Consider the following 287,168-nt stretch of genomic DNA (forward strand, 5'->3'; position numbering starts at 1 on the left):
CTCACACGTTACACTGTACAACTATATGGCTGTGTCTCACACGTTACACAGTGTATAGCTATATAATATGGCTGCATCTCACACGTTACACTGTGTATAGCTACATGGCTGTGTCTCACACGTTACACAGTGTATAGCTATATAATATGGCCGTGTCTCACACGTTACACTGTGTATAGCTACATGGCCGTGTTTCACACGTTACACTGTGTATAGCTATATAATATGGCCGTGTCTCACACGTTACACTGTGTATAGCTATATAATATGGCCGTGTCTCACACGTTACACTGTGTATAGCTACATGGCTGTGTCTCACACGTTACACTGTGTATAGCTATATACCATGGTTGTGTCTCACACGTTACACTGTGTATATCTACATGGTCGTGTCTCACACGTTACACTGTGTATAGCTATATGGCCGTGTCTCACACGTTACACTGTGTATAGCTACATGCCTGTGTCTCACACGTTACAGTGTATAGCTACATGGTTGTGTCTCACGATACACTGTGTATAGCTATATAATATGGCCGTGTCTCACACCTTACACTGTGTATAGCTACATGGCCATGGCTCACACGTTACACTGTGTATAGCTACATGGCCGTGTCTCACACGTTACACTGTGTATAGCTACATGGATGTGTCTCACACGTTACACTGTGTATAGCTACATGGCTGTCTCGCACGTTACACTGTTTATAGCTATATAATATGGTTGTGTCTCACACGTTACACTGTGTATAGCTATATAATATGGCCGTGTCTCACACGTTACACTGTGTATAGCTACATGGCCATGTCTCACACGTTACAGTGTGTATAGCTATATAATATAGCCGTACCTCACACGTTACACTGTGTATAGCTACATGGCCATGTCTCACGCGTTACAGTGTGTATAGCTATATAATATAGCCGTACCTCACACGTTACACTGTGTATAGCTACATGGCCATGTCTCACACGTTACAGTGTGTATAGCTACATGGCCATGTCTCACACGTTACACTGTGTATAGCTACATGACCGTGTCTCACACGTACTGTGTATAGCTATATAATATGGCCGTGGTCACGTTTCATTTTGTTTAACTACCTGGAAATGTCTTACCGCTCAGTCACGTGGTAAAGGTGTCGTTCCCGGCGGAACACGACAGCCACGCTGATAAGTCGTCAACCGGACAATCTGCCCGATCAAAACAACCGCTCATCTGTGGACACACCAAACCGCTCTAGCCTAGCAACTCGACGTCTTCGGGGTTAGCTTAAAAAGGGTGGCAGAGAACTAGCTGAACTGGCGAAACGAGTAGGACGCGCGTAATGAGAAAAAAATCTTACTTATTTAACGATGCTGATACACATTGTTTTAAAGGCAGGGTTGCATGGCACAAACCCGTGGGAATTGAAGTACGTAGGGCCCTATGAGTGAGTGAGTGAATGAATGAATGAATGAATGAATGTATTAAATAATGAATGAATGAATGAATGAATGAATGAACGAATGAACAGGCACGACGGAAGCAAGTTGACATTGGTAGGTTAATTGAGATCGAGGGCGCAAAGCAAAGTTTTTAGGGGGTTGGGGTATACTCCACAGTAAAATTTTGAAAATTAGATGTCCTAAAATGCAATTTCCTGCAACCCCCCCCCCCCCCCTCCCCGAAGCCCTTGCTCCGTCGTGCCTGATGAATGAATGAATTAATTAATTAATTAATGTATGGACGAACGAACGAACGAACGAACGAATGAATGAATGAATGAATGAATGAATGAACGAATGAATGAATGAACGAACGAACGAACGAACGAACGAACGAACGATTGATTGAATGAATGAATGAATAACGATATATAGATATATATATAATTCCATAATTAAATTCCTTAAAACACAGTGTACGGTGATTCATGTGCATATTCACCACAAAAGAATCCAGTATATTGAATAGAAACCAGTTTACTGCAGAAACTTTCAACCCTATTATTAGTATTAGTACTATTGGCGGAATAAGTAGCGATTTGACCCAGACCGCCTCAACACGCAACACCTAACAATGTGTTGACCAGTATTTGATTATTCATGGTCGCGTGTCAAAGGAACATAATCTTTGTTTCACGATACCTCAGAAACTGCTTAATCAGCTACAGGTGCTATTACTGGTATCAGGTGTCTTACATGACTGTGACGCTTGGTCTCTGCTAGAAAAGAAAGGAATGTTTAACGACACACCATGCTATGTCGGCCTACGTGGTGTTGTGGTTAAGCCAACTGAGCTAAGGCTGGAAGGTACTGGGTTCGCTCCCCGGTGCCTGCTCCAATTCCAATTTACAGTGAGCTTTTATGGCTCAGTGGGTAGGTGTAAGACCGCTACACTGACTTCTCTCATACTCACAAAAGTCCAGATAGCTGAGGTGTGTGTACCAGACAGCGTGTTTGGACCGTATATTATAAATAAAAAAATCCAAAGAAATGAAATGCCGGGCTATCAATTTTCGGGACATGATCATAAAATGTATTTCCTCCGACAGCAGGACTGTGGATATCTTATATAGACAGGAAAGCATACGTCTACTGTTGTGTAGCATTGGTTGGAACGGGAAATGAGGAGATGTCCATACGACCCAACACGCTACATAGGCGTACGCGCTCTTAGGTTTGTAGGAGGACACGCTGAGTTTTTCTCTAATTAAACGATTTGCCCGAAAGATGCAAGTACATACCAAAATATTACTATAGAAGACCAAATGCTCTTAAATATCATGATCTATTCTGTAGCACGAATATTACTTCGTTAAATAATACTTATACATTTTTAGATAACATTATGAGAACATTTATGTCCCCACGTTAATCTTGTATCATTATATTATATATGTAGAACTGCTGTATCATTATATTGCACATACTGTAACTATTTGCTCATGTATCACTTGTTATGTGATCCGAGTGTAAATAAAGATGTGTTCTGTTCTGTTCGTAATAGGACGTATCATCCCTCCTGCACAATCTGTAGGAGGACTGCCACTCCCAAGACTAGCTTACAAAACCCAAACTGTGCACAGAATAGAGCTGCATGGAATGTATTGATTGAAACATATGGATTAGGCAAAAGTTATACAACTTACTATGCCTTCTCCATAATACATACATGTTACGACAGCAAAATATGTTTGCAATTTAAATATGAACAGAAATAAATATTATTAAAGAAGAAAGGAAACAGAAAAAAAGACGTAATGAAGTTTTCTATGTGTTCTATAATTAGACAGCAAGTTTGCTAAAGGAAAACACAAAACACAAATAAGGCATCGCAATGATTACGTAATGGCTACAAAAATAATAATAGCAATAAAATAAATAAATAGTAATAATTTTGAAGACCCATACTTTATTTACTAATTAAGGAAAACGTTTTGTTTCATTTATATACTTTTGTACATGAAAAAAAATATTTCTTTATTGTCTTCTTCGCTTTTTTTACCATTTCAGACGGGGGGGGGGGGGGGGGGGGAGTAAATTTACTGTAAATCTGAACGACAAAACCGTATTCCATTATCAAAATGGTATCTAAGTCGAAAGAAGTTAGACTAAGTCGTGATTGCTTCCATGATCCACTATCAGGTGCTCATCCTTAGGAGGACCGCCACTCCCCAAGAGATCCGTAACAGGACAGTTCATCCTTCCTGCACAGCCCGTAGAAGGACCGCCACTCCCCTAGGAGATCAGTAACAGGACATTTCATCCCTCCTGCACAGCCCGTAGAAGGGCCGCCACTCTCCTAGGAGATCCGTAACAGGACGTTTCATCCTTCCTGCACAGCCCGTAGAATGGCCGCCACTCTCCTAGGAGATCCGTAACAGGACGGTTTGTAGGAGGACCGCTACTCCCCTAGGAGGACCGCCACTCCCCAAGAGATCCGTAACAGGACAGTTCATCCTTCCTGCACAGCCCGTAGAAGGACCGCCACTCCCCTAGGAGATCAGTAACAGGACATTTCATCCTTCCTGCACAGCCCGTAGAAGGACCGCCACTCCCCTAGGAGATCAGTAACAGGACATTTCATCCTTCCTGCACAGCCCGTAGAAGGACCGCCACTCCCCTAGGAGATCAGTAACAGGACATTTCATCCTTCCTGCACAGCCCGTAGAAGGGTCGCCACTCTCCTAGGAGATCAGTAACAGGACGTTTCATCCTTCCGGCACAGCCTGTAAGACAGGAGATCAGTAACAGGACGTTTCATCCTTCCTGCACAGCCTGTAAGACCTCCACTCCCCTAGGAGATCAGTAACAAGACGTTTCATCCTTCCTGCACAGCCTGTAAGACAGGAGATCAGTAACAGGACGTTTCATCTTCCTGCACAGCCTGTAAGACCGCCACTCCCCTAGGAGATCAGTAACAGGTCGTTTCATCCTTCCTGCACAGCCCGTAGAAGGGCCGCCACTCTCCTAGGAGATCAGTAACAGGACGTTTGATCCTTCCGGCACAGCCTGTAAGACAGGAGATCAGTAACAGGACGTTTTCCTACATTTTACAAGCAAAACGATCATTTTGTAAATGTTTTCTTCTTATTTTTCCATATTATCTTCTAACAATGAACACACGATGTATGTCTTATTTCTGAAGGAAAAAATCCACCTGTTTCAAATATCAGATGGAGGGGAGAGATTTCAAGACAGTGTTTTAGGTTTCAGAAAAAAACAAAATCAGTTGATCCTGCGATGCAAGCACCTCGAGCGAGCACTCAACCGACTGAGCAAAATGCCAATGAATTTGGACACTAAGTTAGGTTAATCTACAGACCTGTAATACATCTGGATAAGTTGCAATAGAGTGAAACAAAGAGTCTGTGATGTTGAAACGGGGAAATACCCTCTTAAAATAGACTATAGAGCTCGTATTCACTTCTCAGAAAAACGTGCGTTTTTTTATTTTCAGAATTGTGGAAAATTCATTTCGTGATACTACAAAAATAAGGAAATATATATATATATGTAGAAATGTTTTATTTAACGATGCACTCAACACATTTTATTTACGGTTATATGGCGTCGGACCACAGATATTGAGGGAGGAAACCCGCTGTCGTCACTTCATGGAATACTCTTTTTCGATTAGCAGCAAGGGATCTTTTATATGCACCATCCCACAGACAGGGTAGTACATACCCCGGCCTTTGATGTACCAGTCGTGGTGCACTGACTGGAACAAGAAATAGCTCAATGGGCCCACCGACGGGGATCGATCCCAGACCGACCGCGCATCAAGCGAATGCTTTACCAGAGGGCTACGTCCCGCCGTCACAAAAATAAGGATGACCAGAAACACTAATCTAAACACTTGGGATGTTTACAAAGGGATAATCTAAACACTTGGGATGTTTACAAAGGGATAATCTAAGCAATACAATGTAATAAATGACGGATTTCAGTTAACCAAAAAAAAAAAAAAGGTTCTAATAGTCAAAAATACGCGATAGTGTTTACAAAGTAGGGTATGTCAGTTTAAGACTGGTATGTACTGGGTTCGTATCCCGGTACCGGCTCTCATCCAGAGCGAGTTTAACGAGTTTACAGTGTGTAGGTGTAAAGCCATTACCCTAACTTCTCTCTCACTAACCACTGATATCTAACTGATAGAGAGCGCAAATAGCTGACGTGTGTACCCAGGCCAGCGTGTTTTAATAAATCAATTATACCTCAGATATAACTAGTGGATATAGTGTAGTTTTAGTGGATGTAGTGTACTTTTAGTGGATGTGGTGTAGTTTTAGTGGATGTAGTGTAGTTTTAGTGGATGTGGTGTAGTTTTAGTGGATGTAGTGTAGATGTAATGTAGGTTTAGTGGATGTAGTGTAGATGTAGTGTAGTTTTTTAGTGGATGTAGTGTAGTGTTAGTGGATGTAGTGTAGATGTAGTGTAGTTTTAGTGGATGTAGTGTAGATGTACTGTAGGTTTAGTGGATGTAGTGTAGATGTAATGTAGTTTTAATGGATGTAGTGTAGATGTAATGTAGTTTTAGTGGATGTAGTGTAGATGTAATGTAGGTTTAGTGGATGTAGTGTAGATGTAGTGTAGTTTTATTGGATGTAGTGTAGTGTTAGTGGATGTAGTGTAGCTTTAGTGGATGTAGTGTAGATGTACTGTAGTTTTAGTGGATGTAGTGTAGATGTAATGTAGTTTTAGTGGATGTGTAGATGTACTGTAGTTTTAGTGAATGTAGTGTAGATGTAATGTAGTTTTAGTGGATGTAGTGTAGATGTACTGTAGTTTTAGTGGATGTAGTGTAGATGTAGTGTAGTTTTAGTGGATGATGTGTAGATGTAATGTAGTTTTAGTGGATGTAGTGTAGATGTAATGTAGTTTTAGTGGATGTAGTGTAGATGTAGTGTAGTTTTAGTGGATGTAGTGTAGATGTAATGTAGTTTTAGTGGATGTAGTGTAGATGTAATGTAGGTTTAGTGGATGTAGTGTAGATGTAGTGTAGTTTTAATGGATGTAGTGTAGTGTTAGTGGATGTAGTGTAGATGTAGTGTAGTTTTAGTGGATGTAGTGTAGATGTACCGTAGGTTTAGTGGATGTAGTGTAGATCTAACGTAGGTTTAGTGGATGTAGTGTAGATGTAATGTAGTTTTAGTGGATGTAGTGTAGATGTAATGTAGTTTTAGTGGATGTAGTGTAGATGTAATGTAGTTTTAGTGGATGTAGTGTAGATGTAGTGTAGTTTTAGTGGATGTAGTGTAGATGTACTGTAGTTTTAGTGGATGTAGTGTAGATGTAATGTACTTTTAGTGGATGTAGTGTAGTGTTAGTGGATGTAGTGTAGATGTAGTGTAGTTTTAGTGGATGTAGTGTAGATGTAATGTAGTTTTAGTGGATGTAGTGTAGATGTACTGTAGTTTTAGTGGATGTAGTGTAGATGTAGTGTAGTTTTTTAGTGGATGTAGTGTAGTGTTAGTGGATGTAGTGTAGATGTAGTGTAGTTTTAGTGGATGTAGTGTAGATGTAATGTAGTTTTAGTGGATGTAGTGTAGATGTAATGTAGTTTTAGTGGATGTAGTGTAGATGTACTGTAGTTTTAGTGGATGTAGTGTAGATGTACTGTAGTTTTAGTGGATGTAGTGTAGATGTAATGTAGTTTTAGTGGATGTAGTGTAGATGTAGTGTAGTTTTAGTGGATGTAGTGTAGATGTAATGTAGTTTTAGTGGATGTAGTGTAGATGTAGTGTAGTTTTATTGGATGTAGTGTAGTGTTAGTGAATATAGTGTAGATGTAGTGTAGTTTTAGTGGATGTAGTGTAGATGTAATGTAGGTTTAGTGGATGTAGTGTAGATGTAGTGTACTTTTAATGGATGTAGTGTAGTGTTAGTGGATGTAGTGTAGATGTAGTGTAGTTTTAGTGGATGTAGTGTAGATGCACTGTAGGTTTAGTGGATGTAGTGTAGATCTAACGTAGGTTTAGTGGATGTAGTGTAGAAGTAATGTAGTTTTAGTGGATCTAGTGTAGATCTAATGTAGGTTTAGTGGATGTAGTGTAGATGTAGTGTAGTTTTAGTGGATGTAGTGTAGTGTTAGTGGATGTAGTGTAGTTTTAGTGGATGTAGTGTAGATGTACTGTAGTTTTAGTGGATGTAGTGTAGATGTAATGTAGTTTTAGTGGATGTAGATGTAATGTAGTTTTAGTGGATGTAGTGTAGATGTAATGTAGTTTTAGTGGATGTAGTGTAGATGTAGTGTAGTTTTAGTGGATGTAGTGTACATGTAATGTAGTTTTAGTGGATGTAGTGTAGATGTAATGTAGGTTTAGTGGATGTAGTGTAGATGTAGTGTAGTTTTAATGGATGTAGTGTAGTGTTAGTGGATGTAGTGTAGATGTAGTGTAGTTTTAGTGGATGTAGTGTAGATGTACCGTAGGTTTAGTGGATGTAGTGTAGATCTAACGTAGGTTTAGTGGATGTAGTGTAGATGTAATGTAGTTTTAGTGGATGTAGTGTAGATGTAATGTAGTTTTAGTGGATGTAGTGTAGATGTAATGTAGTTTTAGTGGATGTAGTGTAGATGTAGTGTAGTTTTAGTGGATGTAGTGTAGATGTACTGTAGTTTTAGTGGATGTAGTGTAGATGTAATGTACTTTTAGTGGATGTAGTGTAGTGTTAGTGGATGTAGTGTAGATGTAGTGTAGTTTTAGTGGATGTAGTGTAGATGTAATGTAGTTTTAGTGGATGTAGTGTAGATGTACTGTAGTTTTAGTGGATGTAGTGTAGATGTAGTGTAGTTTTTTAGTGGATGTAGTGTAGTGTTAGTGGATGTAGTGTAGATGTAGTGTAGTTTTAGTGGATGTAGTGTAGATGTAATGTAGTTTTAGTGGATGTAGTGTAGATGTAATGTAGTTTTAGTGGATGTAGTGTAGATGTACTGTAGTTTTAGTGGATGTAGTGTAGATGTACTGTAGTTTTAGTGGATGTAGTGTAGATGTAATGTAGTTTTAGTGGATGTAGTGTAGATGTAGTGTAGTTTTAGTGGATGTAGTGTAGATGTAATGTAGTTTTAGTGGATGTAGTGTAGATGTAGTGTAGTTTTATTGGATGTAGTGTAGTGTTAGTGAATATAGTGTAGATGTAGTGTAGTTTTAGTGGATGTAGTGTAGATGTAATGTAGGTTTAGTGGATGTAGTGTAGATGTAGTGTACTTTTAATGGATGTAGTGTAGTGTTAGTGGATGTAGTGTAGATGTAGTGTAGTTTTAGTGGATGTAGTGTAGATGTACTGTAGGTTTAGTGGATGTAGTGTAGATGTAATGTAGTTTTAATGGATGTAGTGTAGATGTAATGTAGTTTTAGTGGATGTAGTGTAGATGTAATGTAGGTTTAGTGGATGTAGTGTAGATGTAGTGTAGTTTTATTGGATGTAGTGTAGTGTTAGTGGATGTAGTGTAGCTTTAGTGGATGTAGTGTAGATGTACTGTAGTTTTAGTGGATGTAGTGTAGATGTAATGTAGTTTTAGTGGATGTGTAGATGTACTGTAGTTTTAGTGAATGTAGTGTAGATGTAATGTAGTTTTAGTGGATGTAGTGTAGATGTACTGTAGTTTTAGTGGATGTAGTGTAGATGTAGTGTAGTTTTAGTGGATGATGTGTAGATGTAATGTAGTTTTAGTGGATGTAGTGTAGATGTAATGTAGTTTTAGTGGATGTAGTGTAGATGTAATGTAGGTTTAGTGGATGTAGTGTAGATGTAGTGTAGTTTTAATGGATGTAGTGTAGTGTTAGTGGATGTAGTGTAGATGTAGTGTAGTTTTAGTGGATGTAGTGTAGATGTACCGTAGGTTTAGTGGATGTAGTGTAGATCTAACGTAGGTTTAGTGGATGTAGTGTAGATGTAATGTAGTTTTAGTGGATGTAGTGTAGATGTAATGTAGTTTTAGTGGATGTAGTGTAGATGTAATGTAGTTTTAGTGGATGTAGTGTAGATGTAGTGTAGTTTTAGTGGATGTAGTGTAGATGTACTGTAGTTTTAGTGGATGTAGTGTAGATGTAATGTACTTTTAGTGGATGTAGTGTAGTGTTAGTGGATGTAGTGTAGATGTAGTGTAGTTTTAGTGGATGTAGTGTAGATGTAATGTAGTTTTAGTGGATGTAGTGTAGATGTACTGTAGTTTTAGTGGATGTAGTGTAGATGTAGTGTAGTTTTTTAGTGGATGTAGTGTAGTGTTAGTGGATGTAGTGTAGATGTAGTGTAGTTTTAGTGGATGTAGTGTAGATGTAATGTAGTTTTAGTGGATGTAGTGTAGATGTAATGTAGTTTTAGTGGATGTAGTGTAGATGTACTGTAGTTTTAGTGGATGTAGTGTAGATGTACTGTAGTTTTAGTGGATGTAGTGTAGATGTAATGTAGTTTTAGTGGATGTAGTGTAGATGTAGTGTAGTTTTAGTGGATGTAGTGTAGATGTAATGTAGTTTTAGTGGATGTAGTGTAGATGTAGTGTAGTTTTATTGGATGTAGTGTAGTGTTAGTGAATATAGTGTAGATGTAGTGTAGTTTTAGTGGATGTAGTGTAGATGTAATGTAGGTTTAGTGGATGTAGTGTAGATGTAGTGTACTTTTAATGGATGTAGTGTAGTGTTAGTGGATGTAGTGTAGATGTAGTGTAGTTTTAGTGGATGTAGTGTAGATGCACTGTAGGTTTAGTGGATGTAGTGTAGATCTAACGTAGGTTTAGTGGATGTAGTGTAGAAGTAATGTAGTTTTAGTGGATCTAGTGTAGATCTAATGTAGGTTTAGTGGATGTAGTGTAGATGTAGTGTAGTTTTAGTGGATGTAGTGTAGTGTTAGTGGATGTAGTGTAGATGTAGTGTAGTTTTAGTGGATGTAGTGTAGATGTACTGTAGTTTTAGTGGATGTAGTGTAGATGTAATGTAGTTTTAGTGGATGTAGATGTAATGTAGTTTTAGTGGATGTAGTGTAGATGTAATGTAGGTTTAGTGGATGTAGTGTAGATGTAATGTAGGTTTAGCGGATGTAGTGTAGATGTAGTGTAGGTTTAGTGGATGTAGTGTAGTGTTAGTGGATGTAGTGTAGATGTAGTGTAGTTTTAGTGGATGTAGTGTAGATGTAGTGTAGTTATAGTGGATGTAGTGTAGATGTAATGTAGGTTTAGTGGATGTAGTGCAGATGTAGTGTAGTTTTAGTGGATGTAGTGTAGTTTTAGTGGATGTAGTGTAGTGTTAGTGGATGTAGTGTAGTGTTAGTGGATGTAGTGTAGATGTAGTGTAGTTTTAGTGGATGTAGTGTAGATGTAATGTAATTTTAGTGGATGTAGTGTAGATGTACTGTAGGTTTAGTGGATGTAGTGTAGATGTAATGTAGGTTTAGTGGATGTAGTGTAGATGTAGTGTAGGTTTAGTGGATGTAGTGTAGATGTAATGTAGTTTTAGTGGATGTAGTGTAGATGTAGTGTAGTTTTAGTGGATGTAGTGTAGTTTTAGTGGATGTAGTGTAGATGTAGTGTAGTTTTAGTGGATGTAGTGTAGATGTAGTGTAGTTTTAGTGGATGTAGTGTAGATGTAGTGTAGTTTCAGTAGATGTAGTGTAGTTTTAGTGGATGTAGTTTAGATGTAGTGTAGTTTTAGTGGATGTAGTGTAGTTTTAGTGGATGTAGTGTAGATGTAGTGTAGTTTTAGTGGATGTAATGTAGATGTAGTGTAGTTTTAGTGGATGTAGTGTAGATGTAGTGTAGTGTTAGTGGATGTAGTGTAGTTTTAGTGGATGTAGTGTAGATGTAGTGTAGTTTTAGTGGATGTAGTGTAGATGTAGTGTAGTTTTAGTGGATGCAGTGTAGATGTAATGTAGGTTTAGTGGATGTAGTGTAGATGTAATGTAAGTTTAATAGATGTAGTGTAGATGTCATGTAGTTTTAGTGGATGTCGGTTGGATGTAGTGTAGTTTTAGTGGATGTAGTGTAGATGTAATGTAGTTTTAGTGGATGTAGTGTAATTTTAGTGGATGTAGTGTAGATGTAATGTAGTTTTAATGAATGTAGTGTAGATGTAGTGTAATTTTAGTGGATGTAGTCTAGATGTAATGTAGTTTTTAGTTAATGCAGTGTAGATGTAATGTAGTTTTAGTGGATGTAGTGTAGATGTAATGTAGTTTTAGTGGATGTAGTGTAGATGTAGTGTAGTTTTAGTGGATGTGGTGTAGTTTTACTGGATGTAGTGTAGTTTTAGTGGATGTATTGTAGTTTTAGTGGACGTAGTATAGGTATAGTGGATGTATGGACGAACATAACTTTAAAATGAAACGAAACAGGAATTGTGTGACGTTCGTATCATTTTAGGCTGAGGTCAACAATTTATTTTTTGTTATTATTATTATATTTATTTTTTTATTCAACACGTCCAAATTAAGGTAGTAAAAGATGATGGATATAATTCTAAAGACATGCTACACATTTATAAATAAACACGTTTAAAAAAAGAGAGAGACTTGACTATATGGTGTAATATATATTATACAAACTAGGTCTAATAACACCCTTTTCCCTTTTCACAACTGCATGGTAATAGCGGCTTTTGAAACTCGGCTTATGAAAGAGGCCTTTTTGGTGTTGTCCTTTATATTTTACGACTGGCCCTCCCTCGGCCATTGTATAATTACTGTATTCTTGATGTAAATCTTGTCTCAAACCCCACCAAACAGGTTTTTCACCCTGTTATCAGCGTCTCTCGTGCAATAAACTTACCCACTCAATAGCGTGAACGAAAATAACCTCATTGAACTCGCTCCGATGGCACGTGAATGGAAAGAAAGGGAACATTTTTAACGACACCTCAGCATGTTTTAAACTACGGTTTTTATATGTTTCAACATTTAACCACACCCCCACACAAAACAAATATTGTAATGGTACGTAATACTGCTCAACGGGAATCACACACACACACACACACACACACACACACACACACACACACACACACACACACATATATACATAAATACATATATACACACACGCATACACACACACACACACACACACACATACACACATATTTACATAAATACATATATACACACACGCATACACACACACATACATACATACATACATAAACACATATATACATAAATACATATATACACACACGCATACATACACACACACATACACACATATATACATAAATACATATATACACACACGCATACACACACACATACATACATACATACATACATAAACACACATACATAAACACACACACAAACACTCAGAGATTCTAGAATTGTTTTAAATTCCACTAGCCAAAGGATGGGTGATTTTTAAAAATGCACCAGCCATGATTAAAAATTCACTAGCCCCACTTTAAATAAATACAATTTTACTACTAGTAATAATCGGATATGTCACCTAAAGAAGGACATAGAGCTTTAAAACACTTACAGTTGATGCAGAATATTCATAAGACATAAATGCAGCATTTGACAACTTTTGTTTTCATTAGCCATCGGGCAAGGTGATAGAAGTTATTTACTAGCCCAACATTAAATATCACTAGCCATATAAGTAGGGCTACTATAATCTAGAATCCCTGCAAACACAGACACATACACACATATAAACACATATCTACAGACACAAAGACATACACACAAACATGTATATGCGCGCACATACACACATGCACATGCACACACGCATGCGTACATACTAGCACGCGTACCACATGCTACATGCAGTCCGTACTACACAACATAATTTTTGTATCGTGTGTAGATCATAGGCCAAGGGCATTACGGACAAATCACGACTACACACTGTCATAACAGCTGTCAGATAGAACAATTAATTCCTGACCACGGAATGGCGATATAACGGTATTATATGTCAAGCAGAGAGGAACAATGGACCTGTAACAATAATATACACCAACAGACACGTGTTGACATCAAACAGTGGAATTACCGACTACTGCTATCATGCATTATTTCTATCTGTACTATCTTTGCCGCTGAATCTACGACTATGATTACGACTACGACTACTACTTCTTCTTCTTCTACTACTATTACTACTACTACTACTACTACATATTATTATTATTATTATTATTACTAATACCACTACTACAACATATTGTTACTACTATTACTACTACTACTACTGTTCCTACTTCTACCACAACTACTACTACTACTTATTGAAGATTTGTACACTGGCGTAGCCAGGATTTATATTGGGGGAATATTGAGTAAGAGAGAAGATCGAGAAAGAAAGTTAATTTTTGTGGCCCTGTCAAATTTAACGTAAGTAAGGGAAGCCAGTGATGGATGAAAAGATTCTGAGGTCCATCCGTTCATCACATATGATGAGTTATCATTTTTATTCTGTAAATTTGCAAGAGCAGATCTAGAAGTTTTTTTCCCTCTTCAGTCTACCCCTGATTCATATACCCAACACCCTCGTCTAGATTCGCCACTAAGTTTTAAACCAACTTTTACAAAGTGCACTGGCTATACAAACATCAAAAATACTCCAAAATTATAATTATGTGAGTGTTTAATAAAGTATTATAGCCTACGTGCAATATAGACTGGGGGTGCATATCACTCAGAGGGAGTGCATATAATAAATATAATATAGACTGGGGGATTGTATATTACATGTATATAATATGCACTGGGGAGTGCTTATTCCACGTATAATCTTGATTAGGGAGTGCAAATCCAGGGCAGTGTAAATTATATGTGACACCTGTTCTTGTGTTTGCATTTTCGTTAAACGATTTCAGGTTCCTGAACATACTTACATAAATATTCTCTTCTTTTTTTTTCTCTTTTTTTTGTCGTTTTCACAAAAGGTTAAATCAAAAGTGGTTCCTTTGTATGACTCATCCGTGAGACGACCCGGAACGTGTTTCGGACATATGATTGTTATTATCTAGGACTCTCAATTTACCCCAACTATGCGGATAAATCCGACTTCACAGGAATTGTACGACACGTTACTAATTTATTTCCGGTATACGAACTCGGTCGTGGACCCAATTCATGCACAGCCATTGTCATAATTCTGTTTAAAGGTCCATTACCGTACCAGCATGTGTCATATTTTGATGTTTGTAATAAATATCTACATATTAATCGAATAAACATCTAATCTTTGCACAGTATATAATTATAGTTCTGCCTCTGGGCAGAACCAGTAAACACTGGTTTTACCCACAATGCTTGCCTAAAAAGGCAAAGTATACCTATAAAACTCGACGTCAAATTTTGTAGCTGAATGTCAAGTTCTCAGTCTCCTCTCCTGGGTACTTTGACCTCTATTTTTCTCCCATCTGACCGCAAAGAATTCTTACCGTTAGATATTTTAAGCAAAACATGTGCAAATAAAATTACGACGTCACGCGTTTAACCTGTCGATGCTCCTCTACAGATTTTTAATTTTACCAGTAAAATTGTTTTTGTTTTACTAATAGTAGTAATTGAAATTATTGGGTCGCAATTGCGTATCTATCATTATCTATAGGCTTCTAGTTGAAGTTCTAATCCTTACATTATAAAACAAGAAGTCCTGCGTTTGTCGGGAAGCTGGCATTGTGCAAGTGTGATAGAGTCCCTTTAAAACACTCATTCAAGTTGACGCTAAAGTACAACTGTTCCAAATTCCCCATAGCCATTCTACCATGTATGGATTGTAATAACTTCAGGGCTGGAGGAACACTATTTAGAGTGGAGGGGGGTTCATATGCCCAGGTATACATATATTGTAGGACAAAAAAAGAAAGATAAATGTTTTGGACTTCAAGCGGGGACAACCATTCTCAACTAGGGTCTCCACGAGTACTCGAGTACTTGGGCACGGGCCGAATCTAGCAAGACTCGAGTCCGTTTTTAACACCCGAGTACCCGTTTAAGGATAAGCACTCTTATTTAATTATGTAATTTTTTATCTGATCCCTTGCTGCATAAGGAAAAATGTAGCGGGTTTTCTCTTGTCAGGACTACCAAATGTTTGACATACAATAGCCGATGATAAATTAATCAATGTGCTCCAGTGGTGTCGTTAAAAAAAAAAAACTTTATTATATGCTTCCATATGTTTGCCGCCGGTTACATTCTAGGGCTCTGAGACATGGCGGTAACACACAGACGTCGAACACGTGGAATGCAATACAATGGCGTGATTGGCGTCTATGTTCAGCGCTCGAATTAAGATGTATAATGTTATTTTACTTTATTCCTTAGTCTTATTATCATCTAGTGTACATAATAAGTGTTGGGTACTCGGGTTCGGGTCGAGTTTCACTCTCGAATACTCCAGTCCAATATTTCGGACTCGTGGAGGCCCTATTCTCAACCGCCCACCCCTATTTACAGCAGTGGCAGATCTAGAACACAAAATTGGGATGAACCGTGGCGAGGGTTCCAGGGCCAAAGCCCCCTGAAGTTTCGGCATTCTAGACATTTTAGGGCCTTATTTGTTTGATTTCTGAGGATATAATTCCTAATTAATAATTTCATAAAGTTGATAATAAAATTTCGCAGTTTTCATGATTCACACTAAACTAGAGATGGATTTACTTTTGTCCTTACCTGTTCAGTTGTACACCTGTTTGACGATTGATAACAGACATATTATTTTCGCTAATGGAATGGCTTTGTTTGCATTTTCATGAACAACAAAACTTTGATGTAACAGTGTATACCCGGCATATTAATTTTAACGTCAGATCATGGAAGTGACCAAATGTAATCTCGGCACAAAACAGAGTCCAAGTGAAATCAATACAAAGCCAAAAGTTTTAATGACATGCACTTACGATTTTTAAATGGTCTGTTGGATGTGAAACATTTGGTGATGTTGATATATAGTTTTAGAGAGAAAACCCGCTACATTGTTTTCATTAGTAGCAAGCTTAGCTTAATAACTGGTTTAACGTGTCCATATACCACTAGGGTTTCGAAAACGCCTATACTGAGTCCGGCCTCCGATAGGATCGGGAGTCTGACTCGGGACAGGGATAATCTATCAAATACGGTCAATTTTGAAATTTTGAATATTAACACCAAAAATATAAAAAGAGGGGAAAATTGGGGTTAATAAATTTTGACTGCGCCCTTAAAGAGAAATATTAACATTCCTAACCTATAGATATTAATTATTAATATAATTAATTTCGGCGCAAATTTAGATGGGCTAGTCTAAAATTAATAATAATTAATGAACAGTATTCATTAAGCCCACTGGAGGTTAGGAGGAAGGGCTATAGAATTGGCACAAGTATACAAAGAAAAAGATTAAATTAATTTTGGAAAAAGGGCTGCCAGTCATATTCTAAACATTGGTGTGACCAGGTGAGGGTCGGGAGGGAGGGGAGTCCGGCCCTACACAAAACCTAAGGCCAAGTAGCAAGAGATATTTTATATGCACCATCCCACAGACAGGACAGCACATACTACGGCCTTTGATATACCAGTCGTGGTGCACTGGCTGCAACGAGAAACGAGAAATAGGCCAATAGGCCTACCGACGGGGATCGATCCCAAACCTACCGCGCATCAAGCGAGCGCTTTACCACTGGGCTACGTCCCACTCCTGCATGAATCACTGTCAAATCAATTAATATATATTGTACCAGGTGTTAGCGAAAGACTACGAATAAAGCACAACATACACTAATAATGATTTTATTTTCAACCACAACACAATAAGGCCACGTTTACACAAGGCCAAAGTGAAATTAGTGTTTGTTTTTAAATCAAATAAAAAAAGAATAAAAATTGTCCAGGAAGGAAGGGGGTGGATAGCCACCCTATTCACACACACACACACACACACACCACCTTCTCACAATCACACACACACACACACACACACACACACCTTACACCTTCACACACACCTTCTAACACACACACACACACCTGGACCCGCCACTATCACAGGGTCCTGTATTGACGTGTAATGTAAATTGTAGGCACGTACACGTGATTCTTTTAGAAGGTCAGCGTGCTTCCTTAGTAGTCGACAGTCAATTTTCAAAGTGGGCCTAATATGGGAATTTCTAAGCAATTCTCCACCTTCTCCACCTTCTCCACCTTCTACACCTTCTCCATCTTCTACACCTTCTCCACCACCTTCTCCACCTTCTCCACCACCTTCTCCACCTTCTCCACCACCTACACCTTACCTCTCCACCTTATTATCCTTCTCCACCTTATCCACCACCTTCTCCACCTTCTACACCTTCTCCACCTTCTACACCTTATCCACCACCTTCTACACCTTCTCCACCTTCTACACCTTTTCCACCTTTTCCACCTTCTCCACCACCTTCTCCACCACCTTCTACACCTTCTCCACCTTCTCCACCTTCTACACCTTTTCCACCTTTTCTACACCTTCTCCACCACCTTCTCCACCTTCTCCACCTTCTACACCTTATCCACCTTATCCACCACCTTCTACACCTTCTCCACCTTCTACACCTTCTCCACCACCTTCTCCACCTTCTACACCTTCTCCACCTTCTCCACCTTCTCCACCACCTTCTCCACCTTCTCCACCTTCTCCACCTTCTCCACCTTCTCCACCACCTTCTCCACCTTCTCCACCTTCTCCACCACCTTCTCCACCACCTTCTCCACCTTCTACACCTTCTACACCTTCTCCACCTTCTCCACCTTCTACACCGTATCCACCTTCTCCACCACCTTCTACACCTTTTCCACCTTTTCCACCTTCTCCACCACCTTCTCCACCTTCTACACCTTATCCACCTTATCCACCACCTTCTACACCTGCTCTACCTTCTACACCTTATCCACCACCTTCTACACCTTCTCCACCTTCTACACCTTATCCACCTTCTACACCTTCTCCACCTTCTCCACCTTCTCCACCTTCTCCACCTTCTCCACCTTCTCCACCTTCTCCACCTTCTCCACCTTCTCCACCTTCTACACCTTCTACACCTTTTCCACCTTCTCCACCTTCTCCACCTTCTACACCACCTTCTCCACCACCTTCTCCACCTTCTCCACCATCTTCTCCACCTTCTCCACCTTCTACACCACCTTCTCCACCTTCTCCACCTTCTCCACCACCTTCTCCACCCTTCTCCACCACCTTCTCCACCTTCTCCACCATCTTCTCCACCTTCTCCACCACCTTCTCCACCCTTCTCCACCTTCTACACCTTCTACACCACCTTCTCCACCTTCTACACCTTCTCCACCTTCTCCACCTTCTTACACCACCTTCTCCACCTTCTACACCTTCTCCACCTTCTCCACCTTCTACACCACCTTCTCCACCTTCTCCACCACCTTCTCCACCACCTTCTCCACCTTCTCCACCTTCTCCACCTTCTACACCTTATCCACCTTCTACACCTTCTCCACCTTCTCCACCTTATCCACCTTCTCCACCTTCTACACCTTCTCCACCTTCTACACCTTCTCCACCTTCTCCACCTTCTCCACCTTCTCCACCACCTTCTACACCTTCTACACCTTCTCCACCACCTTCTCCACCTTCTCCACCTTCTCCACCACCTTCTACACCTTCTACACCTTCTCACCACCTTCTACACCTTCTACACCTTCTCCACCTTCTACACCTTCTCCACCACCTTCTACACCTTCTACACACCTTCTCTTCTCCACCTTCTCCACCTTCTCCACCACCTTCTACACCTTCTACACCTTCTCCACCTTCTACACCTTCTCCACCACCTTCTACACCTTCTACACCTTCTCCACCTACCTTCTCCACCTTCTCCACCACCTTCTACACCTTCTACACCTTTTACACCTTCTACACCACCTTCTCCACCTTCTACACCACCTTCTCCACCTTTTACCTTCTCCACCACCTTCTCCACCTTCTACACCTTCTACACCACCTTCTCCACCTTCTACACCACCTTCTCCACCACCTTCTCCACCTTCTACACCTTTTCCACCTTCTCCACCTTCTACACCTTATCCACCTTCTACACCTTCTACACCTTATCCACCTTCTCCACCTTCTCCACCTTCTACACCTTCTCCACCTTCTCCACCTTCTACACCACCTTCTACACCTTCTCCACCTTCTCCACCACCTTCTCCACCTTATCCACCTTCTCCACCTTCTACCTTCTACACCTTCTCCACCTTCTACACCTTCTCCACCTTCTCCACCTTCTACCTTCTACACCTTCTCCACCTTCTACACCTTCTCCACCTTCTCCACCTTCTCCACCACCTTCTACACCTTCTACACCTTCTCCACCTACCTTCTCCACCTTCTCCACCTTCTCCACCCTTCTACCTTCTACACCTTCTACACCTTCTCCACCACCTTCTACACCTTCTACACCTTCTCCACCTTCTACACCTTCTCCACCACCTTCTACACCTTCTACACCACCTTCTCCACCCTCTCCACCTTCTCCACCACCTTCTACACCTTCTACACCTTCTCCACCTTCTACACCTTCTCCACCACCTTCTACACCTTCTCCACCTTCTACACCTTCTCCACCTTCTCCACCTTCTCCACCTTCTCCACCACCTTCTCCACCACCTTCTCCACCTTCTCCACCTTCTCCACCTTCTACACCTTCTCCACCACCTTCTACACCTTCTACACCTTCTCCACCTTCTACACCTTCTCCACCACCTTCTACACCTTCTACACCTTCTCCACCTACCTTCTCCACCTTCTCCACCTTCTCCACCACCTTCTCCACCTTTTACACCACCTTCTCCACCTTCTACACCACCTTCTCCACCACCTTCTCCACCTTCTACACCTTTTCCACCTTCTCCACCTTCTACACCTTATCCACCTTCTACACCTTCTCCACCTTCTCCACCTTCTCCACCTTCTACACCACCTTCTACACCTTCTCCACCTTCTCCACCACCTTCTCCACCTTCTCCACCTTCTCCACCTTCTACCTTCTACACCTTATCCACCTTCTACACCTTCTCCACCTTCTCCACCTTCTCCACCACCTTCTACACCTTCTACACCTTCTCCACCTACCTTCTCCACCTTCTCCACCTTCTCCACCACCTTTTCCACCACCTTCTCCACCTTCTACACCTTCTCCACCTTCTCCACTTTCTCCACCACCTTCTCCACCTTATCCACCACCTTCTCCACCTTCTACACCTTCTACACCTTCGCAACCAAACCCCACACTTCAGAGTACGGACACGGACCTGTCTTACAGAAATCATAACAGCGACATGATGACGCATGGGAATGTGGAGAGGTTAAAGATATTAGTGCATGTTGTTAAACAACACCACTAGAGCACATTGATTTATTAATCATCGGGTATTGGGTGTCATATAAAAACAAGTGCAACTGTTTTACAGCACCTACACACATTGGATAATACCACACTAGACGCCAACGGCCTGAGCGTAGTAAAGTTCTGTTCTGTTCTGTTCACGCGTGTGTAGAAACTACTCAGAAACAGTGAGTGTCAATTTGTTTAATTAACGGTTTGGGGTGTGGGGAGGGAGCAGTTGTTGGTTTGGGTTTATATGGGATTTGGGGTGTGGTTTGTTTTGTTCATTTGTTTTTAGTTTGTTTTTCTTGGCGGAGGGCTTAATTGGATGGTCCCCCCCCCCCCCCCCCACCAAGTTCTTTAAAAATGTGGATCAACTAGAAGTTACCGTTTTCATTCCATGCGCCCTTATATATATTTTTTAAAAGTATGATAATACTCGCTTATTATGTATTCAATAGATATTCACTTACCAATGTTATATTACTGACAAATACAAGCTGCTGATTTAAACAATGCATTTTGTAAAATAAAACAAAAACGTTTAACATATTTTAACAAGAAATGTTATAAACAAACTATGCAGAAGGCATGCAACTTCCATTGTCAACACATGTTCTACTTGTCCCCTTCTCCGCCACCTCTTTCTCTTTCAGACACCCCCACCCCCACCCACACACCCTCCCTCTTTTTCTCTCTCTCTCTCTCTCTCATCTCTCTCTCTCTCTCTCTCTCTCTCTCTCTCTCTCTCTCTCTCTCTCTCTCTCTCTCTCTCTATCTATCTATCTATCTCTCTCTCTCTCTCTCTCTCTCTCTCTCACACACACACAAGGGATATTTTATATACAGACAGAATAGCACATCCCGCAGCCTTTGATGCACTGGCTGGAATGAAAAATAACCCAATGGGCCCACCGACGGGGATCGATGCTAAACCGACCACGCATCAGGCGATCGCTACATAACACTGGACTACGTCCCGACTCCGCCCACGACGATTAAACTATTGAGTAAGTTAAGTCAGCAATACTCGAGGACCTGATTACATTACAGCATCCTGGGCACGCATATCGGTGATATCTGTCTGAACATTGAAGACAGTCAGAGATTAATGGATGCTGATTAGTGCGAGAAAATTATGACTTGTCAACTTATATGTACACCTTGAACATCAGCTCTCCGGATAGAAAAGTTATTTTAAGCATTTTTTACCGTCAGATATCTAAAACAAGTGATTTTGGGATTAACCAACAGGCAAATGGTTTTTATATGACTAAGCTTGGTATGTCTTATACATCAGTGGCGGTTCCAAAAAATCCATTAGTGGGGGCCCCAATGACATGTGACCAAAGCCCACAAACGTTCCCGAAGGGATTCCTGAGATTATCCAACGCAAAAAGTGATAAAAATATAGCAAAATTCGGGGGGGGGGGGGGGGGGGGGCAGTGGTGTAGTGGTTGAGTCATCGGTCTTGGTATAAGGCTTGTAAATAAAAGTTTTTTTGTTTAACGACATCACTAGAGCACATTGATTTATTAATCACCGGCTATTGGATGTTAAACATTTGGTAATTTTTGACATAATAGTCTTAGAGAGAAAACCCGCCGACTTTTCTCTGATTCGTAGGGTCGAACCACCTCAGTGGATCCATTCAACTGATTGGGGGTTTTCTCGTTCCAACCAGTGCACCACAACTGGTCAAAGGCCGTTGTATATGCTTCTCTGTCTGTGGGAAAGTGCATGTAAAAGATCCCTTGCTGCTAATGGAAAATTGCAGCGGATTTTTTCTGATGATTACATAGCCGATGATTAATTAATAATTAATGTGCTCTAGTGTCGTTAAACAAAAACACAACTCTGTGATTAACCACTTACTACTGGTCATTAACCCCTGTCGTGGACACAGCCCAGATAGCTGAAATGTTTGCTCAGGAGAGCGTGCTTGAACTTTAAACAAAAAGAAAAAAATATTTTTAAAATAAAAAATTAAATATACTTTTTAAAAAATAATAATAAAATAAAATAATTGCATATAAGTACCATAATAAATTATAATGAAATTATATACATGCCACTGTTTACAAATTATTTCAAACAAGCCTGTTGCTAGTTCCTTCCCAAAGGTAATAAAACATGTTCTGCCTGCTTGGCTTCTGGACTAACGGCGACCACCATATGAATATTATTGCCTCCCATAGTTAACGGTTCACTGAATACATCAGTCGTATTTTGTCAGTAAACTTACGTAATGTTACGCGGGAGGAGCCACGGGAAGCCGATTAGCAACTTGCTTAGAGACGCTGATAGTGTTAATGTTACAGGTTCATTAGCTAACAGGAAATAAGACAGAGGTGCAGGAATGTATGTATAGCAGAAATAGAATCCATTTTATCGTTTTATTGTCCTCCCTCTCTCTCTCTCTCTCTCTCTCTCTCTCTCTCTCTCTCTCTCTCTCTCTCTCTCTCTCTCTCTCTCTCTCTCTCTCTCTCTCTCTCTCTGTACACCTCTCTATAATATATTAATATAATAGTCATTAAAATTTCTCAACTTGGCCTACTTTTGTTTTCAGAATTAGCTAAGTCTCTAGTTACAAGCCATACTTTTATCTTTATTTATATAGCCTAAGAGTAGATAAAAAAGGAGTTTATTTTCGTTCTTAAGAGTGCGACACAGCCCATCGGCCACACTCACTCCAAAAAACCAGTTCCTGCGAGTATAGGTTTTACTGTCCCCCCCCCCCCCCCCCCCCCCCCCACGAAATGATTCATACAGAACAGAGATAACACCAATATTCGGGATAGCTATACCCCGCAAAAACCACACCCATGTTTTAATAACTACCGGCAACTTCTAGAAGGTAAATCATATACTAGTATTTATATATTTACTAAAGTTTGGATTGGTGACAAATAACGATGATTAATCGCACAATACAGTCATCAAAATGAACTTATTTTGGCTTATATGATACATATTGTTGTAGTAAATGCAACCATAAATGGTAAGAGTGTACTTGTCATTTATAACCAATCGGAGATCGCGTCTTTTTTCATTTCAGCTTGCCAAGAAAAGTCACGTGATATGTCCCACCCTGTCTAGCGTGAAAATAATTTTGACAAGATGGCGGACCAGTCGGTAGAGTTGACAGATGAACAAAAAGAAGAATTAGCAAATATTTTTGGAACGGTGAGTTGTGCATGCTGCTTAGGTAGTACATAATGACAAATGACCACACACATTAGATACCTTCTGGATTACCTGAATTGATTTTAAAGGTTGACTCTAATGCCTTCGTGTGACATGATTTTTGGAGACGTCATAAACCGACAGGGGTGAAGGCCAAACAGCTTGCAAAAATTCTCGAATCCAATGGAAAAGCATTCCATTAAAATCCAATCAAGCTGGTATTGATTTAATAATTAAACTACATAATTAATGACCAAATCAGAGACATATTTCCACATTTATTTACTTTACAGAGTGCACATTATTGACATGATCATGATATTTTTCATTTTTGTCATTCATGAGCATATATTTTTCAAATGACATGTAGGTGCTATGTGATATATTGAAGGCAAGAGTTCCTCCCGTTCCCCTCCCAACAAAATGTTTATTAAAATATATTTTATGTTATGTATGTTCAGGTTACTAAGTAGGAGTCATTCTAGCGACTGTACCTAGTGTAAAAAAAAATGACCGCTAATATTAACTTTGTGACTGTTAAAGCATGCCAATACAAAGCCTCATCTAGCTCACGTGAAGGTATCTGTGCAGCTACGGTTAGATTGATTTAGTTTTAACCCCATTTTTCCTGTCATGTATTACTAACATGCACTGCGGTATGCGAAAATCGTTTGTGTAAACACTAAAACCACACGAACGACACATTGGTTGTCTGAAAAATTCAAATTTTATGCCCTGCATACCCCTCCTTCAGCACACACATTGTAAATATTCAATTCCATAACACCATATCCAAAATTGTCTTTCGGGCAGAAACCCTGACAGGGTAGAGGTCCGGTTATTGTATGAAAAGAAAAGCCTAACAAAATACTTCTAAAGACAAACAACATCATGCACAATCTATTTTGGTGCAATCTAGTGTATTTTATTATATCTACATCACAGCCACATGGAATCTGCCATAAAATTTAAATAATATACTCTCCCTATAGTTGTAGGGTCCAACTAGAGAAAACTAAATAAAATTGGCTAAGTTTTAGTGATAATTACCACAATTTTTCTGTTATATTTAGTTCTGCTTTACTGAGCAGATAGTATGTTACAGAAGCATTAAAACAAAATACATGTTATTAAATACCATTTTTTGGTAACATATTATCGAACATAAAACACCAGGAGACCGAGCTGGGCAGATACCAGTATCAGGTACTCAAACTTCAAGATATGCATGCAAGGCACAAGATTCCTGGGGACAGAGGAGGATCTAGCAGCACACATTGTTTATATACATGTGTACTGAGGCTATTTTCTAATGGTTCACATTATGCATGACAAATTAAATTATTGATTGTCCTGAATGCAACTAATTGGGACTCTGATAATGCATCACATCTCCCACACCCAAACCCAGCTCTGTATTTAAAGATTGATGGAAATGACTTAATTTACAATGTTTATTTTGCAAAAAAAATAAACAATTAATGGTATGCATTTATATGTATGAACATACGTTACATACATGTATATACATGTGTTTGTGCACATATGTGTGGCTATGTTTATGAAAATAGTACTACCACTACGTTGCTAACTTTGTGTGACATTTAGGAACTGACCATTGACAAGATAATTCTAAGCAATACAATTTATTTTTACAATCATTTTGACATTTGAGTTAATGTGATCAACATCAGGCATTGAAAGTATAGTGTGGAATATCTCATGTAAAACTAACCATAATAATATCCAGGCCATTTTCTGTGGTGAACAGATTAAATGCATGTTGTAGTCTAATGTTGACATTCTTTAGCTATTTTAAATATCAACTGTCTTTTCCTCATTTTTGCACTTTAGTTTTGGGAAGGTTTTTCTAATTCAACAAATGTATTTTCAAATTTTGATGTCAGGGTTCAATCGTATACAGATTTTGTAAAAACAAGTCAAACATAAATATACCGGTATACGTTTTTTCACGATACTTTGAAAGCAACAGGTTATGATACATAAAATTTATCTATTATTACTATAAAATCCCTTCTGTGGCATACTAACTAGTGTGTTTTTAATCATTCACATCACTGTTCTTGTACTCATTATTCTGTATGTATGTATTGGAACAACTCTCAAATGATACATATTTATGTGGTGTAGTTTTCATTTGTGTAGAAGGAAGTACACATACAGTTTTCGACTTCACTGACATGATGTGGAATAGCGGTGAGAGAGATTTTCAAGACAGCCGTCTATAATTCTTGTAACATATTTTGTTTTCATCAGTGTCATTAAACTGCATCGGTATATAATATAATATCCTAAGAAACTACCCATAAAGGTTCTGTGACGTGCTTCAAACACCGAATATCATGACGTCAGGGCTGACAATTTCTGCAAACTTTCGTAAATTGTAAATATGTCGATGGTGTGCTAACGCAGGTAGCATTTTATAATGAAAGTAGACGGTGGTCATGAAGGAAATAGCTGGACATGTTGAACGATGGAGAAAAGGCTGGTTAGAACATTACCATCAAACACATATGACATACATCTAGGCCAGGGATTTCTCACTGCACACAGTTTTCCAAAACATTGATGATATTAGCTAACACGTTTGTTTGGATTTTCTGATGAGTGATTACAGCTTTTGCAATAACGATCCATTTATGTTGATATTCAATTGGTTTTGCATAAGCTACAGACAAACGACAAAATAATTCATGCCAAATCTTATGCACTGCAATTTATTTTTCTTCCACCCGCTAAACGAAATTTGAAATAATTAAGTCATAGGAAATCCCAAATGTTTTTATGAGTGTAGTGTTTTACATTTAAAACATGTTTAAGATAAGATATTGTTTAAAAGAATAAAGAAAAAGTAAGATATATGTTTATTTTGTTGTGGGGAGGGGGCGGACTCTTGCTGTGTCTGAAACTCAGGACAGTCCCTTTAACTTCCGAACAGCATATGATTTTGTGCACATGGCGAAATGATCAAAGTGAACGTGCAGCTATGTTACTAAACTTTTTTGAGACTTCTAAACACAGCGCCGATTTTGTTTTATCAATTTTGTTTTACCGCGGTACCGACTTTGTATCGACTGTGATGCTGATTTAAAACGGATACATTGTATCTTTCTGACACCGGCAATGTAGGCTTATTTTCTTCCCAAAACTGATAATTGAAATAATTTTTTTTGACAAACGATCCATCGTTTATGTTGATATTGGTTTTGCATAACCGACAGACGAACGACAAAATCGTTCGTGCCAAATTTTATGCCCTAGGTATGGGGGGCCTCTTCAGAAAGAAAATGGGCTATTTTTATGGTTATGGTTAAGAAAATCATACAGTAATGATAAGAATCATTGATTTTGTCAAAAGGTTAACTTAATAAAATAAAATCTGCAAAAAAATTTGGGTATGGCGCCATACCCATTTTATCCTCTGGCAGAAACACTGCCTGTGGTACTTTGCTTCACAAATGCAAAGGAGAAAGCAGGAAGAAGTTTATTATTACTATAGTTATTAGTTATCAAGCGTGTGTTCAGGAATTTTAGCAGAGGTGTCTAGTCTCTGGTATGTGGAATTTTATGGGGGAGGTGAGACATACACCCCCGATAAATATAATGGAAAGTTTAGTTTTGCCCAACCTGCTAAACCCTCCCTCTGCACATGCACTTAGTGACTGGAAGAGGATACCCGGGATATTCTGCAATATTCTAGCCAATCTGCTGTTGAGAAGTTCGGACCAGTCCATTGAAATGGGGGTGGGGGGTGCCATACACAAATGTAGGTTAGAAGTCAGGTCAAGATGGGGTGGGGGGGCGCCATACACAAATGTAGGTTAGAAGTCAGGTCAATATGGGGTGGGGGGTGCCATACTCAAATGTAGGTTAGAAGTCAAGTCAAGATGGGGGGGGGGTGCCATACACAAATGTAGGTTAGAAGTCAGGTCAAGATGGGGTGGGGGGGGGGGCGCCATACACAAATGTAGGTTAGAAGTCAGGTCAAGATGGAGTTGTGGGGGCGCCATACACAAATGTAGGTTAGAAGCCAGGTCAAGATGGGGTGGGGGGGGGGGGGGGGGGCGCCATACACACAAATGTAGGTTAGAAGTCAGGTCAAGATGGGGGGGGGTGCCATACACAAATGTAGGTTAGAAGTCAGGTCACAATGGGGTGGGGGGTGCCATCCACAAATGTAGGTTAGAAGTCAGGTCAAGATGGAGTTGTGGGGGCGCCATACACAAATGTAGGTTAGAAGTCAGGTCAAGATGGGGTGGGGGGTGCCATACACAAATGTAGGTTAGAAGTCAGGTCAAGATGGGGTGGGGGGGGTACCATACACAAATGTAGGTTAGAAGTCAGGTCAAGATGGGGTGGGGGAGGGGGCGCCATACACAAATGTAGGTTAGAAGTCAGGTCAAAATGGGGTGGGGGGGCACCATACACAAATGTAGGTTAGAAGTCAGGTCAAAATGGGGTGGGGAGGCGCCATACACAAATGTAGGTTAGAAGTCAGGTCAAGATGGGGTGGGGGGGGGGTGCCATACACAAATGTAGGTTAGAAGTCAGGTCAAGATGGGGTGGGGGGGTACCATACACAAATGTAGGTTAGAAGTCAGGTCAAGATGATGCCATACACAAATGTAGGTTAGAAGTCCGGTCAAGATTTGGGGGGGGGGGGGGGGGGGGGGGGGGGGGGGATTTAGTTCAGTCAGTTGAGCACTCACCTAAGGTGCTTGTATTGCAGGATCGAACCACCTCGGATCCATTCAACTGATTGGTTTTTTTTCTCATTCCAACCAATGCACCACAACTGGTCAAAGGCCATGGTATGTGCTTTCCTATCTGTAGGAAAGTGCATATAAAAGATCCTAATGGAAAAATGTACTGTAGCAAGTTTCCTCTGATGACTGTGTCAGAATTACCAAATGGTTGACATCCAATAGCCAATGATTAGTTAATCAATGTGTTCTCCTGTTTGAGAAAGTTATATATATATGTACAAGATACGTGTAGGTGCAAGCCTTCTAATTCAAACAACTTGTTTGCCTGCCTAAACATAGTAAATTATAGGCCTAACCTGTTCTGGAAAAAAAAGTTTGACTGTTTTCCACTTTAGCTTGACATAAAAACAAAGAAGAAAAAAATGTTTTACGGTTTCTACAATATTTTGTATCGGCCGAGAAATTCTAGTGGAGATACTTTTTTCCTATTAGGTTTACTGTTGCATTAAAATGTCATTGTAAATCAATTTTACGGAAGCTTTTGCAACAGCATTGCCAATTGGCGCCTTCAATTTTCAGGGCTGTAGGTGGCCATTGGGGATGTAGGTGGTGATTGATTGTATAATCAATTAATTTGTGAATCTGGTTGAAAAAAATAAATTACTGACAGTCTTTGTTAAGAAAGCCGAATGATCATTCCTTGCCCCTTTTCACTCACCTGGGATGTTTTAGAAAAGTGGCAAATTGATCACCTTGTGATAAAATATATTATAATTAAATAAAGATTATTGGAAACTTGATGCGATTTGCACCATTTTAGGAGAGAGATCTTAGCTCACCTTGATTTCGCTTATGGCGAAGACGGATCAATCGATTGTGAAAATGTGCATTTATGTTAGTTAACTTGTGCTGTGAATTCACGAGCCTGATAAGTCTCTTTTTATTATTATGCTTTACACACAATATGCAAAACATTTCTATAAAGTATTAAGTGATTATCAGTGGTCAAACATCGGTGTTGACATCCAAAAATGATGGAAACAGAACACAAAAGTGAGGTTTGTTGGTGTGCATGTCCCAGCTTTCCTATGATGACTATGTGTCATAATTACCAAATGTTTGACATCCAATAGCCGATGATTAATTAATCAATGTGCTCTAGTAGTGTCGTTAAACAAAACAAACTTACAAGTTAAAATGCAACGTGCAGTAACAACATTCTTCATTTTCTCAGACACTAAACGGTTTTTTTTAACTACCGCTACTAATCTTCAAAACAGTGAAAGGATGCAGCATTTGTTTGAAATGTTACTTTATTGGAGAGTTTTAAATGTAATTGTTGGACCATGCCAGGAGCCAGAGGGGATGGTGGTTGTGGCATATAGTCTTCACCCCCTTCAAAACATTATTGGCACACCCTTTTTAAGCATATATGCACACATTTGAAACCATAGCAAATAACTCAAATGGCACAGTTATACATAGCCATGAAGCACCGTGGCAACAACATCAGACAGTATGGCATATATGCACACATTTGAAACCATAGCAAATAACTAAAATGGCACAGTTATACATAGCCATGAAGCACCGTGGCAACAACATCAGACAGTATGGCAAAATGACGTATAGCTGCCAGAAATATCAGTGCATGTGATCAATTTTGGAATATTATTGATCGTTGGATTAACTTTAAAATTTGTATATTGATGTTGATCATCACTACATTCATGTTTACCTTTGTTTGACACTGAGAAGCCTATGGACTTTTTGTATTGATGTTGATCATCACTACATTCATATGTTTACCTTTGTTTGACACTGAGAAGCCTATGGACTTTTTGTATTGATGTTGATCATCACTACATTCATATGTTTACCTTTGTTTGACACTGAGAAGCCTATGGACTTTTTGTATTGATGTTGATCATCACTACATTCATATGTTTACCGTTGTTTGACACTGAGAAGCCTATGGACTTTTTGTCGTTGAACATTCATCCATTCATTCATTACTAGGGGCAGGACGTAGCCCAGCAGTAAAGCGCACGGTCGGTCTGGGATCGATCCCCGTCGGTGGGCCCATTGGGCTATTTCTCGTTCCACGACTGATATATCAAATGCTATGGTATGTACTACCCTGTCTGTGGGATGGTGCATATAAAAGAACCCTTGATGCTAATCGAAAATAGTAGCCTATGAAGTGGCGACAGCGGGTTTCCTCTCTATCTCTGTGGTCCTCAACCATATGTCTGACGCCATATAACTGTAAATAAAATGTCTTGAGTGCATCGTTAAAAAAACCCTTCTTTTTTTCATTCGTTAACTGGAACATCAATAGTGTGCATATGATGGAAGTGTCAAAATAACTGTGTTAATTAAATACTAAATAACCATAGTTTAAAATGTGCTGAGATGTCAAACAAAATTAATAATATTCCTATCCCTTTCTATCTAGCCTTGAAGGAAAAACATTTACTGGCTAAGGCAACTCTAATAGAATGTTTTTAGTGAAAAACAAAAAACCTAACCCCTGCAGCCTTTATTGTATGTACAGCAGTGTTTATCTGGATGTCTAGACTGGAGCATTTAAGTAAACGGATGAAGAGAAAAAACCAGCTTCATGCATTCTCAAACAGTTGTGCCACCACCAAGGTGAGAAGGAAAACATTTTTTCACTCCTTCATTTATTTGCTGATCGCAGCGCCTGGCAGGGTACTGCTTGGTGGTAGGGTGTTCACAGGCTGGGGGAAAAACATTCTCTGGCAAATGCTAGGCTTGTCAGCATGCTATAAAAAAATAATAATGAAATTGCCTGATTGATGTTGTGGTTAATCCATTGGCTGTAAGGTTGATAGGTACTGGGTTCGAATCCTTGTACCAGCTTTCACCCAGAGTCCAAATGAGTTTTAAGACCAAATTAAAAAAATATATATGTGGGTCCAGTTATCCAACTGACCCTAATTTTTTCCACAATTTCTGCTGACACTAAAACTAAGCTTTTCGTCTACTGATCTTCAAAACGGTGTGAGAGCATGCAGAATTTGTTTGATACTTTCTTGTTCTTTGCTAAGACCAGTTTGACAGATTTTAGGAATTTTTAAATTTATTTATTTATTTATTTTTAATAAAGTTATAGCTTACCTACCTACTCTAATTTTCCCCTCACATGTAATGAGAAGCACACACATTTTTTATTTGGCCTAATGGCTCATTGGGAAGGTGTTAGGCCTGATTTTATCTCTTCCTAACACCTAGTGATCTAATCATTAACACTGAGCTGAATATTGAATAATTTAAGCACTTAATCAAGTACGCTGTAACAGGTATGTGAATTTGATCATGGTCAGTTATTTCCCTATCTAGTTTCTTGGTCCATGATGCACTTATGATACATGATAAAATAAAATTCTCTATTGAAAATATATACAGTGTATAAATATTTTAACGATTTTCTCCAACGACAGTTAATGGCTCGCTTGATGTGTGGTCGGTTTGGGATCAATACCCGTCGATGGGCCCATTTGCCTATTTCTCGTTCTAGCCAGTGTATCACGACTGGTATATCAAAAGCCGTGATATGTGATATCCTGTCTGGGAAAATGCATATAAAGGATCCCTTGCTGCATTATAAAAAATGTAGCAGGTTTCCTATGACTGAGTCAAAATGATCATGTGTTTGACATCCAGTAGCTGATGATTAATGAATGGATGTGCTCTAGTGGTGTCGTTAAACAAAACAAACTTTCACTCTCCAACGACAGTTATTTTAGAAGTTTTAATGCACTTAGAAAAAAGAAAACAAACCACACGTAACCCTTCAATCTGTTTTGCATGAAGTAGCAGATTTAGAACCCTAAAGCAGTTTACATTTTAATTGATTATTAGTTGCTGATTGAACAGTTTTTTTGTTTTTTTTTAACAACACCACTAGAGCACATTGATTTATTAATCATCAGCGTTTTAGTAGTTTTGACATATAGTCTTGGAGAGAAAACCTGCTACATGTTTCCATTAGCAGAAATCAATCTTTTATATACCCCAGCTGCATCCCACAGACAGGATAACACAAACCATGGCTTTTGATATACCAGTCATGATGCACTGGCTGGAACGATAAACAGCCAAATGGGCTCATCAACAGGGATTGATCCCAGACCGACTGCACATGAAGCACTTTACCACTGGGCTATATCCCACCCCCAGACACAATTGTAGCTTACAGAACCCATACAAAATAGTAACACAAAATAGAAGTGAGAGGGTTACACCAAAAAATATCAATTTATAGCTTAATTTAAAAAACATGTTTTTGTGAAGTTGAAGAAATTATCATATATTTTATCATTCTATGAGCCAACCAGCCTAGGGCATGTTAATTTGAAAAAGGAATGTACTAATGGCAAGAGGTAGGGTGTGGTCCATGATTTCCCTATCTCCATTCCAACCACAACTGATGTACCAAATGCCATAATGTCACTTGTGTATATGTTAATTGTTAATGTACTGCCTTGTCTATGGGACTATGGAAAGTACATATATTTAAATATAAAAAAGATATCTTGGCTTGCTTGGTGTTCCCCCCACCCCTCATTAGGAGTGGCCTACATGTATGTGGCATCAACGAATTTTCTCTCATCTATGTGCCATAATAAATGTTATTACCAATTACACTTGTAGCTGTACATGTGTTGTTAAGCAAATATTCCCTACCCTTTATTTTCCTACCAATATCAAAGAAGAAGCCTGTGTTAAAAGTAAAGTTAAATGCCAGACATATATTATTGAGATGTGCTGTGTATGGTTGGTGTATGGGTGAATACTGTTACCTGTAACTGTTGGCACTTAGTATATATGCAGTCTTCACCATGAGCAAAATCAGGTGAGGTGAATATCTTAAATGAAGGCAGGAATTTTCAAATGAAATTCATTAAACAAATTATTGCCAGGCGATCAGTTTGCAGCTGTCCTAAATCTTTTCAGACCGGCCTCGGTGGCGTTGTGGTTAGGCCATCGGTCTACAGGCTGGTAGGTACTGGGTTCAGATCCCAGTCGAAGCATGGGATTTTTAATCCAGATACCGTCTCCAAACCCTGAGTGAGTGCTCCGCAAGGCTCAATGGGTAGGTGTAAACCACTTGCACCGACCAGTGATCCATAACTGGTTCAACAAAGGCCATGGTTTGTGCTATCCTGCCTGTGGGAAGCGCAAATAAAAGATCCCTTGCTGCCTATGTGGCGACAGCGGGTTTCCTCTCAAAATCTGTGTGGTCCTTAACCATATGTCTGACACCATATAACCGTAAATAAAATGTGTTGAGTGCGTCGTTAAATAAAACACTTCTTTCTAGATCAAGATAAAAATGACAGTCGCATTAGCCAGATGTCTGAAAGAATGGAGTAGACTGGAGAGAGAGAAACACAGACAGACAGACAGACAGAGAGAGAGAGAGAGAGAGAGAGGGGGAGAGGGAGGGAGGGAGGGATGAAACCATTAGAGAAGTTGTGAGTGCTCCTGTGATCATTGGATATTTCAAAACTAAATAACATACATTTGACCTAAACACCAGTGTGCTTTATATATATATATTACGCATCAAATGAACCAGGCACATGACTATAGATACAAAAGTACATTTATGTTGTAAATATAGCATACTAGTATTACTATATGAGTGGCTGTTAAATACCATTTATCATGCTACAGCCGAGAGGGGCGGGACATAGCCCGATATTAAAGCGCTCACCTGATATGCGGTTTCAGTATCGTCAGTATCATATATTAGGAATAAAAATAATGTATTATGCTCGCCAGAGGCTTGCATAATACAATTTTTACTCCTAATATATGATATTGACAATACCAAAAAACACACTGGTAATAACCTCTATATATTGTACTGTACATAATGTTCTCACCCATGGGTGTATAAGAAATATACATGGTAAATTAATATATTGTACTGCACATGTATAATAATAATGATGTATTGATCCCAGCTGGTGGCCTACATAATGTAACTACACTTTGCCATATTGTATATACCACAGACGTGCACATTTATATGCATGTTGTGTATATTCAGCCACTGCAATTGCCCACAACAATAAGCAATACCATGGAGATTGTTACAGTTTTTTTATATTAATGTTTATTCTCCGCAGAAGTTTTTGTGCTGTGGACTAGTGTAAAAAAAATTGGTTGTGATTTCATAATCGATCATCCGACCGTTATAACTTTTGATTACACAATCGGTTAAAAGGTTATTAATATAAGAAGAATTTGAATTATAAGGACCATGTACCTGTTGTTGAGATGGCCATGATAGACCACACAGATTACTAAATTTACCTTTAATAACTATTTTATATCTTTTTGCTTTATGTACATTTTATAATCGATCGTTGGAGCATAACTATATTTGATTATTTATTTTCCAAGGCATGTTTTTTGACGTGGACATTTTCTTAATTGCTGTTGTGTATTGTATCTGTACTATACATAATCATACATTGGTCCCCACTTGGTGGCTTAATTCAGCCTTTCTGCCAGAAATGTCATAATGTGATTACACCGTGTCATACTCATAATATACTACAAATATGTACATGTATTTATTTTGTACACATATTGTACAAATGCATGGTGATCTGGTGGCCTGCATAATATAACTACAATTTACACCGTGCACGGGTTGAAATTTAATTTTTTTACCACTATCCCAAAGGAATAGTGAATTTAAAAAAACACTATTCCGTCTAATAATGTACTATTCCTTCAATTATTAATGTACCACTAGTTTTCCTGACTCTGCTACGTCGCCCTGTACAAGATTGCGTAACGCACAATTGTTTATATACCAGTCTATGCATTACTGCGTACTAGCTGGAATTACAAACGAACTCACTCCAAACATTAGTTTCGATCAAAAAGACGTTTATTTTGTACCGGTAAGTGCATGAGAAAGGTCTTAGTAGCGCGAGGATTTGTTCTGCAGAAAAATGTAGCTGAAGAAAAAGCGTAAGCGGAATAGTCGCAGGCGATTTTCAGTATTCCGTGCTTTATTTTCAGTTTCATGACAGAATATTGGAAGAATGGTTTTACTATTCTGTTTCGAAATTTACTATTTGCGGAATAGCGTAAAATTCTACCTCTGGTCATACTAATATACTACAAACAAGTGCCTGTATTTATTTTGTACACATATTGTGTAAGTACATGGTCATCTATTGCTAGTATTGGTCCCCAGTTGGTGGCCTTCATAATGTAACTACACTTCGTGATACTCATAATATACTAGAAATATGTACATGTATTTATTTTGTACACATATTGTATAAATACATGGTCATCTAATTGCAAATGCTGGTCCCCAGCTGGTGGCCTACATAATGTAATTACGCTGTGTTATACTCATAATATACTACAAACATGTACAAGTATTTATTTTGTACACATATTGTACAAATGCATGGTGATCTATTGAAAGTACTGGGTCCCAGCTGGTGGCCTGCATAATGTAATTACACTGTGTTATACTCATAATATACTACAAACATGTACAAGTATTTATTTTGTACACATATTGTATAAGTACATGGTCATCTATTGCATGTATTGGTTCCCAGCTGGTGGCCTTCATAATGTAACTACACCTTGCCATGGGCTAAGCTACAGCCATTAATTTGAAGTCAAGTGAATGGATTAATATGAATGAATGATTTCTCCACTCCCTGTTTGTAAGACGATTATGTGCTCTGTAGGCAGTAAGATTTCACAGGGGCCATCTCTCCACTGCCGCTGACAATGTGAATGTTCCCATATTTACCACTGGCTTGTTGACTTAGGCCTAGCTGGAACTCTGGCGTTTTCTTAGTGTGTGTACCTATGACTTGATGCTGACCTACTTGATAAGCAAACTCAATGTTGAAATGTAAACCTTACATTTTTGTCCTCTTTATTTTCTGGTATAAATAATTGGGCTGGGTTTTCTTTTAAACTTTTTTTTATTTAAAAGAAAGCATGTTATTTCAGAGCAGCCTGATTTCTGAGAAACCCAAGTATGTTGTGCAGCAGTAATAGTGTATTTATTAGTAGTAACTCAGTGAGGTTTGATTAAACATGGTGTTTGGATAATGTTAAGGAATGACATTTCTGAGACATAACGTTCTCCATATGGCCACTATCATTAAAAAAAAAAAAAAAAATTACCGTGCTTTAGATCTCACCAATTTGGGTGCAACATATTTTTGTCTGTTCTGAATACAGGGAGGTCTTTTTTGTGTGTAGTACTTAATGTTATTAATAGCTTTTTAAAAGAGTGCTGAATATTCAGAAATGCATTTCAGGTTATTTGGGGTGGTAGTGACGTAGCCCAGTGGTAGAGCGCTCATCTGATGCATGATCATTCTAGGATAGATCCCCATCGGTGGGCCAATTGGGATATTTTTCATTCAGCCAATGCTCCATAACTGGTTTAACAAAGGCTGTGGTATGTACTACTGTAGAATACTTTATTTATTTATTTTCAAGTGTGAATGAAATTCGCGAAAATAAAGGCCGACAAAAAAGGAAAAAAATATGTAGTCTCGTTCAACTATACCACATTAGTTTCCGATGTACGAAGCTAGTAGTAACAAAGCGGTGCTCCCTCCTGTCACGGAACAAACCACAAAACACAAAAGCTGTTTAAAACTAAATCAAGACCACGATGATAAGTACATGCATGATAATAAAACAATACTAACACTAAAAAGCTTTATGCTGTTTTCCTTCGCATGTCCTAGCGATCAGTTCATTGGACACAGTCTACACGTGTTCAATGACGGAAGTATAAACATGCATTATCACCGTATATTAAAAATGTGTAAGTGAAAAAATCCGGACTGGGCTATGTTCAGATGTTTCACAATTTTATTTTTATTTTTCGCAAAGGCCTGCAAGTCTGAAACCTGTTCGTATTCAATCTGTTTTTCCTTTGATAGCATAATGTGCGTGAATAAGCCACTGGGCATGAATGGGTTTAATCATGTAGGATTAGTTATACAGATTAGCGTAACAACCGGCAAAACTAACTTCCATTTTAAAAACAAAATTATTGAAAACAAAATCTGTACTTTGTTTTTTTATTGATGGGGGATTCGCGAAAATAAATTTGTGCGAATTGACCCATTTTCATTAAATCACGAAAATTTTATCCCGCGAAAATAAAGTATTCTACAGTATTCTGTCTGTGAGATGCTGCTTACAAAACATCCTTGCAGCAGGTTGTCTCTCTCATTACCTGTGTGGTCCTTAACCGTGTGACTGACACCATATATCTAATTAACATGTGTTGAGTGCATCACTAAATAAAATGTTCCTTCCTTCACATTATTTTAATCTAATTAAATTGAAACAGTTCATTATATTTGAGGTGTGTTTTACGGTCAGCATGTTTGTAGTTACATGTAATTTGGGCTTCATTATGTTGAGCATACATATTTTGGGCACAACATTTATTACCTTAACTTTGGTGCAGTTTAAAGCCCTGCTTTAGATCAACATTTATTACCGTAACTTTGGTGCAGTTTAAAGCCCTGCCCAAGAATTGGAACACATGTGGTGACGATTGAACATTACTTAATGTTCAATGAGAGCTTAATCTGGCCACACACAGGCTGTGGTATATGCTATCCTGTATGTGGGATGGTGCATGTAAAAGATCCCTTAATACTAATTAAAACATTAGTGGGTTTTTTCTAAGACTGTACATCAAACTTGCCAAATGTTTGACATCCAGTAGCCAATGATAAATAAATCAATGTGTTGTAGTGACCAAATGTTTGACATCCAGTAGCCAATGATAAATAAATCAATGTGTTGTAGTGACCAAATGTTTGACATCCAGTAGCCAATGATAAATAAATCAATGTGTTGTAGTGACCAAATGTTTGACATCCAGTAGCCAATGATAAATAAATCAATGTGTTGTAGTGACCAAATGTTTGACATCCAGTAGCCAATGATAAATAAATCAATGTGTTGTAGTGACCAAATGTTTGACATCCAATAGCCAATGATAAATAAATCAATGTGTTCTAGTGGTGTCGTTAAATAAAACAAACTTCTTCTGTTTTTAAATCTGGCCACAAAATGTTAGCAATCTGTACAATGTGATTAGCCAAATTCAGTTGGGTTTTTTCAGCAGAATAATTTAGAACACAACATAAGGACTGATGAAACACGGACCGCAATGTTCAGCTGATTCTCAAATGAACTTGCTTTGTGGTTATATTGTGAAATATTGGCAAATACCAGACCTGTCAACCTTTAGTCAAGAGAAAGCAGGAGGTGTGTGTTGAAAAAGCAGGAGATTTTGTCAAAAAGCAGGAGATTTTTTAAATTCACACAATTTAACCCAAAATCGCAAGATTTAAAAAAAACATTTATATGAAAATAATAAGTTATATGAATACTTTATAATGTCATATATACTTCTTAACCTTAGATCTTGGCATTTTTTTTTTTTAAGTTAAATTATTATTATGATTTAATACATATTTTAAAAAATAATAATATTTTATCCAAAAATGTTAAGAACATGAACAAGAAATAAAAAATTTAATTAGTACATTTACGGTATTACACTTACAGCCTTACAGGTTGCGTTACATTATCATTTGTGGTTAGTGTACTTAAGTACCAAAGACAAATTTATATAAATCTTATAAATTAATATTCAGTTTTTACTATAATGAGGAACGGTGGCGTGGTACTTATTTAAAATCATTATAATGATGCAATAAACATTGTATTTTCATTAATCATAAGTAAAACCTCATTACGGACATCGTGTGAAATATACCGGAATTATACCCATTTCCGTGAGTAACTTTATGTCAATGTCAAACACAACATTTTTTAATTGTACAAAAATAATTTCTTGAAGTATACCCTTATAACCAACATTTTACTGCACATACAAAATTAACTGACACAAGTATGTTTATACAGCTAATTGGTCTTTTCGTCGTCTTGCTGTGACATGTGATTTTAACATGCATCGTGTGTATCGCTGTCAACTCAGAGTCTGGCAGTTCAGATTCGTCATAATTGCATTATGTAATCCAGTGGGAAGACATTTTACAATTCAGAGGTGTTATTAGAACTAAATTGAATATTTTTTTTTTTTATATGGCAACATTGAATGTCAATATACAGCCTGTTGAATTAGCGGCAACACGCTTCGTAGCCATTACGATGACAACAAACATTATAATAACAGTGTTAACACGTCATTTTATAAACTCCATGTGCTCTTTTAACAATATAAATAGGCTATCCCACAATTCTCACTTCGGCAAAGGTTAAACAGTCGGGACAATTCGGCCTGTTACATTCTCAGAAACCGAAAATAGTCGACATTTTCCGAATGAGAAAAAAAGGCAGAGTTACTTCCCTTCTGTTATTTTGACAAAAGAGGATCGATTGTTTTTTATGCTTACAAAAATGTCATTTAACAGGAGAAACTGTCTCCCGCACAGTGGAAAGGAGATTTTTTTTTATGCTTACAAAAATGTCATTTAACAGGAGAAACTGTCTCCCGCACAGAGAAGAAAGGAGATTTGATCAAATACCGGGAGACTCCCGCGGAATCCGGGAGGGTTGACAGGTCTGGCAAATACCATCCTAACACTTTTTTCAATGCAGTTTAATTTATATGGAAATATTTTTACATACCATGGCACCTGTGTATACATATGGGATAGTAGTATCAATACACATGTGTACACAATACATTTGGTTAATAGTTAATAGTGCATGCACATACAACTTGCACAAAACACAAAACCCCCACTAATTCTTCATGAGTTGGTCTGTACAGTACAGTGGTGCATGTCTCGAGCTGAGACCTTGGTCAACTTCCTGGTACTTAGGCTGGCACAGTTTTCCTTGTATGAAACTTAAGCGTAGTGTAGTAAGCAATATTATTACCCATGTTGTTAAAAATATCTTTGTGCATATCAAAGTGTAGAGGGGATGATTTTCCGCGATCACGGAAAAACGGACGGAATCGCAGAATTTAGTAACTGAAACGGAATTTGAATTTTTTTTTAAATAACCTTCAAAAGTTGTATTTCTGGTTCAAGCATCCTAATAAATATTTTTAGTAGTTTTAAGATTCAATATTGATAATATATGCATAGTGTTTTGGTATGCAAACTCTCATGGAGTGTACTGTTTGCCTAAATATTTTCAGAACCGTTAATTCTCGGAAGTTACGCTTAATTGCTGTAAGCTTGCAACAAAAAGCATGTGACTGTTTACCCGTGTCACTTTACATAGTGAAATTTAACTTGAAATATAAAAATAAACATTTACTAATACAATTTTTGAATGTTGATTATATAATAAGATTTCTAGTACGTTCAATTTCGATATTTTTCAATAATACTTATTACGATTCAAAAGCATAGCCAATTTGCACAACGCTTTCGCCAGAAAACGTAATTTCGTAAAACTTCGGGCATATTCGTTAATTTGTACGGAAACATTTCACATTTATAGTCCGTCCCACGGGGAACGCCTTTTTTCATGCTACGGAATTTACTACATGTTATTTATTTCTGAACCGATTGTTTTCTAAATTGCACACAAAAATAGCATTTTACTTTTCTTCTCACCGGTTTATTATTGTAACACATGTAGCACGTGTTACAGACCCTGCGGTTCAGGGGGTCCCGCGGGGAGGCATTGTCATCATTGTGTACATTTTCCCCCATTCCCCGAGGGGTTTGCAAAATATATATCTTGGAAATTGGGCTGTTACCGGTATTTGTGCTACAGGCTCTGAATATATAATTATAGGCAAATATATATATATATTTAAAGTTATAAAATAATGTTGAAACTTTAAATGATCAACAGAACAGTGCTTAGTTTCGGTTCACTACCACTGGCCTATATCCAGATTGACCCGACCTCGTTTGAATATGTAATTTGTGCACACGGCACGCTAGTTAGGTTACAGAGAAACATACATGTGTAATCGAGTGAGTACTAAAATAGTAATCCCCCCCCCCCCCCCCCCCCCCCCCCCCCTTTTTTCTTCTTCTTTTTTTTTGGTTTACGCTTTGTAATCATACTGGAACTAATAAAATGTTCTCATGTATTTATTTATTTATACATATTTTTTGGTAACTAATATAAGATTACGAACAATATATTACCAAAGTTCTTGTTCATATTTTCGTGAAAATAGCGGGGTTTGTCAACGGTGTGTTTTGTTTATAAATGAAACTTACCCATAATCCATCAGATGAAATGAAACTGAAAGCCACACAATCATCAATTATTTATTGTTTGAATTTAAGGGAGAATGGATCTCTTTATTATTATTAAATACAAACAATAATTAACCGTAATTAAGTTCGTGGCTTTGTTTTAACCGTGGCTTATTTAAAGGTGCGGTTTATTTACGGATGAAGGTGGGAACCAAGTTTATACACTTTTTTTTTTTTTTTAAGTTTGTTTCAAAAATTATTTTTACAGGTATTTAAAAAATAGCAATAGCAAACCAGCTCAGAGCTGGAACAATATAACAAATGTATATAGTTTATAACAATAAAACATGACACTAATTGAACACAAAAACGGAAGAAAAAAAACAGAATTTGCAAAAATCTGAAACAGAATGTGGGAAAATCATCCCCTCTACATGTATTTACATGTACATATAACAGAAATAGGATTCAACCACTCACAAAATATGGTTCTATTATAAAATATTTTAATTGTCCTTAACAAAACAGTTTTTTTTTGTTTTTTTTAATAATAAAATTTATCGATATATCATCATTACAAATAATTAAAATTCGTTCAGGGTCTTCAGAGTCGCCCATTTTGACAATATGTAACATTTTGTTTATGCTTTTTTTTAAACCAGGAAATGGAAAATAACTTTTGCCATCTTCAGTGTCTCACATTTTTGACAATGACAGACCAAGCCCAGTGACTAATCTCAGCATGATCAGTGAAGTCATGCTGTAGATATGTGGGCATCTTCATAGAAAGTTTAAAGTTTGTTTTGTTTAACGACACCACTAGAGCACATTGATTATTCTATTGGATGTCAAACATTTGGTAATATTTACATATAGCCTTAGATAGGAAACCTGCTATATGTTTTCAGTAGTAGTAAGGGCTCTTTTATATGCACCATCCCACAGTCAGGATAGCACATACCATGGCCTTTGATATACCAATGCACTGGCTGGAACGAGAAATAGCCCAATGGGCCCTATTGACGGGGATCGATCCCAAACTGACTGTGCATCAAGAGAGCCCTTTACCACTGGCCTACGCCTTGTCCCTCTTCATAGAAAGACTTGTTGGCCAGTGCTTTCATGTAATTTGATTAGTATGAAGCATTGAAATAAGTCTAAAAAGTATGCTTGTTCAGGATACCAGGAGTTTGCCACATGTATGACAATAAAGTGCAAAACTATTTCTTTCTCAACAAAATCTGATTGAGCAAAAACAACACAAACATTGGATTTCAGTGATAGAAATAAGAGAAAAAATCTACTTGTCCGCCAATATTTCCACTTGTCCATGTATGTAGGGCAGGAGGTGGATACAGAAGGAAAAGTTAAAGCCATTGGTTTTTCTTTTTAAACCAATTCACTTGTTACTCTTCACTTCAGATTGCATAATTTTGTGACTCGGGTGACTGCAACAAATTCCAGAATTTTTTAGTCAAGATAGTTTCAGCATGAAACAAAAGTCATAGAAAATTTGTGTTTTTGTTTAGGATTCAATGAAAACCAGTTAAATTGTTCTTGAGCACATTCCATTCAGAACACATCACTGGTTTTCAACTTTCACTTTCAGCTGAAGACTTGGAAATAATTGTTTGGCGGTGCTTGTCGAAATAACCTATCATAAATGAAAATGTGATTGTCACCAAATGTTAAAATAATGTTACTGCTGTCCTTTATTAATCATGTACTGTTACATATACTAGTACGTACAAGTTTACATGATGCAGTGAATCTCCTCTAAACAGTAGCCTAACCCCATGTGGGAAATTGGGCCCAAGTAAGTTGGATGGGTATCCAGTTTACAGAGGGGATTGAGGTAAAAGTCTTTGTTGTATTCTGTTCACTATTAAATATGGAAAAAGTAATAAAACTACTAAATAACGACTCAAATGTGGATAAACTGATGCAGTTTATAAACACTTAGCTTGGGAGGTCGGGGTGCGTTTTCATCATCAAACAAGTTGACGTTTTGTCAAACTTTTGACATGTTACAATTTCATTTGAAAATAAAATAGTCGACATCTTTCCACGAATCCAAGCCGAAGTATTTACTTTGTTAAAGACGCATTAAAAACGTAACAACTAAAAAAAATGTCTAATCACTGCGGAAAGCCATACGAGATCTAAACTAATTCCAATCACGGTTGAAACTCAAATAACTTTATAATAACAAAGCTAGTGATAAACATACGGACTAATGTGTACTTTACTTACTTCAAAATAAACGCTTCCATTTAACTTTGGACGCTTAATTGACATTTGTCAAAAATGCAACACAAGCTGAAGTAACGGTACCGAAGAGTGGCAGCTAACCCGGAGTCTCGTCCAAGGTAATATTCTGCCATAAATGATGACTGCTACCTGTGAGTCCGTGCGGTGTCAAGACGTGCCATTTACATTAAATAAACACAATGGAACTATATGATTCGTCTACTGTTCAGTTCAGAAGGATAGGCCAAAACATTCATTTAAAGGATGCATTGGTCGTTGAGCCATTCGCAACACATAGGTCTACCTTGGGTCTGTTAACAGACATGGGAAACTTTTCCACGGAAAACGCGAAGGCGTTCTAGTAACAGTTCAAGTATAAGCACGTGCATGATATGGTAAAAAAAAACACCTTTAAATATGCATTTTAAAACGTACTACATCGCAATGCTTTAACACAGAAATACTTACTCTTAATATTAATTTAGTTTTTGTTTATCAAAGCTTGGCAAATGACATATTTGTACCGAGCAACATCCATGACTAGAAGCTTATTTAGGTCCGTAGGAACGATATCTGGAGTGGGAGATGGTCACAACCTCTACGGTGGGGAGTCAAGCCATATTTTAATTTTATTTATATAGAAAGGGCCTTTTATTTTCAGACTTGTTGTGATAACAAACCAACAAGAAACCACGTGATCGGGCTTATCCCACCTTTTCACGGGTTTGTTGATCGATCATAATTTTGTTTTGTCATACACAATTATTTTAAAGTAACTTATTTCATAAAATTCACTGAAGAGATATATGTAAATATAACTTAACCCTAAATAATAAAATGATAAATATTAACTGATATGTTTTTAATCATAGATTAACCCGTCTAACAGGATTTTGTTTTATCACATTACCGATGATGTAATCAGTAATTCACATAAATCATAGGGAAATTGACTGTCACATTTGTGGTAAACAGACAACTACTTCGTTTAAAAAAAAAAAGTTTTTAAATATAAATGGTATCGAATATTATTTGTTGATCCAATAAATTATTTATGTCAGCCAAAACATTCCGAGTGGGGAATTTAAAACTCAATCATAACTCCAAGGTATTCTGAATATTTACGAGCTAAGACTATTGTATTATCAGGGTCATGTTTATTTAACTCTCAAACCACGATATTTGTATGACATTTTGCGACAAGACACCGCTGATTTTTTTTTTTTCGATTTTAAGTACAACCATTGCTAAAAAAAAAATGATACTGTTCTTAAAAAAATAATAATAATTTACTTGTCCACCGGATAACCACTAAGGTAAATTATGCTTGTCCAAGTAAATTTTTACTTGTCGGGACAAACGGACAAGTGCTTATTTCGAACGCTGGATCTTACTGTGTAGAAAATGTATTTGAGAGGTTAATTGCTTTCCTAACTTAGATTACGTGGAGCCATTTATAATATTACCATATTTATACAATATAAATTCACAAAGTGACATGCAAAGGGAAGCTAAAAATGTACTATCCTGTCTGTGGGATGGTGCATATGAAAGATACCTTGCTGCTAATTGAAAAGAGTAGCCCATGAAGTGGTGACAGCGGATTTCCTCTCTCAATATCTGTGTGGTCCTTAACCATATGTCTGATGCCATATGACCGTTAATAAAATGTGTTAAGTGCGTCGTTAAATAAAACATTTCCTTCCATGATATATTATTAGTCCGCTACTGGTGTAACCGGAGGGGACTATAGGTTTCATCTCCGTCCTTCTGTCTGTCAGTCAGTCTGTCCCACATACCATTTTCGGGATGTTTTTTTTAAAGTTTCTCGACATATTAGCTGAAATGTTTTGTATACATGTAGCTTGACTTTCATGGCAATTTACCCATTTTTGACAAGAGTTATTGTCCTTGAAAGTTTTTTTTGCAATGCCTCAAGATATTATTGTACAGGATTTTAATAGTGACACTAATGAAAATTATAAAGTTCTTAAATATTTGTATTCTTTGAGATACTGAAAAATTCCAAATGTTTTGTAATCTTTGAGGTGCTGAATTTGCATTTTATGGTACCAAGGTAATTGTATATATGGGCTAGTACCAGACCCTACATTTATTAGTGTCTGTAGTATTGGTCAGTATATCAGGTACATTTATTAGTGTCTGTAGTATTGGTCAGTATATCAGGTACATTTATTAGTGTCTGTAGTAATAGTATCGGTCAGTATATCAGGTACATTTGTGCTTTAAACATGCAGCGTCACAAAATCAGTGTAGAAGTTTAGGTTTGGAAATAATTTAACCAAAATGTTTTTTGGGGTTTTTTTTGCTGGTTATGCAAATTTAGATCTAATTGTTGTTTTTTAGAGTAACTTCAGTCTTCTAAAAAAAGCAATTTAATTACCCTCAAATGGAAGGCTACATGTATCTATTGTTGCAAGTTGTCAACATAAATGTATATATATGTCAGTGATGTCACATATGTAAAGAAAAAAGCTCACTGTAAATTTACCACAATGTTTAATAGGAAACAAAATCTTGAAAGCTGGTTAGCATACCTTCAGTCTTCCTGTGTTGTCACTATTGGTATTACCAAGTGTGAATATTGTACCCTGGCCTTGCTATATCCGTATCAATATTTTCATTCAGTGTCTGGCAAATCTGGTTTATTACAGGTGTTGTAAACACTGGTATTAACCTTTGGCATTTATCTTAATTGATTATAGCAGTGTTTGCATAACATGTAGGTGTTCATTAAGCATGAAGTTATGTAAGATATGCTCTTCCCTGACCACAGGCATTGAAATAAGCAATGAGTCTGGTAACCCAAGTACAGGGTACTACAAAATACACACCTGGTAACCTATAAAGTTAACACTTTTTGTGATATTTCTAGTCAGAACATTGATTAGCAGCTACTCTATAAAGGTGCAGACCCTAGTTTCAGCCCATGAAAATAAACACTAAATTTAGTTGATCTACAAACCTGTAACTCACCAGGGAGAGTAGCTAAAGTCTGTGATGTTTATTTGGGGATATACCATCAGGGTTTCTGCCAGAGGGTAAAACGCGTATTGGTGTCATACCCAAATATTTTTGTAGATTTTATTTTGACAAAATTAATGACTCTTATCATTACTGTATGATTTTCTTAACCGTAACCCTAAACCTAACCTATTTTGTTTCTGGGGAAGGCCCCTCCCCCCTCCCCAATAGCCCCTGTTGACTGTGGTTGCATTCAATTCCATAGCATCCTACTCAAAAAGTTCTTTCCGGCAGAAACACTGACCATCTAAAAGTAACTAGAGCTTGTCTCGATAACCATTACTTCTCAGCAGACGAACATGCATTTTTAGAATTATGAAAAATGCATTTTAGGGTATTAGAAAAACCTGGATAGCCAGCGACACTTGAGGTGTATGCAAATGAATATTGTAAATAATAAAATGTAAGTACTTCTAATTTAAATTAAAAACTAGCATCTGTCACTTTAATGTTTTTTTACACTTGTGTAGCAATCTTTGAAACCTGCGTAGCAAATAGCGACACGATACTGAAACAAAATGTTTCCTGATGTCAGTTCCTCGATCTGTACCATGTGTCATTTAACAATGGTTCTAAACAAGTGCCTTATATTGCTGTGTATTAGAAGACTCTGTGGATAAGCTGACCCTTTAGGTTGCCCCTCAATATCTGGTACAAAAAGGTTAGTATGATGTATAAGCTGACTCAACTTTTATGTAGTTGAAATGGGCAAACAATTATAGATATATATCCGATCAAGGTAATGTCAATAATCTCAAAATAGTGAGAATACACGTACATGTATTTGTTGCTCTTGAAGTTGTTGGGTTTTTTTTTTTTTGAGGGGGTATAAATATTTGTTTTATCCCACTGCCCCCTTTCCTTTCTCTCCTTTGAATTCCATCTCATTTCTTCCACATCTGGTAAAGCCTATCGTTCAACTTCTTTTGCTGTCCACCTCCACATCCCAGTCCTCGTCTCTCCAACCTTAACAGGTGCTTGTCTCTTGTGGCTGTCTGTGCCACACACCTGCCATTTTTTTATCAGCTTTTAGCTGTGGGCTTAGTCTGACCACTTCGGGGAGTGTTTAGTAGTTAATTCTGGCATTGTTAAGAGGCACTTGTAACTATCTACTATACACCCCTACTACCGGCGGTCGTTAGTGCCATGGATCAGACCAGCTCTTGAAGTTGATATTATTAATACTGGGCTAAAATGCTGAATTGGTTGAAAGTTGCCAAGCAGTAGAGTGGTGAATAGCTGCACCCTGGTACCTCTGGGTGGGTGGGTGGGTGGGTGGGGGGGGGGGGGGGAGACATCGCTACTGAAGCTTACAACTTACTCATGTAGGAAGTTACATGTACATTGTAATTGGTTATAATTAGAATATCACTCATTTTAATGTCATTTTTTCCAGAGGTCTAGTTCGAGCAGTTCGGTGATTATTATGTTTAGTGTTCCAATTTTTACTGGTTTTTACTTTTCAGTTTTCTTTTTTGTTTTATTTGTTTATTGTTGGGGGGTGGGGGGGTCTCAAATGTTAAAAATATTTCTGGTTTTTGTTACTGTTCCTGTTACTGTTTATTTTTGACTTGCATGTACATCTGTCATGATGATAAAAAACTTTCTTGTAGTTACAGAAAGTATACCATAGATAATTCTTATTCAACTTTCTCCTTTGTACCATTAATTTAATAGTACCAGGATAGGAACAGGAGAGTTTGAGGGGTGGGTGTATGCATTCAACATGTTCAGCTGTTTGGGGTTGGGGTGGGTTTTTTAGGTGATTTTTTGTACGTGTGATTTGAGTCCAGTGTACATTTACTTGGACAGTATACAAAAACGAAATCCTTGATCTCGGAGCTTAAGCATCGCCAGCCGCCATGGCATGCACTTAGCACTTTGATAACAATTTACCACAAACACTACAGCTTCCAGAGTGCCAAAAAAACATTAGTTTGTTAACGGATGCAGGTTTTCCTTTGTGTTCGGTGCAGCAATACTGTTGTTACTGTCGTTTCTCTTTCTCTCTCTCTCTCTCCCCCCCCCCCCCCCCCCCCCCAACAGAACAAACTCTGTACACAGCAACACTTTCTCATCGGAGCAGGAACGGGAATGTGTGTGGAATGTTTCACGTGGCTTTATTGTAAAAGTGATTCATCCCAGTTTGTCTGAAGTGTGTGCCGTCATCGGAGATCTAATTTGTTACAAAGCTTTCCACTTAGAAGGATCAATTAAATGGATGATCAGTGACAAGGTCGACCTGCCAGCCATTGTTGACTTTATCGGCGGCAGCTCGATCACTAGCATTATAGATGCAGAACTTTCTCAATTAAAATCTTCTGGGGGTTTTTCTTTTTTTTCTCAGATTGTTTGGTTTAATACCTGATTTCAGTGTTTGATTTTTTCTTTGCCTTTGTCTTCGGTTGTGTGCAGGGTAAAATGCCATTAACCAAAATTGCTAGTTTTAAGTGAACAAATATGTTAGCAAGAGATCTTTAATTGGACAAAGTAAAGTAACATGTAGATGTTTTGTTATGAAAGCAGGGCTCGAACTTAATGACGACACCGACGATTGCCGGTGAGATATAAATTGCTGTATTTAGAGAGCATCACCGACGACACTGTTGTGCCATCGGTAAAGTTTTTCAACAATGGCAATGTGTACACCTAGTGTGCATTAACTGCCAATATTTAACATTTGCTCGTTTGAAATGTCTACATACAACAAAATAACCTTTCAGTCATGTTTATTTGCTGCAAATGTCACTTTAAAAAAAAATTGCCATACACAGGCTTATAATTCCCGCCCATGGGCCATTTCACCCAATTCTATTAAAAATTACCGTGGGAGACCAATTCTTAAGTTCAAGCCCTGTGAGTCCAAAGCCGATAAAATTTCCCGCAGTCAAAATGCAGAAAACCATTAGTCATAACAATCAGGCAGATAAAACTTTGCCGACAGCTGGTACATATAATAAACCCTGACAACTGATTATAAAAATAATAACGTATTCTACATATACATTATCAACCTCTTGGTTGATGTGCGGTCTGTCTAGGATCGATCCCCAACAGTGGGCACATTGGACTATTTCATGTTCCAGCCAGTGAACCACGACTGGTATATCAAAGGTCGTGGTATGTGTGCTATCCTGTATGTGGGATGATGTATGTAAAATATCCCTTGCTACTGATGGAAAAATATAGCAGGTTTCCTCTCCAAAACTATATGTCAAAATTGCCAAATGTTTCACATCCAATAGGCGATGATTGATAAATCAATAAGCTCTAGTAGTGTTGTTAAACAACAAAAACTTTAATTGAGTGTTGATGGAGTGAAATACTTTTTGTCTTTGGGTGTTTTTAAACAGATGAATTAAAAAGTACTTGTGCGTATTCAGGGCTCAGATTTAACAGTGGCCAATCAGCAAATTGTCACAGTGCATTGACAATTAAAGAGTGTGTGATGATCACAGCCAAACTGGCTGTGCCTTGTTTGCCATGTTACTTAAATTGGTGATCGTAGTCAAACATGATTTCTAAAAGTTGTTTTATTACAAAAACATGAAATTGTTTACACTTCTTTATTTTGAATGGGTTTTGTTGTGTTATATTAAAACACTTGTTGAAATTTTGCCATGTTGCCTTGCCTTTTGGCTGTAATTTTAATGCCATAAAAAAATCTCCATCATCTAAGTCAAATGTGGGGTGCAGGACATAGCTCAGTGGTAAAGTGCTCACTTGATGCACGGTCGGTCTAAGATCGATCCCCGTCTATAGGTCCATTGGGATATTTTTCATTCCACCATAGTGGTATATCAGAGGCTGTGGTATGTGCTGTCCTGGCTGTGGGATGGTGAAAATAAAAGATCCCTTTCTACTAATGAAAAAATTAAGTGGGTTTCCTCTCCAAGTCTATATTTGGACATTACCAAATGTTTGACATCCAGTAGCTGATGATTAATAAATCAATGTGCACTAGTGGTGTTGTTAAACGAAACAAACTTAAACTAAGCCAAATGGCTTTGCCCTCTAATTTGCCAAATTTCAGGCCTGGTGTATTGTTTGTTGTGGGGTGATGGGGATGGGACATATATTTTTTTATTCAAAGTTGTATTTACTGGAGGATGTTTAGCACTACAGTTATGTCTGCAGTCCTCTTCCAAGCAACATTCAGTTTCTTTTAGCACTACATGCACAATAAAAAAAACCCTCAAAATTTGTATTCTGTTTTACAAATTAATTAAAGTAGTATTTTTGTAAATGTAAATAATGTGACTACAACATTGATGCATTTATTGACATTTGTGTTTAATAGGTAAACTTGGCAATAAAAATATGAACTACATGTATGAGCTGAGCTGTACGGTTTAAATCTATTTTACTGAATACTTTGTATTCCCAGTAAAGAGTAAAAAGTGGCAGTTCCTATTTTTGCTTTCACGTACACGAATGCACTGCAAAGCGTGTTACAAAATACCTTGGCTAAACATACCAAACTTATCCTAAAACAGGATGCCTTATATCTTTCATCTGGTTTTAACTTTATTATGTAGTTAACCTTTAAATTGTTGTCGCCTTTCAGATTGACGTTGACGGAAATGGATTTATTGCACTCGATGAACTGGGGGCTGCACTGGAATGCTGTGGAATCAAACACCCCGGGTACTACGTCCGAGACCTCATCACAAAATACGACAAGTCTAACGACGGAAAGCTTGACATGTCGGAATTTGCAGAAGTAAGATTGTTCAACGACAGAAATTATTTTGTTGATTAATGTGTGTGTTTAATATTGAACATTGTTTGCAAATACATTTAGGCTTACTTATAATCAAAGCATGACAGGACGTAGTCTAGTAGTCTACCACGACTGGTATATCAAAGGCCGTGGTATGTGTTATTCTGTCTGTGGGATGATGTATATAAAAGATCCTTTTCTTCTAATTGAAAAGAGTAACCCATGAAGTGGCGATAGCAGGTTTTCTCTCTCAGTATTTGTGTGGTCATAAACCATATGTCCGACGCCATATAACCGTAAATAAAATGTGTTTAGTGCATCATTAAATAAAACATTTCCTTCCTTCCATCTGTTACCCTACTGGGCTATTTCTCGTTCCAGCCAGTGCACTACAATTGGTATATCGAAGGCCGTGGTATGTGCTATTCTGTCCGTTGGATGGTGCATATAAACGATCCCGTTCTACTAAGGTTGACAACAGTCAGTTTTCGGACCCTTGTTTTGTCTTCGTACACAATAAATAAAACATATCCAACGGTAATGTTTTGATTGATATATATTTGACAAAAGGTACTTTTTATTTCTTTTATCTTTTAAAACTTAAAATTAATATTGTGTCCAGAATTATGAAAAAGAAAATACCAACCTGTAAACAGCACCATCTGCTTGTTATAGAAATTTGACGTGTCAAACAGGGTGTGCACTTTACGGTCGCTCGATGCCCATGGTGAGTCAAAATAGCATCGGGCAAGTCAAAACCTTATCACATGTTGCCCACTTGACGACCAAAAATGTCTTCATATTGTATTATGTATCAAAATGCAAATAACTAATGTTTGTAAGAGATCGGAAAATCATTTTTTATTTATTGTTTTCAACTGGTTTCCTATTAATATCTGCGCAACCAAACCCATATAGGACAATAGCGACCACTTCCCCAGTATATCGAACAGTCTAAAACCATTCGGAATGCATCGGCTGGTTTTGATTATGTATTCGGAACACTTCGGCCATGTCCGTCTTTACTTTCCATTGACTTACAATCGGAACAACTCGTCACATTCCGTTACGCTATGTTTCGCAGAAAGGTTTTGTTTACGAGCCTGAGGTTTTCCGAAGTTATATTGTGTTGGAACGTTTTCGTTTCTTACGGAATATACCGAGTCAACTATACCAAACACCCAGTCGTCACTGCCAACGATGTCAACAACAGCTATTATTGCCTGTGCATGTGCGAGTGTTAAATAAGAATGCTGGTCAACTCGCCTCACACCCAACTCACCTGAGTGTTTGGACAACTGTCCGTAAATAATTGTGAAAAAATTAAAAATCGACGTCTACAACTTTGGTGTCATTTTATTTGTTAATATTACAGTGAAACTCCACTATTACCACCGCATATTAAATGGTTTTATATTGGAGAGATCTTAATATTGAATAAATAATCTATTACAATGAACTGTCAAGTCTAATTTAACGATGTTTGTGAGTTTGTCCCTCATTTCGTTAAAGGAATGATCAGGCAAGGCTTTTGTACTCCAACTGGTGTGTATATTCAACAATATTTAATGCACAGTAGCTTAAAATGTTGGTATATTAATTTTTAAAGGAAACATGTCACGTTACCCATATTTGGCACCAACCATGTACAATTAATTATAAATTGAATCACCTAAAAAAAAAAAAAAAAAAAAATTAATTACTTAAAATATCTCCATAAAAAAAAACCCAGATACGAGCTCTTAGCGGAAATTGCCAATCTTTAATGAGCAGGGCAATCACGAGGTCCGTGACGTCAGAGACGCGTCGCTTGATCTGAAGCCTTAAAAGCATTAGTCCGTACCACTCGTAAAGAATCTAAGACTTGCACAGCTTACCAAAACAATGAGTGTTCGTTCGCAAAACGTTTTGCCGTATCAATATGAGCTGTTAGTAAATGCAGAAAGACACACATTTACTTACAACAGTGATACTGAAGAAAAAGCGGATAGCGAGTCGGAGGGTGGAGAAACCGATGGTGCCAGACCAGACCGGTCGACCAATTTACAGACCGGAGCCCGAAAGTAACCCGGAGACAAAACCAAAACTCGGATGCTAATGCCGAGGTGTATACTGTTCATATTTAGCATAAAGATACACCTCGATATGATGTATTTAAATATGTAAAAAATATAAATGTAGGACAAACATTTTTTGGGTGGTTTTTTAGAAAATATTGCATTTTTTATGTTCGGGCTGTACATAATGAAATCTGTATGCACAGTGTAAACAAACACTCTAATTTACGACAAGGCGCTTCACTTTCATTAACCTGACTTGTAAAACAACATAAATGACTTGAGAGTATAATCAACTTTTAAACTAAATATATTTCTATTTGCATCAATAGAACGAAATGGGGTTATAGTATTTTCTCTCATAAAAAAGTAGCATATTATTAGGCCTATTGGTAGGGTGCGTTAGAGTAAAAACGACCACTCACGATACCCAAGTCATAATTTTCTTTTCTTTGGTACTACGTAATTGGTCAGTTTTGTAATTTTAGATGGGAAAGTCTACTTAATCAAGGGTTTTACAGCATTATTTACGGTAATGAAGCAGGGCGGCTGATAATGTCCATTAACATTGTACTATAGTCGCGACAGGTTACGCCACAATACCCTGTGATCTTAAAAAAACTGGCACGTATTTTGTACGTATGTCTAGACCGTGGTAATCACTTACCTGGTCGATACTCTGCAATATACACCTGCCAATCAGGAATCACATGTGCAGGCCACGGAAAGAAAGGACCAATTAACTAAAACAACACTCCGATTCTCAATTCAGCCCGTGGATGAAACATAATAGTTATTTCGACACCGACAGTAGTGGTTTATTTTGTATTGAACTTCGTGTTGCTTTGGGGCTTTGGGCGAGGAGGAACGTTTTTGTGACATATTCCGCCCGAAGATTAAAAACATTATTTAAAATTATTATTGTTTTCTACACGTTTTTTTAAAAACATATTTAAATACATCGTACTGAGATGTATCCTCGTGCCAAATCCCATGTTTGTATATGCCATATTTAATTACTTATTGACGTTTCCTTCTTCGGATGGTGAATACAGATTTTGTTATGTAGGCCTACAGCCCTAACATGAAAAATCTTTTTTTTTCCAAAAGAATAAAATAAATAAACATTTCTACATTTTTGTTTTAACATATATAAATACATCATGCTGAGGTGTATCTTTGTGCCAAATATGTACAATGTACACCTCGGCATTCGCAACCGAGTACTGTTTTTGTCTCCGGGTAACGTTCGGGCTCCGGGCTGTAAATAGGCTGACACCAAAGTACTATGCGGTGTTGGTGTCCAATCTTTTCTTTTGCGATAAAATACACACGTCTTTCTTTGGATACAATCCTTTGGAAAACAATAAAAAGACAATCCCGATCGTTTAAACTGTTTATTTTTACACCCAAAGGCCGCGCAGTACGGCACTGTTGAACTGAAAAGATCGTAAGCCCCTTACTCCATATATAAACAGTTAACAACAATGGAAGAGTACAGCGGCTCTGACGTCACTTCCCTTTTGTTCCGAACGCTCACGAATAAATATGCATAAATCGTACTTTGATACTGATTAGAGTAATTTCTTAATTTTAAGTTAACTACACGTATTTTATTGTTATAAAGTTATTTGTATATTATTTTTATATCATTTTGCTTTTAAAATGAGCTATAATATGGTCTCGTGTCATGTTTCCTTTAAAATGGTAAAGATATGAGTTGACTAAACAGTGTGGGGCTAGTTGACCAACCGCGTTGGGGGCAAGTTGAGTTGGTTTTTGGGCGAGTTGACCTGCTCCCGTTAAATAGTGATAATTATGCCTTTAACTTGTGTTGTGTGTTCATTTCTCTAGTGGATGAGATTATTGTTTGTATAGATTTCTGTCAGCTTAGTAATGTTTTTAATTCCCCGTCATACGGTCATAAAAGCACCTTATTCATACCAAGACCGAACCTTGGTAAAACATTCCAGATGTTTGATTGTGTGGGTCCTGTGACAACATAATAATTAGAATTTAATTACAACAGTTTGTAATAAAACTAAAACAAGTTATTATTGTTTGTATGATATGATAACATGTTTTTAAAGTGCATTAAGTAAGTTTTTTTTTTAAACGAAATTCAGTCGCGGGCCTTTCAAACATTGTACAGGCTAGTCAAAGTGTGAGTGCATACTCTGGTAAATTTAGTAGACCAGTTTTTATTTTAATGTCACAAAGCATTGTAATAATAGAGCTAATTTTGAATTTGAATGATGTCAATATTCCAGTGACGTCACTTTGCATCTCCTTACAGTAACCATAAACTGGGTACATGACGTTTCAGTTTTAAGAATGTTGGAAAAATTTCAGTGCAAAATTGCTATTGAAATTTTTTTGTTTGAACGTGTTTGAAAAAAATCTGTGATTAAAAAAATTGTACTTTTTACGAAATATGGATTTCAAGTGAAGTTACGGTAAGATATGCTATATTTATTGTGTACGAAGCCAAAAGAAGGGTGCGAAAAGTGACTGTCGTCGACCTGTCAGTGTTTGATTCATGATGTGAGTTCCAGTATAATAAACATTGATAACATTGATGTACGTTTATTTGTGACTGTTTTTGATCTGATAATGTGAATGTTTTAACGGCAGTTGCTACTATGATCAGGAATTTATCATCTATGTTTCTATATTCAGCACCATTTCCTACCATTCCCTAAAGGCTATGTTGTATTTTATTCCCAATTTTGGAGTGAAAAATTCCCAATCTGAATGTAAGTAATTCCCCTTTTTTAAATTATTTTAAATTATTTTAAAATGTCATATAACACTAGAGCTGGGTGGTATATCGTATATACCGTTTGATATCGGTATCATGTCAATACAATACCAAAATACCAAAATGTCGGTATTGAAAAATGTTTTACACCATTTAGTAAAGCACTAACAATCACTCAAGCATGTATTTACAGCTGAGTATATGAAAATACCACTCGATATCAATATCGCTTTTGTATCAATACAGAATATCGTACCAATACCGAGGTAAATCACCCCAAGATACCGATCCTGACATTTCAATACCCAGCTCTACATATGACTTCACGAACACCCCATCCCTTATTCCCTATGTAACATATAATAATGTAAGAAATATATCAATTTTAATATATTCAAGTAAATATATAGTATTACTCTTTGAAATTCTAACTTAGCTTTTTAACTTGTTTTTCAAATATAACTCAGTATTCCCAATTAAAAAAAGAAGAATAAAAGCTAAAATTCCCAAAGTCAAAACCATGGTTGTCATGTCAAATTTTCTCCCATTGGGCTATTTCTCGTTCCAGCTAGTGCACCACGACTGGTATATAAAACATCATTGTATGTGCTATCCTGTGTGGGATGGTGCATATAAAAGATCCCTTGCTATAATGTAAAAATGTATCAGGTTTCTTCTCTAAGACTATCTGTCAAAGTGATCAAATGCTTTACATCCAATAGCTGATGATTAATAAATCATTGTGCTCTAGTGGTGTTAAACAAACCAAAAATCCTCTTTAAGACTATATATAAAAATTATGAAATGTTTGACATCCAGTAGCCGATGATTAATAAATCAATCTGCTCAACTAGTGTCGTTATTCAAAACAAACATAATTTTATCTTTAAAATTCTAACTTGGCTTAATAAGATGTTTATAAAATTCCCAATTTTTTGTAAAATGACGTGTCAAGTAAAATTTGAGAAATAATTTTTGTTTTGTTTAATGACCTTACTAGAGCACATTGGTTTCGAAATCATCAACTATTGAATGTCAAGCATTTGGTAATTCTGACACATAGTCTTAAAAGAGGAAACCAGCTACATTTTTCCATTAGCAGCAAGGGATCTTTTATATGCACCATCCCACAGACAGGATAGCACATACCATGGTCTTTGTTATATATGTCATGGTACATTGGCTAGAACGAGAAATAGCCTAATGGGTCCACCGATGGGGATCAGTTCCACTTTGACTGTGCATCAAGCGATCACTTTATTACTGGGCTACGTCCCGTCCAAATATAATGTTGAGAAATAGCCTAATGGGTCCACCGATGGGGATCAGTCCCACTTTGACTGTGCATCAAGCGATCACTTTATTACTGGGCTATGTCCCGTCCAAATATAATGTTGAGAAATAGCCTAATGGGTCCACCGATGGGGATCAGTTCCACTTTGACTGTGCATCAAGCGATCACTTTATTACTGGGCTATGTCCCGTCCAAATATAATGTTGAGAAATAGCCTAATGGGTCCACCGATGGGGATCAGTTCCACTTTGACTGTGCATCAAGCGATCACTTTATTACTGGGCTACGTCCCGTCCAAATATAATGTTGAGAAATAGCCTAATGGGTCCACCGATGGGGATCAGTTCCACTTTGACTGTGCATCAAGCGATCACTTTATTACTGGGCTACGTCCCGTCCAAATATAATGTTGAGAAATAGCCTAATGGGTCCACCGATGGGGATCAGTTCCACTTTGACTGTGCATCAAGCGATCACTTTATTACTGGGCTATGTCCCGTCCAAATATAATGTTGAGAAATAGCCTAATGGGTCCACCGATGGGGATCAGTTCCACTTTGACTGTGCATCAAGCGATCACTTTATTACTGGGCTATGTCCCGTCCAAATATAATGTTGAGAAATAGCCTAATGGGTCCACCGATGGGGATCAGTTCCACTTTGACTGTGCATCAAGCAATCACTTTATTACTGGGCTACGTCCCGTCCAAATATAATGTTGAGAAATAGCCTAATGGGTCCACCGATGGGGATCAGTTCCACTTTGACTGTGCATCAAGCGATCACTTTATTACTGGGCTATGTCCCGTCCAAATATAATGTTGAGAAATAGCCTAATGGGTCCACCGATGGGGATCAGTTCCACTTTGACTGTGCATCAAGCGATCACTTTATTACTGGGCTATGTCCCGTCCAAATATAATGTTGAGAAATAGCCTAATGGGTCCACCGATGGGGATCAGTTCCACTTTGACTGTGCATCAAGCGATCACTTTATTACTGGGCTATGTCCCGTCCAAATATAATGTTGAGAAATAGCCTAATGGGTCCACCGATGGGGATCAGTTCCACTTTGACTGTGCATCAAGCAATCACTTTATTACTGGGCTACGTCCCGTCCAAATATAATGTTGAGAAATAGCCTAATGGGTCCACCGATGGGGATCAGTTCCACTTTGACTGTGCATCAAGCGATCACTTTATTACTGGGCTATGTCCCGTCCAAATATAATGTTGAGAAATAGCCTAATGGGTCCACCGATGGGGATCAGTTCCACTTTGACTGTGCATCAAGCAATCACTTTATTACTGTTACTTTATATAATGTTGAGAAATAAAAGCCTGCTGATGTCTGTATCTGGATGTCTGTATGTTGACGTCTTTATGCTAATGTCTGTATCTGGATGTCTGTATGCTGATGTCTGTATGCTGATGTCTGTATGCTGATGTCTGTATGCTGATATCTGTATCTGGATGTCTGTATCTGGATGTCTGTATGATGTCTGTATGCTGATGTCTGTATGATGCTATCCTGTGTCGTTTCAGCTGTACCGACAGGAGAAGCAGAAAGTGGACATGGGGCTGATGTTCAAGAAGCACGTCAGTAAAGCAACTAAAGTGAAGCACACCGGAGGAACATCAGAGGTTTCGTCGGCAGGGACAACCCACATGATCAAAGAGGGGGAGGAGGTCGCCTTCACAGACTGGATCAACAAGTAACACACTCGGATCATCATATAGCTTTAAACACACAAAATACAATTCATATGTGACAATATTGGTATTATTTTCATGTGTTTGTCCTGAGCTGTTATGTAACTTGAGGCTTATTTACGTCCATTTGTGGCCAGATGTCTGGTATTTACACCTAGTATTTTCACTCACTTGCATTTTACTGACTACTGTTTGTTTTTGTTTAATAAATAGACAAATAAACATATTTTTGATCAAACAGGATTTTATATCATTGAGTGTGAAATTAAACAAATTTCAGTCATTGTTCTGTGGTTTTAAAAATAATATTTTTAAATTATCATTCATTGATGTATTAATTAACAAAATTGTAGCCTATATGTAATTTTTTGTATTGTACATATAAGATGAAACTATAATTTTCAGAAATTTGGATGACGACCCAGACTGTAAAAAGTACCTTCCTTTGGACCTAGAGGGCCAAGCCCTTTATAGAAATGTTGGAGACGGTATTATTTTCTGGTAAGTATTATGAATGAAACAATATATCAATTGAAATATTTGAAACGGCCAAACGCTTCCATGTATATTCAGTACGGTTAAAGGTGGGACGTAGGCCAGTGGTAAAGCATCCGACTGATGGTGCGGTAGATTTGGGATAGAATCCTGTCGGTGGGCCCATTGGGCTACTTCTCATTCCAACCAGTGCACCACAACTGGTATATCAATGGCTGTGGTATGTGCTATCCTGTCTGTGAAATGGTGAATATAAAAGATCCCTTGCTACCAATGGAAAAATGTAGCAGGTTTCCTCTCTAAGACTATATGTTAAAATTACCAAATGTTTGATATCCAATAGCCAATGGTTAATAAATGAATGTGTTCGAGTGGTGTCGTTAAATAACAAACAAACTTACACTTCCACTTCTCCACTTTTCTATTTTATGGTGTGTCAATGCAGCCCTCGATTTGCACATCATCTTGCAATGGCAATTTAGCATAATTAATAAAGTAAGTATAAATAATGATAAAAATGCTGTTGCAGGTCAATTTTGCAACCGCTTTTTGCAGCAGCACTAGCATATCACTTGCTACTAATCACTGAAAGTAACCCATGTCCATGTAGGTAGGTAACTGGTTTAACGTGCTCATATACCACTAGGGTTTCGAACACGCCCATCCCATGTAGGTAGGTAGCTGGTTTAACGTGCTCATATACCACTAGGGTTTCGAACACGCCCATGTCCATGTAGGTAGGTAACTGGTTTAACGTGCTCATATACCACTAGGGTTTCGAACACGCCCATCCCACGTAGGTAGGTAACTGGTTTAACGTGCTCATATACCACTAGGGTTTCGAACACGCCCATCCCATGTAGGTAGGTAGCTGGTTTAACGTGCTCATATACCACTAGGGTTTCGAACACGCCCATCCCACGTAGGTAGGTAACTGGTTTAACGTGCTCATATACCACTAGGGTTTCGAACACGCCCATCCCATGTAGGTAGGTAGCTGGTTTAACGTGCTCATATACCACTAGGGTTTCGAACACGCCCATGTCCATGTAGGTAGGTAACTGGTTTAACGTGCTCATATACCACTAGGGTTTCGAACACGCCCATCCCACGTAGGTAGGTAACTGGTTTAACGTGCTCATATACCACTAGGATTTCGAACACGCCCATCCCATGTAGGTAGGTAGCTGGTTTAACGTGCTCATATACCACTAGGGTTTCGAACACGCCCATCCCATGTAGGTAGGTAGCTGGTTTAACGTGCTCATATACCACTAGGGTTTCGAACACGCCCATCCCACGTAGGTAGGTAGCTGGTTTAACGTGCTCATATACCACTAGGGTTTCGAACACGCCCATCCCACGTAGGTAGGTAACTGGTTTAACGTGCTCATATACCACTAGGGTTTCGAACACGCCCATCCCATGTAGGTAGGTAACTGGTTTAACGTGCTCATATACCACTAGGGTTTCGAACACGCCCATCCCATGTAGGTAGGTAACTGGTTTAACGTGCTCATATACCACTAGGGTTTCAAACACACCCATCCCATATAGGTAGGTAACTGGTTTAACCTTTAGACTACTGGATTAATTTTTAACAAAAACCACATTGAGTGGGTACAAGTTTATAATTTTTACTCACATATATTCACTTAAATGTTTCATAAATTATTATTTTCGTGTCTTTTTTTTTTAATTTTTATTATTTTAGATCGGCTAATGGTGATTAAAATTAGGCAAAAAACCGAAAAAGTTGCGTTTATTTACGGGCATGTGTGGCCAGCTGTCCAGTATTTATGTCCATTATTCCCGATAAGTGGTTTTCTGACCAGAATTTTTTTTTAAACCCGAACTACGATTCATATTGCAATATTTGGTAATTTTCGTTGTTGGTAAAACGATCAAATTTATTATCAAATTAGCTGTTACAATCAGCTATCGATCCCTGAAAATTACCACGACATGCCGCCATTGTTGTCAAGCGAAAATACTTGCTGAAAACCACTTTTTGAACTCAAAATTTCAAGGTATTTTCAATTGAAAAAATCAAAACAAAAACCACCATTTTGAAAAATAAATCTTTTTTCTTTAATTATATTTCCGTTTCCGGTGAGTGTCGTGTGCAAAACTGCGGGAAATATGAATTGGGGAATGCACTGTATACAGTGTACAGTATATCGACTGACGTGACATCGGGCGAGATATCTCGCCTGCAGTAGTCAGAAGGTTAACGTGCTCATATACCACTAGGGTTTCGAACACGCCCATCCCATGTAGGTAGGTAGCTGGTTTAACATGCTCATATACCACTAGGGTTTTGAACACGCCCATCCCATGTAGGTAGGTAGCTGGTTTAACGTGCTCATATACCACTAGGGTTTCGAACACGCCCATCCCATGTAGGTAGGTACCGTATTTGACCGGAAATAAGCCCAGGGGGCCAAGACAACTCATTGTGAGCTTAGCATGGGGTGGGCTTATTCCCAGACAAGGGGCCAGTTTTGTTGAGAATTTTTTTTTATAATTAAAATAAATAATAATAATTAAATGAACTAGGAAGAAAACAAAAAACGTTCAGTAGCATATCTATTAATTAGTGTTCCATTTGTTATTAATAAATAATAATTGTTTATTAATTAAATTGTGGGTTTTTTACTAGTATCTAATTATCAGAAACACACCTTCTATGTTAAAATTACTTACCAGTGAGGTTTATTTACATCCAAAATTTAACTGAGAAGACTTAAAACAACATCATAACAACAAACTCAATTTGATACACACGTTTCTGACACAGGCAGCCAGCTTACACTACAAAAATATTGTCAATCTAAGGTCATGTTAGCCAATCAGAATATGGTATTAGCTTAATTAGCATTAACTGCGGACCCAGTGTGGTGGTAAAAATAGACATTGGTTTTTAGTTCATACTTGGGCTTGGATACTTCAAAGAAATACTGCAGGCATGAAATTGAAAACAATGTTACACACTGTTATTGTTAGACTGCTAAATCTCACTGGTGGTAAAATATTGTGTTACATTTGTGTTTAATTATCTGCAGGAGGTATGACCTTTTAAATGAACTTTGAGCAAACTTGCAATTTCGTGTTATTTATAAGGTGACGAAGTTGGGGGTGGGCTTATTTACGAATGAGGGCCTAATTTCTTAAATGCTATCAAAACGGAGGGGGGCTTATTCAAAGACATGGGCTTATTTCCGGTCAAATACGGTAACTGGTTTAACATGCTCATATACCACTAGGGTTTTGAACACGCCCATCCCATGTAGGTAGGTAACTGGTTTAACATGCTCATATACCACTAGGGTTTTGAACACGCCCATCCCATGTAGGTAGGTAACTGGTTTAACATGCTCATATACCACTAGGGTTTTGAACACGCCCATCCCATGTAGGTAGGTAACTGGTTTAACATGCTCATATACCACTAGGGTTTTGAACACGCCCATCCCATGTAGGTAGGTAGCTGGTTTAACATGCTCATATACCACTAGGGTTTTGAACACGCCCATCCCATGTAGGTAGGTAACTGGTTTAACATGCTCATATACCACTAGGGTTTTGAACACGCCCATCCCATGTAGGTAGGTAACTAGTTTAACATGCTCATATACCACTAGGGTTTTGAACACGCCCATCCCATGTAGGTAGGTAGCTGGTTTAACATGCTCATATACCACTAGGGTTTTGAACACGCCCATCCCATGTAGGTAGGTAACTGGTTTAACATGCTCATATACCACTAGGGTTTTGAACACGCCCATCCCATGTAGGTAGGTAACTAGTTTAACATGCTCATATACCACTAGGGTTTTGAACACGCCCATCCCATGTAGGTAGGTAGCTGGTTTAACATGCTCATATACCACTAGGGTTTTGAACACGCCCATCCCATGTAGGTAGGTAACTGGTTTAACATGCTCATATACCACTAGGGTTTTGAACACGCCCATCCCATGTAGGTAGGTAACTGGTTTAACATGCTCATATACCACTAGGGTTTTGAACACGCCCATCCCATGTAGGTAGGTAGGTAACTGGTTTAACGTGCTCATATACCACTAGGGTTTCGAACACGCCCATCCCAAATCAGGGGCGAGACGTTAGCCCAGTGGTACATCGCTCACTCAATGCGCGGTCGGTGTGGGATCAATCTCTGTCAGTGAGCCCATTGGGCTATTTCTCATTCCAGCCAGTGCACCACGACTGGTATATCACAGGTCGTGGTATGTACTACCCTGTCTGTGGGATGGTGCATATAAAAGATCCCTTGCTGCTAATTGAAAAGGGTAGCCCATGAAGTGGCGACAGCAGGTTTCCTCTCTCAATATCTCTGTGGTCCTTAACCATATGTCTGACGCCATATAACCATAAATACAATGTTTTGAGTGCGATTGGGGGCCCGACTCGGGACAGGAAATTCCTACATACTAAAAATAATTTTACGATTTAGATTATTAATCCAAAAAGAATAAAGGCGGAAATGGGGGTTTAAATTTTTTATTGCACCTTTAAAAAATAAAATCTATAATAATTATACTAGACTAAATTAAAAAATTTAAATATAAAAATGGTGCAATTTTTGATGGGCTGATCTAAATAATTATGTATTAAATTTTCAGGCACACTACTCACTTAAATTTAGGTCCCAAGGAGGTTAGAAGGAAAGGTTGGTCCAAGCTGCACAGGAAATGTTAATTAATTAGTTTTTAGAAAGAATTGCCAATCATATCAGGAACATTGGTGTGACCCCATGAGGGCCGGGGAAGAGGGGAGGTCAGATCCTACCCTAATCCTAAGGCCAAACCGCCTACACCCTATGGCCCCAAAAAGCTCCTATCTTCCGACATCCCATCAACCCCACTCCCTACCATGTCCAGCCACAGTTCAGTCCAATCTTGGCAATCTTATTTAGATGAATGGAAGTTTAGGAGAACGTCCAGGATTGGTGTCACTCATGTCTTGGTAACAGGTTTCTGCTTTCACTCTTTAGTGTTGTGAGTAATTCATTCAGCACTAGGTTTCTTCAACTATATACTGGTAGTATTGCATTCTGTTACAGTTTGACACCCAATAGCCGATGCTGTGGTTGTCGTTAAACATTCATTCATTCATTCATTCATTCATTCATTCATTCATTCCATTGTGTTACGGTTATCTGAGAGGAAGTGGTTCATACGATTGAAAGCAACAGATGCAGTAACAACAACAATCTTGTAATAGCTGGCATTGGAAATGCCGTTGATTAACATTCTTTTGTTTCCCCTGTGTTGTTTTGTAGACAATTAATCTAAGTGCTATGAGCTAATAATTAAATTCCCATTACATTCAGTACACTATAATGTCATCCGATTGGTCCAGACGTAGCCACAGTAGTTTGTTCATTTCTCGCACGTTAAAATTATGCTGTCAGGGTATGTCATCTGATGACATCATTTTATATAGGCAAGTTGTCTTATTGAGCATTACTGTTTGTGGACCAAATAAAGTATGAACTTTTAGTGTTGATATGAGCAAATATGATTCAAATTTAATTATAACTATTGTCGGTTATTTCTTTTATGTTCATCTAGGTATGAAACAAACAAAAATGTCCGCAGACTTATGTGAGAACAGCTTCACCAATTCACAGTTTGCGGATGATTTATTTTGTTCATACCCTGATGAATATAAAAGAAATAACCGACAATACCTAAATAAAGGAATAACTCAACATCTACAGCCTAATTAAGTAGCAGGAGGTAATGGAAGGAAGGAAGGAAATGTTTTATTTAACGACGCACTCAACACATTTTATTTACAGTTATATGGCGTCAGACATATGGTTAAGGACCACACAGATACTGAGAGAGGAAACCCTCTGTCGACACTTCATGGGTTACTCTTTTCAATTAGCAGCAAGGGATCTTTTATATGCACCATCCCATAGACAGGATAGCACATACCACGGCCTTTGATTTACCAGTCATGGTGCACTGGCTGGAGCGAGAAATAGCCCAATGGGCCCACTGACAGGGATCGATCGAAAACCGACCGCGCATCAAGCAAGTGCTTTACCACTGGGCTACGTCTCACCCTTCAGTATGATTTGTGATAATCCGGTTCATGCACAGCTTTTGATTTCTATCTTACAGTATTATACAACTGTAGAATGCGGACAATTTGAAATGACAAACAATCCTCTTTTTTTTTTTTTAGCAAACTAATCAACCAAGCAGCCCCAAACACAATTGACGAGCGGACGATCAACAAGTCAAACCTGAGTGTGTACAAGAAACATGAGAACCTGATGTTGGCGCTCAACTCCGCGTCCTCCATCGGCTGCAGTATAGTGAACATCGGTGCTGATGATTTACACCAGGGGAAACCTCACTTGGTGCTAGGCCTTCTGTGGCAGATCATCAGGGTAAGAGTAATAGAATCTGTCAACCTTGTGAGGTACAGATTATAAGACTCCATCATATGTGGGATAGAAAAAGTACACCTTCGGTGGTGCAAATTTTGACCTGGGACGAAAGCTTTCTGAGTCCCATGATCGAAATTTTCTCCACCGAGGGTGTACTTTTTCTATCCCACATGACTGCATATGATAGTCTTTTTCTCTCATTCATTCAGTAAATAAACCATTATTTTACACGAATAGACAAAGATGGCTGAACAAGTAACTTTTTTATTTGATCAGTTTATCTTAAAAATAAACTACACTATCATATTTATTATGTTTGTTTCACGATTTAACACTACAAATTAACGAGAGAGCTTTTATAATTCAGGTTTTAATAACAAAATATTAATTTTAAAATGTGTCTGATGATGTCACATCATGATCTCACATTAATATGATGTCATATTTTACCAATGACGCCATCTTAAATGAGTGCGCATGATATCCTTTGTAGGATAGAAATTTCTTACATGGCTTTCTTTCATGGGATAGCTCTGTTCTATTTACCTGAGAAAAGGTAATTCCAACCCAAGGGACAAAATGTAACAACTTAACCCTAAATATGAAGTTAAAAAGTATTAATTTAAAAAACAAAACGTTTTTTGAAAAGGATGATTCAACGTGAAGTGGCAACTTGGGGAACAAGTAATTCAACAGAATTGTGAAAACAATTAGTTATGATGTGGGTAATTGTAGAACCTGAGTTGTGACATGAAGCGTATTTAGAAATCGACTAGCCATGGAGGGTCAGATAGATTTATGTAGCACTGTGCAAAAGCTGCCTAATTCAGTCAAGTGGACAATAAAGTCATTGAGGGAATAACAACATCTTTGGTTTTAAATGACATTTAGCTGTATTAAATCCACAGTAACCTACCTCAAACATAAAATGAGAATATTTTATCTACTAATTAACCAGAGAAAATGTTACATTGAAGGGAAAAAACCCCAGAATATATGTTAACAATGAAGGAGAAATGGGTATTCTGTCAATGGTTTTTAATAGTTGCTTAAACTAAAAAAAAATTAAAAAATTAAGTCATCTTGACTTTATTTTCTTGCTCATATCCAGTGAGGGTTGAAACATTAAGTGAATTGTTTTTCGATGACAGCGACATGACAGTGATTAGTGATAAAGAAGTTGGGCTAGTGGCTTTAAACAACCTGATTGAGCCATTAAACACTGATTTTGAGTGGGACCCGGTACCGCGATGAAAACCCATGTACCTTCAAGCTTTAATTCTGATTGCTTAGCCTATATCACCGAGGCTGGTACTAAATCCGAGTTTGTAAAACAATCACCGGCCTCGGTGGTGTTGTGATTAAGCCATCGAACATAAGGCTGGTAGGTACTGGGATCAAAGCCAGGTACCGGCTCCCACCCAGAGTGAGTTTTAGTGATTTAACGGGTATGTGCAAGACCACAAAGAACTTGCCCACTGTCCTGGACAGACAGCCCAGATAGCTGAGGTGTGCCCAGGACAGCATGCTTGAACCTTAATTGAATATAAATATGGAAATAAGTATAAATAAATGAAGTTAACAATACATCAATCAGTAATTTCTGCAGTTCTGATTTTGTTTGCTTTCTTTCTTTCTTGTAGATTGGTTTGCTAAGCGACATAGATCTTCAACATCACCCTGGCTTGGTTCGACTGCTCATGGAAGGGGAGACGATCGAGGATCTTAGAAAGTTGTCCCCCGAGCAGATTCTTCTCCGGTGGGTCAACTATCACCTGGCCAATGCCCCAGAGACAGACCGACAGATCAGCAATTTCTCCGAAGACATAAAGGTAAGTGGAAAGCTTTGTTTTCTTTTTCCATTTTGAGGAATCGACAAATGTGTCTTAATATTCCATAAATCTATCTGCTATTAAGAATTTTTACTTTAAAATTTTGATTGTATATGCACCTGTTGGCAGAGAACATTTTGTTCAGTATCACGTCGCAATTAGCTGTGTAAGTTTCAGGGATAGCTACACAATTTTAAAACATTAAACAGTAGTTGCTAATCAATTTTCAATTCACTAGAAATATTACTAATCAAGATTTTAAAAACAAAATGTCGGGGTAATTTGATTTTTTACTACAATTGTATATTAAGTAAATGTAATAGTACATCTATTTTTATGTTTTTATTGTTTTTGTTGGCTATAAAAGATGAGGTTTTTTCTACAGAAATATTGAGATTATATCCAACAGCTATAAAGATTTTTAGTGTTTTTATTGAATTGTTTTAAGTAAATCTACCTACAAAAAAGTTTTGTTTTTGTTTTCTACTGAAATGTTGATCTTAAATGTGTTGATGTTCCAGGATTCCGAGGCTTACACCTATCTGTTGCACCAAATAGCACCGCGAGAAAAAGGTGTCCACACTAATGCCATGGTGGTAAGGCCAGGACTGTTCTTCTCCCTCTAACAAACGGTGGTAGTCTATGCAAAAGCTCATTATAATTATGGGTTATTATGTTCTGTCCAGTTGTTAAAAATTCTGTCTTTTTATGTTGTCTTTTTGGGTTTTTTTTTTTTTGCCTTTCTTCTTTTTTTCTTTTTCTTTTTCTTCTTTTTTCTCCCACTGCCCCCTTTCCTTTTTCTCCTTTGACGTCCATCTCATTTCTTCCCAATCTGGCAGCAGCTCCTATCTTTCAACTTCTTTTGCTGTTCACCTCTACATCCCAGTCCTTGTCTCTCCAACCACAACATGTACTTGTTTCTAGTGGCTCTGCATGCCACGTACCTACCATTTCCCATCAGCTTTAGTTGTGTGCTTAGTCTGACCACTTAGGAGTGTTCAGTAGTTTCTTCTGGGATTGTTAAGAGGCACTTGTAACTACCTACTATACACCACTACTACTAATGGTTGTCAGTCCTGTTATACATTGTTTTCTCTAGAGGGGTGAAAACCTTCAATATTTTTCTGGAATGTTTAATACTATCCAAACACTGTTCCTGTCCTTGTATTTCTCTGGTTTCTGCTGAGCCGTTTTACTATCACTTTATTCATAATTGGAGCAGTATTTTATTTTTTTAAAGTTTTATTGATAAAATGTTTTTTTTGTGGGTTTTTTTTACATATTATTTATTAATATTCCATGAGGCAGGCTGTTTAAGAATTGACTGCAATTATTTTGGGGTTTATGTAAGTATGAACCGAAAAAACGATGTGCACCATATATGAGTCAAAATAACAATATGTCAGACTCCAAATGGGCCGCTACTTAGTTTAAGTTCTGCTGAGGAACCATTAAATAAATACTTCTTTCGTTTCTTTTCCTGTGATTTTGTTTCAGTTTGTACATAAATATTTTTCTTCTTTTCAGGAACAAGAATTAGAAAGCAGAGCTGAACTGATGTTGCAGGAATCAGAAAAACTTGATTGTCGATCTTTCATTGGACCCAAGGATGTGGTGAAAGGCAACCAGAAACTGAACCTTGCGTTCGTTGCCAATCTGTTTAACAATTACCCAGCCCTGGAGAAACCCGATGATTATGCCGAGATGGATATCATCGAGGAGACGAGGGAGGAGAAAAGTAAACCATTGTTATTCTCTTCTTAATGGACGTTCTCATTGTGTGATCAGTCGTGGTGTCAGTAAGAATTTTTAGCACCATAAGAAATACGATAAACGTAGTCCAGAAAACCCATTCATTGCAAACAAAAATGTGATCGCAAATGATTCATCAGTTAACAGGAAATCCTCAGAACATGACCGATATGAGACCTGACCTATCTTTCGAGGGCTAAAAGCTCAGTGGTAGTGCACTCAACTTAAGTATGATAGGTTATAGGATCAATTCTCCTCACTACCCTTTGGTATTTCCCCACTGTCTCAGCCAGTGTCACTTATTGTTTTTTTACCATCGGTGGGCTCATTGAGCTATTTCTTGTTCCAGCCACAGCACCATGACTGGTAATTCAAAGACCATGGTATGTGCTATCTTGTTTGTGGGGGTCGGGAGCATCACTGGCAGCACTTTTGTGTCACTGGATAAAAGTTACTGCCGTCAATAAAACACCTCAGCAGCAGCAAAATGAATATAATCTGGTATTCATTATCTGCCATTGTTTAAAAACTTTACATTTGAAATATGTCTGCATGCAACAAACTAACCTTTTCAGTCATATTTATTCAAAATTGCCGTGTGTGAAACAGCCCATAGACGGCAAATTCTTAAATTCGAGTTCTCTGGTGTCGTTAAACAAATCAACCTTTTTAATGTTTGTCATGCTATTTTCCTGCAGCTTATCGGAACTAGATGACCAGTCTGGGTGTAAAGCCGTTTGTCTTGTATCTGTACCTGTTAAACAAATAACCTTTTTAATGTTTGTCATGCTATTTTCCTGCAGCTTATCGGAACTAGATGACCAGTCTGGGTGTAAAGCCGTTTGTCTTGTACCTGTACCTGTTAAACAAATCAACCTTTTTAATGTTTGTCATGCTATTTTCCTGCAGCTTATCGGAACTGGATGACCAGACTGGGTGTAAAGCCATTTGTCTTGTATCTGTACCTGTTAAACAAATCAACCTTTTTAATGTTTGTCATGCTATTTTCCTGCAGCTTATCGGAACTGGATGACCAGTCTGGGTGTAAAGCCGTTTGTCTTGTACCTGTACCTGTTAAACAAATCAACCTTTTTAATGTTTGTCATGCTATTTTCCTGCAGCTTATCGGAACTGGATGACCAGACTGGGTGTAAAGCCATTTGTCTTGTATCTGTACCTGTTAAACAAATCAACCTTTTTAATGTTTGTCATGCTATTTTCCTGCAGCTTATCGGAACTGGATGAACAGTCTGGGTGTAAAGCCGTTTGTCTTGTATCTGTACCTGTTAAACAAATCAACCTTTTTAATGTTTGTCATGCTATTTTCCTGCAGCTTATCGGAACTGGATGACCAGACTGGGTGTAAAGCCATTTGTCTTGTACCTGTACCTGTTAAACAAATCAACCTTTTTAATGTTTGTCATGCTATTTTCCTGCAGCTTATCGGAACTGGATGACCAGACTGGGTGTAAAGCCGTTTGTCTTGTATCTGTACCTGTTAAACAAATCAACCTTTTTAATGTTTGTCATGCTATTTTCCTGCAGCTTATCGGAACTGGATGAACAGTCTGGGTGTGAAGCCGTTTGTCTTGTATCTGTACCTGTTAAACAAATCAACCTTTTTAATGTTTGTCATGCTATTTTCCTGCAGCTTATCGGAACTGGATGAACAGTCTGGGCGTGAAGCCGTTTGTCTCGTACCTGTACAGCGACCTCCAGGACGGCCTCATCATCTTTCAACTGTTCGAGATAATCAAACCAGGCTCCGTCAACTGGTCGAGGGTCATCCAGAAATTCAGCAAAATCAAAGCCAACTTCCAGAAACTGGGTCAGTGCAATGGTGTCTAATAGATTAATGCATTTGTAAAATTGAAACTGGGTCAGTGCAGTGGTGTCTGATAGCTTAATACAGTTGTAAAATTGAAACTGGGTCAGTGCAATGGTGTCTAATAGCTTAATACAGTTGTAAAATTGAAACTGGGTCAGTGCAATGGTGTCTGATAGCTTAATACAGTTGTAAAATTGAAACTGGGTCAGTGTGCAGTGGTGTCTGATAGCTTAATACAGTTGTAAAATTGAAACTGGGTCAGTGCAGTGGTGTCTAATAGCTTAATACAGTTTAAACTGGGTCAGTGCAGTGGTGTCTAATAGCTTAATACAGTTTAAACTGGGTCAGTGCAGTGGTGTCTAATAGCTTAATACAGTTGTAAAATTGAAACTAGGTCAGTGCATTGGTGTCTTAATAGCTTAATAGTTGTAAAATTGAAACTGGGTCAGTGCATTGGTGTCTAATAGCTTAATACAGTTGAAACTGGGTCATTGCAGTGGTGTCTAATAGCTTAATACAGTTGTAAAATTGAAACTGGGTCAGTGCAATGGTGTCTAATAGCTTAATACAGTTGTAAAATTGAAACTGGGTCAGTGCAATGGTGTCTGATAGCTTAATACAGTTGTAACATTAAAACTGGGTCAGTGTGCAGTGGTGTCTGATAGCTTAATACAGTTGTAAAATTGAAACTGGGTCAGTGCAGTGGTGTCTAATAGCTTAATACAGTTTAAACTGGGTCAGTGCAGTGGTGTCTAATAGCTTAATACAGTTGTAAAATTGAAACTGGGTCAGTGCATTGGTGTCTAATAGCTTAATAGTTGTAAAATTGAAACTGGGTTAGTGCATTGGTGTCTAATAGCTTAATACAGTTGAAACTGGGTCAGTGCAGTGGTGTCTAATAGCTTAATACAGTTGTAAAATTGAAACTGGGTCAGTGCAATGGTGTCTAATAGCTTAATACAGTTGTAAAATTGAAACTAGGTCAGTGCAATGGTGTCTAATAGCTTAATACAGTTGTAAAATTGAAACTGGGTCAGTGCATTGGTGTCTAATAGCTTAATAGTTGTAAAATTGAAACTGGGTCAGTGCAGTGGTGTCTAATAGCTTAATACAGTTGAAACTGGGTCAGTGCAGTGGTGTCTAATAGCTTAATACAGTTGTAAAATTAAAACTGGGTCAGTGCAATGGTGTCTAATAGCTTAATACAGTTGTAAAATTGAAACTGAGATAGTGCAATGGTGTCTAATAGCTTAATACAGTTGTAAAATTAAAACTGAGTCAGTGCAGTGGTGTCTAATAGATTAATACAGTTGTAAAGTTGAAACTGGGTCAGTGCAATGGTGTCTAATAGCTTAATACAGTTGAAACTGGGTCAGTGCAGTGGTGTCTAATAGATTAATACAGTTGTAAAATTGAAACTGGGTCAGTGCATTGGTATCTAATAGCTTAATAGTTGTAAAATTGAAACTGGGTCAGTGCAATGGTGTCTAATAGCTTAATACAGTTGTAAAATTGAAACTGGGTCAGTGCAATGGTGTCTAATAGCTTAATACAGTTGTAAAATTGAAACTGGGTCAGTGCATTGGTGTCTAATAGCTAAATAGTTGTAAAATTGAAACTGGGTCAGTGCAATGGTGTCTAATAGCTTAATACAGTTGAAACTGGGTCAGTGCAGTGGTGTCTAATAGATTAATACAGTTGTAAAATTAAAACTGGGTCAGTGCAGTGGTGTCTAATAGCTTAATACAGTTGTAAAATTGAAACTAGGTCAGTGCAATGGTGTCTAATAGCTTAATACAGTTGTAAAATTGAAACTGGGTCAGTGCAATGGTGTCTAATAGCTTAATACAGTTGTAAAATTGAAACTGGGTCAGTGCATTGGTGTCTAATAGCTTAATAGTTGTAAAATTGAAACTGGGTCAGTGCAGTGGTGTCTAATAGCTTAATACAGTTGTAAAGTTGAAACTGGGTCAGTGCAATGGTGTCTAATAGCTTAATACAGTTGAAACTGGGTCAGTGCAGTGGTGTCTAATAGATTAATACAGTTGTAAAATTGAAACTGGGTCAGTGCAATGGTGTCTAATAGATTAATACAGTTGTAAAATTGAAACTGGGTCAGTGCAGTGGTGTCTAATAGCTTAATACAGTTGTAAAATTAAAACTGAGTCAGTGCAGTGGTGTCTAATAGATTAATACAGTTGTAAAATTAAAACTGAGTCAGTGCAGTGGTGTCTGATAGCTTAATACAGTTGTAAAATTGAAACTGGGTCAGTGCAGTGGTGTCTGATAGCTTAATACAGTTGTAAAATTGAAACTGGGTTAGTGCAGTGGTGTCTAATAGCTTAATACAGTTTAAACTGGGTCAGTGCAGTGGTGTCTAATAGCTTAATACAGTTGTAAAATTGAAACTGGGTCAGTGCATTGGTGTCTAATAGCTTAATAGTTGTAAAATTGAAACTGGGTTAGTGCATTGGTGTCTAATAGCTTAATACAGTTGAAACTGGGTCAGTGCAGTGGTGTCTAATAGCTTAATACAGTTGTAAAATTGAAACTGGGTCAGTGCAATGGTGTCTAATAGCTTAATACAGTTGTAAAATTGAAACTAGGTCAGTGCAATGGTGTCTAATAGCTTAATACAGTTGTAAAATTGAAACTGGGTCAGTGCATTGGTGTCTAATAGCTTAATAGTTGTAAAATTGAAACTGGGTCAGTGCAGTGGTGTCTAATAGCTTAATACAGTTGAAACTGGGTCAGTGCAGTGGTGTCTAATAGCTTAATACAGTTGTAAAATTAAAACTGGGTCAGTGCAATGGTGTCTAATAGCTTAATACAGTTGTAAAATTGAAACTGGGTCAGTGCATTGGTGTCTAATAGCTTAATAGTTGTAAAATTGAAACTGGGTTAGTGCATTGGTGTCTAATAGCTTAATACAGTTGAAACTGGGTCAGTGCAGTGGTGTCTAATAGCTTAATACAGTTGTAAAATTGAAACTGGGTCAGTGCAATGGTGTCTAATAGCTTAATACAGTTGTAAAATTGAAACTAGGTCAGTGCAATGGTGTCTAATAGCTTAATACAGTTGTAAAATTGAAACTGGGTCAGTGCATTGGTGTCTAATAGCTTAATAGTTGTAAAATTGAAACTGGGTCAGTGCAGTGGTGTCTAATAGCTTAATACAGTTTAAACTGGGTCAGTGCAGTGGTGTCTAATAGCTTAATACAGTTGTAAAATTGAAACTGGGTCAGTGCATTGGTGTCTAATAGCTTAATAGTTGTAAAATTGAAACTGGGTTAGTGCATTGGTGTCTAATAGCTTAATACAGTTGAAACTGGGTCAGTGCAGTGGTGTCTAATAGCTTAATACAGTTGTAAAATTGAAACTGGGTCAGTGCAATGGTGTCTAATAGCTTAATACAGTTGTAAAATTGAAACTAGGTCAGTGCAATGGTGTCTAATAGCTTAATACAGTTGTAAAATTGAAACTGGGTCAGTGCATTGGTGTCTAATAGCTTAATAGTTGTAAAATTGAAACTGGGTCAGTGCAGTGGTGTCTAATAGCTTAATACAGTTGAAACTGGGTCAGTGCAGTGGTGTCTAATAGCTTAATACAGTTGTAAAATTAAAACTGGGTCAGTGCAATGGTGTCTAATAGCTTAATACAGTTGTAAAATTGAAACTGGGTCAGTGCATTGGTGTCTAATAGCTTAATAGTTGTAAAATTGAAACTGGGTTAGTGCATTGGTGTCTAATAGCTTAATACAGTTGAAACTGGGTCAGTGCAGTGGTGTCTAATAGCTTAATACAGTTGTAAAATTGAAACTGGGTCAGTGCAATGGTGTCTAATAGCTTAATACAGTTGTAAAATTGAAACTAGGTCAGTGCAATGGTGTCTAATAGCTTAATACAGTTGTAAAATTGAAACTGGGTCAGTGCATTGGTGTCTAATAGCTTAATAGTTGTAAAATTGAAACTGGGTCAGTGCAGTGGTGTCTAATAGCTTAATACAGTTGAAACTGGGTCAGTGCAGTGGTGTCTAATAGCTTAATACAGTTGTAAAATTAAAACTGGGTCAGTGCAATGGTGTCTAATAGCTTAATACAGTTGTAAAATTGAAACTGAGATAGTGCAATGGTGTCTAATAGCTTAATACAGTTGTAAAATTAAAACTGAGTCAGTGCAGTGGTGTCTAATAGATTAATACAGTTGTAAAGTTGAAACTGGGTCAGTGCAATGGTGTCTAATAGCTTAATACAGTTGAAACTGGGTCAGTGCAGTGGTGTCTAATACATTAATACTTGTAAAATTGATTAATACAGTTGTAAAATTGAAACTGGGTCAGTGCATTGGTATCTAATAGCTTAATAGTTGTAAAATTGAAACTGGGTCAGTGCAATGGTGTCTAATAGCTTAATACAGTTGTAAAATTGAAACTGGGTCAGTGCAATGGTGTCTAATAGCTTAATACAGTTGTAAAATTGAAACTGGGTCAGTGCATTGGTGTCTAATAGCTAAATAGTTGTAAAATTGAAACTGGGTCAGTGCAATGGTGTCTAATAGCTTAATACAGTTGAAACTGGGTCAGTGCAGTGGTGTCTAATAGCTTAATACAGTTGTAAAATTGAAACTGGGTCAGTGCAGTGGTGTCTAATAGCTTAATACAGTTGTAAAATTGAAACTAGGTCAGTGCAATGGTGTCTAATAGCTTAATACAGTTGTAAAATTGAAACTGGGTCAGTGCATTGGTGTCTAATAGCTTAATAGTTGTAAAATTGAAACTGGGTCAGTGCAGTGGTGTCTAATATCTTAATACAGTTGTAAAGTTGAAACTGGGTCAGTGCAATGGTGTCTAATAGCTTAATACAGTTGAAACTGGGTCAGTGCAGTGGTGTCTAATAGATTAATACAGTTGTAAAATTGAAACTGGGTCAGTGCAGTGGTGTCTAATAGCTTAATACAGTTGTAAAATTAAAACTGAGTCAGTGCAGTGGTGTCTAATAGATTAATACAGTTGTAAAATTAAAACTGAGTCAGTGCAGTGGTGTCTGATAGCTTAATACAGTTGTAAAATTGAAACTGGGTCAGTGCAGTGGTGTCTAATAGCTTAATACAGTTTAAACTGGGTCAGTGCAGTGGTGTCTAATAGCTTAATACAGTTGTAAAATTGAAACTGGGTCAGTGCATTGGTGTCTAATAGCTTAATAGTTGTAAAATTGAAACTGGGTTAGTGCATTGGTGTCTAATAGCTTAATACAGTTGAAACTGGGTCAGTGCAGTGGTGTCTAATAGCTTAATACAGTTGTAAAATTGAAACTGGGTCAGTGCAGTGGTGTCTAATAGCTTAATACAGTTGTAAAATTGAAACTAGGTCAGTGCAATGGTGTCTAATAGCTTAATACAGTTGTAAAATTGAAACTGGGTCAGTGCATTGGTGTCTAATAGCTTAATAGTTGTAAAATTGAAACTGGGTCAGTGCAGTGGTGTCTAATAGCTTAATACAGTTGAAACTGGGTCAGTGCAGTGGTGTCTAATAGCTTAATACAGTTGTAAAATTAAAACTGGGTCAGTGCAATGGTGTCTAATAGCTTAATACAGTTGTAAAATTGAAACTGAGATAGTGCAATGGTGTCTAATAGCTTAATACAGTTGTAAAATTAAATTGAAACTGAGATAGTGCAATGGTGTCTAATAGCTTAATACAGTTGTAAAATTAAAACTGAGTCAGTGCAGTGGTGTCTAATAGATTAATACAGTTGTAAAGTTGAAACTGGGTCAGTGCAGTGGTGTCTAATAGCTTAATACAGTTGAAACTGGGTCAGTGCAGTGGTGTCTAATAGATTAATACAGTTGTAAAATTGAAACTGGGTCAGTGCATTGGTATCTAATAGCTTAATAGTTGTAAAATTGAAACTGGGTCAGTGCAATGGTGTCTAATAGCTTAATACAGTTGTAAAATTGAAACTGGGTCATTGCAATGGTGTCTAATAGCTTAATACAGTTGTAAAATTGAAACTGGGTCAGTGCATTGGTGTCTAATAGCTAAATAGTTGTAAAATTGAAACTGGGTCAGTGCAGTGGTGTCTAATAGATTAATACAGTTGTAAAGTTGAAACTGGGTCAGTGCAGTGGTGTCTAATAGATTAATACAGTTGTAAAATTAAAACTGGGTCAGTGCAGTGGTGTCTAATAGCTTAATACAGTTGTAAAATTGAAACTGGGTCAGTGCAATGGTGTCTAATAGCTTAATACAGTTGTAAAATTGAAACTAGGTCAGTGCAATGGTGTCTAATAGCTTAATACAGTTGTAAAATTGAAACTGGGTCAGTGCATTGGTGTCTAATAGCTTAATAGTTGTAAAATTGAAACTGGGTCAGTGCAGTGGTGTCTAATAGCTTAATACAGTTGTAAAGTTGAAACTGGGTCAGTGCAATGGTGTCTAATAGCTTAATACAGTTGAAACTGGGTCAGTGCAGTGGTGTCTAATAGATTAATACAGTTGTAAAATTGAAACTGGGTCAGTGCAATGGTGTCTAATAGATTAATACAGTTGTAAAATTGAAACTGGGTCAGTGCAGTGGTGTCTAATAGCTTAATACAGTTGTAAAATTGAAACTGGGTCAGTGCAGTGGTGTCTAATAGATTAATACAGTTGTAAAATTAAAACTGAGTCAGTGCAGTGGTGTCTGATAGCTTAATACAGTTGTAAAATTGAAACTGGGTCAGTGCAGTGGTGTCTGATAGCTTAATACAGTTGTAAAATTGAAACTGGGTCAATGCAGTGGTGTCTAATAGCTTAATACAGTTTAAACTGGGTCAGTGCAGTGGTGTCTAATAGCTTAATACAGTTGTAAAATTGAAACTGGGTCAGTGCATTGGTGTCTAATAGCTTAATAGTTGTAAAATTGAAACTGGGTTAGTGCATTGGTGTCTAATAGCTTAATACAGTTGAAACTGGGTCAGTGCAGTGGTGTCTAATAGCTTAATACAGTTGTAAAATTGAAACTGGGTCAGTGCAATGGTGTCTAATAGCTTAATACAGTTGTAAAATTGAAACTAGGTCAGTGCAATGGTGTCTAATAGTTTAATACAGTTGTAAAATTGAAACTGGGTCAGTGCATTGGTGTCTAATAGCTTAATAGTTGTAAAATTGAAACTGGGTCAGTGCAGTGGTGTCTAATAGCTTAATACAGTTGAAACTGGGTCAGTGCAGTGGTGTCTAATAGCTTAATACAGTTGTAAAATTAAAACTGGGTCAGTGCAGTGGTGTCTAATAGCTTAATACAGTTGTTAAATTGAAACTGGGTCAGTGCAATGGTGTCTAATAGCTTAATACAGTTGTAAAATTGAAACTGGGTCAGTGCAATGGTGTCTAATAGCTTAATACAGTTGTAAAATTGAAACTGGGTCAGTGCATTGGTGTCTAATAGCTTAATAGTTGTAAAATTGAAACTGGGTCAGTGCAGTGGTGTCTAATAGCTTAATACAGTTGTAAAGTTGAAACTGGGTCAGTGCAATGGTGTCTAATAGCTTAATACAGTTGAAACTGGGTCAGTGCAGTGGTGTCTAATAGCTTAATACAGTTGAAACTGGGTCAGTGCAGTGGTGTCTAATAGATTAATACAGTTGTAAAATTGAAACTGGGTCAGTGCAATGGTGTCTAATAGATTAATACAGTTGTAAAATTGAAACTGGGTCAGTGCAGTGGTGTCTAATAGCTTAATACAGTTGTAAAATTAAAACTGAGTCAGTGCAGTGGTGTCTAATAGATTAATACAGTTGTAAAATTAAAACTGAGTCAGTGCAGTGATGTCTGATAACTTAATACTTTTGTAAAATTAAAACTGAGTCAGTGCAATAGTGTCTAATAGCTTAATACAGTTGTAAAATTAAAACTGAGTCATTGCATTAGTTTCTTAAAGCTTAATATGTCACTTGCTAATATTCTTGACAAATAATAATTTCAATTTGAACAGAAACTTCATACAAAATGGAAGCTTGTTTCGTGTGTATGTAGGCTTGACTTAATGAAGTAAGGGTATAGACTGGAAATTTTGTTTTTGAAGTTCTGTATATAGAATGTATGCCAATATGTAAATTGGTTTTTTTATCGTATTTTTCTTATCTTTCAGAAAACTGTAATTATGCAGTTGAGCTTGCCAAGGCTTTTGGGTTTTCCCTTGTTGGCATTGGAGGAACGGACATTCTCGAAGGGAATCCAACGCTAACACTTGGTAATACACAGTATAACCTGGATTTGATATTTTTTTAAAACGTCTTGTATTTTAAAAAATTTAGAATTGAGTTGAACTGATCAATATGATGGGCACATTTTACAGACACAGTTTCTCAATTTTGTGTTACCTTTTTGATGGCATTGACTATATATCTTTAGCTAAACTAGATTTTTGTTTTATTTGTGTTAGAGTTTGTCTTAACTCAGTAGTAAAGTGCTCCGTGGGCTATTTCTCGTAGTTGGTGCACAACTGGTATATCAAAAGCCATGATATATGCTATCCTGTCTGTGGGATGGTGCATATAAAAGATCCCTTGTTACTAATTGAAAAATGTAGCAGGTTTCCTCTCTTAAGATTTTGTCAAAATTACCAAATGTTTGACATTCATAAGCCAATGATTGATAAATCTGTGTGTTCTAGTGGTGGTGTTAAACAAAAACAAACTTTTACCTCGTTTGTTTACTTCAGCACTAATCTGGCAGCTGATGCGAGCGTGTACTCTACACATTCTTTACCTCGTTTGTTTACTTCAGCACTAATCTGGCAGCTGATGCGAGCGTATACTCTACACATTCTTTACCTCGTTTGTTTACTTCAGCACTAATCTGGCAGCTGATGCGAGCGTATACTCTACACATTCTTGCCAAGTTGGCAGCTGGTGGCGACAAGACTATGATTCTAGAGCAGGACATTCTAGAATGGGCAAACACTATGGTGAGATATAAAATGCTTGCATGGTGTCGGCTATATAACATCATTCTGTATGTGCTTATGAAGAATGTACAAGAGATCATTTAGATTGTGCATTGTTTGTGCAAGTAGACGTTTTCATAACCCATTTTTCATTCATGCATTCAATTTAAGACTTTTTTTTTTACTTTTTTTTTATATGTTTAAAATGGGTTACCCAAGTTTCTTTTAGGTAAGCCACAAATGTTAATATTACACAAATTTACAATTCTTAGAGGTTTTAAGGTTGTAAAGATGAGAGCAGTCCAATTTGTTGGGTTTTTTCTTTTTCTTTTTATATGTTTAAAATGGGTTACCTAAGTTTCTTTTAGGTAAGCCACAAATGTTAATATTACACAAATTTACAATTCTCAGAGGTTTTAAGGTTGCAAAGATGAGAGCAGTCCAATTTGTTGGGTTTTTTGTTTTTCTTTTCTAGCTTGCAAGGGTGGGATGTAGCCCAGTGATAAAGCACTTGCCTGATTTGTGGTCGGTCTAGGATCGATCCCCATCGGTAGGCCCACTGGGCTATTTCTCATCCCAGCCAGTGCCTCACGACTATATCAAAGGCGTTCATATGTGCTATTCTGCCTGTGGGATGGTGCATATAAAAGATTCCTTGCTATTAAAGTGCTGTGCCAGACCATACACTAAAATTTCAAATTCCACAATTAAATGCTTTCTTAATTCATTGCAATAATATTTTACACCGATATGTAAATCAATAATTACGAAAATGCCCCATAAAAGTATTAAAACATCACTTCCGTAGAACACTAAAAACAATGAAAACAATGAAAATGGTCGTGGAGACAGCTTACCACTAATTTACAACTTTTATTCTTGGTTTGTTCTTTAGCTTTTCGTGCGAATTATTTTGCTACTCTGTATGTTCTAATACTTGTGATGTAGTAGAAAAGACGATAAATAACTCTTGAATTCTACTAGTCAAGTGGACCCGATATCGATAATTTTAAGAAAAAAAAAAAAAAAGAGTTTTAGTCCGTCCCATCCCTCTATGAAGATGTTTTTTTGTGTGAATAATTTCAGTTTAGTTGACGTAAAAAAAAAAAAAAAGTAAAAGTATTTTGGAAATAACAAAACTACTATTTTTTGTGTTCAGTTGTGAAAACAGTCTGCTCAGAAATAAATAACTTATTTTAATTTTAAAAAATAAACAAAAATGACTTTTAGTCCGTCCCATCCATCTATGAAGATGTTTTTTTGTGTGAATTAGTTGACGTAAAAAAAAAGTAAAAGTGTTTTGGAAATAACAAAACAATACTATTTTTTTGTGTGCAGTTGTGAAAACAGTCTGCTCAGAAATAAATAACTTATAGCACATTCCATAGTATGAAAAAAGATTTTCTCTGTGGGAGGTATAGTAAAATTAATTTAATGTATTTATAGTCTGTTTTACAGGGAACGCCTTTTTTCATACTATGGAATTTACAAGTCATTTATTTCTTAGCCGATTGTTTTCTAAGATGCATACAAAATTAGCTTTTTTTTCCTTTTTACAAAAAAACCCTACATTTTTGTAGGATGGGACGGACTAGGCTATAGATATATACTTGTCTGTACTTTATTGTTTTAATGTCCTCAAACTGTAAAGAAAAATCTCACAAATGAACGAGATGCAAACGACAACAAATCGGATCTCGATGATTGCACGAACCGTGCATGAGAAAACAAACTGACCGGAGTTGAAAGCATAACGCAATTTGGGACATTGACGATATGCACCCCAAGGTCATTTCGGTGTGGATGGCGTCGGCTTGTTATCATTTGTTTTGTGTCGCAGAAAAATTGCTGGTACGGCATCTTTTTTTAAAAGCCATAACACATGATATTCCTATATCTCGCTTAAGCCGACAAGCCAGTTCTGACGAATCGATACTAAAGTGTCTGTTGTCGCCACGGTCTCCGGCATTTTCTTCCTGTCCAGTATTTCCACGTTGTTTTAATCAAATTCACACACAGCTTTCTCACAGTAACATTACTAGGAAATGCGTGAAGACTAAATTTATCGGCTTTTGTATTGCTACAGCCACCAACAACACGCCATTTAACCATAATAAACACAAAAGAAGCAATGAACAATGACACTGACTATCGAAAGGAGTTCCCTTCGTGACGTCACGGATCAAATCTTACGGAAATTCCCAAAACGAATTCAGCTGGTTCTGTTTTTCAGAGGAATATTTTTAAATGGAAAATATACAGTATCTAATTTTTTTTTTTTTTTTTTTTAAATTTCTAATTTTCTAAACATATTAAATAATATCTTGATTGATATAGCTCAATACATCATACATCTGGCACAGCACTTTAATGGAAAAATGTAGTCTGTCCAATAGCCAATGATTAATAAATCAATGTGCTCTAGTGGTGTCATTAAACAAAACAAGTTTTAACTTTCTTATCTTTGTGGTCTTTAATCATATATCCAATGCTACTGAACTGTAATTAAAATGTATTGAGTGCGCCATTTTATAAAACATTCCTTTATTTATAGCTGGCAGGAAAGAGTAAAATAAACAGCTTCAGTGATCCTAACTTGTCTGATGGAGTCATCATACTGAACCTCATCGACAAGCTCAAACCGGGCTGTGTCAACTTTGACCTCGTTAAAAAGGCAACCACTGTGGAGGTGAGTGAATAATACATCATTATAGAATAGAAACAAACTAGTATTGTAAACATACAAATTATTACATGAGTGCCTACGTTTTTAATCAGTCTGTGGAGGTGAGTGAATAATACATCATTATAGAATAGAAACAAACTAGTATTGTAAACATACAAATTACTACATGAGTGCCTATGTTTTTAATCAGTCTGTGGAGGTGAGTGAATAATACATCATTATAGAATAGAAACAAACTAGTATTGTGAACATACAAATTATTACATGAGTGCCTACGTTTTTAATCAATCTGTCGAGACTATTAAGAATGAAGTTTGTAATTCTAATAAACTTAATCCAAAATGATAAATGACTTTAAGAGTCACAAAGTGACATTTTGCCGTTATAAACCCGTTCATAAAGGGTCATTCTCCTTATGCGATTTGTCGCACTGACTGGTTGCATACAATTTGTCATGAGAAATAGGACATGTTTTAACTGGTACGCCTTCAACACAATTTGACGTATTCGACTTGTATCATTCCAATTTAGGTGTCCTCACAGTAAGATTGGATCATATGCAACAAGTCGTTTCGCAAATCATATTATGAGAACGCCACTTAAGGACTGACTTTATTTATGTGATAAGAATATTTAAACAATTATAACTTAATGATTGCATTAAAACCTAAATTCATTCCCTTTGTATGGACACATTTGAGAAAACTCCATAGGAATCTTATATGTCATCATTTGTAAATAACTAAATATTTTTAAAAATTTCTTTTGTATTTCAGGATAAACAGAAGAATGCCAAATATGCCATTAACCTTTCCTGGAAGCTCGGTGCTAGAGTGTACGCCTTGCCGGAAGACATCGTAGAGTCTAAACCCAAAATGATCATGACAATGTTCGCGTGTCTGATGACACGAGACCCGAAGTACATGGGAAACAACATGACGGGCGGACTGACCAAATAGAGACTCTTACCTAACTGCTGCTTGCTAACATACATCACCACAGCTTTCTACGCTGATACCTGTTTTTTGCATCACATTGTTGACTTATTTTCGAACTACAATCGCAACTTTGTGGAAAAATCAATCAGTTTGGCTTTTGTAATAAGAGAATATATGACATATATATATATATATATATATATATATATATATATATATATATATATATATATATTGTGACATTAAAATACATTTTGTGTAGTTGTTAACCATTAGAAAAGCCTTGTAGTTAAGTATGTAATAGTACTTTTGAAAACAGCCGAGTTGGTTGATTTTCAACTCAGTTGATTTGAGATTTTTTTATTTTTTTTATTTTTTTTTAAATTATATGAGACATCAAATAATGATTAACTGTTGATATATTTAGAACTAATTAATACATTATATTACACTGACAGAAATAATTCAATAATGTTTAAAATACCTAATATATTAACTTTGTGTTCCGACAATATTAACTGATTAGTAATTTGGGTTTTTTCAACTGTAGGTTAATTTATAAAACCGTAATCATATTGTAACTTACAAAAACATAAACCGTGTATTAAATTAAATGTATATTATATGAAAAATTAGTTTCTTACTTTAAAAAAAAGGTTTTGTGAATCTTCTTGCATATTTGCAAAAGTAGTCCAATCATTTTTATATTATACATAAAATAATTTTATTTTATTGAATGAAATGCAATTCAGATAATCACAAAAGAGGTTAAATTTAGAAATATTGCAAGCGTTCATCTTTAGAGTAATTGTTAAAAAAAAAGAAAAATTCAAAACGATGAGTTCTGTTTTGCCAGTTTTAATATTGTGAAACATACTGTTAAATTTAAACTTAATATTTTTGTGAATGTGTAGCTCATTACATTGTCATAAACTGGATTTTTTTTTCATTCCTTAGTTGAGATGCTTGATGCAAAGCACAAATTTTAGTAGCTAAGCCGATCATGTTTTATTCTTCAACCTCAACTAATACACTGTAGAACTGTTAAAAGTATTGTTATCGACTTATACAGTATCATGTATAGTTTTAATTCGTTTGCATATCCATTTAGCAGAGAGTGCATAATTGGACCAGCTATTAACTTTTTATAGCGTCATTAAAGTATGTGCCTAAGAACGTGTAGAGTAGATGTGTACATAGTATGGGCTTTTGGAACAAACAAACAGAAAGAAAAGGGCTATTTGTTTAGAATCTGATTGTCAAATGCCTTTAAAGAAGAGGAACAGAACTTTTGTTATGTTTTGTTACAATTATTTTTATATACGCGATTTGCCCCCACTTTTCTGGGATGTATATGAAAGAATATATGTATACAGAATTTAGTGTGTTTTCTTTTGTCAAATGAGTAGTTATAACATTGTAGGATCATATGTGACACAGGCTTACAAATTGAGGAAATTATGATTTCTAGATTTAACAAATTATTATATTGTAGGATCATATGAGACACTATCTTGGAAATTGATCAAATGAGGAGTTGGAAATGTTTTTGATACAAGAAGTTATAACATTGTAGGATCATAATATGTAATACAGGCTTGGAAATTTGTAAAATGAAGAGTTAAAAAGTTTTTAGATACAATAAAATTGCTAAAATGAGAAGTTACAAAGCTTTTGTATACAATACAATTAGTAAAATAAAGAGAAAGTTCCTGGATACGATAAAATTGGTAAGATGTTGAGTTGGAAAGTTTTAGATCCAATAAAATTGGTAAAATGAGAAGTTACAAAGTTTTTGTATACAATATAATTGGTAAAATGAGAAGTTACAAAGTTTTTGTATACAATAAAATTGGTAAAATGAGAAGTTACAAAGTTTTTGTATACAATAAAATTGGTAAAATGAAGAGTTGGAAAGTTCCTGGACAATAAAATTGATAAAATGAAGAGTTATAATAATTGTGGCTTGTAAATGATATATTTTTAGGATTGGCTTGAGGCTTTGTTAGTTTGGTTGTGTTTTTGGAGCAGTGTAAAACAAGCTGTTTAGACTAGTGACACTGGCTCTTGGAGCACTTGGGGTGCTGTAATTTACTTGCTTTGTTCACATCATAGTCACCATATAATGTCTACATCGTTCAGATTTATTTGCCTTGCAGCTAGGGATTTTCTTTATAACATCGTCCATTATCACAAAACCAAGAAAAATAAGATAAATGTGTTTAAGAAATGATAAATATATTTTTAAAATTACACAGATTTTATGAAGAGTTGTAGAATTATTCGTCCTAGTCATGGTATAATGTCTGTATCTTTGGGATTATTTGCCTTGCATTTAGGAATTTGTTTTTATAGCAGAGTCTTGTTAGCACAAAACCAAAAATAAATTAACAAATATGCTTAAGAAATGGAAAAAAACATATTTTAAAAATTAGTAGTGATTCTATGAAGAGTTGTAGAATTATTCCTGTTTTTGCTTAATTATTAAGTTTCATATTTTATTTAAAATCATTATTTAGCATTGACACATTGTTTTTAAAACATAATTTTTTTTAATAGATTGTATTTGCTACTAGTAAGTAAAATTTCTTACTAATATTTATTAAATTAACGAGGTTTTTGTTTATATGATGAAGCTTTACAAAATGAAAGCCCCAATGTTTATTACTGCAGGCTTGTAGTGCTACATACATGGCAGTTAATTGAACTACTATTACAGCATCAAGTTTTCAAGTTTGACTTCATGTGTAATGACGACAAGTTGAGTGCTTATTTGTGATTTCATGGTGAAATGTGCAGCAAACCCCCTCAGAGATAAATTCATCAAATAAATGCTTGTCATTCAGAAATGGACATGGTTAACATACTGAATAGCTTATTCTGTAGGATTAAAATCTAATGACCAAGGTAATTCTTTTTTTTTATATAGTTTTCTCATCTTGTCTTTTTTTCTTTTTAGTGATGTAAAGCTGTATTAAAAAAAAAAAAAAAAATTAAATATAAATAATCTGGGTGAAAGTGAGTCTCCTTGTCTTAAACATCTTTTCTGTTACCAAGAAAGGAGTTAAGATCAAAGTGTAAACTTAGCAACATATCAGAACTTAACAAACCACTGTTTAGTTTGCAGGAAAGATTAAAAGGTTTGTAGAAATAATATTTTATACTGAAAAGCTTGAGCAAGTGTTAACCTTTTTGTAAACTGTATAAATTAATAAATTAGTATATTTACTTTGCATGTTACCTTTTATATAATATATTGAATTGTTTTGTTTGTTAACAGTATTTTAGGGACAACTTTGGTAGCTAAGATTTTATTTAACCATTTTTATTACCATCACAACGCGAGTATTTGTTTTGTGGAAAGGCTTGACAGTATAAATCACAGCTTCAGTTATAGAAAATTAATTTAAATATATTTTTGAATTATTTCTTTAAACATTTTGATAAATTCAATTACTACTTGTTTAATTTGTGGTCGATAATTTGCCAATTGTCATTCCATATACTTTTGAATGTTATGTTGGTTTATAAATATTTTTACGGATAATTTAACAAAAGTGACATTTCATTTTGAAATATTTTCTTTATGGTTTTGTTGATAATTTGTTACTTTGTGGGTCCAATATTGACATGAGAATTGTTACATCCTTACTTTGCAAAATATGTTGATGATTTTTAATTCAGAGAGATCTTTGGTGTGTTTCTGTTGGAAACTAGTTTATTTATCAAATACATGTACTAATGTGAACAATGAAGGAGGCCAATGTGTTGTCAGATGCTTGAGAATAATTCTGGTGACTAGTTAGGATAGAAAACCGTGCTCTAAATTAATATGCACTGTTAGCTTATTTGTGCCTTTAAAATAAATATGTACAAGGAACGAAATTGTATTACAATATGAAAACGTTTCCACACCCACACGTCAAACATGTCTTGTTTGTTATTTAACTACAATAATGTGACGATAATCTCTTCATACTGTGTTAATTTGTAAGGCTTACTCCCATTTGCTCGAATTCCCAATTGGTCGAACTGCTAAAACAACAACATATATGGTTCAGTGGTCTTACTGACATGCATGTTACCTCAGTCATTATAATGAACTGTTCCAGATTATTTGGAAACCGATTATTATTGTATAGATGGTATAAATATCGCTTAACACATAAAGTATGCAAATATCGAAATAATCCATGTAGTGAATGTCTGTAATTTATTAAAATGAAAATTAATTAATAAAAATTTGTATAAACAGTTTTATTCACAAGAGGTCATGGAGAAACTATGAAAATATGTTTATATACGGCAGCCCGTTTATGTACATTGGCAAATAAACCATTGTGCGTCTATAATCAAAACTTGTATAAACATGAAGAGGCCATGTTCATTACATACACAGGTAATCAGGTAGTGGTTATATAACAGACGAGTACTTATTTTTCCACCAAGTGGCATTTCGACCAATTGGGAAAATGGGACACCATTTTTAATATACCAATATTCCTGGCCTTTACTATGAGTATTTTTTACTTACATTTTGCTTAAAGTTTGAGAAATAATTATACATTTAAGTAATTTCAATGCATTGACATAAATGTATCAATACTGAATACAATTTTTGCATTTTGCAGTTTCATTTGAATTCATAAAATTTCTGTTAGCTTACTATTTACATAAACTACAAAAATCAGTTAACTCATGGTTAATTGTGATAACTGTTGGGGTTTTTTTTGGAGGGGTTTCACATGACAATGTTTTTATAAAACCTGTTTTGACTGTCTTGTACGTGACTGTCTAATGTACGAGTCTAGCGATGTGACTCTGTGGCTATTTTCTAGCAGAAACACAGGAACCGTTATGCAATTTTTGAGTACCTTAACCAGAGCTTGAAAGATGTATGCAGTGTTGTATTTATATTAATATCAAGACTTTTGAAAGGAAGATTAAATTTTTTATATAGAGGTCATTATTTATATTTTACAGTAATTTCTAATACAGACTTTAGTTGTTAGTAAAAAAATATCACACTCCTCCAAATAGTTGGTACTAATAGTTAAAGTGCATTTGTTCCAAACGAGGGGCATAGTGTTCCATACCCTGCGGATTGATTTGACAACCTGAGGCACAATCAGTCTCAAAAACAAGTCTTAATATCTTATTTATTTCAGCCTCAAATATTTCTATGCAGATTTGTAATAAAAACAAATATTAATTTTCATTGCAATGTCCTTTTGTTTTTGTTTTTTAAAAGAGACTGTTTCATTTGTGTTTGATAATATTTTGATCTTTTAGTTTCTATGTAAGTGATCCACATTCCAGATGTTTACAGAGCATTATTGCCGATGATTACTCGACAGCTATCAAAACATTAAATCGTACTTAAGACTGTTTTGTGTATGTTTTGTTTTCATTTCCTACAATATTTAGATGTGGTGATATATCGTTAATTTCCACACTGAACTGAATAATTGAATCAGTGAATTCAATCTTAAAAGAAACATCAATTATTTATTGTTTGAATTTTATATCAATAAAAATGACTTATATTTTTAAGAATGCTACCTTTTTCGTTGGATAAATTCTTATTGCTATGGAATAAGGTGTTATGTTGATCAGAATTAACGTTACCTACAAAAGTAAATAGAATGAGTGTTATGTTAAAAAAAAACCTCAAAACAATGAATAGGCTGGACAGTGTTCATTTTTGTATCAATATTTAAACCACTAGGTATGTGCTTGGTACACAATGACAGTTGAGAAGTTGTGATTTTCTAATAAAATCTGTGAATAACAACGAAGACTTGTTTTATATTGCATTTGATCTAATATTTCATATACTTGATCAAGACATTAATTGCAGGGCTCAAAAAAAGAAAGAAAGAAATATTTTATTTAAGGACACACTCTACATATTTTATGGCGTCAAACATGTTTAAGGACGACACTGATATTGAGAGAGGAAACCTGCTGTCACCACTTCAAGGACTACTCTTTATGATTAGCAGCAAGGGATCTTTTATATGCATCATCCCACAGTCAGGGTAGCCTTTGATATACCAGTGGTAGTGCACTGGCTGGAACGAGAAATAGCCCAATGGGCCCACTGATGGGGATCGATTCCAGACCGACTGCACATCAAGCGAGCGCTGTACCACTGGACTACATCCTGCCCCTGCAGGGCTTCAGTTTAACAACAGCCATGTGGTAAATGGCTGCAGTGCCCTAATCCTATTGCTCCTATGCCCTGAATATTAAACTGGTCGTGCCATATTTTATGTTAGTATTTGGTCATCAAACTTCAAGTGACTTCTGAAAGTTGTTTTATTACAAAAACATGAAACTTTTCACTTATTTATTTTGAATGCTTGCTGTGGTATTATATTTAGACACTTGATGAGGTTGCCATGTTATCCCTCTTTCTGGCTGTATGCCTCTTCCCTCCCCCCCCCCCCCCCCCCCCCATGTAGTGGCGACAGCGGGTTTCCTCTAAAATCTGTGTGGTCCTTGACCATACGTCTGATGCCACATAACCATAAATAAAATAATAAAATAACTGATGTTACATGACGCTATAAGGAAGTTTGGCTCAATCAGAAGTGGTGTTTAAAAAATATCAGTTTAACCGATTTATCGCATACTTTTGTTAATGGAAAAAACAACCAAAGAATGGTACAAACTTTATAAACATTACACCAGTAAAAAAAATGACAACTAAATAATTTATTTACTAGTACAAACAAATTTATTGGAATTGGGCACATTTTTTTTTAGGCAAAAATTGGGTCATGCTAGGCAGATGTCAACAATTTGCCATCTTCATGCAACTCCGTCTGTCTCCAACGGTTCTATTCAGTCAATTTGCCAGATTCTGTAGATTCACCGATTTCATAAGATTTGCTACAATGTGACAGCACGGGAATCTAGTCTTAACTTGATGCCACTCTGTTTACATGGCATATAAGCATGTTACAATTTCGATATTCTTATGGGGGACCGCTCTATAGTCCGAAGGTTCAATAGTCCAGGGTTAGGTCTATAAACCTTCGGACTACTAAACTTAGGGTTAGGGTTGAACCTTCGGACTATTGAACCTTCAACCTATAGAGCTGTAACCTTGTTACGTTGTGCAAAGATTACGTGAGATACATTATTTTGTGTAATAAATGCATATTAATGGAACAATTCTGAAATAGGTCACTTGTAACTACACATGTGATATGACACCTTAAAGGGGCAGGAATCTGATCAAAGCATTTTAATAGAATTAATTTCCTGTTTGTTGGGAAAAGTAATAATAAATTTGTTTACAGCTATTTTGTAGTAACCTGTACTTAATTCTATAATTGTATGTTAGAGAATTTGTTTTAATTCACTTAATTTTCTTCTTCTGGGTTCCACCCTGAAGCTCTTGATGGGTCAGAATGACTAAATTCACAAATTATTTTGTTTGTTTTTGCAAATGATCTGATTCCTCGGCTGTCAAAACTGGCAAATATTTTTTCAATTGTAAGGACGCATGTGCCATAGCTACTGTGCATATTTCTAACATCTAATTTGATTAAACTGTCCTGGAGTAGCAGACATTTCTAACATCTAATTTGATTAAACCGTGCTGGAGTAGCAGACATTTCTAACATCTAATTGAATTAAACTGTGCTGGAGTAGCAGACATTTCTAACATCTAATTGGATTAAACCTTGCCGGAGTAGCAGACATTTCTAACATCTAATTTGATTAAACTGTGCCGGACGTTTACAACATCTAATTTGATTAAACTGTGCTGGAGTAGCAAACGTTTCTAACATCTAATTAAACTGTGCTAGAGTATCAAACATTTCTAACATCTAATTTGATTAAACTGTGCCGGAGTAGCAGATGTTTCTAACATCTAATTTGATTAAACTGTGCCGGAGTAGCAGACATTTCTAACATCTAATTTGATTAAACTGTGCCGGACGTTTACAACATCTAATTTGATTAAACTGTGCTGGAGTAGCAAACGTTTCTAACATCTAATTAAACTGTGCTAGAGTATCAAACATTTCTAACATCTAATTTGATTAAACTGTGCTGGAGTAGCAAACGTTTCTAACATCTAATTTGATTAAACTGTGCTGGAGTAGCAAACGTTTCTAACATCTAATTAAACTGTGCTAGAGTATCAAACATTTCTAACATCTAATTTGATTAAACTGTGCTGGAGTAGCAAACGTTTCTAACATCTAATTAAACTGTGCTGGAGTATCAAACATTTCTAACATCTAATTTGATTAAACTGTGCTGGAGTAGCAAACATTTCTAACATCTAATTAAACTGTGCTGGAGTATCAAACATTTCTAACATCTAATTTGATTAAACTGTGCCGGAGTAGCAGACGTTTCTAACATCTAATTTGATTAAACTGTGCTGGAGTAGCAAACATTTCTAACATCTAAATAAACTGTGCTGGAGTATCAAACATTTCTAACATCTAATTTGATTAAACTGTGCTGGAGTAGCAAACGTTTCTAACATCTAATTTGATTAAACTGTGCTGGAGTAGACGTTTCTAACATCTAATTTGATTAAACTGTGCCGGAGTAGCAGACGTTTCTAACATCTAATTTGATTAAACTGTGCCGGAGTAGCAAACATTTCTAACATCTAATTTGATTAAACTGTGCCAGAGTAGACGTTTCTAACATCTAATTTGATTAAACTGTGCTGGAGTATCAAACATTTCCTTTTCATTTCAAAATTGGTGTTTACAAACACAATCTTATTCATAGCTATAAATAAATACACAATAACAAAAACAAACTTTTTAATGTTTTATTAGTACATGTATTAAATTTAACAAGTGCTTGTTACATAATTATTATAATTATGTGTATTATGCAAGAATATTAGTGTGATAATTAAAACAAAAATATTAACAATAAATATAATTAAATATTCATGTTATACACTCTGTTGTACAAGTATTCAAATCATAAAATTGCCTCAATGTGACACCGGGACTGTTGGTAAATATATGATTGATAAATGACTGTTACATTTTCCTGAATCAACAGGTATTTTCCTTTAACTCCAACACATTGGGATTCAATCATTTAGCTCAGCAAGCAGTTTCTGTCAAATAGATAAGCATATTGATCAATGATGTAACCAGCTGTAAAGGTTAACTTTATAATAAAAGTATTAACTTCGAGCTATAGAGTTTAAATCTATTTCACTGTATACTTTGTATTCCCAGTAACAAGTAAAAAGTGTTTTGCCACTACGAACTACACATAACCAAGTCTTTAGCGGCATACATGGAACCATCGTTACGCACAAGATGGAACAGATCTTCAGGCAGTGCATCTTGTTTGCGAAGATCGACAACAGATTTATGCACAAGATGATTAGTGCAGTCTGTGGCCCCGGCTATTCCACAGTGGTTCGGACTCTACGTCAACGACAACATCTGGTGCTGTCACTCCGGGAATCTCCAGCCTCCCAAAGTAGAACCCAACCTTACCTAGGACAGGTAACCTCCTTTTTGGGCTTAGTTGGACTTAAAATGGTTTGGCCGCAAAACAAAATTTTTATGTTTATTTTTTTATAAATAGTCCAATGCACTTTACTTTGGCGCCCACTCAATTGCTCAAATCACCTTAAAACCTTTTAGGCCGAGCACTCAAAAATATTTTTGGTTTTAATTTCTTAGTCTGGACATAGTTAGGATGCAGGTTATTCTCCGTAGGACTTAGGCTTTTTCACCTTTTACTAAATTTTTATTCCAACTTCCGCCCACTTCAAACTTTTGTCCCATGTGCAAAAATAAAAGTGTTCATTGTTGGCTATTAAGAGTCCTTTATTATTATGTAATATTTTTTTTATTTATATACAGGTTTTTTGTTGTTGTTTTTTTTGGACATCACTCCTCTCTTAGATAAAAGAAAGGTTGATTTAGAATCTACTATGATGTGTTTAAGAGTCTGTAGAATTCCAAAACTCATGGCAACATGCCTCTGACCCATCACCAGACCCATCACCAGACTCATCACCAGACCCACAAACAACAATGAACTGTACAGCAATCTTTGCCAAGATCAGTGCTCCCAAACACAAGACCTTTTAACATTCTGGAAAGACTTCCTTATTTTACCCTCTCAAAGACAAGGCATTAGATAGAGCTTCATGGAATCGACTATTTTGCCAAATGCCCATTCGATTATGAACTGTGCAGAGATATATGTCCCAGGTCCCTGTTCAGTGAAGCAATCTTAGCACTAAGATCACTTTAAGTGCATAAGGTAGTTATGCACCTAAGGTGATCTTAATGCTAAGATTGTTTCGTGGCATGGAGCCTTAATCATGTATTACGGTTTTGTCATTCAGATTAGCTATAAAGTTATACAACATGTACCTGTATTGCTTTAAAACAAAATGCGAACAGTATATTCCACTGGCACATAGATGCATTAATTCTAGGTGGTAAAATCTGGAAGGCTCTTCAAAATTCTCTACAACTGACCAGCAGTAGTGAACAACTTAACAGATATATTACACATTAAGTCTTACATGTACGTTGCTATTACAACATCTCTCCTATAACCACTGATCACCTGAGTTATGAAAACTAATTATTTTAAAATATTTCATTTTATACATATTTCAGGGGTGGCACAGATGGTACGGCTAGTACGGGCTAGTACGGCCATGGCCGTACCACTTTTGTGTGTGTGGGGTATATTTGCTACATCTGTGAAAATGTCCTTACAAGTCATTTGAAACTAGAATCTGGCAACCATGAGCCGTACCACTATTTTTTTACACTGTGCCACCCCTGTTTTTGCATACTATAATGCATAATTATATTAAGTGATTGCATTCTACAATAACATTAAATATTATTAATTATATTAATAATAATATATACATATTAATACATTATTATATACATCTTATATATTTAATTAGCTTTAATGTACACAATAATATTGGCAATACAGTCAGCACACAATTTGGAGGACACCTGCACCCCTCAGTTTTATTTTCTGTCTCAGGTCAAGTCCCTGGCTATCCCGTGATGGACATGCCTGAAACCTTAGGGGCATGTTAAAATACTGTAGTTCATAGTCATAGTCCACCCCACACAGGGCCCATGAGGTGTAATTAAAAGTGTGTGTGGGAGGGGGGGGGGGGGGGGTGTCACTGTTAGTGGGATGATCTAGATTGGAAATTGGAGGGCCCAAAGTGGTTTTAGGGTATGCTCCTATGAGAACATTTTAAATATTATGTTTTCAAATATGGCATTTACAGCCTTCTGTGAACAGTAACTGAGAAAAGTGGGGGAGAACATGACCCCCACATCTTGTCCACTGTTCTGCAGCCCATGCCTCAAGGCTTTCAGACAGTACCTACAGACCAAGGAAACTGAAGGGCTGGAGAGGGGGCCTTAATGTGCCCTATATCACGACAATAAGATTTATCTCTTTCTCCTATTATAAATTTATAAAAGTAAAAACAGTAACCTTTAAAATAGCCAAGAATTGTGATCTCAAACTACCAGTATGCTAGTTGTTTTCCAGATACTGGAAAATTGCTAGGTTTTTTTGGTCATCAAAGATCAGAGTTTTATTGGAGCACATTTCCCCATGCCCATTAGATGCCTCAAACCTACCAATCCACACACTGTCTTACTATACAGGCCTACAAACTATCAGACTTTTAACTTTTATTTCACCAAAATCATTAATTAATATGGTAAAATTATGCCAGATTAGGAATGTGTTTTGTAGAAATAAGTGGGTTTGATTATTTTCTAGTCTTGTGAAAATAAAATTTACCAGCCTCTATTGGTGTACATTTTTTTATGGGGAGGACCACACACATTTGGGGGGGGGGGGGGGAGGTGTGTTATGCACTAACACAGTTTATGAATCTGTTAACTCATGGAAGGAAAATATAAAAGGTACTAAGGAAAATGAGGTTTGCTTTGGGAAGCCATGACCCCCTCCCTCAGTTATGCCAAAGGTGTAGTGGTTAAGCCATTGGTATTAAAGCTGACAAGTTCTGGGTTCGTATCTTGGTACTAACCAGTTAACAGTGAGCTTCACTGGGGAGGTGTATAACACCACTATACTGACACTCTCGCCAACAAGTAACAACTAACCCTCTGTCTTGAATTGGCAGCCCAGATCACTGAGGTGTGAACCCAGGACAATGTGCTTGAACCGTAATTGGATCTAGCTTGAAAATGAAGTTAACATCAATTAAGGAATGAGTTGTATATTTTTCTGATTATCGGTACAGGACTACTGGACTTCTTGCTAAGAACACAACAAAAATATGATTAATTCATTTTATATGTATACATGTATTATAAATCAAGAATTTTGTATGTCATACTTGCTTGTTTAGCTTTCAAGTGCAAGTCAAAAGTTAGGAAGAAAGATGATTTCCTCAGATTATTATGTATTAGGTTATCAGTTTTATCCTGTTCAGAATGGGGAATTCTGTTTGGCAAGCCGTACGTTTTTCATTCTTACCTTCACAGAATAAACCCAATAATTCTAACATATGTGATTAACCTGTTATTCTCTACATACATCACAGGGTTTCAGCAGTGCTGATTTCATTGGATTATAATATGTTGGTATTTCACTGGAGCAGCCAATCAGACATAATTAAAACAATATCACACAAATGGGATATATCACAGTGTTCTCTCCAACAGGGCTGTAAACATTGTCAACAGCCTCTTTGAAGTGATCTTCATTGCTAGACTGTTTTCTTGGCATTTGCACATTAAAAAGTAAAAGCTGAATTGATCTTTGAAAAGCTGAAAACTACAATAGATAAATAAAGATCATATTTCAGCATTTCAGATCAAATTCAGTCAACACTGTAAGAATTATTTTATGCAAAAAAAATCAAATCAAGGAGTTAAAATCAGATAAAAAGCTAAAAACAACAACAAAAAACCCCATGGTTGAACCATTTCAATGTAACCACATCAAATGTTCTATCAATACCATACTTTAAAACAAATTATATGTATTATAATAACAAAAAAGAAGCCACTTCATTTTAGCCCCTCATTCTAAAAAAAAATATGTATTAGAACATTTTTTATTGTTAAGTATTTTAGGGATTAATTTGAACATCAATTATCATTTTATCTAAACATAATATAACAACATAATTTTCATTAAATATTTTAATTATGCTTATAGAATGTTAATTAGGCTCATTAAATATGTATTGTTTAGAATTAGGTGTGTTTTAAGTACATGAATTCACACCTTCGTTAATGAGGGGTGAAACATGATTGTGCCCTCAAATTTAAATTGAGGGGTGAACTAACCACACATTCCCCTCTAACTCCATTTATTCTGAGGAGTGTGATTTTCCCCTAGACATTTTTCTGAAGTGTGATTTTTAATTTTCCTGGTTTTTAAAAAAAATTAAAATCTGTTAATTATATTTAATAAATTCAGTTTTAATACACATTTTGTGATTTGGTAAACATCTTAAACATAAGTAAACTTTACCTATACATTATTGTTTGTTGTTTTCAAAATGGGAACATCTTGCTATTCCTAAAGCTACATGTATTCCAGTGACTGGCCACTATACATCTGTCAATAATGTATGTCATAAATGTTGTCCTCCAGTTTATGGCAATTTTATTGTTCTTTGTATTTATGCAATAGGGCATGGTTTGGACTATTTATTGTAAATATTGTATATACAACATCTATATATTCAATCTAGATTAAAACCTTTGGGGTAGCAGATCTTTGGAATATAGACATGGCACTTTCAAAACTGTTATTCATTACCAAGATCATACCTGGAAATTTACTATGCCTCAGTTTGTGTAGATTTGTTTTCTCTTCAATTTACACCAACGTGAATGATCTCCCATTCTAGCCATTGGTCATTAAATTAATGTTCATTCACTACCTTAAAAGCTTATAAAAAAAAGTTTGGGAAATTTGTTTAAAGTTCAAATAAAATCCATAAAATGTTTATTACTAGTGTGAATGGCAATTAATATTACGGGTAGCAATAAAGTTTTCAGTTCCATGTGTGTAAAATAATACTGTGGAAAACAAACTGAATCTAGTAATTATAATCTGGAGATTGATCAAACACATTGTTTCCCATAATCCTCTTGCGCTGTCGAATAAGTAGGTCACGTAGGGTTTTTCCCGTGTCAGCTAGATGATCAGCAGAATCTAAAACATAGAATATCTTTGTTTTAACATACACAAGTGCCATGTGATAGAAACACATTATAGGGTCCATTCAGCAATTTCATATATACTGTGTATATATAGGTAGTACTATACCAAATAACTTCCGGCTGGGTCAAAGTTCGAGGTGCACCAAACTTTTGATAGAGAAGTGAACACCACAAGTCCTGTGATTGGTTATAAATGTGAGTGTGTTGGTTGTAAAAAATAATAGTTTCATCTGGGTAAAATAAATGTGCAATTTTATTTCATCTAGTACCAATGTGTCAAGTAGCCTTGTGCTTGAAACATGTATGGGGTACCTGTAAAAAAAAGTACTCAAATTTTGTGCGAAACTAGGGTAGTCATAGACGCTACCCGTTATCTCAGAAACGAGCAGCTTGACCCCCATTTTTTTCTGATTCACTTTAAGTGTAAGGGGTGGTAGTATTTATATCCGTGGCGTTTATGTCGGTTGATACGTTGCAGGTAGGAGTTTTAGCCGTATATGTTACTATTGTCGTCTATGGGATTTGATTTGGTAGTATACACCCTATAGCACATATTCAGTGCATAATAAAAAATAGTATGATTTTGTCATTTTATTTAATTAAACTATACTGGTTGATTAATTAGCCATCACTCGATCATGCAAGTTCACAATGACCTTGACCTTGACAATAATCTCTGTACATGGCTCTGAATGGAGTTTGAATCAAAGTTAGCACTGAAGAAAAGTTGGTTTTGGCCTATAATTCATACTGTAAAGATTTCAATAATTTCTTTTTACATGGTACTTGACTTGCCATATACAACTGCTCTTAAATATGGTATTATATATAGGCAACCTGAACTAAGATTTTAATAGCAATTTATTTTTATATTAAAAATAGCATGTGCCAGTAGTGGGTTAATGTCTTTAGTTTCCATTAACATTGTTAATTTTGTATGTATGAAATTCTGAAAACTCAAATTTGTAAAGAAGTTGATTTTTATTGTCATTTTGACATATTTATAGGGTGCTAAGTTATATTTTAGACACATTTGTAGTTTTATGCAAAATTTAAAGTAAATGTGAAGAAAAACTTTACCAAAAACATAATTAAATTTGTTGTCACTATTGTGCCTTCTGTTCTTATTTGTACATAACAATAAGGTTGTTAAACATATACTTAGATCTCCAGATCATTTTTTTCCCTTAATAATCACTTAGTTAGCTCTCATGAAAAGCATTTTGAGTTTATACTAGATTCAGAACCAATTTTTTCAGATTTGATTATCTGCCTTGGATTAAGTTGATAATTTATTTTATTGTTAAAGCTGTATTACCTAATGTTACTAGCTAAATAAAATGCTGGATTACAGATTGTAGGAATACATCTAATGTACATATTGTATTCATCCGGATTAGAAAATAATGCAAGAAAATAGATGTTCGGGTAATTTTGTCATTTAAAAATAGTTTTTTTCAGTAATTAATCAAAAATAAATGTGTTAAAGCTGCATGATTATTCCAGATATCACAACTATTAAAACCTCCAACTACAGTAGGTTATAAATAAAATATAGTCAGGAATATTGGTGGCTGCCAATGGTTTTGATGGTTCATTATGAAAATCAGCATGGCCGATGGATTTGAAATTCCCACACCTGGTAACTTGAAGACACCCACACCCAGCATACAGGATTTCCTCCCAACACTAATGTTCAGGACATTAAGTCATTACTTCATACAGGTACAGTCATGTTTGTGTTTCCTTCCTCAGACAGTGTATTTTTTTAATACTGATATTTCTTTGATGTGCCTGTTAAGGTCTTCATAATCTAGGGGTCAATCAAGTGCATGTGTTTTAATGGAATTCTTTAAAGGGGTAGAGGTACTCTGACTATCTTTGTTGTCTCTACATATATACCTGAGTACACACACTCAACTGAAAGTAAATATCTTCAGGAGTTTTATTTTAAAACATTTTGTTGTTTAATATGACATATTGCATTTGTACAAAACTATATGCAATATATATGCTTTTTGAGGTGTACATTATATTAGGTTGCACTGTAGAAACAACAGTTTCAGTGAGGTTGTCAGTTTATGTCAGAATACACCAGATCCTGGTTGTCATAAAGACACATAGCTGGACACTTTTTGAAAAATGTATGTTATCAGTATAGGTAGTACTATACCAAATAACTTCCGGCTGGGTCAAAGTTCGAGGTGCACCGAACGTTTGATAGAGAAGTGAACACCACAAGTCCTGTGATTGGTTATAAATGTGAGTGTGTTGGTTGTAAAAAATAATAGTTTCATCTGGGTAAAATAAATGTGCAATTTTATTTCATCTAGTACCAATGTGTCAAGTAGCCTTGTGCTTGAAACATGTATGGGGTACCTGTAAAAAAAAGTACTCAAATTTTGTGCAAAACTAGGGTAGTCATAGACGCTACCCGTTATCTCAGAAACGAGCAGCTTGACCCCCATTTTTTTCTGATTCACTTTAAGTGTAAGGGGTGGTAGTATTTATATCCGTGGCGTTTATGTCGGTTGATACGTTGCAGGTAGGAGTTTTAGCCATATGTTACTATTGTCGTCTATGGGATTTAATTTGGTAGTATACACCCTATACTCAACAAAAAAAATGTTGTCATCTCATAGACTCAATAAGTCTGTTCACCAGCTTAACTGACATATTGTTCACTCCTGTTCAAGGGCCTGCAGCTGTTGAATATTTAGCAGCTGAGGATTTTGCATGTGAACTCTTCTACCAGGTTCATCCACTAGATGTTCTATAGGATTGAGGTCTGGTGACACTGCTGACCATGTCCACGAGAGTTTGATTCAGAAAGGTGCTTTGGTGGTGTTGTTAAAGAAAACAAATTTTAACTTTTTAATTTACCCAATTCACAAGATTGGAACATACCTTCTGAACCATCACTGCTGTCTAAAGTATGCTGTGGCGTGATTGGTCGGAAATCAGGTGGGTGTCCCATGTGAGCCTCCTCCTCACTCCCCCAGTCCGCATGCTCCTTCCTGCGCTGCAGAATAGCTCGCAGTTCTGAGCCTCCTACAGTACCAAACTGGTAACAGAATGTATAAAATTAGCAAATTATTCTATACAGAGGTATACAATGTATATAATTAGCAAATTATTCTATACAGAGGTATGAAATTAGCAAATTATTCTATACAGAGGTATGAAGGTATGAAATTAGCAAATTATTCTATACAGAGGTATGAAGGTATGAAATTAGCAAATTATTCTATACAGAGGTATGAAGGTATGAAATTAGCAAATTATTCTATACAGAGGTATGAAGGTATGAAATTAGCAAATTATTCTATACAGAGGTATGAAGGTATGAAATTAGCAAATTATTCCATACAGAGGTATGAAATTAGCAAATTATTCTATACATACTATACATCATTTATAAATTTTGTACTATAATGTGATCTGTATTTTTTGTGAAAATATTCTCAGTTCATACTTTAAACAGGGTTGGTTGCAAAATGTTCTAGGGATGGGATGCAACATTTAAAGAAGGCACCTACAGTATTCAAAAGTATATTAACATGTATTATCTATAAGGCAGTCTTCCACGGATTCAACCAAATCATTACCACAGCCTCCTGCTAAAAGAAGTAAATTCACGGTATTTATTTTCTAAATACTCTGAAAACCAGATCCTCTGTAAACTGGACTTTCCTCAAAACTGGACATTTTACAGATTCTCTTTTTAAAAAGAATCCCTCTTATAACCAGACATTTTTCTGGATCCCAAGGGTGTCCAGTTTACAGGGGTTTCACTGTATATGTTTTAAAGTTTAAATCTGAAGAAGTATAAAACTAGTATCCCAAGTGTATATTAATATTGATGAATTTAGAAAATTAAATGTATCCTTCACTGATTGGAACGATTTCCGACCTGTTTCCAAGCCACAGGTAACACTTATTTACTTACACCACACATGATTTCCGACCTGTTTCCAAGCCACAGGTAACACTTATTTACTTACACCACACATGATTTCCGACCTGTTTCCAAGCCACAGGTAACACTTATTTACTTACACCACACATGATTTCCGACCTGTTTCCAAGCCACAGGTAACACTTATTTACTTACACCACACATGATTTCCGACCTGTTTCCAAGCCACAGGTAACACTTATTTACTTACACCACACATGATTTCCGACCTGTTTCCAAGCCACAGGTAACACTTATTTACTTACACCACACATGATTTCCGACCTGTTTCCAAGCCACAGGTAACACTTATTTACTTACACCACACATGATTTCCGACCTGTTTCCAAGCCACAGGTAACACTTATTTACTTACACCACACATGTTTTTCTGCCTGTTTCCAAGCCACAGGTAACACTTATTTACTTACACCACACATGTTTTTCTGCCTGTTTCCAAGCCACAGGTAACACTTATTTACTTACACCACACATGTTTTTCTGAACTGTCAAATGACTCTCCAGCTTGGCTGCCATTTCTCGACCAATCAAACGATCCATTTCCTTCCGGACTAGATGAAACATGTCATGGCCACTGTACCCTTCAAATGTCTGAACACAGCTGAAAATTGTGATAAAATAAACTTAGTATTTATTAGCCAGAGTGCTAACAGATACACAAACTGAAAACATTTGTGAGAATGAAAGTGATGAGATCTTTGCCAATATTTGGAATAATGAAAACTATTCAGATATGATTCCGTACTGCGGAATTCGTTAAACCTGACATGTTTAGGAAAAAACATACTGTCCAGATTATCGAGGTCTCACTGTAATTGGAACTTATTTATTGGAATACTAAGCAAAGGGGGCAACAAGGCACATCTAAGGAGATTCAGAAACATGTAAGTTAGGATTGGGAGGGTGGTGTCTAGAGGCATGGGGTTTTGTGAAGGTCACATTCAACAATTATATCAGAGGTGGATCTTGGGGGGCTTCAGGGGCCCGACCACCCTAAATTTTGCGATAGTTATAACTTTATTATATATTAATTTTAATTTTTTTACAATCCCCCTCCAAACTTCCCCCAAAGATCCCTTGGCATTCCACCTCATGTCATTGGGGCCCCCCTAAATGGATTTTCTGGATTTGCCACTGTATAGAGTATAATGGCATTAGTTTTAGTGTTTCACTGCCCTAGCGACCATGGCAGTTGGCAATGTTATGAAGAGTGCCGCAGTGTTTTCAATTTTCCACAGCATTTATTATTTCTATGTCACTTCATTTTTCTCAAGTACTTATGTATTTTTTGTAATACTGAAAAATTAAACACTTATTTCACCCATTAACAATAAAATTGCCGTGGAAAATGCTGTGATGACTATTTTTCCATGATATATTTTTGCCATGGCCATTGACAGGGTTGCCTGGACAGCACTATGTCCCACACTCTAACACTTACAATGGAGACAATTTGTTTGTTTAACAATACCACTAGAGCACACTGGTTTATTAATCATCAGCTACTGGACATCAAAAACATTTGGTAGTTTTGTCATATGGTCTTAAGGCCAATTCATACTTTGATTGCCGACCTCATGCGAAACAGTCGATGCATTGTAAATGAAAAAGCATTGAACGAACGTATACCAAAATATAATATGAACTGTGTTAAAACCACACTGACTTTACTGATTAGGTTTGAACAGAAGCAGAACTGGACGAGTCAACTACTTGCCAACAAGAGTCGGCGGAGAAGTACGAATCTAGCTATAGAGAGGAAAACCACTACATTTTTCCATTAGCAGCAAGGGATCTTTTATATGCACCATCCCACAGACAGGACAGCACATACCACAGCATGTGATATACATATACAATGTTGTAAAATAAATTAAAAAATGATATTCTTTAAATGTTTAAAATGAAATTTATTACCACTTTTGTTAATTTATTTATTAATAATTTTCCCATTCTTTTACTCATTAGTGAATTTTGCAATTTTTTTTAACAAAACTGGCCCCATGTCTGGAAATAATCCCACCCCAAACAAAGCTACAAATGAGTTGTCTTGACCCCCTGGGCGTATTCCTGGTAAAATACAGTACAGGTACCAGTCGTGGTGCACTAGCTGGAAATAATACCACCCCGAACAAAGCTACAAATGAACTGTCTTGGCCCCCTTGGGCTTATATTCCTGGTAAAATACAGTACAGGTACCAGTCGTGGTGCACTGGCTGGAAGAAGAAATGGCCCAACACTTACAATGGAAGGAGGGAAGGAAGGAAATGTTTTATTTAACGACGCACTCAACACATTTTATTTATGGTTATATGGCGTCAGACATATGGTTAAGGACCACACAGATATTGAGAGAGGAAACCCACTGTCACCACTTTGTGGGCTACTCTTTTTCCATTAGCAGAAAGAGATCTTTTATATGCACATCCAACAGACAGGATAGTACATACCACAACCTTTGTTATACCAGCTGTGAAGCACTGGCTGGAACAAGAAATAGCTCAACGGGCCCACTGATGGGTATCGATCAATCACTTACAATGGAGACAAGTTCTTGGACAGCAGCCACTCATGGACCTCCTCCGGCGTGGAGTGTTCCGTGATGTAAACCGGGCGGTAGGAAACCTTTGTCTGTGGACCGTGAGCAACCTTCATTCTCAACTCTTCATGGAGTTCATCTTCTCGTGTCTTCTCTTTGGGGTCTTTTGATTCTAGAAAACAGCATTATTAAGAGTTTGATTCTAGAAAACAGCATTATTAAGAGTTTCAAACTGGAAAACAGCATTATTAAGAATTTCATACTGGAAAACAACATTATTGAAAGTATGATACTAAAAAACCCAGCATACATGCATAAATAAAGAGTATGATTATAGAAAATAGCATAAGGCCTAAAAAAACTAAAATGTGTGTTTCAGGTGTAGGTAGGAAGCTTTTCTTTCTTTAATTCTTTTTAAAATCGAATCAAACTGATAAACCGTAAATTGGCTGAGGTCTTCTAAATCTAGTTTGCAAAAAAATCAGGGATCATGACTTTTAAAAATAGTAATAAAATTGTTACTTTGTTTTGGCTTCAAATATTTTTAGGGTTGCTACATTAAATTAGGGTAGGTCAGGAAACCGGAAACATACATATTTTTTTAGGCCTAAATAAGAGTCTGGGTACCAGAAAATTACATAAATAAGACTGACAGAAAAATAGGAATTTAATTCTAGAAAACATAATAAATAAGTTTTATTCAAGATACATAATTATAATGGCATACTAAATAAGTTTGATTCTGAAAAAGATCATAAATAAAAGAGTGATTACATAAACAGCACAAGTAATTTGATTCTACAAAACAGAATAAATAATTATTCGATTTTAGAAAACAGAATAAATAGTTTGATTCTAGAAAACAGAATAAATATAAGTTTGATTCTAGAAAACAGAATAAATAAGTTTGATTCTAGAAACAGAATAAATAATAGTTTGATTCCAGAAAACAGAATAATTAATAGTTTGATTCCAGAAAACAGAATAATTAATAGTTTGATTCTAGAAAACAGAATAATTAATAGTTTGATTCTAGAAAACAGAATACCGTAATTAATAGTTTAATTTCAGAAAAGAAGAAAAATGTTATCATTCATGCAATTTTTCTGTGGCATGCATCTGCATGTAGATATTCATTAATAAGCATGTAAATAACATGAGGGCTGTTCCAGAATCACATTGGGGTGGGAGACACTGTAATCATTATTTGATTCCAGCGAGTCAGCAGAATCTTTCCCTTTCATTCATCTGTCTCATCTATCACCCCTGCCTACCATTCTCATTTTAATATAAAAAAAACTTTCCAATTACTCACCCTACCCAGGGCTAGCTCTGCCACTTGCCAATTGCAAATTTTAGGAACAATTGGCGAATTTTATTTTAATTTGGCGAAAAAAAATTAATGCAATAACTGATATTTGCTTGAAAATTTTGCATTTATGAACATAATTTGGTGAAATGTTTTGCACACTCAGAGCTAGCCCTGCTGACCATTGCCAGATTAGCCATTTGATAATGTGTACAGAAAGTGGCTACAGTATTTAGTATTTGGCTAACAAAATTTTGTTTAAGTAACCACTGTTTAATATTTTCAAAGAAAATTCTCGACATATCTGAAAATCGGCTAACAACTAAATGCTTTCCAGTGTGAGCCCTGCCTATGCAAACATTGTTTCTCATAACAATATATTGGTGTATAAACATTGATTTTATGTCCTTTCAAGATAAATTACTGCCCTTTATTGATTGGTTGTTATAAAAGGTGCCCATTATGGCAGGTCTTGCTATATTGTAAGTGACATTTATATAAACAGGGTGTTAAATTTGGTGTCTTCTACCAACAAGTAGTTATACAAGGTCAGTGACGGGGCCACTGGGGCAGTCGCCGTGGGTGCAACATTCTGGACTGGTAGAAGGAACTCGGGGAGTGCTAACGGTCCACTGGTTAGTGGTTCAATACTCGCCTTCCTCCGGGCGCTGGCAACCCACGCTACGCCACTGATTCAATACTTGCCTTCCTCCGGGCGCTGGCAACCCACGCTACGCCACTGATTCAATACTTGCCTTCCTCCGGGCGCTGGCAACCCACGCTACGCCACTGATTCAATACTTGCCTTCCTCCGGGCGCTGGCAACCCACGCTACGCCACTGATTCAATACTTGCCTTCCTCCGGGCGCTGGCAACCCACGCTACGCCACTGATTCAATACTTGCCTTCCTCCGGGCGCTGGCAACCCACGCTACGCCACTGATTCAATACTTGCCTTCCTCCGGGCGCTGGCAACCCATGCTATGCCACTGTACAATGTTTTAGCTACTGAACAATTATACTAGGTGTTACAGGAATGTTGAACTGAAAAAATATCTGTCTGGCCTAATAGATGAGAACCAGCGAAAAACTTCATAGTCTAGCAGAATATCTACTAGTCTATTAGCCTACACACAGGCAATGGGGGAGGGGAAGTACATGTATATATTATTTAGACTTTTGATTGGAGGAATGCTTAATCTTTAGAGTTGGGGTATGGGGGGGGGGGGGCATAGGGCTGTCCCCCTGCACCTCTCCAACACCCAACCAAAGTAAAAACCAAAGTAAAAGTAAATGCTTTATTTGTTTAATCGGAAACAATCAACTAGTGATTATATTGTTTAACTCATCCATCAGAATGTTCACTTGTATTTGGCAACATGGCTTTTTTAGCCCTGGTGTCCGTTATACAGAGGTTTCATTGTAAAATCAGTTCCAAGCAGTTGTTAAATATGGTGGTATCTCGTGTGTATTACAGGTGTCCAGTATGCAGAGGTTTGAGTGTAAAATCAGTTCCAAGCAGTTGTTAAATATGGTGGTATCTCGTGTGTATTACAGGTGTCCAGTATGCAGAGGTTTGCGTGTAAAATTAGTTCCAAGAAGTTGTTATAAAAGGTGTCCATTATAGATAGGTTCATGTAAAATTACTTTCCAGTAGTTGTTAAATAAGTTGTTAATTATGGCCGTTATACATGATGTTCATTATACAGAGGTTTGAGTGTACAACGAGTCCCAAGTTGCTGTTATATAAGATGTCCATAATAGCTAGGTTCAACTGTAAAATGACTTTTCAGTAGTTGTTATACAAGGTGTTCATTGAGGTCATAACACAAGGTGTCCATTATACATAGGTTTGAGTGCAAAATTAATTCCATTAATTGTTATACAAGGTGTTAATTAGGTTTGAGTGTATGCTCTCATACTCAGCAGACTTTCTTTCCTGTAGATGGAGCGATTACGCTGGTACAGTCTGTGCTCACTGGGTTCTATCGGAGACTCGCTGAATGCTGAGGTGTGGCTCACTCTTTCTGTATCAGTACATGAACACTGAGTTGTCATGTATGTAAACAATGTACCCTAAATACCTCGGCCCAGATTTTTAAAGCTTGCCACTAAAATATCATAAAACCATTGTAGGCTATGGCATGCAACGTGGGACATCATAGCTTACGGCAGCTTTATTATACTATAGCGCTAAAGTAGCTTCGAAAATATCTAACCAGCCTCGGTTAGAGATCTGGGCCCTTATTTTCAAAGCTATCTTAGCGCTTCAAAATCGTAAAACCATTATAAGCTATGACATCACTATGGCATGTGCTGTAGTGATGTCATAGTGATCGATGGTTGTGCGATCTTGTATCACTAAGATAGCTTTGAAAATATGGGCCTTATGAACTTAAGGTGATCTTAGTGCTAAGATTGCTTCGTGGAATGGAACCCTGGTCTTAGAACTTCACAAAAAAATAAAGGCCTGCATTGAATAGAAGTCTGTTTCCTATTATAGCTTTGAGCATGTTATACTCGTGACTTATGTTGCATGACGTCAAAAGCTTATTACTACATGGCGAGAACAACAGGAAATGAGAAACAATTTTTTTTTTTCTCCTGTGAGGTAAGAGGTTGCCACACATTCAAAAAGGCTTGAAAGCCTACATTGGAAGATCACTTGAACAGAGGCTGGGTATCAGAGCGTAAACAAATAAAATAATAAAATTACAATAGAAGCCTACTTTTTTATTCAAAGATTTACGGTAGTGATATCTTGTCATAATATTATACAGTTCTAGAACCACCATCAAAGTCAACCAGCCACATTTGGTTGGCTAGACTGACTGACAGATTAGTTAAAGGAGAGGACAATTAAGGCAGTTGGCCTGGTATGCATATTCAACGATATATAATGCACTTTATTGCTTAATATCAACAAGTATAATCGTATAGTTAATTAATAAAATGGTTAAATGTGACGGCTATTATATATAATGGGCACAGCCATTTTGTACCATCTCAGTGAGTACGCCCTCTGGCAAGCTGGTGGTTACGTAATATTTAACGCGTAATGTCAGGAATGAGCCTTAGAACTAGATAAACACAATCTACCAAATTTTTGCGGGATGATATATAGTCATAAATTGCAATTTTCTGTAATAATATACATCCCAGTAAGCCAGCAATAAGTATATCCAGCACTATATACTGGTATATTATTTTTCAATACAAAATAAAATACCATTGTCAGTGGCTACACAACAAGTCGAAATAATTAACAATGTTTTGTCCATGCATTAACCTACGTACTGAAATGTTACACGGAGTGTTTTCTTAGTTAATTGGTCTATGCTGTTAGTTGCTTCTACCTGTGATTCCTGATTGGCAGGTGTGTATTTGATTGGTAACCAGATGAGCCAATTAATTGATGCTGTCTAGACACAAAAATACATACCGGTATTGTGGAATATTACCTGTCGCCCCTAAAATGGTAATGGACATGGTTTATTACAGTAAATAGTTCTGTAAAACTATTGATTAAGCAGACTTTTCCATCTAAAACCACAGAACTGACCAATAACGTAGTCCCAAAGAAAAGAAAATTATCACTTGGGTATCGTGGGTTGTCATTTTTGCTCCAACGTAGCATATCAATAGGCCTAATAGTGTACATTTTTTCTTTGGATTATTTAACAGAGAAAAATACTATAACCCCATTTTGTTCCCTTAATGCAACTTGAAATATATTTAGTTAAATAGTTTAGTATATTATTATGTCATTTACGCTGTTTTACAAGTCAGGTTGATCAAAGAGAAGCGTCTTGTCGAAAATTACTGCTTTTGTTTACACTGTACATACAGGAGATGGTCAGGAGCTGATGTCACTTCACCCCAAGCTATCCCACCGGATGTCACAGAAAAGAAACAAAATGGCTGCCCCCAGTTAGCAGTAATAATCATGTTTTTTTATATTAACTCTAAAATTACGCGTTTTTCATTTGCTAAAGTGTCAGTATGTGTTGGTGGTCCAGGTATGCATCTTTCCAACACATAAGGCTCTTGTTTGAGTTGACACTACCTTTAAGTGCAGACATCGAAACAAGTTGAGAACGGTCATTCAGGAATATTTTCACAAACATCATATGCCTAGTTTTGCTTTTAAATCTTGACTCAACCACAGTTTGGGTCACTACAAACACACTAATCCATATTCCTTAATGAAGCAAGTTTCTGTGTGATATAGTTTGTTTGTTTTTGTTTAATGACACCACTAGAGCACATTGATGTTTTATTAATCATCGGCTATTGGATGTCAAATATTTGGTAATTTTCAGTCATAGAGAGGAAATCTGCTACATTTTTTTATTAGTAGCAAGAGATCTTTTATAAAAGATATAAATATGCACCATCCCAGACAGGATAGCACATACCATGGCCTTTGATATACCAGTCATGGTGCACTGGCTGGAATGAGAAATAAACGTGATATAGATGCCAAACACTTCCAATAATTACCTTTATTACCTCATGCATTATTCTACATGACTTTTGACTGGTTAATGTTACATCAGTGTAATTCCGTCTGAGATCTTATTGTACTGCTCCATGGTTTTGTGAACTCATAAATCATGTTCTTGCCCACTGGACAGGATTATCCAGCTATTTCACGGTGCTAGAAAACTCTGTCTGACCCTAGGGCTAAATAAATCTGTCCGACCCGAGGGCTAGATGATTTCTACATACATGTGACGTCATAACTCATTTTTTACCACGATTGATGTCATAACTCATGTTTTACGACGATTGATGTCATAACTCATGTTTTACGACGATTGATGTCATAACTCATGTTTTACGACGATTGACGTCATATCTCATGTTTTACGATGATTGACGTCATAACTCATGTTTTTCAGAATTCTGTTTGCCATTTAACGTTGTATCATTGTTTTAAAAATATTTAAACAAATTAATATTTTCAACTTTATATTTATTGGTAAATTTATTTGTAGGTGAAATGTTTATGAATTGTTCTACAATAAACAAACCATAGCTTACAAAATTAAAGCTTTTGTTACTGTAATTAAATGGGCAAGACAAAGGATCAATCACCGTTGTGAGGTATAGACAAGGCAATTCCAACCCGAGGGACAAATTTGTTTTGTAAGTAAACATTTTGTCCCTTGGGTTGGAATTGCCGTATCTATACCTCTCAACGGTGATTGATTCTATTAATATTGCACTATTGCCAGTGTAAAACAGAGAATCTCCTCAGCATTGACCAATGCATACTATCGGTATGCTTGACAGAATTGTAGTGTCTTACAGATGAAGAAGAAATTTGTTTTGTTTAACGACACCACTAGAGCACATTAATTATCAGTTACTGGATGTCAAACATTTGGTAATTTTGATATATAGTCTTAGAAAGGAAACTCGCTACAATTTTCTATTAGTAGCATGGGATCTTTTATATGCACCATTCCAGACAGGATATCACATACCACGGCCTGTGATACACCATGGTCATGGTGCACTGGCTGTGATGAGAAATTGTCTTACAGATGAAGCCATAGTGCAATATACTCATGTTTACTACATTGCTATTACATCACACAATCTTCAAACATACCCCCCCCCCCCCCAAAAAAAAAAAAACTATAAAAAAAAAAAAATAATAATAATAATAATAATAATTAAACAAAAACTTACTCTTCACCACACTTTTGCTGAAAGCGGACGCCGGCTTGGAATTTTCAAACCTGTCGGGTGGATTCCGCTGAGATATTTTGATTGGTTGATTCTCCTTCACGGCAGACTGGGAGGGTTTGGGTGGTGTTCTGGGGGAGGACCGGTCCCGATTTGGAGGTGGCCGGCTGGGAAGTGCAGGGGCCGATACATTTTGTGTGTATGCATCGGCTGAATCATCTGAAAGATTAGTTTATTAGTACAGTGCCGTTTATTAGTAATGTGAGATTAAATAATGAGAATAATGGTTTTTAATAAATGTGAGAATAAAGTAATATTTTCAAGTTAGTAGTGCATCTTTGTCTGTGGGAGAAAAATGCATATGAAGGAAGGAAGAAAATGTTTTATTTAACGACACACATTTTATTTATGGTTATATGGCGTCGGACATATGGTCAAGGACTTCATGGGCTACTCTTTTTGATTAGTAGCATGGGATCTTTTATAGGCACCCTCCAACAGACAGGATAGTACATACAACAGCCTTTGTTACATCAGTTGTGCGGTACTGGCTGGAACGAGAAATAGCCCAATGGACCCACCGACGGGAATCGATCCCAGAGCGCTGTACCACTCAGCTACGTCCCGCCCCAAAAATGCATATGAAAGATTTCTTGCTGCTGATATAATGAAACCAGTCATATTTGTCCACAACAGTGTGCTTCAACTTAAGTATGACCATAAGTTGTATTTTGATCATTAGTTATGTTATAAACCACAATATCGGACACCACGGCACATTAATAAAACATAGTTTGATCTGTTTTACACTCGGGGAAATGAAGTTATCAAAAATAATTTTTAAAAAAGGAAGCACATATTTGTTTACTGACACCCCAGCACATTGTTTAATATGTATTTACTGCACATTAAATAATACTGTAAGTATGCTAACATCCCATTACATTGTTTTATATGTTTATTTACACCTCAGAATATTTACCAACACCCCAGCACTTTGTGTAATATTCATTTACCAACACCCCAGCACTTTGTGTAATATTCATTTACCAACACCCCAGCACATTGTTTAATATGTATTTATTGACACCCCAGGACTGTGTAATATTCATTTACTGACACCTCAGCACATTGTTTAATATGTATTTATTGACACCCCAGCACAATGTTTAATATGTATTTATTGACACCCCAGCACAATGTTTAATGTATTTTCTGACACCCCAGCATTGTTTAATGTGTATTTACTGACACCCCAGCACAATGTTTAATATGTATTTATTGACACCCCAGCACAATGTTTAATGTGTATTGACTGACACCCCAGCACAATGTTTAATATGTATTTACTGACACCCCAGCACATTGTTTAATATGTATTTACTGACACCCCAGCACAATGTTTAATATGTATTTATTGATACCCCAGCACATTGTTTAATATGTATTTATTGACACCCCAGCACAATGTTTAATATGTATTCATTGATACCCCAGCACAATGTTTAACATGTATTTATTGACACCCCAGCACATTGTTTAATATGTATTTATTGACACCCCAGCACATTGTTTAATATGTATTTATTGATATCCCAGCACAATGTTTAATATGTATTTATTGACACCCCAGCACAATGTTTAATATTCATTTACTGACATCACAGCAGATTGTTTAATATGTATTTATTGACACCCCAGCACATTGTTTAATATTCATTTACTGACACCCCAACACATTGTTTAATATTTATTTATTGACACCCCAGCACAATGTTTAATATTCATTTACTGACATCACAGCAGATTGTTTAATATGTATTTATTGACACCCCAGCACATTGTTTAATATTCATTTACTGACACCCCAACACATTGTTTAATATTTATTTATTGACACCCCAGCACAATGTTTAATATTCATTTACTGACATCACAGCAGATTGTTTAATATGTATTTATTGACACCCCAGCACATTGTTTAATATTCATTTACTGACACCCCAACACATTGTTTAATATTTATTTATTGACACCCCAGCACAATGTTTAATATTCATTTACTGACACCCCAGCACATTGTTTAATATGTATTTATTGACACCCCAGCACAATGTTAGATACTCATTTACTGACACCCCAGCACATTGTTTAATATGTATTTATTGACACCCCAGCACAATGTTTAATATTCATTTACTGACACCTCAGCACAATGTTTAATATTCATTTATTGACACCCCAGCACATTGTTTAATATGTATTTATTGACACCCCAGCACAATGTTTAATATGTATTTACTGACACCCCAGCACATTGTTTAATATGTATTTATTGACACCCCAGCACATTGTTTAATATTTGTTTACTGACACCTCAGCACATTGTTTAATATTTGTTTACTGACACCCCAGCACATTGTTTAATATTTATTTACTGACACCTCAGCACATTGTTTAATATTCATTTACTGATACCCAAGCACGTTGTTTAATATTTGTTTACTGACGCCCCAGCACATTGTTTAATATTTGTTTACTGATACCCCAGCACATTGTTTAGTAACTATTTACTGACATCCCAGCACATTGTTTAATATTCATTTACTGATACCCCAGCACGTTGTTTAATATTTATTTACTGACACCTCAGCACATTGTTTAATATTCATTTACTGATACCCCAGCACGTTGTTTAAAATTTGCTTACTGATACCCCAGCACATTGTTTAATATTCATTTACTGATACCCCAGCACATTGTTTAATATTTGTTTACTGACACCTCAGCACATTGTTTAATATTCATTTATTGATACCCCAGAATATTATTAAATGTTTGTTTACTGACACCCCAGCACATTGTTTAATATTCATTTACTGACACCTCAGCACATTGTTTAATATTCATTTACTGACACCCCAGCACATTGTTTAATATCAATTTACTGACAATCCAGCACATTGTTTAATATTAATTTACTGACACCTCAGCACATTGTTTAATATTAATTTACTGACACCTCAGCACATTGTTTAATATTAATTTACCGACACCCCAGCATATTGTTTAATATTCATTTACTGACACCCCAGCATATTGTTTAATATTAATTTACTAACACCCCAGCACATTGTTTAATATTAATTTACTGACACCCCAGCACATTGTTTAATCAGTGGATGGACCATTTCACACAAGAGTCTTATTTCTGTCCCATCCAGAACACACCGTTTATTGCAAATAATGTTAAAACTAAAACAATGATTCAAACATGTGTAATTTAGTCATTGTTCCTAGACCTATAGTGCTGTATCTTTACAGCTTTTGGTCTCTGCAATTTTCATACATTTTACAATTATGTGGATTTGCAAATAAACATTTTTGTGAAATGTCCTGGGTATCATGTATATGAAATGGCCTGGATATCATGTATATGAAATGGCCTGGATATCATGTATATGAAATGGCCTGAATATCAGGTATATGAAGTGGCCTGGATATCAGGTATATCAAATGGCCTGGATATCAGGTATATGAAATGGCCTAGGTATCATGTATATGAATGGGCTGGATATCATGTATATGAAATGGCCTGGATATCATGTATCGGACATGGAAATTGTAGCACACTGTACAGTGGGAGGGAGATAAATCTGACATGACTGATTTTTAAGTTTTCAGAAAGATGTCTTTTATATGCAGTTTCCCTGCAGACAGAACAGATAAAGGTCATAGCACTGATTACTATAGGAAATGAATATTTAACAACTCGTCAACACATTTTAAACTACAGCCATCGGTTGTGTAATATTTGATTAATTTGGCACTTGGGTCTAGATAAGATAGATGCTGCCACCAATTAGCCCAATGCTATATTGAGTGCTCCCCCCAAAACACTTTTCATAAAAACATTTTTAAAAATAAACCCACTGAATATGTAATTGTCTACAACATATAGGGACTATAACTTATCCATTTCACACCCATTAATATATGGATATATGCCACCTCAGGTGCAGATCCAGGATTTTTTTAATAGAGGGGTTACAAAACCAGTTGTAGTTTTTGAAAATAGAATTTAAAGCTCCTTGATAGGTGGATGGGATACTTTGCATTTTTGTGTATTCTGTAATATATGTTTCACCAAAAATAGGAAGGTGCCTGGGCCCTTTGGGCCCCTGCCTGAATCTGCTGCACCTGCACCTGCACCTTCAGTCAAATATTGTTCAAGAGATTCATAACTGCACTTATTGCCCTCCTGTCTGGCATTATTGTTTTGTGAGAGGGCCACCGGACATATTAGCAGCGAGAGATCTTTCATAGATGTGTTTTCCCATAGCACAGTGTTTAATACGTATTTATCGCACATTATCTTAGTAATAGTATGCTTGCTAACATCCCACAACACTGTTTCATATTTGTTTGTTTACACCCCAGAATATTATTAAATCTTTACCAATGTCCCATAACATTGCTTAATACATATTTGTTTAATACATATTGTTTACTGACACCCTTGTTTTTGTTTACTGACACCCTAGAATATTATTAAATCTTTACCAATGTTAATACATATTTGTTTACTGACACCCTAGAATATTATTAAATCTTTACCAATGCCCCATAACATTGCTTAATACATATTTGTTTACTGACACCCTAGAATATTATTAAATCTTTACCAATGCCCCATAACATTGCTTAATACATATTTGTTTACTGACACCCTAGAATATTATTAAATCTTTACCAATGTTAACATTGCTTAATACACCCCAGAATATTATTAAATTTTACGACACCCTAGAATATTATTAAATCTTTACCAATGCCCCATAACCATACACATTGTTTACTTAGAATATTATTAAATCTTTACCAATGCCCCATTTGTTTACATGACTGACCCCCAGAATATTATTAAATCTTTACTAATGCTCCATAACATTGCTTAATACACATTTGTTTACTGACACCCTAGAATATTATTAAATCTTTACCAATGCCCCATAACATTGCTTAATACATATTTGTTTACTGACACCCCAGAATATTATTAAATCTTTACCAATGTCCCATAACATTGCTTAATACATATTTGTTTGTTTACACCCCAGAATATTATTAAATCTTTACCAATGCCCCATAACATTGCTTAATACACATTTGTTTACTGACACCCTAGAATATTATTAAATCTTTACCAATGCCCCATAACATTGCTTAATACATATTTGTTTACTGACACCCCTAGAATATTATTAAATCTTTACCAATGCCCCATAACATTGCTTAATACATATTTGTTTACTGACACCCCAGAATATTATTAAATCTTTACCAATGCCCCATAACATTGCTTAATACATATTTGTTTACTGACACCCTAGAATATTATTAAATCTTTACCAATGCCCCATAACATTGCTTAATACATATTTGTTTACTGACACCCCAGAATATTATTAAATCTTTACCAATGTCCCATAACATTGCTTAATACATATTTGTTTGTTTACACCCCAGAATATTATTAAATCTTTACCAATGCCCCATAACATTGCTTAATACACATTTGTTTACTGACACCCTAGAATATTATTAAATCTTTACCAATGCCCCATAACATATTATTATAATCTTGTTACCAACACCCCATATTATTAAATCTTTACCAATGCTTATATACATATTAATACATATTTGTTTACTGACACCCCAGAATATTATTAAATCTTTACCAATGCCCCATAACATTGCTTAATACATATTTGTTACCAATGCCCCATATAACATTGCTTAATACATATTTGTTTACTGACATCTTTACCAATGAATATTATTAAATCTTTACACAATGCCCCAAATCTTTACCAATGTCCCATAACATTGCTTAATACATATTTGTTTACTGACACCCTAGAATATTATTAAATCTTTACCAATGCCCCATAACATTGCTTAATACACATTTGTTTACCGACACCCTAGAATATTATTAAATCTTTACCAATGCCCCATAACATTGCTTAATACATATTTGTTTTATTAAATCTTTACCAATGTTTACTGACACCCCAGAATATTATTAAATCTTTACCAATGCTCCATAACATTGCTTAATACATATTTGTTTACTGACACCCTAGAATATTATTAAATCTTTACCCCCAATATTATTAAATCTTTACCAATGTCCCATAACATTGCTTAATACATATTTGTTTGTTTACACCCCAGAATATTATTAAATCTTTACCAATGCCCCATAACATTGCTTAATACACATTTGTTTACTGACACCCTAGAATATTATTAAATCTTTACCAATGCCCCATAACATTGCTTAATACATATTTGTTTACTGACACCCCAGCATATTATTAAATCTTTACCAATGCCCCATAACATTGCTTAATACATATTTGTTTACTGACACCCTAGAATATTATTAAATCTTTACCAATGCCCCATAACATTGCTTAATACATATTTGTTTACTGACACCCCAGAATATTATTAAATCTTTACCAATGCCCCATAACATTGCTTAATACATATTTGTTTACTGACACCCCAGAATATTATTAAATCTTTACCAATGTCCCATAACATTGCTTAATACATATTTGTTTGTTTACACCCCAGAATATTATTAAATCTTTACCAATGCCCCATAACATTGCTTAATACACATTTGTTTACTGACACCCTAGAATATTATTAAATCTTTACCAATGCCCCATAACATTGCTTAATACATATTTGTTTACTGACACCCCAGAATATTATTAAATCTTTACCAATGCCCCATAACATTGCTTAATACATATTTGTTTACTGACACCCCAGAATATTATTAAATCTTTACCAATGCTCCATAACATTGCTTAATACATATTTGTTTACTGACACCCCAGAATATTATTAAATCTTTACCAATGCTCCATAACATTGCTTAATACATATTTGTTTGTTTACACCCCAGAATATTATTAAATCTTTACCAATGCTCCATAACATTGCTTAATACATATTTGTTTACTGACACCCCAGAATATTATTAAATCTTTACCAATGCCCCATAACATTGCTTAATACATATTTGTTTGTTTACACCCCAGAATATTATTAAATCTTTACCAATGCTCCATAACATTGCTTAATACATATTTGTTTACTGACACCCCAGAATATTATTAAATCTTTACCAATGCCCCATAACATTGCTTAATACATATTTGTTTGTTTACACCCCAGAATATTATTAAATCTTTACCAATGCCCCATAACATTGCTTAATACATATTTGTTTACTGACACCCCAGAATATTATTAAATCTTTACCAATGCCCCATAACATTGCTTAATACATATTTGTTTACTGACACCCCAGAATATTATTAAATCTTTACCAATGCCCCATAACATTGCTTAATACATATTTGTTTACTGACACCCCAGAATATTATTAAATCTTTACCAATGCTCCATAACACTGCTTAATACACATTTGTTTACTGACACCCCAGCAAATTTGTTTCATATTTGTTTATCAATACCCCAGTACATTGTTTAATGTTAACCGACACCCAGCAGATTGTTTACTACATTTTTCTGACAGTCCAGCAGATTGTTTAATGTTTACTGACAGTCCAGCAAATTGTGTAATAAATCCTTAATGACACTCCAGCACATTGTTTGATAAATGTTTACTGATACCCAGGCACACTGTTTCATAAATGTTTACTGACATGCATGCACGTCGTTTATTAAATGTTTACTGATACCCCAGCACACTGTTTCATAAATGTTTATTGACACTCCAGCACATTGTTTCATGTTTACTGATACCCCAGCACATTGTTTCATAAATGTTTACCGATACCCCAGCACACTGTTTCATAAATGTTTACTGATACCCCAGCACATTGTTTCATAAATGTTTACTGATACCCTAGCACATTGTTTCATAAATGTTTACCGACACCCCAGCACACTGTTTGATAAATGTTTACTGATACCCCAGCACATTGTTTCATAAATGTTTACCGATACCCCAGCACACTGTTTGATAAATGGTTACCGACACCCCAGCACATTGTTTAATAAATGATTAGTGATACCCCAGCACATTGTTTAATATTTGTTTACTGACAGTCCTGCAGATTGTTTAATAAATGTGTACCAACATTCCACCAGATGAAAAAGTCCTGCATATTGTTTATTAAATATTTACCAACAATCCTGCACATTGTTTAATAAATGGTTACTGACACCCCAGCACATTGTTTAATAAATGATTAGTGATACCCCAGCACATTGTTTAATATTTGTTTACTGACAGTCCTGCAGATTGTTTAATAAATGTGTACCAACATTCCACCAGATGAAAAAGTCCTGCATATTGTTTAATAAATGGTTACTGACACCCCAGCACATTGTTTAATAAATGATTAGTGATACCCCAGCACATTGTTTAATATTTGTTTACTGACAGTCCTGCAGATTGTTTAATAAATGTGTACCAACATTCCACCAGATAAAAAAGTCCTGCATATTGTTTATTAAATGTTTACTAACACCCCAGCACATTATTTAATAAATGTTTACCAACAGGCCAGCAGATTGTTTAATAAATGTTTACTGACACCAGAGCAGACTGAAAAGTCCAGCAATTGATCCTCTATGACATATCACACCTCAGGTGAGAACTCTACCCATCCTTTGATGTCATTTGATGAATGCTCAAACACCTTCAATGGATTCAGGCTGTTTTATGTCCTAACCAATTCCCCACAAATGTCTATCGGGAAAATGTATTTATAAGACCACTTGCTTCTTCTCCAGCGCGCGCGCGCTCTCTCTCTCTCTCTCTCTCTCTCTCTCTCTCTCTCTCTCTCTCTCTCTCTCTCTCTCTCTCTCTCTCTCTCTCTCTCTCTCTCTCTCTCTCTCTCTCTCTCTCTCTCTCTCTCTCTCTCTCCACTCTATCTCGGTAAATAAAATGTGTTGTCTGTCGTTAAATAAAATATTCCTTTCTTCCTGTCTGTCTCTCTCTCTCTCTAATGAAAATGTACTGAGGTAAACAAATATTCATTTCCTTCTCAAAAATACAAGAAGTTACTTTTGACCATATTTAATGGTTAATGAAGTAGCATATCGGCTTTATCCTGTGAAGGTAAGAATGAGAAATTTCCCATTCAGTCTGAACAGGAAAAGCCGATATCCTACGTCATTAACTAGTTAGTATTTTTATCCTGCAGTACATAAACATTAAGGGGACAAGCTAATATTTCAGTTATTTCACCTACATTGTACGATGACCTAGATTTCAACTGAGCAATTTTGTACTGCATCCATGCATGTGACATCACATGAGTGACATCACACGAGTGACATCACGTGAGTGACGCCAGAAATCACAATCTGCTAGTATAGGTTTATGACTTTCCTATAATCGGTCATCATAATTGGGCAACCGAAACAGTGGTTGCAGGATAAAACAAAATAAAGTTATAATGTGCACAAACCTCTAATTGTTAGGTGTTCTACTTCTAAACATATGTACCATGCAAACACACAAAATAAAGTTATAATGTGCAAAAACCTCTAATTGTTAGGTGTTCTACTTCTAAACATATGTACCATGCAAACACACAAAATAAAGTTATAATGTGCACAAACCTCTAATTGTTAGGTGTTCTACTTCTAAACATATGTACCATGCAAACACACAAAAAAAGCAGTTTGTACTATATGTACTACTTCTACTACTACTACTACTACTAAAAAAACACTTAATTATGAAATATGTTCTTTGTACAAATATTAAATGTTAGCTCAATAAACTAATTATAAATGGTAGCTCTATAGCTATTTTGGAATATTGATGTGTTGTTAAGATTGTAACATAATTATGTTCCAGGGCCGTACCTTGCAGGGGGAGGGGGTAGTTGCTTCTCCAAAAAAAAAATTAAAAAAAAAATTAACCTTTTTGTTTAGCTGGAGAAGAAATCTTTACTGTATTCTGACTTTTTTTTTTTTTAATTATTGCCCTCACCCCTTAGTTAGTTTTAGCTCGGTACAGCCCTGATGTTTCAGTCAGAACCCAAACCTGCTAACTGCTGATGCACTCCTTGGCCAATTCAGTAAATCATACCTTGAATATACACCAGTTGGTGACATACAGTAAACTGGTTTTGTTTAATAACACCACTAGAGCACATTCATTTATTTATCATCCACTATTGGATGTCAAAAATGACTTTCCAATAGTTGTTAATTAAGATATTTATACAAAGTGTCCATTATATAAAGGTTTGAGTGTAAAATGAGTTTCAAGTAGTTGTTATATAAGGTGATCATTATGGATAGGTTTGGCTGTAAAATTACTTTCCTCCACTTGTTATACAAAGTGTTAATTAAGGTTGTTATACAAAGTGTCCATTATACAGAGGTTTGAGTATAAAATGAGTCCCAGGTATATGTTATATGAGGTATTCATTATAGATAGGGTTGGCTATAAAATGACTTTCCTCAAGTCGTTAATTAAGGTCATTATACAAGGTGTCCATTAAACAGAGGTTTGAGTATAAAATGAGTCCCAGGTATATGTTATATGAGGTATTCATTATAGATAGGGTTGGCTATAAAATGACTTTCCTCAAGTTGTTATACAAGGTGTTAATTAAGGTCATTATACAAGGTGTCCATTATACAGAGGTTTGAGTGTATGTTCTCCTACTCAGCAGGCTTTCTTTCCTGTAGATGGAGAGAGTACGCTGGTACAGTCTGTGTTCATTGGGTTCTATCGGAGACGAGCTGAATTCCAACACGTGACTTTCTGTATCAGTACATGAACACAGAGTTAAAGAGCACATTATTAAATAATCATTGGCTATTGCATGTGAAACATTTGGTAATTCTGACATATAATCTTAGATAGGAAGCCTGCTATATTTGTTCATTAGTAGCAAGGGATCTTTTATATGCACCATTCCACAGACAGGACAGCACATAACATGGCCTTTGATATACCAGTCGTGTAAAAATCATCATGATAGTCACACCTGATCTGTAACATATGATACACTCATCCTGTAGCATGTCACCTGCTCTTGCAGTCAACTGGAGGTTTTAAATATTTAAATTCATCTTTTGGTTTCACATTTCAAATACAAAATCCACCAATTGTTTGCATATCTTTAGATTTGATATCCAGTCAACAGATAGCTGTATATTCCATATATAGCGCTATATATAGCAAACACCAACACTGAAATCAACTCTACATTCTATTTAAAATCCATAATCTATAGAATTAATTTGCCTTTCTACTTAAAATTCATAATCAATAGAAAAGGTTTGCCAGACTTTCTATTTAAAATTCATAATCAATAGAAAAGGTTTGCCAGACTTTCTATTTAAAATTCATAATCAATAGAAAAGGTTTGCCAGACTTTCTATTTAAAATTCATAATCAATAGAAAAGGTTTGTCAGACTTTCTATTTAAAATCCATAATCTAAAGAATTAGGCTTGCCCAATTTTCTATTTAAAAATTGTAATCTAAAGAATTAAGTTTGTCTTTCTTTTTAAAATCCATAATTTTATAGAATTTGGTTTGCATGCTTTTTTATTTTAAATGTATAAGCTATAGAATTAGGTTTGTCTAACTTTCTATTTAAAAAACATAATCTAAAGAATTAGTTTTGCAAGGCTGTTTACAATTTATATCTTAAAAAATTTGGTTTGTCCGACTATTTAAAATCCATAATCTATAGAATTAGGTTTGCCAGACTTTTTATTTAAAATCCATACTCTACAGAATAAGGCTTGGCTGACTTTCTATTTAAAAGACATAATCTAAATAATTAAGTTTGCTTTTTGTTTAAAATCCATCATTTATATAATTTGATTTGTCCAACTTTCTGTTTAAATTCATATAAGAAATTAGGTTTGCCAGACTTTCTATTTAAAAACTTCATATCTCAAGAATTAGGTTTGGCAGACTGTTTAAAATCCATAATCTATAGCATTAAGTTTGCTATTTATAATCCATAATCTAAATAATTATGTTTTCCAGACTTTCCATTTAAAATCCATAATCTAAAACCCTTAATTTAAAGACTTTCTATTTAAAATCAACAATATAAAGAATTGGGTTTCCCTATTTAAATCTATAACTTAAAAAAATTAAATTTACCTGACTTTCTATTTAATGAACTACTTGTGTCTAGGTTTGCTGGGTGCTGTTTTATGAGGCAATCTTAGCACTAAGATTACCTTATGCACTAAAGGTTATCTTAGCAATAAGAATGCTTCATAAAACGGGGCTAGGTACTTTCAATTTTAAACTGACAATTTACACACTGTTAGTCCATCTTTTCAATTTCATACGAAATGTACAGACAAATCAACATCCAGAAACGTCTATGTATGTAATGGTAATATCTCATTTAAAAAGATCCTAGTTCTAATCAAAATCATACCCATCTGTTTCATTTTTTTTGCTTATTACATACTATTCATGACGATTTCTGGAATCTGGAAGCTGAAAACTTGCAATATGATGACCTATTACTCTATATAAATAACAGACGTAACAAACATTTGCCATTTGCTTGCTATAGATCAGATGAAACATTTGCATTTTTTTGTTTGTTTTAATAGTACCTTTTGGATTCCCAAACACTGACAGTTAAATACACAAATAATTAAGACAGTAATTTTGTCTCAATTACTCCTAAAATATTTCCTGGATACTAGTGAAACGGACAGAAAAAAACAAACATTGGACAGACCAGACACAATTTTTTCTCAGATTTCCAAAAATAACTAGCAAAAAATTAGAATGAAAATTGGGAAATTAGAAATAGTATTGTTCTAATGTTATTTACAATTAAACAGCTAGCATAAAAATACTGATTACACCTTTATGTAATAATTATTACACCTTCCTGGTGTAATCCCACACCTGTTGGGTATAATGGTTACACATAGAAGGGCTACAAATGTTTAAACATTTCTGTGTTTGTATCGTATTATTTTATTAAAAAATAAACTTGTTCATCTATAAAGGCAACTTGTTGGTGTTTATTATACCTTTTTGAACTTAGTAATAAAAGTTTGTTTTCTTTAACGACACCACTAGAGCACATCGGCTACTGGATGTCAAACATTTGTTAAAGATATCTTTTATATGCACTTTCCCACAGACAGGAAAGCACATACAATATATATATATATATATATATATATATATATATATATATATATATATAGTTGGGTGCACTGGTTGGAATGAAAAAAAAAGACAATCAGTTGAATGGATCCACTGAGGTGGGAACTTAGTAACAGATCATCATAATGCAAACAGAGTTCCCGGAACTCAGATTTCATTCCCGGGATTTTCATAAATCGAGTGTAATAAACAACAACAAAACAAAACTGGTTGGGTACAATTTTAATTAGTTCGGTGTAGTGGTTAAGCAATCGGTTGTCATGCATGTCCCATTTCAGTCCAAACATCCATTTTAAAATTTAAATAAAAATACAAACAATTTTGTCTGAATATAAATATTGCTTTTATTAATAGTAATAATACATGTGGTAACCGTTTCATATATAAATATATGTATATATTTGTCTCAAATTTCCGTCTCTATATCGTTTTAATATGCGCCACTCATAGCTTTACAGCATTGATCATTGGAAAAGGCAGTATGGTCAACAGGGGGAATTGTTAAAAGTGCCGAGGGAATTAACTGTCATATTTATCATTTCTTACTAGTCTTCTGATGTGTCCCAATTGCATATTGTAAATACTCATGCAAAAAAGGTACAATGAATTTTGACAATTTTGTATATATATATATATATTGTAAATACTCACGCAAAAAGTATTTTGACAATTATGAGTGTGTGTGATATATATATATATATATACACACACTCACACACAATGATGCAATCTGATTCACTGGCAATTACAATGGTTTCATTAACATGCATCTTTGTTATGAAAAACAAACATCAAAAAAAAAAACCTTACTTGCCCAATGATAAGAATTGTGATTCATAAACAGGAAATACTACACATGAGTATTTACATTTTTATCCCATGGGAAAAGTCTAAAATGACAGTTTACTGCTAATTTCAGTGGCTATACAGGTGAAATAGAAATGGATTCCAAAGCATGCAGATGGGAAATCAAGGCAATAAAAGAACACAAAACATTAACACAAATAGATTACAGATTATTAGGATTAGGCAGGATTATGACAACATATCAGGTAAAGCTAGGATTAGGACAACAGATAAGGTAAAGCTAGGATTAGCACAACACATAAGGTAAAGATAGGATTAGGACAAACATAAGGTAAAGATAGGATTAGCACAACACATAAGGTAAAGATAGGATTAGGACAAACATAAGGTAAAGATAGGATTAGCACAACACATAAGGTAAAGATAGGATTAGGACAAACATAAGGTAAAGATAGGATTAGGACAAACATAAGGTAAAGATAGGATTAGGACAAACATAAGGTAAAGATAGAATTAAGACAACACCTAAGGTAAAGATAGGATCAGGACAACACCTAAGGTAAAGATAGGATTAGCACAACACATAAGGTAAAGATAGGATTAGGACATCACATAAGGTAAAGATAGGATTAGGACAAACATAAGGTAAAGATAGGATTAGGACAAACATAAGGTAAAGATAGAATTAAGACAACACCTAAGGTAAAGATAGGATCAGGACAACACCTAAGGTAAAGATAGGATTAGCACAACACATAAGGTAAAGATAGGATTAGGACAAACATAAGGTAAAGATAGGATCAGGACAACACCTAAGGTAAAGATAGGATTAGGACAAACATAAGGTAAAGCTAGGATTAGGACAAACATAAGGTAAAGATAGAATTAAGACAACACCTAAGGTAAACATAGGATCAGGACAACACCTAAGGTAAAGATAGGATCAGGACAACACCTAAGGTAAAGATAGGATTAGGACAAACATAAGGTAAAGATAGGATTAGGACAACATATAACGAAAAGCTAGGATTAGGACAACATGCGAGATAAAGAAAGGATTAGAACAACACATTAGGTAAACCCTAACCCCATTCTTGGGCCCAAATTATACAACAGATTACATATTTTACTGAACAATTGGAGACTACTGAAGCACTAGTTTGGATATAAAATCCATGCAAATCGATGAGATAAAAATTTGTTGACCGATTTAATTATAATGATCTTAAATCCATGTCATACATTTGATTAGAACCTGCTTTTGTTTTACTTTAATGGTACTGTCAATTAAATACTCCAGCTGGGATTAGGAAAATTATGGAGTATATAAAAAGTTCATCATTACAAAAATGTTTTGGGTTTGAAAACAAATTTTACAGAGGTGTATATCTGTTCTCAACTAAAGGAATGTATAGAGCAAGTAGTATTGGAATGTTCCTGATTAGAGACATGCTGTTCTCCTGATATTCCTCTTGGTTATTTAGTTTTTCACACCTTTGTTTCAGAATCAAAATTATTAAATAATTACTATAAATATGCAAGACAAAAGGTTTTATTGAATGGAGGGGATAGAAAGTTAAATTTAACTGTAAGGGTTGTTAGGGAAAACAACATGGACAAATCAATTAGTAGATGTTATATGGTTATTAGGATATTTGACTTTTTTTCATTACATTGTATTTCAGTTCTAAATAAACCTGTACTCTAAATTACAGCATTATAATATCAATACTATCAAAAAAAAGAAGTTTTTTTAAAAATGGAGGTTCATTTACATCAAATAAATTATATATTTCTTGGAATGTAAAATCATTTAATTTACTATATTGTGAAAATAATTCCTTTAGTTAGTAGCATAAATGAATAACAAATTATACAATTATCTCCAGCAGATCGCAATGTAGCCGTTACCTCCCCTGACAATAGCATGTACTATTCCCCAAATGACTTGTTAGGTTAAACATCACCAGAAATCAATGCTGTAAATATATCTTAAGTTAGTTAGTTAAAGAAAAGAAAGAAATCCAAAAACACCTCAAAAAAGTGTAAGTACTGATTATATACTAGTTTATATGCAATGGGACCTGCATGATATCACAACAACCATCACCATGGAAACCAACACAGAGAACCAATCACAGCATGCTTGGAATAAGTGGATCCATTAATCACCTTGACAACCACCTTTCCCAATGTCAAATGCACCAATCCATACTGTTTTTGCTTTTCATATTGTGATGTACATTCTCAGCGGATATAACAAATTATATTTATATATACAAGTCTCTAGCTACAAACTATCATGAGACTAAATAAAAAAATTAATTGTACTGAATATACAATGATGTGAGACTATCAATGCAAGTCATATATATACAAACACATTGCAAAAACATATACATATATATATATATATAACATGAGATGAAATCTAACATTTACACAATTGTATTGAAAATATATTCTAATATGAGACTAAATATATCTATATATCAATTATCATGCTATGATATGAACCATGAGAGTTCTCATATACATAAAGAACATTTGATTGACAGATATTTCCAACAAATCAAAATTTGCAAAGGTGTGATCCACTTCATGTTTAAATTATAGAAGGAATACATACAAAAATTATTATTAAATAAATGATTCGAAATTTATGTCTTTGGCATTTCATGTTATAAATTTTAGGATTATAAACAAACATAGCTTCTATTACTCTTTAGATTTTTCATCATACTGAGTTAATTTAATGTTTTCTAAAATATTTCAATGTAAAACAAAAAGAGAAAAACCCCACACGCAAGTATGAGAAATGAAAAAAGTAAATAACCAAACCTGTTTACAGAGGACTTCTATTTATGCAGTAGCTATTTTCAAACTATTATGCTAAAATGAACCACACATTTAATATTGATGAAACTACCATCCGATAATAAAACACTCAAGAGGACACATCTGCCAACAAGAAACAAAATGAAACTCCATTTCTGTTAATAAAAATAACACAATCAACATTGACAATGTGGTAAAAATTATCTTCATATCCAATCTAATATAATGTATGTAATACACACAAATATAATGTAATACACATCAATAAGATTATGCCAGTAAATAAATGTAAAACATTAAAAGAAGAAAAACAGCACACTGCAGAAATTTTGAGAAGAGTTACATGTACAAGTACGTCTCAACAAACGTTATTTCAAAAGATATTGAAAAATTAATAAATCTTTCTATAGCAATAAGACAAAATAATTAGTGAAATTTCAGAAGACAAGTTAGTAACAGGAAGTCATATTTTAATTTTTTTTTTTTTTTTTAAAAGATAGAAAAAAAGGTATAAGCACCTGAAAGATTGAACCAGATAACTACATGTAGCATGCTTTTTACTTTTAGGTGAATTGTTTACCTTCTAAGGCTGCCTTTTTATCTGAAGCATTTTAGTTGTCATTTGATAAATTGAAATAATACTTAATTTTGCAAATATGTTTCATTACTAGAATGCCAAAAAGCTACTACAAAAATCAAATAAATACAATTGTTTAAAAAGCCATCATTTTGTTTTGACCAAATGAAATTTGAATGAGGCCAATTACTTTCTGATAAATTTGCCAATAACTTTGGATGTCCAGACAACCTGCCATGTACCTGTATAAGTACATATTTTTAAATACAGTATATTAGAGGAACTATAATATATACAACAGAAAGTTTGCGACATCAATGCAATATATGTATTTCATTTGGAATGACAGCAATTATTAATTAAAATGAATAATAATTAATGAGCTTTGTTACTTGTTCTTTTCTCTTCTTTTTATTTTTAGTATTTACCTCAATCTACGGTTTTCTATTTTACCAAAATAAAAAACACCTGATAACATGAACAATATTGAGTGTTTAATATTTACAAAATATTTATTAATACTATGCTATGGAAGTGAACAAAATAGAAAAATACAGTGCAAACAAATATGAAGAAGTTACCTTCCTAATACACAAATGAGGAGGTAGGTGATGAAAAAATATATATGTACATGATTATTTTACAGAAGTAGCTATAGTATAAACAGTACCTTCCTTCCTTAAGCTTAATACTTTTGTGGAGGAAAAAAAAAAAAAATTCAAGTTAAAACAATTCTAAAGCCAAAAAAGAGAGAAGATATTACATTTACAAATTAACAAAAATAAATAATATTGTTCTGCGATAAGTATATACAATTTTCTGAATACCAGCAAAATTGCATCAGTGGTATATACTAATTATTTTAGAACAATTTATAAATCTTATTTAAAAAGACTCCTACAAAATACGAACAAAACAAAAATGTCCATTTAATGGTTCACAAAAACTTACATAATGTGCAGAAATAAAGGTTAAACAAAACATCAGCAATACTTGTTTTGTAGAAGTAACAAAGAAAATGTCACAGCTTCATATGTGAAAAAAGGAGGACAAGTATTAAGTTTAGTCTCTCACAAACACTGGGTGCATGAGTGCAAGATATGTACAACATGAAGAATTATGAACACATGTTTATTGCAAAATTACGTTTTCACCAGAGGTTAGTAAGAGTGGGGTGCAGGGGGGGGGGGGGGGAGTTGATGGGCAACATTATTTTGTAGTTAAAAGAATTCGCAATATATTTCTAATATAAAATTTTGTCATTCTTTTTATCAAATAGAAAAAATCATAACATGACACTTAAATACCTTTTTAGATACTTATCCATTTTTGTCTACAATTGCATAGTTAAATTAATATATTAATATATATATATATATATATATATATATATATATATATATATATATATATATATATATATTTGGTCAATATCACAAATTTTCAATCTCAAAATCATACTCATTTTCAAATAACTCTCAATCTTAAAATATTAAATTCCAACCACAATTCACTGTCTTAAATACATACTGTTTTGAAATGTTTTAACAATGTTATCCAATTTACATTTTTTATTTCTATGCCAAAACATCTCACCACATATAAAAATAGTAATGCTTCTTTAATTTGCATAATTACCCTCAAAAACAGTTTTAAAGCCTGGATATTTTAAGACTGAAAAACACAGACATAATTTCATTTTGAAACTTATTTTTATTTATAATTATAGGACAACAGAAATAATATTATCATGGTAACTTGATACTTCAAAAGACTTTGTAACTTAAACCATCTTCTGTTGATGACATGTGTTTTAAAATTCATAACCATCATAACCTATCAGATCATGAGGTAGTCAGTGTTTGCACATCTACAAAGACTGAATTTTCACTACCAAGCATTCAATAAATCTGTAAAGATCTGGCCAGGGCCCCGTTCCACGAAGCAATCTTGGACCTAAGATCACCTTAACTACACAGGTAACCTATGCACTTAAGGTGATCTTAGAGCTAAGATGGCTTTGTGGAACAGGGCCTGGTGCTTATAAACTGTTAAGAGTCTAGACTTGAGACTGTAACAGAGTCTGAGACATTAATGTCACGACAACGCCATACACACTGTATGTGTGTGACGTCATTAGAGAATGAGTCTGGACTCTTAAACATTTTATAAGCACGGCCCTGGTCTTACTACAAAGGTGTTTTTGTCATAATGTTAGAAATATATCACTTACTATACATATTGCACCTATATTAGTTTTCTTTACTAACTTCAGTTTCTCGGAGTTTCTCTTCTTTTTCATTTATTATTAGTATCATGAATTTGTTATATTAAAAGCAAATACAATAAAACATGATCAGCATTTAAAGTTAGTGTCCACTGGGTTGGGTTTTTTACTCATTCGCTGTGCACCAGCCAGTGAAATTACTGTTTTCTTCTTCAGATCTCTCACCACACTTTACACATGAACACATTTCTAATATTCCATTGTCACTGAACACATGTGATGTTTGGCTCTTATTCTCAAGTCGATTTATAGCATAACATATTCACACTTGTGTTTTAATTCCGTGATAATGAAGCAACCTTCCTTTGTCATAACACATATAGATATAATATATATTTGACTGCACCATTAATGTACACGTACTGGTAGTAGATCATGAAATACAGAAACTCAAGGGATTATTTAAACAGTCTCCAATTTAATAATAAAATGGTCTCAGATACTTACTAGTATATCTCTGACAGACGAGCTACACAATTACTTATAAAGACTGAGGCTCCTTAGTTAACATACAATAGTTGTGTTTTAGTTGTCTCTTGCCCAAAGTCAGACCACTAGCCATGCCAGAGATTGGACTTGGGACAGAGGTGCCCCAAACTCCCATGGGATATCTGCACATTAATAGAGTTCTATGTCTGAGAACTGGCTCTTAAAGTAGTTGTTTTTGTCTGGTTAGAGAAGACCCTATATCGTTGTGTCCCTAACCCTCATTATTTTAGGCTCAGTAATGACAAGCTTAGACGAATTATCCTTACTTTCACAGACGTCTACATGTTTGCTTAAGGTGAGTGATCACTCTTGCTCCTCACTGCTCTCCTCAGACTACTTCAAAGTGAGTAATTTTGAGCTCTCCTTATTTGAAGTTATATCACTCTACTCAATATTTGTTCTTTCTTCACACGTTTATTCAAGTCTGATAAAGGACAACTGACATTAAGAAAGCAAGTCATTGACATTTACCACAACTGACTTCTAGGTGACTCAGATGATACGACTGTTTTGTTTTTTTAATCAGTTACCGAGTTATCTGACAAGTATAAAATATGTTCTGTTTCAACTCAGTCTGGTTTGACTTTTCGCTCCTTTTAAATAACAATCGATGGAAAATGGCAACTCGACATGGTTTGATTATTTGCTTAGTTTCTGAACACTGCACTCCAACATCAAGATGATCTTACTTTCACAAACCTGGTATTTATGTCTGAAGAACAAAACACTTTACAGACAGAAATGATGAATCTTGTGTACTTCAATTTCTCAGAAAAATAAGAATTCTGGGGGAATTATGTCTCAGCTACCATAAATATTTCCATAGGTGCAACTATAAACCAAGTTTCAGCGACCTAGGATTTATAGTTTATGAGAAATCGATCTAAATGCAAAACTTTAATGTTAGACTTTAATGCAAAAGTTGACACCATTACCGCTGCCACCATAAAAAAAAACCAAACCTATATCTCTCTTTTTTACTTCATAAAGTCAAGATTTAAAAAAAAAAAAAAATGGTAGTAATCATAACTATTTCACAGTAACCAGGAGACTCAGTCTTTTGTGTTTATTTGTTTACATAGTCCATCTCAAACTTGTGCAGCCAACAACAGCCTGTAAGCCCTGATACAAAGTAAAACAGTTTTTGACATTTTACATTCAGTCACTGTACACAAGAAAAGTATGTTTCTTAATACACTATAATGATGTATAATATTCAGAATACAAAGACGAGTCTGGTACCATGTATATACATAAAAATCAGCAATCATCTAGAAATATTTGAATTCACCTCTCTTTGAAACTTTGCGATTACCCCCAAAATCTGGAACTGGAGGGGGTTGTGGGGGTAAGGGTCGACCGTTGTCCAAGTTGGTGAAGTTGTTGTAACCGCCTGTAAGTTGTTCGCGCGGTGAGTCCTGGAAAATAACAAATGAATACTCAGTTATTGAAAACCTCAATGCACTAGTACAATTAACAGACACAAGACACGCCTCAGAAAACATGTTAAGAACAGTTAAAGTCAGATTTGCTTAAGGACACCACTAGAGCACATTGATTTATTAATTATCAGCTACTGGATGCCAAACATTTGGTATTTTGGCGTATAGGCTTAGAGAGGAAACTTACATTTTTCAATTAATAACGAGGGATCTTCTATATGCATCATCCCACAAACAGGATAGCACATACCACAGCCTTTGATATACCAATCATGAAGCACTGGCTAGAATGAGGCCTCAAAGAAATGAAATTTGAAAAAATTTTGAGTTATGTCTAAAGACATTTTTTTTTACAAGTAACCTTCTTTATTTTGAATAACCCATAAGCTGAAAGAAGAATGGGTTAACCAAGACCATAATACCCAATATTTATCTGATTTTAACACGATCTGGTGTTTAGAGGGCCACATTTTAGAATTTAGAACATTTGAGATCATGAAACTTGGCTAGTTTTGACTAGCTTCTGGTTTGTTCAGTGTCCAATTTAGACAGGTTTCACTGTGCTATTAATTTTCCCCTCTCTGACCATAAACAAAGTTGTTTGGGATTTGGAAGTACATGTTGAAGACAATTACCGTATATCTTCGCCTATAAGTCGAATTTTTTTCACCCAAAAATTATTTTATAACTGGGGGGGTCGACTTATAAGAGGGTAAAAAAAATTCACCAAAAAATATTACTGTTTTGGGGATTATTTTACAAGTTTTATTGTTGAAGTATGCCATGTATTTATACTCAAATATGTTAATTTGACACATTTATTTTTTATAACCTATTTTTTTTGGCATTAGAACGGTTTTGGTTATGCGAAAAGGCGTACGATCTCACTCACATGCCAAGACAACAGTCCACTTAGTTAAATTAACAGTCATCACTAATAGTAAAAATGTAAACAATACTAACTACCTGTTGCCTGAGTTTATTTTGAAATCTGGTCACTGGCATTAATGGTTGTTCAAACAATGTTTTGGCGGTGATTAACTTCATGAATATTACTGAGCTTTCCCTTAAAATAGACTGATCTCTGCAGTTCACTATCTAGAGCAATAGGGACACACATCATTTGGTACAAAAACCAGTGTACTTTCCAGAGTTATCCTCCTTACATGTATTAATATGGCGGCAAAACGTGATACTTTCAGTTTTATCGTAGTGATCTGTTGTCAGTGTTTATAAATAAAGTTGTTGTCTGTGCACAAAACCATCTGTACAATACTATACAGTAACAGTCAAACAGCTTTCACTCTCTACTAAGGGAATATTTCGTTTTGATGCTATGTAATAATGATAGTTTGATTGGAATAGTCTGATTATATTGCGATGTACAAAACGTGAAAACCGAAGTTTGTAAAATAATTTTCTTTTGTTCAAATATTATTGTTCTCATGTGCTGAAAATAAGAAATATTTCAATATTTATAAGTAGTTTTTCATGGGTCGACTTATAAACGGGTCAATAAAAAAATACGTTTTCAGGGCTTGAAATTAGGGACTCGACTTATAGCCGAGATCGACTTACAGGCGAAGATATACGGTACTATGTCAACAGACAAAACTGTCAGAAATGGCTAAAAATCGAGTAACAGTATATCATGAAAATTAAATGATCCCAATATCATGTGCCTAGTGCCTACACCAAAACCACCACAAAATATTAAAAAAAGCCTGCATAGATCTAGATGCTGATGGCATATAAAGTGCATAATACTCGACTCCAAGTTTAAGCAGCGAGTTAGAATTCTAAACATTAACATTTTTATAAACTTCAGGTTCTAAGTAAAAGTAACACTACTGGACTAAAAGCAACACATTGAATTAAAAATTGCACACTAGCATTAAACAGCTGATAAAAAAATAAGAACAAAAGAGGTGGATTGACTAAAACACTAACTGAATTAAACAAAAATTACTCTTCATTTACAATAAAAGTATATAAAACAGTACAAATTTTGTGATGAAGAATATTTACATCAAAAGAAAGAAAATCCAGGAAGCATAATTGTGTGTATTTACAAAGCCTGTTTTTTTTCGTAAACACAGGTGTTTAAGCATTGTAAATGTATGTAGTTATATGTGTGTAAGACATAAACAGGCTCTGTAAATTCTCCCAATGTGTATTTCATGAGACAAACAACAAAAGCAAATTAACATGGTGATTACATTAACAAAACCATTTCCCGAAATGAATAGAAAACATGGAAGAATATACAAACCATTAACAAAAACCATCACCCAAGCAAGTAAGTTACCAACAGTGGCGTTATTAAGGCCATTTTCCACATGCATTCTTATTGGTATGGCAAGGCATACAATGTAGCTACCCTGAACCACGTCCCCTATATCATACACTTCTGTTGATAACTTCTATTGATAATGATAACAGAATTTAAAAAAACCTTCAATGGATCAGAAAATTATCTAAAGGGTCCACACACACACCTCAGTGGAATCTCTATTAAAAATGCTGGATCTCGCTCCTACCCCCAACACCCCTCAGTGGAATCTCTATTAAAAATGCTGGATCTCGCTCCTACCCCCAACACCCCTCAGTGGAATCTCTATTAAAAATGCTGGATCTCGCTCCTACCCCCAACACCCCTCAGTGGAATCTCTATTAAAAATGCTGGATCTCGCTCCTACCCCCAACACCCCTCAGTGGAATCTCTATTAAAAATGCTGGATCTCGCTCCTACCCCCCACCCCTCAGTGGAATCTCTATTAAAAATGCTGGATCTCGCTCCTACCCCCAACACCCCTCAGTGGAATCTCTATTAAAAATGTTGGATCTCGCTCCTACCCCCAACACCCCTCAGTGGAATCTCTATTAAAAATGCTGGATCTCGCTCCTACCCCCAACACCCCTCAGTGGAATCTCTATTAAAAATGCTGGATCTCGCTCCTACCCCCAACACCCCTCAGTGGAATCTCTATTAAAAATGCTGGATCTCGCTCCTACCCCCCACCCCTCAGTGGAATCTCTATTAAAAATGCTGGATCTCGCTCCTACCCCCAACACCCCTCAGTGGAATCTCTATTAAAAATGCTGGATCTCGCTCCTACCCCCAACACCCCTCAGTGGAATCTCTATTAAAAATGCTGGATCTCGCTCCTACCACCCCCACCCCACACCTCATTGGAATCTCTATTAAAAATGCTGGATCTAGCTGCTACGCCCACCACCCCCCCCAAAAAACACAAATACCTTGTACAAAAAGTAGCACCAGGGCCAGAGTTCAGCCAGACTGAGCATAAAAACATTTCCTAGACTGGTTTATGCACCTCACATTAATCCGTACGACCACAGTTGAAACCAGTCATATAATTCATGAACACTGACATTGCTCATTGTCACTGAACATGAGGAAGATGACAAAGTTGCGAAAGTGTAGTGAAATAGGCCGCCTAATGTTGCTCATTGTCATTGAACATGGAGAAGATCACAAAGTTGCGAAAGTGTAGTGAAATAGGCCGCCTAATGTTGCGCATTGTCACTGAACATGGGGAAGATCACAAAGTTGCGAAAGTGTAGTGAAATAGGCCGCCTAATGTTGCTCCAGAAGAAAGCCCATCAAGGAAGGAAATATTTTATTTAATGATGCACTCAACACATTTTATTTACGGTTATATGGTGCCAGACATATGGTTAATGACCACACAGATATTGAGAGAGGAAACCCACTGTCGCCACTTCATGGGCTACTCTTTTCGATTAGCAGCAAGGGTTCTTTTATACGCACCATCCCACAGACAGGATAGTACATACCACAGTCTTTGTTACACCAGTTGTGGAGCATTGGCTGGAACGAGAAATAGCCCAATGAGCCCACTAATGGGAATTGATCCTAGATCCTCCACCAAGTCCATCCAAACCTCTGGTTCTGTATTCAACTGTAGCTCCCCGCCCATTTAATAAAAATATCCTGGCCCTGTGACTCATCACACCTGATGTAGATTCACTATGACTGAAGGATCCAGCTATCCACCCAGTTAAAAAAAAAATATATACAAATGCATGTTGGCATGTTTTGTAAAAATTGTTTTCCAAATCCAGAATTTTTTTTTTTTTGAATGCATATGTCATAAAATACATATTACACAGGCATGCAAGAGAGATGAAAGTTATTATATGTACACCGGTTATAGTAGTAGAAACTAAGAGAGATATGTATAGTTCATATATCTTACATATTCAGTGTTAAAGCAGTGATAGTTAGGTTAACTTCATTTCCAGAATGATTAAAACAGGATAATTACCTAGCTTCTAACAAATCTATGTTCAACTACAGTCGCGGCACCTGAATTGAGCAGAGAAATGGTAAAAGTAAAGTCAATACAACAGAGCCCCAACAAATAAATGAAAAATACATGAAATTATAATAAATGAAATATAATAAATGAAATGAAATAAATAAAATAATGCACTGAAGTGCAATACACTGCAAATGCATTTAATTAATGCAAATGCTATACAATGCAATGCAATAAACTGAAATAGCTCACCTACTATAAACTGAAATTGGCAAGTGTGATTCAAATTTAATTATAAGTATTGTCTGTTATTTATTTTACAATCATCTGAGTATGAAAACAAAAAAATCATCTGCAAACTTGTGAGAATGGCTATACCGATTCACAGATGATTTTTTTTGTTCATACTCCGATGAACGTAAAAGAAATAATAGACAACCCTCAGTCTTTAATTTGAATAAAATTCATCAAAATAACTATTATTTCTTAAATTAATTACAAGTTAATTTAATAAAAAAAAATAATAAAAAAAACCCATTGAGATGAACATCACATAGACCCGATTTCCTTTATGTAGTAACCAAATTAAATCAGACTTTCTAGAGTTGCTGCTGTTGCCATGGCCACTGGAAATGTTCCATCTACATCTTACCTTTTGAGTTGACAGAGGCGATATAAAAACTAGTGCAGTGGATTCTACAGAAGATTAATTACGCAAAATAAACCGTTATTGTTTAGATGTTAAAGGGACAGACCCTAGTTTCAACCCAGTTTAGTTCATCCACAAACCTGTAACACATTTGGATTAAGTTACAATTGAGTGAAACATGAGTTTATGAATATTTGAAATGTTGAAATACCCTCTAAAAATAGACTAAAACGCGACTCCATAACTCTTACTTCTCAGACGTACATGCGTTTTTAAAATATGAGAAATACATTTTGTGATATTAAAAACATTAGGATGACAAAAACACTTCGAATGTGTGGAAATGGATAATCTAAACAATAAAATCTAAGTAAAGTATGATTTCAGTTATCAAAAACTACTCTTAATAGTAAAAAATGTGCCTTAGTATTTAAATACTAGGCTATGTCCCTTTAATATAAATCATTTCACTAAAAAGCCTATTAATGCAAAGTACATCAAATCTTTTATCCCTGTAAAATGAATGCCTATATATAACCTTTCAACTTCGTCAAGACAATGTAACAATACTATAACAGGTAACAGTAGAAGGACAATATTTTAAGCCTTCCATAACCTATATGCATATTGACACATATTACTATTGGCATCTTTACATGACCCAATTATCTGATGTCACACATGCTGTATAGTTAGCACCATGCAATTTAATACTGAAACACATCTAGAACATAGCATCACACGAACAACAGACAATTTTCTTAAACACAGACATTTCCACAAACCAGCTTAAATTTAATATTTGGTTTCATGCTATTTTCATCGCATTTTTTTAATAATCACACCATATAGCGATGATTCCACATACCACCAATATACATTTTATCGCATGCCATTTTTTACCACTTGTTGAGTTTGATTAATCACTCGAAATAATAGCCATGCATATTTGAGTAAAAGGACAAGGCCCGTCTTCGTTGTCTAACCTGTGTTACAAAGTAGAACAATGTTCTACTGAGTTGCTTGGAAGCTGTGGTGCAGCATGTGATACTGTAACAAAAATTACAATATTCCAACTCCAGTTGTGTATGTATATATGTATACAAAATTTATTTTAAATTTTAAATCGCTAAGACGTTGACTTGCTGAAAGAAAATTCAGGCAGACCAAAATATTTGTCTACCAGATTCAGGAGAAAATATTTCATTTACCACAAAATGTTATACTATATTTTACATTTTATTTTGAGGAGCAAAGTGAATGCCACAAATTATGTCACACCTAAATTACGACATGAGCCATCACGGGGTCACTGAAAGAAACACAAGAGCTGTCATTGTATCTACCCAAATGTTTACGTTCATGGACTTATTAAGAAGACCATGCAACTTGTGCTCCGTTTATCTATAACAATATCTTTTTAATCAAAATATAGATATAGGATACCGAGGATTACCAGCTTGATGGATAAATTATCACTTAGCCCAAATGGCAAGTCTGTACATAAATAAGTTATATATCTTAAGCATGTCATCTGTCTATCATTCTGGGTATGTTATTACAGGAGCATCGGGAAGCAATTAGAAGTTGGTACGGCCATGAAAGCAATGTATATGATGAGATCTATACTAGGCAAACACCGTAGGAAGAGAAAAATAAAACATTCCTGGCCCAAAAAGTGGTATGGCTATGCCGTACTGCTTCCGACGCCCCTGTATTATAATTAAGTATTCATGTTTTTGTTGGGGGGTTTTTAACGTAAAACATTCATGAAATTCTGCTTGAACTGACCCTGTCGTCACTGCTGCCTTTGTCGAGATCTCTCAGTATCGTGTACGGGCAGTGACCCATTTCTCCCTTGTAGTTCCGAACTTTCCACCAGTTCCGAGAGTTGTCCACAACCTAAATTTAACAGTAATAAGATTAGCAGTGATAAACTGTTCTTGAAACTGAAATTTAAAAAACTAATAACGCTCAGTGAGATTTCATGTTAATATTGAAAATTAAAAACGTTAGCAGTGATAAACTGTTATTGAAACTGAGTGACATTTCATATTAAAGATGGCAAATGACTTTAAAGCTACAGTCTCCATCTGCAGTGTCCATTTTGAAAACAATTCAAACCCATAACCACCTAGATGGGGCACTTATGATCTCTTTGCTTTGTATTACGTATCCTCAAATTATTTTCTGGAAGGAAAAGCCTGCCTTGGTGCCCCATCTGGTTTGCCACTGTACCATTCCCATACATTCCATGTGATATTATGTTATGTAAAAACCCAGTAAAATTATCATAATATGATAAAAAGGCATCAATATCCAATAAATTGCATAGGCTAGAGCCCAAAGCACCAGGGTGAGACGATTTTTGTGTGAGAAAACTTGATAGAAAGTAAGTTTCCTTTGTGCCCCTATTTTGAAGGAACTGTTTACCTTGATGCCCTTATTCTTTTCTTTTCTTTCAAAGTTTGTTATCTCCAGAAAAGAAATACGGTAATGCCAGGGTTAGGGGCCCTGGTATCACTCTGATGCCCTTATTCTTTTCTTTTCTTTCAAAGTTTGTTATCTCCAGAAAAGAAATACGGTAATGCCAGGGTTAGGGGCCCTGGTATCACTCTGATGCCCTTATTCTTTTCTTTTCTTTCAAAGTTTGTTATCTCCAGAAAAGAAATACGGTAATGCCAGGGTTAGGGGCCCTGGTATCACTCCGATGCCCTTATTCTTTTCTTTTCTTTCAAAGTTTATTATCTCCAGAAAAGAAATACGGTAATGCCAGGGTTAGAGGCCCTGGTATCACTCTGATGCCCTTATTCTTTTCTTTTCTTTCAAAGTTTATTATCTCCAGAAAAGAAATACGGTAATGCCAGGGTTAGAGGCCCTGGTATCACTCTGATGCCCTTATTCTGTTATTAAACCAAGGCAACACTTACTGTGTCACAAAAAATTAAATTCCACCTCTGCATGCATAACTGAACATTTCTGCCTGCAAAGGGTGCAAAGCAAATAAACATTCTTCAGTCATTTTCTGTAATAATGATTGATAATGTGTAAGAGTAAACTGATTTGCTCTACTCCCGTCTTATAACATCTTTCTTTTTTCTGCAGCACAAACCACTGATGAATTAATTTTACACTCTACTTTAAATCATTGGTATAGACAGGATTTTATATTGGGGGAATCCACCTACATTGGGGAGTGGGGCCCAACGATGTCTAGCGGTCATGTTATGGGGTGACACGAAAATATATAAGATGGTGTGGGGGGTTGGGGTGAAATAGGTCTGATTGGGGTGGCTGGGCATTGTACCACCTCTTGTTATGCCACTGAAGAAAAAAATTGTTGAAATTCTGCTTGATTATTACAAAGATAAACCACAGCATACTGATATACATACATGCATAGGCACATCTTTTCCAAACATTGATTTGACAAGTGCATTATGTATACGTGCATAGAGTAATGTGAAATAAAAAAAAATATATGTTGCTGTACAAGTAAACAATTTAAACTTATTATTTAAAAACTTACGTGTAGAATGTCTCCCTTAACAACAGATAATTCTTTGGTATTTTTACCCGCTCTGTCATGCTGCACCTCACAAATCCTGCAAAATAAATACAATAATTTATCACTAGTTAGTACCGGCCTCGGTGATGTCATGATTAAGCCATTGGACAAAAGGCTGGTAGGTACTGGGTTCACATCCCAGTACTGGCTCCCACCCAGAGTGAGTTTCATGACTCAAAGGGTTGGTGAAAGGTAACTACACTGACTTCTCTATCATTAACTACTAGCAGCTAACTACTAACAGCTAACCACTAACCCTCTGACCTGGACAAACTAGTCGGTTCAACATAACCATGCAATCCATCTGATTTATTTATGTAATTCATAATTCTTTACACTGCCACAAATATGTCAACATAGTTAGTGTTATGGTCAAATTGTGGCATCATCAATCATCGGTTATAATCGGTTTGTACCAGCTGATCAACTTTCAATTATATGAACATAAGGATTTAAATTATAAGCACCATGCACCTAGTGTCCTGTTCACCAACACAAACCCACCAAATTACAAATTTTATCTTTGATAACTATTTAATATAATTTTTTCTTTACATACACATAAAAACAAATCCCAACCCCTACAATATTTACATCAGTTTCAACATGTAAACTGGAGAAACAATTACAATTGACATTTTTTCCACATATACGATTATGGATTTTTATAATCAATCATGACATCTATAGAGCCAAACCGATCACTTTTCAATTGTAACCGATCATGGGGACATTACCACCATATACGACAGGCTGCGGCTAACACAGTGTTACAGTACTCACTGCACTCCCATTCGTTTCAGTTCCTGGTAGTAGGCCTGGTTCTCCTCACCGCGAGACCGAGGCTGCAGCGGCATCGGAACCGACGGCTGATCTACTCTTCTGCTGCTCTTTATGTTGTTAGCCTCGTAAGTCCTAAAATAACAACACTTTGTAATACAGTGCTATGATATTCTTTATATTATTAGCCTTTTAATTCCTGGAATACCAACTCTTTGTAATACAGTGCTACACATTGTTCTTTATGTTGTTAGCCTCGTAAGTCCTGAAATAACAACACTTTGTAATACAGTGCTATGGTCTTCTTTATGTTATTAGCCTCATAATTCCTGAAATAACAACACTTTGTAATAAGAGTGCTATGCATGACTAAATATGGTTAATAATTCTCAAACTAGATATGAGCAAGGGACAATAGAATTGCTTTAACTAGAGAAAAAACCTTAAAGTGCATTTTCCTTTATATGATCTAAAAACATACACCAGATTTAATGTTGTTGGTAAGGCCATCTCACCAGTGGCCTATTCAGCAGGCCACCCAGCGAAATTTTGCTATGGCACTTAAAATTTGAGGGATGTGAGAGGGGCTGGAACAAAAAAGCCTACTGCAGCTGGGGTCCAGGGGCCGCTCAAGGGCCCCTGAAGAAAAATTGTTGTTTGCAACCCCTGGAACTGCCAAAAATTGCATTCAATGCTAACAAATCTAATCTGGCTATAACTTATAATATAAGGCACACATCATAAACTTGAACCATGAAAACATGCAAATGAACCTTGTGTGGTGAATAGGATTGAACATCATTGTTGTTGTTTTTAGACACAATGGAAAAGCGCGTTTATGCTTTCTGCGTCGCTCTCACATCCCTGAAATTCACAAGGGACAGGATGTAGCCCAGTGGTCTAACAAAGGCCGTGGTATGTGCTATCCTGTCTGTGGGATGGTGCATATAAAAGATCCCTTGCTGCTAATCGAAAAGAGTAGCTCATGAAGTGGTGACAGCAGGTTTCCTCTCTCAATATCTGTGTGGTCCAACACCATATAACTGTAAATAAAATGTGCTGAGTGCATCATTAAATAAACCATTTCCTTTCTGTCAGTGTGTATACCTATCTATGTGCTGTTCCACGTGTTCCTGGTAGCCTGCGACTCGCGAGTTCCCCAGGGCTCCCATGGGAACACCCACTGTCTGTGGACTCGGCCGTGAGTCGAAGTGACTCGGCCGTGAGTTGAACTGACTCGAACTGATCATTTCATCGTCTTGACGGCCATATCGGAACTCCTCTGTCTCGTCTGGCACGAAGGGCATCATACGTCGAGGTGGCTGGCAAAGACAAACAATAAATAATATTAATAGCAATATTCGATACAAAGATGCATAAATAAATATCTTTTTGATTTAACAAAATGGTACTAGAAAAATAAATATTAATAGCAATATTCAATGCAAAGAAACATAAATAAATGCCTTTTTAAGGTTTAACAAAAGATACCAGGAAAACAAATAATATTAATAACAATATTCAATGCAGAGTAGTCTTTTAGGTTTAACCAAAAGCCACCTGAATAAAAGGCGAAATGGGTGGAGGTTTTTTTATGTGGTATACCATATACAACACAACCCTCTCTCCCTCTCCATCTCTGTCCAGCTCTGTCTATCTCTGTCCAGCTCTGTCTATCTCTCTCTCTCTCTCTCTCTCTCTCTCTCTCTCTTTCTCTCTCTCATCTGTCTATCATTAACATTATCATTATCTCTCTCTCAATATTAGCCATAATTTAACCTTTCAGTTTCAATCTTTTCAATAATCTTTTTAAAGCAAAACCATCTGGCACCATAACAATTGATAAAGCAGACGTTTAATTTTTCTTTTATATTTACATCACAATGTTCACTTTTGTTAAATAATACACTTTTTTTTCTAAGTTTTATTATTTATACATATATAAATGTTACTGTGTTTTGTAGATCCACCCATATCTACCCCCTTTCCACTTCCATCCTGAACAAAGTTATTTTAGGCTAGGCATAGCCGATGATATTACAGTTATTAAGTAATATAATGAGTAACAACAGTAATACAAGAACCAATAATAACAAACATTTCAGTATCCACATGCAACCATGTTAGTGGGATTAGATATGCAATACAACAAACATGCTACCTGAACAGCTATATGAAATCCAATCGTTTGTAAATTGAAGTACGCAACTTTAATTTCTATTCATGAAACAAACAAAAAAACCTTACGGGAACAGGGAATGCCATCATAGCTATTAATATAGAAAATATCAACAGAGTTCCCGTGAGAGACCAATTACATTACAATGACTGTGTTTTCAGTTATACACCAAGAGCAAAAGTGACTGATGTACAATCAAAAACACACAAGTTGTAACTTTGACTGCTACATTTTCTCGGTGTGTGCAAAAGCAAAATTATATGTTATACCGTATATCTTCGCCTGTAAGTCGATCTCGGCTATAAGTCGAGTTCCTAATTTCAAGCCCTGAAAACATATTTTTTTATTGACCCGTTTATAAGTCGACCCATGAAAAACAACTTATAAATATTGAAGTATTTCTTATTTTCAGCACATGAGAACAATAATGTACAATATTTGAAAAAAAGAAAATTATTTTACAAACTTCGGTTTTTACGTTTTGTACATCGCAAACAAGTAACATAGCATCAAAATGAAATATTCCCTTAGTAGATAGTGAAAGCTGTTTGGCTGTTACTGTATGGCACTGTACAGCATCGTTTTGTGCACAGACAACAACTTTATTTATAAACACTGACAACAGATCACTACAATAAAACTGAAAGTATCAATTAATCACATGTTTTGCCGCCATATTAATACATGTAAGGAGGATAACTCTGGAAAGTACACTGGTTTTTATGTACGTCCCTATTGCTCTAGTGAACTGCAGATATCAGTAATATTCATGAAGTTAATCACCGACAAAACATTGTTTGAACAACCATTAATGCCAGTGACCAGATTTCAAAATAAACTCAGGCAACAGGTAGTTAGTATTGTTTACATTTTTGCTATTAGTGATGACTGTTATTTTAACTAAGTGGACTGTTCTCTTGGCATCTGAGTGAGATCGCACGCCTTTTTGCATAACCAAAACCATTCTAATGCCAAAAAAAAAAAAGGTTATAAAAAATAAATGTGTCAAATTAACATATTTGAGTATATATACAGGGCATACTTCAATAATAAAACTTGTAAAATAATCCCCAAAACGGTAATATATTTGGGTGAATTTTTTTTACCCTCTTATAAGTCGACCCCCCAAGTTATAAAATAATTTTTGGGTGAAAAATTTTCAACTTATAGGCGAAGATATACGGTATATGCCTGACTATAAAGCATCCCTTGCGGTAGTTTACAGTGAATCCTCAGTGGTACTCAAACCTGCTAACCACACATGGCTATAAAGCATCCTTTGCGGTAGTTTACAGTGAATCGTCAGTGGTACTACCACACATGGCTATAAAGCATCCTTTGCGGTAGTTTACAGTGAATCGTCAGCGGTACTACCACACATGGCTATAAAGCATCCTTTGCGGTAGTTTACAGTGAATCGTCAGCGGTACTACCACACATGGCTATAAAGCATCCTTTGTGGTAGTTTACAGTGAATCGTCAGTGGTACTACCACACATGGCTATAAAGCATCCTTTGTGGTAGTTTACAGTGAATCGTCAGTGGTACTCAAACCTGCTAACCACACATGGCTATAAAGCATCCTTTGCGGTAGTTTACAGTGAATCGTCAGTGGTACTACCACACATGGCTATAAAGCATCCTTTGCGGTAGTTTACAGTGAATCGTCAGCGGTACTACCACACATGGCTATAAAGCATCCTTTGCGGTAGTTTACAGTGAATCGTCAGCGGTACTACCACACATGGCTATAAAGCATCCTTTGCGGTAGTTTACAGTGAATCGTCAGCGGTACTACCACACATGGCTATAAAGCATCCTTTGTGGTAGTTTACAGTGAATCGTCAGTGGTACTACCACACATGGCTATAAAGCATCCTTTGCGGTAGTTTACAGTGAATCGTCAGTGGTACTCAAACCTGCTAACCACACATGGCTATAAAGCATCCTTTGTGGTAGTTTACAGTGAATCGTCATTGGTACTCAAACCTGCTAACCACACATGGCTATAAAGCATCCTTTGCGGTAGTTTACAGTGAATCCTCAGTGGTACTCAAACCTGCTAACCACACAAGGCTATAAAGCATCCTTTGCGGTAGTTTACAGTGAATCGTCAGTGGTACTCAAACCTGCTAACCACACATGGCTATAAAGCATCCTTTGCGGTAGTTTACAGTGAATCGTCAGTGGTACTCAAACCTGCTAACCACACATGGCTATAAAGCATTCTTTGCGGTAGTTTACAGTGAATCCTCATTGGTACTCAAACCTGCTAACCACACATGGCTATAAAGCATCCTTTGCGGTAGTTTACAGTGAATCCTCATTGGTACTCAAACCTGCTAACCACACATGGCTATAAAGCATCCTTTGCGGTAGTTTACAGTGAATCCTCATTAGTACTAAAACCTGCTAACCACAAGACAGCACTCCAAACCAGGGGCGAAAATGTAGCATGTTTGAACTTTAAGAAGGAAAGTTAAATTTAACCCAAATGAATCTTGCACTTTGTTTAAAAACTATCTGCCTGCCTCGCTGAGAATGTTCAGCACCTAAATGATCTGATAACCGTTATTGCCTACCATGTCGGCTACCATGTCCCTAGCTTCCTGCTCCTGGGCTCGACTGCGGATCTGTTGTGAATGGTGCAGAACGGCCGTTTCCAAGGGAACCTGAACCTGAACCTGACCCTGAACCTGTTAGTGGTCCACATATGATTAATATACTCACATCAATATCTACAAACACAGAATTATTATACTCACTGACTGAACTAGTGATGTGCGGTTCATTGTGGAATCAGTTCCATTTTGGTTATAGAAGAAAAAACAAAAACCGTAACTGTGCTCGTCCAAAATCTGACAATAACCTGCCTAATGACTGATATTTTTGCATTTTATGATGTTGATCTACCAATTAGGTACACATTTTGAATGTTGCGCGGTGTCGCTTGCAATGCAAACTTGTACCCATTTTAACAAGGCAAAGTTTGAAAAAACTCCTTTGTCTGAACATAATGTTTATTTTACCACATCCATGTGATGTTTTCTTATGCATGTATGTCTTCTGCAAAAGTCATCTATGTTTAGTATTTGTCTGAACCCTTCATTTGTACCTGTACTTTATTATTTGTACCCATAAGGTATTTCCAGTGGGTTTTTCAATATCGGCTATTTTCGTTAATTTTCGAGACACAAGACAAGATTCATTGTTAACACTGCAATCAGAAAATGTTTTCTCTTTATCAAAATGAAAATTAAGATAAATTGTTCGTTAAAGTTAATCCGGATTACAAACGAACACAATTATCACGATGTCGGCCATTCTTATCATATTGTGCGACATTTAACGAGGACGTCCGATATTGACCCATTTAAAACAACTAGGCCATTTGATTCGTATTTACACTTTGGCAGAGGTATTCCCAGTGAGTTTGTTTTGGACTACATATTTTGTTTATTATTTTCACAACTTTTTTGTTTTAGCTGCAAAATAAACCATGCTGACAAACAGTTTATTTTATATATGGAAAATATTTTATATTTTTATATTTACTGACCCGGCTGACTAGTATTTTTTTATTTTTTTAATAGACACACAAGCCTGGAACATAACCATGCTACAAACTGTTCTTTTGGAGCTTTGCAAACTTTTCTTATTGCCAAACCAAAAAATGTATTAAAATATTAATAAAAACTGAAACCGAAATTCTACTCTTTTGTCAAAATCGAAACCGGAAAAGAAACTGAAGCCAAATTTCATAACTGCACATCACTACTATGAATACCACTACTATGAACATCACTACTATGAACACCATTTTTATACAATATACAGTGAAACCTCTCAAAACCGGACCCTCGGTAAACCGGTCCTTTTTTTAAAAAACCAGTCCAAAACTTAATCTCTCTAAACCGGATCCCTCTTAAAAGTGGACATTTTCCTTGGTACCAAGGGTGTCCGGTTGAGAGGGATTTCACTGTATGTGTATTACAAACTAAGAATCAAAATTATTCTTTATGTCTTGTAATAGCCAATTTCTACCTATGAAGTTTCATTTTAATAGCCGGACTAAATCCAAGAAAAAGTGCCTATTTTAAGTTTCAAAAGTGCCTTTTTCTCTATCATTTTTGTTCTATAAATATGATCCCGTTTCAATTAAAAAATGTTCCATAACTGATAAGTGTTATGCCCTGATTCTGGTGGTGATGTTTCTTATTCTCCTCCTCCCACACTAGTTATTTTAGGTGGGTAGTAGTACAGCCAAGAATAGGTGGCAATGAAAATATTTTGAAGAATTTTATAGAAGAATATTTTTTCTAAGTAAAATGCAAATTTCATCTTAAAAATCTTAATTATTCATTGTACACTGTACAGGTACCTGTCTATGAAGGACACCCTATATAAATGATACCTGCTCATAAAGACCTTTTAGTTTTATTTTAGTCTTTAAAAACATATCTGATCGTACAAAAAGTAAATTCCGTGACATAATAATTTCCATTTTCTTGATTTCAAATTATAAAAGATTTTATTATTTCCACTCTTCTCCACCTGATTACTGAGTTTACTGAGAACGGAAACGGAATATTTAAGGACACCTCAGCACATTTTAAAGTATGGCTCTTTTGTTACTATATTATGGCATTTTGACAGTTATTACCGGCCTCGGTGGTGTCGTGGTGAAGCCTTCGGACATAAGGCTGGTAGGTACTGGGTTCGCAACCCTGTACTGGCTCCCATCCAGAGTGAGTTTTAATTACTCAATGGATAAGTGCAAGACCACTGCACCCTCTTCTCTCTCACTAACAAGAAACAACTAACCCACTGTCCTGGACAGACTGAGGTGTGTGCCCAGGACAGCGTGCTTGAACCTTAATTGAATATAAGCACAAAAATAAGTTGAAATGAATGAAATGAAATGACAGTTATAGAGTTTGATGATAATGCTTATGCCTGGGGTTCAAAGAGTCATATCAATTGATCTTTATCACTTTCATTTGGTATTTCTGGGTTTATTGTCATTTTCTTATTGAAGGATCGGGGCTTGGAATGAAACTTCATGTGCAAATGTCACAACATGCATAATCAACACAATACAATCAACAAACAAAAATAACAACCCCACCAGCCAAAAAAAAAATAATGAAATTAAAAATAATAAGAATTCAATTCCAAATTTTAACATTCACCCAAATAAAAAACAAACAACAAACAAAACAATGCTATCATGGTAAAATTAAAAAAAAAAAAACATTTAGAGAAATTTGTATCCAAAATATCAAATTTCATTTTACAACAGTAAATTAAAGTGAATAAATAAACTATAAATGTGAATGCTACACTACTATCATGCCTCTATTTAACATGCACAAAATACAGCACAGCCAAGACAGCACTACATTCTCATAAATATAATACAATATGGTGGTAAGGATGATAGTTTCTTTGTGACCTATAAAGTCAGACTTTAAATTAAAACATTCATTAAACCAACAAAACATCAGTAAGACCTTTTCTTTCAAAACAGAAGTACAAATATCCAAAAATGTCTTTTTTTGGTCCAGTTATTCAGTTATATTTGCCCCAATAATAATTTTTTAATGTTTTATCATCCATACCTGTCCAATACGGGATTAAATAAAAGGTGCACATGGATTATATTATCATTCAAATCTGTGCAATGTGGAATAAATAAAAGATGCCACTGGATAATGCTCAGAGAGAGAAACAAAGACATGCAGCATACCTGAGGTCCATCATCAATTATGCTTGGCGCTGGTTGCCAGCCATCGTAAAAGCGTGGCACATACACAGAAAGCGGCCCGCCAGTCTCTTCCCTGTAGGCGTATAAAGACAATTAATCAGTAACAACTTTAACAAATCTGGGCTCACATTGAACATATTTGGGTTCAGACAATTTTTAGATTTATACAATATTTCCTTGAAAATTGTAAAAATGTGGTTAATTTAAGAAAGGATTTTATTAGCCAAAGACTTAATTGCTGGAGCCACTTTGCATAACAATTAGCAACTGGCTGATTTGGCAATAGACAGGTCGAGCCCTGGGTGAGATTTTATCATAAAACAAGGAAAGGAAGATTTTTCAAGGGAAACTAAAATGTTTCTCATACCTGCTTACTGTGGTGTAAACAGTGGACGCATCATGTGGTGTAAACAGTGGACGCATCATGTGGTGTAAACAGTGGACGCATCATGTGGTGTAAACAGTGGACGCATCATGTGGTGTAAACAGTGGACGCATCATGTGGTGTAAACAGTGGAAACATCATGTGGTGTAAACAGTGGAAGCATCATGTGGTGTAAACAGTGGAAACATCATGTGGTGTAAACAGTGGAAACATCATGTGGTGTAAACAGTGGAAACATCATGTGGTGTAAACAGTGGAAACATCATGTGGTGTAAACAGTGGACGCATCATGTGGTGTAAACATCATGTGGTGTAAACAGTGGAAACATCATGTGGTGTAAACAGTGGAAACATCATGTGGTGTAAACAGTGGAAACATCATGTGGTGTAAACAGTGTAAACATCATGTGGTGTAAACAGTGGAAACATCATGTGGTGTAAACAGTGGAAACATCATGTGGTGTAAACAGTGGACGCATCATGTGGTGTAAACAGTGGAAACATCATGTGGTGTAAACAGTGGAAACATCATGTGGTGTAAACAGTGGAAACATCATGTGGTGTAAACATCATGTGGAAACAACAGTGGAAACATCATGTGGTGTAAACAGTGGAAACATGGTGTAAACAGTGGAAACATCATGTGGTGTAAACATCATGTGGTGTAAACAGTGTAAACATCATGTGGTGTAAACAGTGGAAACATCATGTGGTGTAAACAGTGGAAACATCATGTGGTGTAAACAGTGGAAACATCATGTGGTGTAAACAGTGGAAACATCATGTGGTGTAAACAGTGGAAACATCATGTGGTGTAAACATCATGTGGTGTAAACAGTGGAAACATCATGTGGTAAACAGTGGACGCATCATGTGGTGTAAACAGTGGAAACATCATGTGGTGTAAACAGTGGAAACATCATGTGGTGTAAACATCATGTGTAAACATCATCATGTGGTGTAAACAGTGTAAACATGGAAACATCATGTGGTGTAAACAGTGGAAACATCATGTGGTGTAAACAGTGGAAACATCATGTGGTGTAAACAGTGGAAACATCATGTGGTGTAAACAGTGGAAACATCATGTGGTGTAAACAGTGGACACATCATGTGGTGTAAACAGTGGAAACATGTGGTGTAAACAGTGGAAACATCATGTGGTGTAAACATCATGTGGTGTAAACAGTGGAAACATCATGTGGTAAACAGTGGACGCATCATGTGGTGTAAACAGTGGAAACATCATGTGGTGTAAACAGTGGAAACATCATGTGGTGTAAACATCATGTGGTGTAAACAGTGTAAACATCATGTGGTGTAAACAGTGGAAACATGTGGTGTAAACAGTGGAAACATCATGTGGTGTAAACATCATGTGGTGTAAACATCATGTGGTGTAAACATGTGGTAAACAGTGGACGCATCATGTGGTGTAAACAGTGGAAACATCATGTGGTGTAAACATCATGTGGTGTAAACATCATGTGGTGTAAACATCATGTGGTAAACAGTGGACGCATCATGTGGTGTAAACAGTGGAAACATCATGTGGTGGAAACAGTGGAAACATCATGTGGTGTAAACACTGGATGCATCATGTGGTGGAAACATCATGTGGTGTAAACAGTGGAAACATGTGGTGTAAACAGTGGAAACATGTGGTGTAAACAGTGGACGCATCATGTGGTGTAAACAGTGGAAACATCATGTGGTGTAAACATCATGTGGTGTAAACAGTGGAAACATCATGTGGTGTAAACAGTGGAAAGATCATGTGGTGTAAACAGTTGAAACATCATGTGGTGTAAACAGTGGAAACATCATGTGGTGTAAACAGTGGATGCATCATGTGGAGTAAACAGTGGACGCATCATGTGGTGTAAACAGTGGACGCATCATGTGGTGTAAACAGTGGAAACATGTGGTGGAAACAGTGGAAACATGTGGTGTAAACATCATGTGGTGTAAACAGTGGATGCATCATGTGGTGTAAACAGTGGAAACATCAAGTGGTGTAAACAGTGGAAACATGTGGTGTAAACAGTGGACGCATCATGTGGTGTAAACAGTGGATGCATCATGTGGTGTAAACAGTGGAAACATGGTGTAAACAGTGGACGCATCATGTGGTGGAAACAGTGGAAACATGTGGTGGAAACAGTGGAAACATGTGGTGTAAATATCATGTGGTGTAAACAGTGGATGCATCATGTGGTGTAAACAGTGGAAACATCATGTGGTGTAAACATCATGTGGTGTAAACAGTGGAAACATCATGTGGTGTAAACAGTGAAAACATGTGGTGTAAACAGTGGACGCATCATGTGGTGTAAACAGTGGACGCATCATGTGGTGTAAACAGTGGAAGCATCATGTGGTGTAAACAGTGGAAGCATCATGTGGTGTAAACAGTGGAAGCATCATGTGGTGTAAACAGTGGAAGCATCATGTGGTGTAAACAGTGGAAGCATCATGTGGTGTTGGATTTACATTTAAAAAGAAAGGAGACCTTAAGTACTCATGAGTTACTTCGCCTGGCTAAGATCGATGACAGAACATTCCCACACAATCATTTTAGCTTCATATACAATAAAAATTATTATTTTGTAGACTGATTAGGACTGTACTGAAAATAGTGCATACCATGTAACTGTCCAGTGTTTTCCCAAGCACTATAGCTTGATTTCTTTTCACCGTCAAGACAGTTACACAAAGGAGACCTTAAGTACTCATGGGTTACTTAACCTTGACTCCGCAAATACATTTATCAAAGGTCGATGACAAAACATTCCCACATCATTATTTTAGCTTCATATACAATAAAAATTATTATTTTGTGGACTGATTAGGACGTTATTGAAAATGGTCCATACCTTGTAACTGTCCAGTGTTCTTTTAAGCAGTAAAAATAGCGCATACCCTGTAACTGTCCAGTGTTTTTTGTCCTATGATTAGGATGTTATTGAAAATAGTGCATACTGTGTAAATGTCCAGTGTTTTCCAAACACCTGTCATGGGACGTTATTGAAAATAGTGCATACTGTGTAGATGTCCAGTGTTTTCCAAACACCTGTCATGGGACGATATTGAAAATAGTGCATACTGTGTAACTGTCCAGTGTTTTCCAAACACCTGTCATGGGACTTAGTGAAAATAGTGCATACTGTGTAACTGTCCAGTGTTTTGTGACCACCTATCATAATTAGGACTGTACTAAAAAATGGTGCACACTGTGTAACTGTCTAGTGTTTTCTGATCACCTGCCATGATTTGGACTTTGTTGTCAATAGTGCACACCGTGTAACTGTCCAGTGTTTTCTGATCACCTGCCATGATTTGGACTTTGTTGTCATAGTGCACACTGTGTAACTGTCCAGTGTTTTCTGATCACCTGCCATGATTTGGACTTTGTTGTCAATAGTGCACACCGTGTAACTGTCCAGTGTTTTCTGATCACCTGCCATGATTAGGACTTTGTTGTCATAGTGCACACTGTGTAACTGTCCAGTGTTTTCTGATCACCTGCCATGATTAGGACTTTGTTGTCAATAGTGCACACTGTGTAACTGTCCAGTGTTTTCTGATCACCTGCCATGATTAGGACTTTGTTGTCATAGTGCACACTGTGTAACTGTCCAGTGTTTTCCCAGCATCTATCATAATTAGGACTTTAGTGAAAATAGTGCATACTGTGAAACTGTCCAGTATTTTCCAAACACCTGCCATGATTAGGACTTTAGTGAAAACAGTGCATACCATGTAACTATCCAGTGTTTTCAGAGTAAAATAGTGCATACCACGTAACTGTCCAGTGTTTTTCAAGTAAAAATAGTGCATACTGTGTAACTGTCCACTATTTTTCAAGTAAAACTAGTGCATACTGTGTAACTGTCCAGTGTTTTTCGAGAAAAACTAGTGCATGCCATGTAACTGTCCAGTGTTTTCCGAGCACCTGCCATGATTAGAACTCTAGTGACAATAGTGCATACCGTGTAATTGTCCAGTTTTTTCCAAGCGCCTGCCACAGCTCGATTTCCTTGGACGTCAGACAGTTGAGGAGCAGCTGCTTGGCGTCGTTGTTGATAAGAGGGACGAAGGCCTGCTCCGCCAGGTTCTGGTTGCCGTGAACCGGATCTCGGCTCGCCTCGAAGATCAAGCTCAGTGGAGTGAAGAGGAAATGAACCAACTCTGGTGCATTCGGGTCATGAATATGGGCCTTAAGCTTTGCCTAGAAGTGATTAAAAACCCCATGGGAATTAAGTTTTGCATAGAAGTGATAAAAAGAAAACATCACTGTTAAAAAACATGGAAATACAATCTCATTTCAAATTTCATAGATATTGGCCTTAAGCTTTGCCTAGAAGTGAAGAACAACAACATGGGAATTAAGCTTTGCTTAGAAGTGATACAAAAAACCACATCGCTGTTGAAAATAGAAATACAATCTCATTTCAAATTTCATAGATATTGGCCTTAAGCTTTGCCTAGAAGTGATAAAAATACAAAAAAACATCACTGTTGGAAATGTATAAATAATACAATATCATTATCTGAGTAAATGGTTTATTCAACATTTGAGATACAGTTATCGGCTTTAAGTTTTGCCTAGAAGTGATAAAATAAAAACATTGCTGTTGAAAACGTATAAATACAATCTCATTTTATATTTCAGAATTTATCTGATTAAATAATTTATTCAGTCAAAAAAAAGGCAGAAAAGATGAATTAGAAAGTTACTAGATAGTTTTTTTTAAAGGATGAAAAAAAGGGACTGGAAGGAATGGAAAAGATAGATAATGGAATGGAAAGGAGAGGAGTTTTAATGGGTAGGGAAAAGAAATGGATGGCAGGGAAGTACTTACCAGCAAGTTAAAAGCAAGTTTAAATTTTTGAAATATATCCACAAAATCACTGGCCGGCGGGGGTTTGGCTCGAGCACTCAGCATTCCATCTGAAAATAGTAGAATTTAAATATGGAATTATCACACTTATGATGTCCTTTTGTCGACATTTAGCTAAGCATTGAAAAGAACATTATTTATGATGCTCTCTCACTCACATTGTTTTAAACAGCAGCTCTTTCTGTGCCAGTTGTGACACAGTAACTAGTGTTATAGAATGAAACGTGCTTCCATCAAGTAGGTTACCATTCGTACTATCATTTATGATGCTCTCTCACATTGTTTTAAACAGCAGCTCTTTCTGTGCCAGTTGTGACACAGTAACTAGTGTTATAGAATGAAACGTGCTTCCATCAAGTAGGTTACCATTCATACTATCACTTAGACGTAAAAGGTAAATGTACAAATGTACTGTAAATACTTTGTAGCTTGAAAAACGTTTTAAACCTAGTTTTTATATTTGAGTATGTAAGAAAGAGAATACTAGACTCTTGTCTTATTAGATACTGTTTATCTCAACAACTCATTCAAAAATATCTCTTAAAGGGACAGTCCTGAGTTTGTTGCCATTGTAAGATGTTCTGACTAATAAAATATTTTAACAACTAAAATTACATAGTAAATATTGTTTCTTCTTTAGAATATAGGTGTCTGTATATTCAGTGTTTCTTGTTGTCCTATTATTTGTATGTAGCCCAAACTGGATTTCGTCTCCCAAAAATGTTGTACATAAGAAAAAATATATATATTGGGAAATGAAATGAAGTTTCAGCTAGTACAATACTGGGACGATTAGAAACACATTTATATATACAGACACTGATATTTTATGAAGGAAGATGTATTTAATTAAAATGTGTTGTCCTTGAAACGTCTCTGGTAGTCCGCAACATCTTAACAATGGCAACCAACTGAGGACTGTCCCTTTAAGAAGTAACTTTTGCTCATAACAAACGTTTACCAACTTGTAAGATAAATGTTATCTAATGGCCACTCATGGAGCATTTTCTATTTCTCAAACAGGTTACACCCTTTGATACCTGTTATGTTATTGTTAACTTGAAACATAGACTACATAATGCTTCAAACATCGGTGTCGATATCTTTACTGCTAAAGATGGTGTCCGAATAATGTCAAGAGTTAAAAATATTAATCATTTAGCGGAACAGGATTAGAGACATTATAAGAATACCCACAAAGTTGAACAGTTTCAGTACCTGAATGTTTTTTCTTTGCCTTGTTTCCTCTTTCTTTTCTTCTCTTCTCCAGCTCTTTGTAGGATTCTGCCGCTTGCTGTAACCTGGCTACAAACTTCTCTACATCATCAAAACAGTGATTCAGTAATTGCTGCAGAAAACAAGAAGATACTGTAAATACTAATTCATTAATTACTTACAGGTGTCATCAACATTCAACAGTACTGATCTGATGGACAGCCTTGACCAATGAGTAGGTAGCATTAGCATTAAGCCTAGATCACATTATAGGTACTAATTCATTAAATTACTTACAGGTGTCATCAACATTCAACAGTACTGATCTGATGGACAACCTTGACCAATGAGTAGGTAGCATCAAGTCTAGATCACATTATAGGTACTAATTCATTAAATTACTTACAGGTGTCATCAACATTCAACAGTAATGATCTGATGGACAACCTTGACCAATGAGTAGGTAGCATTAAGTCTAGATCACATTATAGGTACTAATTCATTAAATTACTTACAGGTGTCACATTATAGGTACGGGACGTTGCCCAGTGGTAAAGCACCCGCCTGATGCGCGTCAGTCTAGGATTGATCTCCATCAGTGCACCCATTGAGCTATTTCTCGCTCCAGCCAGTGCACCAGGACTGGTATATCAAAGGCTGTGGTATGTACTAACCTGTCCATAGAATGGTGCTGGCAACTGAAAATGTTGTGTTTCTTCTCTAAGAATATATGTCAAAATTAGCAAATGTCTGACATCCAATAGCCAATGATTAATAAATCCATATGCTCTAGTGGTGTCGTTAAACCAAACTAACTTTTAAAATTACTTGCTAATGTCACCAACTCTTCACAGTACTGCACTGATGGACAATCTTCACTGATCAGTTGGAAGCATTATGCCTAGATAACGTCAGCTGAGTTATGCCGAGTAGTGTGTATTGAGTTATGTTGAGTAGTGTGCATTGAGTTATGTTGAGTAGTGTGTATTGAAAAAACATGTCTACAACTGATTCTTAGTCGGCCTGATGGCATTTGACACAGCCGTCATATAGTATGAACAGGCTCACGACATGAAGCGACTGCCCAGTTGAGTCATGTCAGATAATATGTTCTAGGCTTTACTGAAGTCGGGCATCTGTACTACAAAATATTTAATCAGAACTTGATCTGTAACAGAACATGATAAAGCTATACACAAAATGTCTCTTCAATATCTTGAGGTATTGCAAATGTGGGCATGTAAAACGATGTTTGGAATGAATGAATGAATGTTTAACGACACCCCAGCACGAAAAATAACAATGTTTGGAGGTTGATTAGACAAAGAATGACTGGTGTACGTACCACGTCCCTCTCGAGGAGATCATTCTGCCCCGACTCGAAGTCTCCCCTGTTGCTGAGGAACGGCGGCCTGGCAATCATACTGGCTCGGGTGGATGCTCCATACTGTGGTGCATGGCGAGTCTCCACTGGAAGACAGGAGTTGTACACAATCAGCCAGTGTTATAAATACATTTTAACACCACATATGTCAGTGTACTGTTAAACAATCAGCCAGTGTTATAAATACATTTTAACACCACATATTATGTCAGTGTACTGTTAAACAATCAGCCATTGTTATAAATACATTTTAACACCACATGTCAGCATACTGTTAAACAATCAGCCAGTGTTATAAATACATTTTAATACCACATATGTCAGCGTACTGTTAAACAATCAGTCATTGTTATAAATACATTTTAACACCACATGTCAGCATACTGTTAAACAATCATTCATTGTTATAAATACATTTTAACACCACATAATATGTCAGCGTACTGTTAAACAATCAGTCATTGTTATAAATACATTTTAACACCACATATGTCAGTGTACTGTTAAACAATCAGCCAGTGTTATAAATACATTTTACCACCACATATGTCAGTGTAGTGTTAAACAATCAGCCAGTGTTATAAATACATTTTAACACCACATATGTCAGTGTAGTGTTAAACAATCAGCCAGTGTTATAAATACATTTTAACACCACATATGTCAGTGTAGTGTTAAACAATCAGCCAGTGTTATAAATACATTTTAACACCACATGTCAGTGTATTGTGTGTGATGATAATAAAGATCAATGTACTGGTCCACTTTTAAAAAACAATCAATGAAATATTACATTTTTAAAAATTGATCAATTAATTAATTTATTCTGATGGGAGTGATTAGTTTCTGTTTTTGTCTATCTGTGTGTCTGCCTCTTTCTATCTATTTCAGACTCTTCCTTGCATTATCTCTCTCTCTCTCTCTCTCTCTCTCTCTCTCTCTCTCTCTCTCTCTCTCTCTCTCTCTCTCTCGCTCGCTCTCGCTCTCGCTCTCTCGCTCTCTCTCTCTCTCTCGTGGCGGATCCAGAAAATCCCTTTAGGTGGGGCTCCAGTGACATGAGGTGGAATGCCAAGGGATCTTTGGGGGAAGTTTGGAGGGGGATCGTCAAAAAAATGCAAATTAATATATAATACAATTATAACTATTGCCAAATTTAAGGGGTCCTGCCCCCCCCCCCCTAGATCTGCCTCTGCTTTGTCTGTCTGTCTGTGTCTCTCTCTCTTTCTCTCTGTCTCTCTCTCTGTCTCTGTCTCTCTCTGTCTCTCACTCTCTCTCTCTGTCTCTCACCCTCTCTGTCTCTGTCTCTCACTCTCACTCTCTCTCTGTCTGTCTGTCTCTCTGTCTCTCACACACACACTTTCTCTCTATTTATTACACAATGAAACAGACTCTCTCACAAACTCACTTTCCAATATTCACCCCAACTGAATATAAAGCATTTTGTCTTTAGATCATTGAAAAATAAAATATTGTTTGCTATTATACAAACCAACCGTCCATACTGTTTAAAAAAAACAAATTATATTAACATTAAAAAAAAGTTTGAATGTCTTTGGGATTGCAAGATTCTCATTGATTTTAATTACAGTCATGTTATAACAAACAGCCATTTTTAACTGTTGAACTTGAGGACCCTAAAATAAGAATGATTACCATTGGAAAGTTCCCAACCTCCACCCCAAACGTTTTTTATCATAAAGATTTTATTTCACGTATGTAAAATATGGATCCAGAACTATAAATACACCAATGCTAGTAAATCAAATAAGAGAAAATATTTTCACATAAAACAATACAAAAACAATTTGTTTGAAAAGAAAATTCAGCGTTTATCATCTACTGTCACTATCAACGTTTTTTCTCTATTTTATTTTTAGTTGTCAACATGAATCCCAAACCATATGTTACACCCAAGCCAGAAAGTCAATAACAGAAACCGGTTTCACATAAAATTTAAGAGTTCAAAACTCGCTGTCATTGTCTGTAAGAAAGGTGTGGTCTGAACATGCACCTAGTTGGCCTCAGACCACAATTAATTTCGCTATATGTTTCTATATAGCCTTAGTGGCTATAACATTTTTATTAATATCAGCAGGCCCGTGAAGTTTTGTATGTACCTTTGCCTGCATGGGGGACACATTCCCTGAAAAGGACAACCCCTGTTGTCCAGCTCTTTCTCCCAGCATATTGGTTTAAACAGACACACCCTCTAAACCAGGCCGGAGTACACCCATTTTACACAAAAAGCACTACTTTTGCATGGGCCGGAATTACCACAAACAAGTCTTCAATGTCGACAAGTTACACATGTTTACAAACTACATGCTATCCCCTGTCACTTCAGTCAAACAGTTGCCACTTCATAGCTGTCTGCCATGAAATAATCACAGTCAAACAGCAGACTACTTGCGCGGTGAAACTTCCGGATTTTGGACAACCAAATGGGAAGATAACTGTAATCTGAGGCAACCTCTTTATCAACAATCAAACAATAAAAGTGGTTCCTTATCAGCCACTACTGAACAAGTTGAAGCCGTGTTGCCGTACAACATGAGAGTCCGGTGATATCTGACTGAGTGTGTGATACATCAGTTATTTCACTACCCGTCATAAGCCAGAACACACTGATCATTTTATACAAAATGAAAAATGATTAATCAATACTCACAGAGTAAAATTAGCGAATTGCTTTATTTTATACAAAATGGCTACATTATTTTGTATTTGACACTCGACCAACGGAGCTAAATTCCGCCTCCTTTAGCCAGTTACTGCAGACTCACCTAACGTTTCTCTGATGTCATTGAACTGGTACATGGAATCACGTGGTGGGTTGGGTGGTGGAAGTGTCGGAGGTGGGGGGATCCCCTGACTGTAAATACATAAATAAATAAATAAATAATGTATACAATATAAATAAATAAATATTAGTAATAAATCCTGTGACTGTAAAATAAATATATCAATAAATAAATAAATATAAAAATACATACTAGTAAAAGAAATGTTTTATTTAACGACGCACTCAACACATTTAATTACGGTTATCTGAGAGGAAACCCGCTGTTGCCACTTCATGGGCTACTCTTTTTTATTAACAGCAAGGGTTCTTTTATATGCACCATCCCAGACAGGGTAGTACATACCATGGTCTTTGATATACCAGTTGTGGTGCACTTGCTAGATACATACTAGTAATGAAGAAATAATATCTGCTTAGAGCAGCTACATGTATAAGTGAATGGTTTCATGTTTTCATGCATTCGACGAGAATCAAGTTATAAGAGCACTCATACTATAGCAATTGGAGTCGTAGAAGTTGTGAAAGCATAAAGTTGGTCAACTTTATCATGGCAGTTGGTAGTCTGAGCCTAGCGTTAGACAACACAACAAGAAATAGTTGTGGGAAGCCGGGTCTGACAGCTGGCCCGCACCATGACTGATGTATAAATAATCAAGTGCTAATGGAAATAAAGCCCTCGGGTAACGACCACACCAGAATAACTTGATGTCGCTACTTATGCTCTCTCTTCACAGGTATTACTGGCTAATAATCAATAGCATCATATCAACTACACCCTTTCCTTTGATGTCTTTTTCTTTAGATGTCCTAATTCCTGCTGAATTCATCATATGCTGTCTGCTTTGTTTTTCTGTAGTGTTTTTAATAAATAATAAATGTTTAAAAATTACGCTACAGAATTGCAACTGGATACTTTTTCTTAATTGCAAACTATTTTGACCTAAAACATATTCCAAAATTTTATTTTAACATAGGTCTAGGTATTAACATAAGGTAGATTATTTTCCATTGATTAAAATTTCAAATAAAAATTCCAAATTTCATTTGAAAGTCCTGTAAAGATTTTTCAAAATACATGCTGTAAGTATATGGATATCAAGTTTAGTGTTTAGAGAAAACCCAAACATTTCCAAGCTTTACTAAGCATAAAATAACAAAGGGAGGGAGTGGGCACAGACTTAAACTTGAATTTGTTACTCATACGGCAAATCTGAATGATTTTGCTGCAGGCAAACTGCTCACTTATATAGCAATTTTGAGCCTGACAACAACAATTGTAATCCAGTAATTTTTTGCAACAAATAAAGACAAAATTAAAATCTAAAAATTATCCTTTAAACTTATAACTATCCCATAATATAACTTACTCATAATATTACCCATAACATAATTTGCACATAATATCCATGTCATAAACACATTTGATATTAACCATTATTAACTTGGTTAATACTATTTTGCTGTCAATGGGTGATTTGTTTATAGCCAACAAGACGTGTATACCTGAGCGTATTGTGCTGATGAGATATTGTTAGTGCATGACATCAAACTACATTTGTGCTAATCGCAATGATATCATATTACCGGTGGAGTGACTTAAACATTTTCATTTACTAAATATTGAATTAAAATGTTATTTTAGAAGTGTTATAACTAGAATTTTTAATATGTAAAATATCAACTTCGTCTAGTTAATCAGTATTTGTCTTGGCAGAGCCTCAACAAATACTGATTAACATAACAGACTCAGTTGTCTTGGCAGAGCCTCGACAAATACCAATTAACAGAACACTCAGTTGTCTTGGCAGAGCCTCGACAAATACCAATTAACATAACACTCAGTTGTCTTGGCAGAGCCTCGACAAATACCAATTAACATAACACTCAGTTGTCTTGGCAGAGCCTCGACAAATACCAATTAACAGAACACTCAGTTGTCTTGGCAGAGCCTCGACAAATACCAATTAACAGAACACTCAGTTGTCTTGGCAGAGCCTCGACAAATACCGATTAACATAACACTCAGTTGTCTTGGCAGAGCCTCGACAAATACCGATTAACATAACACTCAGTTGTCTTGGCAGAGCCTCGACAAATACCGATTAACATAACACTCAGTTGTCTTGGCAGAGCCTCGACAAATACCGATTAACAGAACACTCAGTTGTCTTGGCAGAGCCTCGACAAATACCGATTAACATAACACTCAGTTGTCTTGGCAGAGCCTCGACAAATACCGATTAACATAACACTCAGTTGTCTTGGCAGAGCCTCGACAAATACCAATTAACATAACACTCAGTTGTCTTGGCAGAGCCTCGACAAATACCGATTAACATAACAGACTCAGTTGTCTTGGCAGAGCCTCGACAAATACCGATTAACATAACAGACTCAGTTGTCTTGGCAGAGCCTCGACAAATACCAATTAACATAACAGACTCAGTTGTCTTGGCAGAGCCTCGACAAATACCAATTAACATAACAGACTCAGTTGTCTTGGCAGAGCCTCAACAAATACCAATTAACATAACACTTAGTTGTCTTGGCAGAGCCTCAACAAATACCGATTAACATAACAGACTCAGTTGATATTTTCTATATCAAAAAACACTCGTGATGAATCCTCTTATTTATCCAGTGGAAGAAAATAATGTTCAGTCAAGGAACACACCAAAACAAACATGCCAGTCTGAATGAAAGCTGTAACTGATAATACAGTGAAACCCTCTAAACTGGACCCTCAGTAAACTGGTATTCCCTCAGAACAGGACATTTTTCATGGTCCTTTTTCAAATATCAGTACAGAACAGAACCTCTCTAAAGCAGATACCCCTTAAAACCAGACTTTTTACTTGCTATATTGGGTGTCTGGTTTGGAGGGGTCTCACTGTACTGCAGTCTGAAAGTGATTCATCTTTACTTGCTATATTGGTTGTCTGATTTGGAGGGGTCTCACTGTACTGCAGTCTGAAAGTGATTCATCTTTACTTGCTATATTGGGTGTCTGGTTTAGAGGGGTCTCACTGTACTGCAGTCTGAAAGTGATTCATCTTTACAGACTTCAATGGAATACTGCATTTTATATATATGTATTACGTAAGACTTATTGACTGACACAAAAACCCAGATTATAGGGCGTAGTATCACATATTTATGCATCATGTCACAATATCAGTAAATTGTAAAAGTAGAACCACCACACCCCACCACTATAAATGCAAAGTGCATTCATAAAAACAAAATGATTTTATCTATGTACCAACTTAAAAAAAGAGAGAAGAAAAGAAAATACAGATAGAAATCATCAAGTAAAAGCTCATAAAAAATAATCGTTTAATGCATTTAATTTTATCCGAAAATTTAATTACTGCAAATTATGCAAAACATGATGACAGTATTAGATTACGGTAACATCCTCTCTAGGTGTCTACTAGTTGAGGTTCAGCCAAGCAGATAAAACCTCTATTTATTGTCAGAGCTTTAGAAACAAGGTCAACCACTGTGAAGATGGGATGCACAGCAGGACTGGTTAAACTGGTTTTAAATTATTACTCCGTCCTTTTACGACACTGCACGGTATTTCTGTTTAAAATTTAGCTTCTACAATGAAATAGCAATTTTTCTCATGTACTCATGGGAAAGTTTCTACTCCCCCCACCCCCCGAGTGTGTAATCGCCAACACATGTGTCGAGACACTTCACAACACAAAACTTTCAAATCTTATCCTGAGGCAAATAAGTGATTTTGTTTAGAACAGGTGCATGTTGATGGTGAGGGTTTTGGGAGTTGACCTCCCCCCACCCCCCACCCCACCCCAGCTTAGGTCTCACTACACAGATTACTTCCGGGTGAGAGTTCATTCATCACGGTCCACTATAGTTCCTAATTGCGGCACATGTTATGGTTCACATATTCACTTCTAGGAAATGGTGAAGAATTAAAACAATATGTATGTTTAATGGTAAGCCTTCTGGCTGTATTTTGCCCATGTTATTTTGTAATATTGTGCATCGACCTTTTGGGACATGGGTATATAGCGCAAGTGACAGCCGGAGTGAATCGGTTAATGAACCACCTGTTCGGACCGGTACTACAGCCAGATGCGGTCATATAGCCAAAAACTGAGACGGAAATGTTCTCAATTTTGGAGTGAAAATAAATGCTTATATAATGTATGTTCGCAATGGTGTATGTTGTTAGTGCCAACGAGAACCCGTTCTATGGGCAATCTTTGCTTGAAGTTGGGCAGTTTAACATGGGTTTCAATGGCAGATGACATCTGTGTAGTGAGACCATAATTTGTTTGTTTTTTCAATATATTTTCTGGATGAGCACGATTCAATCCCTTCAAACTTTACTCGCTAAGACAGCATAATGTCTCTGGAAACGCAAACATGTTATGTGCAACTGAATCGAGCATTGTGATTGGTCCTAAAGCCTTACCACGTCATCACGATTCCCAATAGAAGGAAGGAAAGGTTTTATTTAACGACGCACTCAACACATTTTATTTACGGTTATATGGCATCAGACATATGGTTAAGGACCACACAGATGTTGTGAGAGGAAACCCGTTGTCGCCACTTCATGGGCTACTCTTTTCGATTAACAGCAAGGGATCTTTTATATGCACCATCCCACAGGATAGCACATACCATGGCCTTTGATGTACCAGTCGCGGTGCACTGGCTGGAGCAAGAAATAGCCCAATGGGCCCAGGATTCCAAACAGAGTACAAGTTATGTAAACGATGAAGTAAAATTTTAATAAGCAAACTGAAAAATGGTGCATCGATTTCAAAGCCTAAAGTTGTGAATATAGTGAACCGCACTTAATTGTTGCACCCCTATTTGATATTGTTGCACAATTTGACGATTCCATTCCATAGAATGTATTTCTAAAAATTACCTGTAAAACTTCAGTACATCAAAGGTTTTTTTGTGGGGGTTGTTTTGGGGGTGGGTGAGAAAAATCAAACGAATCCAATCTACGTTAGCAGCAAATCAAATAATATAACAGGGCTCGAACTTAAGAATTTATCGCCCACGGCAAATGTTTTTAAAATGGCCCTCCGATGGCAATTTTGAGCCTGCCTATGGCAGTTTTTTAACATAAAATTTGCAGCAAATAAACATGACTGAAAGGTCATTTTGCTGTATGTAGTCATATTTGCAATGCTGAAAATGCTAAATATTGGCACATAATGTACACCAGGTGTATACATTTTGCCGTCGTTGAGGAGCTTTACCGATGTCAGTAATTTTTATCCAGTGACAGAAAAGTACCATCAGTTAATGTTCTGAATTACAGCAATTTCTATCTGAATGACAGCAATTGCCATCAGTGCCATCATTAAATTCAAGCCCTGAAATAATCGTGCTAACTCCAGATATCTTTGGACTGTAGTAGACAAATTAAAACATTACTTACGTGGAAGAACTGGGTCGTGGCTGTCCACTTTTACAAGCAAGCAATTCATCTACAATATCTTGAGCCTGTTAAAGGAAAATATAAATTTATATAAAATTGCTACATTGTTGTAAATATGCAATGAACAAAATAGGTGTTTATTAAATGTATGACATTGTCTGTTATTAGGCGAGGACAGCTATGTTTGACTGAAAACACCCCTGGTGGACATTACAATTTGATGTCAGTAATTTACATGCTTTTTTCTGTATGGTGATGAGATGAATGGTGAAGCTGAAGTGCTTCTATTTTAGCATGGGACTACTTAGCAGGTAGGGCCTCTACGAGTCTATAATATTGGACTCGAGTACTCAAGGGTCAAATTCAACTCGGACCCGAGTACTCGCCACTAGATGATAATGAGACTAAGGAATAAAGTAAAATAGGATTATGCATCTCATTTCCAGCGCTTAACATGGATGCCAAATCAGGTCATTGTATTGCATTCCACACATTGGACTTTTGTTTTCCCTCCATGTTTCATAGCCCTATAATGTAACCAGCGGGAAGCATACAGCAAAATGCTGTAAAAAATATAATTGTACTGGTACTGGAGTCCTGTAAATGGACTCGAGTCTTGCTAGACTCGGCTCATGCCTATTTACAGGACAATGTTCCAAATTTTCTGTCAGTTGAGCTATCTCGGTATCCCCCAAGCCTGGGGTACATGGAATCTGCAGTCAATTTTGGGTCATACACTAGCAAGACATAACTGCACTGATGAATTAAGTGAAACACTTCCCCACTGATCCTAGTGGTGCACTCACTATAGGTTGAAGGTGCATTTGAATAGAAAGTCTCCCCATTGCCTCAGGTAGGCCACAAAGCCAGTACCTATTGATAGCCTCAAGTACTCCTGTATTATTCTCTATGTATAAAGCAGCCCACGCCTTGTACTTACTCGACATTTGAATACAAAGTCTCCCCATTGCCTCAGGTAGGCCACAAAGCCAGTACCTATTGATAGCCTCAAGTACTCCTGTATTATTCTCTATGTATAAAGCAGCCCACGCCTTGTACTTACTCGACATTTGAATACAAAGTCTCCCCATTGCCTCAGGTAGGCCACAAAGCCAGTACCTATTGATAGCCTCAAGTACTCCTGTATTATTCTCTATGTATAAAGCAGCCCACGCCTTGTACTTACTCGACATTTGAATACAAAGTCTCCCCATTGCCTCAGGTAGGCCACAAAGCCAGTACCTATTGATAGCCTCAAGTACTCCTGTATTATTCTCTATGTATAAAGCAGCCCACGCCTTGTACTTACTCGACATTTGAATACAAAGTCTCCCCATTGCCTCAGGTAGGCCACAAAGCCAGTACCTATTGATAGCCTCAAGTACTCCTGTATTATTCTCTATGTATAAAGCAGCCCACGCCTTGTACTTACTCGACATTTCACACTCTGGAATATGTGCATATCAGCCTGCGAGCCTTTTCGTTTGGGATCTTCAATAACTGTGAACAGTATCAAGTTGTTGTAGATCTCGCGCTTGTCATTTTTAAATATTGCCGTCGGTTCGTGAATCAGCTGGATTGGAAATTTTTCAATTTCTTCCTGCAAACAAAAAAAAACAAGGATAATTATCATTAATATAAGCCTTTTATTTTGCTGTAAATGTTTTTTTTAAATTTGAAGACCGTTTCTTCATCTTTATTTTTGACTTTATACTGATATATCATTCTATGTATCTTGTTACATCTATTCTTGTATATACATACTTGTATTTCAGTGTTTTCCCCAGAAATTTGGCAAGGCATGGTAGACTAAGACACTTTTGAGGCATTTTCACTATTTTCAGGGCATATTTTTTTCATTAAAGACAAAAACAATTAATTGAAATGAAAATAAATGTAATTAATGTGCTTGCTTTAATAAATGAATTGCAAAATATATAACAGGTACATTTTATTAATTAATCATATATATTTTTTAGTGTTTTATAAAGGCAATTTTAGAATTATTATCAATTATTGAAAAAGGCTTGTTTAATCTCCGGGCAGCATGGCACTGATTAAGGCAAGGTGGCGCTAGACTATTGAGGCATGGTGCTGCACCATGCTAAAACAAGCTAGAAAAAACACTATATATTTAATACTTCAAGGTTTTAGCTTGTTTATGTTTTTATAGTTGTTGGCAGAGGTAACGGAAAGTAATAGGAATAGGAACAGTTATGAAATATCAATTATTAAAATGTGTTTTATGTACTAACACCACTAGTTGGGTTTGTTAATCATCCGTAAACACTTGATAATTAGTACTCATATTGTCAAAAATATCTTGATACATATCAAAGTGATATGTCCCAGTAGAATGCCAAGTGGAACATAACACTTCGAAGTCACACGATGATGTCATCGATTGGCGCACTACAACCTTACAGGAACGTCAACCAAACGAGTTGAGTGATATAAATTAACATTGAGTATGGGTAATAAATAGGATATTAAACTCACTACCATTTTGTATCATGTTTATGTCCCTCGTGAAATAATTTTCATTGTCACTCGCTAAAGCTTGTGACAACTGAAAATTATTTCACTTGGGACATAAACATGATACGAAATGGAAGCTCGTTTAATATCCTATAAATCTGACATATATAGTCTCCAGTAGTTGGCAAGAATGTAACTCATAATTCTCTTTGTTATTAGAAACTGTTTCAGCATGACCAGAGTTGATTATAAACATTCTAAATTGTTTTATATACATATGACCTGACATTTAATAACTGGACACTCCTCAAAAACCAGATGTTTTTTCAAAAAACAAAGAAGAAAGAAATGTTTTATTTAACAACGCACTCAACACATTTTATTTACGGTTATATGGCATCAGACATATGGTTAAGGACCACACAGATTTTGAGAGGAAACCCGCTGTAGCCACTACATGGGCTACTCTTTCCGATTAGCAGCAAAGGATCTTTTATTTGCACTTCCCACAGGCAGGATAGCACAAACCATGGCCTTTGTTGAACAAGTTATGGATCACTGGTCAGTGCAAGTGGTTTACACCTACCCACTGAGCCTTGTGGAGCACTCACTCAGGGTTTGGAGTCAGTATCTGGATTAAAAATCCCATGCCTCGACTGGGATCCGAACCCAGTACTTACCAGCCTGTAGACAGATGGCCTAACCATGACACCACAGAGGCTGGTAGATGTTTTTTCAATGTCCCTTTATAAATATCAGTACAGAACAGCACCTCTCTAAACTGGATACCCTTGAAAAACCAGGTGGTTTTTTTTACCTGGTCCTATGGGTGTCCAGTATAGACAGGGTTACACTGTAATAAATAACTAAGAACTCACCCCTGTGCTGTTGTCGATGATGGTGACCTGTTTCCTGTCGCAGGTGAGAAGACACCTCATTGTCCAGATCCCTGTCGTGTTCTCCATCTGTCGTAACTTCCGCAAGCCATCTTCAGCGTGAATATACCCTGTAGCATACAATCATATCATTACAAAAAAGAAAGTTTGTTTTGTTTAACGACACCACTGGAGCACAGCTATTGAATGTCAAACATTTGCTAATTCTGACTCGTAGTTAGAGGAAACCCGCTACATATTTCCAAATGCAGCAAGGGATCTTTTATATACTTTTTCCAACAGACAGGAAAACACATACCACAGCCTTTGTCCAGTTGTGGTGCACTGGTTGGAACGAAAAAAATATCAGCTGAATGGATTCACCGAGGTGGTTCGATCCTGCGACGTAAACACCTCAAGCGAACACTCAACCGACTAAGCTAAATCCTGCCCCACCATATCATTAGGTCATTGCCTATAATGAGCAACATTAAACTAACTTACACGTTTTAAAGACTATATCTTAGAGGAAAGCCAGCCACACACACACACAGTTTTGTTTTTAAGTGCACTTTTTAGTTTAAAACTGCCTATTAGCAGAAGAAAAACCAGTGTTTGTTACTTTGTTAGATTCCATATATTTGGTAAAGTAATGCGTTTTTATTTATTTGGAGCCACGTTCTTGCACAGGTATCCTTAAATATAGTAAGAACCCTTGGGTGTTATGATGATATATATATATAATAAAATGTAAAACTTCAAGATAAGATCTAGAATTTATGAAGCATGCTACCAATTAGACTTCATGTATTAAAACCACATAAATTTAATCCAGAAAAATTAAATTTTTATATTAGTCTATATAATCATTTCAATGACATTAATGTAATTATTTTTTGTGAACTGTTTACAACCAGTTCATCTCAAATGTTCTACCTTTACTCTTTATTATATATTATATACTCTTCAAAAAATGTAGGGGAACTCTAATAAGAATTTATAATTGACAAAATTGTAAGGTATATTAGCTGTGGGAAATGGTTATATGATAATAGTGAATTAACTGGGCAAACATTACGACTGGTAGTTCAGTATTACAGCAGGTTTTATGACCACCAAAGATCTCAAAGGACGATTGGGGTCAGAAGTGAAATTTGAAAGTTGAAGGGTTTTTTATCAGTAAATCGCAAATGACTAAAAACAAAACAATAACAACTGTATGATCAACAGACTGAAAAAAGATTGACAGAAATAATGTTCCACAGTGATTAATGGACCTTCCTGGAAATTGTCTAAATCGAGAACGACACCACACGCATGTGTACGGGGCAACTGTGTGATGCATGTGCAAACTATGGAATGTGTTTCGGTGTGTTGATAAACAGACCTGAATGTTCTTTACTAGGATGTCTGTGGTCAAAACACATGTTCAGTCCAATAGTTGACATTAACATTAACATATCAGGTTCCCCTATTTTACTAGGATGGCTGATGTCAAAACGTATGTTCAGTCCAATAGTTAACATTAATATTTCAGGTTCCCCTACTTTACTAGGATGTCTGTGGTCAAAACGTATATTCAGTCTAATAGTTGACATTAACATTAATATTTCAGGTTCCCCTACTTTTTTTGAAGAGTATATATGTTGTTTAGGGATACCTGTGCATTCTTGTATGTTAGCCTATATGACTACATCACTTTGATGCGATTTGTGCGCTTATCTGGCATGAATTGCTACAGGGTGCTATCATACTACCCATATAAGCAACTGCATAAAAATCGCATATTGCATAAGAAACTGTATAAGTCTCCATACTTTTGGCATTATACCTACCTATCTCAACTATTTAGATGTTTTTTTGCATCCTGCACAAGTCTACCAAGCATATGACGGGTCCAAGGGAATAACCTATGATGTCCACACAGATAGTTAGTATTGTAACAGTTGTGTATGTCAAGGCCAAAGTATAATTATGGTAGGCCAGTAAGTGTTGTTAGATAAGCATGTAATATTCCAAGGTTACAGTGTTTAAAATACTTTAAAATAAACAATGTATATAAAATTACCAAAAATGTGACATCGCAGTTTAATCCTGTGGACCCTTCATATGAAATTCTGACATTACACCGTAATCATAACAACATTTGGCTACAACACAAGAGCGACACTGTAATGGCTTTATATTCGCTATATACTAGCAGCAATTTTGTACATAATGTATACTTTTCACACAGTTATGAATGAACACAAGTCGGTCCTTGTGTTGCTGAAAACATCTCAATGACCCGTACCAGACCCTACACCATTTTACACCTCACTGGCTACATTATAGACCAACACTCAGCTCGGGATGGCACACCTGATAAAAAGTCGGTCATTTCACAGTGACCATCCCAGCACAATATCAAATCTATTAACGAGTTACAATGGCAATAATGTTTGTCATAGACGTACATGCAGCACAAGGCTAGCTCTGATACTCGCCAAATTCATCAATTGCAAATATTTAAAAACAATTGGTGATTTTATTTTAATTAGCAAAATAATTTCAAGTAATAATTGATATTTTGTTGGAAAATAACAGGGTTTCTGCAAATTTGGAAGTTTAATAGATACTTTTTTTAGCGGCTACAGAAGGCAGTTGCTGCCGATTTGCAGGGTGGGTAGAGAGGTTATAGCAACAATATCTGAAATGAGGGTCAGAGGCTCTTCCTTCAAGGGTTTTCTTTTATTTTCTTTGGATGGCATTAAACTGGATCTAGCATCTGGAGAACAAAATAACATTATTTTGAATGACAAATTTCACCTGTTCAAAGGTGTTTTCACACACACACACACACACACACACACACACACACACACACACACACTGTGTGTGTATGTAAACGTTTTGTTGTCTTCAAATAAGTGAGCAAAGAACATCCTTGTTTCTCGGTTCCTTGGGGCCTAGGGAGATGAAGGGAGGTACAGAGGTCTTATAGAAGTCCATAATGCTGCAACAGACTGTTACCTATGAGGACCTAATAATGTGATACCCCAAAACAGGTTGTTTTCCTGCCCCGCTACACTGTAGAAACTATTCTGCAGTCAAGATATGATTTGTTGCCATCCTATCTGGCGGTCTAGTAACAGGGTTAATGGATGGAACGCACACAATAACAGCCATGAACTTGTAACTCGGTGTATCGTACATTGGTCAAGTGACTCCATTCAACCTTGATCTCTCTATCAACAGCCTACGGCGAATTCTACACATTGATATTTTGTATGTGTACAGTCTTTGAACGACCGGTTTGGCAAGAGATTAAAAAGCAATGTTCATTTTTGTGAGGTGTACACAGGAGTTTGTGAAACCATACTCTACTCAAGAATGAAGACGGGGTTTTTTTGTTGCTTTTTTTTGTGAACAAGAAAATCAAAATGTACTAGTTACTTGAATAACATGATGTCGTGCCAAACAACATGCACATCCTCCCCCACCAATGTACTTGTTGAGTGATGGACCCATTGGGCTATTTCTCTCTCCTGCCAGTGTACCACGACTGGTATATCAAAGGCTGTGGTATGTGTCATCCTGTCTGTGGGATGGTGCATATAAAAGATCCCTTGCTGCTAATCAAATAGAGTAGCCTGTGAAGTGGCGACAGTGGGTTTCCTCTCTTAATATCTGTGTTGTCCTTAACCATATGTCCAATGCCATATAACGGTAAATAAGATGTGCTGAGTGTGTCGTTAAATAAACCATTTCCTTCCTTCCTTCCTTCCTTCCTTGTTGAGGCGGTTCGATCTTACAACACAAGCACCTCAGACGAGTCCTATACTAACTGAGGTGGATGCCGCCCATTATACAATGTATACACACATGAACCCGCAGATAAACACATAAACATGCCTGTACATACGCATACATGTACAAACATTTAGGCTAAATGTCTGTAGTTACATGTATATCAGACACAAACAGCCTTTGTAAACTCAGCTCTTTATTTTTTAATTTAAAATTTTGTTTAAAATGATAATAATATTAAATTAAGGTTTAGGCATGTTATTCTGAATACACCTTAAAACCCTATGGGTGTGCATGCATCAGGCCTCTGTAAATCGCGTGAATCGAATTTTGCATAACCTATTTTTTTTTCTTGTAAAATTTGGAGCACCATTAACTTGGCTATAACAGGTTACGCGAAAAGGAAATTGGTTACTTGGATTTATTTCTGTGTAACTGATAAATGGGTCCTGCAGATTTTCAATTCTCAAAGGCCTGTGCATGTGAAAATAATATCTTTAATGTAACAAAATGGAAGAAAGGAAGGAAGGAAATGGTATATTTAACGACACACTCAACACATTTTATTTATGGTTATATGGCGTAGGACATATGGTTAAGGACACAGAGATATTGAGGGAGAAAACACGTTGTCACCACTTCATGGGCTATTCTTTTCGATTAGCAGCAAGGGATCTTTTATATACACTATCCTATAGACAGGATAGCACATACAACGGCCTTTGATGTACCAATCGTGGTGCACTGGCTCACCAACGGGGATCGATCCCAAGGAACAAAATGGAAGTAAAAACATGAGTATTGTAAATGAAATAAATACTTACCATATCTAGTACTGGCAGCAAAGGTAGCCAAGTGATCCAGCTCAAAACAAGGATCGTTGCTTCGAAATTCTGGCGAACCATTTTGATCTGGAACACAAAAATAAGCAATATTTTAAAAAGGTTATTTGTTTTTATCACACAACAGCAAATTTTTCTAAATTTTAAATACTTGGTACCTAACATATGACCATTTCAACACATTTATTTCATGGGAGTAGACATTACATTGTCAAATTTCCCTTCAATTCAATCTGCCTTGTGCAGATACATTTTGGGATCGGACCAGTATGGTAACAGTCAAAAAAAGATCAAATGTGACAAAACACACCATGTCTGTGTTGGCATGGACTACAGATTTGGCACACAACATGCTCTATATTTTGGCAGTGCCAGAACCACCACATCCAGACCCAGACTCAGCATCAGTGTGTTTAGGGCCGTAAGCAAAACAAACAAAACCCACCCAACTTTTAACCAGATATACAAAAAGGTTTGTTTTGTTTAACAATACCACTAGAGCACAATAATTTATTAATCATCGGCTATTTTGACGTCAAACATTAGGTAATTTTGACATATTCTTAGAGAGGAAACCCACTACATTCTTCCAATGGTAGCAAGGGATCTTTTATATGCCCCATTCCATGGATAGCATATTACCACGGTTTATGATATACCAGTCGTAGTGCACTGGCTGAACGAGAAATAGCCCAATGGGCCTGGGATCGATCTTAGACAGACCGCATATCAGGCAAGTGCTTTACCACTGAGCCACATCCCACCGCCTGAACCGGATATACAGTAGTGTTTTAGAGAACTAGTATACCTTAAAGACAGACTGTTTGTAACTTCAAACTGCTGAAGGCCAAATTTTCGCAAGTTTTAACTGTCAACTGAGCTATTAACTAATTCATCACATGAGTGAAACATGAAGTTACATAACCAGTATGAGGATGATCATTCAGGTAGAATGTCACCTTTTGAGTAAAGCATGTCATGAGAAATAGTGCTTCAATTAACCTTGAAGTAAAACATTTGGTACTTGTTCAGACACATGAACTAATTGTCAGCAACAGATGCTGGAGTAGAAAAACAAAACAGGGACTAAAATGTGTAGACATGCAAGTAATAAACAACTGGAGGCATATGATACACAAGTAACAATTATGATGGTGTAAATTCCATCACTGTACATACACTACATGGATCAGTAAACATTTATTATCTGTAAATGCTAAAACAAAGCACCCCCCCTAAACAAGTTATCATGAATTCAAAATCAGGCATGTGTGCAGGCAGTTGGGGGTTTACCGGGTCAAACCCCCACCCCTTCTTGAGCTAATTTTCTTTTTTTTAATGTATTTTTTGTGGTACTCTTTAAAACCAGTATAGAGGCACATTAATTTTTGTCACACTTCTGTTTTCAGACATTTGCAGTTACATTCATTTTAACTTGTTTTTGTGCTTATATCCAGTTAAGGTTCAAGCATGCTGCACTGGGCACACACCCCAGCTATCTGGGCTGTCGGTCCAGGACAATGGGTTATAGTTACATTACCTTAGTCAGGATTTTATATTGGGGGGGGGGGGGGGGGGGGGGTGGCGGCACTGACATTAGAGAGGGGCCAACAACACTATTATGACACTTGCTATGGTATGACAAGAAATACATATAACATGGTGGTTGGGGGGAGGGGAGAGGTGTGAATAATCACATTTGTGTATATACATGTAGCTACATACATGTACATAACAGATGTGGAAAATAGAATCTTCCAGATGTGCAATATAAAACATACATCTAACATTTTCACCACAATCAAACACAGTGCCATGGGGCAGGATGTCTGAATATGTTGATTGACAGGCGTATCAATTTATTTCCTAATCCTATCGTCACACTTCTCAATGACACTTCAATTAACCTGAAGCTGCATACATATCACCTGGTACCACAAGGTAGAAACTTCTAGGTGTGCAATTTTACACCTGCTCCAAGGTGAATATATGTGACTGGTGGTACAGGAATGCCACCATAAAAAGAGAGAGAAGAAAATGAAGAAAATGAATTGATTACATGTAAAAACGAAATGCTTACACAGTGAAATCCTTTAAATCTGGACCATAGTAAATCAGAATTCCACCAATTCCACTTTTAAATATCAGTACAGAAGTTTGTTTTGTTTAACGACACCACTGGAGCACACTGATTAATTAATCATCGGCTAGGCCTATTGGATGTCAAACATTTGGTAATTCTGACATGTAGTCATCAGAGGAAACCCGCTACATTTTTCCTAATGCAGCAAGGGATCTTTTATATGCACTATCCCACAGACAGGATAGCACATACCATGGCCTTTGATATACCAGTCATGGTGCACTGGCTGGAGCAAGAAATAGCCCAATCATCCTACCAACGGGGATTGATCCCAAATGGATGGTGCATCAAGCGAGCGCTTTTACAACTGGGCTACATCCCTCCCCCTTATCAGTACAGAAACAGAACCTCTTTAGACCAGATACCTTATCAGTACAGAAACAGAACATCTTTAGACCAGATACCTTATCAGTACAAAAAGAGAACCTCTTTAGACCAGATACCTTATCAGTACAGAAACAGAACCTCTTTACACCAGATACCTTATCAGTACAGAAAGAGAACCTCTTTAGACCAGCATCCTTATCAGTACAGAAAGAGAACCTCTTTAGACCAGATACCTTATCAGTACAGAAAGAGAACCTCTTTAGACCAGATACCTTATCAGTACAGAAAGAGAACCTCTTTAGACCAGATACCTTATCAGTACAGAAACAGAACATCTTTAGACCAGATACCTTATCAGTACAGAAAGAGAACCTCTTTAGACCAGATACCTTATCAGTACAGAAACAGAACCTCTTTACACCAGATACCTTATCAGTACAGAAAGAGAACCTCTTTAGACCAGCATCCTTATCAGTACAGAAAGAGAACCTCTTTAGACCAGATACCTTATCAGTACAGAAAGAGAACCTCTTTAGACCAGATACCTTATCAGTACAGAAACAGAACCTCTCTAGACCAGCTACCTTATCAGTACAGAAACAGAACCTCTTTAGACCAGATACCTTATCAGTACAGAAAGAGAACCTCTTTAGACCAGATACCTTATCAGTACAGAAACATAACCTCTTTAGACCAGATACCTTATCAGTACAGAAAGAGAACCTCTTTAGACCAGCTACCTTATCAGTACAGAAAGAGAACCTCTTTAGACCAGATACCTTATCAGTACAGAAAGAGAACCTCTTTAGACCAGATACCTTATCAGTACAGAAACATAACCTCTTTAGACCAGCTACCTTATCAGTACAGAAAGAGAACATCTTTAGACCAGATACCTTATCAGTACAGAAAGAGAACCTCTTTAGACCAGCTACCTTATCAATACAGAAAGAGAACCTCTTTAGACCAGCTACCTTATCAGTACAGAAACAGAACCTCTTTAAACCAGATACCCCTAAGAACTATACTTCTTACTTGATCCCATGGGATCCACTTTAGGTGGGTTTTACTGTACTTTAAACTGCCATTTTTTGTTATAGCCAGTATACCATGACTGGTATATCAAAGGCTGTGGTATGTGCTATCCTGTCTGTGGGATGGTGCATATAAAAGATCCCTTGCTACTAATTGAAAAATGTAGCAAGTATCCTCTCTAAGACTATATATGTCAGAATTATCAAATGGTTGACATCCAACAGCCGATGATTAATAAATCAATGTGTCTAGTGGCGTCGTTAAACAAAACAAACTAACTTTTTTTATATGTTGCCCCCAGGTGCTTACAACATTTTACAGGCTTACTGAGATTAATGAAAGCTTATTATAGCAATCAATGCTTTAAAGAAACATAGCATAAATAATTGTGGTCTGTGGCCATACTGATGTGAAGTTTGTTTTATTTAACGACGCCACAAGAGCACACTGATTTATCTATCTTATCATCGGCTATTGGACGTCAAACATATGGTTATTCCAGCTATCACCACATAGGCTACTCTTTTTATGACAGGCAGCAAGGGACCTTTTATTTGCGCTTCCCACAGGCAGGATAGCACAAACCATGGCCTTTGTTAACCAGTTATGGATCACTGGTCGGTGCAAGTGGTTTACACCTACCCATTGAGCCTTGCAGAGCACTCACTCAGGGTTTGGAATCTGTATCTGGATTAAAAATCCCATGCCTCAACTGGGATCCGAACCCAGTACCTACCAGCCTGTAGACCGATGGCCTAACCACGACGCCACCGAGGCTGGTGTGGCCATACTGATGATCTTGGTAAGTGATCTCTTAAAGCAGGTTCCACTTAACAGAGGTAACTGATTAAATAACTTTGTAACAGTAGGAGATGAATGATATTATCTGTCAGATATTTGCATTTCACACTGGTTTCAGCTATTGTGTAAACATGTATTGTTTGATAAAGTGGGTGGATATCATCGCCTATCTACATGAATATGCACGCATATGACTGGAATGTCTAGTTTCTTATGAGGGGAGGGTTTTTTTTAATGAATATCTAACTCATGTGTCATCACATTCATTTCACTTTATTTCATATGTAGTTATTTCCGTGTGTTATGTCCAATACGTTTTAAGTGCAGTTCTCGGCTCACACCTCAGCTACCTGTCCAGAACAGTGGGCTAGTGGTTAGCGATAGAAACGCTGTAGTAGCCTTACACCTAGCCACTGAGTCATTAACTCGCTCTGGGTTGGAGCCAGTACTGGGAGGCGAACCCAGTACCTACTAGCCTCATGTTCGATGGTTTAACCACTACACCACCAAGGTCAGTGTCATAAGAAAGGCAACACCTTGTTTTCATATACCTGCAGTCTTGACATATCGCACTTGCCTGATGCTCAAGCGATCGATCTAGGATCAACCCCCATTGGGCTATTACTCGTTCCACTTTGTGCTCCCCCCACTTTGTAGCACCAGTGATGGTTTTTATATAGTTATACACATATTTATATATATTTATATATATATATATATATATATATATATATATATACACATGTATGTATGTATGTATTGATGTATGTGTATATGTGTATATGTGTATGTATGTATATATGTATGTATGTATGTATGTGTGCGTGTGTGCGTATGTATGTATGTATATTTTTTTATTATAATTATTTTATATATATATATATATATATATATATATATATATATATATACTGAACAGCAAAAGAAACGCGAGATTCCAAATCATAACAAAATTGTGCAATTGTGGGGTTATAATTTATAAGTATTTTGTCAACTATCATTTTACAAAACATAACATTGAATTGCTCAATAAACAAGTTATTGGTTTAATTCACAAACACGACAGTTTGCACATAATTAATTGGAAATCGCTAATTAAAGATAGCACAAAGTTAATAACGTGTATCAGCACCGTTGTTTTCAATCACTGCAGCACATCGTCGTGTCATGGATCGAAACAATTCCTTACGATCCCTTTAGGGATGGTGTTATAGGCATGTAAAACAGCATCAGTCAATTCCTGTAATGTGGCTGGAAGCACGTGACGTCTATGGATCCTACACTCAATTTCATCCCACAAGTGTTCTATAGGATTTAAGTCAGGACTTAAAGCTGGCCAGTCCATTGTAATGATGTTATTCCTAGCTAAGAAGTCCTGTGTCAAACGTGCGCTGTGGGCTCTTGGCGTTTTCTTGTTCGAAAACAATCTGACGTCGGCCAGCCATGAATGGCAAAAGTACAGGCTGGAGCACTTCATCAATGCCCCACCCAGCAGCCAGTCCCCCGCTACGACAACCTCCATTGTACTATACTGAACAAAATAAGAAACTTCCGCTAACTTTGCTTGAACATAACTTGATGAAAACAAACTAGGGGAAATATATGTGTTTAAAGAGTGCTCCATGATGCATCGTTTGGTGCAAAAATCATGGCCATAGGTTAACAGAAACTGGGAGAAATTTTGACCAAGTGTGGTAGGGGTTAAAAAAAAACAAAAAAAACATACTTAATAACGGGTATGACCACCTCTTGAATTGACCACTGCAGTGCATCGCAGGTGCATAGAATTGACTAAAGTGTTGATTTCTGCCTGTGAAATATTGTTCCATTCCTGAATGAGCACTTGACGAAGTTCGTTGACGTTAGCTGGTGGGTTTGGACGACGCATCAATCGTCTGTCCAGACTATCCCAGACATGCTCGATGGGGTTGAGATCAGGACTTTTAGCGGGCCAGTCATCAATGAAATCAATGTTATTTGTCTAAGAAAATTTACAGTGTCTCTAGCTGTATGAGAGGTGGCATTATCATGCTGAAAAATCGAGATGTTGGCGTTGTTATGGAACAGAGGAATGACGTGATGAGGGAGAATGTCATCGCGGTAAAGTTCAGCATTTATATTGCCATCAATGACGACTAGTGGTAAACGATAACCATGGGCAATGGCTGCCCAGACCATGACACAACCTCCACCCCCGAAACCATCTCGTTCAAGAACACAACAGTCAGCATATAGTTCATTTCTCCTATGGTAGAGGCGCACCCTGCCATCACCACGTTGTAAACAAAATCTGGATTCATCCGAAAAAAGAACGGTATTCCAGCGTCGCCGTATCCAATGAGTGTATACACGTGCCCAATTAAGATGATTTAGACAATGACGTTGCGTTAAAACGCATCCGACGTAAGGACGTCGTGCATGTAAACCGTTCTCCCGCAGACGATTACGAACAGTTTGCCCACTGATTCGGTTATTATGAAGCCCAGGTGTGTTAGCAGCAGTAGCAGTGGCAGTTTGGAATCGATTGTGCAAATGCGTGTTCATGATATAGCGGTCTTGACTACGCGTTGTAACACGCAGATGTCCACGAAGTGGCAAGTCGTTGGTGCTTCCTGTCGTTCGAAATCTTACGTGAAGATTTCGTATCGCTCGACTAGAACTCCCAACATGCCTTGCAACGTCTTCTGTCGACATGCCAGCATCAAGCATGCCAATCACCCGTTCGCGTAAATTATTGGGTATTCTTGGCATACTGAAAATGCTACAATGTAAAAAAAGTTAATTTTTTTACAAATTTTGAAGCGTTTTCGTTCACTTGACAACATTGTCAGTAAGACAAGTAAAACAAATTGACCGAATACTACACGGGACATGTCGAACCATGCATGCACGTGCAAATTGAATTTCAAGTTGTCGACGATTAACAGTGCAAAAATAATCGATAAAATTAATGAATCCTGATAATACAGCTCACGGCTAATACTACCTACATAATTTCATTACACAATGAATTCTTTAACACAACAAATACTATATGTACAAATCGGAAGTTTCTTTTTTTGTTCAGTATATAAGATTACTGGTGGAACACGACGTCCCTAACATATTGCACACCATAAAATTAGCAACATCAGCGACGCGCCTCCCCAACGATCACGTTCAAGGACACATGTATCTCTGAAGCGTTCTCCATACATGTATCTGTCCATCGGCCATATGGATACAAAATCTGATTTCGTTTGAAAAGAAGACATGTTCCCATTGTCGACTTCTCCAATTCCGGTGAGCCTGGACCCAGTTACGCCGAGCTAGTCGGGGACGTCTTGTTAGAATCTGACCAACATAAGTACGCCTGTTATGCAGTCTTTGTCTATCTCAAACGGCGACGATCTGTATCACTGCCGATTGGTCTGTTGCGTGTACCAATGATCTGTACCGAGGATGCTGTTAAAAAGCGATCTCATAGATGTGACGTCACAATTTGTCTGTCCTGTCTATTAGATGTAACCTTAGGTCTCCCGCTTCGTGGTTGATCTGCAACTGCGTTGGTTTGTTGGAATCGTTGGGCGAGTCCATATATTGTAGACCGATGTACTCCAACATCTCTGCCTACTCTAGGGACTGTCCATCCGGCTTGTAAACACCTTAGGTTCGGTGTCTGTCATCTATGCTAAGAAGTGGCATTGAGAAAACACAATTTAATATGCTTTAACAATGCACTATCGATTTGTTTTGACTTTTATACCCAATAGGCTGGTCAAAACATCAATTTCTTGCACTGTAACACATACACGGACTTCATGAGGAATGTGCAAATGGTGACCTTTTTTAATTATTCATAGTAGTCAGAAACACATTAAAATTATTAGCTTTGGTGAATTTATATTAGCAACCTTTAAAAAACTTATTATTTTCCTGTAAGTCATAATATTGTTTTCTAATTTTGTTACAAGTAATTATTTGCATCGATTTGAAAATTCTCGGATTTCTTTTGCTGTTCAGTATATATACATACACACACACCAGGGCTCACGCGACCAGGCGAAGTGAGCCCAAACTTCGCCTTGATCTCGCCGACTTCGCCCTGACAGTGTATCTAGAGCAATATCAAAGTCGCCTTGTCGAAACAAAAGGCCACATGCTTGGCAACATGCGTTCACGGGTGACTGACCAGAAATTTGGAGAATGTACATGTAATCACATGAATCCGTAATTTGGTATTTAGGATCATATCGTCCATACAGTTGGTTTCTTTGAAGTATAAACAGTAATAAGTTGTAATCAGTGTCTGCAAAAAGGGGCTTCACGTGATTTAACATAAAAATGCAAGTAAAGTACTAAAAAATAAACCTTTTTTAACCCTTTGTTTAAACCCTCTTAACTTTCTTTGTAAATAAAGTTTATTTAGCCACCAATTAATTATTTTTAGCTAATCATCTGTATAAAAGTTTTTAACTTTTAAAACTTTTTTTTTAAAACACTCCTCCACCCCTCTTGTTCCGAGTACAGTTTCTGGCTCTAGTCAGAAATCGTGCTCGAAACGAGCATGCTTGAACATTAAATCGATATAAGCACGTTAATTCCCGACATCTGACCTGACAGCCATTTGTGGGCATACATACATACATAATAAAACATAGAAATAAATTCATGTCTCCCTCTGGTTAAAAACTTCTCCCTCTCAAGGTCTGGAAGGAGAAGTCACTTCTCCCTAAAATTTAGACCTAGCTTGAGCCCTGACACACACACACACACTTTTTGGCACATTCCAACACCCATGCTCAATAGTAATTGGTCACACAGACGAAAACTTCAAATTTGTGTGACCAAATGGAACAACTGTGTTAAACGCTAGGTATTAAACCAACAATATTTAGAGCAATACACTCCTTGTGAGAAGTGGAAACACTGTCTTTAATGCTTTACTTCAAAGGTTTTATGGCTTTACAAGTCGCTTCTCAGACCTGTATGAACATATCACGGCTCGGCACTGTGGTGCTGTGGACATATAGACAGCAGGTGACATTATCACACACAGGGAAATGACACGGTTCTCTCAAAGTGTAAATCCACAGTATCGCAGGTAAAAATCACATATAATCCCAATCCACTAACAGGCCTTGCAATAACACAGACCCATCCCAAACAATGACATACTCCAAGAACGAGGTAACAGAAAAATGGGTGGGCGGGAGAGAATCCAATAGGTCTATTAAGGGAAGGGGTAAAAATTGGTCAAAAATCCTGCTGTACATTTGGTCTGGCAAACTATATATACAAATTTTTATAATACATAGTTTTAATTGTTCATTGTCAATTTTCATAACATAACTTCATAAGCACTGCTTAATTGTGACGCTACTGTTTTAAATATCGATTACAGCTCTGAATCGGTGCACGTACGCGTATACACATTTTATAGACAGGTGGTTGTTGAGTGTCTTTCATATCCGGTCCTTCGTCTTAAATACATACATGTGCAAACAGATTCACTCAAAATTTTATATCCCATTCTCCATCTTAATACATACATGTGCAAACAGATTCACTCAAAATTTTATATCCGGTTCTCCGTCTTAATACATACATGTGCAAACAGATTCACACTAAATTTTATATCCGGTTCTCCGTCTTAATACATACATATGCAAACAGATTCACACAAAATTTTATATCCGGTTCTCCGTCTTAATACATACATGTGCAAACAGATTCACTCAAAATTTTATATCCGGTTCTCCGTCTTCATACATACATGTGCAAACAGATTCACTCAAAATTTTATATCCGGTTCTCCATCTTAATACATACATGTGTAAACAGATTCACACAAAATTTTATATCTGGTTCTCCGTCTTAATACATACATGTGCAAACAGATTCACTCAAAATTCTATATCCGGTTCTCCATCCTAAAGGGACAGACCCTAGTTTTTAAACACTACAGCATATTTTTCACTATTAGAGCCATTATGATCACTGATATCAAACATTATTTATATTGTATTCTTTAGATTATTCATTTCCGTAGAACCGAAGCATTTCTGGTCATCCTGGTGTTTCTACTACCACTATTAGAGCCGTTTATGACCACTGAAATAAAACATTACTTATAGTTTATTCTTTAGATTATTCATTTCCGTAGAACCGAAGTGTTTCTGGTCATCCTGGTGTTTCTACTACTACTATTAGAGCCGTTTATGACCACTGAAATAAAACATTACTTATAGTTTATTCTTTAGATTTATTCATTTCCGTAGAACCGAAGTGTTTCTGGTCATCCTGTTATTTTTAGTACTAAAAATGGTATTTTTCATATTTTTTAAAACGCACGTGCATCTGAGAAGTAGCGGTTTATTGATTCAAGTTCTAGTCTATTTTAAGGATATTTCCTGTTTTAACATCACAGATTCTTCTTTCAGTCTATTGTAACTTTATCCAAATGAGTTACAGGTTTGTAAATTAACTAAACATAGTGTCCATTTTTTACCGGTTAAAACTAGGATCTGCACCTTTAAATAACTACATATGCAAACAGATTCACACGAAAAAAGTCGGGTTTTTGAGTTTACATAACCACAATGAAGTTGAGCAATACCTATGTTCATATAATCATATTTGTATTATTTTATTTTTGTAATAAATTAGTGTTTTTGTTTATTTTACCTCATATTAAGATACCTGGTGAAAATAAATCACATGCATTTATTTTGACCTGAATACTGCTAATGAATATAATTTGTTTAATGACATCCCATCAAGTACACAATATATTTTAACTGAAACTGACATCCAAAAGCCAATGATTAATTAATCTAGTGGTGTCATTAAATAAAACAAACTTAAACTTTTGGTCTATAAGCAGACCTGACAAACATCTTTTACTTGCTTATTGGAGGTTTAAGGCAATGCCACACAATACGAGTACCTCATAAGAGAATAGCCACGAGAATGGCCAACTGTAACAATACAATTTTATGATTTCATTGGTTGCTACGCTGTGGGCCCATGTGTGATGTCACCTTTAGTAGGATTTTGTTAGAAATAATGCAGGAGCAAAACAATTGTTTTTAGAATCCTGTGATGTACACAATTACTGAAAGGTTGGATTTAGTAGATTTAGAAACAAACATACAGTTTTTTAACATTGTTATCTATGGAATTTGATTCGATGGTATGCACTCTCTAGATAGGGTGGATTGTGTATACATATATGTTCATGATATTCAGTTACAATTGACAATAGGGGCTGGTCAAATATTTACAGCACTCTCGAGAAGCCTTGTACATGTGGATATTCAACCAGACATAAGATATTAGTATACATATACTTGAGGACATGCACATATTATTTACGGTCAACCTGATAAGCCGTCGTGATAAACACACAGAGTCGAATAAAGTGATCCACAAAACCACATGTGCATGTGGATATATTATATAGCCACACACAAGATAAGTGTATATGTCTACAGACATTCATTTAATTATTATTTACTGTCAACATTTTTTATCACATAATATCTTACATTTTCCGGGCAATCATAGTGTGTGATATTTTTCAGATTACATAATTTAAGAATTTGATAACTTTGCAAATTAGATATAAATTAACTGAGGTCACGACACTACGTTTATTGACATTCAAGCAAACATACTAGGGTGACAACTCCATAATTGACGTATGCATTCATAGTCATCAAATCAATAGCAATTTTACACTGAAAGCTGTTCAGCATTCAGAAAACAAAAAACGTTATGCACTAATTAATTTTGATGTAAGGACATCCAACACGACGTCATTCCAGTTTGATGTTATTTCCATTCAAAAAGACACAGTGCCACATATTTTTAAGTCATTTGAATATCTAGTAATGGCGGACTGGAATTAAAGTTGTGTGTATGGTTTACAAAAAATGTTGTATTAAGCTTGAGATTATATCATAAAGAGATTATTACCCTTGTGTGTTGTGGTATCGTCAATATCATATATTAGGAATAAAAATAATGTATTATAAATGCTCGCCAGAGGCTTCCATAATACAATTTGTATTCCTAATATATGATATTGATGATACCGAAAAACTCTTTGGTAATAACCTCTCTCTCCTATCTCTCCCTCCCTATCCCTTTACCTACCTCCCTCCCTCCCTCCCACCTAAGGCGTAGTGGCCCCCCTACGCCATATGACTCTGGGGAAACCCCTGAGAGGGATCTAGCTCAGGTGGTAGAGCACTCGCTTAAGGTGCTTCCACCCTGGATTGAATCATCTTGGTGAATCCATTCTCTGGATGTTTTTTTCCCCCATCCCAACCAGTGCACCATGACTGGTATATCAAAGGCCATGGTCGTTATGTGCTGTGCTGTCTGTGGGAAAGTTCATATAAAAGATCAGTTTCTACTCATGGGGACATGTAGCCAGTTTCTACTCATGGGGACATGTAGCCAGTTTCTACTCATGGGGACATGTAGCCAGTTTCTACTCATGGGGACATGTAGCCAGTTTCTACTCATGGGGACATGTAGCCAGTTTCCTCTAAGACTGCATGTCAGAATTACCAAATGTTTTGCATCCAGCTGATGATAAATAAATCAATGAGCTTCAGTGATGTTGTTAAACAAAATTCACTTTAATTATAACTTTCAAGCTTTGCATAATCCCCATTTAAAGGTTACCCCAAAGCAATTACAGGTAACCCACTGCATTCTGTGTAACTCATTACAACCATCCATATATTCAGGTATCTGCTATATCCTATACAGAACCCAAACTTGAGATCTGTTCATGTGGATAACTGAGGCATGTTTCATACAAATTTCAAGTGAATCTGGAACCGAAGCGCGTGGGCGATTTGTTGATTTGACATGGAATGACTAAAAACTATTTTTTTTTTATCAAAATATGGGGAAATCCATTACATTATTTCATTAGTAGAAGGATTTTTTTTAATATGCACTTTTCCATAGACAGGACAGCCCATACCACAGCCTTTAATATGCCAGTCATGGGACATTGGTTGGTACAGGACAGCCCATACCACAGCCTTTAATATGCCAGTCATGGGACATTGGTTGGTACAGGACAGCCCATACCACAGCCTTTAATATGCCAGTCATGGGACATTGGTTGGTACAGGACCACCCATACCACAGCCTTTAATATGCCAGTCATGGGACATTGGTTGGGGCAGGAAAACATCCAATGGGTTTGACAAGGATGTTTCATCCCACAACCCAAGCACCTGGGGCAAACATTCAACTGACTGAGCAAAATCCCTCCCCTAATTTTATGTAAACCATCCCTTTCAGGGGTTTCCCCAGAGGCATATGGCATAGAGGGGCCACTACGCCTTAGATGTGGAAGTAAGCACTTTGGCTTTGTGTAAGGGCCTTAAATTAAATCAATTGCCTCTACGCTTTAATTGGCTATATGTAACATTCAACTGTTGTATCAACTTTTAAACTTTACAGTATACAGGTATTCACACTTCTAATAGGTGAACTATGTCCTTCATAGCTAATTAGGTGTAAGGACCTCAGCACCCTTTTGTTTAACAACAGTCGATTACTAATTGTTATAGACAACAAAACTGGCACTTGCATTTGCATTAAACTGATAGTGAAAATGTAAGCACCTTAAAAATATCCTGGGGGAAGGTCTTCCTCCCCTCCCCTGTACTATGTAACACATTCTACAGTAATCAATGACAAACTCTACTGATAGTGTTTGAAGACGTTCTTGAACCTTAAGTTCGGTGAGTAAAGTAAACACTGCAGTATTCTCAATTACAGGTAGGACGGCCCGTCTCGAGTCCAGTGTTGAGAATGGTGTAACCAACTTCAGCCTGATAAGACTGTATGTTAAGTCAACTCAAGTCACGAAGTGCAAACATACACAGCACATAGAGTTACTAGTAATTAATGTATTGCATGTCCTCTTAACTAGGTGTGGTTTGCGGCGACTTGAAATAGGAAGTGAAATATAGCCTCCTGGGATTTGCTTTTTCTTTATTTGCAGGCCAAACTTAAGAAATATATAGATCTCGTCATGAAGAAAAAATGGACGGGAGTGATTAATTGCTCCTTTAATTTAGATTATGGGGGAACCATTTAAGATATTACCATATTGATATCATATAAATTCACAAGCTAAAAATTTACTCTCCTTGAACTAGTCTCAGGGGAGTGATGGATTCTGAGGGCGATAGTCTTAAATGGTGAGATCTGAATATATCCTGGTAAAGAAAAAACCAGAGCCTGCTGGAAATAGAATGGTGTATAGATGGTTTGAGGTGGTGTGTGAGAAATTACATCAAAGATAGTTTGTTTTTTATTAATGACACTACTAGAGCATATTCATTTATTCATCATCGGCTATTGGATGTCAAACATTTGGTCATTTTTTGCCATATAGTCTTAGAGAGAAAACCCGCTACATTTTTCCATTAGCAGCAAGAGATTTTTTATATGCACCATCCCACAGACAGGATAGCACATACCACAGCCTTTAATATCTCATGGTGCACTGGCTGGAATGAGAAATAGTCTAACGGGCCCACACACCGGGATCAATCCCAAGCCAACCGTGCATTAAACAAATGCCTTACCAATGGGCTACATAGTACATCCTGCCCCTGAAAAATTGCATCATGTTCCAGCATAAATCTATTGATTCAGAGTGTATTGGGTTGGTTTTTTAAAGATTGGTTTTGGAAATTTAATTGGATTAAGAGTGCATTTCATTTTGGGGTAATATTACCACAATCAGATTAAGATTATCCAGGGCTCGCATTGTACATGGCCAAATTAGCCAACTGCTAATTTTTATTCACAGTGGTTACATTTACTTTTTGGCCAATAAAATATTCCTTAAATTAACCACATTTTAATAATTTTCAAGGAAATACTCAACATACAAGTACATATTTGAAAATTGGCTAAACCAAGATGTGTTCCAGTGTTAGACCTGCTATCGTTAAAAATTAGCCCAGATATTGTTGATTCTAGTCATAAAATATTTTGCTATCAAACATTGCCTATTGTCTGAAGTTACAAGAGTGTAAATTTGGTTATCATCTGTTTACACACAACACAACACTAAATGCACCTGATCTCGTCAAGACTGAACATGCAGAAAAACTAACGGTTTATTGTAGTGTTCAATAAGAACCCCCAGTGGTTGGTCCATTTTATCACACCGTAATGACACACCTTTCAAAGTGAAGCATCATGCTTCACAGGTTTACATTGTCACAAGCTGTTAATTGAGGAATGAATGAATGAATGATCATTTAATAATCCTAGCAAAAAGCAAATTGGCCACTCAGGGTTTTTCCATCAAAAATATTTTGAGGTATAGAATTCTGCAATTGAGTCTATGTTTTTTTCCCCCATAAAAATTGCTTCAATGAAAGAAGCTTTGACTAAACAAGAAGACTGCTGTCATAATCTGATGCTTCTAACTGTGTATGTATTTTATTCCTTGCTTGGACGAAATGCATATACTACATCACTTGCTGCTAATGACTACGTCAGAATTACCAAATGTGTACCAGCCAATGATTAATTAATTATAGTGTATTATGCTCTATTGTTGTCATTAAACAAATCAAACTTTATTATTTATTTAAAAATAGAAGCCCTCTCTACCATCAGTTTGGACCAGAAAAAATATGTCTGGGTTATATATGTAGTACTGGACATTTTTCATTCTGTTCCTTTAAATTGTCACGTCACCTAGTCAGAATGCGGTGATCTTGCCCAACCTATCACAGCCTACATACATAGATATTTTCAGCTGGGTGGGATAGCCCTGTTATCTCAGTAAAATCACGTAAGAAATTAAATGCTAATTTCAGTTTATATGGTATCTGCTATGTCCTATATTTAATGTGCTAAAGTTTGTTTATTTTGTTTAAATGGATGTCAAATATTTTGTAATTCTGACAAACCATCAGACACAAAATTTAATCTTGGATAAAGGAAGAATCAGCCAATCAGACATTGCCTTGCATTCGGTAGCAAGCTAGGAGATCAAATTTGGCATTTGGTCTTGTGGTATCAATGTTAAAGTTTGTTTTGTTTAACAACACCACTAGAGTACATTAATAAATCGGTTATTGGATGTCAAATATTCAGTAATTGCGACATAAAGTCTTATAAAGGAATCTCGCTACATTTTTCCATTAGTAGAAAGGGATCCCAAACTGGCCGTGCATCAAGTGAGCACTTTACCACTGGGCTACATCCCATCTCCATCTGATATTACACAAAAAAACAAAAACACTTCTTACCTTCAGGATAGCTAAATCTGTCATTAAACGCTCGCCCATTTTTTTCTACTTTTCTGTAGAGGTCAGGCTCCTCCCGTCGGTATGGATCTTCCCTGCGTGCATGAAAACGAACCATTATTGCAATTTTAACACCTAGCTGTCTGCTTTTTTCAACTGATAAAAAACAACACAATCTTTCTTGTCTGAAGCAGTAAAAAAAAAAAAATATATGGCTACACGTCAGAATAAACTGTCTTAAAATTCCAAACTGACCATCTCACTGCACAGCATATTTTGTTTTCAGAGCTGTTACTTCATATGTGAAATAAAATCAGATATCCTCAGGTCTTTTTTTTTTTTTTCTTTTTTTTTTTTTTTTTGGTCACAACAGAACAGTCATAAACACAATCAGATGACCTCCAGCTAAAAACAATGTAGAGAAGAAAAGAAAAAAACCCCAAATGTCCTGTGGTAACAGTAAAACACTGACAACTGTAACGTGAAACCTTGTAAACAAAAGAGGTCAACAAATGACAGGTTTTTCACACACAGTACCGCAAGGGTGAAACAGTTGCGGCATATTCTCCGTTGAATGGATCATTTTGTTTCAAACAAGCCCAGTGCATAATGGTTTGCACACGTAAGATTGTCTTTCTGTGGCAATATTACACTGGCTGTGCACAGCCCGGTTTCTTATTATGATTAAGGCCAGTTTCGCTTGACCCAACATCTTGACATGGCTGGGCGAACATCTCAGGTAAGATTAGGGCTAAGAATAGATTTGTCATCAGCCCACCATGCTCCTACACTGCTACCTGTCAACCTGTGGCTGCAGAGCGAGTGTTCACATATATACACTATAAACTGTTTTTGGGACATCTTTTTGCTGGCACATGCCAATGTTTGAATGGGGGTAAATACCTCAAAACAATGAACTGCCCAATCACAGGCAGAACAGGTCTGCCATGTGAAAAGCCGTCATGCTGGGTCAATTATCACCAGCATGGGTAATTTGACTTTAAAAAGTGTAGGTGGCCTAAGAGGTGGCAAGCAATTTGTTAGAGAGTCACATTAAGCTTATTCTATGTCCAGACTGGTTTGGTGGTTAAGCTGGTAGGCTGGTAGGTACTAGGTAGTAAGATTAAGGCTGGTAGGTACTAGGTAGTGGGTTTGCACCCCAGGACTGGCCGCCACCCACAGTGACTTTTAATGGCTCAATGGGGAGCGATAAGCAGCCCCTTACAGCACTACAGCACTCAATCTATCTCTCTCTCTCTCTAACTCTCTCTCTCTCTCTCTAACTGGTTCTCTCTCACACCCAGTACCAAACCCACCCAGAATGAGTTTTAAAGGCTCAATTAGGAGCTGTAAGAAACCTCCTACATTGTACAACACCTTCTCTCTATCTATCTGTCTGTCTCTGTCTCTATAGAGGTCTCTCTTTATCTCTCTCTCACTGAACAACTTAGGCCAAAACACACGGAAGCTGGGTCTGGGTCTGAGTTTGGCAAGTGTGGCAAAGACATCATGTCTGGTGCATTTTGACATCTGAGTCTTCAACTGTACATAACGTGTTATCAATATGTATTAATGCATTCATATGAGAGTTCCACATTGATTAATATATATCTTTCATATTTCTTTTACTTTATAAGGCTGGTACCTATAGGTACCGGGTTCATACCATAAATCCACTGATAGCATATTGTGTACTTTCAATGATAATAATTGTCTCTTGCTCCCCATCAATTTTAAATTATTAATTTTGGCAAAGCCAATGTATTTCTTGCTATCCTTGGCCCACATTTTGGAAACTATCATAGCACTACAATACTGTAAAACCACCGTAGGTTAATGTGTGTTGTAGTGATGTCATATTCTATGATAGTTTTACGAAATATCTGTAACCTGGTATTTGTAGTACCTTAAAATGCATTAAGGAAGGAAATGTTTTATTTAAAGACACACTCATCACATTTTATTTATGATTATATGGCGTCGGATATATGGTTAAGGACCACACAGATATTGAGAGAGGACACCTGCTGTCAGCACTTCATGAGCTTCTTTTCGATTAGCAGCACGGTATCTTTTATATGCACCATCCCACAGACAGGGTAGTACATACCACGGCCTTTGATATACCAGTTGTGGTGCATTGGCTGGAACGAGAAATTGTCCAATGGGCCAACCGACAGGGATCGATCCCAGACCAACCGGGCATCAAGCAAGCACTGTACCACTGAGCTACGTCCTGCCTTTTAAAATGCATTAAATACTAAACAACAGATACAGATACATGTACTTCTGTGGAGTGAGTTACTTTAAAACTATAACAGCATGTTAAAAATCAGTTCCTACCTGGAATAAATGTATTCATCCCTGCCTTCTCTGCTGTAAGGATTGCCTTCTCTGCTGTAAGGATTGCCTTCTCTGCTGTAAGGATCATAGCCACTGAAAAAAAACAACATAAATTGAAGGTGGAGAAACAAGCTAGAAATTTCATACAGTGTTGCAATACAACAGGACTATATACAAAATTCATGTACCTTTAAAGAAAGAAAGTATATCTGGGTTTTTCACTTGTTGGGTTGTTTTTTTTTTTGTCCAGGGTGGGGGTGGGGTGGGGGGTTGTTTGCTGTTGCATTTTTTGGAAGGTGTACAAAACTCTAGGATCTGTAGCACATCCAACCAGTCAAAACATTCACAGATATCAAACATAGGTCAGGTCATAGGTTTTAACGGGCACATTCAGAACAAGCTGTTGTAGCACACGCCTGTCATGGGCACAGGTGTTGACTTTCGTCGGCTCCTCTGTCCAATCAAAACATATTTTGAGCTGTGTATTTATATGAAACCTTTATTGGTAAGACTCAGGGCAAACTATACAGTTTCCACAGAGGACAGCACATACCATGGACTTTGATATACCAGTTGTAGAGCAATGGTCTGGATGGTAAAAAAAAAGAAAATTTAAATCAGAGAATAGTTCCACAGAGGGGGCTCAATTCTACAAGTATGACCCAAGCACCCAAAGTGAGGTTTTTGTGTGTTTGTTTAACGACACCATTAGAGTACATTAATTTTTAATCATCTGCTATTGGATGTAAGATATTAAACAGTACAACCGGTTGAGGTCACCAGACAAATTCATTCCTTTCCTTGCTGTATCGTTTTGTTCTTTAACCCTGTGGTTAATACTTTCAGACAGTTCACAACTGAAAGATTCATCTTACACATATTTTAAATACTAGTAGTGAATTATTATTATCAAGAAATTCCATGACCATAAAACGTAAGCCAGTGGAAACTACTACTACCAACTAAAACCCTCTAGGCTACAATAGAAATGTCACTGACCGAATAATGCAGAAATTTGGGCGGAAAGATATAAGATAAATTTGTCATTGTATTCAGTTGTTTGAAATCTATGTGAGTGAAAATGTGTTTAGGACTAAGTCTATATTTGTTAAGTTACACACCACCAAAAATTAACTACTTTCCATTACAACACAGAGAAGTGTGCAGCTATTTAACTGGCTTGTGTTACAAAGTAAAGCAAATATGACCAGACTTTTACGTTGTATAAATTAGGCAGCTGACATATAAAAAAATACTACATGAGTGGCCATTAGATAACCATTTATCTTACATGTTCTTTTCAAATGTATCCTACCAAGTTTAGATAATAAACATAGGACACAGCCTCGGTGGTGTTGTGGTTAAGCCATCGGACATAAGGCTGGTAGGTACTGGGTTCACAGCCCGATACCAGCTCCCACCCAGAAAGAGTTTTAATGACTCATGGGTAGGTGTAAGACCACTACACCCTCTTCTCTCTCACTAACAACTAACAGCTAACACACTGTCCTGAACAGACAGCCCAGATAGTTGAAATGTGTACCCAGGACAGCATGCTTTAACCTTAATTGAAAATAAGCACAAAAATAAGTTGAAATAAACATTGTTCCCACCTAAAATATATTTACAGCCATTGCACTTGCAGTAATGTATGCATCACAGTGCTAATAGTTTCAGGTTAACTACTACGCCAAGAGTCAGGGACTCAGCCAGAGGGTATGAATGGTAAAATGACGTACCCTAAAATCTTGTAAATTAATGGATACATTTTTATTTTTATTTTTTTTAATTCACTTTAGAAAAATGCTGTTTAAAATTTGTGAAAGTACCGTACATGAAATTCAGTGTCCAATTTGAAAAGATTTCAAACCCATAACCACTTAATAAGTTCTTATGATCCGTTTTATTTGTATTGCGTACCCTCAAGTTATTTTCTGGCAGAAAGCCTTACTGTGAGGACGAAAATGTATTCTCCTCTTCTTCGTTTTTTTAGGATTCTCCATTTATAAATTGATAAAAATGTGGAATATGCCCCCCCCCCCCCAATCATAACCACTAGAGACTGTGGCCCCCACATTTCTTTTTTACTATTCTCTGGTTATAAATAAAGATAAAAATCTGGAATATGCCCCCCCCCCCCCCCCCCCCCCCCCCGATCACAACCACTAGAGACTGTGGCCCCCACTTTTTTTCTTTTTACTATTCTCCGGTTATAAATAAAGATAAAAATCTGGAATGTGCCCCCCACCCTCACCACCTCTAGAGACTGAGGCCTCCACTTGAGATATCTTCAGATGGTACAACCAGATAAAAAAACCAAGAATTCACATATATTTTTCAATTATACTATATCCATGGAATATCACCAACAGACGCTATCACATACTGTTTATAATTTGTGTCACAAGATGACACTGACAAAATACTATGTTTGTGTGTATTATGGACATAAAACTGGAATAATATCAACATATGTCACTATTGTGTGGCCGTTTTAACTGGCTTGGTGGCAGAATGGGCTATTTAACATCAATAAAATCATGATTCACAACTGGTGACAAGGTATTAGTGACAGTTGGGGTTTTAAAAAACACTTACTAATGTGAATGACATGAAATGGCAAAAAACTAAACTGACATAAAGCTTTAGCTTTTTTATCATTTAATTTTTGTTTTTAATTGTATGTCTGGATGTGAAGTTTAACTAGCATGTGGCACCAACAGGGATGAATCCCATACAAAAGTGCAGTGTTTAAGTTGCCATGTAATGAGGCACCAACAGCATACAAATTAAAACGGAATTTAGTGAATATATTTCTTTAATACCATAAACAGATAAAAATCTAATTCAAAATTCAAACAAAAACAAATTTGTTTTGTTTAATGACACCACTAGCACATTGATTTATTAATCATTGACTATTGGATGTCAAACATTTGGTAATTTAGACATAGTCTTAGAGATGAAACTCGCTACATTTTTCCGTTAGTAGCAAGGGATCTTTTATATGTGCCATCCCACAGACAGGATAGCACATACCAGTGGGTTTGATATACCAGTTGTGGTGCATTGGCTGGGAGGAGAAATAGCCCAATGGGACCACCAATGGGAATCGATCCCAAACCGATGGTGCATCAAGCAACTGAGCTACGTCCCCCACCCCACTCAACACCAAAAATCTAATTAATGCAATTCTTTAAAGAGTCGTAATTTTGTAATATTATACATGTATGCAGTTTGGCTAATTGATCCTTCAATTGGACTGTTGTTTGGCTAACCGAACACTGTACTATTTGTATTTGATTGTTGCTTGGCCAACCGAACACTGTACTATTTGTATTTGATTGTTGCTTGGCCAAACGAACACTGTACTATTTGTATTTGATTGTTGCTTGGCCAACCGAACACTGTACTATTTGTATTTGACTGTTGCTTGGCCAACCGAACACAGTACTATTTGTATTTGACTGTTGCTTGGCCAACCGAACACTGTACTATTTGTATTTGACTGTTGCTTGGCCAACCGAACACTGTACTATTTGTATTTGACTGTTGTTTGGCCAACCGAACACTGTACTATTTGTATTTGACAGTTGTTTGGCTAACTGAACCTTGAGATGATAACAAATGTTCTGACCAAAACTGCTGCTATAAACTGAACTCCGTTAAAAACATAGTATCGTTTTTTAGTTACCATTGCTATATCGCAACAGTGAGTTTGCTATAAAACATGCAATGGACCTAATCCTTGCATACATTGTTTAGGTTATTTACTGCCAACCTGAATACATTCAGTTACATAGAATCAGTTGAATGTATTATGCCATCTCCTCACACACTATTTACAACTACAGATATGCAGGGTTACACATTTTGATAAGAATTGTCGAATTCTATTTTAATTTGGCGAAAAAAATATTGTGTAATAATTTATATTTTGTTGGAAAATAGCTATATGTTTTGCATTTTTTAGATAATTTGGCGAAATTTTCTGATCACCCAGAGCTAGACCTGAAATCTACTAGTCCTTGGTCCCGGCTAGTGAATGTTTGGTCTGGGCTAGTGGAAATCATCAACTGTATTACTATTCATAGGGCACTAGCCAAAGCTTCTGAGAGGGCTAGTGGAAATCATCAACTGTATTACTATTCATAGGGCACTAGCCAAAGCTTCTGAGAGGGCTAGTGGAAATCATCAACTGTATTACTATTCATAGGGCACTAGCCAAAGCTTCTGAGAGGGCTAGTGGAAATCATCAACTGTATTACTATTCATAGGGCACTAGCCAAAGCTTCTGAGAGGGCTAGTGGAAATCATCAACTGTATTACTATTCATAGGGCACTAGCCAAAGCTTCTGAGAGGGCTAGTGGAAATCATCAACTGTATTACTATTCATAGGGCACTAGCCAAAGCTTCTGAGAGGGCTAGTGGAAATCATCAACTGTATTACTATTCATAGGGCACTAGCCAAAGCTTCTGAGAGGGCTAGTGGAAATCATCAACTGTATTACTATTCATAGGGCACTAGCCAAAGCTTCTGAGAGGGCTAGTGGAAATCATCAACTGTATTACTATTCATAGGGCACTAGCCAAAGCTTCTGAGAGGGCTAGTGGAAATCATCAACTGTATTACTATTCATAGGGCACTAGCCAAAGCTTCTGAGAGGGCTAGTGGAAATCATCAACTGTATTACTATTCATAGGGCACTAGCCAAAGCTTCTGAGAGGGCTAGTGGAAATCATCAACTGTATTACTATTCATAGGGCACTAGCCAAAGCTTCTGAGAGGGCTAGTGGAAATCATCAACTGTATTACTATTCATAGGGCACTAGCCAAAGCTTCTGAGAGGGCTAGTGGAAATCATCAACTGTATTACTATTCATAGGGCACTAGCCAAAGCTTCTGAGAGGGCTAGTGGAAATCATCAACTGTATTACTATTCATAGGGCACTAGCCAAAGCTTCTGAGAGGGCTAGTGGAAATCATCAACTGTATTACTATTCATAGGGCACTAGCCAAAGCTTCTGAGAGGGCTAGTGGAAATCATCAACTGTATTACTATTCATAGGGCACTAGCCAAAGCTTCTGAGAGGGCTAGTGGAAATCATCAACTGTATTACTATTCATAGGGCACTAGCCAAAGCTTCTGAGAGGGCTAGTGGAAATCATCAACTGTATTACTATTCATAGGGCACTAGCCAAAGCTTCTGAGAGGGCTAGTGGAAATCATCAACTGTATTACTATTCATAGGGCACTAGCCAAAGCTTCTGAGAGGGCTAGTGGAAATCATCAACTGTATTACTATTCATAGGGCACTAGCCAAAGCTTCTGAGAGGGCTAGTGGAAATCATCAACTGTATTACTATTCATAGGGCACTAGCCAAAGCTTCTGAGAGGGCTAGTGGAAATCATCAACTGTATTACTATTCATAGGGCACTAGCCAAAGCTTCTGAGAGGGCTAGTGGAAATCATCAACTGTATTACTATTCATAGGGCACTAGCCAAAGCTTCTGTGAGGGCTAGTGGAAATCATCAACTGTATTACTATTCATAGGGCACTAGCCAAAGCTTCTGTGAGGGCTAGTGGAAATCATCAACTGTATTACTATTCATAGGGCACTAGCCAAAGCTTCTGTGAGGGCTAGTGGAAAGCATCAACTGTATTACTATTCATAGGGCACTAGCCAAAGCTTCTGTGAGGGCTAGTGGAAATCATCAACTGTATTACTATTCATAGGGCACTAGCCAAAGCTTCTGAGAGGGCTAGCGACTTTCTCAAACATTTGAATGACGTCATGTCCCCAGCCAGGAATGATGTCATGTCCCCAGCCAGGAATGACGTCATGTCCCCAGCCAGGAATGACGTCATGTCCCCAGCCAGGAATGACGTCATGTCCCCAGCCAGGAATGACGTCATGTCCCCAGCCAGGAATGACATCATGTCCCCAGCCAGGAATGACGTCATGTCCCCAGCCAGGAATGATGTCATGTCCCCAGCCAGGAATGATGTCATGTCCCCAGCCAGGAATGACGTCATGTCCCCAGCCAGGAATGATGTCATGTTCCTTGCCAGGACGCTCAGCGTTCGTCAATTCCATAAAATGCAACCGACTTTCCAGACAAAGTAAGTTGTGTTATTTAATTACTTTTGTTAATTATAAAGGTGGTATGCAATAAATACAGAACCGCATACCAGTTGTTTTTCTGTTATTTCTGCACTCGCACGCAGTCTCTTGCACACTCTAAACTGGTGCAATAAATAATATACCAAAACAACTGGTATGTGGTTCTGTCTGTATATGGTGTGTATATTTAATTAAACATACTTTGCCATTTGTGTTCCTCTCATTGGGCCTCGGTCGTAGTCTCCAAATCCATTCATGTCTCGCTGCGACAGGCCAGGCATCTTCAACCTTGCCTACCCTGAAACAAAAATAAATAAAAACAAATGAAAAACAGGGAGAAAAGGATAAACTGTGCATATATGCAATGCAACATATACCGTACATGAACATCAGGGTTTTGATTTTTGGTGAGAAATAAAAACTAAAATCTTTTAAAAGCTTAAAACTCTACAGATGAACGTAAAAGAAATGACAGACAATACTTATAATTAAATTTGCAACATACTTACTAATAATAGCACTAAAAGTCCATATTTGATTTTGAACTATTTTTTAGTTCTTAAACAATAACTAATGCTCAGTAAGACAAACCACCAATATAATGTGATGTTATCAGGTATGACGTTCCCTGATGATGTTATTTTAATTTTTATGGTCATCGAGAAATGAACAAACTCCCATTGCTATGTCTGGACCAATGGGATGACGTTAAATTGTAATGAATGAAACGGAAATTTAATTATTTATGTGGGTATGCATAGTTTTATTGATCCAGCACTTACATTACTGAGAATCGAAGCCACATGTAACTACATCGCAGGAAAGGACTATTTAATGAGATATCTCAGCATATTTTAAAATTATGGCCATTTGGTACCTTACATATATGTTATTTCGACACATGGCTAAAGATTTTCGCAGCTATCTTAGCGCTATGATATCGTAAAATTATAACGTCACTATATTTGCCATAGCCTACTACGGTTTTACGATATTGTTGTGCTAAGACAGCTTAAAAAATCCGAGGTATGGTCTAAAAAAAGAAGAGAAAAGAAACACACGCTGCCACATTTTATATATGTTCTACCAATAGAATGAATGAATGTTGAACGACACCCCAGCATGATAAATACATCAGCTATTGGGTGTCAAACTACGGTAAATGCAAAACGTAAGTGATGAACAATATATATAAAACACAGTCTATATAGAACCAACAGACTGAAGTACTTATCTATTATGTATATACAAACATGTATATATATACATATATATACACATACATTTATATCTACACATTAATTACCTTGCGTTTTACATCAATTCAGGTCAGGTCAGAGTGTTTAACGTGCACATTCCGAGCAAGCTGTTGTAGTGCACGCCTGTCCTGGGCACAGATGCCGACCTCAGCCGGCTCCTCCGTCCAGGACAGGAAAGAGGTGGGGTGGGTTGGAAGGGGGACCGCCTGCAATGGCAGGTGCAAGGGAGCACCAGCAGTCCGACCAGGGCCGGTAAGAGGCAGAGGGTGGTATGATGCTATGGAATTTGGAATGTTCCATAGGATTAAGCCAAAGAGAAATGGTGTGCATTTTTTGTGACGGAAATTATGTGCAATTTTTTAACAGTCCGTCAAAAGGTAAAAGGGGAGCTAAGTATAGTTTTGGAAGATTAGTGTGCCGAGAGTAGCTCGTTAAGGGGACCCAGTAGGTGTTGAAATGTCTCCCTAGATTACATGTTGATATGTTCCTTATATACTGTACATATATGCTGCCCCATATAGTGTTGCTACAATGAATTGAATTGATTGAAGTATCACAGCTAATGGCATGGAAGGGTGGCTTAACGAGTCAATAGAGTCTATCCTTTGACCCATCACACCTCAGGCAAGCAACATCCATACTGACGTCCAAAAGAAACTTTACAACACTTGAAATTGTATTATAAAAACACCCAACAAATGATATGGGATATGAAAGTATCCTGAAGTTTAACATCTAAAACTCACAATGCACTTCGTGATACATGCAAAGTAAGTGTAAGATGGTTTCTAAATTGGTTTGTTTCGATTATCAACAATATTTATCAAAATTATTCAAATTTTATATATGTAAAGTTTCTTTTGGATGTCAGTATATATATCCCACCCCTCCCCCGTAAAAGCGACAACCTGATATAAACAGAAAAAAACCCTGATGCTATCATCAAGGTTATCAGAAATGTTAGGCATACACATACAGCTTATGTTTGCACACATTCAACAACTCGCTTTGAGTTGTTTTGTCAAAAGGAGGAAGTTCCCCATGTTAATCTGTTATAATCCACAGCAAGCTTTCAAGACCAGAGAACGTGACCGAATGTGACGTGTAAAATTACATACCGGAGAATGCATGGGGAAATGCATGGATTCCTGGAAAATAATTCAATTACGAGCCTCATGGGCAGGGAATATTTGCTTTGAAAATTCTGATTAGCAATATTCCAAGTCAATTAAAAATTGATTAGCAACTACCCTTTAATGTTTTAAAATTGTGCATCCGATACAGTGTTTGAAATAAGCACTTGTTCATTTGTCCTGATAAGTGAAACTCTGCTCAGACAAGCAAAATGTACCTCAATGATTGTTGAGTAAAATGTTCAGTGCAGTTTCATTTTGAGCAGAAATACAGTCCTTGTACTTGAATAAAACAAAACATTTGACAAATGAAAATATTACTGGACAAGTAGATTTTGCAATGTATTTGTTCGGCGGACCAATGAAAAATTCTGCTTATTTCTATCGCAGTATCCAATATCTGAAACTTGCATAGTGAATTGTGACATGATCAAGTTTTGAGAATATTTTCCAATATATACCATTTTTCAGTTATATTATTATATTAAAACATGATTGCAAAAACATTTTTCAAAATTTTAATGGAAAATTCTACAATGATTAAAATAAGATGAAATATTTAAAAAACAAACAAAAAAACCCAAGCCAAAATGACAAGTTTAAGTTATTGGATCGATCTGATCATCGGCTATTGGATATAAAAAAATTGGTCACTCTGACATACAGTATAGTCTTTAGATAATAGTAGTTATTTACTAGCCCAACATTGAATATCACTAGCCATGGGAGTGGGCTACCATAATCCAGAAACCCTGATTGTCTGTATACACTATGTAATCCTCAGTCCTATAGATATATGTTTTAATGAGAGAAAAACAAGCTAACAATCCCATGAAAACTCCATTTGCATACAGCTAGAAGTAACTAAATTCAATGTATTATGACAATTACACATCTGTTATATAGTCATGACATTTGCTGTTACCGCCCTTCTGCAATGCACAGTTTAACAAACATTCAAATTGATGTACATGTATGGCAACATATGGAGCTTCCGTAACAGTAAGACGAAAGCAAAATGTTTCCCATACAAATTAAAGCCATTTTAATGTCATAATAATATATTTTGGTGCTATTAATTAATGCAATATTTTGGCACCATTAATTAAAGTTAAAAGTTAAAAGTTGGCTTTGTTTGATGACACCACCAGAGCGTACCGATTTATTAATCATTGCCTACTGGATGTCAAACATTTGGTATTTAGACACTCTTAGAGAAGAAACCTGCTACATTTTTCAATTAGAAGCAAGGGATCTTTTATAAGCACTATTGCACAGATAGGATAGCACATACCATGACCTTTGATGTATCAATTATGGTGCACTGGCTGGAACGAGCACCATTAATTAATGCACAAACTATTCTTAACTTTTAACAGGGGTGGGGCAGACAATATGACCTTGTGGGTCATATATGTTCTATTTGTGAAACTGTTCTTCACAGGTAAGTTGAAAGGAGAGTCTGGCAACCTCGAGCCGCCGCACCACAATTTTTTACACTGCCGCCCCTGGAATATGTATTACATCAGAGATAGCTTCATTAATTGTAAAAATCAACACTTGAAAATTTTAAAAACCTTCAAATTAATTAATCTGCTTTAAAAGTTTTATGTAATGATTAATATTATGTTGTAAAATAACTGGGTTTTTGCAATTTTTTATGTTTAATACATGTGGATTATTCAGTGAAATGTTCGACTCACTCAGAGTTAGCCCTGTACCAGTATATATACAGTTATACACACATGTATGTATGTGTGAGTCATACCAAATGTTTACACATACATCCCTGCCATTTTATTTGCATTTACCCTAAATTTATGCATGGCTAACATTCCCAACAATGTTCCAAATATTAATCATAGTTATAAAAATGACAAATTAACAGTGGAAAAAAAAAAAACTGGAACAAACACAAAAGTACAACTGTCAATGGAATGGAAATTTGTTTTTGATTTGAGATAAAATTCAGTATAATTTGCAAAAAAATATTTTGTGGAAAAAAAAAAGTTAAATGAGATAAAAAGCTAAAAAATCACACCCCTGATTAATGTAATCCACCCAAAAATTCATGGTTTAATACTGTTAAAGCTATAGGATTTTAATATGTTCCAGTGACGGATCTAAGGGGGTGGTAAGGGGGTGGTGGGGGCATTCAATTTTGCAACATATATATATTTTTTTTTTTTTTTTTTTTTTTTAACATTGGGAGAATCGATGAAATCCCTTCGAGAACATAAATGGATTTTCTAGATCCACCACTGTTCAATATCAGGCCGTTTTTCAGGGCTCACACTGGATCAAAAATACTAGCTGTAGCCAAAATATTAGCCAAATGGAATCTGTATTAACCATATCGAAAATGTTTTAGCCAAAATTGCATCTTTTTTACATCAAGATTTACACGTGGGTGTCAGCTGACTCTGATGCACGACGTATATATTCACGCCGAGAGCTGTTCTCAGTTCAGCCAACAAACGATTTTCCTAACGTTCGAACTATTTGATTGGTGTCCGTCGTGTCCATTTGGTTTAACGTGAAGCGCACAAACATTTTGTTTTCGCTCGGTCTAGCTGAACTCAGCCCTTGGAATAGCCTACATGTCTTTCGGCCCTGAACTGGCATGTGTATTCAAATTGACACGCATTGTCGGTCTGTTTTTATTACTTTGGTTCAAAGACTTTACAAAGTTAAAATAACAAGTTACAGATCTTCCAGACTTTGATTCCATACATGTTGAATGCATGCCGTTAAAATTAATAACCGTGATTATTAAAATAAGCAAACATCATTAGGCTTACACTGTATTCTGGATGACACCGTTTCTCGTTACCAGTCGCGAGATCGCCATTAATCTAATTGAATATTTGGTATTATTATTATGTTTGAGGTGTCGGATAGATCATGTAACCGTTTGTTCACATCAAAAGACAGAAAATGGCTTAGCCAAACTTTTAGCCACTTGCAAATTTTATTAGCCTTTTTTTTTTTTTAAATCAGCCAATGGCTAATTTGGTTACCGACAACACGAGCCCTGGTGTTTTAAAGCAAGGTATCCTTTAGGTGTACCACAACTATCCGCTGAGGCAAAAAGAAAAATGTTTATCTAGATACACTGTTTTTCACAAGTCCTGCATGGTTGTGTTTTTTGCAGTTACAACTCATAGGTACCCTTTATTTACCCTTATTCAGTCTTGAGTGAAATTGAAAACCAGAAAAAGAACATTCCAACATTGCAGCATTGTGTTAACCAGCCTTGTTGAGACAGATGGTTGGTTACTAAATAGGACTATCTGTACTATGTAACATGATATAGCGGATCAGTAGCAGGCGATTTCTTTAAAAATGTGGCAGTTCAATAAAGGCCAACGGGTGTGTAAATAAATATACTACATGTATAGTGAATTATTTGGGACAACAGCGGAATGATAACTTGAGCAGGTTTTTAAGCACTGTATATTAAATAATGCCATTAATTACCTGACGGAGGAGGAGAAAATACCAACAAGAGAAGGGTGGGACTGAAGAAACAGGTGTAACTCATCCTGTCATCTGTTCAGTGCAGATACATTCATTAACCAATCCAAATGGCAACTCATCAAGGAAGGAAGGAAATGGTTTATTTGATGATGCACTCAGCACATTTTATTTACGGTTATATGGCATCAGACGACACAAATATTGAGAGAGGAAACCCACTGTCACCACTTCATGGGCTACTCTTTTTGATTAGCAGCAAGAGTTCTTTTATATGCACCATCCCACAGATAGGGTAGTACATACCACGGCCTTTGATATACCAGTCGTGGTGCACTGGCTGGAACTAGAAATGGCACAATGGGCCCTTTGATAGGGATCGATCCCAGATTGACCGCACATCGAGCAAGCGCTTTACCACTGGGCTACGTCTCGCCCCTCATTTCACTCACACAGACATATAACATATATTGTTTTACCAAAACATCTCTGGTTAAAGGATTTAAAAAAAATTCTACAATGTATATTATTCTGGAGGTTTTAACACAAAATTCTACAAGAACATCTGGTTAAAGGAACCGATATAATTTATTATTCTGGGTTTAACATAAAATTCCACATAAAACATTAACTTGGTGGGACATAGCCCAGTGGAAAGGTGCTCACCTGATATACGGTCTGTCTAGGTTCAATTGGCTATTGTTGGTTTATAACCAGTGCCACAACTGGTATATCATAGGTGCTATCCTGTCTGTGGGATGGTACATATAAAATATCCTTTGCTAATGATAGAAAAATGTAGTGGGTTTCCTCTCTAACACTATGTAAAAATTACCAAATGTTTGACATCTAACGGTTAATAAATCAATGTGCTCTAGTGGAGTCGTTAAACAAATATATATATTATTTGATTTATTTAGCGTTTTACCTGTAACCTCTGTCTATAACAAATTATTGGAAAAGGGTTTTTTCTATGAGAATGGTAGACAGAGGTTGATAGATGAGAGAGATGAATGAATGTGTGAGCCAGCTTTGATGGGATTTGAACCTCTGTATAGTTTACAATTATTCTGTAATGTTTTTGTCCTTTCGTAACAAATTGCAATTAAATTATATTGCTGTCAGAAGATGACAAGAGTACACTGGTGCCCATTTCTGACTGGTTTCCAAAGGACTGATAAGCTTGACGTAATTTGAATTTAAGCAGTTGGCAGTCTGAATAAAGAACCTGCCAAACGCACTTCAATGACATGACAACAGCAGGGCTATTCAATTTCCTACAAAACCAGCAGCACCGCCTGCTCTTCAATTACATTACCTTCATGTGCATTACCTTCATGAAAAGGAAGAGTTGTTTAAATATAACTCCTTAATCATGTTAACCTGCAGCTATTTGTTGTCTAATATTCTAATGTATACAATGAAACCTCTCAAAACCGGACACTCTGTAAACCAAAATTCCATTAAAACCGGACGTTTTTTGCAGCCCTTTTAAATATCTGTACATAAGAGAACCTCTATAAACCGGATACCTCTTAAAATTGGACGTTTTACTTGGTCCCGAGAGTGTCCAGTTTAGAGGGTTTTCACTGTACCAATACGATTATTTCAATGCCGGACTAAAGTATGTCCATTATTTTTATTTGTTTTCACAAAACTTGCAGCATTGTCTGCCCTTCCCATTTAAATAGGATTATATAATGTGCATTACCTGCAAGGAAACATCAAAGGAAAGGACTATTTGTTTAATAACACCTAATAGTAATACATTTGGTAATATTAAAATGCCTTCACATGATACAAGTTAGAGGAGCAATTAATTACTCCGTTCAAATTCTTTTTCTAACAAGGTCTGATACTACTTGTACATATCAAATGAACCAATATATATGTGCATAATGTAGTTCCTTGTCTACAAATATCATGGATCGAAATACTGCTGTCCCGACTAGTTTTTGCCCATCAATATCATCATCAGTCAGGAGGTTGATTACCCGTTGTCTTGTTGGACCAGCAATATCATCATCGGTCAGGAGGTTGATTACCCGTTGTCCTGTTGGACAGGCAATATCATCATCGGTCAGGAGGTTGATTACCCGTTGTCCTGTTGGACCGGCAATATCATCATCGGTCAGGAGGTTGATTACCCGTTGTCCTGTTGGACCGGCAATATCATCATCGGTCAGGTGGTTGATTACCCGTTGTCCTGTTGGACCATCAATATCATCATCGGTCAGGTGGTTGATTACCTGTTGTCCTGTTGGACCAGCAATATCATCATCGGTCAGGTGGTTGATTACCTGTTGTCCTGTTGGACCATCAATATCATCATCGGTCAGGAGGTTGATTACCCGTTGTCCTGTTGGACCGGCAATATCATCATCGGTCAGATGGTTGATTACCCGTTGTTCTATCGGTCAGGTGGTTGATTACCCGTTGTTCTGTTGGACCAGCAATATCATCATCGGTCAGGTGGTTGATTACCCGTTGTCCTGTTGGACCAGCAATATCATCATCGGTCAGGAGGTTGATTACCCGTTGTTCTGTTGGACCATCAATATCATCATCGGTCAGGTGGTTGATTACCCGTTGTCCTGTTGGACCGGCAATATCATCATCGGTCAGGTGGTTGATTACCCGTTGTTCTGTTGGACCATCAATATCATCATCGGTCAGGAGGTTGATTACCCGTTGTCCTGTTGGACCATCAATATCATCATCGGTCAGGAGGTTGATTACCAATTGTCCTGTTGGACCATCAATATCATCATCGGTCAGGTGGTTGATTACCCGTTGTTCTGTTGGACCATCAATATCATCATCGGTCAGGAGGTTGATTACCTGTTGTCCTGTTGGACCATCAATATCATCATCGGTCAGGAGGTTGATTACCCGTTGTCCTGTTGGACCATCAATATCATCATCGGTCAGGTGGTTGATTACCAGTTGTCCTGTTGGACCATCAATATCATCATCGGTCAGGAGGTTGATTACCTGTTGTTCTGTTGGACAGGCAATATCATAATCGGTCAGCAGGTTGATTACCTGTTGTCCTGTTGGACAGGCAATTATTTTACATTTATTTCAGATATTACTTTGAGTCGTAGATTGCCCGAATGAATATCCAGCAGGAATTTCAGTCAATTTCGACCCCTGAATACCTAGTTTATATTGTAACCTCTAGTGGAAATAAAATGTGTCTTAAAATTTTAACTTAAGTTGTCAATGTATATTACATTAAATTTCAAAACATTTTTCCTGCAAAAATATTTATTGGTATACATGTAAATACCAACCACAAAATGTTTTAGTTATAAAATGATATCGTAGGTTGTTCTAAATTGACTTTTAAGAGTCAAAGTTAAAGTTTGTTTTGTTTAATGACAATACTAGAGCACATTGATTTATTAATGTTCAGCTATTGGATGTTAAACATTTGGTGATTTCAAGAATCAAGACATCTTTTCATTGGCAGATGTAATACAGTATCTGATTTTGAACATTTCTTTTAACCAATAGTTATTTACTAATATTAATGTATGAACAACTGGTCTGAATTTTTAACATAACGTACTGTGACTAAGCATGTTGACATTTGGTATATTCAACCACTACACAATGAAGCAGTCTTTTGTTCAAGGATTGGCCCACTGGTGTAGCAATGTCTGGTGCAATCCACATACCAGAGAATCGAGAGATCAGCTTTCTGTACCCAGTATCAGATTATTAAGACTGCCACAATACACAAGGTGTCTGTATTACACTTCGTGTACACAGTACAGATACAGGACAGTGCTATAGATATACTAACACACAATGAAAATGCAAAACAGATATTTTTCAATATTTTGTTGTGATTAATGAAAAATATATTTATTGGACTTAAAATAACAATTTATGAGAGGACGCCATTGATTGGTACTTTTGTCTGGGTTTTAATCCTGGTTTTGTTCTCGTTACACATACAATAGAAGAAACACACAAAATGGTGTGAAATGCATTCACTACATGCTCAATCATGCTGCATGCAATGCACGTGAAATGCCATTATGTGGACACATAAAAGTCATGTAACAGTGTCATATTCCTCGTCACATTAAGAATGCCACGACTCAGAGAAGAACAAAGGGAGCGAGCGTTGGGCATGGTTCAAGGGGAGACTTCGCAAAGCCAAGTTGCTAGGACCTTCAGAGTCCATCCATCAACTATTGGACGACTTGTTGAACGTCATCAACAGACCTCACGCCAAGATCGGCAGATTCGACGACACCACCTCCGTGTCCGGTTCAGAACTGCGATGATGACAGCAAGCAACATGATAGGATGTCATGGAAGGCATATCCATCCGATGACGGTCATCCGTCGACTCAGAACGGCTGGACTCAGATGCTGATGCCCGTACAACAGTAACATCATGACACCGTGACATTGTGCTGCGAGACTACAGTTTGCTCTCCAGAATGGTAATCATCCACCAGCCTTTTACCGGAGTATTGTTTTCTCAGACGAGTCCTGTTTCTCTATCTCCTTTGCCGATGGAAGGGGCACATGTGTACCATGAACGGTACGCTGACGGATATGTGAGGGAACGTGATCGGTTTGGCGGCAGTTGTCTGATGGTATGGGGGGAGCAATCTACTGTGATTTCAGGAGTGATCTCATCATTGTCCACAATGCCCTTACAGCCCAGCATTATGTTGACGTTATTCTAAGACCAGTTCTCCAGCCACTTTTGCATCGTCACCGAAGACCAGGAGGTCCCCTTCTGTTTCAACAAGACAATGCCCGTCCACATACTGCAAGAATTACCCAGGCATTCCTGCAACAAGCCGGTATCACCGTTATGAACTGGCCCACCGTTTCACCGGATTTGAACCCAATTGAACACATGTGGGATGAGATAGGACGTTGTGTACGTCACCGCGAGCCACGAGCCACCACCGCGTAACGTCGCTGAGCTTGCACAGGCGTTGCAGGAATGGGGGAACATTCCTGTGGCTTATTTGAGATGTTTGTGCCAATCCTTTCCCCGTCGTCTTCAGGCATGCTCACGGGCCAATGGTGGACACACCAGATACTGACCTTGACATGGGGGGGGGGGGGGTTGGAACTTTTCGATTACGAATGCAACTCAATTAATGATGATAACTGGCCATGTTTCCATGTGAATGTATCTTATGAATACCAGTCATTAATGTCATGTCACATTATCCATCAATTCATTAATAGTTTTGTCGTTATTTGCAATGAAAAGTTGTTTTGGTGTGTCAGTATATGAAGTGTAAAACATGCAGATTAAATAACGCCAAACCATAACATACTAGTGTATCAGAATTACAGCATATACATGAAACAATAAACAAGTTAGTTTTAATTAAAATGTTTCACTCATGAGAACAAATATATATACATGCAGTCCTTGGTTTTTGAAAATTATAGACGAGTGGAAAATTGCACACCTCAATATGCTAAGGTGAGTGAAAAATCACTCTACAGAATAAATAAAATAGGCAGTGTACAATGTAGCTCTGATTGGACTTTGACTAGTATGTCTACAGAATTGTCTATTAAACCAGTATTTCCTGATTTGTTCAACAAAGAGAAATACCAGTTTAACGACTATGAAACCCACTGTAATGTTTAATTTTTTTTGTTTTAATTAAAGGACCTTCCTATCAGCTAAATGAGCTATGAAAACTGTTGATTTTTGTAAACAGTGCAAATAAATATACACATCTATTTTACGTGTGCCGTTTGTTGAGTGTAATATGCGCTGTTTTTCACACTCGTCAGATTGAAATTATGTGCACTGTAAGAGCGCGATTACACCCGCACACCGTAAAAAGCAAGGTCTGTACATGTTAATTATATAAACTTATAGAAGTACTTAGCAGCCTACAGTACACATAAATGGTCAGACCTGTAGAAACCAGGCACTGCCCAACCCTAACCTGAGGCTTTTTTTTTTCCTGATCTATTTTTTTTAGTAAATAAAATCTGTACTATGCCCTTATTTCTCTCACTATGTAGGCTAAGTGGCATTTAACACTATACATCCAGCTTTAGAAACAATACCAAAAACCCCCAATAAATTACACAAGAGTGGTGTTTTACAACAGGTGACCTAGTGGCCAAAAAACTCCCGGTATTTGAGGTCTTTATTACTTCCACCACCACAATCACAGCAAAGAGTGGTGTTTTACAACAGGTGACCTAGTGGCCAAAAAAATCCCGGTATTTGAGGTCTTTTTACAGGACCATGATATATTACATACCACATGCCTGGAGTTCATTCATGTGTGAAACAAAATGGAACAAACTGCTCCAGCATGACCATCCAGGATGTACACCCACAATAGCTTGGACACAATGAGCTGTGCTTGGAGCCATTGTACACACATAACTTCATATCAGGTGTGTGAACTTAACATAGGCCAGCCACAACCATCCCACTTTCTATATATATATATATATATATATATATATATATATATATATATATATATATATATTAATACAATACCCCTTGATATTAGACACCAGAAGTCAGTTGCGAACCTGTCACCCTCATTAAATAAAGTTATTATTGTTATTATTATCATCATCAATAGTCTCTGAAATTAAAACTATCTTGTGACGGTAATTTAGTACAAATAAGACAAGTAAATACCTAACAATGAAAAAAATGCTCTTGCAGATCAATTGTGCCACAGATTTTTTACAGCAATACTTGTTTCCCAGCGCATATTTTGAGGGCTGTGCCTGTACAGATTTAAATTAGCCAAAAACTATGACGATTCCTGGCTATAGTATATGCAAACAAGTGTTCAACAAGCCAATATGTGACACAAACTGAATTACTAGCAGTCAGGGCTTCTAGAATTTTTACAAAATCCACTAGCAATGGATTTTTAAGAATTTACTAACCATGATTAAGAATACACTAGCCCTACTTTACTTAATACAATTTTACTAATAGTAATAATTACATATGTTACCTAAAGATGGACATAGCAATTAAAAACACTAAGATAGGGGGTGGGGTTGGGGGCAGGATATTCATATTTTCAAAATAAGACTTAAATGCAGCATTTGACAACTTTTTTCTCACTAGCTGTTGGGCATGGCAATAGCAGTTATTTACTATCCCAATATGGAATACCACTAGCCATAGGAGTTGGGCTACTTACCGTGTTACCATTTGTGACAACATTAGTTGTATTGTGAAGATCAAGTGAAACAGGTCTAAACCAGACCCTGAATAAACCATAATACTGTCAAAACGTGGCAAGTTTCAAAGTCCAAAAGGTTCTAAAATGATAAAATGCAACCCTCTAAACATCGAATCCTGTTTAAATGTGATACATATTAGGTCCCCAGTGTGATCACTTTATATGCATGTAACCAACAATACAAGTATTCAATCTGTAGTTGAACATAAATTTGGTGTCCGACAGAATATGCAATCATTCGTTCACATGTGAAGATCAAAATATTAGGCATAGCCTAATTATAGCTACTTGCAGATTTTATTATTCGCATTTTGTAAAAATTAGTCATTAAATGGCTAATTTGGCTAGCAACAGCTTGAGCCCAGGTCGGTTACAGTGAATAATCACATAATGACTTGACCAACTAGTATATCAATAATGTCTAAGATGTCTGCACCCACAAACAATAATAGCATGCTCTGAATGAGCAGAAAAGTTTGCCAAATTATGTATTACAACACTTCAAAAATATCAATTATTATGTATACGAAATTATTTCCCCAAATTAACATAAATCTTGCCAGTTGTTTTTAAAATTTGTTAAATGCCAAAGCTATTCCTACCGGTAATCAGAAAGGTAATTTTAAAATGCCATTAATTTCCAATACTTAAAAGTAAATTAAACGAGTTTGGACGTAAACAGTTTATTGATAATAAAGCCATCCACTCTCCCTTGAATATATTATTAATTTGGCAGTCAAACATGATCTGCAAATTGTAAATGTTTTAGTACAGTTACATACATGTACATTTCTTTAGTGGAAAACTTTAGGATCTATCAAAGAAAGGCATCACAAACATTGACCTAGTTACCTTAGAGGTCTTAATTTGCCATACATTATATATACATATGTATGTATGTGTATGTGTATGTGTATGTGTATGTGTATGTATATATGTATATATATATATACATACTCTTCAAAAAAAGTAGGGGAACCTGAAATATTAATGTTAATATCAACTATTAGACCGAACATACGTTTTGACCACATACATCCTACTTAAGAACATTCAGCTCTGTTTATCAACACCGAAACACATTTCATAGTTTGCACATGCATCACTCAGTTGCCCTGTACAAGTGCATGGGGGTGTCATTCTCGATTTTGACAATTTCCAGGAAGGTCGATTAATCACTGTGGAACATTCTTTCTGTCAATCTTTTTCATTCTGTTGATCATACAGTTGTTATTGTTTAGTTTTTAGTCATTTTTATTGTTTGAATTTGCGATTTGTCAACTTTCAAATTTCACTTTTGAACCCAATCGTCAAGATCTTTGGTGGTCATAAAACCTACTGTAATACTGAACTACAGGTTATAATGTTTGCCCAATTAATTCACTATTATTATAACCATTCACCACAGCTAATATACCTTACAATTTTGGCGATTGTAAATTCTTATTAGAGTTCCTCTATTTTTTTTTAAGAGTATATATATATATATATATATATACACATACACACTATGTTACACCTCAGTGCATGCCATAAAACCTGTTTCATAGTAATTACATGTATATTAATAACCACATGTTCCAGTAAGCTAGGCCTTTCTAAGCTAATCAGTCACTAAGTTCGTGCATTGAATCAGCGCTCAATTTTTACGGTCTATGATACTAGTTGCCCGTCGGACGACTGACCTTTTTTTAACACCAAAAGGCGAGTTGTGTCGCATAATAATGTGCAGTTTCCTTACCCACAATCGCTTTTAAACTGTCATTATTTAAAGTAGAGGGGATGATTTTCCGCGATCACGAAAAACACAGACGGAATCGCGGAATTTAGTAACTGAAACGGAATTCGCGATTTTTTAAAAAATAACCTTCAGAAGTTGTATTTCTGGTTCAAGCACCATTATAAATCTTTTTGGTAGTTTTAAGATTCAATATTAATAATATAAGCATATAGTGTTTTTGTATGCCAACTTTCATATGCCTAAACACTTCGATACTTTGTCTAAAACCAAGTGGTGCGGTTTATACACCAATGCGTGTAATAGGCCAGAAAATATGGTACATCACTTTTTTAGTCTTTATTAGTGGCAAGTAAACATTACTTAACTTCTTCTTTTTTTAAGTTTGTGTCAACAAAAATGTTTACAGGTATTTAAAAAATAGCAATAGCCAACAAGCTCAGAGCTGGAACAATAAAACACAAATGGATATAGTTTGTAATAATAAAACAAGACACTAATTAACACACAAAAAGGAAAAAAACAAACACGGAATTTGCAAAAATCTGAAATGGAAAATCATCCCACCCTACTAAAGCATCAGTCGAAATCACGTGGGTTTGTTTGCCACTCGGAACTCCTCGGCCGATTCCGTGAGACATCAGGAAAAATCGTAATCAGCTGAAGTATTCCGAATAGTAAACATTCCAGTGCATTCGATTAGAAAATAGCTGATAAATCACAAAAATCTAAGTAATTAGGCCCTATGTGTACATGTGTATAACTACAAACATTTAAAAACATTATTAAAAAGTAATGTATTTTATTGTCAGACAGTACATATTACATTTTACATTGACAACATATTAATTCCAAACCTGTTGGTTGCTGTTTTATTGGAATATAAATATAACTCTAGTTTCAAAACACGGATGAAATCAGGGCAACCAAATTTTTTTAGGGGCAACCTCAATGTGAACCCATACTTGCCCTCCGGGCAAGCAACCAAAATCCTTAAAATTGAGCACTGTGAATGATATGCTAGGTTAGTGACTCAACAAATCGTGCAAAACATACCACAGAGGTACATCATCAGGAAGACTACCTGTTATTAAAACTGAGGTAACTTTAGCCCTTTAAACATAATGTTAAATAACTTGTTGCTTTAAACACAAAAGCAAGACGACAGACCTGCCCTAGCATTTTTGGCACTGGCAAAATTATTTAAAATATTGTGGGGGGGGGGGGGGGGAGAGAGAGCGGGGCAGTTGCAGGGCTATCTCTGGCACTCGTCAAATTTGCCAATTGCAAATTTCAAATACAAGTGGCGAATTTTATTTATATTTGGCAAAATAATTTCATTAAATAAATGATATTTTGTTAGAAAATAACTGTTTCTGCAAATTTTGAAGTTTAGTAGGTATTTTTAAGTTTAGTAGGTATTTTTAAGTGTAGTAGGTATTTTGAAGTGTAGTAGGTATTTTTGGGAAATGTTCTGCTAACCCAGTGCTAGCCCAGCAGCTGTATATATGCTGTATAGTTATATATATATATATATAGTTTGTTTTGTTTTAATGACATCACTAGAGCACATTAATTTATTAATCATCGGCTATTCAATATCAAACATTTCATTTGTTTTTTTACATATAATCTTAGAGGAAACCTGCTACATTTTTCCACTGGAATTGGGAAATTGTTTAACGTGCACATTCAGAGCAAGCTGTTGTAGCGCACGCCTGTCCTGGGCACAAGTACCGGCCCTAGCCGGTTCCTCTGTCCAGGACAGGACAGGAAAGAGTTGGGGTGGGTGAAGGAGGGACCGCCTGCAATGGCAGGTACAAGGGAGCACCAGCAGTCCAACCGTAGTCAGTAACAGGCAGGGGATTTTTCTATTAGTAGCAATGGATCTTTTATATGCACTATCTCACAGACAGGATAGCACATACCATGATGGCCTTTAATATACCAGTTGTGGTGAACTGTCTGGAATGAGGTGTATATATACATGCAGAAAATAGTGTTGGGGGTGTCTTCACTGGTGAGGTTTTCGGGGGGTATCTTCACTGGTGACATTTTAGGGGGGCGTCTTCACTGATGAGGGGGTTTTTTTTTTTTGGGGGGGGGGGTCTTTACTGGCGAGGTTTTAGGGGGTGTCAGGTCATGAATAAACTGATAGAACACTGTCTTGGACTTATCGACCAGGGAACATCAGAAAATGTGCCCATGACAGTCGTGCTTGAACCTTCGGTGGATGTAAGCACGGGTCAAATGGTTGATTGATTGATGGGATTGTAACAATAGCTTAAATACATTCAGAGTTCGACAAATCCGCTAGCCCGACGCCCGTGGCTAGTGGTTTTTAAGTTCGGGCTAGTGAGAAACGTAAAACCACTAGCCCACAAAAGCGAAAACAGGACAATGACAATGGATGACACTCGACAAAAGACCAAACGTACGACACAACAAAAAACTGAAAGTTACAACATGATTTAAGTGTGTCTTATTTTACCGTTATACTTGTAAATGTGTAATGTTACAAAAATTATATAAAAATCCAGTTATAATTGATCAGGAATTTGGGCTAGTGCTTTATCTTGGTGGGCTAGTGGTTTTTACAAAGCCACTAGCCCTGTGGCTAGTGACTTTTCAAAATATTTGTCATACTCTGACATTGCATTCAAATTGCCTTTTTGAACGTTGATAAATCTCAACAATAATTTAGATATTGATCATGGTATTGTGGTGTTATTTTCTTAAAAGTTTGCACAGGTATCATTTAATTTATGGGGGCGGAACATAGCCCAGTGGTAAAGCACATGATCAGTCTATGATCGACTCTTGTCATTGGGCCTACTGGGCTATTTCTCGTCCCAGCCAGTGCACCACGAGTGGTATATCAAAGGCTGTGGTATGTGCTATCCTGTCTGTGGGATGGTGCATATAAAAGATCCCTTGCACGTTTCCTCTAAAACTATGTTACAATGACCAAATGTCTGACATCCAATAGCAGATGATTAGTAAATCATTATGCTCAAGTGGTGTCATCAAACAAAAACTTTAAACTTTTAATTTGTTGTGTTTTACCAAGTTTCTAAAGAAAACAATTTGTATAATTTTATTATCTTGGTTCTCCAAACTTTCTTCTGAAAGTCAGTTACAATTTAAATGATAACAACAAATGTGGAAAAACTTAATTAAATTGCAAGTGAAATGTGTATTGCAGTACATGTGTACGTACCGTATGCAGTGCATCCAGATTAAGGTATTCCCACTCCCGTGGCTAGTGATATTCAATGTTGGGCTACTGGCCTCGGTGGCGTAGTGGTTAGGCCATTGGTCTACAGACTGGTAGGTAATGGGTTCGGATCCCAGTCGAGGCATGGGATTTTTAATCCAGATACCAACTCCAAACCCTGAGTGAGTGCTCCACAAGGCTCAATGGGTAGGTGTAAACCACTTGCACCGACCAGTGATCTATAACTGGTTCAACAAAGGCCATGGGGAAGGACTTTCCTTTGGCACTGTCACTAACCCTAACCTTAACCCTAACTCAATGATAAGTATTTATAATGTTCTTCATTATCATAGCCTACGCTACGTGACAGACAGTGCCAAAGGAAAGTCCTACCGGCCATGATTTGTGCTATCCTGCCTGTGGGAAGCGCAAATAAAAGATCCCTTGCTGCTAATCGGAAAGAGTAGCCCATGTAGTGGCGACAGCGGGTTTCCTCTCAAAATCTGTGTGGTCCTTAACCATATGTCTGACGCCATATACCCGTAAATAAAATGTGTTGAGTGCATCGTTAAATAAAACATTTCTTTCTTTCCTTAATGACACCTCAGCACAAAAAATAATAATACCCTAGACAGAAAATCCAAATAATGTTTGTCAAAATAGTTCATATTCAGGGTAAGGGGAGAGAGGGGTACTACATTAATTGATTAAATGAGTTAATGTGTATAAATAAACTTCTGCACCTTAGGCTTAAAAAGCTAGGAAAGTGTGACAGTATTGGAAACCTTTGATGATATACTTGTGATATTTTATTACTTTACTTTAAACTTTTATATATATAAAAAAAAGCATACACCTAGGCCTACCCCTAACCACAACTGAGTCAGTACCCATCCTGAAACTTGTTAGTTGACAATTTAACTCTCACCCAGAACTATTAAGATATGCATTTGAATGTAGTGTCCCAACTGAATATGTGATAGGTGACATGTCAATGCCGACCTACAGTTCGAGATGTCGATGCAATGACAGCCCCGGGGCGGTCAACATCAAAGTCAGGTAACTTGTTAGTTAAGTCAAAGAAAATGGCGGATGGGACGGTGGTAGGAAGTCGGTCAACTGGTTTTGGCGAACGACAGGGAGATGAAAACAAACAACACGCCCATACTTACACTAAGAGAGTCTCGCGCACGTCTAACAAAACTCCGGTGAATTCTTGTCGCTGTTCTATCAACAATCTGAACACTTTCCACACGATTCACCTAAACCGAAATGTTTGCTATTGGGCGAGGCCAAGTTCTGAGGCTGTTGTGGCTATTCCGTTTACTTCCTACGTTATACAGTTTGTTGTCCGATTTAATTGTATGTCGTATTGGTAACTTGTCAATAAATGTAATTTTCTGTTTATAGGTAAGCGTGATAAACACAGTGGAATTATTATTTAATAAGAAAATTTAATGATTTTAAATGTTACACGTTACAACATTTACCTGTGTAAGTATAATCAACAGAATGGCCAACACAACTGTCACGTGATCAGTTGGATCTGTCAATGTAAATTCCTGTTGACATTTTAAATTACAGGATTCTAACGTGAGCGTGTGTGTAATAAATACATATATATATATATATATATATATATATATATATATATATATATATATTAATGTAGTTTAAGAATTGCCTTAAATTAACACGATGGTCAAATGGGCTCCATACACAGCGTTTGTGGAACTTGGGAAATTGCGAAATGGGTGGGGGTTCTTGTTGAAATAGTACACATACAATGATACATACATACAATGATACATACAATGATACAATGATACATACATACATACATACATACATACATACATACATACATACATACATACATACATACATACATACATACATACATACATACATGTATAACGAATATTAAAGCTGCAATCTCGATTATGTTTTTAATGTTGAAGCATTTGGAATAGAATATAAACTTTATCCGTGCTCCCGTACAGCACCATTCTTCGAGTTCATTTAAATGTTGCTGCAATGTGGATCACATTCAAAGGCAGTTTTAGTAAAATTGACATCTTATACATGTGCATTTCCTGCGATATGGAACTAGAAGGAAGGAAGGAAATGTTTTATTTAACGACGTACTCAACACATTTTATTTACGGTTATATGGCGTCGGACATATAGTTAAGGACCACACAGATATTGAGAGAGGAAACCCGCTGTCGCCACTTCATGGGATACACTTTTCGATTAGCAGGAAGCAATCTTTTATATGCACCATCCCACAGACAGGATAACACATACCACGGCCTTTGATATACCAGTCGTGGTGCACTGGCTGGAACGAGAAATAGCCCAATGGGCCCACCAACGGGGATTGATCCCAGACCGACCGTGCATCAAGCGAGCGCTTTACCACTGGGCTTAGTCTCGCCCCATAGTTGGTATCTATCCTGAACATAGATTAATGTCTGATTAAATGTTAGTTGTACTGAGAGAGAAGTCGAATGTATAGTGGCCTTATAACTCTGGATTGGACCGTGATAGATCTTGCCAAGGTAAGGGAAGCTGTCACTCTTTCTCCCCAATCACTCCCCTGAGGGAGAGTAGGGGAGTAATTTTTAGCTCCGTTTAGCATGTAAATTCACATGATATCAATATAGTAATAACTTAAATGGCTGCCCATAATGTAAGTTAGGAAAGCAATTAATCAGCCAGTCTTCTAAATTTCTCCACGTTCCGGTCTGGAGGAATCACTCGGAGTTGGAAGGAAATGTTTTATTTAACGACGTACTCAACACGTTTTAATTACGGTTATATGGCGTCGGACATATGATTAAGGATCACACATATAGAGAGAGAGGAAACAGGCTATCGCAATTTCATGGGCTACTCTTTTCAATTAGCAGCAAGGGATCTTTTATATGCACCATCCCATAGACAGGATAACACATCCACGGCCTTTGACATACCGGTCGTGGTGCACTGGCTGGACACTTGGAGTTGGAGTCAGTTATTTGGCTGCGAATACAGGGCTTGGCTGACCTGTCTTGAACACATCCGCTGACAAATTCGAATAATGTGCCTAGTGCTAGGATTACACTTTCAACTGTCACGTCGAAGTTGGCCAACTATAGTTGCGCGGTATTCCCCCCCCCCCCCCCCCCACCCCCCTCCCGCTCCCAACTTATGACGGGTGCACTCAGATTAACAACTAATTGGTGGTAAGAGTGCTCAGACTAGCAAGCGGACAGTATTAGAAGTTGTGAGATCGGCGACTTGGTCAACTTCGTCGTGACATTTAGTAGTATGTAACTAGCACCAGACTACTGTTCTTGAACCTTCAGTAGGTGTAAGCAGGTGTCCAATGGTTGATTGATTGATATATGACTGAACCATTACGTCATCGATACAGGTTAACTCGTAAACCAGAAGACAGAGGTTAAAGATAATACGCAAAATAAATCAAATAAAGTCTCAACAGCCGATTAGAAATGTTATTCAAGTGGGAGGCCCTGTCGTAAAAGAGTAGCCTATGTGCTGACAGCGGGTTTCCTCTGAAAAAAACAGTGTTAGAATGACCATATGTTTGACGCCCAATAGCCGATGATAAGATAAAAAAATCAATGTTCTCTAGTGGCGTCGTTAAATAAAAGAAACTTTACTTTTTCATTTCATGTGGTAAAATGCACGAGTCGAGAGAGGCGAGTCTCGTCTTGGCATGCGGTATCAAAACGTGACTTTACTAAACGCATGGATAATTTGCTTTTCAATGGTTCAATCACAATCGGGAATAATAAATGGAATATAGATGTACTGCCATTGTATATACATGAAAACAGGCCAGTGACTTCGGCTGACGTTACCTCTCCGTGTGGTTACTCAAACGTCTGTGCAATATTTTATTCATTAAGTGTAACACGGAAGTACCCAAATAAAAAACAGTTTTCATATATTTAAATTTGCACCCGGAAGAACTTAAATATAAACTTATAAACTTCTTCTTTTTTCTTGAGGTGGGGTGTGTTGTTTTTTAGTTTGTTTGTTGTTCTTTTGTTTTTCTTTCTTTCTTTCTTTTTTTTACTTACGCGCCACATACATCTTCGTTAATTTTAAACTAATATTTTATATTTTTATGGTGGACAATCAAGGCATTTGACCTGGTATGCGTATTCAACGATATATAATGCATATTATTGCTTAATATCAACAAGTATAATCGTATAGTTAATTAATAAAACGGTTATATGTGACGGCTATTATATATAACGGGCGCAGCCATTTTGTACCACCCAGTGAATACGCCTTCTGGCGAGCTGGTGGTTACGTAATACCTAACGTGTCACGTCAGGAATTAGTCTTCGAAATGAAAAAACAAAACATACCTGATTTTTGCGGATGCATCGCAATATTCTGTAATAATAGTCATCCTAGTAAGCCAGCAACATTTATATATTATATTTAATACAAAATAAACCACACTTGTCAAAGTATTGAAATAACTGAATTATGGTTTGTACATGAATTAACCCATGTACTGAAATAATAATCGGAGTGTTTTCTTAGTTAATTGGTCGTTTCTTTCCGTGGCCTGTACCTGTGGTTCCTTATTGGCAGGTGTATATTTAGACGGTCCCCAGACACTGTGTCTAGACACACTAAAAAGACGTGCCTCTTTTATTAAGATCACATGGTATTGTGTTAACCGCACGGACATCCCTCTAATCGTAATCGATCAGCCGTCTTGCTTTATTATTGTAAGTAATTCTGTAAAACCCTTGATTAAGTCACAAAACTGACCAATTACGTAGTCCCAAAGAAAAGAAAATTATTACTTGGGTATCGTGAGTGGTCGGTTTTGCTTGTACGTAGCATACCAATAGGCTTAATAATATGCATTTGTTTCTTTGGATTTAAAAAAAAAAGAAAAATACTATAACTCCATTTCGTTCTAATGATGCAAATTGAAATATATTTAGTTAAATAGTTTATTATACTATCAAGTCATTTATGTTGTTTTACAAGTCAGATTGATGAAAGCGAAGCGCCTTGTCGTAAATTAGAGCGTTTGTTTACACTGTGCATAGAGCAGACCGGACGTCACAAAAACGAAACAAAATGGCTGCCCCCCAGTTAGCAGGAATAATCATGGTTTTTTATTAACTCCAAAATTACGCGTTTTTTATTTGTTAAAGTATCAGTATGTGTTGGTGGTCCGGGTATGCATCTTTCCAACACATAAATCTCCTGTTTGAATTTACTCTACATTTAACCGTTGTTTAACCTGGGCCGTAGCTTGGGGGGGGGGGGGGGGGGGGCAAACTGAGTAGTTAATAGTCTAAAACTCCTTAAACAGTTAAGAAGAGAATTTTCTTTAAGTTCTATAATGGTTTCCGGATTTTTTTCGGGGGGGGGGGGGGGGGGGGCAAGGCAACGGCCCTGTTAACATGTGCTGGGGTGTCATTAAACACACAAATTCCTTTTCATTCCCGTCTACATAAAATGTATTTTTGATTATCAGAATGAGTTACCTCTGTGTCAGCAGATGATTTAAGTGACTAGGTGAATAACTATACTTGTGTCTGCTGATCTGTAATTAACCAAGATGTTAAAATAAACCCTTTCTTTTTGTAGTGATGTGTGGGCGTGTAGGCGTTTTATAAAAATGTATCTTTGTGACCGACGCCCAAATTATTATTTTTTAACGACACCATGTCTTTAACGTAGTCTTATTTGTTTTGTCTGCTCTCTCTCTCTCTCTCTCTCTCTCTCTCTCTCTCTCTCTCTCTCTCTCTCTCTCTCTCTCTCTCTCTCTCTCTCTCTCTCTCTCTCTCTCTCTCTCTCTCTCTCTCTCTCTCTCTCTCTCTCTCTCTCTCTCAACTGTAGGTGTGTTTATATTAGCTTTAACAATAACATTTTGGGGCGGGACTACCACTGTGCAGACTCATCACAACATTTACGTCAGTCCGATTGCGAAATTCATCACTTCAAATATTTCATACAAATATTAAAACGTGGGTGGGGCTAAGGTTTTGCATGTCTTAGTATCACGTTTTTAGGCGTTGAATAAGACCAGCATTTGGATGGGCCAGTTATATAGTAATTTATAGAATACCGGCGGTGACATGCTAATTAGAGTAACATGCATTTTAACGGAGAGGTGGAGGATGCATACTCTTTAGAGATGTGAGGGAGGAACTTGGCGGTGCCCCTTCCCACCGGCCCCATGTCCCTCCACCCTAACCTCATGCTTCCGACATCTATACGTTTAAATAAAAACAATATATTATTATTACGTTGTTGGGGAGTTTTTTTGTGTTTTTTTTAATGAATATCAATGATACTGTGAACGTAAATTAAGTTTCAATTGAAAGTTGCGATAAGAACGGTTTGATTAAAATCAGCTTCACTGATTAATAACTATTACCAGTAGATCTGATTTCAATCAGATTGCGATCAGTACTTTTAAATTTACTGCCTGTTGTGTTCCTGATCTCAACCTCTGAACCATATTCCATATTTAAAAGATAAAGTTTGTTTTGTTTAACTACACCGCTAGAACACATCGATTTATTAATCATCGGCTATTGGATGTTAAAATTTGACATATAGTCTTAGAGAGGAATCCCGCAACATGTTTTTATTAGTAACAAGGGATCTTTTATATGCACCATCCCACAGACAAGATAACACATACCATACATATACTTTGATATACCAATTGTTATGCATTGGCTGAAATTCCGTATTTAGCACTCAATTTGTCCTTATTTTATATGAAAAAAAACACACAAAAAACACGTAAATTTAAAAGTATGCTAGATTATCAAGGTTAGGGTGAAAACTGTTTACTTTAAACGCCACTAGACTATCAGGTATACTTTTGTTTCGGTAGTCAAACACATATTAAGTTACCATTTCAGTGTTTTGTAAATGTATATACCACCGAATAAAATGTTTGTTTATGAACACCCAGGCTGTTGGTTTAATCAGGCCTATTAAATATCATACATGGGAATCCGGTGGTTGCGACACGAGGTAGTATAATATACACAGGTGCACGAATCGAGTCTGGCGTGGTAGACTCGGTAATACGATCGAGTATGTGTTAGAAAAAACTAATGAATTTGTTTAAAACCGATCCTTCTGATATATAGTCTTTTTCCTGGGGTGGTGTGATGATGGGGGTGACATTACTTGGTGTGGAGTTAATTTTCAGGTTTAACTTGATTTCCTTTTTTCTATCCCATCAATGTTTGTGCACGTTATCCTGGACACACTGACGTAGCCAGGATTTTATACTGGGGGGGGGGGGGGAGACCCACATTGGGGGGGGCAACCCACAGTATGTATGTATGTATGTATGATTGTATAAAATTTAATACAGTAAAAAAAAAGGTTTGATTGGGAGGCCATGTACCGTGTCCCCCCCCCCCCCCCACCCCACCCCAACCTCGTTACGCCACTGTTTAGACACACAATTGTCTAAAATACATTCATCTATAAGAACGGAATATATAAAACAGTATTACCAAACCAGACATGCAAGTGGTTTTAAAGCTTATTTAGCCTTTAGAGGTACAGGCTATTCTTATATCGCCGTGTGGTATTTCTGTTTGAAACATTCCTTTTTTAAAAGGTCTTAATTCAGGAGTCTAGAGAGGTTTAATTAGCACTGCGGGTACAAAAGGTATGGAGCTTGGCATTCTTAAGTACCATCTACTGTACCACTCCGAGGGGGCGCCACTGAACACAAAACCCAAAATTTAACTTCAATTAACATGGTGGAGTACATCAATGGAACTGCTGCCAAAACATTCTTCATGGTATCTTGACCATTGGGCTATTTCTCGCTCCAGCCAGTGCACCACGACTGGTATAACAAAGGCCGTCGTATGTGCTATCCTGTCTGTGGGATGGTTCATATAAAATATCCCTTGCTGCTAATCAAAAAGAGTAGCCCATGAAGTGGCGACAACGGGTTTCCTCTCTATATCTGTGTGGTCCTTAACCATATGTATGACGCCATATAACCGTAAAATAAAATGTGTTGAGTGCGTCGTTAAATAAAACATTCCCTTCCTTCCTTCTTGACTAAGGGTCAGTGAAATTCTTAAGGGTCAGTAACCCTTGTACTGAATCCACATAAGTATGGGTGAAATGTCACAATTCGACCAATGTAAGGTTCAATAGCCCAAGACAATCGTTACATCAAAGTTTTAAAATATTCTCGTTTGGTTTGCTAAACAAGATCCATGATTCTTAAGTGCCACATCCCGTAGTTAGTTAATTTAAGATCACCTGCAATAAGCAGACCCAGTCCAACGGTTACTTTTGTTAACGATCAGTTATTGTTACAAAATCCAAGCGCTATTTACAGACGTGAATATTCTTGACAAGAAACTGTAAGGTGCAGTCAGAAGTACCGTACAATATGTATAGTGGACTATACGTCACGATAGCCCCTCCCCAATACACACAACGACTCGAAAAATTACCATCAAACACAGACACACACAGACACACACACACTCGAAAACTGAACATCACACACACACACACACACACACACACACAGAGAGAGAGAGAGAGAGAGAGAGAGAGAGAGAGACACATAGAGACAGAGAGAGAGAGAGAGAGAGAGAGAGAGAGAGAGAGAGAGAGAGACGGACGTAAAATGCTATCCCAAACCTTTATATATGTGTAATAATCTAGGGAAGGCAGGAAGGAAATGTTTTATTTAACGACGCACTCAACACATTTTATTTACGGTTATATGCCGTCAGACATATGGCGAAGGACCAAATAACCACACTGTATGGTACGATTGTCGTCTGTGGGTTTTGGTTTGGTGGTACGCATCCTTAAATGCATTTTTATGGCCCACGGCAATGTGCGTACAAAAGCGTTACTGCTGACTTCATCGATTTATGGCCTGTTGGTCAAACCCGTTATAACTAAGCATATACTCAATAGTATGACCAATGACACTCTCGAGTAGGCAGACTAAGCGGCGCCACAGATACTACTAATCAAAGACGATAACTCGTTTTGAAGTATTATTATAACTGATCGTAACAGTTCGCTGTTGATCTAAGAGATCGTCTCGCCATATATCTAGTACAGACAATTATCCATTATGCTTAACTCGTGCAAGTCTCATATGTTGTTCCAACCTGGAGCATACCCAGTGATCTGAGTCTTTCCTCGCGTTGCATATGCCCAAATAGTGGCTACACTGTGCCTCTGGGGTTAAGATCTGGTATATGTGTCGTATAAACAAGACGGGGTACTGCCACAGTGTGTGCAGAATGTTCGCAAATGCAACGTGTTAACTTCGGAGTTGCACACCAAGTACGTGCCAGCTCACGTGATTCACGTTTATACGAACGACTGCGTTTAGGGGGATGAGGGTGTCAAGTAGTTCTGTTTTATATTTATTTCTTGTTTCGTTCAATAATTATTCACAATTTATTTCGAATATCACCAACTAATTTTGAACAGTGTAGTTACCCACATGAAAAATTAGGTAGAATAAAACAATAGGGTTAGACATATGATAGTTATAGCAATATTACCATTCTTAATCTAAATTACGTGTATGCATGCACGCGCGCGCGTGTATGTATGTAATGCGTGTAATAAGTAGTGATGTTTCACTTATCAGTTGAAATCGACAATTGATCAGTTTGATGTGATGATCGCTTATAAAAATCCATAATGGATTGTGCGAGGAAATGTCAATTGTAATTGTGTTGGTGCTTGTTGGCATGTGTAAATAAAGAAATTAGATTCAAATCATACAATTCTAACCGATAGTGTAATCGAAAGTCGATCAGTTGGTGCCAACCAATTATAACCGATAATCGATGATGAAATCCCAACCGATTGCCAACACTAGTCTGTCCCGGGTCAAGTCGGGGTCAAGTCTCTGGCTGTCCAGAGAAAGGACCCGGGATAGACATGCCTGAAACCTTAGTGGTATATGGGCATGTTAAAAAAGTTCAAGCCACAGGATCGATCACCCTTCGTGGATCCACTGTATATCTTCACACCCAGTGCTACCCATGTCAATTGTTATGACTGGCATATTAAACAGAATGGTATTAAATATTCGCTATTGTCTGTGGAGTATACTGACGTCCAAAAGAAACTTTACAAAGCTTAAAACTGCATTATAAAAACAAACAAACGGTACGGTGGGACATGAAAGTATCAACATGGAAACGTCACAATGCACGCCGTGATACATGCATATAGTGTTTGTAAGGTGGTTTCTAAATTGGTTGTTTTCGATTAGGAACAATATTTATCAAATTATTAAAATTATATGTATGTAAAGTTTCTGTTGGACGTCAGTATAGATATAAAAAGCCCATCATAAATTTCTCCTGCCATTTACAGCCCCAGTAATTCAAATTTAATAACTGATAGTATAACTTACCTAATATCTTCCTTGATATATAGATATGTGTGTCGACCGAACTAGCTTTGCAGTCACGTTAAAATTATGACTTCATTAAAGGCATAATCACCGGTGGGTGGTAAACGTTTATATTTAGTGAGGCGAAATAAAAATGTGGGAACAGTACCAGATCAATTATGGGCGGGGTGCTTGGAATAGCCTTTTAACTCGGGTTTAGTATTAAATTTCGTGAACAGCCGGCCACCCTTTTCTCTCTATCTCTTGAAATATTTAACTGTGTAGTTTTAAATAAAAGTTTAAACACTTACGATTATAAAATGTGAAAATTGTGTAAATCCGGTGTAGAAATCAAGCGAAGTCTGTGTGCACGCACAACGGGTATTCGTATCTATAGGTGGGTCTATTATTGAATAATAGGACACGCTGCCTATTGTAGTCTCGCATAGTTCTTCTCTGCAAGTTTAACGTATAATATGTTATCTCCCCTTTTTAACCTATCATTCATGAGTACACACCCGTAAAACAGACTACGGTCGAAGTATTCGAGTTACACGCCTGCTTTACAACTCCACCTAGATGCTTTTGTTATATGTCTATGGGTATGTATTAATAGACACACTTTTCCAAAGGAAGTTATTTTATTTTTACTCCAGTGTTTTTCGTGGATTTGTCATCTTTGGCTGAGTCATTAGCGTAGACAGCAAATCTATTCATAGATCGAGGCGTATGTTGAACAACGTTTAATAAAAAATATGATATAGGATTTTATGAAAGTCAGGCGAGGTAAATGTGATTACTGGAATATTATATATATATATATATATACATAAAGACTATTCTTCCTCTAGCGCTATGTAATTGAGAACATTTCTACCTCAATGTACTAGTAAGCCTACTTTTATGGTACTCTATTTGTAAAATAAAAAGACTCTACCTGACCACAACCCAACACCAACACTCAGCAGAATTAGTAATGAAATTATTTGATTTTAAATCTGGTTATCAACTTATCAAGTGTATTATAGATAATGTCGTATATATGAGTCGGATACATTTAATTATGTTCAACAAAGTTCAATATTAAAAGTCAAAGTTAGTTGTGTTTAACGACACCACTAGAGCGCATTGAATTATTGATCATGCCGTCCGCTACTAGACGTCAAACATTTGGTAGTTTCTGACTTATGGTCTTAAATAGAAAGCCAGCTGCATGTTTCCATAGTATTTTATAAGCACCATCCCACAGACAGGATAGCACATACCACGGCCATTAATATACCAACCATAGTCCACTGTCCACAATTTTCGGTAGTTGGGGTTATTAAAATTCCTTCAGCCCTCCAGCTTTCACCTCGTATTAGGATCAGCCAAAAGGTGGGTGATGTCCAGTGTTAAGGTCACCCCTTTTAAAGTTGCAATCTCGTTTCATTGAGGTGATTAGCATACCTGTCAATTCATGCATTTGGCGTGAATTACACGCATTTGTAACAAAAATCACGCTCTCACGCAACGCTACTAAATAATCTCACGCTTTTTGAAAATAGAAATATTTTATAATCATGGTTTGTATTTTAGAGCTCTATGGAATTATATGTTGATTATGCAGGGTCTTTGTATTCGTTACCTACTAATAGTAATACAGCATATCGAACCTGTCGTCTGTTCAGTAGGCCTACCAACAAGCACTCGCAGGTACTAGGTCAGGTCAGGTCATAGGGTTTTACGTGCACATTCAGAACAAGCTGTTGTAGCTCACGCCTGTCATGGGCACAGGAGCCGGCCTTGGTTTAACACGTGCATACCAATTGACTGCTGGCTAATTATCAGCCAATGAAAATCACTTTACGTCTGTAAGGTTTCGCGCGGTATTTGGTTGATCACAGCCTTCAAATTGAGCGACTCGGACTGTCAAAACCAAAACTTTGTAAATGTACAAAATAACTTGCTACAAATGGGAGCCAACTAAGGAACTTAAAAAAAAAAAAAAAAATTAAAATGGCATGAGCTACAATATGCTACATAGGAAGTAAACATCATTTCATCATCTGAGTTAATACAATGCAATTATCTTTCTATAGTCTGTCCCATCCTTCTACCAAAAAAAAAAAAAAAAAATTGTAAATATTTTCAGTTTGGTTTGACATAAGAAAAAAAAGAAAGAAAGTATTTTGGAAATAAATAAAAACATTAGCCTACTATTTTTTGTGTGTGCAATTTAGAAAACAATCGGCTTAGAAATAAATAAATTATAGTAAAGTTCATATTATGAAAAAGAGGCGTTCCCTGTGGGAAGAACGAAGCCAATAAATTACTGACTAATTTTTTGTTAGTAAAAATGGTAAACACTGATGACTGTCCATCGTATAGTCCGTCCCACCATTCTATAAACAAAAACAATTTTTTTTTTTTTTTTTTTGTAAAAAGTTATTTCAGTTTGGTTTAACGTAAGAAGAAAATTAAATGTGTTTTGGAAATAACAAAAAACACTATTTTGTGTACAATGTACAAATCAACTGACTCATAAATAAATAACTTGTAATAAATTTCATAGTATGAAAAACAAGTGTTCGCTCTACGACAAAACCGTAATATCATAATCAAAATCGTTTTTCCACACCAGGCAGTCGAAAAGGCATTTTGACAAGCTTGTGATTGTTTCCACGAATCACTAGCAGGTGTATATCATTAACCTACTATTTATACATGGGCGTACATTGGATTTTGAAAAGGGGGGTTCCAATACATAGGATTTTGAAAAGGGGGGTTCCAAAATAGATTGCAGAAATATTGGGCATATATTTCTGTTGAGTAAATATAATAATGTCAGATATCAATGTCAGATATATTAAATTATAAAAAAAAAAAAAAGCGTTTCGGGGGGGGGGGGGGGGGGGGTTCGGTCGAACCCATCGAACGCCCATGTTATATATATATAAGTATACCCGAGATTGCAACTTAAATTCGTCCTTTTATGCTGCCATAAATATTAAGTGTCCGTGATAAAATGATTAAAGGGACATAACTCTTGTTTCAAACACGGAGTCGATCGCTAGTGCCAGCGTGAATTATATTAAAGCCGCACACCCTAGTTCCATCCAGCGAAAATAAATTATAATTTGGTTAATCTACAAACCTGTAACACACTTAGATCACGTTTTTTATCAAATGGAGTGAAAAAGCAGGTTTTATATCGATAAATACCATGGGAATCCCCATGTCCCAATTGCTTGAAATAATTTTGAAAGTTAGTATTCTGATGTCACCGGTAGATGTCGCTCGAAGCACAACAATGCCTACGTCACGACAAATTTCACAGAGTGCGCACAGACTTGGGGTGCGTTCTTTTCACCTCTCCTGGACATGTTCCCACTGTTCTGTCCTGGTTGTTTTAGACCAAACGAAGAGAAACGCATCCATAGCTAAAACGGAACCGTGCCAAAACGGCACCAAGCGAAAACGGAACTAAATTGGACAAAACGGAACCTGCGTTGGCTAAAACGGCCCCGAAATTTATGACTAAAACGGAACCTACGATGGCTAAAACGGCACCATAATTGACTTTTATTTGAAGAATAGTAAATAAGACCAAAAAACCCCAACAAAACAACTTAACTCAAATGAAAAGTTATTTATTAAAAGAAAAAAGAAATGTTTTTGTGTCACTTCTGATAGTTGCACAAACAATTTTCAGGTCAGGTAAATTTATTTACGTGCTTCCACCAGATAACTGTTCAAGCACGTTCCCATTGGGAGCCGCCTCTGACAAGAGCCAGACGCCAATCTTGCCGAGGAGAGCTCTTGTGAACTTTTATTTTTCTCAATAAAATAAGTCAAAACAAAGAGACCACCGGAAGTTGGAAGAAAACGTGAGCTGTGTATATAAGGGAGATGGCAACCCAGCGTCAGAGGCATGTATTTGAGGCATGGCAGGCCTTCAAAGATGGCGAAATCACATCGATTCAGCTGCTTTCAAGCTGTTCTGATGTCCATGGCCCAGTCCATTTTGATTTAAAATGTGCAGTACATTTGGTGTCACATCACTATTAAACAAATAAAATGTTTTAATCTTGTCAACTTTGTTGTTAGTGTGTTATCGGCTATTGGACGTCAAACATATGGTTATTCTGACACAGTTTTTAGAGAAAACCCGCTGTTGCCACATATGCAACTCGTTTATGATAGGCAGCAAGAGATCTTTCATTTGCGATTCCCACAGGGAGGATAGCACAAACCATGGCCTTTGTTGAACCAGTTATGGATCACTGGTCGGAGCAAGTGATTTAAACCTACCCATGTCTCGACCGAGCACTCATTCAGATTTGGAGTCTTTACCTGAATTAAAAATCACGTCTCGACTGGAATCCGAACCCAGTACCTACCAGTCTGGAGACGATGACTTAACCACAGCGCTACCGAGGTCGGTATATTAGGCATCAAAGTATGTACAAAGAGTGAATGTAAATATAATAATGTCAGATATCAATGTCAGATATATATAAAAAAAAAAAAAAAAAAGCGATTTCAGCGATTTCATTTACAATGTAAAAAAAAAATCAAAAGAAATTCAGACATAGAGGGGGCAGGGGAGGGGGAATGGGGTAGTAATGCACTTGGCGCTCTTAATTTACGTATTTACATCACGTTATAATCTATTAATACGTAATATTAGTAGTAACATTACATAAACAGTGTGGCCAGTCTACGTCATCAAAATGGAAAGACTTCCGAATTCACCCCCCCCCCCCCCAACCCTTATTCATCGCTCTGAACTCTAACCCTGAAATTAAAAATAAGTTATATATATTTATATATGGTGCTGTTTTAGCCATGATAGGTTCCGTTTTTGCCAACAAAAATGGTTCCGTTTTGGCACGGTTCCGTGTTAGCCTGTACCCGCTAAGATGAGTTATCTCCCAAAAACGCGTCATCAGGAAGTAGATGTCGCGTTCAAAAGCACACGTGTTTGTTTTCATTTTGACAACTTGACATATTGGTTATATTCAGGGTTTCTTCTCAAATAATTGGCTCTAAAACTAATTATCTAAATACACATGTTCCAGGATGAGGCGAGCTCATATAGGTAGTAAACGTAGTTTTACGCTCGTAATTGTTATACTAATAGTAATACTGTGAATATTTTAATTAAGAAAATTGATTGTTAAAACTTTTAAAGATCCATCCTCCAATGTTTTTGCTTGTGCCACATTTTGTTATTTTTATTTCTGTTTGTGATAACTAACTGTGGTAAAATATCGGACCGTTACCCACTAGGTATTTGGTTAGTAGGGTTAGAGTTTGATTTACATGTAGTTAGGTTTACTTTAGGCATTAATATACTCTTTTTAAAGTCCGAACCAAATTGTTAACAACTAAGATAAATTACTCTCCTACCTTTAATTACCGTTAGATTTCCCAAAATTGTTTTTCAGACAAATGGTAAAAAAACTCCACATTACAGTGACACAGATTTCACATACAAGATAGAAGACTATACAGTGCTTAGCCCGAGTACTCTGACTGTAAGAGAGCTAGACGGACATTTGGACATAAACACGCTCTCATTACAGTCAGAGACCAACCTATGTCTTTTTTTGGCAATTCCTGACTACCAAACGGTAGGCAACGAGTCCCGCTCTAATACCACAACAATCCTATGTTTGATGTCAAATACCTTTACATCAATCATTTTCGAGTTAAGTGATACAAAAAAATCCACATATTAATCACTAATACACTTACTACAGAAAGAAACCCGACAGCACCCACATTCAGCTAAGCTTCGTGACACTCCGTCGCAACAATTGCAAAGCTCGGCGATCTATTTCGAGACGTAGACCACGTGATCGCGCACTGGGCGATTCCGCCTTGTGCAGCAGTTACAGGGGCCGTCTCATATCAAGCAAAGTTACAACATGGAAGAGTTGGCTAATGCCGTTTTGGATGAATTTGGATTTCATTACGTCATTAAACCAAAACAATTGCACATTATTGACTCCATTTTGAATTTGAAGGATACATTTGGGGTGTTATCGACAGGATACGGCAAAAGTATGTGCTACGTACTGCCTCCTCTTATGAGATGACCCCTGTAACTGCTGCACAAGGCGGAATCGCCCAGTCTCGAAATAGATCGCCGAGCTTTGCAATTGTTGCGACGGAGTGTCACGAAGCGTAGCTGAATGTGGGTGCTGTCGGGTTTCTTTCTGTAGTAAGTGCATTAGTGATTAATATGTGGATTTTTTTGTATCACTTAACTCGAAAATGATTGATGTAAAGGTATTTGACGTCAAACATAGGATTGTTGTGGTATTAGAGCGGGACTCGTTGCCTACCGTTTGGTAGTCAGGAATTGCCAAAAAAAGACATAGGTTGGTCTCTGACTGTAATGAGAGCGTGTTTATGTCCAAATGTCCGTCTAGCTCTCTTACAGTCAGAGTACTCGGGCTATACAGTGCTCTGCAAAGCAAGTTCAAATTTACTCTTCCCTGGCCAGTAAAGTACAATATTTTAGTTGCCAGCCACTTATATTTAGTAGTCAGCTAATATATACTTGTAATTAAATCGATTCATCTGCCATTTTACGGCACATTACTAATGCCGTAATTGTTATTAGGACTGCATTCGAATGAACTCGTGAAGAGGTGATTCCTAGTTGTTAAATAGAAATTACACGTTATTGTTTGTGTCCGGTTCCACTAAAACAGTGAACGACTATTAACTATCATTAAATTCCATACCCAATAATTGTGTTAAACAAATTTAAGCGAATTACTATTTTAATGGCACTGCCAAAATATGCATTTAAATTGCAGTACTAGTACTCATTAAAAGTTAAATAAAAGCATTGTGATAATATCTACCAAGCTTCAACGTGTTACTAGTAGTTACCAATCAGCTACCTTACTTTTGTTTTAAATAATATATATTTTTCGTCACATACTGCCTTTTAAATCCATAAATACTGTTTTGTAAATAGTTGTGTCTTTAAAGCCGTTTAAAGTTGAGTCATGAAAATAGAAACATGTTTTCATCCTCCACTGGTGAACATGACTTCCGATGTGATTAAAACGACATTCACGATTGGAGACGTCGTTATCGTGGAGGGACCTGTTATCACGATAAGCAGGAGACGCAGCATAACACATATACAAATCAACATTTAAAATAATTAATGTTTGAGTTTCAAACAGACAAGTAAAGACACAGTACTAGTGGCTCAACAATGTCATTTTAATACATAAATAAAACCTGGCTCTAAATGGGACAGGACCGACTTAGTCCAAAACTGAACTGGGGCCGAATTATTTCCAAACGCTTGATGTTCAAGTTAAGGGAGATAACATCAAAACGAAGTATTACCTCCCACTTAACATCACCATGTTTACTCTTGAATACTGGAAAATCGTTATTCATAGGCCGATTAACATGTCTCAAACTTTTATTTTTCAAACAAATTATCGCTAAAAAAACACGTTTTATGGAAGATAAATTGCTACTGGTCCACTGTGTTTTTCTATGTCCAGTTTTCTTTACAGATTAAAGTAAAATTATTGGACAGTCGCCAACTGGCGAATGTGATTTTATTTTTTAGATGCCAGGGAATGTTTTTAGTCGCCATGGCGAGTATTTTACTCGCTTTGTAGAGCACTGCTATATAACGTTTATTTTTCAAACAAATTACCGCTAGAAAACACGTTTTATGGAAGATAAATTGCTACTGGTCCACAGTGTTTTCCGATGTCCAGTTTTCTTCACAGATTAAAGTAAAATTATTGGACAGTCGCCAACTGGCGAATGTGATTTTATTTTTTTAGATGCCAGGGAATGTTTTTAGTCGCCATGGCGAGTATTTTACTCGCTTTGTAGATCACTGCTATATAACGATGTCACCAGTATTGACTTCAGTATTGACTTCGCTGAGATCACATAGGGCAAAATACAGGATGGGTGGATCAATATGATGTAATGTAACATGACATGCACTTAAGTATAAATCACTCATTATGATGTCATATATTTCAGGAAATGAAATGGGCTATCGGCCTCAAACCCAGGTGGTGGAGGAGGACAATGAAAGACTGGAGGAGGCCCTCACAGGAAAAGTGAAGGCTCTAAAATCTGTAAATATCAGTGTTATGATTTTTTTTCTTCTTTTTTTTAAGTTAACCTTTTGACTAAATTAATTACTCTTTATCATTACTGTATCAGGGTTCGCACGCATCCTGGAAAACCCTGGAATTATGGTAAACCTAACACTAAATTCTGGAACAATGGGAACTCTTACCAGTGCATAACACACCAAAATGGAAATTGTGTTGAAAAGTTTGATAACAACTTAGAGTTATCCCCCTTTTACTATTGACTGAGATCAGTAATTTCTGCTACTGAACATTCCATTTAATTCGTACATGTAATGGTTTTGATGATCTTCAAACTTGGAAATAGCATCCAATACGCTTTACAGTTTATATGAAAATAAAGTATACATGTCTTGTGTGTGAAATCAAAATGTTTAATTGTTGCAAATATCGTATATGAGGTGGGATACAGTTTAAAATTGTCATACTAAAATTAAAATTAGATGTTAATGCGGTTCCAGAATCTGCTCTTTACAAATGAACAGGGACGTAAAGCAAGTGCTACTAATGAATTTATAATTTTCGAGTTCACTCGTTGAAGCATAAATATTATGAACTGTATTCTTATAAAAGTTGTAAGATATTTTGGTTATATAGATGTAATAAACCTTGTAGCAGAACATGCTTAATGTTTTTCAGTTCTTTGCAAATGTAAATCTACATTTGTGTAAAATGAACGTCTACGGTGAAGTTAGATTTCATTAGCCCAACACTATAATCCGCGGCCATACAACAAGTGGTTACTAAGACATACCGTGACACAATAATTATATTTGGATGAACAAGTAGACACTACCAAACAAATAAAGTTTAAATCAACAAATGGACACTATTTAAAACATGTTTAAGACAAGTAGAGAAGACAAATAAAAATACAATAAACAGTAGATACTACTGCAATTAAACCAGTTACTTTCAAGATTATTACATTATTGAGCACTGTATCAGAGCTGGTTACTTTAAGATGGGCAAGTGGAAAACTATATGGGGCAAGTGAATATCTGATTGGCTCTTGCCCTGTGGCAAGTAATTTTTTTGAGAAATTTTGAACCCCTGTATGGCACTGTGGAATTGACCACAGTCAATGGGGTGTTGGGGGCAGGATAATCGCCAGAAAGAAAGTGGGTTAAGAGTAGGGTTAGGGTCAAGAAAATCATACATTAATGATAACAGTAATTAATTTTGTTAAAAGGTTAACCTACCAAACATTTGGGTATGGCGCCATACCCATTTTACCCTCTGACAGAAAGCCTGCTTGCTACTGATAAAAAAAATGTAGCAGGTTCTCCCTCTAAGATTATATGTCAAAATTAATAATTGTTTGACATCCAATAGCCAATGATTAATAAATCAATGTGCTGTAGTGTTGTCGTTAAACAAAACAAATTTTATCTTTTATCAGTCTCTCAAACCAATTGTAATACCAGTAAAAGTTTACTAGTCCAAAGATAATTATTTTCTCGGCATTGTGTTGCAATTTACTGTAAGGTTCAAAGAACACAACACACCAGTACAGACTTAAATACTCAGCAACTGTTAGAACCCTCAATCTTTTCTCCTGTTTTTTCATCTACCTCTACTTCACTCAAAACGTTAAACAATATAACGACTTGAAACACATTAAATATACAAAAACACCGATATTAAAAACAAAATGTATTTAATGTCATTTTTTCTTTGAAAAGTTTCCATTTATATTTAACTTTGGGGAAATCTTTAACATTGGCAACATACTCAGGACTGTCTCTTGAATATCTTTGACTAATTAATGCAAAATACAAAAATAAATTATAGTGGTAACATATGCTTTTAATAACAACAAATATTGTCAGTTATGCAGTTTAAAAATGTCTGTCATTTTAAAGACAGAACTACTTAATAATTTAATTACTTTGTAACTGCCAAAGACATATAACATTTCACCGAAACAAGGTTTTTCACCAAGCAGTTTGTCATCAAGATTCATAAGTATTTGAGAAATTTAACATCGAAAAGAAATGAGGGGAGAATTATTTGAAAAAGCAAAAGTAGACTCTTTACATGCATTATACATAAATATTAAAAATCAGAATTTCCCTCAGAAATTTTGTTAGATGGGTTTTTTAAATACAGTAAAGATTGTAGCTTTTAGTGTTATACAAACTATTTTGACCTTCAAGTGTTATACAACACATTTTGTGCTTCAAGTGTTATACAACACATTTTGTGCTTCATTTCACTTGTTAAATATAACAATTCTTTTATGGAATGCACAGATAGCTCTGGCACTCTCCAAATTCACCAATTGTGAATTTTGAAAACAATTGGCAAATTTTATTTTAATTTGGCGAAATAATTTTATGTACTAATTGACATTTTCCAGAAAATAAATGTCGATTTCTGCAATTTTTTAAGTTTTAAGACAATTTGGCGAAATATTTTGCTCACCCTGGAATGCAAAGTGTGGCTGTAACCTTTGGACAAAACTTTAAATGTTGTTGTTTTGTATAAATTTATTAAAAACCTAATGTATGTTAGGTATCTCAAACAAATTTTAAGGAAAGATACTTACGTTAATATATCTAGTTTATTATGCCATAACTCTTATAATGTTTAAATACTGTTTCAGCTCACTATAGATATTGGCACAGAAGTACGAGCTCAAAATCAATTGTTAACAGGAATGGTAAGTAATTTAAAATGTGATGTTGGCAGTGGCTTTTAGAAATTATTATGTAAAGGATAACTATTTGATATTTTAAAGTTATGCATGTTTAACTATAACACAATGATTTAGGCTGGGATGAAATTCATAACAATGTTAAGATAATTAATTATGGGGTCAGAGGTATTGTCTAAAATTATGTTTTGGAACTGTTATTTGAGCATGTCTAAATGATATATATTGTTTTAAAATGCACGCCTGATGTGTGATCGGTCTAGGATCGATCCCCACCGGTGGGCCCATTGAGCTATTTTTTGTTCCAGCCAGTGCACCACGACTGGTATATCAAAGACTGTGCTAATCCTGTCTGTGGAATGGTGCATATAAAAGATCTCTTGCTACTAGTGTTTCCATTAATAATTTACATTGTGGTGATCATGTCTTAATGATATTGTGATGAACATATCTTAATAATATTATGGCCTGATCGTAGCAAGTTTTTTTTAATGATATCTATTGTGGTGATCATGTCTTAATGATATAGGACTACATTGAAACCCGTCTAAACCAGATCACACCAATTTAGACAGAATCCGGTGCTTAGAGGGTTGCGCTTAGGGATGGGGCGATTATTCGATCTTACCGAAAACTGCAGTTATAAGCCCACGGTTCGGTGCACCGTTTCCCAATTTGCGAACCACGGTTCATTTCGTTGTTTTTTTAAAAATTGTACATGTATAAAAGTTTCCGCACATTGCTGGTAATCCCAATGACCCATAAAGTATTTCTGCCAATCATGGCATTTGATTTCCTTAAACTGGACATGTTTTCATGGGCGATAGGTGCCATTCAGATCCTGCACAGAATCCGCAAATTTCTTGCCAGGACTGTAAACATTGTAACATCCTAAAATAGGGACTGACCTCAGTGATTAATCCACCGTGGAATAAACATTTTAAGCATGTTTCGTCCCAGTTGTCAAAATTGAAAAAAGTAAAGACGTGTTAACTTCAAGAATTATAAATTGGCGCCCAATTTTCGTCATATTAATTTAAAATGATTCAACATCGCTAATTTCCGTAAGTTTTTATTGGTACGAAATCGTCTGCAGTTCCTGAACTACAATGTATGCAAACTACTTTGCACTTGTCTTTCTTTTTTTTCTTTTTTTACATAAATCTTTTTTTTTTTTTCACTTTCAGTACAAGCAAAATATAAATTTAAAATAATAACTCATTATAAATAATTCACTATTTATCAGATATTATATATTATGTGCATGTACTTGTGCTGGCTTATTCTTTTTTTAAATCGGTGATAGCTTTTTATGTAACTTCTGTTGAGTTAAATAATCATCAGTAGGCCTATATATTATGTATTTGTGCATATATTGAGTAATCCATACTTTAAAAATATATATATATGTACTTCTCATCAAAGATTTAACATCATCAAAGTAATAATAAACATTACAGAAATATGACTTGACATATATCTTTCTTTTAGACTTCTATAATGTGTACATGACACAATCACAACCCCCCCCCCCCCCCCTGCATGTGCTGTAACCTCACCGTGTTGCAGGGGTGTAACATTCTCTTTGAGAATGGCCAATACAGCACAAAATTTGAGTAAAATTCAGTATCCGTAAAAATTCTGTGATATTTGTGTTTTTGTTTCAGTCTTGAATTTTTATATTGATGTTGATCATCACTTTATTTATTTGCATTACCATAGTTTGACACCCAATGGCTGATGTGTTTTTCGTACTGGGGTGTCGTTAAACATTCATTCATTCATTCAGTCACACCCATATATTATGTACTCCAGAATACATTTAAAGACAACTGAATTAAAAAAAAAAAAATACCAGACAGACTATCCCTAGCATTCTCGCCCCCAAATTATTTTGCCAATTCTCTGAACTCATTGCCCAAGTATCCCAGACCCAAAACGCTAACATGGCATAGTAAAAATGCAATTTTTGTTTTCTAGTCAAGATATAATTTTATATTTAGAATTCTTTTACAAATGACCATGAAAAATAAAATGTCTTGCTCTTAAAATAGTTTATAAAAATGTATTTATGATAATTGGCGTACTTGCACTACTAGTAAAATATATTGTGAATAAATCGAACCGCGAATAAATCGAACCGCGAATAAATCGAACCATGGACAAAGAACAAAAAACTGAACCGAAAATAAAACCCCCAAACTGTCCCATCCCTAGTTGCATTTAGAATTTAGAGAATTCAAGACCATAAAACTTGTCCAGTTTTGACAGAATTTTGGTTAGTTCAGTGTTTGGTTTAGACTGGTTTGTTTCACTGTATCATGTTTTAATTATACCGTAATGATAATATATATGTTAATGATTGATTGTTTTTAGTATGATGACTTTGACACATCAAATATTATTGTGTAGATCATTTCTTAATGATATTGTAATATTGCATATGTTAATGATCGATTGTTTTCAGGATGATGACTTTGACACATCAGGTATTGTTATTTTGGTGATCACATCTTAATGATGTTGTAATATTGTATGTGTTAATTATTGATTGTTTTCAGGATGATGACTTTGATATATCAGGTATTGTTATTTTGGTGATCACATCTTAATGATGTTGTAATATTGTATGTGTTAATGATCGATTGTTTTCAGGATGATGACTTTGACACATCAGGTAACCTGCTCCAGACGACGATGGGCCGCCTCCAGAAGCTGACCCGGGCCGGTCACTGGAAGATCTGGCTCTACATGATTCTCTTCTGCGTCTTCGTCTTCACCGTGTGCTGGATGATCGTCAGGTTCAGATGATGACATCATCCGTGTAGAACTCGCCTAATTAACAGATATATGCCAGACTCAGTTTTTTAAAAAGCCTGGCAGTGTACCAAAAATTGCAATGTTAAAGATGTCAGGGAAAGGACAATCGCACTTCTCTGATTAATCGGAAATGCAGAATTTTACGCCTAAACATGATTGTCTTAAATTATATTGATTTATAACCTGCAGTTGTAATTTCGTAGATTTAATATCATGTTGTTTACAGAACATTTACACATGGCTTGGTTATTAAGAGTACTGGGTATGGGGTCAGCTAACCCTTTCTCCAAAATCACAGTATTTTAATTTCTACAGTAATTTTACTTCAACAGTACCTTATTAAAACAATGAAATGAATACACATTTCAGGCAGTGATGTAACACTTCAAATTGTCAGATAGGGTTGTTATCCAGTCACAGGAAGTAAAATTGAATGGTAAATAGTTTTATTTCTCCAAACTGATCAAGATAAAAAATAAAAAAATGTTTATGTACATAGTAGCATTTAACTGTTTGTTAATGCATAGCTGATCAGTATGTAGCCCATTAGTAAAGTTTAGCAATGTGCAGAAAGTGATCAAAATAAGTATCACCATGTTGGTGTTTGTATAACATTGTTCTTTGTACATTTTATTATTTGTGAATATGTGACTCATCTTTGTAATTAAATTATTTAGTCATTAACCAATGTTTGCAATTTCACCGGACTTATTATTGGACAATGTATGGTAGACCTTTTTCACATGCAGTCTACATTGTAAATAAATCATTTCTATTGTAAAATTATATTTATATATAAAGCACTAGTCCTTAATAATTAGTCCAGGAATGAGGACATCATTACGATTCATTCTGGTCAAATATGTTGTTTTAATAAATGAGACACTTGTTGCATTTCACCTCAGTTTGTTTTCGTGTTTTTTTAACCTTTGACTAGTTTTGTGCTCATTTGTTTGTGTGTGTGTGCTTGTTTGTTTGTGTGTAGGGTTTCCACGAGTACTTGGGCACGGGTCGAGTTTAGCAAGACTTGAGTCTGTTCAGAGGACTCTAGTACCCGTACAGCTATAATACAATGGACAATAGGCCAATCATTTCAGCAGTAGATAATCAACAATATAAGTTACACAATAATTATATGATCATGTGCTAATTTCTCTTTAAATTTGGCCGTCCGACACCATAATTATATGAACATGTGCTAGTTTCTCTTTTAATTTGGCCATCCGTCACAACTCTGAATATATCCACTGGCTTTTGAATGCAATACAATGGCATGATTTGGCATCCATGTTCAGCACTGGAATTAGGATGCATAATTCTATTTTATTTTATTCCTTAGTCTCGTTATTATCTAGTGCAAGTGTCGGGTACTCAGGTCTGAGTCAGGTTTGATCCTCGAGTACTCTAGTCCCAATATTTCGGACTCATGGATGCCCTATTTGTGGGTGCATATACATACATGTATGTGTCAATTGTGTACATCATGTCACCAGTGCTGGACCTCGTTTGCGACTGACAATATGTAGCAGATGCATGTGTGTAGTATTTTACATAAAGGGAGAAAGGGTATGGTATGCAAGGCCACGGTCAAAAGCACAATTTTCATTGTCATTAAGTACCGACACTGGACAGTTTTGCATCTAGCGTAAACACTTGGGTGGTTTAGAGTGCAAGAGTGAAATGACCTTCCACTGACTTTGCAGATCTTAGGGGTTCAGTAGGATCTTATTTAAGAATTCAAACCCCCCCCTCCCCCCCAACTTGGAAATGTTAAATCCACATGGATTGTTTAATGGTAGATGTAGACCATTTCACTATATGATAAATCGCCAATAAAAATGATGTCTGATGCAATACCCTATTTTGACCTTGTACGTGCCTTTTTGTTGTTTTCTTGTGAAGATCTTGTACATTTCAAGTATGGACTTTATGGCTGTAGGCAGTGCTCATGAAGGGTGCCATCAGTGACGCAGGATATGCTCGACTTTTGTGAACATCTAAAATCATCAGTTTTTACAGTGATTCATTAGTGATGTCATCACAACTCTATATATTGTATAAGTCAACTGTATTGGGCTCTATCCTGTGCAAGTTTGAGTTTCCTAAGCTAGTATTGGGACCCGATGATGGTGCAGGAGGGATGAAACATCCTGTTACTGATCTCCTAGGGGAGTGGCGGCCCTTCTACGGGCTGTGCAGGAGGGATGAAACGTCCTGTTACTGATCTCCTAGGGGAGTGGCGGCCCTTCTTCGGGCTGTGCAGGAGGGATGAAACGTCCTGTTACTGATCTAGGGGAGTGGCGGCCCTTCTTCGGGCTGTGCAGGAGGGATGAAACGTCCTGTTACTGATCTAGGGGAGTGGCGGCCCTTCTTCGGGCTGTGCAGGAGGGATGAAACGTCCTGTTACTGATCTAGGGGAGTGGCAGCCCTTCTTCGGGCTGTGCAGGAGGGATCAAATGTCCTGTTACTGATCTAGGGGAGTGGCGGCCCTTCTTCGGGCTGTGCAGGAGGGATGAAACGTCCTGTTACTGATCTCCTAGGGGAGTGGCGGCCCTTCTGTGAGCTGTGCAGGAGGGATAAACCATCCTGCTACTGATCTCCTAGAGTAGTGGCAGTCTTACAGGCTGTGCAGGAAGGTTGAAACGTCCTGTTACTGATCTCCTAGGGGAGTGGCGGTCTTACAGGCTGTGCAGGAGGGATGAAACGTCCTGCTACTGATCTCCTAGGGGAGTGGCGGTCTTACAGGCTGCTACTGATCTCCTAGGGGAGTGGTGGTCTTACAGGCTGTGCAGGAAGGTTGAAATGTCCTGCTACTGATCTCCTAGGGGAGCGACGGTCTTACAGGCTGCGCAGGAGGGATGAAATGTCCTGCTACTGATCTCCTAGGGGAGTGGCGGTCTTACAGGCTGTGCAGGAAGGATGAAACGTCCTGCTACTGATCTCCTAGGGGAGCGACGGTCCTATAAGGCTGTGCAGGAAGGATGAAACGTCCTGCTACTGATCTCCTAGGGGGAGTGGCGGTCCTATAAGCCTGTGCAGGAAGGATGAAACGTCCTGCTACTGATCTCCTAGGGGAGTGGCGGTCCTATAAGGCTGTGCAGGAAGGATGAAACGTCCTGCTACTGATCTCCTAGGGGAGTGGCAGTCCTATAAGGCTGTGCAAGAAGGATGAAACGTCCCGTTACTGATCTCCTAGGGGAGTGGCAGTCTTACAGGCAGTGCAGGAGGGATGAAACGTCCTGCTACTGATCTCCTAGGGGAGTGGCGGTCTTACAGGCTGCTACTGATCTCCTAGGGGAGTGGTGGTCTTACAGGCTGTGCAGGAAGGTTGAAATGTCCTGCTACTGATCTCCTAGGGGAGCGACGGTCTTACAGGCTGTGCAGGAGGGATGAAATGTCCTGCTACTGATCTCCTAGGGGAGCGACGGTCTTACAGGCTGTGCAGGAGGGATGAAATGTCCTGTTACTGATCTCCTAGGGGAGTGGCGGTCCTATAAGCCTGTGCAGGAAGGATGAAACGTCCTGCTACTGATCTCCTAGGGGAGTGGCGGTCCTATAAGGCTGTGCAGGAAGGATGAAACGTCCTGCTGCTGATCTCCTAGGGGAGTGGCAGTCCTATAAGGCTGTGCAAGAAGGATGAAACGTCCCGTTACTGATCTCCTAGGGGAGTGGCAGTCTTACAGGCAGTGCAGGAGGGATGAAACGTCCTGCTACTGATCTCCTAGGGGAGTGGTGGTCCTCCTACAAGCTATGCAGAAGGGAAGCATGGAATACACTCTTTCTGGGCCCCAAATTGTCCCAGTCATAGGATCAAACCCTAGGTGGACCCATTCTCCGATTGTTTTTCACTCATCCCAACCAACAATTGGTATATTAAAGCATGTGGTATGTGCCGTCTTATCTTGCTGGATAATTCCATCGTAGTCTTAAAGGGACTGTCCTGAGTTTGCAGCGTGATTAGGCCATCAGTCTACAGGCTGGTAGGTAATGGGTTCGGATCCCAGTCGAGGCATCGGATTTTTAATCCAGATACCGACTCAAAACCCTGAGTGCTCCGCAAGGCGCAATGGGTAGGTGTAAACCACTTGCACCGACTAGTGATCCATAACTGGTTAACAACGGTTGTGCTATCTTGCCTGTGGGAAGTGCAAATTAAAGATCCCTTGCTGCTAATGGGAAAGAGTAAGTAGCCCATGTAGTGGCGACAGCGGGTTTCCTCTCAAAATCTGTGTGGTCCTTAACCATATAACCCTAAATAAAATGTGTTGAGTGCATCATTAAATAAAACATTTTCTTTCTTTCTTGCAGCCATTGTAATATTGTTTGTGATCAAGTCTTTTCAGTCACAGCGGAAGCAAGTAGACATTGGGGGGGGGGGGGGCTGACCAAGATCGAGGGTGCAAAGTTTTTAAGGGGGTTCTGGGGGGGGGGGGGGAATGCAATTTTCTGCATTCTGCAAGTAAAATTCATCTTTGTTACAATTTATTACCAATATTTTTTATTCAGCAATATTGGAGGTGGGGGGGGGGCCTGGGCTAGAGCCCCCCAGCCTACGCGTGCTCCACTGTGCCTGCTTTCAGTCAACTATAATTACATATGAAATACTCTTTGTTTAAAATACCAGTGTCTGTATATCCAATATAAATTTGTGGTCGTGTACTAATGTTTATGGAAGCTATTTTTCATTTTACTTCGTAATATATCTTTTTTCGTACATACAAAATTATGGGGAAACCTTTTCAAGTTTTAGCCACTTACAAATATTGGAACGACCAGAAACACCTTGAATATACAGACACTGATATTCTAAACAAGAAAATCTATTCAATATGCAATACCAGTTGTTGCAAAATTGTATTAGTCGAAAACATCTTACAATGCAGCAAACTCTGAGTAGTCCCTTTAAAGGCAGCCCATTACATTTTTCCATTTAATTAGCAGTAAGGGATCTTTTATATGCACTTCCCCAGTCAGGACCGCACATGCTACAGCTTTTAAAATGACCTAGGAAGAAAATTGGCCTGAAGATGCTTCGATATAAAACAATAAAAATCTTGAAGAAGACTTTTTAATTTAAAAGGATGCCCCTAGCTTCACTTATTTCCATGATTTTAAGACAGTGTTACACTAAGTAACACCAACAATATGGAAACAGATTCAGAATTTTAATATGGAAATAATATATAGAAGCAAAAATGCATACAAGTGAAGTCGTCATGATTACAATTTAAAAAAGAAAAATTTTCCCCAGCACAATATCGGTGGAAATTTTTCACAAAAATATTGACCAAGATAGCATGCCTACCCATCCCCACTCACCTCCCACCCCCAAACACAACAACCACCAAATCTAAATTGTATTCATCTGCCAACACTGATTTTTAGGGCACTGAATTTTCCAGATGGAGGGCAATCCCTGAGCATCCCCCCTCCTGGGTTCACACATGAAGTATGCTCTCAAACTGGCAGAGTTGTCTATGGTTTTATTATTTGTTGTTTCTACACTTAAATAATTATAGCCCAGATCACAAATAAATATATTTTTAAGCAGTTCTAGAGTTGACAGTCACTTCATACAAACGATACATTTTATTATCTTGTTTTGATTTGTTTATTGTCTTTATTCACATAGCAATATATTTCAATGGGAAAATAAAAGTAAAATGGTATGCATAAGCCACATATTCTTGTAGTTTTTCAAGCTCCCCTGTACAAAATCCCATTTACATCAATGCATCAACAAGCAGTTGTGTAGAAGTCAGTTTCCGTGAGCAGTGAGTTCATACTAAAAGTTAAAACAGATACTAATTCAATTCAAATCATTTATTTTGATATGAATAATACAAAATGGCAAAAACAGTAAACAAACACTTGATATCACAGTACATAATGAATATACAACAAGACTCCTAATTGTCAGGGGCAGACAACAAATGTGGCTCAAGATGCTTTTTGATAATTATCTTATAAAGCAGCTTTTGCATTTCGTCTCGATTTCAACAGCATTTCAGATACTAGTATTTCGAGAAGTCTTCATTTTCAGAAGCACTAACATAAATCGTATCGTTGTAATGATCAATGTTTGCTTCAAGTCCTCCACACTGCTATTTTAAAAAGTTACACTAACAAGTCTAATTTTTCAGACTAATTTCTAGAAGTGCTTCTCAAAATCAAGTTTTGAGACTAATTTCTTTTAGTGCTACTCAATTTCCGGTATTTGCTTTCATCTTGAAATCTAAGAAACATTGATTGCTTCCCATTCCACAATTTCGAGCCTTGCATAATAATGGTATACATATTCTACAATTAAAATACACCAACGAAGTCACAGTATTTCTCAATGCTCCATTATTTTTCAGTAATGGGAGTGATGAAACCCTACTTAATTAACCCACCAAAATCATTGGTGTTAAAATCCATACTAACATATATTCACATAAAATTATTATTTAATGGTGTATTTTAAGTAGGGGAATATCCTTGTAACTCTCCATTCCTGAAAAATAATGGGACTCGGCCCCGTCTCCATTATTTTTCAGGAATGGAGAGTTAAGAGGACATTTTCCTATATGTACATGCTTATTAGTACATGTATATTATATGCATACATGTAGTACATGTGTATTAAAAAGGTATCCATATTATATGTGATATACATAATATTATATTTAGTTCATGATGGTGTTGTAGTAGAGGTATAGTATAGTTTATTAGCCGTAAGCTTTTCAGCTCATAGGCATACTTTTCACATACAATTCAATAGCATTTGACAAGTGGTGCATATAAATAAAGGATGAATAACTAAATACATGTATGTTGAGAAGTACACATAATGCATTTTAAAGCTATGTTTCAATGTTACATAATTCTTTTCTATTATGAACAGACAAAAACTGCACAAGTACATAAAACAGATGGATTGCGTTGGTGACATTTCTTAATATACATCGGAACGTTAATGCATGTACAATGAACATTTCAAAATGAAGTGATATTCATTCTCTCCACCAATCTGTTGCAGTCTTTTAATATCACATTATTTGTTTTGTTTAACAAAACCACTGATTTATTAATCATCAGCTACTGGTTGTTAAACATTTGACAATTCTGATGTATAGTCTTAGAGAGCAAACATGCTACATTTTTCCCATTAATAGAAAGGGATCTTTTATATGCATCATCCCACAGAAAGGATAGCACATACCACAGATTTTGATATACACTGGCTGGAATTAGAAATAGCCTATGGGTCCACCAATGGGGAACGATCATAGACCAAAAGCAAGTGCTGTACCACTGGGCTATGTTCCGCCATTTTGTATTGAAGAGTACGTGTAGTACAACAATACAGCAATGATATTCTACGATAGTATTGTAGGTATTTATTGGCATCTATTATATGATTAGATATTTGATAGAGTTATGTAGCATGTCTCTCTCTCTTGAATAAAAATGTCTCCCTCCTGAATAAAATTATTCATTTCAAATTTTTTATTACTTTTTTATTCAGTACAATATATTTAGACATGCTGAATATACCAATCAGTTAAAATATCCAAAACTACATTTGTACATGTACTTGTGAATTTCCACGCAGCATTATGAACGAACGAATGTTTAATGACACCCCAGCACAGAAATACATATCAGCTATTGGGTGTCAAACAAAGGTAAGCACATGATTAGGATAATGATTATTTATATTAAAAATTAAAAATATAAAATTATGAAAAAATACAGTGTAAAGAGCTGTTGGAAAACATACAATAAAATACAAATATCGTCCATGGAGATTATTTCATTACACTAAAATGTGAAAGAATTCTAAATATATTTTGGAAAGATTGTACTAATTAGTTGGGTTTTAATACAGCAAAAACTAAATATTGAAAATAATGAAGATGTACAAGGATTAAATATCTGGTATAATACCAAAATACTGAAACATAATAAACCATTTTTGTATACCAGTTATTTAAAGAAAGGGATTGTTTTTATAAATGACTTATTAGATGAATGTGGAAAGATTTTAGATTTTCAGTCTTTAAATACAGATATAATCTAAAAACAATTTTTTTGAATTATTTATCATTAGTAAATGCTGTAAAAGCTTTCTTATATCTCATTAAACAACATTAACAACATGACATTCATTTCTGGCAAAAGACCTGTATTACCTTTTAAAGTGAAATTTTTCTGCTGAACAGAAACACTAAAAGTAAAGAGATATACACTATTTTGAACAAAAAACACATTATACCAAAGTCACAAACAAAATATGTATCCAAAGGTTTAATGTTTGATTATCATATGTGGGAACAGTTTTATTCGTTACCTTTCAAATATATGAAAGATACAACCTTGTTATGGTTTCAATATCGATTGCTTCACAGAATTCTAGCTACGAATCTTTTCTTACATATGATCCACTATCTAGATTCGATAAAATGTAACTTTTGCAAAAATGCTCAGGGACTGAAACATTACAACACTTGTTTTATGATTGTTATAAAGTTAAAATTACATGGGAAGCATTACAAGAATGGATATTTGATCAACTGAAAATAATTTTTTTGCTAAATAAACATATAGTTATGTTTGGCATGATAAATGTTGAAATAAACCAAGTATATGTAGTTAACTGGTTAATAATTAATGTAAAATATCATATCTATTGTACGAAAATACTCGGCAATCACCAGGGGTGGGGAAAAGCCCTTTTTTTCCGGTTTGGGACCGATTCTCGATCTCTGAGAATTTTTTTTTTTTAAACGCGCATTTGCCGGTCCCACTTTTGTCATTCTTGTCGGTCCGAAGCACCTGTCCATTTCTATTTTTGGAACAAATTCCTATCGGTCAAGTGGACCGGCCAGCCCAGACATCGGTATCTCGTGCATGATTTAAAATAATAAATAAATAGTGGTTAATATGGCTGGTGTTTCAGACGTTTGTGATTTTAAAGTCTGCCTAAGTATATCGACAGTCACTGAAGTCGGACCTACAGTAGTGTCAATTGACTGCCACTATTGTCCGAACCAAATAGGCTAGACATTTGTTAAAGTCGCTGAGCCGGTCAAGAGATTACACAGACATTAAGATAGCACCATTCTTGGTTTAGAGAGCCATCAAGGTATTACACTCCAATTAAAACAAAGGTCCCAGAATTTGCAACTGGTTACAATCAACACCTGTCAACACCTATGTACCGTAACAATGTACGGAGCTATGTCGGGTCTAGTGTCCTAGTCTGAAGCAAGAGGCTTTTGTGCAATACAAACTGCTTAAAATAGCATAAAATATAATGAAATAATCTATAAATGTATTTAATGTTGACTATTCAATGTAGTGTATCCAATAATTATAAAGGATTTTAAAAGTAACAAAAGGTTTCCACCTTTTTTTTAACAAGTGGGAGTAAGCAGAACAGCTACATGTACTGTTATCGCAAGAGCCAGTAGAGGTCAAATTTCATCCAATCAGTGATGGTGTTATTACTCTCTTTGTCTAAACATGTGCTAGCTCAGGCTGTCAAACGCTTTGAACAACGGTGCCATCTTTTATTAATTGTCAGGATACAGTACTGAATACTCGTACTTTTTATACATATATGGGAATTAAAATTCATAACTTTTATTCCTTTTTTATATTATTTATTCTATTATGTAAAATATATAAAAATTTGTGGGGGTTTTCACTGATCATATGTGATTAATTTTTAAAATTTTAAAATGTTTTCACACCAATATATTAGACGGCGTGATGACATCACATTTATTTCTCTCAGTGGGACAGATTCTACCAGGAAATGATGTGAGGAGAACATAGAGGTGAAACAAATTGACATTACTTAAAACAGTTCTGCATAGTCAAAACCCTGGTGACACTATTCACTGAGATATTAGATGACATCACATTTATTTCTCTTGGTGCGACAGTTTATACATGGGGAGTGGTTTGGTGATAACTGTGTTGCATGGAGAACAAAAAATTAAAACACAAAAATCATCATCACACAAAAGGCAGATTTCTACATACACTCAAGACCTGGTGACACTTTTCACCGCAATATTAAACAACGTGTTGACATCAGAGTTATTAGCTAAAGTTTCCATCTGCAGTTACATACAACAGGATACAATCACACTCCCGTGACTGGCCCAGCCATGGATGAGTACTGGGTTGATCATCAGCATGCAGTGGAGGAATTCGCAGGGAAAGACATCGTGATGTTAGGTATGCATGCCTCCATAACGTCTTGTAGGATACATTTACATTTACTGCTGTGAAAACATGGTATTCTTTAATCAACATTTACACTTATGAAGATTTACACTTCCACATACAACTGTAAGGGAAACGGAATTAAGTTGTGTTGAAAATAGGTGATATGGATTTATTCTTTTAATAATTAATGTTTTATTATATGGGATATAGATTTGTTGATTTGGTAATATTTTAGGTATTGTAATTTGGTAATATATTTTGTAATTAGTGTAGATTAAGTTGGGTATTAATTAAGCATTCGCGGAATTATTATTATTATATTAAAGTTAAATTATTTAAGATTGTTATTTTGAGAAGTCCTGAGTAGACTATATTAAGGGGGAACTACTATATATTGAGGTCTTACTTGGGAGATAGCCAAAGGTACCATTGCATGCCTAACTTCTGTTCGAGTAGACCATGTCTTTTGTCTTGTGTTAGGTTTGGTAGCAGTGGTTTAGTGGTTGTGTTAGGTTTGTAATAGTGGCTTAATGGTATTGTATTAGTGATTTTGTTTGCAGCAGAAAGGTACTATGTTTGCCTGAGCTACGAACATGTCTTGTTTATTAGGTTGTGTGGAGTTACGAGGTGTAAATTGTTAGGTTTGGGGTAGGATTAAAGGTTTGAAGTAATCTTATTCCTAATAAATGTTTTGTGTGATTTTATGTTAAGTGTAAATAAAAGTTGACTAGTTAATTTTGTGTTTTCATTTCGTCTTCTGCACTAGACCTTAGTGAAACTCTTTATCACAGACAGCTACCTTGAAAGCCAGATCAGATACATTGAATCTGGGAAACTAATAAACGGGTTAAGATACACAGAGATCTAGGGATTCCCGTTACAGATTTTGGGGGCTCGTCCGGGATATTCTGACTGAAACATGGCTGAAGGTAGTTCTTTTCAGGAGGATTTAATTAATTTTGAAAATGTAGAAAGAAAAGGTAAATTTGAAAAGCATGGAATGGATTTTTCGTTGACTCCTGAGAATTTTCCAGTGAAAATAGGTTGTCATGACATAGAGACAGGTGATAGAGGTAGAGTACCAGTAGCTTTTGAAAATGAAGTAGAAGCTATCAGCAAAATGGCAGAAAAGTTACAAAGGCAATATCGTGATCAAATGGCTCTAATGGAAGAATATACTGACCGGTTAGAGTTGCAGTTACAAAAGAGTATGCAAATTAATATGCATGGAGGAAAAAGTTTAGAGAATGATAGATTTAAAGGAAGGGATATAGTAGGTGAATCTCTAGGTGAACCTGTTGTTGCTGCAAGGCAGTGTTTTAAAACCAAAGAAGAAAGATCGGTTCAGTATCCAGATAGGGATGTTTCTGTTCTGACAGATTTTGATAATGGTGTGGGAGGTATGACAAATGAGAGGACATGTCAGTATAGTAATGGCAGACCTACACACAGTTTTGGTCAAATGCATGGAAATATTTCCGAGTTGACTACAGCTTTTAGTGTCCCAAGGCGCGAAAAAGAACCAGACAAATTTGATGGGTGTGGGGTAGAATGGAAAGATTTCATTGTACATTTTGAGCAGGTTAGTTTGTGGAATAGGTGGACTGTATTGGAGATGGCCCAACAGTTGGTCATGTGTCTTCGTGGGCAAGCACAAAAGTTGATAGGAGAATTAAGCCCTTCACAGATGGCAAGTTATGAGGAACTTAAAACCATTCTGACTCAGAGATTTGATCCACAAGAACGCGAGGTTGCACACCAATGTGAGTTTAGAGCAAGAAAGCGGCAAAGACAGGAAACTCCTTCTGACTATGCTTTTGCTCTAAGACGCATTGCTAGTTTGGCTTTTCCAAAAATCCCTTATGTATACAGAGAGACAAGCATTATTGAACAATTTCTGAATGGGATAGGAAGTAGTGAGTTGAGAGAACATATTATTTTTCACCATCCAAAAACATTAGATCAAGCTGTTTCATTGGCAGTAGAGTACGAAGCTGTAAAAGGTTCTCAAAATGTTCCTAGAAAACCTCAGGTCAATACAGAGATGGATAGTGGCTATGTTCAGACAGTTAGAAATTCTACTAAAATAGAGAACAAAACTGATATGAGTGGACTGAATAATCTTGTTCAGACATTAAAGGATTGTGTAGAAAATCTCTCTAAACAAAGTAGAGGTAGTGCAGAATCTAAGCGGTCAAACAGAAAACCCTACACGCTAGATGAGGTTCAGTGTTTTGTGTGTAGAAAGTTTGGTCATCTGTCATATGATTGTTTAGAAAAGAAAGCGAGAGTGGGGGGTAAGTGGAATAGCCAAGGAAGGAGTTCAAATGTTGATGAACAAAAACAGCAGGGAAACTAAAAGGGGCTGAGATTAAGGCCGAAATCCCAGCTCAGAAATTCTTCTCTAAAGTCAGGCCATCAAAATGTGAAAATGAAAGTGCAAGATCTTGCTTGTACGCTGAGGTATGTGTGGATTCACAGTCTAATGCATTTCTGATTGACACTGGGTCAAGTATTTCTTTAGTATCTAAAGAATTCTATGAACAGTTGGGAGATTGGAAACCACAATTAAAAGAGAATGATCAGACACTAAGAACAGCAGATGGGTCTCTTTTGGAAATAGAAGGAAAAATCACTATGCAATTTCAGTTGGATGAACATGTGTTTGTGCACGAGTTTTTGGTGGCTAAAATAGACTTGACAGGCATTCTTGGGATGGATTTCTTTGAGGTTTATGATATAGCCATTAGAATTGCACAGGGTGTTTTACAATTTGGTCAAAATTATATTCAATTGAAGAGGGAAAACACTTTAAGATGTGCTAGAGTAAAGTTTTCAAAAAGAGTAGTGATTCCAGCAGAAACAGAAATGATTGTAAAAGGATATGTTGAAGGTCAAATTTGTAAAGGAGAAATCAATACCTTACAACCTTATAAACATCTAGGAAAAAAAGGTTTGTTGGTTGCAAATGCTTTGGTAAATCCAGAAAATGTTATGTTTTCTGTTGTAAATGTTACAGAGAAACCAATTGTTCTTGGTAAACATACTTTGGTTGGAAGTTTACAAACAGCTAATGTTTCTTTAGACTCACAAACTGTAAGTAAACCAAAGAATAATTTGAAAGAACCCCTTGAACATTTGAAACATTTATTTGATACAGTTTCTGATACCCTTGATAGTCAGCAAAGACTAAGTGTGGGGCAGTTGTTATGTGAGTATGAAGATGTTTTTAAGTCACCCGAGGGAATTTTAGGTCGTACTGATATAGTTAAACACAATATCAATACTGGTGATGCTGCTCCAATTAAACTTCCTCCAAGACGTGTACCATACGAACAAAAGAAAGTGATTGATCAGGAATTAGCAAAGATGATAAAAGATAACATAATTGAGCCTAGTGATAGTCCTTGGTCTTCTCCTGTTCTTCTGGTAACAAAGCGAGATGGGTCAGTCAGATTCTGTGTGGATTATCGGAAAGTTAATCAGGTCACAGTAAAGGATGCATATCCATTACCAAGAATAGATGACTGTCTCGATTCTTTAGCAGGGGCTCATTGGTTTTCCACTTTAGATCTAGTGTCAGGTTATTGGCAGTGTATGATGAGTGATAATGACAAGTCAAAAACTGCATTGTCGACACATCGGGGTCTTTATCAGTTCAAGGTTCTTCCTTTTGGACTTTGTTATGCTCCAGCAACATTCAAGAGGCTGATGGAATTTGTTTTGAGGGGCCTTCATTTTGAACGTTGTCTTTGTTATCTGGATGATATTATTGTGTTTGGAAATAATTTTGAAACAGCTTTAGAAAATCTAAAATTAGTACTGCAGAGATTTAGGGAAGCCAATCTTAAATTGAAGCTATCCAAGTGTAGACTTTTTCAAACAAAAGTTAATTTTCTGGGACATGTAGTTTCTGGGCAAGGTATTGAGTGTGACCCTGAGAAAATTAAAGCCATTGTCAACTGGCCCGTACCAACAAATGTTTCTGAAGTTAGAAGTTTCTTGGGTTTGTCAGGTTATTATCGTAGATTCATACCAAACTTTTCTACGATTGCTAGTCCACTCATATTTTTAACACATAAGTCTGTAAAATTTTCTTGGACTTCTTCATGTCAGAATGCTTTTATTTTGTTAAAAGATTGCTTAATTTCTGCACCTATTTTGGCTTATCCTGACTGGAGTAGTGATAGTTGTGAATTCATTCTTGACACAGATGCCAGTTTAACAGGTATTGGAGCAGTTTTGTCACAGTTTCAAGATGGCGAGGAACGTGTAATTGCATATGCAAGCAAAACTTTGAATAAAGCTCAAAAGAGAATATTGTACCACTTATCGTGAGCTATTGGCAGTAGTGACCTTTATAAAACAGTTCAGGCATTATCTTTGGGGAAGACATTTTGTAGTTAGGACTGATCATGCCTTTCTTAAGTGGTTGAGAAATTTCAAAAATCCAGAGGGAATGGTAGCTAGATGGATCACAGTTTTGGAAACTTATGATTTCACACTTGAATATCGTAGAGGAACTTTGCATGCTAATGCCGATGGACTTTCCAGAATGGGGCAAAGAAAGTGTAAACATCCTGAATGTGTAGACTGTTTGGGGAAGAAGGAAATTAACTCAAAAATAGAGACATTTATGACAGAGGAGACAATGGCGGAAGTAAAAGATTCTGAGGAGTCTGACAAAACCTACATTGTGGCTCCTATAATGACAAATGGAAGTCGATATGACCCGACAGATGACTCTATAGATGATGATTTAATGAGTTGGTTTCAAACTTGGACTAAAGAAAATTTACAATTATGGCAAAATCAGGATTTAGGAATTAAACAGTTGTTGGAATGGAAAGGAAAGTATGAAAGTAGGCCTCCTAAATACATGGTATTTCCTGTATCAGTTGAGGTTAGAGTTTTATGGGGATTGTGGGATCAACTGGTGGTGAGGAAAGGTTTGCTATACTACAGATGGTATAATGAGATTGAAAACAAACATAGTTTGCTTCTTCTTGCTCCAAGGGAAATAAGAACACAGATATTTGACACATTACATAAAGGTAAATTGGGTGGACATCTTGGAAGAAAAAGAACAATAAAATCCATCAAAAGCAGAGTATATTGGCCAGGAATGTCATCTGAGGTTAGGAGATGGATTAAACAATGTGATCTTTGTGCTAGGAGAAAACCTGGACCAGGGTTAGGAAGGGCTCCTCTTCAACAATCCACAGTAGGTGCTCCTTTCGATCGCATTGCAATAGATATTTTGGAATGTCCTTTGTCAGAAAATGGGAATGAGTACATTATAGTAGTTTGTGATTACTTTACCAAGTGGGTTGAGGCTTACGCTGTACCTGATCACACAGCCATTAGGGTGGCTGATAAACTAGTAAATGAGTTCATTTGCAGATATGGAGTTCCTAAACAGATACATACAGATCAAGGAAGAGAATTTGAGTCACATCTCTTCTTGATCTTGTGTGACAAATTGGGAATAGAGAAAACCAGAACAACTCCTTATAGGCCTCAATCTGATGGACTTGTAGAACGTTTCAATCGAACTTTGATTCAAATGTTGTCAATGTATGTCAATAGTAATCGTTCAGACTGGGATGATCAAATTCCTTTTGTTCTTTTGGCATATAGATCAACAGTTCACGAGAGTACTGGATGTTCTCCAAATTTATTAATGTTTGGTCATGAAATATCTTTGCCAATAGATATAATGATTGGAAATCCTCCTGTAATTCCAAAAATACTATGTCACATAGAGTACGTCAGATGGTTACAATATGCGATGGTTAGCACTCATGAATTTGTTTTTAAACATCTAAAAGAAGCTGCTAGGAGACAGAAGAAATATTATGATCGGGGTTTAAAACCTAGAAAGTATGTCGTTGGTGATTTTGTTTGGAGATGGTATCCACCATTGGCAGGAAAAAAACTAGCTATGGGTTGGACAGGTCCATATAAAGTTTTAGGCAAGATGTCGGACGTAAATTACAAAATTCAGAAATTCCCTGATAGCAAACCATTGGTAGTGCATGTTGATCATATTAAACCATATGAAGGGGTTCGTCCACCACATGCTTGAGAGGAAATGGAAGTATCTAACAGTCAATCTGGTCATTTTAGTAATGAAGAAGGTCCTTCTGTTGTGGAATATGAAGTGGGAAGTCAGGTTGGGTCTGCTGAGGTTGGAGTTGGGTCTGCTGAGGTTGGGGTTGAGCCAGCATTTGGTATGTATAAACAAACCAAGTGTGGTAGGAACATAAGAAAGCCTTTGAAGTATTCTCCCTAAAAAGTCTAATTTCTTTCTGTTCCTTTCATGAAACGTCCTTTCTAACAGACATTGAATAAACAATTGTTTCTTTAATTTCTTTGGTTATAATGTCAGATATTTTAGGTAAAAGTGGGTGTTGATGAGAGTAAGAATACCGAGAGGTAGTCTTCCGTAGTCAATACATTAAGCCTATAGTCTAGACATTGTACCTTTTCTCTGTAGAAGGATTTAATAGTTTAACGCTTTGGTGTAGATCAAGGAGAGTAAGTGTATTTCTTAAAGTACATTTCCGTAGTTGATCACGGTGTTCATCAAATTGGCTTAACTATTGTCCTTCCTGGTTTTCTTTTGTTTTGTTTGTTTGTTTTTTTCGTAGTAGATCTTGAATGGGTCATGGCTGGACTTGTGTCTGTCAAGAGGTGGTGTGAGTCAGGTCAAGGGATGGTTGTAAAATTCTTGATCTATTACTTTACTTACTTTGTAACAAATTTTAAAATTCTCAAAAGAAATATTCTTATTTCTGGTGAATTTTGATGTGAAAATAATTTTTGACGAATAAGATAGTTTATTTTTTTTTCTTTCCTTTTATATTTTTATATGAATTCGGAAATATTAGAGGTGGAAGTGGACTCTGATGAGATGGAGACATTGAATGAAGACTTGAGACCCGATTTTCCAGAGGAGGGGATGCCGTGTCCGGTACCAGAGTGTGGGGAACATCAGTATAAGACGCACAACACATCTGGGCACACTGGAAAAAATTTCATCGGCGAACTGTCCGTATTTTTAGATGTGCTACATGTACCTATAAACATCCACAGCGGGCTATGTTAAGACGCCATGTTCGGAGAGTTCATAAGAATGAAGACATTGGCCAGTTCCAGACCTCCAAGGAATGAATGAATGAATGAATGAATGTTTAACGACACCCCAGCACGAAAAATACATCGGCTATTGGGTGTCAAACTATGGTAAATGCAAATAAATAAAGTGATGATCAACATCAATATTAAAATTCAAGGTTTAAACAAAAACAGTGTAAAGAACTGTGCAAAAAGGCAAATACAAATATCACCGAATTTTACTCTAAACTTCAATTTGTGCTGTATTGGCCATTCTCAAAGAGAATGTTACACCCCTGCACCACGGTGAGGTTACAGCACACGCAGGGGAGAACTCCAAGGAAGAGAATCGTCTGTTCCGTAACCCTGAAAACAACTTGTGCCCAAGGAGAAAGAGGGTGGTTCATGTGGACAAAAGAGAAAAAGCTAGGCTGAAACGAGTGAAGCTTGCAGATGACTTGAAGGATGTTGGCATTGTGCCAAATCCTTATGTTTGCCGGGATGAATCAATCATCACCAGAACAACACCGGACGGGAAGAAAATTTTAATTAGAACTGTAAAAACAGAGTGGATGAACTCATAATATATTTTAATCTATGAACTTTTTGTGGAGACCACAAATGAACTGCAAATATTGCATATTTGTTTTTTTAGGTTGGGGGGAATGTAAGGGAAACGGAATTAAGTTGTGTTGAAAATAGGTGATATGGATTTATTCTTTTAATAATTAATGTTTTATTATATGGGATATAGATTTGTTGATTTGGTAATATTTTAGGTATTGTAATTTGGTAATATATTTTGTAATTAGTGTAGATTAAGTTGGGTATTAATTAAGCATTCGCTGAATTATTATTATTATATTAAAGTTAAATTATTTAAGATTGTTATTTTGAGAAGTCCTGAGTAGACTATATTAAGGGGGAACTACTATATATTGAGGTCTTACTTTGGGAGATAGCCAAAGGTACCATGCATGCCTAAGGTCTCACTACACAGATGTCATCTGCCATTGAAACCCATGTTAAACTGCCCAACTTCAAGTGAAGATTGCCCATAGAACGGGTTCTCATTGGCACCAACAACATACACCATTGCGAACATACATTATATAAGCATTTATTTTCACTGCAAAATTGAGAACATTTCCGTCTCAGTTTTTTGCTATATGACCGCATCTGGCTGTAGTACCGGTCCGAACAGGTGGTTCATTAATCGATTCACTCCGGCTGTCACGTGCGCTATATACCCATGTCCCAAAAGGTCGATGCACAATATTACAAAATAACATGGGCAAAATACAGCCAGAAGGCTTACCATTAAACATACATATTGTTTTAATTCTTCACCATTTCCTAGAAGTGAATATGTGAACCATAACGTGTGTCACAATTAGGAACTATAGTGGACTGTGATGAATGAACTCTCACCCGGAAGTCTAGTGACCAATTTTGTCAAACTTGGTTTGAAGTCAGTTTGATAATTTGGGTCATTTACACCATGAAAAGCTATACTAGAGACCGATTTTGTCAAACTTGGTTTGAAGTTAGTTTGATAACTTATGAACTCTAACCAATACACCAAAAGATAGATGTACCATACCATCCAATAAAACTTCATATCACATTGTTACTCCTTGGTCATCCACACAATAGATGGCCATCAAACAAGCAGCCACTATATGGTAATGTATGACCTTGTTGGTAGTTCTGATATGGGGAACATACAAAGAAGATAATTATCTAGTTAGTTCATTAAAAATATTAGTTTCCATCAATTGTTGCTATGGGCAACAATTGTTTCATAATGAAGTGTTGAAATCCTGGGTTTTTCTGTATATTTCAGCATGAAGATCCACATATTGTTAATGGCAGACACAAATTCTACTTTCATAGTAGAAAACTATGTTATATATTCACAATACCATCAAAACTGTTTGTCATTATGACTGTACATTTGTAAAAAATCATTATGCACAAAATCACAGAAATTAGGGTGAATTTGGATATTGACCTTGTGACCTTGAATTTTGACCCTTTACAATGAGAAACTCCGTGTTAGACACTCAGATTAATTTATTTATTACATGTAAGAACACTAGAATATACATTTTGACAAACACACCCCTAAAAAATAAAAATAAAATAAAAATAAAAATAAAAATAAATAAAATTGACATGTTTGCAATATTTACCCAAACAGGGCCCCCATACACTTGGCTGAAATCAACATCGATGTAATTACCTTTATAAGGATGCTACACTTGTACATTTTCATTTTGGCTTGCTAAAGTTATATATTTTGGGATAAACAGTAATTTCATGTTTTACATTATGGTCTCACTACACAGATGTCATCTGCCATTGAAACCCATGTTAAACTGCCCAACTTCAAGTGAAGATTGCCCATAGAACGGGTTCTCATTGGCACCAACAACATACACCATTGCGAACATACATTATATAAGCATTTATTTTCACTGCAAAATTGAGAACATTTCCGTCTCAGTTTTTTGCTATATGACCGCATCTGGCTGTAGTACCGGTCCGAACAGGTGGTTCATTAATCGATTCACTCCGGCTGTCACGTGCGCTATATACCCATGTCCCAAAAGGTCGATGCACAATATTACAAAATAACATGGGCAAAATACAGCCAGAAGGCTTACCATTAAACATACATATTGTTTTAATTCTTCACCATTTCCTAGAAGTGAATATGTGAACCATAACGTGTGTCACAATTAGGAACTATAGTGGACCGTGATGAATGAACTCTCACCCGGAAGTGATCTGTGTAGTGAGACCTAACTTCTGTTCGAGTAGACCATGTCTTTTGTCCTGTGTTAGGTTTGGTAGCAGTGGTTTAGTGGTTGTGTTAGGTTTTGTAATAGTGGCTTAATGGTATTGTATTAGTGATTTTGTTTGCAGCAGAAAGGTACTATGTTTGCCTGAGCTACGAACATGTCTTGTTTATTAGGTTGTGTGGAGTTACGAGGTGTAAATTGTTAGGTTTGGGGTAGGATTAAAGGTTTGAAGTAATCTTATTCCTAATAAATATTTTGTGTGATTTTATGTTAAGTGTAAATAAAAGTTGACTAGTTAATTTTGTGTTTTCATTTCGTCTTCTGCACTAGACCTTAGTGAAACTCTTTATCATAGACAGCTACCTTGAAAGCCAGATCAGATACATTGAATCTGGGAAACTAATAAACGGGTTAAGATACACAGAGATCTAGGGATTCCCGTTACACAGGTTTGTAGATTAACCAAATTATAATTTATTTTCGCTGGATGGAACTAGGGTGTGCGGCTTTAACTATACTAATCACTATTTACTAACTGAATAATATTGCTGGGATAAAAACATGGAATTCACTGTTATTAAGATAAAATTTTAAGTAGGGTAATATTTAGAGGTTTTACGGTAATGCAACAGGAAGTAAAATATATATTTTTATTTGTATTTTTTTTTTTTTTTTGTGAAGTGGATACACTATTGTAGTAATAATAGAATATTTTGGTGAATTTTAGGCATAATTGTTATGGGTAATAATTTTTATATGATTGTTTATTTGGGATGAACCAATGAGATACGACTTCGTCCTCGTGTTGCCCGTGTGGTCAAACTTGGAACTTTACTTTCTGATGTGTTTTCATAGGGTAAGTTATTATGGTTTGGGTAAATTAATGTTTTAGGGGTGGGTTAAAGCCTAGATTTTACAGTCAGTCTGTTTGTCTCTGTCTCTGTCTCTCTCTCTCTCTGTCTCTCTCTCTCTCTCTCTCTCTCTCTCTCTCTCTCTGTCTCTCTCTCTCTCTCTGTCTCTCTCTGTCTCTCTCTCTGTCTCTCTCTCTCTGTCTCTGTCTCTCTCTCTCTCTCTCTCTGTCTCTCTCTCTCTGTCTCTCTCTCTGTCTCTCTCTCTCTCTCTCTGTCTCTCTCTCTGTCTCTCTCTCTCTCTCTCTCTCTCTCTCTCTCTCTCTCTCTCTCTCTCTCTCTCCTCTCTCTCTCTGTCTCTCTCTCTCTCTCTCCTCCTCCTCCTCTCTCTCCCTCTCTCTCTCTCTCTCTCTCTCTCTCTCTCTCTCTCTCTCCTCTCTCTCTCTCTCTCTCTCTCTCTCTCTCTCTCTCTCTCTCTCTCTCTCTCTCTCTCTCTCTGTCTCTCTCTCTCTCTGTCTCTCTCTCTCTCTCTCTCTCTCTCTCTCTCTCTCTCTCTCTCTCTCTCTCTCTCTCTCTCTCTCTCTCTCTCTCTCCTCCTCCTCCTCCTCCTCCTCCTCTCTCCTCTCCCTCTCTCCCCCTCCCTCCGTTTCCATATGCTTTATTACTGGCCATGGGGTTAATCGTTGTACATTGTTGGTAAAAGAATTGTTGTCATTTTGTTGGTTGTGCATGAGGATGCATGTCATTTATTTTTCTTGGAAATATTATTTCTAAACATGCAGATAAATTTCAGTTATTTGTTTTCCGATATATGTTTGTTTGAGGTTTGGGAGGTGTAGTGAACTCCGTGATAATTCGGCTTTCAAACCAATTGTTGAATTTCTATGTGGGATATTCACATTTGTAATAGGAAATTAATTGTAACATGGAAGAATTGTAGTTTTGGGATTTTGGTGTAAATCATCTTTCAAACCAAATTGATAGTTTCTAATAGGGACTATTTTATTTGTAATAGGAGTTGTAGCCTAAATTACCGATATTATAAGTTTTTCATGTAGACCGGTGTTTTATTTGGTATGGAACTTTCAAATAAGTATATTTGTCGTAAATCTCAGGGTAATATTATAGTATAACTTGTCAAATGTCCACAGTATTTTGTTAAGAGCTCTTTGTCTTTGTGTTGAATAAATGTTTTAAAATTGTTGTGTTTTGGTTAACCTTGTGGCAGGTCGTTAGATTACTGGAAAAACCATTATTATAAAATGTATTAATTTGTAGAACCTTTTGGAAGTCCACAAGTGAACGGGGTGGCCGGACCTGGCGTGGAAATTTATCCTTTTTGTAAACACCGAGTCACATTAGGTGAACTCTGGGTTTCGTTTCAATAGTACATGCTGCAATCCATTTCAATAATTAAAAAAACAACAACAAAACGGTGCCCCAACATAATGATGTGTGACACGCAATGAAAATGTTTTGTGATTGGTTATTGAAAATAATGTAGGTCAAGGTATTCCCCAGACTAGTTCAGCAGATATTCATAACCTATAGTTTGTAATTCATTTAAAAAAAGGAGAACAAATATATATCCACTCAGTAGTGATTAATACCAATGTGAATGTAATATGTGATGTTGAAAAGGAAAAACGGGCAGAAAAACAACACACAACAAATCGACGACGAACACCGAGCACATGTACATAATCGATCAAATACTGAATAGGCCTAGTTGATGTAACTGTTCAAGCAAACATAGCTAGTTAGAATACCGTCTGCTGTACTATAAGTAACCACATTGTAATTATTAATGAAAACAGCAGCACATGCAAGCAATGTGTACTACTGCTGTCAAATTGTATGGCGGTAAATGTGCTGTCACATGACCTGTTGTTTATAAATAGAAATAGGGAATTGGTGCTTTTCTATGACTGTTTATGCCGTTTGGTTCAGGGGCATAGGCTGGGGGGAGGTTCGGATGACACCCCCCTCCCCTACTGAAGTAAATGGTCCGCTTTCAGAACTAAAACATACAGGTTTATACATATGGAGTTTCTGGTGGTGCAAAAACTAAATAGAAAAGGTCCACTTGGTTCATATTCGATCCCCCCCATCCAGCTCACCCTACACCCCTGTGGTTACAACTATTTGATTGTGTTTGTACTTTTTTTAGGCATGACTAATTTGTACAGATAAAAGAAACCGCTACCAAAAAATGAAACAATAACAAACAATAGCACGCGCTATTTGACGGGTCATTTCTGTTTTCAAAAAAACATAAGATGTACTACAACAATTTGGCAAATATTTGGATATATCATTATAAGACTATTTATTGACATTTTCTTTGTTTTTGACCAAAATGTCAACAATTATTTTAGAAAACGATTTCAAAATGAAAACAAAGCTAAGTGACGTCATTGTGATGACGCTTGACGTGTATACACGTCAACGGCAGGAAACGGGTTAATGAATTCATTCTGCTTCTAACATGATGGCAGGATGGATAGTCCTGGTTATTGTGCCCAATACTGTTTATATATAGCACTGAAGAAAAGTTTGTTTTGTTTAACGACACCACTAGAGCACATTGATTTATTAATCATCGGCTATTGGATGTCAAACATATGGTAATTTTGACAGTCATAGAGAGGAAACCCGCTATATTTTTCCATTAGTAGCAAGGGATCTTTTATATGCACCATCCCAGACAGGATAGCACATACCACGACCTTTGATACACCAGTCGTGGTGCACTGGCTGTGATGAGAAATAGCCCAATGGGCCCACCGACGGAGCACTGAAGAATGATACCAAATACATTCTTAATGTCATTACTTTGAACAAAAATCAACATCTGTGAAAACACCAAGTTCTACATACACTCAAGACCTGGTGACACTTTTCACCAATCCTCGCTGAGCTATTTCTCGCTCCAGCCAGTGTACCACGACTGGTATATCAAAGGCTGTGGTATGTGTTATCCTATGTGTGGGATGGTGCATATAAACAGGGTTCGAAAACTCACCAAAAAATATGGTTGCCCAAAAAATAATAATGCATATTGGCAAATTATGGTAAGCGAACCACGAGCAAGATTTTAATGTGGAATACATATATTAATAGTGGCTCATATGTTATAGCTCTAAAGAAGATAATATTATTTGGGCGACTAACAACATTATTTTTTAAATATTTAAGTCGCCCAAACAGGACATTGGTTGCATTTGGCGACCTGGCCACAGGCCGTTTCGAGCCCTGATAAAAGATCCCTTGCTGCTAATCGAAAAGAGTAGCCCATGAAGTGGCACCAGCAGGTTTTTTCTCAATATCTGTGTTGTCTTTAACCATATGTCAGATGCCACATAGCCGTAAATAAAATATGTTGAGAGCGTTGTCAAATAAAACATTTCCTTCCTTCATTTTTACTGAGATATTAAACTGTGTGATGAAATTACATTTATTTCTCTCGATGCAAAGCTTTCTACGTGGGAATTGCTGACATCATAAGTGTTGGGAGGATAACACAAAGTTAAACAAATAAACATCAGTGAAAACTCTGAGTTCTACATACACTAGACGTAACCGTGTTCAGTGGAGAAGACAAAGTTAAAAAAATACTAAAATCAGCATCACACAAGACACATACACTACATCCTGGTGACACTTTTCACTGAGATATTAAACAACGTGATGACATCACATTTAATCCTCAGTGCAAAGCTTTCTACGTCGGAGATGATGACGCCATAACCGTGTTCAGTGGAGAAGACAAAGTTAAAAAAATACTAAAATCAGCATCACACAAGACACATACACTACATCCTGGTGACACTTTTCACTGAGATATTAAACAATGTGATGACATCACATTTAATCCTCAGAGTGCACAGCTTTCTACGTCGGAGATGATGACGCCATAACCGTGTTCAGTGGAGAAGACAAAGTTAAAAAAATACTAAAATCAGCATCACACAAGACACATACACTACATCCTGGTGACACTTTTCACTGAGATATTAAACAACGTGATGACATCACATTTAATCCTCAGTGCAAAGCTTTCTACGTCGGAGATGATGACGCCATAACCGTGTTCAGTGGAGAAGACAAAGTTTAAAAAATACTAAAATCAGCATCACACAAGACACATACACTACATCCTGGTGACACTTTTCACTGAGATATTAAACAATGTGATGACATCACATTTAATCCTCAGAGTGCACAGCTTTCTACATCGGAGATGATGACGCCATAACCGTGTTCAGTAGAGAAGACAAAGTTAAAAAAATACTAAAATCAGCATCACACAAGACACATACACTACATCCTGGTGACACTTTTCACTGAGATATTAAACAACATGATGACATCACATTTAATCCTCAGTGCAAAGCTTTCTACGTCGGAGATGATGACGCCATAACCGTGTTCAGTGGAGAAGACAGTTTAAAAAATACTAAAATCAGCATCACACAAGACACATACACTACATCCTGGTGACACTTTTCACTGAGATATTAAACAATGTGATGACATCACATTTAATCCTCAGAGTGCACAGCTTTCTACGTCGGAGATGATGACGCCATAACCGTGTTCAGTGGAGAAGACAAAGTTAAAAAAATACTAAAATCAGCATCACACAAGACACATACACTACATCCTGGTGACACTTTTCACTGAGATATTAAACAATGTGATGACATCACATTTAATCCTCAGAGTGCACAGCTTTCTACGTCGGAGATGATGACGCCATAACCGTGTTCAGTGGAGAAGACAAAGTTAAAAAAATACTAAAATCAGCATCACACAAGACACATACACTACATCCTGGTGACACTTTTCACTGAGATATTAAACAATGTGATGACATCACATTTAATCCTCAGAGTGCACAGCTTTCTACGTCGGAGATGGCAATTTCATAACAGTGTTGAGTGGAGAACAGGATGTTAAACAAAAATCAACATCTCTGAAAACACAAGAGTTCTACACACCGGTACACTAGACATGGCGATATATTAAACATCTTGGTGTGTCGGTTTTTACGTCGGAGATTCTAACGTCATAACAGTGTTGAGTTAAGAACAGGAAGTTTTTAAACGAAATGTTTGCATTTTAAGATATTTTTTAACACAATTGTAATATATTTTATATTACAGTAATAAAAAATCACCAAAGTTATTTCAATATATGTGTAATACAAAATATTAATAAAATATTTATATATATAAGTAATCATCATCATTATTACATTTAATATGTTTCTTTTAGATGATCGGCCCATTTTACAGGAACAGACTATAGCTTCGGGGAGAAACAGAATGTTTTTTTTGTGGGGGGTTTTGTTGTAATAATTCAAGATGCTTCCTTGGTGTGGGGGAAGGGGTATTGGTAGCCTCTCTTGACTAGGGAATTTGTTAAACAGAGTGTATCCTTAACATGCAGTATTTATTTTAATAGCACTATTATTTTTAAAACTTTTTTTTTTATCTTTAAGTATTTATTTTTAAGTATTTTATCACAGTAACAAATGCCATATTTCGCTATTTTGGTATTTATTTCTAATAAATAATAAAAAATTTCTGGTAGTGAATTTAATCAATTGAAGTATTACTTTGTAAAAAAATGTATGAGTAAATAACAAGAGAACAACGAAGTGTCCAGTAATAAACTCAACAGAACACGCTTTCTCAAACAGAGTAAATCAGTCCTAAGTGTTGGGAGGATAACACAAAGTTAAACAAATAAACATCAGTGAAAACTCTGAGTTCTACATACACTAGACATAACCGTGTTCAGTAGAGAAGACAAAGTTAAAAAAATACTAAAATCAGCATCACACAAGACACATACACTACATCCTGGTGACACTTTTCACTGAGATATTAAACAACATGATGACATCACATTTAATCCTCAGTGCAAAGCTTTCTACGTCGGAGATGATGACGCCATAACCGTGTTCAGTGGAGAAGACAAAGTTTAAAAAATACTAAAATCAGCATCACACAAGACACATACACTACATCCTGGTGACACTTTTCACTGAGATATTAAACAATGTGATGACATCACATTTAATCCTCAGAGTGCACAGCTTTCTACGTCGGAGATGATGACGCCATAACGGTGTTCAGTGGAGAAGACAAAGTTAAAAAAATACTAAAATCAGCATCACACAAGACACATACACTACATCCTGGTGACACTTTTCACTGAGATATTAAACAATGTGATGACATCACATTTAATCCTCAGAGTGCACAGCTTTCTACGTCGGAGATGATGACGCCATAACCGTGTTCAGTGGAGAAGACAAAGTTAAAAAAATACTAAAATCAGCATCACATAAGACACATACAATACATCCTGGTGACACTTTTCACTGAGATATTAAACAATGTGATGACATCACATTTAATCCTCAGAGTGCACAGCTTTCTACGTCGGAGATGGCAATGTCATACAATACATCCTGGTGATAACAGTGTTGAGTGGAGAACAGGATGTTAAACAAAAATCAACATCTCTGAAAACACAAGAGTTCTACACACCGGTACACTAGACATGGCGATATATTAAACATCTTGGTGTGTCGGTTTTTACGTCGGAGATTCTAACGTCATAACAGTGTTGAGTTAAGAACAGGAAGTTTTTAAACGAAATGTTTGCATTTTAAGATATTTTTTAACACAATTGTAATATATTTTATATTACAGTAATAAAAAATAATAAAAAATCACCAAAGTTATTTCAATATATGTGTAATACAAAATATTAATAAAATATTTATATATATAAGTAATCATCATCATTATTACATTTAATATGTTTCTTTTAGATGATCGGCCCATTTTACAGGAACAGACTATAGCTTCGGGGAGAAACAGAATGTTTTTTTTGTGGGGGGTTTTGTTGTAATAATTCAAGATGCTTCCTTGGTGTGGGGGCAGGGGTATTGGTAGCATCTCTTGACTAGGGAATTTGTTAAACAGAGTGTATCCTTAACATGCAGTATTTATTTTAATAGCACTATTATTTTTAAAACTTTTTTTTTTATCTTTAAGTATTTATTTTTAAGTATTTTATCACAGTAACAAATGCCATATTTCGCTATTTTGGTATTTATTTCTAATAAATAATAAAAAAATTCTGGTAGTGAATTTAATCAATTGAAGTATTACTTTGTAAAAAAATTTATGAGTAAATAACAAGAGAACAACGAAGTGTCCAGTAATAAACTCAACAGAACACGCTTTCTCAAACAGAGTAAATCAGTCCTGAGAAAAACTTAAGGACAGACTTCCAGAAAAGATCCACATCTTTAGTCTAGTCTGCTGTTTTCCACCATGGGAAACATAATCTCGCAATGTGTAATGTGTATATAGTTTATCTCATTACCCATATGGTTAAAAATATCTTGGTACATATTAAAGTGATACCAAGTGGGACGTAGCACTTCAATGTCACACAATGACGTCATCGATAGGTGCACTACAACAAGTTACAGGAATGTCAATCAAATGAAATAAATTAAGATCAATTATGGGTAATAAATAGGATATTAAACTCGCTATCACTTTGTATCATGTTTATGTCGCTCATCAAATAACTTTCATTATCACTTGCTAAAGCTCGTGACAACTGAAAATTATTTTGCTCAGGACATAGACATGATATGAAAGGGAAGCTCATTTAATATCCTATAACTATCTCTGGGTCAGAGGTTACTGTTTTTAGGAGTCGAGCTATCAAACAATTATCTCTGGGTCAGAGGTTACTGTTATTAGGAGTCGGGCTATCAAACAATTATCCCACAGACGGGAGTCCCCAACAACATCAATTAAAATCACCTGTAAAATGCTTACATTTTAATTAAAGGCAAGCATGCTGGTTTAGTTATTTCACAATTGTCACCTGACTCGAAAAAATCACTTGTTCACATTGGTATATTTAAAAAAAATTAAAAAATTACCACCAAAGAAATAACATTCTAAATTTGAATATATGAAAGCTGAAAAAAAAAAAAAAGTGAAAAAAGGCAGTGATTCAAAGGAGAAGAAAACGAAGTGTACAACATGTAGTTGCATGGTGTCCACGTTGGACGATTGCCAGTATCACAGCCATATAGGTATAACAATCTGTGGTGGACCCACCAACTGCAGTAGAGCACTAGATTCTAATTAAACTTTCTAATAGTTCTTACATGTGTGTATCAAGGCTAAGTAAGTCAGAATTTTTTTTTTTATATATATACATGTATATATAAAAACAAGCAAATTAAAAATTTTAAGATACACTGGTGGCACCCAAGTCTGTGCACCTAAGCATTTGTGTTACATTTTAAAGTTAAAATCTTTCCTTAAAAATATTTGTTTCACCGCCACAGTACAATGTTACAATAAATGTGTCAAGTACTACTTAAAGTTATTTAATTTTTAACTTTTTTTTAAACTCAAGTAATGAGCGCATTTTTAGTGGCACCCCCCTGTATTTACTGGCCTGTATGACAGTACATAAGTTTGCGCAGCAAACATTAAAACAACCCTTTCTGTCGCTAATGTTCACAGAAACAACAACTTTTTGTAACTTCTAGACAACAAACACTTCCTATTATAGTTTCAGGAAAACTTAGATTATGCAAATGAAATAAATGTAAATGGTGTTCCATGCTCCTTATCTTGGATAGCACAAAATGACAATATAAAAAAAGCCAATGTCAAATTTATAACCATTATTAATTTAAACATAAGTTGTCTTATTAACAAGTAAATGAGCACAAATAGTGTCCGTTAGCCATATTAGACAATCAATGATAACTTTTATTAAATAGACTATAGCTAAAAGTAGGCCATGCTGTAAGCTTTATAGTGTGGGCAGCCATATTGGTTGTGTTGTGTCACTCGGAGGGAAATTCAAAGTATGCTTGGATGTTTACATTAGCAGATAAAATAAATCATTTATAGATTCATAAATTGCAATAAGGTGTATTGAAGCTTCTATGTAAACTTGTGTAAGTTAATATGCAAGGTTGATCATTACAGCGGTGACACACGTGTTAACAGGTGATACAAAAACATGTTGATTGAGGCTGGCAAAAGTATACTTTTAGTGCATTAATTCAGAGTTTTTTTCAATCAAATTATTATCTACCAGTTTTATACATATCTTCACAATCAAGATGTGTTGTTTTAACAATTGTTTTATGAATTAAATTAACGTTGTCTGTTTGTTTACAAACATACTCTACACTTGTTTCAAGACGTAATTAACATGTGCAGACTTTTGTGCCGTGCAGACTAATGTGACATGAGTATAATAGTGACACATTACACAGCTTGATGTGTGTAAATGACATTTTTCTTGGGGGAAAATATACTATTTCTGTGATTACAAACACAAATCTGAAAAATGCTTGATACAAGAAAATATTATGAAATGTAGTTATGGATTCTATTTGTTTCGACAGATCAGAGGCCAACATTTACAGGGTACTTCCTTTGGACAATCTAGAACACCTTGTGAACACTGCATACAACACCCACCACAGATTATCTCCTCAATGCCATGGTCGACTGTCGTGGGACTTCTAGGATGAAGAAAGAATGGGTGTGTGCACTTGGCAGCATTTGTTTTGTGAAATGTGTACATACCACACTTATATTTCCAACTTGTACACAGAGGTGGACACTCCAGAGAAGATGAAGTCTCGAGGCTGTGAACCTGCTCAACCCAATGTGTCGGTGCAGACTGGTCTCACTAAAATGACGACTAGGGATGAAAACTTCCTCCGTCTCTTGTGTCTCTGTATGAACATAACATCAGTGTGTTTCAGGTTGTCAGAAAGCTGCAAATAAAGTATGCGATGCTATTATAATAAACAGAAACAAAAGGCTAGGAGAAAAGATCTTAAAACTATCAAAATTAAATCAGGGGTTGTCAACCAAATGTAGTAAGTTTACAATGTGATGATCAGTGATGGAAATAAGCAGAAAATTTCACACAAGTCCACTGGACAAACACATCTAGAAATCTACTTGTCTATCTATACGGCCGGGGAAAAAAAAAAACTTGTTTCCTATTACATGCTGGAAAAATATAGGGTAGGTAGGAAAAACATTTTATTTTGGAAAATAATTTTATTTATGGATATTAAATAAACGTGTTGACTACTGGTATCCAAAATAACCTCTGCATGTATAGAAATGCATTATGCAAACCAACAATACCATTCATCACAGTGTTTTCCCTAGAAATGAAGTAAGGCATGGTAAAGTGATGTTTTGGGGGCATATTTTATGTGCAGTTTTAAATATAAGGGCTTTTTTTTCCATTATACAATTTTCAAAAGGACAAAAACCTTATGGCCATTTTATTTTCTATATCTATTTCATAACTTAATTAAAAAAAAGGAAATATGTAGTACTATCCACATAGGTGTGTTTAAAGGCTTCTTTTTACATGTGCAACTTATTTAGAGAATAACTAACAAGCTACGAGCAATTACGGATTATCTGTCCCGAGTGAATTAATGTTGTAAACCCGAGCCTCTGGCGAGGGTTTTACAGCATTAATTCACGAGGGACAGATAATCCGTAATTCCTCGTAGCTTGTTAGTTATTCTCTTTATTACCCATTGTCAATCTTTAACGATTTTAAAAGTATATTTACGTTCTCGCTGCTGTAACAACTAACAAGCTCTACCAGCCATAAAAATATATTCATACGCGCCGTTACCGGTGCACACCCAACAGTATCCACCAAAGAATAGTTCCAAAAAAACCCAGTCAAAATAATAAAATAAAAACATTTTTAAACATTTGTACATATATTTTGATTTTTAATTCCGTAATTGTTCGTATCGTAAAAAAATATTTGAAGTTCGTAGTAATAGTTTGACCGATGAATGGAATCATGAATGAACAAAAAGTCGTCCCGGCAGTATGTAATTGCCAATCAAATCTTGTCTTTTTAAAGCCAGCCAATCAGTGACTGTAGAAGCAATCTGCACACTGTGCAGAGATCGAAAAAATATTACCCCATATATTTGAGCTCATATGAGTAATAAAAATTTATAAAAGGCAAGGCATTTTGATTTTGAGGGCAACATGGTGCTAACCTATCTGTGGGAGAGTACATACAAAAGACCCCTTGCTGTTTAATAATAGGCAGAAGGTTTACTCATATACTAACACTTAACTTCTCTACTGGTCCAGGACAGACTTGGTTGAACCTTAATTGGATAGAAACCAGTAAATAAGTTATAACAATTTCTTTCAATGAAAACTGAAAAGAAGGGTTCTATATTTATCAGTCCAACAATAACATTTAAAAAAAATGTTATGAATATTATCTTTCCTAGTGTATCTAAGAAATGGTAGACTTACCAATTTTATAATTTGCAATGTTAGTTTTATTCTGTATGCATCCAGTATTAAAGTACACACTTGGTTTGAAGCAATCAATTGGTCCAATGAATAGAAATGCAGTACATATGCTCAGGATGCTCAAACGAATGTTGAAAAGTAAAGTTTGTTTTATTTAACGACGCCACTAGATCACATTGATTTTTATCTTTAATATCATTGGCTATTGGATGTCAAACACATAGTCATTCTGACACTGTTTTAGAGGAAACCCGCTGTCGCCACACAGGCTACTCTTTCAGAAGAATGTTGATGTAAAACTTAAATCATGTTAGAATTATTAACAAGAACATTGTAATGAAATATTAAAAAAAAATAAAAAAATTGCGTTCAATTTCTTTCTAGTCAGCATGAACTTTTTTAGCAGAAACCCGCAAAGTTCCCAGTGACCACTTACAAAAAATAACAAACGCATTGAGTTCTTACTGACATATTTAATCATTTGAGTTGGCAGTAAACTCCATCAGTATCTGTAAACATTCTCTCCCCTAGTTTATCAGAAGGTCACTAAATTTCTACAAGGCCAGTTTGTCGCTGGAGTAAATCATTAAATATAGTTATTATTATTAATCGGAACACCTCGCTACGCTAAATGTAGAGTAAATCGGAAAAGATCGCATATATTCGTGGAATTTTTTTTTTCGACTCTTCGCCCGATATCTCACGAAAGTTACCGAACTTCAATTTGAAGGGAATTAACTCCATCAATCAATTGTTAGAAGAAAACATTTCGTGGCTAACGGGTCGCCAATAAAACTAAATTTGCGACAGTAAACCACCGATATACGTCCGCAAATCGGAAAACACAGTAGGGTTATCCCCTAAATGACACCAAATTAGTGCATGTGATAGTTTTGGAATGTTTTCGTGGAAATCGTTGTTATATTAAAAAAACATTTTTGGATATACAAAAAAAGTTTTATGGTCAGCAGGTTCAAATTAGGGTCGGTCGGGTAACCGGAAACAAACAATATTTTATGATACGCCTAATTTCACTTTTTGAAATAAATGATTTGTTTTATTCAATTGCAAGGACAATGTTCTTGATTACTCAAAATGAAACTGCACTGAACATTTTTATTTGTCCAACGGATAACCACTAAAGTCCGAGCAGATTTTCACTTGTCAGGACAAACGGACAAGTGCTTATTTTGAACGCTATACAACAAACCATTACACTGTATGGTTGGAAAGACTCAGGTGGTTTACACAGAACATAACACATCACAAACACAAGTGTTGTCATCTTACACTTCTGTACATCATCGCAACCCGTTATTAGGGCAATCACAATAAATGTATGCTACATTAATTCATCTGCAAATCTCAATGTACAAATTGGCTGGTTAAGAGTAGCTTTCTGCATTCGTATTTCAAAATTCCCCGATCCACATACAATAACACCAACCTAAGGAAATGCATAGATTACCGGGTATCGCCCCGAACCCACAATGTTAGAAATGACTCAATTCAATACAAATACACAAAAATGTGAGGCTGTTATTGTGTGAATAAAAGCATTAAAAAATCATGACCAATTAAGACACACAACCTTCAGCAGAAACTTCTCAGGGAGGGCACGCAGTGTAATCGCTAGTTAAGTTGTCAAGGGACGTGGGGTGTACATTCTCATCTGGTAGTAAAGTTGCTTCAGCTTTACAGTCGAACAACTAAATAGAAAAAGAACAAAGACATATAAAATTAAAAGATGTCAGCGAAGAAAAGTTCTGTATGCACTGTATGAAAAAAAAAATTGCATCTTAAAAAATCATACTTTAACCTCGAGAGCTGAACATAATTATGCAAAATTAACCTTAAAATTAATGACAACCACAATTATGAATGAAATGACATTAACGATACCTCACAAGTGACAGTGTGGTGTATATACCTTGAGACACAGGCCCCAGTGTTTACAATTATTTCAATCATTGTTGCTTGTAAACGTGTGATTCTAAAATCAAATGGCTCACATTTAATTTATACTCTACCAAACGTGGTACAAGTGAAAAATTTAAAGTATCACTTTATAAACTGCTACGTCTGATGGCCATTTGTCGATATTATGTTTATGTCAATATATATTTTTGGGTCCCAAATTAGCCTTTTATATGGAAAAATGTCTGTATGTCTTGATATTAACATTATGTGTTAAAATAAATAAAATATTTTAAAAGGTAAATATATATCAATTGGGCTTTCTGAAATCAGTGTTGTACTCGTATTGTATGAAGTATTGTATGAAGCATGTAATCAAGCATCAAAAGAGTTGCTGACATTTGATATACAAACACAATTAATACATGTAATGTATGCTTTGTAATTACTGTAACAGTTCACATGTGAGACGAATGGCTGAAGTTGTACTTAAAACATTTAACAAGGTATTAAATGGTCTCATCAAACTTAAAAGAAAAACTCTAGCAGATGACAAGTGTTACAGACTGCAACTAGTCACATGACTCATGGCTTTTGACTCGTGGCTTTGAGAAATTCAGAACAGGTACAATGTAAAAGGGTCATTCCATGGCAATGATTTAAGCCAGGATGTGACATTTTGACTCTTATGATCTTCTTCAATAAAAGTCCTTTTTAAATAAAAATGCAGTTTTATCATTTATAGACTCAATAGATATAGTAGTACAAGCATGTCAGACTTAATTTTGTATTTTGTAAACAAAACATTTAGAGTACCAAGCAGAACTTAACATAGTTTCACTATCCTGCCAGTACTCAGGACCCAGTCATACAAGGGTTGACGCCATCAAACATGCCGCTGGGCATTGTGGAATCGACACCAAATTATAAGACAAAAGAACTGCTCATGGAGTTGGATATGGCAGAGAGCATAACAAAAGCAGCTTTGGGAATTGTAATTGGAAGACTGTTTGCTCATAATTGGGAATAAGTTTGGTATCGGATTGGGAATAGAGTATATATACTTTAGAGAAATTTATGGTAGATTATACTTTGATATTTAAACTAAGGTCTCACTACACAGTTCACTTCCAGGTGAAACTTCATTCATCACGGTCCACTATAGTTCCTAATTGTGACATATGTTGTGGGTCACATATTCACTTCTAGTAACTGGGGAAGAATTAAAACAATTTGTATTTTTAATGGTAAGCCCTCTGGCTGGATTTTGCCCATATTATTTTGTAATATTGTGTATCACGACTTTTTGGGACATGGGTGTACAGCGGATTAGGTGGTTGGTGTGAATGTGTACCTAAACAGGTGGTTCCACTCAGTACTACAGCCAGATACAGTTATATAGCAAAACATGAGATAGAAATGTTCTCAGTTTTGGAGTGAAAATAAATGCTTATAAATGTAATGTATGTTCGCAATGTCGTTCATCAAGATAAACGTCTCCGGCACGATATTTATTATTGTGATGTTTATTGCTGTGCCGTAACATTTATCCATTGGATCAAATTTTTCATTTGCAATCACGATTTAATAAAAATCAGGCATATGTGCTTCATTTAAAAGCCTCAACACGTACAACAACATATTTTAATAAATTTTAGACTAAAATATTAAGGTAACCTTTCCAGGATTAGATGTTTGAAGATGACACATTTTTACATTTAAAAGTTATTTTCATCCTGGCACATCAAAAATGCGGAATGAAAATATGGCGGAACAACAATTATTCGTATCAAACATTTTACGTACAGCCAATAAAAAGAAATATTTCGGAACTGAATGGAATTGATTATTCATTTTGTTATTTTTGTTTCTATATGTGCTTTGTGTGGGTTGCATTATATGCATTATTAATATTTATGCCATTAAAGTTTTTTTGTGGTTATTATTTTTGTTTATTATTATTAAAAAAATAATGATTGTCAGTACAGGCCATTACTTATTTTAAGGCTTTCATTTATTTACTTTTTAAAAAATTATTATTTCCTTTAGAATTTTCTATTAATCTTTTATTATATAGCAAGTTCTGGGAAAAGGTGAATAGACACACAAAGAGATGGGGAAACATAAATTACGAATAATGCACATTAACTGAACAAGAAAACAACAAGAAACAAGCAAATGCATATCTCTTGCCACCCCATTCCATTCCTCTATGTCTTTTCTCCCCACCCCCCTGTGTGTTGTGTATGTGTGTGAAGGAAACATTTATAAATGAAAAAGTATGTTTTTATTTAGTTAATAATTAAATTAATTAATTATTATTATTATTATTATTAAATCAATAATTTATTTATTATGTTATTTATTTATCATAATTACTAATATTATTCAGTAATTTATTATTATATTATTTATCAATTAAGTATTAATTTTTTGATATTATTTAGTTTTTATTATTCATATTATTATCAATTAAGTATTAATTTTATGACATTATTTAGTTTTTATTACTGTAAAGCGTGAAAAAAATGCGTGCGTATAAATTTCGCGTCCAACCTTATGTCGCGAAATTAATACGCACGCACTATTTTCCAGTTTGAAGTGTGCTTAAAGTGATGTCTCGATTTTCTAGTAAACCATAAAGGAAAACACAAACAAAATACAGTCATAATTCAATTTATTGAAAGTTGTATTAAAATATTCATTTTACAAAAGGTAACACAAATAAGTTAATAACTGGTAACATGTATATTGAACAAGCTAACATACACTGCAACTAATTTGTTTTGTTTTGAAATATTTTATTGAGAATAAAATTCACAAAAAGATTCACTCAACAGGCACAGCCTATACACGAGCTCTCCTTGACGGCGACTAATCGTTAATTGTGTTATGTAACTTCAATCGATGGCGACTAATCGTTTATTGTTTTATCTACTAAAGCTGTGAGTTGTGATTCTAATACAGGTGAGGTGGGTTGGGCCTAATCCCCTCTATAGACTCTGTACCAGGCACAATTGCTTGATGTAGGATAACAGAATATTGATTTACAGACAGTAACTTTATAACAATTACAGTGAGCTGTCTTTATCCACTTTTTTTTTTGAGCTGTCAACAGTCGTTCACGAAATTTACACGTCACGAACATGCGCTAAGGTATACATTCACGAAAAAAACATGTCGCAATATTAATACAGTTTACAGTATTCATATTATTAATTTATTATTTATTAATTGATTTTTAAAAAATATTAATTCATTAATTATTATTTATTTTATATTATTATTGTGGAAGAAACTCGTGAACCCGAGACGAATAATTGTAAAATAATCCTATTCCACCAACAGTTTTCAATCATATTTTTAATGTGCTTATAATGGCTGGCGGGAATATTCGAGATTTTGTCTATTTATACATAAAACGTAACTCAGGAAGTTTTCTTTATACAGTAAGTATTTATATTTATTGGTACATCTCAAAATAAATATAAAAATGTTAAAAAAACGGACCCTAGATGTTTACCTTGGTGAACTAGTTTGCAATGGTGTATGTTGTTACCAAGGTCAACGACAGTCACTTTTCGCACCCTTGTTTTGGCTTCGTACACAGTAAATAAAACATATCAATTTTTGATATGATATATTTGACAAAAGGTACTTTTTATTTCTTTCATCTTTTGAAACTTAAAATTAATATTTTGTCTGCTTGTTATAGAAATTTGACAGGGGTCAAGGTTAGTAGACCAGTTTTTATTTTAATGTGGCGATATAGCTAATTTTGATTTTGAATGACGTCACTTTGCATCGCCTTACAATAACCATACACAGGGTACATGACGTTTCCATTTTAAGAATACTCATTATGCTGGGAAAATTCCAATGTAAACTTGCTATTGAAATTTTTTAGTTTGAACATTACTAATGCATCTGAATGTGTTTAAAGAAAATCTTGTGATTAAAAATTATACCTTTTACAAATATGGATTTTAAGTGAAATTACGGTAAGATATGCTATATTTATTGTGTACGAACCCAAAACAAGGGTGCGAAAAGTGACTGTCGTCGACCTTAGTAGGTACCGCAGACCAAAACAAAAATTTACTTTTTTTTCTTCTTTATGGTCATAGTTTCATTAAATATGTTGCTCTTATTGAAAAAACATCACTATATTATCCAAATGAAGCAAAATAAAGTCGTAGTAGCCTTGTACTTCTGTGACCAAACATGGCCGACATGACGATTTTAATTGTCATTATTTTGTAAACCAAAAAAATAACAGAGAAATTTCTGTTGTAAGCTTATATAGATGTTACAAGCAGTTATCAATGTTGCATCTCTGAAAATTTCAAGTGAAAATATAAAGGGTTACTATTATTTCTTATAACATATGTATTCTTGGGGTAGGTTCGAAACCGCTCCAAAATGACAAAAACACACAGAAATCTTGGAATACGTAATTTAATGACGTAATAATTGATGCAAATGTTACATCAGAATAAAATTTTCAGTTCACATTTATTTACGCTTATACAATAATGTACATCTAGACCAATAATAAAAAGGAAAACATAAAGGTTTAGATCGCAGATGGAAAGTGGATACACGTTACATAAAAAATAAGCTTCTTGTTTCAAAATATTTCAAATATATATATACATTTACCTAGACTCATAATAATATTTAATACTTGAAGATTTCAATAAAAGATGCAATAAAACTTATCATATGTACCAGTCTTTTAACTCAAACCAGTAAAAACTTATCACACAACGAATGCCAATGATTGGCCAATATGTTTAATCAATTTCTTACATAAATATTTACATACTTTACACCTTCAATATCATTATTAGAAACAAAGCAATGTAAGTAGCCATATTTCACCTTTGAAAGGAATGTCCAAACACTCGTACAATATCAGAAAGGTAAATTTCTATCCAGAAAAAATATCCCCAAAACATATTTTAGCAGATGAAACACTTAAGGCATGAGACAGCAGTCACACACGTGTGCTAAATAATTTACTAAATGCAGCTATGATTATTTTGTTTCAATAAAGTGCTTTATAAAAACAAATTCAAACAATGAATTATTATAAATATAACTATATACCACTTTGAATTATAATAAAAAATTTATGGCTAGATCTACCAAATTTAGCATCCATGAACGAGTATTAGTCTAAATTTTTTGATGAATTATTGTCACACACTTTATTTCTGTTCCAGGTTCTGTCACAGTTGGAAACAGAAAACATAACAGCATCAAGCTTGAAGTGTAATTGAATCTATTGAAAGTTGTCTCATAACCACGTGTACTCTCCCACTCTTTTTCCATTTCAGGTTTCTCCATAGACGCACCGAGACTACAAATTTCCTGGAATAAAGAAAAATACCCATTATAACCATGGCTATTTATTTTTTTGTTTCAAATATTGTAATTAGTTTGACATAATATTTGTAAATAGAAATATTCATTACATCAGATGAAACACACCTTCAAATGTTTTTTCTGTATGTAGTTATTTTCACCTGTACAAATGGTTACCAATAGTGCCACCTCACATATGCCAATTTTAAGCAGAAAATTAATGTTCAGCAGAGTTCTTCATTAAAAAAAATATATGATTACCAGCATTAATAGAATTAAATCATGAGACGTTATCTTTTTTCTTATTTATAAATAGACTGAGACTTCAATTGAGGATTATATTGGACATAAATGTAGAGGTGCATATCTTAGATACGGTAACTGTGAGAGTAACATACACTGTCATAATCTAATATTAAGTGTACTTCTTAGATCAGAACGTGTCATTGTGGGATCATCTGTTAGTCCTTAGCTGATGTGGAAGTATTCTCAACTGTAATATTGATTAGAAAAAAAAAAAATATTACAGAGAACATTTTGTTTTCAAAATGTTTATTACTGACAGTGCTATCAATTTAAGAATTGATTAGCTACTACTATTTAATGTTTTAGCATTGTATAGCTATATATCTGAAACTTGCAGTGTCGATCGTGATGCTATACAAATGTTCCCTGTATTAAATATGCTAATCTCATCTACTTTACACTTTAGTATATTTTACAAATAATTAATTCTTTACCATTTTTAACAGTACTTAATATTCATTGATGAAGTGATGAAAAAGTATAATTATACTTAGAATTTAATGTTACTTGGTTACCAAAAAATTGAAGTTTGTGTCACAATGTGAGACGTTATGGTACCTGAGACATTTTCTTTAAAAAATGTATTTACAAATATAACAGACTTAAAAATTACAATTTCTCTGTATTATACGTAATAATTTATTTCCATTGCATTAATACTATTCTTTTGTATAAAACTGATCCAGTCATATGCTAAACTCATTCAAATTATTTACATGAAAATAGATTTACATGTCTATATTTGAATAGTTATGCATTATCAAAATGTTTTTTAAAATCAACTTCAGCTATCAGAAACTGCTGAGTCATCATGATAAGCAAAACATTATTTTAAGTTATTTTGAATTCAATATGCATTGTCTTCTAAAAATAACACTTCAGTATGATATATATTCTACCCAAAAAGCTAATAATGGGTGGATAAATAATGATAAAGCATCAAATACGTTTAATTTTATCAAAATGTGTCCCTGCTGTGAAGTTCTGTATTTTCGCTTTTGCGGGTCAGCGGTTCAGAGTTACCTCCCTTGAAATATTTTCGATGTCGAATTAAAACTAAATTGCTTTTTTTTTTTTTAAATTACCAAAAAAAATTTATGCTGTTTTATTATATTACTACATATATCTATCAATATCTCAGTGAAATCGCCCTTTTTGGGGCAAAATAAGACGTATTCAAAGTTTCACTTGCCTCAAAAAAAAGTCTTTTTGTAGTCGTTCAACTTCGGAAACAGGATATACATCAATCGGAAGGTGTGTACTTGTCATAACAACAAAAAAACCGTGCAAAATCATCATCAAAATAAGCGTATTCTGGCCTTGAACAACACTACCAATTTTGAACCAAACTCGTGACATTTCGGAATATGGGCGCAGCTGCGCCCCTAGCGGCGGCTGCGGTCGCTAACCTTAGTGCCAGCAAGAAGCCGTTCTATTGGCAATCTAAAATGGATTTCAACGACAGTCACAGATGACATCTGTGTAGCGATACTCATGGGAAAGCTTCGCCTAGTCACGTGATAAACAATGGCGCCAAGGGCCGAAGTACCCGGATATTCATTTACGATAATAAAACATGTTTTAAAATGTATTGTATATAAGTAGGGCCTATGCCATATGATCTCCAATCCTAATAATATTTTAAAATTTTGGGAGGGGGGATAAGGAATCTTGCCGAAGTTCAATTGCGGAATCAAAATTAACGACGATCATGATCATGAATGACATGATGTATGAATTACTGTCGCACCAACGCCCCCAATATTTGGCAATATTTCCTTCTTGGCAGTATAGTTTCCAATAGTTAACAACTTACTTCATATCTGACACCATACCACACACTACATGTACAAAGACACGATTAAAGTTTTAATTTAAGGACTTTCAAGTAATTTTATTTTGTTACACGTATGTTCCGCTTTGTGTCTCCTCCTAATTGTGTTGAGCACCACATTGGTGGAGACGAACAGGTCTATCATTACAATATGTTTGTAAAGGGACATTCCTAAGTTTACTGCATTGTAAGATGTTTCTGACTAATAAAATATTTCTACGATTAAACTTACACATAAAATATATTTTCTTGTTTAGAATATCAGTGTTTGTATATTCAGTGTTTTTCTGGTCATCTCAATATTTGTAAAAAGCCCAAATTCGATTTCCTCTTCAAATAATTTCGTACGTACGAAAAAATATTTTAGGAAATAAAATGAAATTTAACCTAGTACAGATATTAGAACGATCAGAAACACGTTTAATATACAGTAACAGCCACTAATATTTTATGCAGAAAAAGTCTACAAAAAGTCTGCTAGTCGATAAAATCCTAAAAACTGCAGCAAACTCAGGAATGTTTCCTAACATTTTATTTTGGCAGCGAATCTATTGTTTTTTTTCTAGAATTATTATTTCCCCCCCCCCCCCCCCCCCCCCCCCCCCCCCCCATTTTTAAAGACTTGTTCTATGCCACACTCTGCTTGGGAATTATGGTCTCTAGTTAGATTTTATCTTTATTTATAGAGAATAGATAAAAAACCGTATATTTTTGCACAGGACACAGGAAGCCCTCACCTCTAGGTCCTAAGGGCCTTTCATGGGATAGTCCGAAGGAACGTAGTAAGTGCGGTTTTTTAAGAAAAGTATTGACTTAACGTGTCCCGTTCACTAGTCCTTGGAGTAATGGCCTACTTTCCCGACTTCATTAAACGCTGTATCAGGCAAGTCATACGTATACTAAACACATGGAGGTTGTTATTGTTATTTCCTTTCTTTCGTTTTTCATAAAACGGGGGTCCAGGACCTAAACGCCCGTGATCGTAACACAATCGCAATTTATTCAGCCAAGTGTGTAGGCCGTGTTAGCGTGTAAGATATGAAGTCGAGGGTCTTGTTGTCCGTCCCCAACAGTGCCCCACCATTCTTAGATCATTGTTTATGCTTTTGGAGCTAATCTTCGCTTCCAGGTGTCTAAAGCTGGCCGTACACTGCCCTTGCGGCCTACGGTTTTTGACCGGCACCGTATTCGCCGGCGTCGTTTACAAATATCAAATTATTGTGATTTCTGCGGTCATTGCTGCGCCAAGGACTGCCGACATGAAATCACTGCGACATGGCTACGGCGTTATCCACACACCAAGGTTTGCATCTTCATAAATCAAGGCTAATATTCGTTCCTCGTATTCCTGAATACGAATATTAGCCTTGATTTATGAAGATGCAAGGTTTGCGGCTCTGCGATTCGTGGCGCAAATCAAAAACCGTAACACGCAAGGGAAATGTGCTTAACAATTGTGTGACGTCATTTCTTATTCGGAAACAGACTGCTTACACGTCTTACACAGTTGCATGACGTAATTAGTAATTGAAACATAATGACAATATTCAGCTCAGTGAATGGGGCACGTTGTCGTGTACACTATTAAGTCAGGTGTTTTTCCAGTCCCTACCAGTGACCTGCGATTCTTAAATATTTATTCATGTCATGAGTACAAACATCGCTTCCAAGCGTCTAACAATTGTGTTACGTCATTTCTCATTGTAATATACAGGTAATATTCAGCTTCGTGGGTAGGCGCATTGCTGTTTAGGATATGAGATCCATGGGGTTTATTCCGTCCTAACCAGTGTCCCACGATTTTTTTGATTTTTTTATCGTTGTTTGTGCTTTTGGGGCCAAACTTCGCTTCCAAACGTCTAACAGTTGACTGACGTCATTTGTCATTGTACCATACAGGTAATATCCAGCTTCGTGCGTAGAGCGCATTACTGCATAGGATAATGGGGTCCATGAGCTTTATCCCGTCCCAACCGATACCCCACGGATTTTATATCGTTGTTTATGCTTCTGGAGCCAAACGTTGCTTTCAAGCGCCGAATAGTTGAATGACGTCATTTCTCATTGTAACATAATGACAATATTCATCTTAGTGGGATATGAACTGTGTTTTGAGGCCTGAGTGGATACAGTGTGATGTGGTGTAATATATCAAGTGGAGGACCTTTACCCCGTCGCAACCAGTGCCCATGATTCATAAATCGTTATTTATGTTTTTGGAATCAAACTTCTCTTTCACATGCCGAACAATTGTGTGACGTCAATTGTTATTGTAACATAATGGTAATTTTCAGCTTAGTGGGTAGAGCATGTTGTGGTGTAGGATATAAGGTCAGTGAGTTTTTTCTCTTGTCAAATCAGTGTCCAGGAGCATTTAACAATAATGTTGCGTGACGTTATTTGTCTTTCTAACGTAACGTCAATATTAAGCATCGTGTGTAGAGTGCGATGTCGTGTAGTATATGAATTCGATGGTGTATTTCTCGTTCCCAGCAGTGACCCGGCATTCTTAGAACATGTTTATGGTTTTAGAGTCAGAGTTTGCTTTCAAGTGCCTAACAGTTGCGTGATGACATTAGTCATTGAAACATAATGACAATATTCAGCTCAGTGGATAGGGCACTTTGTCGTCTACGATATTCAATCGGCTCTTTTTCCCTGTCCGAAACATTGAAC

At 36.4% G+C, this 287,168-nt stretch overlaps 3 protein-coding genes and 2 long non-coding RNA genes across 10 annotated transcripts; 2 read left to right on the forward strand and 3 right to left on the reverse strand.

Annotated features, from left to right (window-relative positions):
* The first annotated feature begins 20,855 nt into the window (after positions 1-20,855).
* On the forward strand, positions 20,856-90,502 carry LOC121380923 (plastin-3-like). Of its 2 annotated transcripts, none has more exons than XM_041509961.1 (14): positions 20,856-20,992; positions 23,863-23,990; positions 51,845-52,000; positions 59,658-59,827; positions 60,231-60,326; positions 66,543-66,750; positions 68,394-68,582; positions 69,104-69,178; positions 70,110-70,320; positions 71,986-72,162; positions 80,287-80,388; positions 80,990-81,105; positions 83,639-83,773; positions 84,547-90,502. In XM_041509961.1, the coding sequence occupies exons 2-14, from the start codon at positions 23,925-23,927 to the stop codon at positions 84,727-84,729; spliced, it is 1,884 nt and encodes a 627-aa protein (XP_041365895.1). In that variant the 5' UTR covers positions 20,856-20,992; positions 23,863-23,924; the 3' UTR covers positions 84,730-90,502. The 2 variants fall into 2 exon arrangements, with proteins under 2 accessions (XP_041365895.1, XP_041365894.1); XM_041509960.1 differs by lacking the exon at positions 20,856-20,992 and adding an exon at positions 23,060-23,165.
* Positions 90,503-93,498: 2,996 nt separating this feature from the next.
* LOC121381295 (epidermal growth factor receptor kinase substrate 8-like) lies at positions 93,499-229,463 on the reverse strand. Of its 5 annotated transcripts, none has more exons than XM_041510543.1 (26): positions 229,363-229,463; positions 200,768-200,864; positions 194,438-194,530; positions 192,098-192,189; positions 175,481-175,567; positions 170,871-170,998; positions 168,947-169,114; positions 167,515-167,579; positions 162,061-162,149; positions 159,239-159,363; positions 157,897-158,026; positions 156,640-156,728; positions 155,767-156,005; positions 151,372-151,462; positions 148,205-148,318; positions 144,551-144,765; positions 143,447-143,578; positions 142,625-142,700; positions 140,887-140,997; positions 133,989-134,115; positions 112,458-112,673; positions 108,680-108,784; positions 105,449-105,620; positions 103,375-103,510; positions 101,838-101,994; positions 93,499-98,922 (listed from the first exon to the last, which is right to left on the reverse strand). In XM_041510543.1, the coding sequence occupies exons 2-26, from the start codon at positions 200,845-200,847 to the stop codon at positions 98,807-98,809; spliced, it is 3,153 nt and encodes a 1,050-aa protein (XP_041366477.1). In that variant the 5' UTR covers positions 200,848-200,864; positions 229,363-229,463; the 3' UTR covers positions 93,499-98,806. The 5 variants fall into 5 exon arrangements, with proteins under 5 accessions (XP_041366477.1, XP_041366478.1, XP_041366476.1 ...); XM_041510544.1 differs by lacking the exon at positions 229,363-229,463 and adding an exon at positions 229,073-229,300; XM_041510542.1 differs by lacking the exon at positions 229,363-229,463 and adding an exon at positions 219,795-220,080.
* Positions 229,464-233,977: 4,514 nt separating this feature from the next.
* Positions 233,978-243,570, forward strand: LOC121380883 (BET1 homolog). The gene is made up of 4 exons (XM_041509889.1): positions 233,978-234,134; positions 237,077-237,174; positions 239,801-239,857; positions 242,507-243,570. The coding sequence occupies exons 1-4, from the start codon at positions 234,116-234,118 to the stop codon at positions 242,660-242,662; spliced, it is 330 nt and encodes a 109-aa protein (XP_041365823.1). The 5' UTR covers positions 233,978-234,115; the 3' UTR covers positions 242,663-243,570.
* A 28,827-nt stretch (positions 243,571-272,397) lies between these two features.
* Positions 272,398-284,629, reverse strand: LOC121380460. Its single transcript, XR_005958936.1, has 3 exons — positions 284,475-284,629; positions 276,657-276,774; positions 272,398-273,525 (listed from the first exon to the last, which is right to left on the reverse strand). It is a non-coding gene; the product is annotated as an uncharacterized LOC121380460 (long non-coding RNA).
* On the reverse strand, positions 281,094-283,817 carry LOC121380461. The gene is made up of 2 exons (XR_005958937.1): positions 283,606-283,817; positions 281,094-282,358 (listed from the first exon to the last, which is right to left on the reverse strand). It is a non-coding gene; the product is annotated as an uncharacterized LOC121380461 (long non-coding RNA).
* Positions 284,630-287,168: the final 2,539 nt, after the last annotated feature.

Source organism: Gigantopelta aegis, chromosome 9 (genome assembly GCF_016097555.1).
Source record: "Gigantopelta aegis isolate Gae_Host chromosome 9, Gae_host_genome, whole genome shotgun sequence".
Lineage (NCBI taxonomy): Eukaryota > Metazoa > Mollusca > Gastropoda > Neomphalida > Peltospiridae > Gigantopelta > Gigantopelta aegis.

Coding starts and splice junctions, on each gene's coding strand:
- LOC121380923 (XM_041509961.1), top strand. CDS start 23,925: ATGGCGGACCAGTCGGTAGAGTTGACAGATGAACAAAAAGAAGAATTA. Junction 52,001..59,657: donor ACATGTCGGAATTTGCAGAA/GTAAGATTGTTC, acceptor GTGTCGTTTCAG/CTGTACCGACAGGAGAAGCA. Junction 70,321..71,985: donor GGAGACGAGGGAGGAGAAAA/GTAAACCATTGT, acceptor ATTTTCCTGCAG/CTTATCGGAACTGGATGAAC.
- LOC121381295 (XM_041510543.1), bottom strand. CDS start 200,847: ATGCCTGGCCTGTCGCAGCGAGACATGAATGGATTTGGAGACTACGAC. Junction 192,190..194,437: donor GATGAATACATTTATTCCAG/GTAGGAACTGAT, acceptor TCATGCACGCAG/GGAAGATCCATACCGACGGG. Junction 170,999..175,480: donor TGCTGCCAGTACTAGATATG/GTAAGTATTTAT, acceptor TGTATGCTACAG/GGTATATTCACGCTGAAGAT.
- LOC121380883 (XM_041509889.1), top strand. Junction 237,175..239,800: donor AAGTGAAGGCTCTAAAATCT/GTAAATATCAGT, acceptor ATACTGTTTCAG/CTCACTATAGATATTGGCAC. Junction 239,858..242,506: donor ATCAATTGTTAACAGGAATG/GTAAGTAATTTA, acceptor GATTGTTTTCAG/GATGATGACTTTGACACATC.